This window comes from Syngnathus scovelli, chromosome 18, assembly GCF_024217435.2.
Source record: "Syngnathus scovelli strain Florida chromosome 18, RoL_Ssco_1.2, whole genome shotgun sequence".
Classification (NCBI taxonomy): domain Eukaryota; kingdom Metazoa; phylum Chordata; class Actinopteri; order Syngnathiformes; family Syngnathidae; genus Syngnathus; species Syngnathus scovelli.
Window position 1 is genome coordinate 6,574,840 of NC_090864.1, and position 282,340 is coordinate 6,857,179.

Genomic DNA, 282,340 nt, shown 5'->3' on the forward strand with positions numbered 1-282,340 from the left:
GCTAGATTGTGGGAGAGAATAGGTAAAAAATTGCAAAACATTGGAATGCTTTGACGTGTGAAAATCTTCAAAAGGTCAAAGGGTCCATGTTGTGTTAATCTCAAGTACTGGGCTCCTAATTTGTGAGGAGGGTAAAGCAAACAAGACATGGATACCAAGTTTTGGTTTTCACATGCTAACACGCTAACAAGCTCTAAGGCGCAGCACATGAAAAACTGCTGTTTGCATGTTCAGCGTCTGCATAAAACAAGATATGTCAGTCAGGGGCACAAGTACAAAGAATACAAAACAAAAGAAAAAAAAGATGAAAAGTCCAAAGTACATGTCTTTCGTTCACTGCCTGCTGTTAGCACGTTGCTTTCATTATCGGCCTGCTGTGCCGACACACTCGAGATAGACCGTAAACACACTCACACACGCAAAGCTAACATGCTAGCTCTTAGGAAAAGTTTCCTTTTCTTTTGCATGTGCAATTAATGGACTTCCTGTGAGGTGTTCAGGGACACGGTTAAATTTAAGAGATGCGGGAAGACGTTGAAAGTCAAACAGTGAACATCCCACCCCTCCACCCCCCGTCGGCGTAACCCAGTTCAACTCCCACTGAGCCCGCGTGTGTGTCCACTTTACAACTTTATAGCGTCTGCGTCAGAAGTTGAAGACACCCGACGGAGCGCTGACCCCCGCGGTCACCACCCCATCGCTGGCAGCCGGCCTCCCTGGCGGCGTCCTGTTGCACGTTGGGAACCTCGTGGCCTATAAATGGATGCCGCTGGTTGGCTGCTCGCCACATGAGGAACACAAACATCTGGCCTCAATCTGCATCGCGAACCCCGCAAGCCCGTGGGAGACACTCGACGCTGAAGTTACACTCCAGTGCTACGCCTAAGAGGCCTGCTGGGGGCAAGTGTGTGTGTATGTGTGTGTGTGTATGTGTGCAGAGGTCATCCTCACTCACTGCTGACTCACCAAAAAACGTCTGGACTGACTTTAATGTCCTTTTTAAAGTGGTTAAAAAGTCATACGTTAGCATATGTTTACAATTTTGTGCTCAACAAGTTACCAATCTCAAACATATGTCTACATACACGTATATGTGTATATCTACATACATGTATATACAATGATCCCTCGCTACTTCGCGTTTCGTTTATTGCGGCTTCACTACATCTTTTTTCCAAATTAAAAAAACATTTAAAAGTCAAAATAAAACTTCTAAATTGAGGAAACGTGTCTAACCTTTAGGAAAATGTAGTATTGCTCCAACTGTTCGTTTACATTCCTTTAGAAGTCCGTTTTCGCGTGTAGGCACGATCGCGAATTAGCATCTTTACGCTAACTCGTTAGCCTGCCCAGTACTTCTTGTTGGTGACCGTACTTCGCGGATTTCACTTATCGTGGGTGGTTTTTGGAACCAATTATCCGCGATAAACGAGGGATTACTGTACTACCACATGCCAGGCAGTAAACCCAAGTCCATCGGTAATAAGCTGCAATTTGGCGAGTTGTGGAGGATTCTTGAAAAAATAAACTTCAAGGTGTTTATTGGCATAAAACCAACATATAAAAAAAACCCCACTTAAATCAACCACATAGCCTTTAAAACCCGCCAGCTAAATGTTAATGCTAACACATTCGGGAAAGGCACATTTAGACCTTCACTATAACAGCACTCAGTCACGTTCTTTTTAATGCCGTGTGACAGAATCTGTCTTGAAGCCCTTGATGCCTGAATTGATTTCCAATAATTGAAAAAAAAAATGGAGGGGGCGTTAAGCAGAGAATGTTCATTTGACTCAAACAGATAAAAAGCCAGATATGATACAAATAAGTGACAAAAGGCATGATGTAGAAATCTTCCAACTTCTATACCAGGGGTGTCAAACTCATTTTTTTCACGGGCTGCATTGTAGTCATAGCTTCTGGAGGGCCATTATGACTGTCAACCCAAATAAATGTATGAGCACCTCATATTATATACAGTAAAAGCTACAAAACAAACTGACAAATAACTCGTTTTCAAATCAGACGAGTAAAAACTGGTCAAATATTTTAAAAAAGATGTTATTAAAAGTGAAGACAATTTGCAATTCTAGTAATGACACACAAATTTGATACACAATTTGTCTTCGCGGGCCTCATAAAATGATGTGTCGGGTCGTATCTGGCCCCCGGGCCTTGACTTTGACACCTGTGTGTTATACTATTAGACCCAAATGAGTGTGTAATAAACAACAAGTTCATTTGGGCCTCTCATGCAGCGAGCGAGCTGACGTGCTGACAGGCTGGACATGGTTCTGGACTGCCTACACAAACAAAGAAAGAATCCAAATGTGAACATCATCTGATAAATTTTCTTTTCTTGTCTACATGCCAAAGTCGACGCCCTCCCGACAATATCTCGCTCTCTTGCACGGACGCGCGCACACACAATGGGGTTGGCCAGGCGGGCACGTCAAGCTGACAGCTGACCAGTCACAAATTTTTGGGGACTTTCCAAACATTTCTTTCCTCGCTTGTATTTGCTTTATCTCAACCTAGATTTTTCCCTCTCGAATTGACATTTTTGTGCTTCTTGTCAGAGTTGTTTAATTTCATTTGAAGAATGTGGAGTAAAGTTCACAGGCAAACATGAGTGAACAATTAAAGGTGCTGATGCGATAAAATGACCCAATGTCACTCCTTGACTTGTTGTCATGGCAGAGTGACGTCATCACACATTTTTCGTAAAGTATTTGTCTAGTTTTCTGCCCAGCAGCCACCAAAAGTGTGGAAATAGCCAAGTAGAGGCCCAGTAATTACTCCCCTCCCGTCCTGGTGCCCGATGCCCACCCCGACCCCCCCACGCGTCGGGCCTGTCAGGAAGAGTGAACAATGTGGCCCTCAGCGGTTGCGATAACATTCTCCCCAGAGAATTGCTCCCAGCCGCAACTTTCCTTTCGCATTCTGGCAGCTTGTTTCCACTGCCGCCAGCGCCTGTGTTTTTCTTCAACTTCATCATCCAGGCTCTGATTAATGGCAGGGGGGGCGGCTACATACAGAACCCCCCCCTGAGCCAGACCACCCCACCCCTCTGCCCACATGTGTGGCAGCCGCAGTCGTGTTTGTTTTCAATCAGCGAGAACAGTCAAATCGCAGCTGGATGTCTTGTTGCTCTTTTTGCTGGTCTGCAGGTTTGGAACAAGCTCCAACAGGGAGAACCCCCCCCCCACCACCACCACCACCACGACACACACACGTATCACATTCTTGTAGAACGATACCCGAACATAATTCAGCGGAGGAAGTGTCAGGTGTAAATCAAATTGTAGAATGTCCAAGAAGAAGAAAAAAGAGGGGTGGGTTGTAACTCAATTGTGAACCACCTGGAGCTCCATAAAATGTCAATCACAATGTCCACAAAATGTCTGTGTTCGCAAAAGATGATGTTTGAAATCTCTCTTACTCTCGGTCTATCTATCTATCTATCTATCTATCTATCTATCTATCTATCTATCTATCTATCTATCTATCTATCTATCTATCTATCTATCTATCTATCTATCTATCTATCTATCTATCTAAATCATGTTCGAAATAAAGATTCTATCTATCTATCTATCTATCTATCTATCTATCTATCTATCTATCTATCTATCTATCTATCTATCTATCTAAATAAATAAATAAATAAATGATGTTCGAAATAAAGATTCATCTCTTTATCTCTCTATCCCTCTCTCTATCTATCTAGCTTGCTAGCCATCTAGCCGTCTAGCTAGCCATCTACCTAGCTAGCTAGCCACCTAACTAGCCACCTAGCTATCTAACTAGCCAGCTAGCCATCTAGCTAGCCATCTAGCTAGCTGTGGTCCCTTCCCCATTAGGTGGCGACCCTAACCCTAAGGCTAGCAAGTGCACCGCTGACATGTGGGTTAATTGTGCCGGGTGACAGAATAAAAAAAAATATCGTTTCCGAGCGGCAGTGACGCCACGTCGCCGCCCTCGGCGAGTGTTAGCGCCGAGGGCTAGCGGCCAAACCGCAGCGCGGGAAACAAGAATCACGTTGAAAACAAATCAATAACTCTCCACAAGGCTGAAGACTTGTCTTCACGCGACGAAGGACACATGTGTCGCTCGTTAGCGCGCATGTGTCGCACACATGGCGGGAAAAAGTACTTCCGCTCAGACGAAACAACGGCACGAGGTGTCGGAACCCGAAGATCGTCGGGTGCCGATGTTTTGACGTGAGCGTCAGCCAGTGTCGACGCGGACTGAGCGTGAGAACGTTTGCCTCGCAACTGCCAAAGTGACAAATACCAAAACAAGGATAAAAAAAAGGATCAAAAGATTCAACCGGTATCGGGCCTGACAATTGACAATTGAGAGTTTTAAGGAAATATGAAAAGAAGATGTTATCTTACAAAGTTTTCCAAGAACTTAGTTGAACAATAAAACATATTTGTTTTGGAACGTCGTTTTTTATGTGTGTCAATACTTTGAGCAATCATCGACTCGTGAAGAAAATGATTTAATTTTAACTCATTCACGGGCAGACCGCTCCAAATTGATCTTTGACTTCTATAGTCGATGGGAGTGTGGAGTAATTTTTTTTTTTCTCACAGTTCAGAGGGTGCAGGTTCGATTCCACCTGCGGCCCTCCCCTGTGTGGAGTTTGGATGGATGGATGGATGGATGGATGGATGGATGGATGGATGGATGGATGGATGGATGGATGGATGGATGGATGGATGGATGGATGGATGGATGGATGGAAAATAAAGCAAGACTGTTTTCCCCAAGATGATCCTAATTTTTTTCAAGAAAATAAGATTTACAAGAAATTTACAAGAAAAGATTGTACAGCAATCCCCCATTTATCGCGGATAATTGGTTCCAAAAACCACCCGCGATAAGTGAAATCCGCGAAGTACGGTCACCAACAAGAAGTACTGGGCAGGCTAACGAGTTAGCGAAAAGATGCTAATTCGCGATCGTGCTAACACGCGAAAACGGACTTCTAAAGGAATATAAACGAACATTTGGAGCAATACTACATTGTCCTAAAGGTTAGACACATGTTTCCTCAATTTAGAAGTTTTATATTGACTTTTAAATGTCTTTTTAATTTGGAAAAAAAATCCACAATGTAGTGAAGCCGCGATAAACGAAACGTGAAGCAGCAAGGGATCACTGTATTTCCCTTGAACAAGTTATGCTTGTTGGAAAACTGCACTTTTATGTCAAGTGAGGTTCAAGTCCCAATTATGACTGCACTGAAAAGAGTATTAGAAGTTGTTGCAGCTTGGTACAGGCCCTTTGTTACAATTCCCACCCCGCACCAAAAGAAACCTGTTTTGCTTCTCAGTAAACAGCAACAGCATGTAACAGTGTTCAGCTAAATTTATTTCATGGTGGGGCCATAAAGAGCCACATTGAGCACGTCTGTGAGGAACAAAGTGGAAGCTGGGATGGGGTAAGTTTGAATGTAAAGAAGAGTGACACTTCAAAGGCCAGTTGTCTTCTTGCGCTGGGTCTCGCCGTTCCCTCGCAGACGCATGCGCAGATGACGGCATTTCATCCAGCTCTGCGCCATCTCGTCACACAAGCCGCCACGCCCGGCTTTGCGAGTGACGAGCGTCTCTAGCAATGTGCTTTGTGTGTGTTTGGACTATTTTACGTGTTTTACGTGTGCGTGTGGGCCCACGCCCATGCTCATTGTTTGCTCTGAAATTTTCCAAGTAAAAGGCCAACTTGGCCAAAAGCGGGAATGAAAAGCAGCGAGCTTCCAGTGATGAAATCAAACCATAAAAAGCGTCAATCTCTTCTTTGGCTTGTGTTTTTATGTCTTTTTTTGGATTGCAGGCAGCAGGTGCCATCTGTGACTCTAAGACAGTTTTACCATCTTTCTTCATTATTATGTCTATTTCGTTGGCAAACCGTGATGTCATTTTCAGTCGACACCAAGTGACAAAATGGCCGTCCCCTGAGATAAATAAATACATCTGCATTATGCTGCTTAATTCCACCATTGCAATATTGATCAGAATGCAATGTTTAGACTAGTGGGGGTGCACAAACCATCTTCTTCTAGCGAACAGTTTTGACTTTGGCTTCCCTTAACAAAAATGAAAGGATTCCCGAAACATATTAGCTAGCCTGCTAGCTAATGTCAACATACAAGCCGTGGAACTTGTTTTCTCAATCGGTCCAATAAAAGCATCCGGCTTTGCCTCAGAGATTGTGGTCCAGCCATCGTATGTAGTTGTCGAGGGCGCGGCGGCCCACGATGGACATGACAGGCAGGTGCGCGAAGGACAAGCAGCCGTGGAAGCCGTCTTCATAGTGGTCGCTGGTCACGCGTACGCCAGCCCGCCGCAGCCTCTCGGCATACATCAGCCCGTCATCCCGCAGCACGTCGAACTCGCATGTCAGCACGTACGCCTCGGGCGTCTTGGCCAGCGCCTCCTGCTCGGCCAGCAGGGGCGCCGCCCTTACGTCCAACAGCGCCGGCACCAGGCCTGCCAGCCCCGGCGAGCCTGTCTCCACCACTAATGGCCGGAAGTCTTTCTTGCGCTCCTCCGGCAGCAGAGCGGTCCAGTCTAGTCGGGATCGTGCGGCCGGGCTAATCCCCGGCTGGTCCAAGGCGCTGTGGTTGTTGGCCAGTAGCGCCGGCTTCAGGGACGGGTCGGCGCCGAGGTAAAGCAGCCAGAAGCGGGCCATGACGGGCCGGAAGAGGATGGGCACCGCCCGGTTCTGCTGGTAGGACGCGGTGTGGAAGTCCAGCGCCTGCAGGACCGGGTAAATCAGCGCCTGGGCCTTGAAGCGTGCCGTCAGGGTCACGTCGGCGCCCAGCTGTAGACACACACCCGTCAGACTCCGAGGTAGCCATGCTCATCACTCAACCGATGCTGCCTCAGCTATTTTTCTTTCCTTTTTTTCAATGAAATGATAAAGTGTGATTCACCTCCTGCGCGACAGCTGCCGCCAAGTTCCCTCCCGAGCTGTCTCCCGACACGCACAGTCGTTCCCGGTCCAGGCCGTAATGCTCGGCGACCTCCTGGGACAGGAAGGCCCGCGATGCCACCAGCGCGTCGTGGTACTGGTCGGGGAACACCGCCTCTGGAGCCAGACGATAGCTACGGCAACGTTGTTGTTTAAAAAAAAAAAAAAAAAGAAGGACATGAACAGGAAAAAAGCAGTGATAAATACTTTGCATGGAGTTGGACAAATGCTGATACGTGTGATTGTTAAAGTGTGGTACTTGGGCGCCCTCTGATGGTAACTGAAATAATCACTGAACAATTGCCGCAGTGGTTTAAATTTCTTTTCACTCTGATACGGTAAATTAAATTTTTAAGTGCAACATATTTTTATTGAATAGAACTTTTTTCTGAAACATTTATTTAGCTACAATTTTGCTTTTATGTACAACACATCTCACTTTATATTTTTTTTGTAAATCCAGTTTTTCATTTTTATCCATAAACCCAATCGTTTTTGGGGGGGGAATATTTGTTACTCACTCGATAGACATGACGACAGCATCCAGCTGTTCCGCCATTTGGCGGCACATGAGATCATACGATCGCATCCCTGTGAAGAAAGAAGAAAAGGAGGAGAGGTTGTCACATGATGTCTATCAAATCTAGGGTGTCATTTTTAGTGGTGTGCATTTGATGCCTGGCTAATAAAATACACGATTCTCACCAAATGTCCTGATTATTTCATATGCTAATTAAGATAGTGTTTTGCTTGTCACGATGTTTTGCTCTAACCAACCGATGAGAAAATGAAAAATACTGAGGAATTTTAATCTGATTCTCCGGGCCAATTGTGAATTAATTCTGGTCACCAATGCTGATTTGTAAATTTTATTTCAACGCATCAATTTTTTTTCCCGGAGCAACAGCGACCTCTGCTGCAAGGCCACGGTAAATACGTCCCCAAATATAACAGTCCACCTGGACTCGTGCCCTAATTGATAATATCTATCTAGCCATGTCTAGCATCAATTTTTTTTCCCGGAGCAACAGCGACCTCTGCTGCAAGGCCACGGTAAATACGTCCCCAAATATAACAGTCCACCTGGACTCGTGCCCTAATTGATAATATCTATCTAGCCATGTCTAGCTTTTGATTAACATATACATCTAGCTCGATGTAATGACTTGCACTCACGTGCAGTTCCCAGCGCCCAACCTCCGCCGTGAAAGTAGATGACCCCCCTTTTGGGGCTGCGTCCACCCGTGGCCTGGAACATGCGAGCGGGTACGCCCCCGAGCTGTCCATCGCTGACGACCACGGCGGGGCTTGAACGAGCCTCAATCTCCTCGGCCCATGACACCAACCAGTTGAGCAGGTGCACCTGGTGGCACACGCCCAGCACCTGGGCCACGTCGCCCTGCACACAGCACAGATGCCTCGGGGTCATCCAGGAGCAATTGAGAGAAATTGGGCGTGAGAGATTGTGGAACTGCATTCAAGCAGAACAAGTCCAGCGTGTTGTACAAGGCTTACGCAAATACAGGTCACATGCTGCAGTTTATCTCCCTGAGCATCAAAATTACACACAAGTGTAATAAGAGAAGCAATAAATGAAGACAAATAGATGCTGCAAGAGTTTCATAAGCATCTATTTATTAATCTTCATCCATGTTAAATAATAATCAGCCCCGCCCTCCAATCGCAGCCCCCCCGTCCAGCTGTCTTGTCAGGACTCACCACACGCATGAAGCCCCGGAAGAGGGCGTCCAGCAGCATCAGCTTCCACGGCTCGCTCACTCCAGCGGGCAGCGGCAGGTACACGTAATAGGCAGCCGCCGCCAGCAGCACGGCTCCGGTGAAACGCAGCCTCATCGCTTGGCCGTCAGTGTGTACCGGGCCGGGGCCTCGGTGCGCTCGCAATCACCCTCCCCGCCCGGGTCTCGAGATCCCTCCCAGGGTCTCAGGTTGGAGGAAGCACATAACGCCGGGCAAAGACCCCAATTTCAGAATAAAAGTAATATTTGACGTTCGATATCATCGCCTGAGCAATGAATTGTTGCGCGCAAGATCTTATTTTGAAAACGTGTCTACGGAAAAAGTGTAGGCCTTGCGTAACGACGCGCAAACCGGGAAATGTAGTCCTCACCGGGATAATATGGAAAACATCAATATGTTGTTAAAACGTTGAATAAACATCGCACAAGGTAAAACTCAAGTATGATGTTAACATTTAAGAAAATAAACACCGGAAGAAACGCTCACTTGTCAAAGCCACACTAACACTGCCACCTGGTGACCCTACCAAGAAGTAAAGATTAAATTAGCTGTACAGCCGAGGGTTGTGTTAACTATTTTCTTTTAGAAACACATTATAGTTTGATTTATGTTATTCTACCTCGCTAAAAAGCTTTTTGAACGCTAAGAGGAGTGGAAAATGAATAAAGGGAAAATATTTGACAAATATTTTTCCCCAATCATGAAAAGGAACGTCATAATGTTGGCCAATCATTGCGATAGACAAACAGATAAATAAATCATTTATATGAGCCACTCGGTGGTATCAAAACTAACGAATACTTATTACAACATTGTAATATTTCAACGAAAAAAAAATGTTTTCAGAAGACGAGCCAACAGAAGACAAATGATTGACAAGGACTCCCTCCAATCAGGTGGTAAAACGTCACACAATGCTAACCAATGATGTGCGAAAGATCAGAACGTGACGACGCAGAAGAACGAAAAATGATTTGTAATCGTTTCCTCCAATCGGTAAAGAGAACATCACTATGCTGGCCAATGATTGAAGCCCTTTAGCATTAGCAATAGTAGACCCTTCGCCCGGGATGGAGTAGCTGTCAACAAGGCTCGTTATCTTGTTCAATGGATAGTTGCATATTGGTAACAAGTTGAACTATTTAGTCAACAGCTTACGATTTTTTATTTTTTTATCTATAGCGCACTAAACGGACTCATAAATTTTGTGCTTGTGTTTAGCGTAAATGCAAATTTTAATACATCCTCCACCGCTACTTTTATTCTTTTGGTCGCTCGCTCGCGATTAGTTGTATCCTCGAAAGCCGGCGTCGTCGTCATGGGCGAAGTGGAGCTGTCATGCCGGGCGTACGTCAAGATGTACCTGCACGCCTGCCTCTTCCCCCGTTGCAGCGTCAACGGGGTGCTGTTGTCTTCCAGCTCGGCAGGGGGCGCTGTCTGCGTGACTGACTGCGTTCCGCTGCTGCATTCGCACCTGTCCCTTGCGCCCGTCACCCAGCTGGCACTCACACAGGTAAGAACGGCTGACCTTTTGACTAATGTACTCAAGTGTGCTAAAAATGGTGATGCTGCAGGTGGACGTGTGGTGCTCGCAGACCCAGCAAAGGATTGTGGGATACTATCAAGCCAACGCCTGCGTGTCAGATTGCAGGTAAGCCTCGGCACCGCTCTGACAGCAAGATTGGTGACGGAAGCAACCAACCTTTTACAGTCCAACGCAAGGAGCCCTGAAGATCGCCGACAAGATCGCCGAACAGTTCGACGGCGCCGTTCTGCTCATGGTCAGTTGCTTGAGAACTTTTTGGTCTCTGCAAACTATAATGAAGTGTCCTCATCTGTTGTGTTTGTCACCCTTCAGCTGGACGGGAGCAAAATGTCTCCCGACTACCGTGTCCCTCCCATCGTCATGTACGAACGCAGAGACTCGAGGTGGACGCTGAAAGACAAGCACACGTAAGGAGTAAATCTTACTTAATCACCAAAAGGAAGTCAGATAGCGAAATGCTAAAACTGAATCTGTGATATGAAATCATGATTCATCTGTTTTTTGTTTATCTTCTTCCCATGCAGGATCATGCTGAGGCAGTGGGAGGAGACCCGCGCCATCGCCAGCCAGATGTTGGAGTCGGGCGACCACTCGCTCCTGGTGGATTTCGACAGCCACCTGGATGACATCACCAGAGACTGGACCAATCAGAAGCTGAACGCCAAGATCGCCGAGCTGGCCTCGCCAGCCAATGGAAACATCTAGAAGTGGAGGAGAAGTGCTTTGATTAATATATTACCATTTTTTTTGTTAACACGGAGGGTCGATGGCACGTCTGCCATTGAAGCCTTTTCACTGTTTGTCTTTTTGTTTTACTAACACAAGGTGAAAAATGACGAGGGTGATGTGACCCCCATCTAAGCGTTAGAATGATTTCAAGGACATATAAACACATCCCAAGATGACTCCACTCCACATTTTTCCCTCGGGGATTTATCTTTCAACCGTGACATAAAAGGACCCTAACATTTCAATGAGCATGTTTAATAAAAATAAGTTAACACGTCTTTGGTGTTTATTAAAAAAAAACGAAGTTGATTCAGGTGCCAGAAGATAGCAGCATAGCACTACTTTTGTGTAAAAGACAGTAAAATCACATCAACATAGTTCATACACAAAAACAGTGACTAAGTTATAAGTACAAAAATTAAAGTGAATTTGTGAATTCAAGCATGCATGGTTTACTACGTGGTTTTTATCCTCGGCTTACATTCGCCTAAAAAAATTTAAATTTTGTTTGTTCTCGGGCGGCCCACTAGGACATAGAAATAAATACAATTGTGACACATCAAATTCATGCTGACGCGAGTGCAACATTAACTCCAGAAATACCATTTTGAAAAGAACACTTGCAAATCCAAAGGACAGTCAGCGGTGTTTTAAATTCATCCTAATTATTATATTCTTGCGTACGTGCATAGTGTTGAAGTGTGTAAATATTTATGTGTACTTTGGTCCTCTGCTGTTTTGTGTGTTCCAAAAATGTAAACTCTCATACTGCAGAGTGTTGTTTTTTTGTTTTTTTCTGTTCCATTGAAGATGTGACCTTGACATTCCATGTAACTTGGCCACTTGAACTTGCAGCGTTTGTAGTGTGTGCCACGTCGCTCCATTCAAGATTTTCAGGCGGGCGGTTCAAACATGATGGAAGGACGGCCGCCCATCGAAGAAAGTGACTTTGGTGCTATTAGGAGAAGAGGCCGGCGCCATGTTCCGTCAGGGTGCCGCCGCCTCCACCTCGTCGCTCTGCTCAGCCACCAAGTTGAGTGTGATCTCTTCCAGCGGAGACTCCAGGACGCCGAAGGCCTCCAGCGGGGAGCAAGCGCTCCGCACTTGCTGCTCGGCCCACGGCAAAGTCACCTGACATCGGGCACCAACAACAACATGAAGTAACACATCAGTCGAAAGGAGCGCCACCTCAGAATACCTGAACGGTGATGAATTTTTCGGACGGATCTTCACTGCAGCTGAGTTCTTCGCCAAAGCAGAGAGTGAAGCTGCATTGTGGCGGATCGCCGCCGTTGACACAAAAGTTGTCCAGTTCTGAAAAGCAGAACACAAAGTCATGAGTTTTGCGGCAAGCTGAAGATTTCTGTTTAAAGCACAGGTGTCAAACTCAAGGCCCGGGGGCCAGATACGACCCGCCACATCATTTTATGTGGCCCGCGAAGACAAATTGTGCATCAAATTTGTGTCATTACTAGAACTGCAAATTGTCTTCACTTTTAATAATATCTTGACAGTCATAATGACCCTCTGAAAGAAGCTATGACTATAATGCGGCCCGTGAAAAAAATTAGTTTGACACCCCTGGTTTGAAGTGTTAAGATTTCCACTCACGTCGCTTGAAGGCATCTTTGCTGAAGAGCAGGACGGACTCTGAGTTCCTCTCCATCTTGGATAAGGCGGGCGAGCTGCCGTGAGGCCCCGTCCAGAACACGCGGCCGCGGCAGAAGCGGCGGCCGTAGACGCCCTGGCGGGTGGACGTGAGCAATATGCCCTTCTCCATGAAGGGCAGCAGGGAGAGCAGCTCCACCCTTCCGGCGGACACCGAAGGCGGCGGCTCCGGCAGGTGGATGCGTGGGAAGCAGGCGTCGGGGGCCGGTCTGGGCGGCGCAGGCGAGGAGGACGACACGTACAGCACCCGCACGTCGGCCCCCTGGATGAGTCGCGTCAGCACTTTCTGGCCCAAGTAGTGCACCACCACGTGCAGCGAGTCCTTGTCTGCGTAAGCATTCGTACACTTATTGCAATTTTCTTGACAGTTTGTCGTCTTGCTCGCTCAACGCTTACCTTCCTCTGGAGGCGCGACACTCTCCTGGATGCTCACGTCCAGTTGGATCTCGCTGAGCGCTGCAGAGAAGGCGCAAAAAAAAAACGTCGTCAGTCAAGGTTCTTCCGAGCGCTGGTGCGAGCTCAAACTCACGGGCTTCCATTGAGTGGTTGTCCAGGAGATGCTCAGGCTGCAGCCCGATGTCTTCGGCGATCTGAGTTGCCACGAAACAACAGTTACACGAGCTAGCAGTGCTAGGAATGCTAACGAGCTAACAGAACAAGGCTCCCTTTTCTTGTGCAGCATGCCGAGAATGCTTTCAATTTGTGGATGGATTTGACACACACTGGCTCAATTTTGCCGTCGTCCGCCGCCGTCTTCATGTGCTTGACGTGAGGGACGTCTTCGTCGGCCGTGACGTCGTCGCTGCTGTTGCTGTTCCTCCTGCGCTTGCATTTGCGGACGCTTTTCTCACATTTTCTCTCTGGAATTAGTGCTCCTTCACAGACGTGGAATTCTCATTTGTGCCCTACATCGACTCTCCCATAAAACAAGCGGACGGTCCTTTCTCACCTTGCTCGTCGGGTGGTACCAGTCGGTAGACTTTGTACGGCTCTGAGATGTCCAGCTGGGCTCGCTCCACAACCTCACAAAACTCGGGGCTCTTTTTGAGGGCGCAGCGCAGACGCGTCTTCCAGCTGGCTGGGTTGTTATCGCTTAGCCTGCCCTTGAACTCGGCCCATGCCTTAACCACAAACAACATTGTAGCGCCTTGCTTTTTTTTCTCTCTCTCCTTGTGTACTTCTGCTAACACATACCTTGAAGATGGCGGCATCCTGATCCTTACGAAAGTCTTGCTTGCCGGCATGTTTCCAGGGGATGCGGAACATGGTTTTGGCCTCATCCTCCCATTTCAGACCCGGAAATTTACCACTGCTCACCTGCCAACACATGGCACTTTTGATCAAAAGTGGTCCTCCCCTGAATAGTGTCTTTGGGAAGGTCCTTAATACCAAGTGACGCTTTGGCCTGAGTATAAAAACTGTGAAAAGATGTTTTAATGAAATTGTAAGAAGGGTGGGGGGTGGGGGCTTTTTTCCTTTCTTTAAAGTCGATTTCAAGAGTTTCTGCAGCACGCCCTCCACCCGCCCCGAGCCGACTAACGCGAATGCGCGCACCTGTTTCACCATCCACAAGCGCAGTTTGCGGGTGGGTCGCGGCGTCGCGGAGGCCATGACTCCCACGCAAGCAACTCCGAGGCACTCTGAGGGGCGGTGGGGATACAGACAAAATATGCATAACGCACCATTAGCTCAGAAACAAATGAATGTAGAAAAAAAAAAAAAACAACAGCCGAACCGCAGGACGCCACTTCCGCGTTCGAAACCCTCAAAAAAACACTTTCGTTACTAGTCAGCCAACTATCGAAATCTTCTCAATTCGACAATCGGCTATATGGGTGGCACAAACAAGACCAATAAAATTTAGCAAGCTAAGAGGGCATCGAAAAAAATCAACGGTGATAATTCGGAAGTGGATTTAAGTTTCGTTTACCTGGCTGGCCCCCGCAGAAGCTTGCTGCTTGTTTCGAGTTTAGTGTGCGCGCTCCTGTGGGCCGCGCACTTATTGTGTATTGCATAAACTGGATGCATGCGAACGCGCAGAAGCGCAGGAGGCGTTTCGCTGAAACCACGTGACTTCTTGGAAGCCTACCATGCGCTGGCCACCAGGGGGAGACAAAAAAGCACAAATGCACGCAGATGTTCTTTTTGTCGAGGAGACGGTACGTGTTTGTCTTGTTTTCCAAAAATCAAAAATGATGACGGCGATTATGTTATTGGGTTTGTAAAATGTCACATACCGTGAGCCGGTGTTTGAAGAGTACATATTTATTGATCATCAATAAAGCACAAAATTTATCATCTTGGCACATTCAAGTACGTAATGAGGAACAGCATAGAACATGGGTGTCAAACTCATTTTTATAGTGGGCCACTTCCCTCAGAGGGGTGTTATGACAGTGACATTAATTAAATGTTTAATCCTCTCATATTAGTACGTACACAACAAATGGATAGATTATGGATTACTAGTTTTGAAATCATAAATATTTTCAATATCTATCAATCTTCAATTACTGTAAAAAGATAAAAAAAATCTTGCAAAATTCATTTTTGATTGCAAATTACAAATTTTGGTACGGATTTTAGATGACTTGCTTTCGCGGGCCATATAAAATGACACGACGGGCCGGATCTGGCCCCCGGGCCTTGAGTTTGACATCCATGGGATAGACAATCAGTTTTGCTCTCTTTTTATTTTGTTCACTTTTGGACTGCTGCTATGCAGCTCATTCTACATCGTAAAGCGTGTACGGCGGACGGAAGCTGGCGGCTCAGCTTCTGTGATGCTGGTGAGTTGTGTTCCTGGGAACCTTTTCACCAAGAGGAACCTCCATCAGTTTCTAAAGGAAAGCATCAAAGTCAAACAAACTGGTGTTGGCAACCTGTGCGCGCTTTTTCCCAAAAGAACATTAAATGCGCACAAGTAGTGGGAGAAAAGTTAAGGAGTCAACTAACTTAGCCGTTGAACGCATTGGAATTCAATTTCACCTTGCGCATTCGAGCGTAGTAGGCGTTGTCATCCTCGTTGTCGGCCCTCTGCGTGTCCACACGGTAGCGTTCGCAGGCTCGGATCAGGTCGTGGGCGTCGTACAGAGGGGCGGGGTCCAGCGAGTGAGCGTTGATCAGACTGACCAGGTACTCCCTGTAGTGTTTCCTGAACAAAACAAAGGCTGCATTGTCTGTCAGGAATTTTTCTTAATTTAGTCTTCTTCCTTGGGTCACTTTTGATTTTTAAAGTCTGTAATAATTACCCTGAACTTTTATTCTGCAGTGTGGATGGGGTGTTGCGTTTTGAAGTCATTTGACCTCTTTAATCGTAATCGTAAATGTTAAACCTGCTAAATATTTACAATGTTACATCCCAATTTGTGGAGTTCACACGGAGATAAATGATGAGTCGCACTCACTCGCAGAGTCCGGCCTGGCCCGGCTGAGTCTGGGCGCCACACGGCGAGTCCACAGTCTGACCGCCTTCGTCCTTTTGCTCCATTACGCCGCATGTGTCTGCGTGATGCAGGAGAGCGCACTCAAACACTTTATAGGGCAGAAATGCAGTGGGCCTAATCCGGACCCCTGTGTTCTTTACAAACAATTGCTTCTCGGTCACTCTCACCTGCTTGCGGTTCATCCGAACGTTCCGTGTTGAAGTCCACGCCGCTCCTCTGACAAACGGGAGCAGATGGGACACGTGAGCAAAGCTACGGAAGCTGCGGAAATGTGCGGCGCGGTCGCTCGCACCTGCAGCAACGCCTGCAACTGCGTGGCCTCCCAGTCCCGCAGGTAGAAGAGGCAGTCGCGAGGATGATGAGCGTGGAGGCTCGTGAAAGGGCACTGCTCCATCCTGCAGCCCGTCTGCAACAGAAAAAAAGGACTCTCGCGCTATCCTCAAGCAGGAGAAGAGACACTAAGAAAAGCATGCCATCCGTGTCCACCTAAAAAAAAAAAACGAAGCAGCGGCGTACCCACCGTGTAGTATGGGTTGTTGCATCCGCTGCAGAACTGGTACCTGCACTGGGAGCAGCTGAAGTGCATGCAGCCGCCTTTGGTTAGCGCGTACTGGAAGCGGCAGTGGGGGCAGGCTGCAAAAACCAAGACCACGCTCACTTTTGCAACCTTCAGCGAGTGAGTGAGAACAGCAGGCCGTCACTCACTTATGCCGTTGTCCCTCAGGTAGCCGGCTAGACCCAGCCTCTGGTACTCGGGGTCGTTGTCCCGCTTCCACTGCTGGAACTGCTCGCAGGTCAGATCCTGGTGCTGAGGCTCCCACTGTCAAGGCGGTCAGATGCAATCAAGCCGTCGGCGTATCGGACCTCCGGGCGCGGGTCGGCACTCACCGCTTTCTTGCACTTAGCGCAGAAGCTGTTGCAGCAGGACAGACACGTCACCTTCAGCTGGTCGCCTTCGTTAATGAAGCCCGACACGCACTGCGTGACAAAAAACAAGGGATATATGTAAAAATGAGCGCTTCATTTGAGCTTTTCATGAGACGACGCAGAAGAAGTGATACGCAAGATACAATAGGCGGGGTCGGCAGGACTGGAAACAACCGGGTACAAAAGCGAGACCACTATCCAGTCTTAAAATGTGAAGACCATAAGCATGCACACTCACATGGCTGCACCACAAAAACTTGGGGTCCTTCCTGAGCACGTGCTCGGTGAGCTTCTTGTGGAAGAGGTCGTAGACGTCAGGCTCCAAACATTCCCGCAACTGCAAAGCGCAAATCCGGTGAGGTCATGGCAGCCCCTCCCCTCGCAACCTGTCCGCGGCTCGTACCTGGATGTCCAGCGTGGAGAAGTAGCTGTCATGCTCCTCGGGATCGGTGATGTCGGGCCCGCGACAGATGGGACAAACCATGTCCCAGATGTGCCTGTCACGCACCATGATGGTGAAGTGCTGGGTGAAACACTCCAGACACACCGAGCACTGACATGACGTCAGAGACTGCATCTGTGGGGGTGCAAAGAACTCGTTTGACAAACTGCTACATGGGGAAAACATTCAAATGGTGTTTGCAGTTGTTAGAATTTTTTTTTTTTTGCTGACCTTGCTTCGAGGGAAGATGCTCAGGCAGCAGGGACACTCGTTGTTGAGGACGCGCCTGATGAAGTCGCGGTCGTGCGACTCCCTGACGGCTTGCACCACGTCCTCCAGCGAGTAGGCCACGTCCGGCTCCCGCAGCAGCGACAGTGTCAGCTCGCAGCGCCCCCAGCTGGGCAGCTCGTACAGCGCCAGCAGACGACGGCACATCCGCTGCGAGGAGCGTCGACATTAGCTCAGATGCATTCGGGCCTTTATTTTGGCGGTCTGCACCTCTTTGTCGGGGTGGTTGGGGTCCACAGACGGCTCGGGCTGCTCGCTCCAGATGCGCTTGTGGAAGGCGTCCAGTAGGGGGCGCTGCAGCACCGACAGGGCTCCCTTCACCTCGCCGCCGCTTTGCCGCAGGGCCTCCTCGCACCGACGGGCGTCTCGAAAGCCCAGAGAGTTCAGCTCATTCATCTGCGCACACACGACAATACCAGCGTTTTCGGACCTGGACTCAAATCGCTTCGATGAAGTGAAAGTGCGGTCCACCCGCAAAAACGTCAAAATATTTCCAGAGTTTTGATCTAGTTGCACCAGTTGATGAACTTTCACCTACTGCGGGTGGCTGTGGAATTTAGATTTTGCAACCCTGTTTTTGTGTGTATTTCTTTAGTGTTGACCAAAGCATGTGAGTCATCTGCATGACCTTGCTTCAAATAATTGATGTGCTAGCTCGCTTGAAGCACAAACTGTACAACTTTGACAGATTTAAACATGGGAATCCTCCCTTGCAGCCTCACGCCTCAGTAAAACTGTTGATTTATTTGACGTTATCTGATGGCAAATTCGGGCCAAGATACATTTGTAGCTAAGTATTGCAGGGGATGGGCTCTTCTGTGGCAGCGAGCTGGAGGTCATTCGAAAGAATTTAGAGCCATACTGTCCTCCCACAAGAGTGCTTGGAGGTTGGAGGCTTCAAGTCACACAAATCACATTGCTACTTGAAGGAGAGGATTATTTGAGGTGGTGCTTGGAGTCAAAACTTTAAGGTGTTTCAATCCACGAGTAGGTGAAGCGACGGTCGCACCTTCATTTGTCGGTCCCTGAGCAGCTGCGTGGCGGCTCGCTCGGCGTCGCCGCCCGCGGTCAGCCAGGCCAGCTTGGCCTCGGCCCTGGACAGCTTGATGCCTTCGCCTGCGGTCGAGACGCCCGTGTGCACCGAGGCGGCCATGGCGCAGATCTCGTCCAGCAGGTGCGGCAGTTCCGACGTCTGCCAATCGCAGAGGTCTCTGACGCCGGCGCCGCACGAGCGCAGCGCGGCGTACACTTCCTCGGGGCTGATGCCGCGCTTCTCGGCTTCCTGCGGGAAACACAGCGGGCAATGTTCAATGAGAGTGGCGTTCTAGCCAAAGTTTTGCCTCAGAATCAACACAATTATGAAAAATGTTACTTTGGCGCCTTCATGTGGCAACAATCAGCAATGACTGCACATACCCTGTTGCAAATATTAAAGCAATTCATTCAAGTCTGTGTGCCAAGCAAGCGCTGGCTAGCGTGAGAGAACAATTCCTACTTTGATCTGGCGTATGAGGAGCAGCCCGTCTTCCTTCATGCGTTCCTGCCTTTTGGCGTCCAAGCTGGCTCTCGGCTTGGGCTGCGGCGGCGCGCTTTTACGGCCGATGTCGCCCGAGGCCTTGGGAGGACGCGGAACTCCGTCCAACGCTTTACCTGGAGAGCCGCACACCTCACACGCCTCTGCGGACGCGGCGTTGGCGTAGGTGCACGACTGACACATCCAATGAGACTGAGGAAGAGAAAACGATTTAGCGGGAGTTCACATCTTACAAAGGAACATTTGGCAGCAGAGGACATTCTTGACGACAAACTCAACCCTTTTTTTCAAAACTGTGACTACCAACCTGTTCTCCGGCGTTCGAACCAGAACTCGAAGCCGGGCTGGAAAGCACCGGGGTGATCGATGGGCGAGGGGCCAGACGGGGGCGCTCGCAGACCTCACACAGGATGCTGCTGCCTGGATTGATGACCGTGCAGCTCTTGCACTGCCACTCTGGCAACACACCGTTCAGACGATCATTGTTTTTGCACCGAAGTCATTTTATGACAAAATGTTTCTACTGCTTATTTCAAACACTTCACTATTCCGAGCGTCTGACCTGCGTTGGTGGGCGTGGAGCCGCGTTTGCAAGTAGCGCAGAGCGAGTCGTGCGGCTTGTTGACGGCGGCGCAGTGAATGCACGTCCACGTGGGCCGAGGAGCGCTGGAAGCAAAAAATGACATTCAAGACCGGGAATAATCCCTAAGGAATCGATCTCGAGGCATACCCGTTGCTCTTGGTGGGCGCCAGCACTGTCCTGCTGTGTCCTTTGCGCTCGGGGTGCGAGTGGAAGAGTTCATCGCACTTGCGGCACAACATCTGCACGCACGGGGCACACCGAGCGTGGGCGGGCGACAGGCCACAGATGGAACACATCCCTTTGCACGTGACAAAACGTCCGGGGAGAGAAAAATGTGAAGAGACGATGGTGAGGACGACGGGGGCCCCGCTGGCGCAACCTACCCTGCGTGGCTTTCAGTACTCGGTCTCGCTTGTGATCGGTCCTGGCAGGGTGGCGATGGAAGAGGTCGTCGCACGCGTCGCAAAAGGACTGGCCATTACACGACGGGCAGAGTAGTGTTGCGGACCCGCCGCACAGATTGCACTGGCCCGCTGCGTACACAATTTCTAAGCTCAAGTTAAATACCAACTGGACTTTAGCAGTGGTTCACCCATATGCCACTAGAGGGAGCCCGCATAACATGACCACCACTATACAGTATATCTCAAGCCCCTCTTAATCGATAAACTCCATCAATGGTCACACTGAGCTCAAAGTGAAAGTTTGTGGTGGCAACTGACATGATGATGATTGCGGTGGCGCTTTCGGAGCTTGTCCGCCGACTCTGTCTAGTCTGGGCTTGGGCGCCACAGGGGGAGGCGGCGGCTTGTGTGCTGACTTGTCCTTTGGCGGCGGTATCACGGTGGCGTCAGTCACCAGCGCATCCTGGCAGAAAAAATAAATCAGTACTTCTTCACCTTGCCTTTTCCAAATAGTACACTGACCTGGTGGACGTCCAACCCCGGGACAAGGTCTTTGAAGACTTCCTGATGAGGATGCGTGCCCTACAAATGAGGAAATGAGTCGTCGTGAATCAGCAAAGACTCCTTTCGGAAGAGTCAAACCTTGATGAGCATGGCCAGCTCCGAACGCAAGACCATGACTTCCAGCGTCACCATGGCGACAGTTTCACTGTCAGGCTCGGTGACGTCATCAGGAAAGCTGAGCCCGTCCAACTGCTGTTTGGTGTAGCCGTAAAGGTGAAGCACCGCTCGGCCGCCCTGAGGAATGGCAACTCAGTGGTTAGGCGCCGATTTGATCAAGAACGGGTCACCCTAAGCGGTACTCACCTGGATGGCGTCCACAGTGGATCTGAAGACCGGGTTGTTGTACTTAACTATGCGCCAGAACTTAGGCCTGATGATGCTGGTCAGATTGCAGCCATATTTCTCAAGGATGTTCAAGGCCTTCACCAAATTATTCAGTGACTCCAACACCTGAGAGGAAGAGCACACCATGTTGGATGAAATCCGAGTGAAATTTGCAAAGATTAACCAGAAAAATTGTCAAAATTAGAAGTGTTGACCTGAGCTCTGTTGCTGCCAGACACATTTTCCTTCAGCATGGTCTCCACCTGGAGGTGAGGGTACTTTTGGGACAGCGGCAGCGGGAAGTTGGCCATCAACTGGACCTCGGTCTTTACGCTCTGGCTTTGCCCTGAGGTAAGGAGGGCCTGGGCACTCCTCCTCGCCTCCTCCATCTGCTGCTGATCACCGCGACCAATCTGGAAAGACACTTTAGATAGTTTGCAAACTTCTGTATCAACAACAATGTACAAGAACACCAGAACTTCAATTCAGTCACATAAAGTCGTAGTAGTTTTCCTGTAAGTTTCGTCTGTCAATGTCTGAGCTAAAACTGTCTTTCCTCGTTTCACTGAGGCTGGCAGGCTCCTGTCATGGGGAAGTCCCGAACCAGAGCAACATTCCAGCTACAAATGTTGTCAACAACAAGTCAATAAATAAACACACACATAAACCGTACTTTCAATAAATATTGATCGAGTTGACAACTTGAACTGAAGCTACATAAGAGCCAAACGTCGACATTCCATTTGTTCAAACTTTGCTTTAGTGAGACAAGAAGAGTCACCGCGTACACACAAGCCAAGTTTAACTTGACTTTAAATTTTTAAATTTAACCCCCGAGTACTCGAAAGACACCATTTGAGAATAATTTACGAATAACTGCGACGTTTATTTTACCTTAACTCGGGCGAGTGGACTTGAATGCAGCATGAAGGAGGAGGTTTTGCTGCCTCCTGTACTTCTGGTCCGCTGTGCTTTCTTTCACAGTAAAAGTAATTTGAAAACGCTTCTGAGAGTACTTCCGGTGTGATTTGGGTTTTTCACCGTAACATTTGCTGGCAAAATGGAGAAAATTTAAATATAAACTAGATTTTTAAAAAATACATCAATGTTACCGGGTTTATTTTATTGAACAATAAATATTACTTTTACAGTGAAGGTGCAAGCGGAATTTTTTTTATCAGTCAGGCGCAACGGGTAGGCGGTCCTTCAAATCGAAAGTAAATTCAAGCGTATGAGGAAATAAAATACAATTAAAGTATTTTCCGTCCTGCCGCTGCACTTCTCCTTGACTTTCACCTTTTTGTTTTTCTTTGTCGACAAAAAAAAAAGTTCCTTGGCTGCTATGCCTAAAAGTTCCGCTTTGACGATAAGCAGCGAAAATGCAACAAGGGTAAGATTCAGTTTTTTTCTTTTCTTTAACCAAAGAAAATGTCAATAAATTCGCCTGCATAAAGTTTCTAAACTGTTAGCTTCACTAACGCGTCCTAAAAAACGTATTCTGTTTTACTGGAAATGGAAGCTTGACGCAAAACGAAAGTAAAATGAAAAGTGAGTCAGCGGTTCTTCTCATCTGTTTTTATGTATCTTTATCTTTGGTCATTTCTTGTAGGTGGAAACCTTTCACCGGGCTTTGTTTCAGGAGGTGTGTGCTCGCAATGTGCTAAATCGGTCCTTTTATTTACAAATATGAAAAAAAGACAATGTATATTTTTATGCCACGTCTTACTGGATGAGGTGAAACATGACTTTTTAATCCCTTCCAGGCCAACAGTCTTTTCTCCACTGTTATTCCCTCCAAAATCCTCCAGATGGATGCCCTTCTTCAGGTCAGAATCCTCAAGAAAACAAATTTTTAATGTTGCACGGCGCACACCATCCTCAAAGCAATACTAAAAAGTCACATGTATTCTATCAAAGCAGTCAATTGATGACATCTTTCTTGTCAGGATGTCAGCGTGACAGACATGTCAACGCTCAAAGCTCCACTGGACATCCCCATCCCTGACCCACCCGCTCCCGATGAGGTTTGGGACAACTCTACTTCTGTCATTTTTGCAGCGTGACAATAAAAGTTAATTGTTCCTATTATGTCATGACAGGACATGGAGACCAATGAAGACAAAGAGAAGAAGAAAAGTCGAGTGTTCTTTACGTTTTCCGTCGGGCGGGGATTTGTTTGTGATGTCATGGCTCTTGAGCTTTCTGCTTGCTCCCTCCCGCAGAGCCCAAATGTGGCTTCATCAAGTCCCACGAGATGATCTTGGCACTGGTGGGCAAGTTGAAACCCGAGATCGTCGGCCTGCGAGAGACCATCGTCACTGTGAGTTAGCGGCCGGCGACACATCTGCTTAGAAGTTGAGTCAAATGTGATGTGTGCAGGTCACATGCTGGATTCAACATCTCATCCCCAAAATTGAAGATGGAAACGATTTTGGCGTCGCCATTCAGGTACATTTTAGCTTGTTCAGATTTGAACCCGACAGCCTCCTGTGATGTCACAGTAGGGATTATTTTAATAGTTGCCCCATGTTTTCAGTATTTCTCATTTTGTTGGCTCACAGGAGAAAATCTTGGAGAGAATCGCTGCGGTAAAGACAAAAGTGGACGGCTTCCAGACGAGCATCAACAAGTCCGTGGCGAGATTTGGACATGTGAAAATGTGCCCGCTTGCTTTTTGTGATGGCCGCTTTGTGATTTTGTTTAGGTACTTGCTGGAGAGGGGAGACTCCGTGGCCAAAGCTTCCAAAGATACTCACGTGGTGAGTCCTTGGTAAAACTCCACGAGTGTTTGTTTTTGCAGAGCTGGACTTATCTTTGTTTTCTTTCCAAGATGGACTACCGCATGCTGGTCCATGAGAAGGACGTGGCCATCTTTTCCGACATTCGAATGATCATCTTGGACATGCGCAGCTTTTACGTGAGTCCAACAAATAAGTCCTTCTGCAAATGGTGATTTTCTCACCGCTTTCTTTTTCTTCAGATGGAACTTTATGACATGATCAACAAGAACATGGAGAAGGTGACCAATCCCAAAGGCGAGGAGAAGCCATCCATGTACTGAAACAGGCAAACCATGCCTGGTTTCCTTCTCTTTTTTTTAAAAATCCTGATCACAGCTAAACTGTCCTAAATGCGGTCATACTCAATAAAACACTGCCCCGTGTGTTTGTGTGTGCTTCATGACACAGTTTTTATTAATTGCCAAACCAAAACTTTTTTTACAAAAATGCCTTTCTACCTAAAAAAAAAAAAAACAGGTAAAACAAGAAGAAACAACAAAAACAAACTTAGAAATAAAACACAACTCCAACAAATGCTGTTCTTAAACATCTGGCCCCTCCCCGCCTGGGATGAGCTGTACAGGAAACATTAAAAAATGTTTAGTTCCAGCCTTTATATCAACGAAAAACTTATTTGTCATGCCGGGAAGTAAGTTACCATGGTGATATTGTTGCCATTGAGTAGGATCTGGTCCAACTTGGTAATCCTGCGACCCTCTGGCGTTAATTCACTAAACCACAACGTGAAAATGTACCATTAACGAACTAAAGTCCAACATAAGACTTAAAGGAGAAAAGAATGACAACTTACAATTCAGTCACATCCTCGAGGACCATGTCTTAAGCAAAACAAGTTAAGCAATCAACCAGGAAACCAACACAATAAACATACACAAGTTTGCTTTTTAGGATACTGACAAAGTCGTCGAAGCCCAGCAGAGTCCCGACGATTTCTTTGTCCGTCTTCATGACAATGTGGATTCGAGAACCAATGCACTTGTCCACAAGCTCTGAAAGATCATAAACATACTTCATAATTCAGCAGACCTGGGTAACAAGACATTAAAATAAAAGCTCATAAATAAAATGATACTCGCACGTGTAGGAGGGAAAACGCTTTCCAAATCAGTAAAAGCTTACTACATTGTGTTCGATAATTTTTACAGCATTCAGGTTCATTTGCCCGGTATATAAAGTTTGAGCATATTTTAAAAATAATCCTTAAAATGTACAAACCCAACGGGAGCAACTGGGAAGGATTCGTCGCTTGAGTTGCCGCCATGTTTGATGAAAGCACCCAGCCAGAAACAATTGATTATGATAGCCGCAAACTAGACCTTAGCAATCGAGCCCGGCCGCCGTCAAGTATGCTCTTTTTCGGATGTCAATATGAATTTAAAATGATGTCTGTGTTTAGTTCAATTTACGTTAAACAAAAGCAAGAAAACGGAAAAAACTTCAATCAATGTATACCACGTGACACTGCAATTTGTTGTGCCGAAAACATGACGTAATTGTTCAATTTCAAAGAGTACAGAGTCCAAGTCAAGACCAATTCACCAACGACAGACACTGTGGCGGTCCCCAGTCCGTCGTTTGCGACGACTATTTGACTACTCAACACAAAATCAATCAATTAAGAAATAAAACGCTATCGAGATACACATAAAATAATTGTAATAGTGCCCTGTGATCATTTTAATGCCTGCCGTGAGGTCAAGTGGGCGAAGCCGGAAATGCCTGTCAAGGAAATCTCTGACTGTGTTTTGTTCTCTGCGTGCTCTGACTAAGCGGAAGTGAAAGTCGGTCGTACTGTACTGCGTTTGTTGTAGTGTTTCACTTAGCTGCGGGCTGACTGGATTAAACCGAGGCGCCTTTGCTGCTGTTTACGCCCCACGAGAGGGAGCCCCGAATGGAGCGGATGGAGCCACAGGACGTGGACGAGCCACGGGGGCCGGTACTCCACATCGTCGTGGTCGGTTTTCATCACAAGAAGGGTTGCCAGGTCTGTCATTCTGCTTTTGCATACCACAACATGCTAACTGCAACATTGACGACCACATGAAAGCAGGCAGGGATGATGATGATGATGAAGATACTGATGCATCAGCGCCATGCACCTATAACCAGCTGTTGCTATTGTTGCACAAAATAGTCCCAAAGTAGGGTTTTTAGACTGGTTTGTGGATCAAAGTAGAGCTTCAAGTCATGGTCAGGGTTTTAAAGATTTCATGACACTAGGATTAGGGTCTGGGTTGTAGTTTTAAGAGTTTTAAATTAGGGTTCAACAAGTCCAAAAATTAAAAGTCGGGTTTTAAGCCTGGATGAAACCAGGGTTAGGGTTTCGAGCCTGGCTTATGATTTGATTTCCAAGCAGGGTAAATATTTTGGTTTTGTTGCCAGTCAATCTTGCCGGTCCGCTGTCATCATTTTTGCTGGTGGGAAGCCAAACCTGCTGGTTGTGCTTTGATTGAGGTTGCAAACCTGTTCTGCAAATTAACACCTGTCTGACTGTCACGTTGCCATTTTCTCTTTGGCATAACAAAAGAGAGCACACAATGGATTGGAAGCATATGACTCTGCTAACAGGCTTCTTTGTCTTCGGCCATACGAGTATACAGTTAGACATTTGCATGACTTCACACAACTCATATTACTACTCTATTACTGTTGTAATAGAGTGGCACTTCCATTTATCACTTGGAAGAGATTGAATGTGCGAACTGAGCGATGAAAGCGCAACTAATTAATTTAGAGAATCCATGGAATGGCTGAGTTTTCTTTTTTGTTGTGTCCGACATCAGGTGGAGTTTTCGTACCCACCGCTGATGCCGCACGAGGGACACGATAGCAACATGCTGCCCGAGGAGTGGAAGTACCTCCCGTTCCTGGCGCTGCCCGACGGAGCACACAACTACCAGGAAGGTACGAGTGCACCTTCTTTGCACGAGGCACTACCACTCGTTTAGTTCTCACTTCCGTCTTACTCAAAAGCAAAAAAAAGTCCCTCGCACGTAAGATGTTTTTTTTTTGGGGTCCTACAGACACGGTCTACTTCCACCTGCCCCCCCTCGCCGATGACACCAAGTGCGTCTATGGCGTGTCTTGCTACCGGCAAATAGAGGCCAAGGTCAGTCATTTTTAGGCCCGGTTGCCACGGCGACGAGATGACACTCATCATTTCAGTGACAGTGCGCCATGTGTATTTTTGATGTCGTTCCCATCCTCAGGCGCTGAAGGTCCGACAGGCTGATGTAACCCGTGAGACGGTGCAGAAGAGCGTCTGCGTGCTGAGCCGGGTGGTGAGCTGCGCCGCTAGCGTTACGCTATCTCGCTAATGCTATAGTGCATGTTGGTGAAAATGGTCAAATTAGGACAGAAAATTTTGAGACTTTGAAATAGTGCTCCAGGAGCAGAGTCCACCATGGATTGTCCCAAAAACCTTTGTCTACATCTAAGTTGTTGTTTTTGCAGCCTCTGTTCGGTCTTCTCCAAGCCAAACTCCAGCTCATCACTCACGCTTACTTTGAGGAGAAAGACTTCTCTCAAATTTCCATCCTGAAGGTGAGAAAGCATCTCCCGCTCCCGACATGTGGGTGCCACTCACCTGCGTTGGTTTTTCTCGCAGGAGCTTTACGAGCACATGAACGGCTCGTTGAGGGGCTCCGCCTTGGACGGCTCACAGGTCTTCCTCGGTACGGCCTCCTCAGACGCATATGTCCTCCTTTGCTCTTTTGTGTGTCCTCGCTGATAATTTTTTTTGTGTCTCTGCAGGTTTGTCACCGCGAGATCTCATCCTGCACTTCAGACACAAGGTAGATGAAGGGGAGCGTGCAAAATGTCGACGAAAGTATTAGGACAATTTGGACTCAGGTTTTAGGACACCTAAGGAACATGAAATGAGAAATGGAACATTTTGGGGCACCTTAAGTGACAGCCAACTAACAAAATGTCCAAAGTAATCTTCTTCCATCTCCACAGGTTCTCATCCTCTTCAAGCTCATCCTGCTGGAGAAAAAGGTGTCACTCACACATGCACACTACTTGTTTGTGTTGCTTGTCTGTGACTGACGACTGGTCGCCTCCGTAGGTCCTCTTCTACGTGTCGCCTGTCAGCCGACTCGTGGGAACGCTGATGGCTGTCCTGTCGTTGTTCCCAGGTGCGTTATCCTCAAACCGCCTCGTCAGCTACAATATTCATCGTTGTGCTCACTCGCGCGTGCACAGGCATGATGGAGCACGGCCTGGTGGACTCGTCGCACTACCGGCCTAAGAGCAGCGTGTCGGACGACTGCGACCCAGCGACGGGCATCTCGGGGGCCGAGGAGTTCGAGTCCGTGTCCGCTTCGGAGCTGCGGGGCGACGGTGACGTCAAGCCCCGTCTCAAACCGCCTTCCCGCTCCTCCCCCGAGTCGTCGGAGAGTGACTGGGAGACGTTGGACCCCGGCGTGTTGGACGAGGGGACGGAGGGTGGGGCACCGGCCGCGCCCATCACAATGCAGCCGCTTGGGGGGCAGGGCGGCGTCGCGCAGGGACTACTATCCGGTCTGGAGGAGGACCAGTACGGCATGCCGCTTGCCATCTTCACCAAAGTAAGCTCGGAAGTAAAATTCTTCTTCCTGTTGCGGTGTTCCTAATGAAGCGTCCGACCGCAGGGCTACCTGTGTCTCCCGTACATGGCGCTGCAGCAGCACCACCTTCTGTCGGACGTGGCGGTGCGCGGTTTCGTCGCCGGGGCGACCAACATCCTCTTCCGGCAGCAGAGGCACCTGAGCGACGCCGTGGTGGAGGTGGAGGAGGTGAGCGAGGATAGGAATGTTTGTGTCACGGGGTCAAATGGCTTAAACAGCTTCCCGTAGGCTGCCGTCCACATCCATGACGGCGACCTGCGCAAAGTTCTGGGCCTGACCACGGCCGACCTGCGCTTTGCCGACTACCTGCTGAAGCACGTGATGGAGAACCGAGATGATGTTTTCCTGGACGGGACGGGCTGGGAGGGCGGCGACGAGTGGATCCGGGCACAGTTTGCGCTCTACCTCCACGCCCTGCTGGCCTCCTGCCTGCAGGAAGGTGGGAGGAGTCATAACATTTGGCATCCGCATGAATGATGGACCAGAAATGGCATTATGGGTTGCACGTCTTTTCTGGCAGATAACGAGAGATTGCTGGCAGATTACGGCGCCCCCTTCATTGCCAGCTGGAAGGTCACGCACAACTACCGCCTGTGGCACAGCAACAAGCACGCCGCCATGGCCGCCGTAACGCCGGGGTAACGTCACCTCCTGTGTCATTCATTCTGATATAAAAGTATTGCTTTGGCGCCAGTGATTTATGTAAAACAATGCTTTGCTGCCATGCAGACATCCTTTCCAGGGACAATACAGTGTCACCGACGTCAAACTGCGTCTGACACAGTAAGTCCCGCCCACTCGCAAGTCAATAGCGGCAAAGTCGCTCAAGCCAAATGTTTTTTTTTTAGTGTGAGCTATTTTACATCCACTATTTTGTCAAAAGTTACACATTCGCTATGAATGTGAAACCATTTCCAAACTTGAGTGGCATGATCTCAACTACTTTGTGTGCGCGCGCAGCTCGGTGCACAACAGCGAGCGTGGCAAGAAGATCGGGAACGCCATGATGACCACCAGCAGGAGCGTGGTCCAGACCGGGAAGGCCGTCGGTGAGAAACATTTACATGACGAAATTCCAAAGAACACTACACTCTGTGTCTTCCAAAAAAAAAAAAAAAAAAAAAGCTACATTTAATGATTTTATTATTATTTTGGAGTGCTATTTAATAAAAAATAAAATGGGAGTAATATGAATGCATTTCTTAGCTGCAGGTAAATTGCTAGTGAACTGTATGAATTCAAAAGAAAAAAGATTTGACTCACTCAGATTGGCTGATGACCTCCATCTTGTGCCCTTAGGTCAGTCAGTAGGCGGAGCTCTAACCAGCGCCAAGTCGGCCATGTCGTCCTGGTTCTCCACCTTGGCCCAGCCCGCCGCCGCGGCCCACCCGGATGCTCCCGCTGACCAGGCCCAATCCTGAGCCGCCCGTGTCTGTCTTATTTGACCTCCCGACAGGCACCGATGTGAACACGCCGTCCGCACCACTGCCGTTTTGGATCGCTGGAGTACTGTGACGCACGGCAGATGCTGTAGCTTCGACGCCATCCGTGTTTACCGCCACTACAGCCCAGCTCCTGTCATAACATTGTGGTTGCCTTGGTAACAGCATCGTTCATCCTTAACAGCGCTCGTGTCGTATCCTCGCTAAATGGTTGTTTTGGCGTCGGCAAGGCCGCAGCTCGCAAGTCTCGACTTGCACAAGTTGGTCACAACACGGGTTGCCTCGTAATCAACGCTTTACACAATGCAGTTAGCGACAGCCTGGTTGCCATGGCAATAAGATGGCAGTGTTGGTGACTGCAGGTTACAACGGCTTTGGCAACTGTGTGGTTGTCTTGGTTGCAAGACAGGTTCCAGCCTGGTTACCATGGCAACGGTTCAGGTTTCTTGGGAGCAGCGTGTTTTGATAAGCTCGGTAGCCTTGTTCACTTGTCTGGTGGCAAGATTGTGTTGCTTAATCAAGCCAAAATGGGGAAATAGTTTTTAAATTTAGATGAACAAACCGTGCCTGTTGACTTACAAGTTGCAAACAGTTGATCAAATTCAGTTTTTAATGATGTGAATACATCTATATTTTAATTTTATTTTTTTATAAAATAGTTGGGCTTTCAATAAGCTTATATGGACACATCAGTAACATGTAATATTTGGATATTCAACAACAAAATATATTTCATTAAATTTATTTTACGTCAGGAGGTGACGACAGTTTGAGACTAATTGTTCGACAAGGTGCTTAAAAAAAAAAAAAAATTAAAAAAATGCTGTTACGAGAACACACATTGTTATGACAAGAATCTTTATGTAATTCAACCTCCTGAATGAAAACTGACAACCTTCACCTGCTCGTTATGTCTGGCTATTTTCAACTTGTATTGCTCTTATTTATTTGTTGTGTAAGCGGTTCAGAAATCAAATCTCTATCGTCATGTTTTGTCTGGACACTGGTCAAATCGATGTTTGCAAACAACTGTAATTACTTGCTTGAGAAAACAAATAATTTGACTTTCTGCTTTGTGACAAATTTTACTGGTATATATATTAGCATGTCCTTCAGAAATCTTTTCTCCCCCTTTGAGTGTTCTTATTTCATTGTAAGAAAAGTTGTTCTTATTCCTCTGATTACAGATTCCATTTTATAATTTAAAAGAATAATTTCTATTCTGATTGACAGACTATTTTCCTGACAGATGCTTGTAAAATAAAAACTATATTGCTGCACTGAACAAGAGAGGCCTTTTGTCGTTGACGGACATGAATGAATGAGTAACTTTTTTTTTTTTGGTATGCTTTTTTTAATAAATTAACGTTCATTGAAAAAACAGTGCCAACGGAATATGATGCAGCCAAACATGCTCAAAACGTCTGCCATGAAGCACCTGTGCTCATGAGTTGAAGGTCCCACCCCGCCAGACTACCGCTAGTGGTTGCCAGGGCCGGTTCCCATAGCAACAAGCGCCCAGGCCCGCAAGACGGCTTCACGGTGCCACCTCCGGGAACAACGAGAGGACCGATTTCTAGCCACAGTCGCACTACAGTAATGTCTGATATTAAATAAAAAAAACATCTAATACAAAATAGAACTGGTTATTCCCCCCCCACACACTATAACACGTGCTTTAAACATATGAAAAATAGATATTTTACCATATTATATATAATATATACTTCAGCAGCTTGGAAATGAGAAATGCTGATAGTGGAGGTGGGTGTGTGTGGTACCATTAATGACGCTCAGCATCGCATGAGGCGATGGTTGTGTGGAAGGAAGGCGAGCTGATGGCACAGCAGGCAAGCAACTGGACCTGCAGTCGCCCTTGCTGCCCTCAACCTGGGGGAAGAAAAGAAAAAAAAAAAAACACCTCCACAGCCTCCCTGCCACCCCACACTGTCGTTCCAGGCAGGAACCCAGACAGATGCCGGCTGGTCACTTGAGCGATTGATCCAGAGTTATCTTTAAAGAGATTGTGATGTGCTGTGTCCTATCACGAGTGGAGGGAGAGGGGGAGAGGGGGGGGGGGGGAGAGGGATAGAGAGAGAGAGAGAGAGAGAGAGAGAGAGAGAGAGAGAGAGAGAGAGAGAGAGAGAGAGAGAGAGAGAGAGAGAGAGAGAGAGAGAGAGAGAGAGAGAGAGAGAGAGAGAGAGAGAGAGAGAGAGAGAGGAGGGGGTAGAAAGGGGCAAGGGCAAACACCGAAGCAACGGGACTCCCATTCAGACTTTGGGCAATTTGAAGCCGAGATGCATGTTTTCGGAATGTGCGAGGAAGCCGGAGTACCTGTGGAAAAAAAACTCACGCGAACAGGAGAACATGCAAAGTCCACGCAGCAAAGCAAAACATTCCAACCCCCGAACCTCGGGACGGTGAGGCACACGCGCAAACCATGCCCCCTGGCGTGCTGCGTTATGAGATCAAGAAGGAACAGTTTGCCAGAGCACGACATCCTTTACTTTTGTAGCAGACGTTCCCGAGTTGCCGTCCCCGCGTCCTTTTGAGGGTTCTGTGCGCGCTCCCCCCCATCACCCAACGCAGCTATACGAGGGGGAGCGATACCAGCTCACCGTCTACGTCGAAATCCTCGCTGCCGTCGGAGGAGAAGAGGTAGGTGGGCGGCTTCCATGGGGACTCCTCCAGGCAGGACGGGTAAAGCTTGCCTACGGCGCAATAGAAGTTGTCACCCAGCTCCCAGAGGACGCGCTCTGACACGGGCTGCCGCAGGTACCAGCGGTCTAGCTCTACGTCGTACTGGTAAATGGCGTACCTGGGCCGCTCGTGCATGTGGGTCTCGCGCATGAAGACACAAAGGCCGCCCAGCAGCACCACGGCGCGCACGCACGGGTCCGAGTAGCGCTTGGCCGGGATGTTGGCGGCCTGGCGCCACTCGTTCTTATTGACGTCGTAGATCTCCACGGCCAGCGAGGAGCCGTCATGGGCGCCCGGCGGTAGGCGGGCGCCACTGCCCGAGCCGCCCACCACGTGCAGGCCACCCAGGTAGAAGATGAGGTCCCCGAAGGCGGCGGCCGAGGCGTAGCAGCGGCTGGTCTTACGCACGGCCATCTCCACCCAGGCGTCGGCGCGCGGCAGGTAGCAGTACATGAGGTCGAGGGTGAGCACGTAGATGCAGTCATGCGCTGCCACGCAGGTGCTCCAGCTCCAGGCCAGCGGCAGCGGGCTCACCATGCTCCACTCGTCCTTCTCGCGGTCGTAGCGCTCCACTGTGCGCCGGTTGAGCTCGCCGCTCACATTGTCGCCGCCCACGGCGTAGATGTAGCCGTCGCAGTAGACCAGCGAGGGCTTGAGGCGGGCGCACAGCATGGGCGTCTTGGGCACCCAGGCGTTCTGCTGGGCGTCCAGCCAGAAGAAGCTGTCCACCTGCAGGCCACCGCCGCGGTTGAAGGCATTCTCCAACACCACCTCGCCGCCGGCGATGAAGACGTCGTTGTCAGGCGTGACTAGCGTGCCCACCTTCTGCAGGTTGCGCGGCGGGTTGCGCAGCTTGTAGACCTTCTCGGCCTGCGGGCTGTAGCACACCATGGCGGCGGGCACCGACGACATCATCACGCTCACGCCCGGCGTCTCTGACAGCGCCTCCATGAAGATGAGCATCTCCTCCTTGGTCATGCCCAGGCGCGGCTTGAAGAACTTGGGCATGGACTTATAGAGGCCCTGCACTACCACAGACTTGTCATTGGGCGGCAGGCCCTGGAACCAGGCCCGCTGGGTCACCTCGGAGAGCGCGTCGATGCGGATTTGGCTGAGCACCGACGACAGGTGCTGCGAGCGCGCCTCCATGTTGTACTCCAACCACAGCATGGCCGCCTCGCGTACCGTCTCCTCCTTCTCCACGTTGAGGTTGTCGCTGCTCAGCACGTCCAGCAGCAGCTCATGCGACAGCTGCAGGAAGGCGTCCTGCCGGTACACGGTGGGGAACTTGTGCTCCACCATGCGCTTGGCGCACTGCTTCAACTCAGTGCAGCTGAACAAGTCGCCGATGCTCAGCATACGCACGCAGTTCTCGGGGTTGATCTTCTTTACCAGGTAGTCGCGACACTGCAGCAGGGCGTCCTCCACCTGGGTGGAGGAGGACCAAGATTAGCGAGGGACTGAAGCGGAGCGCTTGTGGGCAGGCCTTTACTCTCAAAGAAAAGCATTTTTGTTTCTTTTATCGTCTTGACTGGTAAGATTTCTCTAATTTAAAAAAAACTACGTCAAAGATGCAAAATTTACGACAGATTTGATACAAGGCAGCGGGCAGCTGACCTGTAGGAAGCAGGCGGTCTCGTAGAGCGGCTCCACGGTGCTGTCGCTGATGGCCAGGTGGCCCGTGTACGCGTACGTGATGATGATCTGCAGCGTGGTGGCGTCCACGTTCCTCAGGTGGACGTGCGTCTGCTTGCTCTCGCTCAGACTGCCCATGAACATCGCCCTGCGCACGCACACGTCAACAATCAGAAGAATCTTCTCCCGACTTGGCCATCATTAGTATCTGTTTGGTCCTATAGCATTTGCGTTCAGTCCGCTTCACAAACTGACCTGAAGTAGGAGCTGCACGCGGCCAGCACCATCTTGTGGCACGGGAACTCAGTGTCGTCCACAAGCAGCACCACGTCCGTCAGCAGTTTCTGCTCGTAGAAGAACTTGAGCTGCTCCAGCAGGGAGACGGCATAGTCCGCATTGACCGGCCGGCGCTCGCCCAGACCCGACATGGTCGCATCACACGAATCGCGCCCCAGTTTTGAAGAGTGTGTGCGGCCGGCCGAGCCGGGCTCCGGTCCACCAGATAAAAAAAACACTGATCCCAGGGGGAGATTTGGGGACGAGGAAGGTAGGGGGAATCCAAAAGCTTCTCCGCTCTGAGCGGAGTCGCTCTGCCGCTCCTTGGTGAGGAGGCGAAAGGCAAGCTGAGATGCTCGTTGGCGCCGGACAAAGGAATCCTCAGCCTTGATGATGCGCAGGGGCTGGAGGTTAGAGGTGAAACGGCAGTGAAGAGGCACTCGGGGCAGGAGGGAGGCCGGAGGTAGCGGGACCGACGTCACAACGCGACTACATCAGCGGCGGCCTGCGGGAGACGAGAGACAACAAGCGCAGCTGGGATGAGTCACACGTGCGGCGGAAAAGCCGACAACAATCACCCCTGAGGATTGTTGTTGTTTTCATCTCAACAGTGCTTGTCTTGTTCAACTGCTGAGAACGTTACTTGAAAACATTTCCTTTACAATTTGACTCAGGAACGAATCCAAAGTCACCGGCAACTTGAAAGCTAACAAAGAGATTCTTATGATCACGTTTACTATAAACTAAAAGCTGTGACTATTGCCCCCGCCCCCCAAAAAATAACCGAATAATATACTTGGGGAAAAAAAACATCCAGAGACGATATAATAAATTAAATAGAATTTAAATGAATGTCACACTTTCTATTTCATGTGTGCTGCTCCTTCTGCACCTTGGCCAGGTCTGGTTAGTAAAGAACAACTTGTAGTGGAGGCAGCTCCTCAGTACAGCAGTAATATTACTTGCTTTTAACCGAGATATAAACGTGCTCACCACTCGTCCACCAAGCTGCCACTTTCCACCAGGCAATTTTATTTCAAGCCGTGAATGGTGACAAACATCAAAATTGGGTTTCGTGACGAGTAATTTTCAAGCCATCACGTTTTGAATGTAACCTTACGATGCCTAAGCTGGGTTCGCTCGTCTTGGCCACCCCACTGTCTCCACGAACACGTTAACCTGTTACTTAACACATTCTTCATGCAGGCGAGCCAACAAATCATCCCCGAGACGCGGGTAGACCACTCGAGCACACTTCTAAATCAGTCCGCCTCCATGTAATGTTCCATACGCGGCTCAAGTAACATTAGCAACGCCACCGCCAACTAGTTAGCAGTTTTAGCTCGCCGTGTTCGCACCATCAATCACCACGCCTGCTCGTGAATCAAAGTCAAACATTTCCAGAATGGAGTCAATTTATTCCAATGTGTGTGTAAAAAGACAAGGGAAGCCACTCCAGACAGAGATGGCGGCCATTGCAACGGCAGGGCTAGGCTAACAGCTAGCTAGCTTGCCTCTTCCTGCCGGACCGCCGAAACACGAAATAAAACGCTTTTCTCACACTAGTTTGATGATGACTCCGGGCGATAACGAGTGACGAAACGGCTTCTTGCCAGCGGGGGGTGTCAAACGTAGTCCAAAAGGTGAGTTTCGATGGTAACCAACCGAGTTTGGTGGAGCCGATCTCACAACCTGCCAGCGCATTTCTAAGCGCCCGAAAGCACAGAGCGGTAGAGGCCGAAGGAGAACAAGCACACTGCGCATGCGTATAAAACTCAAATCATTTCATCTTTTTCCTTTAAACTTTTCTTAAACTTCTCAATCACACTAAAGACCAATTTATCAATTTCATTTATTTCTTTACTATTTTATCAATTTATTCGCGTGTCCAAGCTAGCTGCATGCATGTGAAATTATCTAATTAGAAAAAAAATATAAAAATCACATTAGTATTCCCCCCTGAACTCACCTTAAACTTTTTAACTGTCCCATTTGTGGAACTAAAAACGTTTCCATCTATTCATTTATTTGTTTATTCACACCCCAAACATTTTTTTTTCTCCTTCTTCCCGCTTGTTATTGGGCAATTAATAATTGGCCTACTCGTACAAGCCTTCGCCTTAACTCAATTGACGACAACGTATTAGCGAGTTGTCAAACGATTCGGACACAAAAAGAGAGCTTGTGGTTGGAATTTGTTTGCTGGCCGTCGTGCTTTTATTTAGGAAGACCCGACCGAGTGTTAAAGAAAATACTGCAGACATGGAAGGTAATTGACACGCGAGTTAATGCAAAGGTGGTTTTATTATTTTGTCTCTTTAGCACATGAGCTGAAAAATGACTTTTCTCCTGGCTTGGCACTTTTCCATTTGCACCATTGCACATTTGAAAGCAATTAAGACCGTGGCGTCACGGGATCGGCGGAGTTTTGAGTTAAGAAATGTGATTTCTTTGCAGATGAAGGCAGGCAATCACAATCCTGTGGTAACGAGCAGCAGACAATTCAACACTCCAGACCTTTTTTCTACGTGCAACCTCCATCCCAACCTTATTACCTGTATCAGCAGTGGCCAATGCAGAACCCTTACAGCCACTATGGTCTCCAAGCAGGTATGAAATTGCAGAAGTAAATGTACAGATAGCGTGGCGTGGTGGATTTCTGGTCTACCGTGAAGCGTTTGCAGGTGAATAATATAGATCTGCATTTTTGAGCAGCTAATGGGGCGTCTCATTTTGTATTTGTCATTTCCATTTGTAATAAATTTGGTGGTTAGGATTGTAAAGTGACTTGATGGACACCCTGTGTATCTCTAATGAAGGTCATGTTCTGTATTAAAATCCAGGTTTTCATTTTGGCCGGCCCTACATGAGTCCTCAGTACATGCCGTACCCGGGCCTCGTTGTTCCTCACCCCCCGTTGCATCCAATGGATTACCGCCGCATGTTTGAGCCTCGCTTTTACCCGCCCACCTGGAATGACGACGGCTCACGGCCGCCGCATCAGCAGGCTCACGGCCAGCGGCAGACGGCAAATTCCGAGGTCCAGACCGAACCCTGCGGCTCCATTAACAAGCTGGTGGAGTTCCTGGAGAAGATGGAGCTGGACTCGGGGATGGCGTCGCACTCCTCCGGGACGTCCCTTCCGCTGGAGGAGAAGAAAGGTGAAGAGCAGTGCGTCGCTCACCTTCTGACCCAGGTGATGCCGGCCTGTTCAGAGTCTCAAGCGGTGGCGTTCAGTGACTCCACCACAGCTGTGTACGGCGGAGAAACCAGCCACATGAGCTTGGATGCCTCCTCCCCTCAGGCGTACTGGCCCGGGGGGCTGGAAGTGGCCTCCCCTCTTGATAGCTCTTCCTTTCATGAGGACAGTCCACATCCCGAGAATTCAACCACGTCTGAGCCTTTCCTCGCTCACAATAAGTCCGACGCGGAAAATATCCAGTCAGAGTTTGTTGCATCCGTTTGCAGCCCTCCCAAATCCGATGCTGACCCGTCTCCTTCTCTGTCTCCCTCGTCCGAGAAGCCCGACGGTGAAGAGAGTTTCGACAAAGTTTTGAGCGATGTCGAGACCGATTACAAGATCCTCCAGCTGCCCTTACAGGGCGTTCTCAGTACGGGAGCAGCATCACGCTTTTCGTCCTCGTCCTCCCTCTACTACCAGAACCACCGCCCCTCCGGCCACGAGCGCGTAAGCGTTCTCAGCCCATCCCTGGACGAGCTCTCCTCTCGGGATGAGATGTTTTCCACAGACCTCGAGGACGTGGATCTCTACCCCCAGCGAGCCTACTCGGGAAGGAGAATGACAAAGGTAGCGGAGGCCGAGCGGGCGTCAGAGGAAGTTCCCGCGGCGCACGTGTGGCTTCCCAACAAGACCAACAAGAGGCTCAAGTGCAACTGCTGCGGGGCAAGTCTGCCCAAGGGTGGCACTCGCAGCAAAGTCCACACCGCCAAGGTGTATCGGGATGAAGCTGCCACCTCCGAGGAGGACGATGGCTGCAAAAGAGGCTGCGAGCCATCGCGAGCACCGCCCAGAAATTATCCTCCTCCCGGCAAGTCTCACTTGGACCCCCAGAAGCAGCCTGTCAGGTTCTGGAACAAATGGAGTCACTACAAAGACCCCATGCAGTCAACCGCTCAGGGTTATGACAACAGACCCGGAGAGACCGGCGGCCGCGAGCTGCAGTTCAGAACTTACCAGGGTCCGTCACCTGTCGCTGTATGATTTGAGTGTAGCTGAACGCAAACGTGATGATCAAAGTCAGTGGTCATTTGCAGAGAGAGGCCAGCACGGCATGTCCGAGCCCAGCAAGAGGAATGTCGGCAGCGGAGCCATTCCCAGAAGATGGCCTACGTCCGCTCTGCAGCGACAAGGTCAGTAACTTGAGCTTTGAAAACATGGCGGCAAACTTGGTGAGCGGGCAGCGTTCCAAACCCGCTTTGGTTTGGCTTCATGCTAGCAAAGAATCAACATGGAGCCATCTCGCCAATCGGTGTTTGATTGACAGAGTTGAGCATGCCGAGGGCGCCGATGACACCTCCAAGACCTCGACGTGACGACGACAGCAACGACGACAACTATAAAGAACTGCCGTCCTTGCCCTGGGATAAAGGTTCGTTTGGTTTCCCCTCCTCACGTGCCCAATGTTTTTTTGCTGCCATTTTCAATCTCTTCCATTTGCCTCCTTCCTCCTCAGTATGAGAATCAAGTGACTTGTTGAACTGTAAGTTCCCGTCCTTGGCATGTGTGTTATGAGTCACATGACGTCTCTCCTCCTTCTGCAGGTTCCCCTCGATGAATCTAGGAGGATGTTTAAAAAAATATTTGTAGGGCACCGGGTGTAAATGGCAAGCCTCTTGTTGTTTGAGCCAAGAAGAATTAAGACATTTCTATCTAAGTTTGTGTTGCATTTATGTGCACTGTTTGTTGGACAGCCCAATATAACATTCAGGTGTAAATGGCACTGCACAAAAAAACTTTTTTTTTTTTTTTGTCAAGAAGAATCACGAAATTGATGTCATATAATTTGTGCCTTGTATGCTTGTGCAGCTCACTGAGGCAGGTGCCCTGAAAAGATTGTGTTGATCTTATTCCTGTTCGGGGATGGTCTAATAAAATGTCATTTGCCACTTGCTCTTCTATTTATTACCGACACGCTGATGTTTTCATTGGATCCATTTGGCTCACTCGCCGCTATTGACGACTGTAGACGTCAAATGTTCATTTTAACAAAGCTGGCAGTGAATGTTAGAATCATTCACTAACCAAATATACCATTTTTGACAGTGTTGAGCACCAAAAGAGATTTAAGGTGCTTTATTTAAAGCTTTAAGAAATATTTAATTTTTAAAAAATGACCAAAGTGAAGCAAAACTGTTTTCAACTCGAAAAAACTTTCAAATATTTTTATTTTGAATACATTGTTTTATTTTCCAAGTATTAAGTTCAGCACCTTTATTGTTTTTTATTATAAAGTCATTTTCCTTTTAATTTCAGTAGTTTTGTATCATCAACCAAAATCGCTGAATTTTTTTATAATCATCTTAAAACCGAAGACAAGTCGCTCGTCAGTGCCTCCCCGGTCATGAACCTCACCGCACGTCACTGAATTTAACTAATAAATACGTAAATGAACATTTCCACAATACTCATTTATTGATATGCACCCGTAAATTAAAACACCACTCTGTACAAGATACAAGATAATAGCAAAACATTTACTAAAAAAAAAAAAAAAAAAATGCAGGACAGAGAATATACACCCATCACAAACATAAAGGAAGCTTTGGATTGGGCTCATGAGGTTTCGGTAGGACAGACTGGGGGTAAGATCCGCCGAGAGTTTTCACGGACCCACGGGTGATCAATGACGCGCTGTAGCGGTAGACGATCGGACGGGCAGTGGCGAAGCAGCTTGCCGATCAGGTCGCGTGCACCTTCTGAAATGATGCTTGGGTACTTTAGATCCACCTGGACAAGAACAGAAAAGGATTCGGGATGGTTCATTAGCCTACGGTGGATTCTTAATCTGGCTCCACCAATTAATGTCAAGAGAAATTCTCGATCTTCTGTTATGAATGACTGAGGCTGCAACTTTGCCGGAAAAAGGTACTTAATCAAAAGGCTGATTGTTCATGACCCACCTTGGTGATTCTTTTGTACGTATTAGCATGAGAAGCCGTTTCAAAGGGAGGATTCCCCACAAGACACTCATAACAGAGGATCCCGATGCACCACAGGTCCACTTTCTCACTATGGGTGCGGCCTTCGATCATCTCGGGAGGAAGGTAATCCAGCGTCCCGCACATCGTGCGCCGCCTGCACAAATGTCGATACGGTACATGAAGTTTGCGATTGCGGCTTGAAAACAAATCGGTTTCAAAACTTTTGACAATTTATTAGCTTTTGCATACCTGAGGGAAGGTGCATGAACTGACCAACCAAAATCAGCCATTTTCAGCTCTCCACGATAGCCAAGTAGGAGATTCTCTGGTTTGATGTCACGATGGATCACTTTCTTTGAGTGACAGTACAGAAGTGCATCGGAGATCTCTTCCATAAACTGGAAATGAAAACAGAAATGTCTTCAGAACTTTAACCACTTGTGAAAAAAAAGAAAGAAATATAGTTAATTTAAGTTTTCCTGGTCCCATAGAGCACACCGTTCAAATATAATAAACAGATTTTAAGACGACCTATTTGTCCATCAGTGGTATGTGGGGAGAAAATTGAGAAATGGATCCTCTCAAATACCTTTATTTTAAAAAACTCATAAAAGATCGAGTGTGTTTGGAAAAACATAACAGGAGCCACAATTTGTGTTAATAAAACCACCCAAAACTACACCTTTAAATTAAAACTAATCTGAAACTAAACTCAAGTAATCAAACCCAACACACCTGCTCTAAAAATGACTTAAAACCAAGTGAAGTTTAAAAAGTCCAAATGAAATAAAAACAAATTATAAAAAAATATATATACATGGAAATCCTCCACACATGAGATGATCATTCAGAATGACACCATCGCCACTGACCAAATGATCGCGGCTCGGTTCATAGCACAATGGCTTACGGTGGCGGTGCGCTGATCATCAAAGCGTCCTAATCTCTGGAGCTCCTTGTATAACTCGCCACGTGGCGCGTACTCCAACACCAAAAACACCCTCTTACGGTCATGAAAATAGTTGTAAAAGCGAAGGATGTTGGGATGCCTGAGGGGAGAAAAAAAACACATATTTATCAATACAGTAGTATTTCCACCGCATGCCTATCATAAAATATGGATTTTGGTAAAAAAAGCCTTTAACAGATCCGAAGGGATTGTATTTCACTGTACTGTTTAGTCAATGTGACAAAATCAAATTCAGGAGAAGACACTTACTTGAGGTGAGCCTGGATCTCGATCTCCCTTCTGAGTTGGTGCTCCACACCCTCCTTCTCCATCTGGGACTTGAACATCACTTTGAGAGCCACAATGCTTTCCAGCTTCTTTATCTTGGCGAGGTACACATTGCCAAACTTGCCCTTCCCCAGTGGTCGACCGATGTCAAAGTCATCAATACTGATTTGCCTGTTTGTATAAATAAAAAAATAATAATAAAAAATAAAAGGGGAGAGGGGGGTCCATGAGTGGATTGGTAAGAAAACAACAACAACAAAAACTAGCTAAGACTGAGGGCTGCACCTCAAACAAATAATGTAAACAAATCAGTTACAAAAAAGGTGAAGGCAAACCTCCGCCATGAAGCTTCATTTTTTTTCTCTTGAATAATATAACCTCAGATTTACTGATGACTAAACTATTTTATCCCTACCAAACCAGGAAACTTTACCCTGACCTCTAAAAAAAATTCTGCATTGAGAATCTGCAATAATTCAAACCTACTGTAATCACACTGACAACTACTTTAAAAATAATTCAAAATTGATTTTGAATGAATTTTAACAGAAGAACATCCATAAATGTTTAACACAAAATTCTGTGAAAAAGGGGATTACTGTGTACTTACTTTGGAACCACACTGGAGGATGAACCAGCATATTGTCTTACGGGTTCTGAAATTAATGTACACCTTATCAGTAAAGTAATTGCAATAATATTCACAATTGATTTTTTTTAAAGGGGGCTCACATTACCCATAACAACATTTTTGTCTGTGGCTCGTCGCGGTTTAACCGGAACACGTTGTGGGCCAGCCAGGAGGCTCGAGCTCTAATCAAACACGTAAAAAGCAGAAATTAATTATCATCTTGACTCAAGATGCTCCAAGTAGAATCACATTTCTGTACGGACATTTTGTTCGCAGGACAAAGAAAAAATACATATATGTAACAGTAAATAAATATACACCTGTGTGGATTTAATTTACACCATTGTCTTGGGTACCATAAATGGTGACTTTTGATGACAATAATTTGCAATTGTAAAATGTGTTAGTTCACCACATGTTTTCATCTTACCAGTTGCTGGAAAGTCCTTGGCTCGTTGTTTTCTTTATTCTATAGAGAAATACATGTTACTTAATCGTTCTTAAGATTTTAATGCAATTGGTTAGCAACCAAAATTACAGATTGACACAAAGCGACATTTTTTAAGACAGTTTAACATGAATTGTTCGTAATGTGTTGTCAGTCATCTAGTAACATACAAGTGAAGGTTACATTATACACATTTAAATGCTTTTCAAAGGATTATCATCAACACAGGACAGACATTCGGAACAGTTGTAAATAACGACTAGGCCGCAAACGATGTTATTATCATCGACATGTATGTAATAAAAAAAAAAAGCAACAAATAAACCAGACTTTGGTCATACATCTGCTGAGCGGTATATATAATTTCTTTCAATGTATTTTGCACACGATATAAATGGTTGATTTAGGCTCATTTGTTCAACCGAGAGTAGCTAACCTAGCGTCGATAGCTAAACACTGTATGAACTAGGTGAAACTGTAATAACTCGGAATTAGCAAAAACACTGTTTTGTTGTACAATTACGATACGAAAATAATATATGTTACCTGCATCTTTGTGTGAAATTGGCAGTTTTGTAGTGTGGCTTAACTCTTCCTCCGGACGACCACTGCCGCCAACTTTTTCAAAATGGCAAGACGGGCTAAGCTGGTTGGCCAGCGGGTTGCACATCGAGAGTTTCCATTGGCCAGGAGACGGAAAGAAAAAAACTGAGACATTATGAATGTATATATAAATAAACAAAAACAAAACCCATATTTGACAGTGCAAAAGAGATTTAAGGTGCTTTACTTAAGGAAATTTAAGAAATATTTTATGTTAAAAAAAATGACCAAGAGGAAGCAAAACTAGTTTCAACCCGAAAAAACTCCCAAATATTTTTATTTTGAATACATTGTTTTATTTTTCAAGTATTAAGTTCAGCACCTTTGATTTCAGATTCAAGTTTTATTTTTTTAAGTACGAGTTTTGGTTTTAAAAGTACAAAACTTTTGACCCCAATCTACTACTTTAGTGTGTGACTGGCGGATCGCTCGTCATAACCTTTGACCAGTAGATGGCGGTAATGCCCCATAGAGCAGGTGGTAAACTGCCAAAAACAGAAAAGAAGAAGAAAAGAGTAGAAGGAAGAATAAATGTAATCATCATGGCGTGTAGCACGGAGGCAATTTTCAGCCAAGTTTTCAAAGTTATCATTAAATCAAAACTTTGGTCAACTGTCACTTTAGCCTTGGGCAGAAGTTGTGCTGGTTCAGTAGTTGAGGCCAAGTGCAAACATGAAGAAGTGCTTTCCCAATCAAGTTCCGTTTCAGTTCATTAAATCGATTTACCGTGCTTGAGGTGCTAGAATTCTCTCCTGCATAGTTTTATTTATAAAGGAACTGATATACTTAAAATTCAAACTGTACTTTAGATTTAATTAAATTATTACATTAATTAAATTAATTACAATTATTAATTCAAATTAAGAGTCTACTGTAGGATGGTAAATCAAATCAATCCAATCCAAAACGTTGGTACCATGTTTCAAGTATGGCCCTGATCCGGCTGGCCTCAAGTGCCTGCACGCCCGGCTGCGGGACATCATCAATCAAAATGGCCGCTCATCACCTGCAGCCACGCCCTGACCAATCAGTGCCATACCAAAACCATTATCAGGAGTGTGCAGCCTCACTTTGGGTCTAACCGCCACAATGCGAGCTGAGTTGCTTTGTCCTGCAGAACCTACAGGTAAGTGAGCTCACCTCACGTGCTCCTGCAACATGGCGTCATTCTCTCGTCGTCTGTCTCACCAGCAATGGAGGCTGACTCTTCTCACGCGCCCCCTTCCCACGGTTTGGGTCCTTGCGATGCAAACCTGCCACCCGGACCTCCACTCGGACCTCCACCGGGAGCTCCTTCCGGAGCCACACGGACCCGCGAGGCTCCAGGGGAAAGTCGTCCTGAGCAGCAGCAGAACCACAAGCCTATGTTCTTCTTTCAGCCCTCGCAGCCGTACATGCCCATGCAGGGGCTTCAGTGGCCGCTGGCCGTGGCCCTGCCGCTCGGATACAACCCCTACTACGGCTGCCCACCTTTAGGTCTGTTCGTGGCACTTCAACTTGATGATAGGCCATGTATATTTTTTTTAAAGTCATTTCTGAGCATATGTTTGCACTCTATTCCAGGTTACGGGATGCCGATGATTCCACACTACCAGCCCAATCCTTACATTGAGCCCCCCGCTTTCGTCATGCCCCGAACGCACCTCCACCTGACCGACTACAGGCGCATGCTAAACCCTTACCAGCAGACCATGGCCTACCACGCCCGACGATACCGCTACCAGCACAGCGCACCGGCTAGAAAAGTCACCACCGCTGAGGTCCAAACGGAACCGCTCGCCGGTGTGCTTAGAACCGGGAAGCCAGGTTCCGGCAGCCCTGAGGTCCTCAAAGACTGCAATGGTGCGAACCCGCCGAGCGGATCCGCCAGTCAACCAACTTTGGAGGTGCAGAATGATGCTCTGGAAGTGGGAGCCCCTCCCAACGGAAGCTTTGTCATCCAGACGGAGGAGTTGACCATTGAGTGCTGCACCGGACTCCAACTTCTTCACTCCCACGAGACCGCAGAGGTCTCCCACGGCTTCCCCACGGACAACGGGCCGGGCATTTCTGTGGAGAACACGCAAGCTTGTCCCGACATCTTCTTGGTTGGTGGTCCCAATGAAAAGATTCTCAAGTTGGAGGAGTCCAACGAGCACCAAGATCCCTTCACTGGCTCTGCTCTTCAGGATATACCCGTTGAGAAAGATCTACAGATGGCCTCACAGAGTATCCAATCTCAAGTTCTGGATCAACCAGTGTGGTCAATGGAGGACACTTTGGACTCGATGACCCCCGTGGAAGAATCCGATGGAAGGCGCCACTCGGCTGAAGAATTGCCTCCACATGAAGCTCCTGCAGGAGAAACCGGTCCCGCTCTGGAGGATGAGATGGCCTCTGAGGCGGAGGTGCGCTATATAATGGAGAAGGGATCTCCTGAGAAGAAGCAGGAAACAGAAGTTCCTCTTCCACCTGATTTGGGAAGTCCTCAACAGGAAGACAACCCACAACTTGGACAAGAACCAAACTTCCAGGAGCACCAGAACACCTCATTTGAGTCCTTACCCACCTATCTTCCCTCCAGCAGCTGGCTGGCAGATTTTGACAGAGCAAAAGTTTACAGCAGAATGCCGCCCACTCCCAAAAAGCAGAACCAAGCTGTGAACCGGACCACCTTAGAGGTTCCCACTCGGAGGAGGAAACTGGAGCTGGAGTACAGGGAGGAACCTTGTGTGCGCAAGCCCAAGGAGCAATACAAGCCCAAAGGCAAGACTGGTCGACAGAGCCTCTCGGACCATGAGTGTTGCATCACCAGAACCTTCAACGAGAACATCTTTAGTCTGACGAGTGAACGATTTTGCAGCAGATGCTTGGCCAAGCCTGGTCCAGGCCTCAAAAGAAAGGCTGTCCCCTTCCAGCAGCGCAACCAGGCCCCGACGTCCACCTGTGACACCTGCAAGTCTCACACCGGCAAGAGGTTTCCGAGGAAAGGTTCCGTCCCCGACACACGGGCTCTGCGGCGTACGCGAGACACGGAAGGCGACTCGTCGGACGGCTCGTGTCACGCGGGCCTCAAGAGCCGCCTCGGCAGGCGCAAGAGGCCACTGGGCTCCAAGCTGAACTGGGAGAAGAACTGCACGCTCGACGAAGCGCAGCGCCGCCAACTCGAGGCCGGGGAGCGATTGCGCCACTGTCCCCACGGCAACGCCATTCGGGAGCTGGACGAGAACTTGCCAGCGCACGCCGAGCAGCTTTACTGGACACATGGGTGGCAAACAGGTGTGCCGAGGCAACTGGACTCCGGTTGAACATGTTTTCCTAAATCCAAACTGAATGTGCAATCTTTGATCCACCAGAGAAGTCATGGAAAACGGCCTCGGCCAATCCTGACGGCACGAGATCACCGCACTTGAACAAGCACAAGACGTCACATTCACAAGGTGCCTCCCTTGTTCTTTCTCCGAGTCCAAATTTTCAAATATTTAATATTATTTTCTCTCTGCAGGAAGTCCAAGAAAAGACACACGATGCTGAGTTGCACAAGAGCACCAATCAGTCACTTTTAGATGTTTTGTACACTTAAATTATTTGCACTTATTTATATAGACGGTCACAAAATTTACTATTTATTAACCACTAAATAAACACAGATTATTTGGAGTCATTGTTTTTCTTTGTCTTTTACATTTGTTGGCACAATAAAAATATATTTCTGCAATAATTTAAGACTTCTGATGTACTCTGAAAAACATTTGAGCAGTAACACGTGGTCACAGGTAGGGGGCAGCAAAGCACAATACTGCCAGGCAGAGCGACCCTGATTAATTCGCTGCAAGAGAAGGCCAAAAGATTTTTTTTTGTAAGGAGGGCTAAGACTGAAATAAGTCTCTGGGGGGAAAAAATAAACAGTGGAAAACTAGGCTTGTTTTCCCCTGTGGACTTTAACAAAACTCTAACCTAGCTTACATGCTAATATTTTTAGTTTAGGGACTAAAAAGCATTTAACTGTTCAGCAATGCTTCCACGAGTGTGAATGTGGCCTGTGTATATGCTAAAGTGGCTAAAATTAGCATTGAGCTGCTTTTACCCCCTAAATGTTCTGTTTGCATTGTAGCCTAATGCTAATGTCATGCTAGCATTGGCATACACGTGCATTCCGGACTGAAAACTGTATTTTTGTATCTGTATTGATCCGCCATTATAAAATGCCCATTTTCAAATGAATGTCGGAGTGCCACATATCCGCCTCGTGATTTGATTGAGCCGCGCAGGCGACTGTGAACTCCATGATTGGCTGCTAATGTGCAATGTCAGGCCGCAGGGCAGCAAAACGTGTTGAATAAATAACACATGTTGAATTTAAAGCATTAGTGTTCACGCCGTGTTGAATCAGGCGATTAGTCCTGTTTTGCTGCGGTGGTCGCTTTGAATAAATCGTGTGGGGCTGTTGAGGAATTGCTTTCTTGGCTGCGGGGCGAGTCAATAGCAAAATGTAGCTTGTGTTGGATGTCTCTCTTTTGGGCAGATGACTTGAAAACCTTTGCTTATATGCACCCTTAGGTCACTCCGATGATTAAATATCCCGGTTTGGGATTATGTGCACACTCACGAGCATGAAGGCACTGCTAAAGTCAAACAAGTTGATCTGCCGCCTGCACTCAGCTGATATCATATTCTTTTTTTTTTTTTTTTTTTTGCCAACTCTAATCCCTCCTCGCAGCATGCCGGCTGTATTCGGGAGGCCCCGCTGACGCTGCCGTGTGCACGCTTAACGTCACACTTTAGCAATTGTCGAAGGCCATGCAGCCCGGAGGAGACCATGCGGCTCATAAAAAGGTCATTAGACCTGCGGATGCTGCACAAACTAGATTGGGGGAATAAAAACACACACACAGAAATGTCAAGGTGTGTGTGTTAACTTATTTTAAAAAGAGAAATGATGGAGGGAAGAAAAGGTAGAAGGCATGGAGGAAGGAGGGCAGGAAATGTGAATGCGAGGAAAGAAATGCAGTAGGAAGGAAAAAAGAACTCAAGGAAGCAAGTAATGAAGGACAAAAGGAAGAAAATGTGGAGGGAGGAACAAATTAAGAAAGAAAAGGATGGAGTGACATGAAGGAAGATATAAAGATAAAAGAAAAGAAATATAGAAAGTAGGAACAGAAGTCAAGGTCAGGAGAGGAAACGAGATACCCGGCCAGAAAATTCAATTTCTTCTTCATTTGCGACATGTTAATACGGCCTCCCCACCGCACCACCACGGACCACCCCTGAGCCGAGCTCCAAAATGTCCAAAGTGAAAAGCAAATTAGCCGGCAATCATTCATCACCCACAGAGAGAAGATGAGAGAATTAATTAGCGCGGCAGGAAGAGCCAAGTGCTTAGCGATTTGTTGCTTAGCGCCGACCAAGCGGCACATTTGCAGGCCGACGACATCCAAAAATTGTCCAAACATGTTCTTGACCTTCAGGGCTGATTTTGAAACTGGATCATCACGTTGGTGCATAGACCTTTATTCGGTTTGAATGATTTTGAGCGACCGGCAGAGGCGCTTCTTGGCCTTTCTCGCCGTCATAAGCTTCAAAGTATTGCCACCACCAAGATGATATTGGCAACGCGGCGCTCATGCGAAGGTTAACCCGCTTACGGAATCTCCATCTAGGCCCGGTAAAGTGATTCTGCTCGCTCCCGGGCGTCCATCTCCCGGCCGGAGAGGACCTTCGGCAACCCGAATAAACTCAATCTCCCGTCACGGTGAATCCGATTATACAAGTTTGCGCCGAGGTCACCTTCCAGACGCAGAGGGAGATTTTGATTGCACTTGGACGGGAAGGCTCCGTCGTGCTCCATATGGAACGGCTGAAATTGCAAAGCTGTAGTCATGGTTACAAGAGTCAAAGTGAGCGAGCCCTCGTTCAGGTTCGGGAATCGACTCTTGCTGTGCGTCCTAGACGTCATTTTCGGGATGAGTGTGGACGGCGGGGAAAAAAAGACAGGCTTCCAAACTAGTTTGAAGCTTTCTAATGAAGCATTTAACCTCTTGAGCGTGTGAATGTGACACTGGGAACACTCGTGGAAAAGACGAACATGCTCGTCCATGGAGTGCCATGCTAACTGCTAACCCCCCCTCCAATAATTTTAAAATAAACAAACAAGAGTTCACTGTACAGAATTAGCTTGTAATTACTTGACAAAACCATTTATCTCACCCAAGTTGCAGCTAATTAGCATAGCATTAGCACCACTTTAAAGTTTGTGGCAAAAGTCGTAAGTAATTAGCGTAGCCGCACGCATCGCTGAATGTCATTGATCCCGAGCGTCATTATCTTAATTGTCATTCATCGCCATCGCCGGCGGATAAATAAACAAGAGCAACCTTGAGTCGTCGTTTTCCTCGCTTTGTTGATCAATAACTTGACTGATTAGCAGCAAAGTCAACAAGCAGCAGAAATGTTTCATAGCAAACAAATGACGAATCAAGTTTTGTTTGCATGAAGATGAATAATCAGCAAGGACAGACTTAAGAAACTGAGTGGGCAACTTTTGCAAGACAGCAAGACCTTGGCAAAAAGGCCTACGCGACCTATGGAGCGGGTGTTGGTTCTTTTCTGACCACAGCCACACTTATCAGTGGGTGTGTACACTTATGCAACCTCATGATCTTCGATCGCTCTCGCCACAGCCCCGCCCTCTCAACCCTTAACCTTGCCCAACCTGCGCGTGCTCGAGTGCGCGTGCGCGCCGGAGGCAGGCGGGCAGGGAGGGCGTTTCCGCCTGACGAGAGGCGGCCGCCTGTTCTGCGCCTTGCTCATGTTCCTCTCGTCTTGTTTTGTTGCCTTCCTTCGCGTTCACACGACGGCGAGGACCACAAACGCGCAAGCACACGCACGCACGCTCGCATTGCCGCACGAGGTGAGTCGCTTCCTTTTGCGCTTCATCATCAACATTTCTGTCCTTCTGATTTTTGTTCCGATCTACTGTCACGATTTAGTTCTTAGCCTGAGGGCGTGAGCGCATGTGGGTTTTTGTTTTCGTCCTGGGCTATTGTGTCTGGAGCAAATGGTGTGTTCACGTTCATGCAAAAATTTGCTTTGTGCGGTGCGCTTATGAATAGCGCGTGCTGCGCGTGCACGTCTCCATTGTCCAAGCACTGTGAGACGATCCGACAAAGTTAAAGTCATCAGCCCTCACAAGGAGCTTGATATTTTTATTTATTTATTTTTTATCCCAGCTGGAATGAATCACGGGAGGTCACGTCAGGACGAGTTTGGAGGGGACCCCCCCCCCCCCTTCCCCTCCTGCACCCACAAAGTCTTTCTTTTGAAATAACAAGCTGGATGTTCTCCCACTTTGAGGAAGTCTCGACTTAATCTTGCTGTGTAATTGCCTGCAGGATTACGGCGGTTTAACACGACGTCCCTGGCAGCTCTTTGCTTCTTGACGACAACTCGGACTCAGTGTGTGTGCGTGAGTGCCAAATGAGATGTTTGTGAGTCAGCGAGAACATGCCAAACATTCCCGAGTTTGTTGTTTTCCTTTTGCTAATCTCAAGCAAGGCAATCAGAAGTGGCCAAAGGGCCCCGAGGGGGACGAATGCATCTCGAGGGGGAGCCCTGGTTCGTGCTAGAATGTCATGACCTCGCCCAAGGAGATTTTTGCTTGATGATTATAGAAAAAACAGCGAGCTAACACGCTATAATTTGCTAGAGCTTTGGATGATTTCAAGGTAGTTTCGGATCATGGACTGGAGCTGTTAAAATCGCCACAGCGGGACGCCTACGACCTTTCAATGCGTTGCATCGGGGCGAGGCGCCGATTGATTTTTTTGAGTGCGTCAGCTGATCTGCAAGCTTCAGTGTCACTCAGAACACAATCAAGATAACGAAGCCGATTGAGATCTGGCTGCCTATCCTCCCTCCTTCTCGTCATGCGCCTGAAGCAGATGGAGCCAGCGCCGGTTCTTTTTCTGACCGTCATTGACCTTGACTAATGAGGAGAAGGGCCGCGACCTGCCAGATGGGGAGCAGGAGGAATGCAAAAATAGAAAACATTTTTTCTGGCGTGCCGTCTTCCCGCACGTATGTCGATGTCAGGAAGAAAGCAGCTGATGACGGGCTGCTGTTGCTTCTCCTGCGTGACAGCACCAAATCCAAAAAAGGTCAAGCCAGCAAACAGGTTGCAAGTCACCTGCGCCTCTCTCCGCTTTTTAAACAAATCAGATTGTGACGTAGACCTACTTCGGAGTTCACACCTGGTTTGCCAGCACATGGCAAGAGAAAATGTTATTAAAAGACTCGCCGCCCCGCCGCCGCGGGACCGAATGACGCCGCTAATGAGATCGAAAGCCCGCGGGCTGCCCGCCTCCCGACTGCGCCGGCACGGAATCATTCAGTTTTTTAATTGGCGGGATGGCGCTGCAGGAAAAGCAATCAGCCAGACGATGAAGACGTGCATGCGTGTGAGGAGGCGGCTGAGTGCTACCAAAACTGCCTCACACTTCGGATGTTGATCAAGTCTCCAAACTTCCTGTGCGCAGTTAGCATGTTCTTCCTGCGGGTTCTTAAAAATTCGTGACTTGACCTTAAGTCAGCCGGGATGCCGCGACCCCACCGACGATAAACGCTCTGGCCATCTTTTTTCAAATGTACGTATTTCTCTTTGCACCTGAAGCAGATCCAAGTTCAGCCAAGGTCCGCTCTTTCTTATCTGCTTTCTGTGAACATATCTGCGGACTCGATTGCGCCAATAAATCTTCACTGATGGCTTTGCACGCTTTTAAAGTGACAAGTGTTTATCGGCTTGATGATCCCATGTTTACTGTGATGGATTTGTGCCTGTCCGTTATCGGGACCAGCAGCCAATCAAACGTGTCGACCTTTTGTCGTCTTTTCCTGCTGACATCCTGACATAGGTATGAAATATCTCGTCTCCGTGTAAATCCATCTCCGCATGAGAGCAATCGTCTGGATTTCAAATCACGAGGTGATTTTACGTCACACGGACACGTTTTGATGGTGTGACCTTCAAAAGGCCGTCTTCTCCTGTTGCACAGTCTGCACACAGCGAGTCCCACCATCAACCCAAAACAAGAATAAATGTGTGCGTGCGACCCCGATGGAGCAGCCGCATGCACTTGGCAAACGCGACGTCGTAAAATAAAGCAATTAATGTTTATCAGCCTCATTTTCATGAATGATTGACCTTCATTGTTGCGCTATTCTTCTTTGCTCCTTGTTATCTTTGAGGGCATGCGGCGCCTCCTGTCAGAGCTCCTCGCCCCTGCCGCCGTTTGCCGTGGACATGCGTGCTAACAGGAACATGCGTTCGTCACGGCAAGCGCCGGGAAGAGTTAGCGTGACATTTGCCTGACATTTTTAGCTGGGGGTGCTCACATTTAACGAGCTGCGCTCACTTCTTGCAGGTATTTTGCTGCTTCCTCGCAGCATTTGGACAGTGTGTGTGTGTGTGTGTGTGTGTGTGTGTGTGTGTGTGTGTGTGTGTGTGTGTGTGTGTGTGTGTGTGTGTGTGTGTGTGTGTGTGTGTGTGTGTGTGTGTGCGTGTGTATGCTGCCAGCCATGGTGGTTATTTTTAGCTCGTGCACTTTTCTTTTGGCTGATTGTATGTGGATACCCTGAGGGAATATATGTGTGTGTGTTTGCGTGTGTGTGTGTCTGTGTGTATGTGTGTGTGTGTGCCACCTGCACACAATGACGTCATGACCAGCCTCTGGTGAAATTACTCTTACTCAGACTGGGGACAAAAATAAATAGATAAAATAACTAAATAAATAAAAACTAATGTTTTATGTATATTTTTATACATGTTTATATTATATATATAATTATATATAACATTACAGTTTTTATTTGATTTGTTTATTTATTTACGAGCTTGTCTAGTAGCACGTGCATGTATGTGTGTTTTAAATAGGACATACAAAGTAGGTTGAAGTCGTACATCAAATGACATCACTGTTTGCTTGCCTGATGCTTAACAGCGCCCCTAGAGGCCTACGTTTCCATTGACGGTTGTCCTGGTTACGCCACACAGACTCCCACATCAATCACCTGCGTTCCAACATATTTCTCATGGGCTAAAAGTTGACGCTTGGAATTTTATTTGGGGAGTTATGCTTGTAATGAATATTTTGAAATGTAAAAAATTAGTTTGGTTTAGTTGTCCTTTCATGTCTTTGAGTCCCCCAGATTCATCAAAGGATGGCTGAAAAGAAACGAGTCAGCACACTTCACACTTCTTTACCACCACTCCCTCCCTTTGAGAAAAATGAAAAAAGAGGACAAGATAGAGAGAGGGAGGGAGAGTGACACCCCCCCCCCCCCCACACACATTTTTTTTCCCCTGCAAATGTCTGTCTCTGATTGTTTCTCTTGAAATGATTTTCACGGCCATTGAAGCGGGCAGATTGCTGACTCAGCATTTTTCACGCTCACTCGCCACCAAATCGTGAGTCGGCACTTTTGGACCAACTCTCAGCGGCCGCACTGACCTCCCCTCGCAAAGCAAACGAGTGATGGTCACGCTCATGGATGGGGTAGGGTTTCAAGCCCTAACCCCAAATGGATTCAAGTTTTAAACCGGATTTGGGGTTTTCTCTTATCCTATCGTCGGGGTCTTAATTTGAATGTACTCACGTGGCATATCTTTTTGTCGCAGATGGACGAGCATGTCGCCGCCAGCAGACCGTGACGTCGCCGCGACACCATCCAACTTGTCGGCGGAGCGTCGATTCAGGACGAGGACGTTTTCCGAAGCCCCCTTTGGGGTGAATTGATATCAGAAGCAATCATCGAGGGATTGTATGGACTCATGGAGACTCTTTCCCAAGATTCCTTGCTGGAATGCCAGATCTGCTTCAACTACTTCAGCCCGCGGCGGCGGCCCAAGCTGCTGGACTGCCGCCACACGTGCTGCTCGGTCTGCCTGTCGCAGATGCGCGGCAGCCACAAGGAGCTCCGCTGCCCGTGGTGCCGTGGCGTGACTAAGCTGCCGCCCGGCCTGTCTGTGGCGCACCTGCCTGACGACCCCGAGGCGGTGGCCGCGGTGGCCATCCCGCGTATCTCCGAGCGCACGCCTGTCTTCATCCACCTGCCCGGCAGCGGCTGCTACGTGCTGCCGCTAGCCGGCCCCGAAGAACACGCGCCTGACCTGCTGGCGTGCCGCTTCCTGCCGGGCGGTGGGCAGAAGGGCGTGGCGGTGGTGAGCGTGCCCGAGGAGCGCCCCCTGGGGGCACTTTTGGAGCTGGACGAGGGGGAAGGGGAGCGGCCGGTTGGCGTGCCGGCGGCCAAGGGCTCAGCCTGGTCGGGCGTGTGCACGGTGGTGCTGGTGGCGTGCGTACTGCTCTTTCTGCTCGCCATCGTGCTGCACAACATGTCGTGCATCTCCAAGCGCTTCACCGTCATCTCCTGCGGATGAACTTCTGCCGGGCTCACCTTTGACCCGCCAAACAACCTTCTCCCGCGGAGATGAAACATTCCCGAACAAACGCTCTCATGACCTCATCCGGACTTTCCGTTGACCCTTTGATTATTCTAGGCTCAGGCTCGTCTGATTGGTCGTTAGTTTGTGATTGATTAGTTCAAGTGCATCGGGACTTGGACTCCCAAATGAGTGGGAAAGGACAACGCCTGCGTGTGACTTGTCCACCGTGTTGTCAATAAAGTTGCGGTGTTAGAAGACCAAACGGGACGTCTTTCTTTGTTGGTGTCCACTAATGCCTGCATGCTATGTTTGAACGGTGTCCATTTTAAGTGACACGCTGCTCTGAGACATTTTGGAGCCGATGCCAAAATGTCCCACAAAAAACAGGACGCATGTGAAGCCATTTCCTGCCTCCCTTCCTCCCTTGATGGAGCTCTGGGGACTCCTCGGGTGATGCTGAAATGGAGCCGCTGACCAAAGTTGACATCCGAGGCTCCCGAGATGATGAAAAGCACTACTCGTACAATCACGACAACAAAGTAGCTTTTAAGCATTTTATTAGCAAGAATACAAAAAAGTATCGGCATTCGCATACTACCTTAGCGTAGCATGAGCAACCCCACATGTTCAAGTAAAAAGATCCAAAATTACCCTCAGTTTTTCTTTCTTTCTCTTTTTTAGGTGCTCTTTTGCTTTTAAAATCCAATTTTTTTTTTTTTATTTTTGTACATTTGGCACTTAATGCGGACGGCGGGCAGCCTCTTGACCACTTTTCTTTTCAGTGAGCAGCTGCTTTTGGTCCTCAAATAAGTTAGCCCCAATATAAATAGAAAATAATATATTTTGATCCGGACCTGATGAGGCGGGCTGCAATGTCTGTCTGCTGAGAATCATTCATTCTTCTGATGTGGTCCTCTTTCGTTTGTGTGCTTAGAAGTTTACTCCAGATATTCTGACATGCTAGCCAGGGAAGGGCCCGTTGGGATTCAGTCCAACCTCATGAACGATTCTTTGTCCAGAACGCCATACATCTTGGCCAGCTCCTCAAAACGTAACATTGTAACTTCCTAAAATGAGTTACCCTCCAATATACATATGTAGACCAACAACTTGAGCTGGTGGCAGTGATCCGTTTGTCTGATTGGACGTCTTCAACCTTCTTTTATTTTATTTTTTTCTGTCTGTGTGCTTTGATGAGCCGGCATTCTTCAACTGGAAATTTTCTAGTTTTGTGACATTTTGTTCACACGCCTTGTAAACCCACTGAACCAGGCCCGTTAAGGCGGTCTGGTTCTGGAAGGCCACCATATGAGCGACTCTCGTAGATGTTGTCGAGAAGCCACCGCAGGGTGAAGAAGACCAGGCTCGTTTCGGCGTAATTCAATAAATGTGATGCTTTGAGTTCTTTCCCGATTACCACATGGGGGAAGTGTTAGCGTCTAGCACGCCATACATCTCGGCCAGCTTCTTGAAGCGCGGTCCCCAGTCGTTGAGGTAATCGTACTCGTGGTCTCCGCCGGATCCGCCCGACTGAAGAGAGCTGAGGGACTCCGCTATTGAACCCTCGCCCTCATAGGCGTACGTCTGCAGGGAGTCGTAGGGCGGCGCACACGGGTCCACGTCGGCCTCCACAAGCTTGGACAACACGTAACTGTGAACGCCGCCGCCGGCATCGGAGCGAGCCATCGGGACGTAGCGAGACAAACTCTGGATTTCCGGAAACATATCCTGCCGCGGCTCGCAAGCGTGTGGTTGCACTTCCCGCGGGTTCCACATGGCGGCGATGTCAAAGGCTTCCGTGTCCTCCTCGCCGCCGCCCTCGTCGTCGTAGCGAACGATGTTCTCGTGCACGTTCTCCTCGTCGTCGCTCAGGTACGGTTTCTTGCGGTGTGTCCGTAGTGACAACATCAGTAGAATCATCACTGATAAAACACAGACACAAAAAAAGCGGTGTTAGCACAATTAGCACGGAAGCTAGGGTGTAAGCTAATAAGCTAGCTTAATGGATTTTAATGCGCTGTTTTTTTTTAGCTATCTTTTTCGTTTTTTAGATGGCAAACTCACGAGTCTGCCAAGTAGTTTATCAGGTAGACCCTAAATTTCAGTCACAAGTTTGTTTAATCTCCTTTTGTAGTTTTGTTTTAGCTATTTAAATTGTGGCTAAAGTATTAGCTCGTTGGCTAGTAATTTGTTAGCTGATTGGTTACTTTGTTTTAGATTTTCAATTTAGTTAGTGTGTCAATGTATTGGCTAGTTAGTTAGGCCATCTTTAAACTAGGTATTTCAGTTAGTGAGTGAGTGAGTGAATTAAAGTTAATTAATCAAGAGTCTTATGATGTGTCACTTACCCAGGAGCACGAAGATGGCGGCAAGGATGGCAATGAGCGCGGCCCTGCTAAGGCTGGCGGGCAGGCTATAAGCTTCGGGGTTGCAGGTCATGATGTTTCCGTCGTGGTCACAGGCGCAAACGCGCACGCTCAATGTGGAGGTGCTGGTCTTTATCGGTGCCTCGCCGTCCGTCACCACGATGGGAAGGTAGAAGATGCTCTGCTCGCGCTGGGACCAGCCGCCACGACGCGTCAGGATCCATGCCGTGTTGTCTGAAGACATAAGTAGGGGTTTAATTTTATTTCACACATTAGTTATTATTACCGTATTTTCCGCACTACAAGGCGCACCAGATTATAAGGCGCACCTTCAATGAATGGCCCATTTTAAAACTTTGTCCATATATAAGGCGTACCGGATTATAAGACGCACCTTAAATGAATGGCCTATTTTAAAACTTTGTCCATATATATATATATTTGGCCTGCGGGCCGGACTTTGGACACGCCTGCCATAGTGGCTCAATATTGGTCCATATATAAGGCGCACCTGATTATAAGGCGCACTGTCGGCTTTTGAGAAAATTGGAGGTTTTTAGGTGCACCTTACGGTAGTTATAATCCATTTATCATTTGACTTACTTCCCTTAATATTTGTGACATTTCTACCACTATTTATTTGGCAAACGTTCTATACTTCTTCCAATCAAATTTTTGGGTGTATGTCATATTAACCTTGGTTGTCCCTCAGGGTGAAGTTGGGATTGTTGGCGGCGTGTGGCGCGAATGCGTAGGAGAAGTGATGTCCGCTGGGAGGCTCGTCAGGATCCACGGCCGTCACAGCCTGGATCAACTACGAAGGCGAAGATCATCACCAGGTGACGTAAAACTCGCACGGGTTTGCCGTTAGTTGACATGCATTACCTGTCCCGCCTTGGCACCGTCACACACGAAGGCCTCAAGGGAGTCGCTGAGCGTGGGCGCGTTGTCGTTGACGTCCTGCACGCGAATGGACACGGCCACGCTAGACAGCTTTGAAGGATTATCTGACAGACACACAGAATACCACCAGCGCAACATGAGCACAATTCAAACTCCACACTGATTTGAAACCATAACTTAAAACCCTAACCTGACCTAGATCGTGTCTGCTTGAAACCTTACTCTGAAAACCCAACCTTGGCTTGAACCACTCATCTTTGTTAAGAGCCCTAAATTTAGCGATGTGTGAGTACTGATAACAGGTGTCCGTATCAGGTTGGCCTTTTATAAAGGCATCCGGACTTGTGGAGGGGACCAATAAAAAAAAAAAAAATCTTTCATCAGGTAAGTTCTCCTTGGCAGTAGTTGGGACAATATTGCAGCATTTTCATTCTGAGTAAAACCCGAAGGAGTCACCGCACTTACTCATCTCCATGGCCAGCACGCTGATGTTGTGCCAGCCCATCTGCTCACGGTCCAGCGGACGCAATGTCATGAGAGCACCAGACGTGATGTCCACGTAAAAGAACTTGTCTGGGTCACTGGAACGGTCCAGGGAGTACCTGAAGAGAAGGACCACAAGGTGCAAGATAAGGACAGGACAAGGACACGAAGCTGAAGAAAAGAGGAGACTAAGTCAGAGTTGGGCAAGGACGAGAAGTATAATAGGGAAAAGAAGAAAAAGGAAAGATGAGAAGTATAAGAACAAGCAGTTGGAGGAGAAGAAAGAGAAGAATCTGGAGTAGGACATGGAAGAGGACAAAAAGGAGACTGCTCATAGTGGTCAGTCAAGCTAGCGTTGTGTAATGGCGACCTCTGTTGGCAACTAACCAGCATTGCGTCTTGCTCATCACATGCTAGATCCTCCTCATTTGCCACGATTGGGGACACCTGACTAGGTTCTTTTTATGTAGCTGCCCATAAGTAGGTGAGGCAGCACACATGTCCCTGACAACACATCCGTGGGGTGACCTCTCACCTCACAGTGTTGTTGGCGCTGTCCGGGTCCCTGGCAGCCACCGTCTTGACCAGTGTGCCCACGTCAGCGTCCTCGGCCACGTCCACCAAGTAAGCCGGCGCGTCGAACACGGGCGGCTCATCCACGTCGTCCACGCTTACGTGCACAATGGTGACGTCGTGGAAGGTGTTGGTGTCATGGCGGGAAAATGAAGAGGCGGGCTCCACATGCGTGTTGGCACCCTCTACCTTCAGCGTGTAACTGCGCTTGGCCTCAAAGTCCAGTGGCTGCCAGACAAACATGTAATACTTCAAACCGTAACACAGGCTTGAAACCCTAACTTTAGTTCAAAACCCTACTTAACCTTGACTTGGAACCCTGACTTGAAACCCTAACCCTTATTTCAAATCCTAACTCTGACCTGACACCCAAATTTGAAACCCTACCACTAGATTTAAATGCTACATTCAAACCCCAAGGCTATTTTAGAGGCTTAACCTCAATTTGAAACCCAATCTTGAATTTGTAATCTAGGTTCTAAATCATACTTTAAAATCCTATGCAAGGCTTGAAACCCTACCCTTTGTTTAAAACCCTATCCCAGTCCTGAAACACTAATCATGGCACAAAACCCAATTTAAAGCCAACTATCTTTTGACACCCCAAAGTGAAATCCTACCCAGTGTTTAAAATCCTAACCCTGCCTTCACACCCCGCCTCAAAAGTATAGCCCCACCTTTTTTACGGTGATGATGGCGAATCTGTTGCTGGTGTCAGTGACGATTTCAAAGGTGTCCCTGCCGTCGCCATCAATGACGCGGTATGTCATGTCGGCATTGACTCCCACATCGCGGTCCTCGGCCTGGATGCGTCCCACTTCCGAATCCACCGTGGCGGACTCGGGTACGCTCATCTGGTACAACCCTGCGCACAGGATGGGCCGGTCATTTTACTAACCACAAGAGGGAGCCAAACCTCCACACCAGAGGACGACCTAGTTCTGGAAACACTACAAAACATATGCAGAGGAACTCAAACGAAATATAACAGAAGAGAAAAAGCCTTCTGAAGACATTTTTTAAAACAACAAGAAAACTGTAAGTATCAATTTTTTTCTTCGATTGCATGTTTTCATTGTGATGTTGTAGCATTTCTTGTACAAGTCTGTTCTCTGATTAAGTGTAAATCATTTAAAATACTAGCCCAGGCTCAGTAAGTTGTAGCAGCATCAAACTGTCCACGCACAATTTGTTCCGCTACATTTTGATGTCTTTCATTTCTCATTGATGTCTTTTATATTTCATTGATGTCTTTATGACTTTGATGTCCTGCACCAATAAGATCGCTCAGGTCCGCTTCACCAGTGTATAAATAATGCTAGTTCGAACAAAATTCAGAAACTCTAACCTTTGTTAAAAAAATTTATACTGGCGAGAAACGCCTTGTACGTTATTTTGAAACTCTCACCCTGTCTTAAATTAAAGCCTTACTTTCAAACCCTGGTTGAAAAACCCACTTTGAAATCCTGCCTTAGAGTAGCCCTGACCCTTGTTCAAAACTCGACCCCAGTTTTTTAAACCCTAACATTGATTTGCAACTTTAATGTGGAATCCACTTCTTTGCTTTTTTTGAAACTCTAACTCGACCCTAACCCTCACATTGAGAAAATTGTATGTGTGGAAAAGCTCAAGACGTGTCTCACTTTGGTCAAAGACGGGCGGGTTGTCGTTGACATCACCGAGCGAGATGTCCACGCGGGTGGTTCCGGCAAGGCCGCCCAGCTGGCCGCCCATGTCCTTGGCCTGGATGACCACCGTGTAGTTCTCCCGGGTCTCTCGATCCATGTCGGCCAGGGAGACCCGTACCACACCTGAGGAAACACGTGCCAAAATAAAGCTACACAGCTTGCCCCCCCCCCATGTCATACGGCAAAGACATATGCATGTCAGTATAAGACCTCATCATGTCTCAAGTCCAAACCCAAGTCTTAGGTCTTGGAACTGTGACATTCCAACATGTGTTGTAGCAAACGGGCCTCGCGTACCGGTCTTGGCGTCCACCGAGAAGTAAGGCTGACCCTCCAGAATGCTGTAGACCACGCGGGCGCTGTTGCCGTACGTCGGGTCGTCGGCATCCGTAGCGGTCAGCTGAATTACTGGCGTTCCTGGCAGGGATGAAATGGTTCGCCGTTTATAGATGAACCATGATTCAATTTCAAATTCAGTAAGGTTTTTAATGTAGGCTCCGTCAAAGCACTTTTTTGTTCAGACAAGACCTGACTAAATGAAGTGCCTCTCCTCTGTCCAACATAAATATTGTAATCATTGTTAGCACAATACAACACAACTTTATTTAGATAATTTTTAAAAATGACAGAGCTTATACTGTATCGTCCTTCATCTGGCAAAAATGGGTTGTACCTATTTTGGACATCTCCGGGACAGACGCCCGATATGGTCCGTCAAGGAACTTGGGCTCGTTGTCGTTGATGTCTTGGATCTTGACGATAAACTCCGACTCGGGCTCGAGCGGCCTGTCGGTGAGGCGGTTGCGGGCCTGCGCTCGCAGCACGTACTGCGCCTTGACTTCACGGTCCAGCCTTTGGATGGCGTGGATGTCGCCCGTGCTGTCGTCGATGGTGAAAGTGATGCCGGCGCCTTCGCCCGTCAGGATGTACTTGATGGAGCCATCGCCTTTGTCCATGTCCGAGTGGAGCTTTGTTCAAAACAAGAATGCTTAGAGTTTATCAAGTCAGCGGGAACTCTCTTCTAAGGATCAAGACTACAGATTCAGTGGCCTGTGAGAACCGTAACCCATACTCCAAATCCAGTATCCAGTAACCTGATCACCAACTCACTAAGCCCAACTCGAGCATACCCTACGAACCCTAGGCCCTATTCTCTTCCACTTCTTCCCAATCCAATAACTCACGAACTAATTTCCAGACCATACCAACTCCAACCATAACCTCCAATCCCTATCGCACAAAATGTAAATGCTTGGACACATGGATATGGAAGTGATACCAGGTCTGGTCTTGTAATAAGATAATCAGAATATGTCACAGGTCTAAGTGGTACAACTCATTGTTGGATCTCAGATGAGATAATCCTTCATTGATCCGCCAGGGAATCAATTCCAAATTCTATTAATTAAAAAGAACACAGCAGTGCAATCGATGCTAATGTTGACATTTGTCAAGCAAGCAGAAAAGCACATGTTGACCTCTCCAAGATTAGGCTGGCAGTGAAACGCTGTTTGGTGCGGCGACTCCTAATCACCGTAGAATCAGAGGCAAATCACCACCCTTTTGTTGCTGGGGCGACCGTGCAGCGCAATCAGAAATCTTTTGTAGTCGGCGAGTCCAAATGGCAGCCTATTGATGGGAAATCACTCTGGGGTTTTGTCAAGGGCCTCGTTGTCATCAAACGGCACCACTTAATGCAACCCTTGACGGCCATCTTGTGTGTTAACCAACAGAAGTAACAAAGAAAAGGGACAATTTCAAAGCGAATGTGGTTATTTAAACATTATTTTTTCAATATGGCTGGGAAATAATTGACTTAAGATTGTTGAAAGTTGAAGGAGATTAGGAGCGGCTTTCCCAATGACCAGTTCAAGCTAGCCCACTTTTCCTTCGTTCGGATTCCCAAGATGACTTTCCCTCAGGACTTGTTAGCCGGGCAACTGATCATGGCCCAGGACTTTTTTGGGGGGAATTTTCTTTCGGAATCCCCCCTACACTCATTAGGTGTGTTTGGATCAGTCTTTAAAGGTGCTTTCACCGAATAATCGCTTAATTCCGCAACACCGCAACAGTTCAATGCATCAACGTGAATTTTCTGTGAAGGCTTCTCAGGACCAAGACTGCAGTTTTTTGAAGAAGCTTGTCAGGAGATTTAATAAGCACTGGTGTTGCTCGGAACACTGATTGTTTTAACGGTTTCAGATAATGAAAAATTTGAATCCTAAGCCATCTCAAACATTGCTATCGACCGCTACAATCAGTTCAATTTCAAACCCACTGACCCGAACCAAACCTTAAACATAATCCAGGAGATGTTTAAGACCAGTATTTGTCATGCAATTTAGTTTTATGTGTAGCTCCAGTTCACAACAAAAGTTGTCTCAGGGAGCAGGTCCAGAACCAGGGATCAGTCTTTGTAAATATGCGTGTGTATGTATGTGTTGACCAACCTTTCCGATATAAAGCGGGTCCAGCCCGGTGTACTCCTCCAGAACGAAAAACTGGTTCCACACCCAACCTCGTTTCACTCTCTGGACTCTTGGCATGGAGTCTGCAGGATGGTTACCCAGTAAGCCTTGGGGCAGGAGGCTCATCACGCACAGCGTCACGTACAGCCACGATGCGGACCGGGGTCCCATTATCAAGTCCACAGTTCTAGTCCTCTTTTAAATCTTCTGTTCTTCTGATGGAGGGATGGATGTCAGTGGTAATTTGTCTGCAAACAATAATTGGAGTTGTTTTAAAAGCAAGCACAAGACATTTTGTAGTCAATATTGCGTGGTTGTTAACGTTATTGGTCATCTGGGCCACAGCCGGCCTTTAGACTTGGTACTTGTCTTGCAGCGCCTGCCGCCTGCATCTGCTTGGAAGGTGGCAAGCGGTTAAAAGGCGGTGTGGCGGGAGGAGCCGAGAACTTTTCTTCTTGACTGCTGGTCCTATGCCACTTTTGTGAAGCCAATAGACTGCTGCACTCCATGATGCTTTTGTGAGCGCAGGCGCTTTTGTGCCACTGTCTGCAGACTTTCTCAATCTGCCAGCTCGCTCCACATTGTCCCCGACCCTCGGGGGGGGGGCGTGACCGCTTTGTGTGTGTGCGGCGGGCGGGACGGCTGACATTTAACCTCGCCGCTCACCACAAAGAAGCCAAATTTGCTCCCACTCCGCCCCTGTGAGGTCACAGCCGTTTTGCAGCTTTTGATGGCAATGCTTGCTGCTTTAAACTTGCTAGCCACTTGTTTAAGAATGAGCAGCTGCCGGAAGAGGAGGTGGGGGGACGGGGGGGCGGAGCATCATGTGAAGAAGCTTAACTTTGCCATCGCATTCCGGTACGCATGCGACGTCACTTTTTGAATCCAAAGGGGGAAAATACTATCAGTTTTGTTTGACGTCGTAAAAAGGGCAAATAAAGCAGGAGGCCATGCAGGGAAAGAGCAAGCATCTGCCGGCAGGGAATGATGGAGCACAGCCTCAGCGCCGCTCCACCTGCTGCTCCATTAAATGCACCAGCAACAACACACTTCATCATCAGCACATAATGCCGGCAGTCTATATAGGCTAGCTACGACTTCATCAATATGTGTCAGCGCAAAGCCGTCACACCGACTAAATCTCATTTTTACACACTTTTCGGGCGTCTTGCCGTTACGGAAAATAATAATAAAAGAAATCAGCAGCACAGTCGAGGATACATTTGGTCATACTTGCACTACTCTTTGGTGTGTTGCAGAATTGTGTGAAATTTCAAATACAAAGCAGGAAAAGTCGGTTCAATTATGCTTCAAATCTTTATAAAAGTAGGGACTTATAATGTAATATAAATGTTATATAATATACACGTTTTTTTTATTAAAAACTTGTGGCTATCCAGTTGAAAGCAACAGGAGCAGGAGGGAGTGCATGTATTCTGATTTTGTGCCTTGGTGGAGGTCTCCACTCTCCTGAGTGAGATTGGCCATGAAATTGGATGAGATCACTAAAGTCATCTCAGTGTGTGGCACAAACGTATAATTTGGGAATGTGAAGCACAATCAAGTGTTAATTTCACAGTAGTCGTGTTTTGCGCTATACTTTCAACTCCGATGCAAAAAGAAACCCCCCACGCCGTGGAAAAGGGTCTTTAAAAGTGGGAGGACCCGTGAAAAAGGCTCCCGCCCCCCTCTGGATAGTTGAAGGGTCATGGCCAATTTGTTAAGCACAATCAATTTTACACGCCGGCTCCCAACCGGCCTGCTGTGGAACGTATAAAGAAATAACAACAAGCAAGAGTGACACCTCAAGCTAACCCTAACCCTAACCCTAACCCTAACCCTAACCCTATCCTTACACTTAAACACAAAATCTGATGCTCACCCTCTATACGCCATTGGGGGATACGGTGATAAAATTTTTTAAAATAAAATCATCATCTGGACATATGTGTGATGTCATGTTGAAATAGTCCATTACCTTGCCAGTAGGTGCATTGTGTCTCAATACTTTTGCTGACATGTCATACTTGAGAGGCCTTACAAAAACCTAGAGTGCCGTGTCTTTTCGCTCAAAGACCGGCTGGTTCATTTAGTGTCAGCAGAATGTCGTAAAAAGGAGTCTTGTCATTTACGAGGAAATTAAATCACACAAACTGGCGGCGGTCCCAGGCGAGGGGATGATGTCATCAGGCATAAACATCAAGTGGGAGAGTTTGCAATCAGTGTCAGTCAAACCAAGCCACGCATCCGTTCAAATTAAGTCAAACGACATCACCGAGAGTTTGCCCGTCGGTCCATTTGCAAATGCCGCTGGAAAAAAACAAAAAAGGCTTCAGAGCTCAACCCCAGGTATGAGTCATCAGAAGAAAGTAGAACATTGGCTCAGGTTGAGCTTTGAGGTATGAATGCCTACGGGAGTTTTGATGTGCTCCGAATGGTAGATGCGCTTGGCATCTCGACTTGCCGCAACATCTGAGAACTCCCCCTTTACTTTCTGACAAAAACAGCATGAGGCCAGGCCTACCTAGTCTAAAGTCGTGTTTCCAAAAAGTGGACTTCTGGAGGAATTCACATAGTTCGTTTCTGGATGTCATGTTCCTTATTCGTGATTTTGTAAAACAAGCCATCTCGCTGCCATTTACAATATTTTAGTTAAGTACACACGGCAAATACTGTTTCAATTCCTATCTGTGACTCTTCTAGTCTTTCTGGAAATTGAATGAAGTACTGAAATAGTCAAACTCCCGTACTTCCCACTCGAGCCCGTAGTTGAAATCCAAAACGAGCTATTGTAGAAAAGTAAGCGTAAAGAGAAAAAGGACAAACGGGTCTCTAGTGTCTTTTTTCACGTGCAACATCAAATGTAATCATCTTACCTAATTCTTACGCTACAACTCCTCCGTGTCTTCGTCTCGTATCTCTAGCTTCTCCCCCCCGTCCAAGCAAAGTCACCTTCAGTCCTCACTCATTTCTGTAAGTTTATTGGACTGCCCGCCTCCTCCGTCTGCATGCTCTTCTTGTTCCGCATGGAAGCTGGCATTGCTTATCTGGAGGGGGGGGGCAATCGGACCTGAGCGCCAATTGTCCCGCTCCATGCAATCAGCGGGACGGCCTCCCCCCTCCCTTGCTAATGCAGTCGGAGGGAGGAGTGAACTGAAGAGGAAGGAAGGAGGGTTGGAGAGTGGTGATTGACAGCAGGATAGTGACAGGGGGGGTGTTGAAATCAGGTCGGGAAATAAATGTAATACGGGAAAGAATGTGACTACCTTTACATGCACTCAGTATTCGGGTTAAGGTCAGAATTCCGGTGTCTGAAACATTCGGGATATCCCGTTTACGTGGCCGGGCGAATAGAGACGGACAGAAACACATTAAAATATCTTAAGACTTTGGTTATATTTTTTTTTGGGTAATTTTGTAGCACAAACCGGCGGCGAAAACGATACCGCAAGCGCTCATTGGTGTTGGGGTGCGGCGCTCGGTGTGCGGCTGGATTTAATAAAGCCTGCGGAGGAATTCAAGAGCATAAAAAATGAAGCTTCCCATGTAATTGCATCCATGGTCAGTCAGAGGAGCAGCAATTAGTTTCCTAAATTGCTGGAAAAATACTGAAAAATGAGGCTGTGGCAGCGGGCGTACAAACGGCGGCGGGGGAAGATTGGGTGACGGTCACGGAGATGTGATCCGTGTTTGGGGAGAAGGCGAGGGGCAATCACGGAATGAACGGCGCCGCCAGAGAGCGGGCCACGCCGCATTCCTCCTCGGGAGAATCATATCGGAGAGGCGATGGAGCATGTTGGAAGTGAAATGAGAATATATTAGAGAGGAACAGGCGGCTGCGTGCACGCCTTCTTGCTTTTCATTACACACTCGCAAGTGTTTAAATATTGGATTTACTAAAGTGATGGAAAATTCCATTTCCTAACCCCTCGAAAAACATTGAAGACCATGAAGCCAAGTGGGTAAAACTTCGATCTTTTTCTTCCTGGTGTCACTTTTGGAAAAAATGAACTCGCACTCGAATTGTTTTTTTAAACAGCCAGATGGTTTAAGAAGTTAACTTCAATACGTCTCTCCCTGGTACATGTCTTTTTTTTTTTGGGGGGGCGGCGGGTCATTCTTCAACACCCCCGTCACCACCCTGACCTCTTCCTCCCTCCCCCGCCATCTTTGTCTGTGCTCAGTACCCAAGTCAATCTGTCAGCGGGTGCCTGAGCAAGCCCCCCCCCCTCCCACGGAAGAAAAGGCCGAATAGGGGCCCCCCTAGCAGCGGCTTCCATCCCGGTGACAGAGCCGGGATAATAATTGGCAGAACAAATTGAAGCTAAAAGGCTTATGGAGCAGCTTTGAAAGTCTGGTTTTGGTGGAGTGGGGACGGGAGGGGAAATGTGGGGAGGTGTATCTGAAAAACACGTCCCTGAGGGTCCGCCGCACAAAGGCGCTGATCCGCCGTAGAAAGAGATTGGATACAGTGGTGTGGCGCAAGCTTGTGGACTTTGGTTTGCGGCTAATATGCAAGATGTCGAACGGACACGGTGCTTTCACGCGTGCCGTCCTATCCGCCTCCCCTTAAGGCTTCCTTTAAGGTCGTGGCATGTCGGGTCACCACGCCAGAAATCGCCACCTCCCCGGGTTCCTCATAAAAACTTCGTTTAAAATAGACATGTGTAAAGGGAATAGTGGACAACTCATGAAAACAACTACATAGCTTAGCTTTTCAGTCTGCTAACGTAATGCTAATCTTTTTGTTGAGATGTTATAACGCAAAAAGGCAGTACACAAAATTATATAATATGCCTCTTTGTAATAGCGCAGACACAGATGTCTGCAAAAACTGGACTCTACAAAGTTTGGGTAAAAAGGGAATGTGCAGAGCTTTCTTTGTTCAAAAGAGTGAAAAGTACAGAACAAAAGCAAGACAACTTTGTCTTTTTCAAGGAGTGAAGGGAGGCAAGCCCTAGCTACCAGGCTAGGCTAATGAGCTCACGGGGGACGTTTAGCGAGCGGCGAGCGCTTTGGTTAGCGCATTTGATGAACAAAAAGGTGCGAGATGACAAGTACGACGCTCCGGGACGCTGCGGCATGATAGTGCAAAATAGGGACTGAGTTTTTTTTTGGTTTTTTAGTTTCCATTCTAAAGAGAGCGTTTAAATTAGCCTATCGGGTACATTGATTGCAAAAGTATCTTGGGACTGTCCAGAACGCAAATACATAATTTTCTGTCGTTGTTGGCATAGTCTGTGGTGTTCCTCAAGGGTCAGTCTTTGAGCCCATTTGGAATTTTCATCGGTAAATTTGAAGGTACGTATCTCATATCAGTTGCAGATGAGTCGCTAACCTGATAATGATGATCATTCATCCTTTTATCTCACATTTGGCTTATTCTCTCCTCACCTGCCTTGGTTCATCCATCTACGTTAGCCTGCGACAGACGTAAGACAACAGAACAATAGCGTTTTTGATTCTGTGGCAAGAGAAACGATAATGCTGACTAACGAAGGAACCGGCGCTTGGCGCTTGGCTAAATTAATGCACAAGGAATGTGCTAAGACATGAATATGCAATAAGATGAGCCGCTGGAGCATGACTGCAAACAAGCTCGCATTGTCCTTAAGTGCTGCTGATGTTTAATTTAAATATTAGCTGAAATATGCAAGTGTATACGAGGTGTTAATGTATTCAAGGTAATGATACAGCAGCTGAAATTGCAGCATTGCTTTTTCTTGCCTAAAAGACAAAGTAAGTGCTCACATTAAGGACTCCTAAAATTAAATAATCAAACAATATGATTTGGTGCACTCTCGGGTCAGGCAAAAATCCTTTTAGTCGTGATTCACAGGTCAGAATAGTTGTTTTCGGAAACATGAGCACTCGGGTGAAAATTTGAATCCTCATTTTGTGTGTCTGGCGGGCAACTCCAAATAAAAGAAACACTTTGGGTCGGAAGCAAACAACCTGCCTTCACTTTGCGAGCCCACGTAGCGCTCGGCTTGTATCACCGGTGCCATGAGGAGACGGCGTGAAAGAAGGTTATGCTGGAGAGGAACTAAAGCCGCTGTGTCATCTCAGATAAGAAGCTCAGCTCTCTGCCCTGCTGCTCCACATTAAAAATGTCACGGAGATGTACAAAGAACTCCTCCGTGTCTTTTGGGGGCACCCGCAAACCTTCTCGTGTCTAATTTGCAGAGGTACAAAGATTTTGTTACTTTACGGGAGTCATTTTTTTCCACGCAAGTATCTGCAGGAGTAGTTAAGCCACCTCTGTTGTTATCTCAAATGGGAATACAAACGTGGGAACACGTCCTTGTTGTGGTGTTGAGGGACAGTCCTGGGCCAAAGCGGCAACCTTTTCTGTAATTGGTGGCGAGAAGCTTTAATTGTGAGCCATTGCACTTGGCACAAGGTTGGGAGAGTGAACCGTGACATTAAGCGGTGTCATGTGACTTCCTGCTGGGCGGCTTGGCCTCAGACAAGCTGTTTCTTTCAGGATCCTTCTCCGTGTGACCTTTTCGTCGTTATTGTGTGTGTGTCAGGGTATTGACTTTCACTCCGCTACGTTAAACTTCCATGCTCGGCTAAGACGAGGAGGGGGAATAAGAGTGGCCGGCGTTGGGGATAAAAGGCTCCCCGAGCCGTTTGATGCCGTATTCCGACAGAGACCCGGCCTTGATGAGCTGACGGGAGCTGAGGAGCGGCGGCACCGCAGACCCCTCTGATACTTGGCCCCTCCCCACCCCCTGTTCTTGATTCTCTTGACCCCACTCGCGCCGCCACATCTGAATGAGCAAAGTGACTTTTGAAGTCGCTCCCTCGCTACGTGTTGTGACTGACGCACAGCAAACAGAGTGAGCAGCTCCATTATGGATGCAGCTTCAATATTTATTAACCTGCAACTCAACACACGAGTGCCTTCACTCACTCTGACAGCAAACACAAGTGAGGTTGTGGCGGTGGAGGGTCAGGATTACAGCTCCTCCTCACTGTCAAGTCGTCAGTCAAACTCTCAAGAATTATTATTTTTTGAGACTCATTTGTTGAAAGGGCTACCAAGCACAGATTCCAAGAGGGCCTTCGCCCGGTTCTATGGCCCTCCCACCCCCACCGCCATCAGGGTGGCATAAAAATCGGGGGTTGCGTCTTGCACTCAATGTCATCATGTCGAATATCTGGAACACGCTACAGCAACCGTCCATTAAGTCAATAAATAACTAAACTGTTGTTGTGTGTCTACATTCGTCCGCCTCGCCGTCCCTCAGGGAATGCAGCCAAACATCCACCCTTGAATGGACGCACTATCTTTGGTTCACGTCGCGGTCGCTGGAGCACGCATCAGCAGGTCGGCCCGAGTCACTCGGCAGAGTCAATAGAATAACAATTAGAAGACAGCGCGCACGCTTCGTTACACATTTGGCATGCAGGCGGGGGCTGAGGCGGTGGGCACGGAGAGGGGGTCTATCCAAAGGCGGCGGTGTCTAACCAGCAGATTCATGTCTCCTGTGTCGCTCGCTTTGAGGACTCGTCCTGAGCCAGTGATCACAGGAGGAAATTGTTCCATGGGGTTGACGTCTGACTGTCTACACCCACAACCCCCAACCCCCTTGCCAACTTCAAACAAACCCTACCTAAAGGTTTTTGATAGTCTAAATTTTCCATTCACACATAATAGATTCTGACTAAAAAAATTGAGCATGTAAGGGTTAAATTTCACTCAAACGTCCTCCACATCAAACACCCTAGGTGTAAAAACAATTCGTGTGGAGGAGAACATCTATCAACCACCTCCACAAAGTCATTATTTAGACAAAAACACAAGGTGGAAGCGCAGCGGTTCTCTGACTGGATCCTGACCCTGACATGCTGTTGTGTCAAAGGAAGGAAGCGTGAAGCTCTTTTGACCTCGATCCTGCACGATGACTGATGCACAACAACAGGAAATTACTTTTGGGCTACATCCTTAAAGCTGGCCGATTGGTATGAACCCCCACCGCCCCCCCACCTCGATTTTTTTTTTAGCAGCTTCAGAAGATCAGTGTGCATGCCCATATTGTACCAATAAAAAGGGCTGCAAACTCTTTTTACCTAATCAGTGTTGCTAAATTAACCATTTGATATTGTTGGCAATGTTTCTGATCCGAACAGCGAAAATGCGACTGCACGTTGAAATCATTTACCGTATTTTCTGCACTATAAGGCGCACTGGATTATAAGGCGCACCTTCAATGAATGGCCCATTTTAAAACTTTGTCCATATATAAAGTGCACCGGATTATAAGGCGAATAAAATAAATAACTCAACCTTGCTCAAACGTTAATGCAATCACAATATAGTAACACTCGAAAACGTTCATATCACACAACACACAAAATAAACACGTAAAGCTTACTTTAATAAGTTAGTCCTCATCCATGAATCCATATTGGTCCATATATAAGGCGCACCAGATTTTGAGAAAATTGGAGGTTTTTAGGTGTGCCTTATAGTGCGGAAAATACGGTACGTTGAAAGCATTTAAAAGCATCAAGGGATTGTATCAGGAGAAATAAAGTCCCAGAAAGGCCAAGCAAAACCAAAATCTGTTTCAATAATGGCAATGTAATTTGTGTCTTCTTTAGGTGAGTAGGAAAAAAGATTAAAATTGGAAAAAAAGCAATATTCTGTGAAAGTGGCCAGCCCTAGCAGCTCCAGATTCTTGTCACTAATGTGACACCTCAGTTGCATACTCCCAAAGTCACAGTAATCAAGTTATAGTAGAAGGATTCGCACATCTGACACCTGGAAATGTTTGACAAGTCTCCGAAAATCAGGCCAAACATCGTCATTGATCGTCCGATCGATCTTCCGGCCAAATCTGTGAGGATGCGACACTTCTGGGTCTTATCCCGGGGAAAATTACCTCGCGACTCATTCCTCCGTGGCACGGCGGTATAATGTGACACCTTTATACTCACAGAACTGACACCCGCTCAGTTTCTAAGGTGGGGGGAAGAGCAGAAAGTCAGACGCGATATCTAATCTTAGAGTGTCAGCGGGAAAGCTCCACGAGAGCTTGCCGTTATTGAATGAATTGAGGGATTTTACAGAAATAACCAAAATATCATCAATGTTAGCGCATTAAGATTTTCATCGTCTCAGAATAAAAACTGAAAGCCAGGAGGATTTTTTTCCGAGGGGGCTAACGATCGTTAAATTCAAGGTGCACCGTGTACTACCTTATGAGCTGTCGTAGCTTGCAAAAAGTTTCAACGTCAAGGCCTGGAGAACCCGCGGGTTATATTTGTGAAGCTTTCCACTCCTGAATCTCCCTATGCCTGCAGGTCCAGGTACGCACACCACAAGGTGCGTCAGCGCACACGATGCACGGCTAATACGCAGCTGTCTGACCTGATTAGCTTTAGCGTTAGCGTTCCCCGCAGAGCCCCTCTGCTCCATCAGAGGGAATTTCTGGTCGGCTGCACCTTGGCCCACGTGGATGCTGCTTGACGGCGGGAAAGTGAGAATGTGGATTGGATTTGAGAGTGGATGAAGCTCATGTGCCAGACTCCCCTCGGCAGGAACAAGATTGCAATGCTTACTCGTAATGTTTTGACCAACTTTGCTCAAAACCATAGAGGCATCCATTTTCGAGCGCCCTCGGTTTTAGTGGGTTATTCGGCCGCTGTGTCAAACGTACATCATGTGGACTAGAATCAGCCCGACATTTTGGCCACAGCGGATAGAGATTTAAAATACTCTCGAACCTGCCAACAACAATGTCACAGTACTGCCATGAGTAGAAATTAACTTTAAATTGAGTGCTGGGTTGGTTGCCCAAAAACTAAGCCAGAGTGGTGATTGTCCAATATCAGAATTCCCCAAAGAGTAAAAACAAAATGGAACAGCTCGACTCTTTCTTGACGCTTTATCCCGTGGGTGTCCCAATACATTTGTCTGTCTCTCCCGGGTTCGCCTTCTCGTTCAACGGGGTGTCACTTTCAAGAGTTTTTCAGCCAGAAGTCAAACTTCCCGTGTAGCGGAACAAAAGGGGAGCAAACAAAGCGGCCGGCGGAGGCTCGGCGGCGTTGGAGGTGATTGGATATTTTCTCATTCATTAGCTTAGCTATAATCTGCGGCGGCCTCTGAGAGCAATAAGCAATTACGCCGTGTTTATCCCCACGACTCCGACAGAACTAATCTGCTCTCAACAGCCAGCGCCGGAAATAATGAAATTAATTACGACAATGAATGCAACTGGCGGAGAAAGGTAGAAACGTAATTATCCATATTGCTGCACCCCCACCGTCCCTTGTCTGTCAGGATAAATGTTACGCTACCTTTTCAGTCTTTCATCATAACAAGAGGAATACTCCTGATTTGGTTCTTCATCATCATCTCACATCATGGATTGCGGTGACCTCGAGCGAGGCAACATGACCTAAAAAGTAGCTCTTCAAATTCAAATTATTTCACAAATTGCACGCTAAAACTCAGTCACAACTTTAATTTAAAATTCAATTTAATATCAAATTGAATGAAAAACAACCTTGACCAGGAGGACAAAAAAACCTGCTGCTGTGACCAATTTCTTGTAACAATATAAAATTTGCTAGGCTGTCATGTCTCGACTCATCAAAAAGTCTTAAGAAGCTCTGCTTTATTAATCCTTCAATACTAGTGGTAGAGATTTTGTACAATCACTACCAGACATCTGATGAATATTGTGCTTTCATCAATCTACCATTCAGTCAAGATAAGCTTCCGGTGAGTTTTTGTGGCACCATCTGTTGCTTTGACATGCACCTGCATAAGGACAAATGTAATCATTCAGATGTGCAAAAGCCCGACAGCTGCAACGTGAGACGCAAAGCTGGAATGGAACCCGTGCTGTGCCAACATCTTCGGTGCTGTACGTCCAGTTCAATAGAGCCAATCAATATATACATGTACAGAACTCAACAACCTGACATCCAAATGTTTTTCTGTCTCGATTTTTCAGACACCCAGCGATTGTTCCAGAATCTTATTATTAACATCGGAGTCATCCGAGGCGAAACCTCCCACTGAGCATCTCGCAAGCATCACAGTTAATGTCAAGTGTGAAAAGCAACGTTTGAAAAGTCTGCTGACGCACCGCTAACATGTAATTACGTTAAATGGAGAGTGTGCTCAGTAATTCGGGAGCCAGAGAGGCTTCTTCAATGCGTTTTCCATTAACAATCCAAATTGGTCCAAGTCGCCCGGCTTATTTTAGTGTGCGCCCAAAAATGGATGCGTACATCTCTCAGGTGAAAAGACGTTGTGCTTTTGTTCGCCTCGTTGTGCCTTCTTTTCACTACAATTGATCTGCAGTCTCTAAGTAAGCTTTGCTATTGATTTGCCCACTAAAGCACAGGTGTCAAACTCAAGGCCCGACAGCTAGATTCGGCCTGCCACATCATTTTATGTGGCCCGCAAAGACAAATTGTGCATCAAATTCATATGTCAATACTAAAATTACAATTTTCACTTTTAAAAAATAGTGATATTGCGAGCAATTTTTATTGCCATTCATATTTTTTTAAATAGTTGATCAATTTTTCTTAGTCTCTGTTTTGAAAACTAGTTATTCATCTAGTTATTCACTAGTTTGTTGTGCAGCCTACACTATATATAATATGAGACATTCACACATTTATTTGGGTTGACAATTTCAATGGCCCTCGGAAGGAAACTATGACTACAGTATTTTCCGGACTATAAGGTGCACCTAAAAACCTAAAATTTTCTCAAAAGCCGACAGTGCGCCTTATAGTCCAGTGCGTCTTATATATGGACCAAATTCCCAAATTTAAATTGGCCCAAAGCATTGTGTCATGAAATCAATCATAAGTGGCCCACTGAAGACTATGAATCATGAATCAAAAAGACTATGGATCATTATTTTGTGAATATAAAGTAATTTGTTGCGTCTGAAGTTAAAATAAAAAAGATAAAATGGAGAATGATTTGATCTGGATTAAAAATCTGACATGATGCATTAATGGTGCGCCTTATAGTCCGGTGCGCCTTATATAAAGACAAAGTTTTAAAATGGGCCATTCATTGAAGGTGCGCCTTATAGTCCAGTGCGCCTTATAGTCCGGAAAATACGGTATATAAGTTTGACACTCCTGCATAAAGCATTTGACTTTCAATGTCCACTCAAAGCCAAAATTTCTCAGAATTACACAGTTACATGTTGCTCAATCTGATTCTGGGTCAGTGACCAATTGCTCACCTTTGTCTAAGTTTGTGATATTCAAGATTCAAGAGTTTTTTATTCGCCATGTTTGAGCGTGCCAAACAAGGAATTTGACTTCGGTAAATCACAGCCTCTGTTCAACATTTAGGTGACTAACAACAACACTCAGGACATGTGAAGAACGATATGTTCTAGAATATCTGCACGACTTGGAAAACCAAATTAGCGACGTCTTAAAATATGATAATACCAGCGAAGTAATAATAATACTAATAGCGCCGTTAGCTTATGGGCCCCATCCATCAACGGAACTAATAATCCTCCTCTTCATTCTCAACTTCCTCCTCCGAGCTGCAGAGTTGTGATAAACACACGTTGAGACATGCAGACTTCCACGCGCCGATACAATCGACCTAGTGACAGATTGCACCGCCCACCCATCACGTCTCATCTGAACCCCCCCACCCCCACACACACACACCTCTGGGATGAATTACCACACGGCTCACAAGTGCCAACAATTAGCTAAATAGGCTGAGGATTGATCTACGCGGAGCTAAGTGGGGGATCGACTGTTTGTTGGGGTAAATATAAAAGATGTCATGTTGACAGAATTAAAAAGGCGGGAAGCTACGCCACATAAATGTGTTCATTTTATATGCAGGCCTATCCGATTAGTGACCTCGTCTTTGGATGGCTGCTCCACATTAGCCGCAAAAAAAAACAAAAACAAAATGTCATCTATTCCACATGAGACCAACTAAAAACAAAATAATGCTATTTAATACAATATTCATGCGGTTATCAAACTGATAAACAGATTGAGGACATTTGTTGACATAAATCAACCATTTCAATTCAACAAGATCTTGATGAAAAAAAAAATCCTGTCTATGCATCTCATAATCATCATCAGCGTGACAGACACTCGGCAGCCGAGGTGCCAGAAATGTTGGCATGGCAGTAAAGATGATTTAACGATGACTTTCGTGACAGCGAAGGATAAAAGTCCCCCCCCACCCAACCCTACGTGTGGTGCGCCTGACTCATTTCCAACCCAGCGGACATCCACGTATCCCAACCTTGTGTCTGTATCACAAAACTACCCTTTAAGATAAACGCCGCCATAAATTAAAGTGCATAACTGAACGAGTCTGTTTTAAAAAAACTTCTACCTATCACACGGTCTTCAGGGAGCAGGTGGCAGTCCCGTGGATTTAAGGAGCGTGGACATTGCCAATGTTGGAAGAAGATAAACAGATGTTAACACATGGTGCCTAGATCCCTGCTGAGGGTTTATGTTTGAATAAAAACAGACATGTCGGAAAAGCCACAGGAAGTATGTCACTATGGTTCAAAGGAGCCTTGTAGGGACATTTCCAGGCGGGGATCATAAATGTCTACCCACAAAAGAAACCAGTCACAGGAGATCTGGTATTGTTCTTAGAAGTTGAAAAGAAGCTTGGACTGGCACGGAGCACAAAAAAAATGATCCAGAAAAATTAAGACGTGTCGAAAGCCCGAGGCCATCGGCATCATCTTACCCTTCTTCATCACGTCATCCTCTACACAACTTTCTCACCCGCAACGGGAGCTGTAGGTGGACTCTTTTGTTCCTTGCGGAAAAATAACCCATCGCACTCTTGTCAACATGAAACTCGTCATGTCTTCCCGTCATTCAGCCCCTCGGAAAGAGAGTCAAGGAAGTCCTTTCTCTTTACGATGTCACGCAAGCTGAGCGTCCTTGTCTTCTGTCTTCAAGGTTAAGCTTCTAATGAATAATACGCAGTATATTCCGAAAAACACGGCATACATTACACAGGCAGTCAGTTCACTCATCAGGCGACTGGTCATGGTTGAGTCTTCACTGTGTCCCAAGGGCACACCGTGGACGGCCTCAGGACGTCGTGTCCCACTTCTGGCATGATTATGCTAAAATATTTGCATTCAAATTTGCTCAGTGCAACTCTAAGAAGCAAGGCATCAAAAAGATGGGCCCTAAGACTGAGCCTTGAGGAACCCCACAGGAAAGAGGTACAAACCACAGGAAATGATGTACAGTGGTACCTCTACTTATGAACTTAATTCGTTCCGTGATCGGGTTTGTAAGTAGAAACGTTTGTAAGTAGAAGCAACGTTTCCCATAGGAATCAATGTAAAAGCAAATAATTCGTGCTGGACTATCCCAAAAATTACACTTTTCGCCCTATTAGTCTATTTAAAACACACAGAAAATTATTTTTACTTTTTCAAACCTTTATAACAAAAATTAAATGTCACTTTATTATTCAACTAACTTTGCTTGGGGGGGGAACCTGTTTTAATTTTCTACACTTGCTAAAAATACCCCCGAGAAGACAGAAAAAGTTACGCTAATGAATTATTGCATGCTTTCACGTATTCCCTGCAATGTGCTCTCTCACTCGTCGTTACTTTTTTGGTGCTATAATTAAGTTTTCCGACTGTGCGAGTGGTCATTGAACGCATCTCGTACAGAACGCGAGTGAGAACTGGTGTCGGCTGGTTCGGAAGTGGATTTCCAGTTCTAGCAGGTTCCTCCAGTGTGCCGTGTCACAATGTGAGGTTACACAAGCTGAAGAGATTGCTTCTCAATCAGCTCTCGGAGCAAGTGAATAATTGAAAGGCACGATAGCTTTCCAGGTGACATCAGTGTGAGTCTGCTTTGAATGTTTGGAGACTCCCGGCGTTAGGCCTTCTATGCTTCAGTAGGCGTACATATTCCTTAAATAGGCTGATGGGTCAAACACTCGCCTAGCGGACCTCCGGGCATGGAGGCCAATTACGCTAGTTCTGCTCTGTACAAACACCTCCGTGTGTCCGCAAGGAGAAGCGCCGTCCTCTTGTTTAAACAGGGGAAATGTGTTTGCTGTGTGGAAGGTGTGGGCGGAGAGAATTTTTTATTTTTTTTTTCCCATGCCTGCCGTTCTCCTCATCAGTCTCATCCACTCTGACAAGCTTCCCAGCGAGTGTGTTCAGAGGCCTTTCTGTACGGGCTACAAAGAACACGTGAAAATCAATGAGGTTTAGATAAGCTGGCTATCAATCGTGACATCTCCTCTTCATCTTCTCCTTCACTCTGCAACAGAACAAACACACGCCTGCCAGACATTCGACTTTGTCTTGCTGCTTGTACGCATCACATCAGAGCGTGTCGACGAGGCGGGGGAGTTCTACCATACGTGTTGCGAATAGGATTGTGGGTAATTCCAAAGGCTGCCTTGACTGAAACTTTTTGAAAGACCTTCCGTTTTTTCACACCGGTCGACTGGTCCCAAAGGCTTCGGAGCTGATTGACTGGGCGTGGAGGTTAAACAGATGCAACACAAAAAAAAGCTATGATCTAATTTGCTGAGGTGGGATCAACTTGTCAGATGGGGACCTCATCACTCCACTGGCACTCTCAGCTTGTTTATCGCAACGGCAGTCAAGAAGGGAGCGCTCGCCGCCAAATGTCACGGCTCGCTTGTTGTCTCCACTTCCTCGGCACTCCCTCGCTCTCGTCTGCTTGGCGGCGTTCCCGCGTCCTCCTCTCGTGACCCCCGCGCGACATCCTCAAGGTGCGTCTGCCGAGCGTGTCGACACGAATCACGCTGCGAGAGCGGCAAACACAACGGGGCGCCCGCTGAGCGCCGCTTGCGTCTCTGTTTGTTTGTGGGCATGAAATTGGGATTGCCAGTGTTTGGCTTCCATTTGGCTCGCTGATAAAGTCTTACTGTGAAGAAGGGCATTTATTTCTGCGCTTTCCTCCCATGCAACCTGAAATCTCCCGGCACAGATCACAAAGCACAGCGGCCTTCTTTTTGTTTTTTCTTCGTCTTGATCATTGCAGCGTGAGGATCCGCCATTAACGAGTATCCCGACAGGAGAGGTGGGGGGGAGGCAATCTTGTGACTTTTTCCAAGGTGATGATCTTGAGTCTGTGACAGGATTTCACGTAAACTACTTGAAAGAATTTCGATTCAATTTTACTCACTGTCATTACATTTTGGTGAAGTTATTTGATTTGGGATTGTGGATACTCAATTTATGGGAAAGGTTTTTCTATGGCGGCAAAGCTCTACTTTTCCATAAGAAAGGGTTACGGCCTGATCACATTAAGCTCCGCCCGCTCGCTTCAACATTGTTATTGACTTAGGGCAAGTCCATCCTGAATTTAGACAAATATTCACACCTCTGGAGAGTAGCCAGTCTTCTGAACTTAAAATGGATGTCTATGGTTTGTGTTACCTGGGCAACAACCCCACAAGCTCGGGTATGAAAATCTTCATGGGGACAGCCGGGGCCAAGACTTTGAAACAAATATTTCAATTCTTCTTTAGTTGTTTTTATTTGAAGTTTGCCGGCAGTCTGCGCTGTCCTGAGGCTGAATTCATCTGTATTATTGTGATGTGTAGTCCTAAGAAGGTTCCAAACTTTTTGAAATCCACACCAGGACACGACGTGAGGTGCTGTGTTGTCTTATGTCCTCATTAGCATTTGTCTTTCCAGTTTTTTTTTTCCCTCCCCTTTTTCTGCAGCATCTCCGACAGTAAAAAGGACGACAGGTTGTCCTTTGAGCGGGGGACTCTCATTAAGTCCATCTACAGTGAACCTTTGTCTGGCTGCTCTTCCATTGTTCTGTTTTTCTTTTCTATTTTTGTTCATGCCATGCGAGCTCACGCTCCCAACCACCGCGCAGGTCACAACTTTCCGCTCCCCGTCGTTAATTTAGCTTAATCTGTGCGAGAGTCTCGGCAAAAGATGAAGCTGATTGCTCACCAGAGACCCTCATTTCTTTTTCCAGGGTAGGTGGTGGGTGCAATTAGAAAACTTAAATAGGCAAAGTTTGAAAAAGTTAGCGTGTTGATTGCATAGGCTTTCTGTTGTTTTCCAAAGAGTTTCCCGGGCGGCGTAATCACCTTGCTAATATGCGCAGCCTTTTATCCTGACAGTCGCATTAATCAAGTGGTGCTGCCGAGCGAGCGCAGATGATTGGGGCAATAAGTGGTGCGTGTCATCCAAACAGCCATTAAGTGTTTGGACACTACACCTCCATTACCGTGCCGACCGGGCTGCCGCGCTGTTTGACAGAAATTCCTCCCTCTCATCGCACGCATCCGGTCGAGCGGGTCATTTGGGGGAAAAAAAATTCCACGACTGATGGCACCAACAACTTTTCTTTTCAGCTTGCAGATAAAGAAATCTTGCCCAATTTTTTCATTGATTGATCGATCAATTTTATTTCGAGCTTAAAAACAGAAAAAGATATCAGTAAAATATAAAAGGAAAAAGAAAACAGGACAATAACAAAATCTCCCAAGCAAGTCGTAAATAACTTAACAACAATTGAGACAGCTCGAAAAGGAGTAGGAAGAAGTTAAAGAATTTTTCAAATCTCTTTTATCGATTCATTTTTTCTATATTTTATATACCATAATTATATACCACACACATTACTACACTTATGAAATAATGCACAATAATCAGAACAATAATACCATGTACTAAAATGCAATAATCAGAATAATCTATAATAATCAATGATATAATCATCACTAAATTATGATTGTGACCTGAGCATCTGACAGTTCCTGCCTATGCTGGAGTAACCTTTGATTTGTTTTGCAAAATGAAAAGCAGAACTATTAAAGATATTAGAAGGATTACTTTGAAGGGTAAAACTTTGGAATTGACCAGTCCCGCAACTTCCCTGACGCAATTGTCCAGTCCCGCAATTTCTCTGAAGCACAAAATTAGAATGCGGGGATAAAATTGCCAGCAGGAGAAAACATGGCAGATTAAACTCATCTGTCTGCTTGAAAATTGGCTCGCAAAGGAAACAAACGGCCACTACACGGGTTGATGGGAGCCATTCGTCAGGGAAGATTGAGGAGGCACTGTGAAGATGGCCCACATCTCCATAAATCATGTTGACAATTGACTTGAACTGCAAGTCCGCCATAAACAGCCCATGTAGAACCCCCCCCCCCCCTCCTCCAATTGCTCAGTCCCCGCTGGCAGACTTAAAGAAAATGATGCATTGTGCAATGATACTTGCATGTTAATCCAAAACGATAAGGGGAATTCTACTTGTTACATTTTTTTATCCTGTATTTTATAATACGCCACTTATCTCTGCGCACAGCCCATTTTATTTGACGACTCGACTAAATCTCTTATTTTCTATACCTGCGCCATCTGACAAAATGTCTTTTCAAAATGGTTGCCTTTACAAAGATAAAAATGCTTGCTTTTGACGGAGAGAGCTATTCAGCGTCAAACAATACACCCGCTCCCCTGGAGTTCAAAAAGCAGAAACGTGCCATATAAAAGTGAACGCTTTACAATTGCGTTGACAGTTGCAGTTCTAAACATTTGTTTTTATTTTTTTGTCCTTCGGTGGAAAATTTTGCTCAATGTCAAACCGTTGTGTCGAAAAAAAAAAGGCTTCGGGGGGGGCTGCTTTTTCTTGACGTTATTAGTAGATTTCATTTTACATTTGTTTGACGGTTTTTGAAAAGTGCAGTGCGCCCGCTTTGTCAAAGCACGCCAGCACAGACGTGTTGATGAGTGATTTTTTTTACAGCAGCGGGGGCATCTGAGCTTTCGGGGGCTCAGCATGTGGCGTTTGCGTGACTTCCGCCAGATGTTGACTCCAGCGTCGCACAAATGACAAACCTTGACAAATCCACCATCCAACACTCGGCGGGCTTCCGCTTTGCTTTGTTTGCACACTCCGTCGTCGCCGCCTGGCGTGTCGCATCACACGCTTCTCGTGCGTCAACACCAACCATTTTAACACCAGCCACAAAACATGTCAGCAAATAAAAAAAAGAAATAAGATTTACGCCGGAGATTAGTCAACCGTCTACCTCCGGAGAGCTCATTTTGATCACTTGTTTATTTTAATAAACTTTGTGTCGGCTCACAAAAAGTCAATAACTCTGAATCAAGAATACATGATTGCACTTAATCAGAAACACGAAAAAACACGAATTCTGAGATCGACAGAAACTCAAAATCAGCAAAAGATTTGCAATGAATGTTTTTAAATTGTCTGGCTGTGCAATCATTTTCAAGGGCAATTGCATTCACTGTACTGAATAGACTTTTGAGTATTTCCTGTTCCATAAATAGTGACGAATTTAAATCAAAAATAGTAGTCGTCGTTTTGTCCAATATTAGCAACAAATTCACTTTACAGGTGCTTCAAAATTCAACAAGTTAACTAAAAATCCATCAACTGAAGATGATAGACCTTGTAAAGGTGCAAAGCCTGTATGTGCGTGTATTTCTGTGCTCCTCATGTTTCTCTTCCCGTGTCCCTGCGGGCTGTGTTGTAAGGTGCGATTGTGTGTCACTGTCATTGTGATACCCGCGCGTTACAAATTGAAAAGGATTGTGAGAGCTGGGAACTTCTCCTGAGGTTATCTTTTATAGGCGGACAAAGCAAACCCGTGTTGGTGGAAGAATATTCAAAAGGAATTCAGATCCGACAAGGCAACCTTGGGGACAAGTACAAGCAAATACTCCATGGGACTATTTGTAGAAATTAAGGCAAACCTTGGTGCTCAAGGACCATAAAAAAGTTGAAGAAACCGATTTGAAGGAAAAACAACAAATGATTCTCTGTGGGCTGGATGAATGATTGGACTGGGCCCCATGTGGTCCGTATGCCATACTTTGGCCACCTCAGCAATAAAGGCTAACCACAGCTCCATAATAAAACAGTTTTCCTTTTACATGTGTCCTTGAGGACTTGAATGGAAGCAGGAAAGTGAATCAATGCCAATTAATTCGGCAGTGGAGGTCCTGGTGTCTATTACTGGATGTAATTACTTGATGTAATAGACAGAGCCACTGCCTGCGTCACTGATTGCTTTCTTCAGACTGGCCAGTCGGTAAGCTTGCAGTCCATTGCAGCAGCTGCTTCATTCAAATGGAAACCCACAAATACGCATCAGCCTTTGAGGACTTGGTACCTACTTGACCTTAACAAAGACAACAAAAACAGGACCATGTACCTTTGAGTCCGTTTGAGGTAGCCAAACACAAAGCCTCAAAGCTTCTCAAACCGTCTTTCAAGTACTCCAGCCGAACGCTGATGTTATTTTTGATTTTTCTGCTTGAGCTGGAGTTGCAACATAAGCCCGGAGGTAAGTTGCTCCATCCTCAGTCTCCAAAGCTTGCGCAACTGCTGTGGAAAAGCTCACAAAAACCCACCACACCACTTCATCATTGTGCCCGACAAGCCCCTGAACATGTTTCATCTGTCATCGCCATGACAACATGCGAGACACCACGCGCGACACCACACCAGGGTGTCCAATAACAAAAAGAATCATCAAAGAAAGCCGAGACAACGGGAGGTTACGTGACAGATGTACAGGTGACAGCCACCTACAGATTGACGGAAGACAAACCAGCATTCTTCATCTGCAAGGAACCTACATGCATGTTTTTGGAATGCCGTAGAAAAAACCCACACAAGCCCTGGAACAACATGTAGGCTTCATACCAAAGGTAAAATTCGAACCCAGAATTTGCGAGGCAGACTTTCCAGGTAGACTGCCGCTCAAAAGTTCTTCTCCCATTCCAATCGGAGAACTTAAAAGATCTAGAAGCATCTCCAAAACTCCAGGTTCGAGCTTGGTCTTATGTTACCTCGTCTCTCAGCCTGATTACAAATCTTCAAGAAATGCGCCTAACAGTACGCTGACCCCTGAAACTCCTGTTTAGTATTCACCACAATGCTTCCAGAAAGTGTTGATGCCTCAACAGCATCATTGGGCCAAGTGAATCCGGCACGGCGGGAGGTCGGATGGGGGCCGGGGGTGGGGGAAAGCGGGGTCACGTCGATGCCTCGTGAATCAACCGCACAATGAAATCTTTCTCCTAAGAAGCGGCGGACTTGGCAGAGCTGCGTGCTGTCTCAGAGGCTACGAAATACAAATTCTGCTGCCCCCTTTGGCTGCCGTAGTTAGCGAGCTCCTGACCGCGTCTTCCTCCCTCCGCCGGACGCACCCCATGGTTACTACCCCCTGCCCCCCCCTCCACAACAAATTCGCCTTAGTCACTTTCTCCAACTGCTGAGAGCCTCATCTTTTGACATAATTAACAAAATAAAATGGTGTTACCTTTTAAGATCTGGATGCTCAACTTCTCATCATCTTCCTCTCAAGAACAAACCAATAGCACCTTCTCCTTTCCTCGTTGCTCCTCAAATGGGAGAGAAAGTAACATTCACAGTTGAAGATGCACACTTCCTCTCACTGCCTCGCCTCCGCCTGCACTGACTGCCTTGCCGGCGCTCTTCATGCTCCTCCTGCCCTCGCCCCCCTCCCTCGCCCCCCCCCTCCTGTAACCCTGCCGCTGCTCGCCTCATGAATGTTTAGACACGCCAATTGCTGCTGAAAGGCACCAAATTAACCCGCAGGATTGGAAATTTGCTCACTTTTCCCCACTTTTCAGATTGTTCCGAAGGCTCTCCCTCTCTCCACCACATCACCACGGCTGTGACCTGGTTGAGGGGTGCAATCGCAACTCGGCGAGGCGAGAGCCTTCTTCTCGGACGCTCGCTGCAGACCAACATGAGGAAATTAACTAGTATGAGGATTATACAGAAATATGTTTGATAAATAAGTAAATGTTTACTACCCGCGGCCCTCCTCTGATAAATCATTTATCGTCTGCAAATGAGTCAAAGCTGCTAAACAAATTGAATCATTAGGCGTCAACTCTCAAGCTTAAAAAAAAGCTAAAAAAAATGCAAAAATCTTCAAGTTAAGTGTGCAGTCTGTCTTATTGGCCAAATAAACTATTGATTCAGGGCTTCACAACCCTTTGACGTCACAAATCCTCAAATAGATCACCCACCATTGGCGCCAATTTAAGTCGTCGGAAAAATCTATTTCCTGTCAGGGGCCATTTGGATGTATTAGCCACGGAATTCATTGAAATGACAATTTCAGACCAAAATGGATGATTTCCTATTTCTTTTCCAACGTGGGTCCTTGAGATTTTTCAGAGAGTCACAATTTTGGGCCTAACTGGTGACGAGCTAATTTTTTCCAACTTCCCAGGAATACTCTCAATTATCATCAAAATTTTAAACTCTGCTCTGGTTTTACTAAAAAGCAAAGGATACAAAATTCTGGAATTTAGTGTTGCCCATTTGTCAAAGATGCCTTCTTTCAATTTAGGCTGATTAGATGAATTACCTAGTCAGAAATCATCATAGTTCAAGTCCTGGAATTCAGTCATGACTGTATAAAAGCAAAATGGCTGACATGGAGACCCTCAGAATAGCAATTTCTTCCAAGCGATGTTGGAGTAGGGGTCTACAAATAAAGCTCCTGTTTCTGCTAAGTAGGGACGAGCTTCTTAGTGGCCCGTGTCCAACGTCTTGCGTTCTGCCGCATTGTCTCCATTGTTCTCAAGGAAGCTCCCTGGAGTCGTACTCGGGATGTGCTAGCAACGCACCGTTAGCTTCCGGGCTCTGCGCCAAGTCCACTTAACGACACCACTCAGGTAAAAATGGATGAAGGTCTTACTTTTGCCAACATGTACAAAGAATGTTTTGACAATGGAAACAAAATAGAAAAGAACTGCTCGGAATAAACGGAAGGCACAATGTCTAAATTGGTGATTTTTGGATTGTGGGAGGAAGCTGGAGTAAAACTCCCGCCAGCAGGGCGGCTGAAAATAGCCACAGTGCTGCGCTATATCAGTATCACGGAAAAATTCTATATATTCCATCTCAACAGTGACCCTAAACAGTACAACAGGAAGTGAACAGATGGATTTTCGCCAAGAAACTTTTACGGAACACAAGTTGGGCATTACAGATGCGCCCTGGAGGGTGCGCAACAGTTTGGGCATCCATGGCTAGTTTTCCGTGACGCCGAGCCACAAGACTTCTTCCCTCAAGTCCTAAGACACAATACTAACATGTTGGATATCGATCGGCCATGCTCTCATGTTGATTTTAATCGCCTGCCTGGCAACTGGTGGAAGCGGCGCGTCAGGATGAGAAGGAATTAAGAGCAAAAAAAACAAAAAAAACAATGTGCTCCTTAAGCGGACTTGTATTGTTGGCAATCAGCTTGAAGCACCACAGCAATCGATAGACACAAAACACAACCACAGGCGATCCAGCCCGGCGGTGGTGATTTTGTTTTATTTTTCTTCCTTGAATGTTGTTTGACAAAAAAAAAAACCAAGTGTGAAATGTTGGCGAGTATGAGCTACACAGCTAGAGGACATCGATGGGATTATGTTAACAAGGCGGCCATCTGCATGCTGGCAACCCTTTCTCAATGGAAGCAATTCAAATAGATCACAAGGCTATGGATTTTATTTTTAAGCCTGATGTGCTAAAAGAAAAAAAACAGACGAAGAACCGAAAAAAGGTCTCTGGATTGGACTTGATTCCCGTGATGCTTTGTGACTAGACTCCCTTTCATGCAGTCAGCCCGGTGAGCCATTGATTTCTGGGTTTTAGCCTCAGGAGATGAGACAGTTTGCATGTTTGGCCTCCAGGACCCATAAATCACATTGATCAGCTGCCATATTAAGGCCATGCCAACAACCCCAACAGAGACTTTAGAAAACAATTAGAGACAAAGAAGAAGAAGCATCAAGGAGGTCCAAAGGCTTTTACGAGTGTGATTTAAGCCAATACATTCATTAGTATTACTCTAATAATTCATAGGTAGCTTGGAGAAAAGTATTGGGACATCTCCATGAAGACTAAAAGAAGAAAGCGTTTTCTATTTTTGGAAAATCTTTAATGTCACTGGCCACCAAACTCATCCTTTGCAATAGAAAAGGAGCTCGGCCAAAATCTCTAAATTGGAAGTAAAGAATCGTCCGAGACTAAATCGATTTACTCGAGCATGTCGCACTGAGTTTGTTCTAGTTTTTTGAATTCTTGTCAAAAGTTTGTCAAAGGTGTCAACACCGAATGTATGATTGATGTGTTTTGACCGTCTTCTCGAGCAGCGTGGTATTTATTTTTAACAATCACTAAGTATTCTGTATGTTGCGCTTGTCCTGCACACTCTTGATGAATAATTTGAGTTGCTGGTGAAGCGAAACATTGAGAACTTGACCGCGGGGCGGCGGAGCCTCCGAAGAGAAGCGAGCGGTTTGATCTTGACCGGCTTTTACAGCTAATCTATCTCCAACGCGAACGCGCAATTGCATGTCAGTCAGCGGGTTGGTGGAGTGGATTGTCTCGTAGTTGCTCTGTAAAAGACGCGTGAGTGCTTCCCAGGTGGGCTTTTTGCGGGAGGATGCACAACAAATCCCACGCCGACCAATGAAAGAATGCAATTTAAAGCTGTATTGAAAGTACAGATCTCCAAGTTCCTCCGATTGTCAAACTGCATCACAAAGAAGCATGTTTTATTTGTCCGCCATCATGAAAGCACATATAGTCAAGTCATGCGGATGACCTCATCTGTTTCCGGATGTACAGTCAAACCTCGGTTTTCGACCACAATCCGTTCCAGAAGGCGGTTCGAATTCCAAATCTATTTTTCCCATTACAAATAATAGAAAAAAATTTAATCCGTTCCAAGACTAAAAAAAAAACATTTTTTCAGTTGCGCATTTTTGTCCGATCGCGCAACTGCACCGCGCTGGTCGCATTATTGTGACATAGTCGTCGCTGGAATTTAGAAAATATTTTTAAAGTCCTGATGTACTTTCCAAAATTTAAGTGGACCTCAGTGCGCAGGGAGCTTAATTTGGTCCAATCGCGCAACCGCAGCGCGCCGGGCGCTCACTGTCGCATTGCTTTAAGAGCGTCTTTGTGTTTTAGGATGGCTTTACTGCTCCCACTTGCTTTCTTTGGAGGCATGATTAGGGGTTAATACAATCCTCAAAGTAACGAAAATACAATAACAACGGAGTCAGTCGGCATCCGGGCCGTGCGGTCGGGTTTTCTCGGGTCCTCTCGGCTCATCTCGCGAGGTTCGACCTCTGAAATTTGTTTGACAACTGAAGCAAAAAAATCTTGATTTTTTTTTTTGTTCTAATTCCTATTTGTTCGAGAACCGGGACGTTCGAAAACCGAGGTTTGACTGTAATTAAATTCTCAACCTCAAAAAGTATTGCTGCTGTTGGTCAGCCAAATGAATACGACACCCTATCCGACCTCCGGCCCCCTCCTTCTACTCCCCCTCCAGTTGTCGTGTGGATATTAGAAGCCAACAGGATTTGAGGGCGAGTTCGTGGTTGTGTTGAGCTCCTCCTGGGATTACCCATCTTGGCTTTCTGACGCCACTCTGGAGAGCTTCTGGCTTTTACTCTGCCACTGTATGTACACACATCTGCCACTTCCTCCCAGGGGGAAGCGTAGCACACAGGCTTTAGCCTCTTTGCGGTGCCAAACGAAAGCCACCAGGGACAATTTGTTCGCACAGAATGATTTTTGGCACCTTAACGTCGATTGTTACATTGTGACAAATAGCGTTATTTTAGAGATTCCGACAGCTAAAAAGGAGGCGTCATCCGATATCGGGCCTTTGCTGAGTTTGATCAGATTTGAGGGAACTAATATCTATCAATCTTGGATTATTGGATGTGTGTACCCAGTTTACAAGGCAAAAACAAGCCTTATTCAGATGGGTGAAGATATTTTTTATTTTTTACTAAAGCCGCCATGATGGCTGGTTATAATGATGGATTCTTATCAGGCGGTCGGCTTACGATCGATTGGAAGTCATCAAATGTGAGGAGATTCGAGTGTTGCAAAGCAAAGTCACGCTTGGCGTCGGGCTTTGATTTGAAGTTAGCGCATAGTTAAGGAAGTAGCGCTCTAACGAGACCGAATAAGAGAAGCCGACGATGCCGTCGATATTTGGTGTAATTACATCCTGAGAAGTATCCGTGCGGCGTTCTTCCCGGCCAGAAAGACGAGAAATGTTTTTCTTCCTTTCCATCCGCAGTTGTAATTATTTGTAAACTCTTTCTCGTGCCCCCCTCCCCCGTGGCAAGAGATTGACGGGAAAATAAAGGTTGTTGTTGTGTTGCCGGCGTGCTTCTTGTGCAATTAGAACAAATGTCAGACGCGTAAGAAGAAGAAAAAGGAGGCGCTAATTGAAAACATAAAAAGATTCCTCAATTAACTGCGGAGGCGAGCTAGCGAGCGCGCGGAGGCGAATTATTTGCATTGTTAGGCGGCGGGCAAATGGCGGAATGTGCCGTAAGCCGAGCAGAAAAACCTCGCGGGGAGTTGCACCCGACTTCAAAAGCAGAAAAGCAGATAGCACCGCCCGCCATCAATAGGCGCTAATTCACCCAAAGCTGACTCTTTGAAGGAGACGTGAGCATTTTTCTTCCAACAGTTCCTAGCAATCCTAATAAGGCGTCTCTTCCATGCTTTCTTCAAAAATAGCCAACGATCAACAATTTGAGACTTTGAGATTTTTTCTCACCAGGGACAAACTCAAGGCCCGGGGTCCGGATCCGGCCCGCCACATCATTTTATATGGCCCGCAAAATCATGTGTGTCAATTCAATGTTTCTTAAAATACCAAAACTGTGAGGTATTGCCAACCTTTTTTGTTATAATCCTAATTTCAAAATAAATTAATATATTAAAATTGATAATATCCACCCATTCATTTCTATTTAAGTCATTAATGGCCCCACGAGGGAAATCATAACCCCGCAACAAAAATTAGTTCGACACCCTTGTTGTCGAGGATTGATCTCATCCAGTGAGCCAGCCTGTCTTTTTCTGTAATCTCACTTCCTTTTTGTTTAATAATTTAGTTTTATTTCATCAATGAAAATATATTTTTGATTTTAGTTCATTTTGTTTGTTTTGACTATAACCTTGTTACATCACTAAAATTGAATTGCATCAATGAGCCACTAAAATATACCAAAAGCAGTTAAATGAGATACATGTTTGGAGATAACTATTAAAAATGTGCAGACTGAGAAAGCTCGAGAACTGAGTTGTGGAGACACAGGATTTTTTCACCAATTCTTTTTTCTGATTGTTGGTCCTGAAATTGAACTCTCTAAATAAAAGAAGATGGATGGGGAGCCATGGAAGGAGGACACCAGAAGTAATAAAACAGTCAACTAAAAAAAAAAAAAAAATCTACACAAGGCTGAGAAAATAACTACTTTCAAGAAACAACAGCAATTTGTCTCCCACCATTAAAGAGTTGCATTTTCGTAAAATGTCCCCTTTAAATTGCCGTGGCCATCGGAGGAGAACCTTTTCCTGACTTATCAGGCGAGACCTTGTCAAGAACACAAGCCGGGAAAAGCAATTTTCGTCCGTCTTCCAAGAAACAGGAAGTTGCTCACCTGTGGAAGGAAACAAAAGAACAGACGTTGGCGTCACGTGACTCCCATCACACGTTTGCTCGTCTGTGGACTCGTGTTCACCTCACCAGAAAAAAAGCAAATGATGAACGCCGGCTTTATTTGAGCGTGTCCACAGATTCATTCTCCGTGTGGATCTTCAGTTTTAACGGCACCACATTTGTAGTTGACCTTTCCCAGGCGGGAATAATTGCAATAATTTATTTTTGTACTGACATTTCCTCCAATGAGCCGCTTAGCGTTTGACATCTCACCAGGGCACGAGTGACGACGGCAACACCGGCGATAACGAGCCCGAGCACTTTCGTTCACACGCAAATGACAAGAAATGAAGAACACACACCTCCCATTATACTATAAATGTTACCATCTAGTTTGACGAGTTCTAAAAGGGACGTCGGGATATTCGGCTTCGATGTGAAACTTCACGATGGACTTAAAATGCTAAGCAAATGAGCTAGCAAAAAAAAAAAAAAAAGGGAGCAATCAGCCAATCAGAAGAATTCCTGCTGTCACCTGTCACGCTGAGAAGCTCATCAGAGGAAAAACTTTGCTGTTTGTGATGGAAATTCAAACTTAGACTGCACTCAGCTCATATTCTTTCCTCCTGCAAGTCCACGGAATGTTCTGTACGCTTTTGAGTGTCACTGCTGTTTGCGTGGAGCTCCACAGTCAACTTGCATCCTGGTCTTACACTCGAAGCTCAGTGTTCTTGGCAGTTGGAGCGCATCAGAGTGGACTTTGCTGACTTGGAGCTTGGCAGGGAGAACGGCCAGGCTCTCTGGCATGACAGCTGAGGCTTGGAGGTCTGCGTCCGAGATTATCCCAGTCCAAATGTCTCCTTTTTGTGTAAACAAAACCCGGCATGGAGGAAAGGAGCGGCACAGGCGGCACATTTCTCCCGCTAAAGCTTTTCTTCGCCTTGCCTGCCACTGGAAGGACATGAAAGCTCTACTTGGCATCATTCGTGTCCTCCTTGTTTTCTTCTGGATTTCTTTTACCCTTTTGCCCAGGGAGTTGCTTTCGTCCCGCCCCAAAATGTGTGGCATGGAAGCTTGAAGTCTTAAAATGTGCATCCAAAGAGACACTCGTGTGGATCTGGTCAGTCATCAGTGTGGACTCATCTCTGGCTGCTTGAGGAGGTTTTGTAACCTCTAATGTGGAAGCTTAAACATCTAACAAACATCAACCAACCAAACCAAACCAGAGGAGCTACCAATCAACCATCAAACAAAACCGTATCCAACCAACAACAGTAAAAACAAATTCCCAGAACCGCCACAATGTTTGCTTGGCGGCGGTAACAATTGTAGTAATCATTGTCTAGCGTTGAGAGCCTTTTGAAAGATAAAGCACAATCAAGACTCCGGTCAGAGGGGGATTGAAAGTGTTCAACTCGATTTATCATCTTTGCAACTCGCTCACGTTCAACGACCCAACACACACGCGGAGACCTCTTTGAAGCAACAGAAATAATTGTCCGTGTTCCATTGAGCTGCTTCGTGTCCCTCAGAAATGCCGACTTGCTGTCAAGTCTGCTCGATGACAATGTCGTTGTTACTCCCGTGCGTTTGTTTGGCCTCTTAAGCTGACAACACGGGATTCATTCTTTGGTGGCCACTGACTTTCAGGTTGGAGAATAATCAGCTCAGCATTGACTGAGGCAGGGGTGTCAAACTCATTTTTTTGGCGGGCCGCATTGTAGCCATAGCTTCTTTCGGACGGCCATTATGACTGTCAACCCAAATAAATGTATGAGCACCTCATATTATATACAGTAAAATCTACAAAACAAATTGACAAATAACTCGTTTTTAAATCAGACGAGTAAAAACTGGTCAAATATTAAAAAAAAAAGATTATTAAAAGTGAAGACAATTTGCAATTCTAGTAATGACACACGAATTTGATGCACAATTTGTCTTTGTGGGCCACATAAAATGATGTGGCGGACCGTATCTGGCCGCCGGGCCTTGACTTTGACACCTATGGACTGAGGGATTGAGAGCATGGTCCTCCTCACATTGTGCTTCACTTGTTAAAATATCAACCAGAACGATGAAGGCGTCACTATAGCGTCACACACACTCAGACACAAGTTAACGCCCGCGTCTTGTCACACTTTTTTAAATTTAACTTTGCTTTCTTCTCTCCGTGCGGTCAAAAGGATCAAATCAATAACGCGGTGAAATTCTCTCTCTGGAACCTTCTTTAATTGTCCCTATGCAGGAAAAGAGCACATTCATGGTGCTGTCGAGACGAGTGCAGAGTAAATACAGCTAGCTGTCACCTTGCACTCACGCGCAATTTATTAGCCTCGCAAAAGCACTCGCCGCCGCGCTGCTCTCTATATCGCTCAAGATTTTTTTTACTGGACTTAAGAGGTTCCCAAGGGGGCAGCGACATGGACAGTATTTCAAGCCTGCACGGGCCTGCTAGCTTTGAGAAAAAAATTGGAATGCTTAACAATAACATTCATATTGTCTTGAACAAACCATGTGACTTACAAAGTTCCACCAACTTTGGGTAAACGGACACCCGAGTTTTGTCAAACACGTTTTCTGAGTGCTTAAAGTTTGAAACTCATCTCAAGAGAGCTCATTTCAGCCGGAGTGGCTCTTTTGAGAAAATGGAGGGCCTCCAAGAAAGGTGGGCGACGGCTAATGAGACGAGGTTGTAACCAGGAGAGGTCACGCCTGTGCTGGAGAGGAACTCATTAGCGTGGAGAGCGTCAGAAGAGTGTTTGTCAAGATGGAAAAAGATGTTATTTCGCATTCAGGTCTGCAGGCCACCAAGATAAAGCTGTGCTTTGGCGTCAGCGGGCCTGCCGAAAAAACTTCCCATGTGTGCCGGTAGTTTTATCAGCAGGACCCCGACAATCGCTCGTCTCTTGACGAGTGACATCATGTGCCCGTCCTGCATGCATCCACTGACGGAGCACTTTTTGTCTCCCCGCTGAAGAAGGTCAAGTCCAAAAAGGACGCGACGTTCCCTGGCGCCGCTCCAGCGGGACCAAATTGGGTGACAAAGTCATTCCGCTAAGTCAGAGCAATATCCTCTGACTCACCAAGCCAAGAAACGAGTCATTTCGTCGCTCTTGTCGTGTTTTATTGAAAGGTTGAGTGCTTGTGCCTTGATTTGGAGGCAAATGAGAACTTGTAATGCTCCAAGCGAGAAAAATAATACACTGCAATCATGTTTATGTATTTTACGAAAAGGCAGTTGATGTTTTGGTTTTGATCTCCGGACTCTCATGAAGAAAAACGTTTTGCATTATTAGCAATAAGCTAGCATTCGCTCTTGATTATTTGTCAGTTTTTTAATGACTAGAATTAGAAAAATCAAAAGCTTAAAGCAAGCTTCATAACTCATACAATCTACATTATTGTATGCCCGAATAAAAAAATATTTGTGAGATGTTAGAAATCAAGCCTGTCGAGCTTTAGCATGTGTTTGTTAGCACGTCAAGTCTGAGCGGTTTGGAACACATTTTCATGGCGGCGATACGGCATTGTCTCGTCACCTCATTAGCGACGTGAGGTGGCGGATAACGATCTTATCCCCACGTGGCCAAGCGCCTCTTTAGCCGCCACACGTGTCATATCTTAAATGACTTCTGATTGCGGGATTTCGCCGAGAGGCATCTGAAAGCCATCAGCGTCGGCCATTATCGCCATGGCGGGGAAGCACAAAAAAGCCCCGTGGCAATGAGACAAAAGTGGACTTAAGTACAAAATGGGCGAGCGAGGCAAATAATGCTGAAAAGTCGGCAGGCTGGACGGGCGTGAGGACGCTATTACGTGGCATTGCTGCTTCGGCTTTCATGTGTGACTTGAAGGCGCAGGAGAAGATAATGAGCGCACTTATTGGCCATCCGTTCCATTAACGTGGCGGCCCACAGCACTGCTTTCTTGCCGCCACAAAGAAGAAGATTGCATGACGACAAAGGGGAAAAAAAAAAAGAAAAGATCTTCAACAACAAAAGCTTCAAAACTGAAGAAATAGAACTCAATATGAGACCTAGTTCTCGAGCAGCCAAAATCCTTAAATGAGCGGTCCTAACTTGTTCAACAACAACTTGTCAGGGATCAAGCAAGAACATTATCAAACTGTCAAAGCTGTCCGAGGCAAAATATTGATCAAGCTTAGGGTCCAAGGGAAAACTGACCAACAGTTCTTGTTAGCACTTGAGCAGCCAAACTATCAAATAAAGGTCAAACTCTCAGGGATCAAACAAGAATATTTATTGCACTTATTTAATATTATTCAAGGTTTGAGTTTTCTGTTTTGTAGCCAAAATGCTAAGCTGCCAAACAGTTCTCGTCAGCCCTCTAGCAGCCAGAACAGAATCATGACCCATCTTGTTCAGAATCTGCTCATCTTGGTCTTCAGTCTACACCAGCTGTCAATCACCTCATACCATGTGAATCCCCATGAGACCCGAGGACCAAATTCAATCGTGAAATCGTTTTTTTGCCCACCTCGTCAAATGTCATTAGCTTTGCGGGATCCCTACCGACCAAAGTCTGCTTGCGCCAGAGGACTTTCATCACCTCTGACATCTTTCTCCATATTTCAGCCTAATTGCTCCCTGCGTTAGCCGTGCAAAAGTCGGCAGCCGAGCTTTGATGCCGGCGTGTTCGTATTTGAAGCGCTAATGCTAATTTGGCACGTTGCACTAATGAACGCGGAGAAGATTAGCAGCGGTGGATTGAGCTAAGCAGATTCCTTCAGACCACCCCCCCGCTGACAAAATCTCTCACCTGGAAAGATGAAATCAAAAATGTGGCTACGCCAAAACGTAAAGTGACACATTGAGGTGCGATTGCGCTTTCAAGTCAACTTTGGCTCAACTATTACTCGCTAAAACTTGGCCAGTAAACTTCCAAACGACAGCTAATCTGCTTCATTTCCCTTGCAAAGTACCAAAAATGGAATTTGTGAAAATATGGACATACTATTATCGACTGTCATATGACGAAGAGTGCCATTAGCTAGCTAGCTTGTCACTGTGAAAATATATCGAGTCAATTTGTAGTTTTAATCGCTGTCATGTCAACACGGCGGGTAAACAGCGGCATCGGCACGCTACGCTAATGAGGACGTTTGCGTTTTTTTGTTTGCACGGAGGCCAGTCGCGCCATCGCTGAGGTTATAAAGCCTTCAGCGCCTTTCGGAGAAAACAATGAAGATGAAGAGCAAAACAACGGTGGGAGGAGGAGGAGGGGGAGGAGGAAGAGCAAGCAGCGGGGAGCCTCTCAAGAGCCGCAGGGTTTTATTTTTAAACCCAGCGCTTGATTGTTTGCTAACCTCGAGAAGGAGATGGAGCGTCTGGCGGGATCTTGACTGGAAATTCATTAGGACAGGAGACACCTGCCTGACTTGCAGACACCCTTGTGTATTGATTGGACATCAGATAGTACACTTGATGAGCAGCGTGGCCTGCTAATGACTTGAAACGCTTTCATTAGTCGACCAGACCCCTTTATCAGTTTGCCCACGTAACGAGGTGTGTGACTACTCAATTGATTCCAAACGCTTCCATTCATTTTCATTAATTTACGTTCCACCCTCCCATTAATTTATTTGCATTCATAGGCCAAGCTCCTCATCAAATTGTACAAGTGCGACCTACCTATGAATTAAAATTTCTCATTAATATGCTTGCAGCTAATTGAAGTTTTCGCTAATAGGCCAAGCTCCTTACAACAGGTCTCATTGAATGTTTAGCGATGACATCGTCAGCGAAACCTCACCCGTCGAGTTCAGCTTAGACATTTTTCAGATCTGGGTCCCCATTCTTCCACCGCCACCCGAGCAAATGAAACTCCCAGCAGCTCAACAAAGAGGTGGGATCAGCACCTTTGTGTTGGCGCCGCCGCCGTTTTTGACAGGGGCGGCGCCAAGTCAGCTCACGGGGTAGACGGTGCATTCAGCGGCGATAATGGAAGCAGAGGCGCTCGCTCCACTAAAAAAAAAAAAAAAAAAAAAAGCCACAAACATATTCCGCCCCCTCCGCGGTCAGGATGAGCCAGGATGAAACGCTCCAGAAATGGCTGTCGGGCCCAATGTTTACCCTGTGAATTATTGCTGGCATTATCGGGCCGGAGGAGACGCGCGCGAGCAAGGAGAAACCATCCGAGCCATCGCGGCGGCAATCTCGCCTTCATGCATAATCTCCACCTGATCCGGGAAGAAGCGTTTTCAATATTCCATTGACGCGCAAATCTCTGCTAAATTGTTTATTGTAAACAAACCACGCCTGCTCCTCACCAGACTTGAAGAATGTTGCTAATAAATAGCAAGATGAAGAGGAGGAATTGCGTGGAATGCAAGAAAAAAATAGAGCTCGAGTGCAGACGACTCCTAAAAGCAAATACGCAGCACATATTCTCCGTCTTCGTCTTCCTGTCACATTCAAGTGAAGAAAAAGCACAGCGGCGTCGTGCATATTTTAACACGGCTGTGACAGGACATTAAGTACAAGAAGCTTGTTGAGTATGTACTGGATATCATAAAATGACAAAAAAAAAAAATTACCGTACAGCTATGGCATAGGTGTCAAACTCAAGACCCGGGGGCCAGATACGAGCCGCCACATCATTTTATGTGTGTTGTTCATCGACTTGTGTCAATACAAAAATGACGAATTGTCTTCACTTTTTAAATAATAGCGATATTAGCAATTTTTATCATCTTTTTAAAATATTCAAACAGTTTTTACTCTTCTCTCATTTCAAAACTAGTTAGTCATCAATTTGTTGTGTAGTCTATACTGTATATACCGTATTTTCCAGACTATAAGGCGCACCTAAAACCCTCAAATTTTCTCAAAAGCCGACAGTGCGCCTTATAGTCCGGTGCGCCTCATATATGGACCAAATCCCTAAATTTAAACTGGCCCGAAGCATTGTGTCATGAAATCAATCATAAGTGGCCCGCTGAAGACTATGAATCATGAATCAAAAAGACCATGGATCATTATTTTGTGATTATAAAGTAATTTGTTGCATCTGAAGTTGAAATAAAAAAGATAAAATGGAGAATGATTTTAATTAAATATCTGACATGATGCATTAATGGTGCGGCTTATAGTCCGGTGCGCCTTATATAAGGACAAAGTTTTAAAATGGGCCATTCATTGAAGGTGCGCCTTATAGTCCGGTGTGCCTTATAGTCCGGAAAATACGGTAATATAAGGCGTTGACAGTCATAATGGCCCTTTGAAGCAAACTGACTAGAGTTAGACACCCCTAGTCTATGGTAACCGGCATGTTGCGCACCATTCTCATGCTGGGCCACAAAATGGCCGCTTAGGCGCCAGCGTTAGCTCGTTGCGGCTCATTGAACGCTCTGTGATGAAATTGGCCAGACCGAGGTTGATGAACTCCGGATAACACAAATATCAGAGCCTCAGGCCCCGCTGACTTTTCAAAGGCCGCTGATGAATTCCTGCACCTTGGGGAAAAAAAAAAGTGTCAGTCGCCTTCACGCTGGAAGAAAAAGCCGCTCTTTGGCGCATCGGGGTGAGGGAAGAGGATGCTCCAATAAGAACAACAACAATCATAATAATCATAAAGACTTTATGGAAGAAAGCGCTTCCCCCGGCAGGTAAAATTAATCGGTTTATTTTAGGTGTTTGCTGCTTAGCGCTCGCTCGTGCCCTCGGAACATGTCGGGAATATCTTTTTTAATGTTTTTTTAACACAATATATATCCCAGCAGCCCCGAGAGCAAAACAGCATAAAAGAATCTTAAAACTAGTTTGTCCTCAAGAGGGTCTGCATTTGAGGTTTAAAAAAAAAAAAAGTTCAAGAAAATAGTGGAAATGTAAGTGTTGAATCCATCCGCGATGCCGCAATTTAAAACGAGCCATGATTTAATATCAGACTAAGTAAGGACACAAAAAGCGAGCATTGACTCCAGGCTGCAAACGACCTCACATGAAGCGAGAGGACAATTTTTGATGATGAAATGACAAAGTCTTTCTTTGTTGTACCCCACCAAGAAAGCAGCCAGGCTCTTACGCCATCAATTCTGCAGATCTTTGTCACACAAAGACCAAGTCTTCTCAAAAAAGGCAGTTTCATATTTTCATGTGAATTTCACATCGACAGAAAATATTTATAGATATGCACGTATTTATAAAGTGAGGGTTGTGAGGTCACGCACCATCAGATGTCCTTCGGTGCCTTTTTCATCTCTATCCTGACTCAACGGCAGACAAAAAGGTTGCTTGTGGCAAATGCCCCGAGGCCTTCCGCTTTCCCCGCCCCCCCAAAAACCTCGTCATCCATCTTGAGGAGACATCTTTCACTCGGGTCGGCCTTGAAACTTTTTCAGGCGGGATGCTCTCTTTTTCGCCGCCTCGGCCGACCTCCTGATTTACGAAGGCAGACGAGCGTGACGCACGGCGCGTATGAATCACGTTTAGATGACAAGCGGCGAGGCGCCCGCTGCAGCAAAATACATCACAAGTGCTTAACTACTGCTCTGTGATGGCCACCTGACGTGTACTTCCAAAGAATTCTAATAAACACGAGTACCTTTTGGGCTTGCTTTATTTCAACAACCTGTTCACCTTGTCCGACGCCATTTTGTTTGCTTCTTTTATAACTTTAAGAGCCTTCCCATCATGCATCTGTGGATTTGAACCGCATGCTAGCACGTTAGCGTCCCAGAGTGCCTGAGTGCGCTAACGGCCGAATTTGGTCAAGAGAAGACTGCACGTCTTCCTAATTGCTCTTTTTGCTATGATTGCAAATTAATGAGTCAGGCGCGAACGACCGCTCCCGTCGCCACAACGCGGCGGACGCCCGACAACTACCGGTAAGGCCGAGCGGCTGTCGGGCTGATTGATTACCCGCGTAAATGTCGAAAGGTTGAACTTCTCACCTCGCGACATTTCACGCCTTTTTCGTTTGGAAAACTTTTCTTATGGGAGAAAAAAAAAGCAAAGTGGGGAAAAGAGCAAAAGCAGAAGAAATGCCACAATATGTAATAGTCGGGTCCAGGCAACAAGAAGACTTATGAGGACAAACCAAAAAGTCTTGACCAGGAAGTCGGCCATGTTGCTTTGAAGGGGGAAAATTCCCGGGGTCATATTTTGACTTCACAGCTTCAACTGCATGTCCCAAAACCTTTGTTGACATATATTTATGTCTTTTTTTTTTTCGTTCCCGTCTCGCCCACTATTTTGCAATCAGATCACACTCCGGTGAGGAGACGAAGGCGCTTATTCCGCGGGACGTCGGCTCCCGAGATTGCCGAGTGGGAAGTACGTACGAGTAATCCCGAGTCACCTTCATGAGGTGTCACAAGCCACTGATATTCTCCAGCCGTGCAAGTCCCATGACAACGTCCCAAACCAAGGGCCCCGCAAGGTACACTGTTTTCTGGGGGTCCCCATACTGCAGTTTGAGGCCCACCCCCTAAGCTAGATGAGTACTGGACGTGTCTGCAAACCGTTCAGCCTCACCCCGGTTACCGTGACGACCCGCCAGCATCTTCATCCCTCTCGGACGCGTCACAACACATCGTGTGCCTTCACGACTGACTTGCTGAGTAAAAGTGAGTGTTGTGTGATTACACACGTACGCACACGCACAGTGAGTGAGTGTCCGTGGAGGGGTGCATGCTGGGTAATGAATAGTTTATTACCCCGTGGAGCTTCGCCCCCGCTTCGTCAACACGCCGTGTGTGGAAAGCTCCTTCAGAAGATGTATGTTCAATTCTGCTGTTTGGTTTGCTACTGTGATGTGCTTGTTAGACACTTTTATTCATGACTTTCCATTGATGACTGTACTCTCCTGCCTCCTGCTGGTCGTTAGAAGCGCTACAAGTCATAGTCAGTGCAAGCCAGTGCGCGACACAAAACGCGGTTCAAATTTTGAACAACAGAGGTCGCCACAACACTTGACATTATTGTGACTTTATTGGAAATAATAATGATGATGATGATGATCCTACTACTAATAAATAAGAATAATCAAAATGATACTAATGGCAAACTGTATTTATTGGGCCAGAACTTTTTATACTTAATTGGTTTGGATGTCAGGTTGTCGTGATCACGGAGGTTCAGGTAGTCCACTGCAGGGCCACGAGTTCTTCAAATCAACAACCAGAACGTTCTTGATCCCCTTCAGACTGACATTTTCTTAATATTGTGTCATGCTTACGGTTAGAACTTCTAACAGCTTGAAGATTGTTCCAGAACATTTTACTCTTCCACTTAGTATTTTTGCACGGCTGTGTTTCCAATATTTATATATCACGCAGATGTTTGTTGCTGCGTCGCTAATAGTTAATTACCCAAAAAATTGCAGTCGAGACTTCCATTCAGGGAGAAATCTTTATTCTTTCCCGCAGTGCTCTTGTACGTTTCCATAGCAACTCAGCAGGACCGAGTCTAAATTGAATTATACACGTAGCAAGCACACAAGTGTATAATGATCGAATCCTGTTGAATTATGATGATGATGATGATGATGTCTGATAATTGTCCATCGCGTCTCGCGTGTGGTGCGCCGCTGCAGACACTGAACAGTGTTCCTCTCCATATTTCAGTATTGGTTTCTTATTAGCTTCTTGTTGATCAAAAAAACAAAGATGTCAGACTCCCAGTATTGTTGTTATTATGAGTCAAGCTATCGGCCAACAACACCGCTACCACAATTGCGGTTGGCTAAGCTAGCAGAGGCGCGGCCGACGATACTTTGACTCCAATTCCTTGAGCTGTATGCAGTTGTTTGTTGTGCCTGGCGATCAACTAGTCCAGGGCGCGGCCGAAGTCGTCAGGGATCAACTCTAGCTTAGCCGCAAGTCCAAAGAGGACAAACAGTGATAGAAAATGGGTGTTTGGATGAAGGAGCCACTAAGGGACGCTGACATTTCAAATGAACAAGCTGGGGCTTTTAAGCACTCAGCTTCGTAGAACGTGACTTCACTTGAAAACATAAAAGGGTTTGCCATTTGCCACTTGACTTGTAATAATCATTTCCATCCTAAGCGGTTTCAGTACGCATGGGGCATTCTTGCACTTTCAATTTCACGATTCCAAAGTTTTAAAAGGTTCCACTCCAGAAATCTTCACTTGCAGTGTCCATGCCGATTCTAATCCTGGTTCTGACCCCGATTGTGGCTAAGATGGTCATAACATTTCCGATACTGATTCCAGTTGTGTTTCTGATTCTGGTTCAGTTTTGATTTGAATCCCGATAGTTCTGAAATCGTTCTGATCTTGATTCTGATCCTTATCGCCGTCCAGCTCACGATCCTGGGTCTAGTTTGACGTGCAATCGGTACACATGAATGTTTTATAATCCGTATTTTGTCCGTGGACGGCTCACAAAGCGTCACGTCAGCCTGGGCCTTGTGTTATGTTTGTTGTTATTTTAAAAAGTGAAAGTGTGTCTCTTGTGTGATTTGTGCGTCATGTTGATAGCTTGTTTTTCCCCCTGCAATGAAAGCAAACCTGCGGACCGGCAGGAGCCGGCCGCTAATCAGGGTGAGCGCAGCGGGCCCATGTCAATCAGCGCCAATTTGCCCCTCTCTGCCGCACTGGACGCACGTCGCCATTTACCGCATTTATGTAACGGGCCGCTCTCATGCATTAGCATTTGATTGTTTCGCATGGAAACAACACACCCGCCGACCCAGAAGGTCACGTCCACCGCTGGCACATCGCAAATGCTTGGGCAAAATTTTCAGGTACAATACTTGAGTGTTGATATTTTTTACTTATACTCTCTCTCTCTCTCTCTCTCTCTCTCTCTCTCTCTCTCTCTCTCATATATATATATATATATATATATATATATATATATATATACACAGTGATCCCTCTCTTATCGCGGCTTCACTACATCGTAGATTTTTTTTCCAAAACTATTTAAAAATCAAAATAAAACTTCTAAATTGAGGAAACGTGTCTAACCTTTAAGACAATGTAGTATTGCTCCAAATGTTCGTTTACATTCCTTTAGAAGTCCGTTTTAGCGTGTTAGCACGATCGCGAATTAGCGTCTTTCTGCTAACTCGTTAGCCTGCCCAGTACTTCTTGTTGGTGACTGTGCTTTGCGGATTTCACTTATCGCGGGTGATAATATATCATATTATATATATATATATATATATATATATATATATATATATATATATATATATATATATATATATATATATATATATATATATACACACATATATACACACACACACACACACACATACATATCATAGAGAGCGAGGGAAAAAAAAAAGTGAAATGTATGTCGTATGCTGACCTCCACTGATGCGACGTAATATGCTAATCTCAGCAGACAATTGTCACTTTAATTACCTTTTGGGCCTTTTATTTTCCAAAGTTTTGACTGAGTTACTTCACCTCCCAGTGACAATGTCCCCCCAAAACTCGTCAGCTTGTTTAATTAAAAGTTTATTTCACTAACTTTGGGCCACAAGCAGACAAAAGGAAAAGAAAAAGTCCAGATGTTCTCTGCGAAAGCTTTGATGAATTCCTGTTGTTAATTAACTTCTCCATCTGTCATAATCAATATTTTTTAATGCGCATTCTGTCCCCGATTGATCGTTTGCTTTCCATCCGCCGGTTGCTCAGCTTTTCTCCCGGCTCTGTCGCCGTGGAAACCAAAATATTGCAAGGCTGCAAGCGTCATTGCGGGATCTCATTCAAAAGATTTGATGATTCCGTTCAGGAAAAATGCAATTTGAAAACCCTTTTAATACTTTCCTGTTTCCTGAGTCCTGTTTGCTTTAAATCAAATGCCTCACTTGATCTCCGGGCAAGGTGAACCTTTTGTTTGTTACATCAACATGTCAAGTAAATGGCTGCATTTTTGATTTTCATATTTGTTTTTTTTTTTTGCTTCCAAATAAGTTTGGCCTTTTAATTCCTCTTACTGAGATTTGCTCAACTTTGTTCTGCTGCTTTTGCTGCATTTCTTCTGGCTTCCAGAAGGCAAAAATGGATGGATTAGTTTCTGTCCAATCAGATTTCAGCTTGTACGTGTCGCCATGTCAATCTAATCTGCCGAGCCGTGAGAATTATTAGTGCTGGCCGGCCACTGTATCTTCTGCATTGCGACCAGTAAATTAATTGCAAAGCTTTGCTCATCAAAACCGAAAACAGCGGCGGCTTTGCTCCAAAATACACAGTCTGCTTTTCAATGAAAACGTTGGGCTGCTTTTATGCAAATGAGTCTGTAAAGTGGGAGGCCATCAGAGCAAAGTGGCATCTGGAGCAATTGAGTGACTTTCTCCAAAGGTCGCAAAGTGAAGCACTAAAAATGCCCCCGAAAACAGACGTTGGAAATGAAAAGAGACGAGAAAAGTTTATTCTTGCTCATGGCTGAGAATCTGAAAAATGTTTTTCTTAAAACTCATCAACTGTGTGGTTTCTTGCTATAAATCATGTAGAATACATCTTTATTTTTTTCTGTGCTTTGTTACAGCGTTTTATAGAGAATATCAAAGTCAAAGTCTGCTTTATTGTCAATTTCTTCCCATGTCAAGACATACAAAGAGGTCGAAATTGCGTTTTCCACTATCCCACGGTGACAAGACTTATTACACATTCAAGTAAATAATACAAAAAGTAAAAATAAAAAGGCACATACAATGAATAAATAAGAGCAATGAATAAATAAGAGCAACTTGGTGGAAATGGCGCAATTGTGCATACAGCAGACAGTCAAATCGAATTACACAACATTTATCTTCAATGTGCTGCATACAAGTGAAATAAATGAACTAGACGAGCGTACGTGATTGGGATTTGATCTCCTCTGCCCTGGGCTTATTACTTTATTCGTCTTAATAATAAAAAAGATTGATTGCCCCTTAGCGTAGATGTACATTGCTAGCAATAAATCATAATTGCCAAACATTAAAAAAAAAAAAAAATTGCTCAAAAGAAGCCGACTCAAAGACTCAGACAAGAAATATTTCGAGACACAGGTGATGCTGTATTAAAGTTTCCAGCAGCGGCTCACAGGAACACAAGAAAACACCAAATACAATTTGACAACACGTTTGGACATAACAGAGCGGGTTAAAGGCCAAGATACTAAAAGCAACTCCACAAAGTCTCCAACAAGTCCCGAATTTCAAGAAAATCCGCAATTCCCGTGTTAGTCACGAGGTATTTTCAAGTCTTCGGCAAATCCGAAACTCGTTGTGTCCAACCTTCCATCAAGTCCCAAGTCTGAGGTCAGGGAATCTCACGTAATGACCAACGAGTCCAAGTCTCTGATGTACTCAAATATGTTTGCGGGAAAAATCTCACATCAATCCCGAGAAAGTTTTGACATCCTGGTATTTACAGATGCGATTGACATTTATGCGATGCGGACTGTTACCATAGCGACCATTCAGCTAGTTTAGCGCCACATGACACGACATAATAAACACAATTACACTTCTTCACAGTTAGAACGATGTGACTCAAGTCTGCTTAAACACTGACACTATGAGTGTGCCCAAGTAGATCATGAACACACTCAAGCTCCTCCACCACTGATTGCAAGCGTTTTGGAAGGCAACGGATGGTGCGATCTCGTCAGGAGAACATTTACTGGCTTCGAAAAACGCTCGTAATTGTCGGGAGAGGCTCTTAAAGTTCGGATATCATTCAAACGCATACAATCGCATGAATGTGACATCACTGCATCATTTTTAAGGTGTTTAATTATATTTTTTAAATTGCAAGGCGTTTATTATTTTACGTTTATTTATTTGAAGAACAAAAAGCATATTCCTTTGAGACTCAAGTCTTTTTTTTTTTTTACAGCGTAAAGGCGTGTTTTTCTTAATAAAAGACGTAATAGTTACAGAATAATGTATTTTTAAAATTCATACGTGACTTTCTGGTGTTAAACAGCTGTGATTTAATCTTGGGAAAATACAACTTTATTTTCAAAATGTTGCAACCACTCCCCCCCCCAAAAAAAAAAAGGAAAAATAGGTGAATTTGTCATGGTAGAATTAGAACTTTTTTTTTTTTTTTTTCAAACCAAGGCAGTCATTTTAAATTCCTATTTCACGTTGTTTAATTGACGTTTTGAGTATGAGAGCGACCTTGGAAAAATGTATTCCTTGTAAGGGGTTCTTGAACCCCAAATGTTTGTGACCCCAATGTTTGAATTTTTTGGGATGGACTAAAGATGATGGCTTCATTCAGCTTGACAAAAACTTTACATAAGTGCAACAATCTCTCAGTTGTGCACTCTCTGGTCTCATGATTGCCCGAGAGCATGTTCCTGTCTTTTTTTGGAGCCGCAGCAAAAGCGGGGGGCGGCGGGGCATGGCAACGCCAGGGACACTTCAAGTCTTTGTGGTGAATGTATGTTTGTGATTAGATGTCACGCCGATTTTGGCGGTCACGTGCAATCAGCACTTATTTATTTTTATTTTTTTCTGCCATCAGATGACTCGACATCCCCTCTGTCCTGTTTCTTCCCGCACACTCACTCAGGGCTTGGGGGGGGAAAAAAACCCAGAAATTTTCCATCTGGACAAAAGTATCGCGACGCAGTAAATCAAGCACGAGTCGGAGTGGAGCTTTTAGATCTTCACGGCTCTTCTTTTGGGTGGGAGGATGTTTGGAAAGGAGATAGAGAGCCCTTACCAATGTTTTCTTGGATGAATGTGAATTTAGAAGAAAGTAGAAGAGAGGACACACGTTTGCAGGGGTTGATGACATTTAAGGCCGTCTTGTGCAAAATATATCAGCATATCTTCACTTTATAAGATTTAGGATTAAAATTTGGCAGTCAACAGTCGACTTTGAAGGAAGGCGGCTGGTTCCCTTGGAGAAATCGACCTTGGTGCAACCCAAGTTGACAGGCACAAGCATGTGGTAAATCTCCTTGAAGATCTCTCTCACATCTCCTGAAGGCATTGATGATGGCGTTGATGGACTTCATTTCAAACTTCATGATGAACGCACGTCAGTCTCGATGAAAGGCGCCCACGGCTCAAAGTTCAGACGCAGTCGAGGCTGTGCGAGCAGCAGAAGATCTCCTTGAAGGTTTTCCTCATCTCCTGGCTCCTGAAGGCGTAGATGATGGGGTCGATGACCGAGTTGCACATGATGAGGATGAGGTACATGTTGAAGTGCGACATGAAGCAGGTGCAGTAGGGGTTGCGCGGGCAGCTGATCATGAGGATGAGGTGCAGGAAGAAGGGAGCCCAGCACACCACAAAGACGCCCAGCAGGATGGTGAGCGTGACGGCGCCCTTCATGTTGGCGCGCTGCCTCAGCGGCGGGTGCCCCGGCAGCGCGGCGATCCGCTTCATGTGCTGGCGCGCCAGCAGGAACATGTGCACGTACAAAGAGGCCATCAGCACCAGCATGGTGAAGAACATGCCGATCAGGCACACCAGCACGCCCGTGCTCTCTGAGTAGACGATGAAGAGCACGCCCGACGCGATGCAGCAGGTCCAGATGCCGGCGATGACCATGCCAGCCCTCCTCAGCGTGACCATGTTGTGGTAGCGCAGCGCGTAGAAGATGGTGATGTAACGGTCAATGGCGATGGCCAGCAGGCTGCAGATGGACGCCAGCAGCGAGCTGCAGATCATGGAGTCAAAGACGTTGTCCATGTTCTTGATGAGCCGCACCGGGATGCGTAGCGTGCCGCCGTTGATCAGGGCGATGACCACCGTCTCGGAGGCGTTGGAGACGCTCACCAGCATGTCGGCCACGGCCAGGCTGCAGATGAAGAAGTACATGGGCGAGTGCAGGTTCTTGTTCTTGACGATGGCCACCACCACCAGGACGTTCTCCAGCAGGCTGATGATGCCCAGGGTCAGGAAGACCTCGGTGGAGATCAGCAGCTGGTCGCAGCATCCCTCCGAGGACTCTCGCTCGGGAGTCCGCCGGTCCTCGCTGCGGTTGCCGTAGCCCGCCGTCGGACCTTCCCACCCCGTGGTGTTCATGATTCCTCCTCCTTCGTCTTCTACACTCCTAAAAACTCTCTTGCGTGCCCATCGTCACGGGCCGCCTGGAGTTCTACAGCGAGCGATTCTGCTCTTCGTTTGTTTCTCACTCAGAGCAGGAAGGAGGAGGGCAAACCAGAGTGAGGGAGGGAGATCCTGCCGCTTGCCGCTATTATACGTCCTCGACACGCACGCACACGCACGGAGCCAGTGAGCCCGTGCTCATCTTTCCCATTGGCTGATAGTGGAGGTGAGGCAGGACCCAAAAGTAGAAGGATATTCATGAATGAAACCAAGCGCTTATCAAGGATGCCAAGGATGCCAATGAAGCCGTCCACAGTGGTTGTCAATCATCAAACCGCTTTGTGAGGACCCAACAAAGACTTTTTGCTTTTTGAGAATGCATTCAAGGCCCCGCGGGGGATGAGCTTTTCCTCCATCGGCGCTTCTGCCTCCAAGGACGAATTATTCAGTCAAAGGCGGAATTTCACCAAACTCTCATCATCCTTCTTCATGAGAGCTAAGAGCAGAAGAGTGAAACAAAAGCCGCTGGCAGAGCGAATCGACTTTACATTCACTTGGAGTTATATAACAAACAAAACAACTCAAATGAAATGGTTGAAGAAAAAAAAAGAATTGAAAAGTCAAAGCAAGACTCTTTAATGTCAACATCATTTTCAAAATGTTCCGATGACAGCTTTAAGAAGTCCAACAACAAAATCTCGCCGAAGGAACAGCTATAGAGTGTGGGTACATTAAAAAAACAACAACAAATCCGCCCTCCGACCCCGATTGACCGTGTGCTGTCCTTGTGGTGGCGGCCTCCTGGGGGTTGGTGGACGCCAATTAGAACGCACACAAATAATTCTTCCGTTCACACCCAAGTCAGGCCTTTCAATTACTATTGGCAGATTGCATGGCTAGCATCTCCGGGGACGGGAAGCGCCGAGGGTAATTTGTTCACTCGTCTGATTCTAATTTAATAATAACCACAAAAAAAAAAACAGCCCCTGCAACCTCAGCTGCATAAAAGATTCAAGATTCAAGAGTTTTTTTATTCGCCATGTTTGAGCGTGCCAAACAAGGAATTTGACTTCGGTAAATCACAGCCTCTGTTCAACATTTAGGTGACTAACAACAACACTCAGGACATGTGAAAAATGAAAGATATTCTCAAACATCCCCTGATCTTAAACTGATCTTAAACTCCCAAGAGGGCAAGGAAAAACTCAAAACTCCTGTTTCCAAAAATCGAGTATGCACAACATATCTATCAAGTGTTGAGCCACAAAAGATGTACAGTAATCCCTTGTTTATCGCGGATAATTGGTTCCAAAAACCACCCGCGATAAGTGAAACCCGCGAAGTACGGTCACCAACCTACTGGGCAGGCTAACGAGTTAGCGTAAAGATGCTAATTCGCGATCGTGCTAACATGCGAAAACGGACTTCTAAAGGAATGTAAACAAACATTTGGAGCAATACTACATTGTCCTAAAGGTTAGGCATGTGTTTCCTCAATTTAGAAGTTTTATTTTGACTTTGAAATGTTTTTTTAATTTGGAAAAAAAATCCGCGAAGTAGTGAAGCCGCGATAAACAAAACGCAAAGTAGCGAGGGATCACTGTAGTCTCATAAAGCCAAGTCCGCCATTTTGCTTTGAAGCAGCCATTTTGAAGGGGGTCTTGCAGGAGTCCTTCAAAGATAAAGGTTGTCCTCCAAATTTTATTCCATTGCTACCGAGTTCAAACCTCGTTTACTAGACAGATGGATGATACTGAATAGCAACAACAACAACAACAACAATATTTTTATTCACATGGAGCACGGGAGTGAAGTTTAACGACTTGCTGTAAAAGAATAATGCCTGACAAATGCTTGTTCCGAAGGCTCGTATATTGTTGCTTACCTGATTGCTTTCTGGTGGCCGCCCAGTTTGTCATGAATTCATCACAATTATAGCGTTTTAAGGACAAACAAAAGCAATCGGCCGGCGTTCACGAAGCAAAGTGAATCGGGATGGCAGATTCGGATCTTATTCAAAATGTAAATTTCCAAGCGGCGTCACTCGCGTTAGTGCAAAATAACATTTGTTCGAAAGATGTTGTTCGAGGCCAGGTTGTGATAAATGTTTTGTCGCTCACTAACGAGCGCGTGGCAGCTTTAAGTAGCCGTTCATGCCGACGAATTTTATGTTACCTGGCAGGAAATAAATTGGTGTAAACTCCTTAAATCATCCCACAAATAAGTGCAAACCGGCGAATATGAGTCAGCGCATATGCGAGACGTGGCTTGATTAACCTTCACTCGCTGCGTTGGCGGCGGTTGCCGGGTGACAAAAAAATCAAGACGACAATGACACCGAGATACCACAGTTGCATTAAAAATTCTGATCATTTGTTGCCATTTGAATTTAAACACAAAAAATCCATTTGGTGTATTATTACACGTTCCCATCAAGTGAAATTGACATTTAGAAATTTGAGAATCATTCAATGGGGTGTTCAACTCGCCTCGAATGCGCTTCCATCCTCCCATCCAATGAAAGTTTTCAGAAGCCCCATGATTGTTTTCTGTTCTTTCATCCAAGATGTTCACTTAAGGAACTCTTCACACTACTCACCCTTGTAAAAACAACATTGTCACGATGCACTTGCACGCGGCGGGCACAGTGTGTTCCGGCATTTACTCGGTATGATAAAAAAAATATACATATATATGGATGATACTGAATAGCAGGGGTGTTTTGTAAACGATTGTAATGAACCCGGGACTCAGGTTGGAGCATCGCCTGGAACATTGGGAAAATGTTCAAAGAACACATGTTTGTCGTAACAAGAGCTATTTTGGAAATTGAACAGTAAGACCCTCGAGGAAATTTGGCCAAGTGAGGCTCGCCCGTGTAAAATCATTGATCTGTGTGCTGACTGAAAGGAGGAAAGTCCTTATTTCACTTGGAATATTCAAGTTGTAAAAATAGCCACTAAAAGCTTAATTGTGGATACGTCGAATTAATTGTTGAGTATGTGTGAAGTTTGCGCTTCGGCAACATGGCGGTAAGACAATTTCCATCGATTTCTTGAGAGGCCTTGAGATGATGATATTTTGGTGGTGGTCAATATTTCTGGGTGGAGGGGATAATTTCCCAGTATCTGAGTCAACCCACAAAGGAAAACCTTGATTTTTGTTCTTTTTTTTCTTTTGAGGAAATTAATTTCCTTTGCTCAGCACTCCCGTTGAGTCATCGTGGGCAACCATCTGAGCAATATAATGGAAAGCTCCAGAATTGAGTAAACACAAAAAAGCCTGAACAACAGTTTAAAAAAACAACAACAAAACAGGCTGCATATTTAACATGTATTTATTTGACCACACGTGTTCATTGATCACTGGTAATTAAATTAATAACATGCAATACAACTAAAGATTAGAATGAATTGTTTTATGAATAAACTTATAATACACCACACAGTTGAGTTTTTGTGAATGTCTCTCTGTCCTTGACCGCCCGGGGTGCAGATTGACTATTCTGCGAGAGACTGCAGAAGCTCATGACTCTTTTTTTTTTTTTTTTTTGGTTTCCTCATCTTACCTATCTTCAAAGATAAATTACTTTGACTTTTTTGCTTGCTTTTGCTGTGTACTTTTATGGTTGAAGTAAAAGGGAACAAAGATGCATGAGACATCATCATTATTTCCACCACTCTTCTAGGTTCCTTTTTTCAGTGTCTGCCATCCGAGTTAATGCTGTGAGGCGGAACAGAGCATCACCTGATGAGATGGATCAATAGGGAGCACAATGAGTTAGATTTCCGCTGAAAATTATATGAGGTGCATTAAAGCCATCTGAGTACTTCAAGATTGCCCAAAACAACTTTAGCCTGAAGAAGTAAATGGACTCATCTGCTTTTGTGAAAACCATGGGAGTTGCCATGGTAACACAGCTTCACGGATGCAATATTTCTCTGCTACCCTCTAGTGCCTACCAAGTGGAACTCCAGCCACATGACGTTCAAATTCCAACTAATGTACGGAGTCGAGTGTTTCTACGTCACTGCAAACATCGTGATTATGTTGACAGTTTAATTAGAAATATAAATTGTTATCGTCAACTAGGTGCATCCAAGGTTTTGTCCGCTGATCTAAAATTCATTAACAGGGATACTATACTGTATTTACACTAGCGATAAAAATACAGGAAGTAAAACTTCACAACGCATTTTCATTGGCCAGTTAACACAACCTGTGATTGGTCCAGCTATGTGTTTACCGTAACTATTCCGACTAGAAACACGGACCGCTCGGCATTTGTACACACTGTTTTACGCCTCGGATTGTCATACATTTTCATATCCTGCTTCATTTAATGCAATTGCAAGTTAGACGTGTTACGACAAGATTTTGATGAGGCGGAGTTACAACTGTTCGTCGTGGTATTTAAATTTGAAGGTAAAGTATTGCACATATTCTTGCTCGGTGGAGCGGCGAGCCTGCTAGCATGTTGGGTCGCAGAAATACCAAAGATGTTTAGTGTTATTTCATGCCACTGTGTTGGAGCAATATGTCAGCGTTTACCCAATTAATGTCATTTAACCACTGCTACGCTTGATTATTTACGTATTTATGGCATTTTAATGGTGCGTATTAATTCATTAATTGGTCGGTGCAGTCATCCTGCCACACGTGATTGTCAACTAGGGACGCTCAAACTATTTACTTTACAAACATTTCTATTGGCTGTGTTGCATGCCTGACATTTGTGACTTGCTGTTAATTAATGTATATTTCAACAGTTTTGCCCCCCACCCGGCAGTCATGTCTTTTCACCAGGACCGCGGAGTTCCCAGGGGTGCAATGCCCCCCGGGCAAAACTACCGCACCACGAACCTGAGGCCCCCACCACCTCTGCAAGTTGCACCCCCGTACGCCTATGATTCTCAATCTTCCGCCCCGCCCGGGTACCATGGGAACAGTAGCACTTACATGCCGCCACCGCCGCTGCCGCACTCTGACTTTGTGTCGTACCCGCCGCCAGCGCCACCCTCGACGCCGGGCTCGCTTCACCCATGTCAGATGCGTCCGCCCTACACCAAAGCACCTAACTTCCCACCTCCGCCCTTGCCCGGTGCTCCCATGCCCAGCTCATCGATGCCGCAGAACCCCTACCACCCTTACATGATGCCGCCCGTGCCCCCGCCGCCTTTGCCACACCCTCCCATGCCACCTCCAAATCCGCCTCCGTCTATGACTTATCCCCCTCCGTACCACATGGGCTACCCTCATCCTCCCCATCCCCCTTTCCCTCCCCCTCCCTTCAACCCGGGATACACCCAGAGCCCCGGCTCATTCGCACCCGATCAGAGCTTCCACCATGGGGGGCAGTACAAATACGAGAAGCCCGGCGGTGGCGGCGGGCGGTCCCCTGAGCAAGGATATCGCCATGACGACCACCGAAAGCGAGGCTACGTTGGCTACGGGGACAGGCATCGCCTGGATGTTCCCAGAGAGCGCAAGGACCGCGGCAGGAGCCCGGACAGGCGCGGCAGGAGTGAGGGTGGGCGCTACAAGTCCGAGTATGACGCTGGACGCTCCCCGTGCGGCGCACGTGGAAGCCGCGATCGCAGCAGGTAAACGAAACCTTCCCTGGGACTGAAAGGTACGGTCACTTCATCAGTTGCTCCGTTTTGTGCTGTTTGTGTGCACACAGGGAGCGTTACCGCTACCGTGACACTCGAAGATCCCCGTCGCCTGATCGACACCGAAAGAGGCCTCGCAGGTACGCGACATCTGCAGGACTCGTCATCGCTCTCCTTATTTGAGAATCGGCTTCGCATTTAATCTGGGATTGATTTGATGTTTCCGCCTTTGCAGTCGCTCGACCAGCAGAGACAAGAAGCGCAGCCGGTGGGAGGACGAGCGGGACCGCCGGTCCGAGTCCTGGTCGGTCCCGAGCCGAGACCGCGGCTACTCTTCTGGCCGTAGCCGAGATTCCGAGGAGTGCGGTGGCGAGAGAGAGCAGGCTGAAGCCGAGCGGCACAAGGACAGGGGCGAGGATGAGACGGAGGAGGACGACATGCTTAAGCCCGCCTGGATCCGTTGCACCCACGCTGAGAACTTCTACTCCAACGATCCCATGGATCAAGTGGTATTTACTCAAGCGGGAACCGTTGCGTCACTCCCCCGCCGCTTTGACTGTGATTCCCCTCCAGGGAGACTCCACTGTTGTCGGCACGAGTAAACTACGAAACCTCTACGAGCGCTTTGAGGAAGAGCTGGGAAGGCGGCAGGCGAGAGCCAAGGAGTCCCGACCCAAGTGGGAACCGCCAAAGACCAAACTGGACGAGGACCCCGGTGTGCTAATTTAAAAAAAAACAGCAACTCCCAAGCAGTTCTGCCGTTAATGCTAACTTGCGCGTTTCAGGCGCCAGCAGCAGCGAGTCGGAGTGTGAATCGGACGAGGAGGCAAGTTCTTGCTCCAGCAGCTCCGACTCAGAGTTGTTTGACGTCATCGCTGAAATCAAGAGGAAGAAAGCGCATCCCGACCGGCTTCACGACGAGCTGTGGTACAACGACCCGGGACAGGTCCGCTGCTCCTCCTCCTGGATTCTGTAATCTTGTCGGAACGGTGGTAGGGCTTGCGTGACGGATTCGGTGTTTTCCCTTCTTCCAGATGAACGACGGCCCCCTGTGCAAGTGCAGCGCCAAGGCCCGTCGCACAGGCATTCGTCACAGCATCTACCCAGGGGAAGAGGTGCGAGGAACATTTCAAACCTATCACACTTTTTTGTCAGTGGTGTGGCAGCTCCCCCTAGTGGTAGGCCAAGAGCGGCTTAATTTAAAGCATCCTTTCCACCGCGGCTCGCCGATTGATTTAATTCCACTATCGGGTCAGTCTTGTGTTGACTTCCTCCCGTGTGACTTTGGTCAACTTTTGTGTTTTGCAGCCTGTGGAAGTATGTCGTGGAATGAACAACAACGCCGGCAAGTTGTTCCACTATCGGATCACAGTGTCTCCGCCCACCAACTTCTTGGTACCCACACGCACAGCTTTTCCATAGCCGTTCTCGAGTCGGATCCGTTTGAGACGTATTCCCGTTCTTGCGTTCCAGACGGACCGTCCCACTGTGATCAACTACGACGACCACGAGTATCTTTTTGAGGGCTTCTCCGTTTTCTCCCACACTCCCCTCACCAGTGTGAGTGTACAAAGTGGAATTACACTTTCTGTGCAGTATGTTGTGGAAATCCACGAGGTGATTTTAGTCCTCCTGTTGCCAAACTGGGTGATGATTGTCTTCCAAATTATATTCCCCTGTAGATTGGCTAATTCACCTATTTGCAGATTTTTTGCTCAACCTATTCCATTTATGCCAAAGCTGTAAAAGTAGATCTTTGGCGCCACCCTTTGGCATCTTGGTGAGGGAAGGAACTTCATTTCTGCCAAACACAAAAGTAGTGCTTTGTTGCTGTCGTGTGCAAACGATTTTGGTATTCGCGGGGAACACGATATTGCTTTTTTTTTTTTTTTTTTTTTTCTGACTGCGAGGGATTTTGTTTTTGTGATAACTCCAAATGTGCGAGCGCAAAAGCGTTTGATGGAGAAGCCTCTCTCGATCTCGAGGTCATCTGAGTACGGTAGAAGTTTATAAGGTGGCGTGTTTGAGTGGCAATTTGAATGTTAAACCTTTGGGGTCAAAATGTCCGGCAGCGGGCACGTCCTGCGCATTAGCCGCCATTTGAACTGGATCACTTCAGCCGTTGCGCTTTTGAAACGCTGGCTAAACGCTTCGTGGCGCCTCGGGGATTAAAGGACCGGGAGCGCCGCGTTATTCGCCCGGCTGCCGGTTTGCGCCCCGGATGTGTCTCACAGGTTAATCTCTCAAAGCGCCCCCGCTCGGACAAGAAAGCGGCTGTAACCGGGAGATTAAAGCCCCGGGGGCTGGGTGGGGGGGCTGCTTATCTGTTTAGTGATATTTGAGGTGTTAAAACGCCGAGCGTCTCTGCCCTCGGTGGCGAGCGGCGCTTTGCCCAAGTGGAGCTTTTAATGAGTTCGCCGGCAAAGCCGTCACCTCGGCCTAGCGCGGCGCTAATGAGTCAGCGGCTCGTTTGCTCAGCCTCTCTTCTGCTCCTTTCATCACGGCAGATTCCATTGTGCCGGGTGATCCGCTTCAACATAGATTACACCATCCACTTCATAGAGGAGATGGCGCCCGAGGTCAGTGCAAGCTCTTTTTATCTCGCCGCTCCTCTCGCAGCCTTTTTTTTGTTTTTATCTGGAGCGTCTGAGCCGCGGAACCACGCGTCCCTCCTCACGCCTCCTGAGCCGAGGTGCTAATCCTTTTGAGAAGAGGCGAGAGGGACGATGGCGTGGATAAGGCGGCTCGGATGATAACGTCGGAACGTCGCCTCGGTTGCGTAACGGCGCTCGTCATTGCGTTGGCGCTGACGCCGGTGTGGCTTCTGCAGAACTACTGCGTGCAGGGCCTGGAGCTCTTCGCCTCCTACCTCTTCCAGGACATTCTGGAGCTGTACGACTGGAACCTCGCAGGTATCTCCGAGTTAGGCCTCACATCGTGGCCTTCAAATGACTGTGGAGAAGCTCCACCAAACGACGATCAAAACAGTCGTTTTGTGTGAAGCTCTTGTGATGGTTGCTTTCTAATCATCCTTTGCAATGGCGTTGCAGGCCCAGATTGGGAGAATAAAGGCGGCGGATGCCAGCGCTTCCACTTCATGCCTCGTTTTGTGCGATTCCTACCCGGTGAGTGGCAAACGTCACCTATAGCGGTACCCCGAGCCTCAATCCCGTCGAGCAGACGTGCCAACCGCTATTGCACACTGCTGCCCTGCAAATTTTCCAGTTTCAATTCCTGGAAAGACTGCGTCGCCTCCCTTGTACACCAGATGGCGCAGCTGCACTGCCAGATTTCTTTCCCCCGCTGGCTGGTTGTTATGGCAGCAGAGCCACCGAGCTCACTACCTTCCATCGATAAACAATTTGCGCCCCCCCCCCTTTTAGCTGGATTTTCACTTGTATATGCTTCTTCCTTTTTTTTTTTTCCCCCCAAGAAGCACAAAACCACTCCAATGCAGCATTCCTCAGTATGTTTGTGTGTGTGTGTGTGTGTGTGTGTGTGGTCATGTATTTATTAGTGTGCTAATGCATTTCCAGTAGCCAGTGTCCAGCATGCACTGGATGCAGGACAATCAATGTTGCATGAGTGTCTATTAAGTCCGTTCGACTTGACCCGCGTGCACGCTGCGAGCATTTTACCACCCCCCCCACATTTCATTTATGTTTGTGTGTATGTGTGTGAAATCATCATGAGGTTGACAGTGCGCTTGAGCTCACACGTGCGTCCGCTTGTCAATGTGCAGCGGAATGTTCCACTCTGGTGGCAGGCGGCGGCATCAGCCTTGTTTTGGCAAAGTAATAATACGTAGAAAAACATGCCGAAGCTTACCGACTATTTGCTCTTGTTTCTTTTATATTCAATACATTGCTTCTCACGCTGGTGATTTATCTCAGCCTCATCATTTTTGATAGCGTCAAAAGCAGCTATTTGGACAGAGGAGAAGTCGACTTTCTAGAAGTTGCACTTTTTTCGCCTGCTGCGTGTCTTTGCAAGTTGCGCCGCCGCGTTGGGATTGCGGCTAACGCTTGCGATTGTGCAGATGGTGGGAAGGAGGTGCTGTCCATGCACCAGGTGCTGCTCTACCTCCTGAGCAGCAGCAAGCCGCTGGTCCCTGAGGAGCAGATCGCCGACATGCTGCAGTGGGAGGAGCTGGCGTGGCAGAAGTATGCGGAAGAGTGCAAGGGCATGATCGTCACCAACCCGGGCTCGGTGAGTCAGGCCTTTCCCCCCCCCCCCCCCCCCACCCCCCTGCTCCTCTCCATAGGACGGTGGTCCAAGGGCATCCGCAACCCCCGTGTACCGTTTGTCCCGTTAGCCCGTTACACCGGCACGCTCACCTAATATCCCCAAGGGCGTTGCTTGTCACAATCCTTATGCACACCCCCCCCTCCCCTTCAGCCACGTACTCATGTCACCGTGACGCCGGCTCACCTCTGTGTCGGACCCGCCTTTGAGAGGCCGTACAGTAATTGTGTCCGGGTGAAGGTGATGCGATGTCAGGCGCCGCATAGCAACGACCTTTAGCGAGCGTGACTTATTGAGTCGGCTCCTCCCAGAGGCAGCTCTGAATGGTCGCTGTCAGGGTTGTCAGGTGAGGGGGGGGGGTAGATCATCATCAAACCAGCCGGGAACACACCCCATCTAAGTCGATTGTATGAAGACATCACTTCCACTGTTTCTATTTGCCGCCATTGCTGTTTTCCATGAACTTCTTTCTTTTCCTACTATCGCGACAGACACTTCCTAGTAGGAGTACCTACTTTCTTTATCAAATACACCCACACCTTTAAAAAAAATATATATATTTATTTTTTTAATTTGTAAGGCGCGAACGTGGCTAATGTCAAGGTGAGCGACGGGCCTCCAGCCATCTGCCACCGAGCACATGACGCCGTATGTCGGGGTCCTCGCGTCCGATCCCGCCAAAAGTGCTACCCGAGGACGCTCACGTACGAGTGTCTGCCGATCCGCTCGCCGCCGGCGTCCCGCGCGGCGAATGATTGAACGACGGCGCCCGCTTGTCGAGCTTGTTTACACTGCTAATGCGCTCACCCGCCCTGGCTTCCGTGTTGTCGCTCCCCAGAAACCGAGTTCGGTGCGGATCGACCAGCTGGACCGGGAGCAGTTCAACCCAGACGTCATCACCTTCCCCATCATCGTTCATTTCGGGATACGGCCTGCCCAACTCAGCTACGCTGGAGACCCTCAGTAAGATCCGTCGCTGTGAATATCTCGGATCGCTTTGTATTCACTTGGAGGTCCTCGATTTACGATGGGGCTGCCCCCCTATGTTGGCATGCAAGGGTCGCTTACGCACACGTGGTCACACGTCAGCGGCACACGCTGTGTTTTCTCAAATTCCCATCCTCTTCAAGTCATTTATTCTGAAGGGTGAAAGTGGACTCGAGGTGATTCCATAAGTCATTCATGATCATCATTTCACGGAATCCGAGAAACGATGTGGTTGGACCCGAGATAAATGTCATCCAACTCCTTGTAGCTTCCCCCCCCCCTCCCATGTTCCATGAGGGGCTCCCGGCCACATCCCCTTGCGTGCCACGCCGCCGCCAGAAGCTGAAGAGTTTCCGCAAGGCAACATGCGGGTAGACTGATGGATTAGAAGAGGGAATAGATGGCGGCAAGGACGAGCGGCGTGACATTTTCGCATGCGTCGTCACGGGTTCCTCTGTCGGGCGGCTCCGCCACGGGAGCCCGCGCGGTTTATTTCCTGCACATAGTGATGCTGCGCACGCCACGCAGGGCCCGCAGGTGGGAATTGTGTATTGTGCTGCTGCATAATTAACAAAAGCGATGTCGAAGATCATCACAGTTGCTACCCCGTGGGAGTTTGGATACAAAAAGGTGTGCCAGTTCATGTCTTGGCTTTGTAGGAGACAATTGTTTTCCTCAATTGAAAACAGCTTGCGGGCATCTTGACAGCATATGCGGAATGTGCCGTGAACCTCAGAACTGTGGGCCAGACGTGCTGACCACTAGGTCACCGTGCTGCGCATTCTCTTCTTTATTTCTAATGAACGCAATTTCTCCACCTTGGCCGCAGTCGGGAGGTAACATGAGGGTGCAAACAGAAGGTCCAGGAGTAATTGTCGCTCCCACCTCGCCAGTGTCCTCACCCCTCGCCGCCTTCCCATCGAGTGCTTTCATCACGCCCGGGCCGCCATGCCAAACGGCTCCAAGTGGCACGCGGCGACAAATTTATGGGCAGACTGGGATGTCATTAGTGGCGCCGGCGCATCGGCTTTACCCGCCACTGATAATGATCTGTGGCGGGCGCTGTGGAGTGCGTCACAGTCGATTGCGGCGGCGGCGGCCAGTCCGTGGACGCGGCATTTGCGATATTAATTCACTCGGCTGAAGACGCCCCGGTGTGCTGTCACCCTCGCCGGACCCTCGAGCGCCTTTGTGGCGTACGCTGAGGTTACGAGTTAGAGGCCAGGGAATAATGAGGAGGAGGTGGCGGCGGCCGCGTGGGAGCATGAACATCTAACGTGAACATTGCAATCATTTAAAAAAAAAAAAAGAAGATCTGCAGCTTGGTTCGTCGAGTCCTACTTTCTCATAAAACACGTCCTATCTGATCTCTGATGTCGCTCAAGATATGTTCCACAGCCTCACCTCGTACACGTACGGGGAGTTAGCACATGCTAATGTAAACCGAGAGAGGCCAGCGTGCCGCAGAGAGATCACGTCGGATCTCCGGGAAAGGTCACAGACGCAGACTGGGGACGCGTGGGTTTCGCAGGTTGGATATTCGACCCCTCTCTGGCTCCTCCTTCGCGCAGACCGCTTCCGCGCGGGGGCGGCGAGCTGATAATCGTAGCCGTTAAGCCGTCTCATTCCCTCGCCTCGCTCTCTAATGAAGTCCCCGGTATTAAAGCTCTATAATTCCTCTATTCTGCGGCGGCCCCCTCACCTCCTCTCCCGTCCCCGCCTCTCTCGCTCGCTCACTCACGCACACACCCGCTATATCTCTGCGTACGTCTCTCGCCCCTTTCACTCTGTCCGATCGGCCGAGCCGCACCACCTTAACTGGCCACCCCAGCAATCATAATTGAATAATTCTGGCTAAATGAGGAGAAAGTCGACTGAATGGGAGCAGAACGGTCACACTCAGTGCATCAATCAGAAGGCCTGATTGAAAATGTGGGGGCACGGGGTGTGGTGGTGGGGGTCTCCGCGGCGGCTCCATGTCACCTTGCCGATAACACCCTTGGCCCTCTTTTCACATGCAAATGAGAGCAAAAACAACGGAGAATGAAAGCGAGGTGGAAAAAAAAGAAAGTCCGAGGCAGGTGAACGTGACTTGGAGTTCAAGCGGCCGACGCTCATATCTCCGACGTTTGCCGCCCCGAAACAAAAGCACCTAATGGAGCAACGTCTCCAATTAGGCGCGATGAAATATTGACGTGTTTTTGCAGACTCCGAGTCGGAATCCTTTTAGCCTCATTTGCTTCCCTGCATGGCAGGTACCAGAAGCTGTGGAAGAGCTACGTCAAACTGCGCCACCTGCTGGCCAACAGCCCCAAGGTCAAGCAACTGGATAAGCAGAAGCTGACGCAGAGGGAGGTGAGTTCGACAACACAACTAAACAAACGTGCCGGGGCGCTTGCCCAGAATTTCGTTGAGTTCGATTGACAACGAGAAAAAATATCTTTACCGTGGTGTCATTTGTCATTCGCGGCCGTAACGAGCTCTGCGGCGAAGGAAACGTGCTAAGTGCCAGCCTCGCCGCTTTGGATGAAGGAACAAATGAAGGTGTTTGCTCTTCCGTGGACTTTCCCAAATGCCAGCAGCTCATTTCCACTCTTCTTCTCTCATTTACACGCGACAAGCTCGGCGCACTCGAGCGCATCTCGTAAATATCGCTTGGCTCTTTTCAATTAATTGTCGCCGCTCTTTTTCCCTCCCCCCGACTTTCTTCATTCTCATTCACCGCGTACGGCTCCGCCAAGTGCCTCGCTCACCGGCTCGTCATTTTTATATGCGTTTAAAGCCTCCTGTGCCAAGGTCACGGAGATCGTTTAGTTTGGGCGATATTCACAGGACCCCCCCCCCCCACCCTACTCCTTGTTCGGGGAGTTCTTCAGCGGCGCATACACATCCCGTTTGACACAAGCACAACCAATAAGGAGTGAGAAGTTGGACTCAATTAGTTGCTTTCCTGGCTGGCCAACTTGGCCTGAATGTCCTGCTGTCAAACCGCAGCAATTACACACATGCACACACACACTGTGCTGTGTTCAACTTGCGTGCTTTAGCGGCCCTGTCTGGACTCATTACCTCCCCCAAGGAAGCTATTTTTGGCCCAGTGTGTTTCTTTCTTACAATATGTATTGTTTGGATATGTCAAGAAGTAGCATGCAAAATTCCATCTAACTTTGTGAGCAGGGCAAACGAAGAACCCGTTAACCTTTGCTGACGCATTCTCTGAACTTCACAAGCGATGACTGTCAACGCGAAGTGACAACGAAGCGCTCTGTAATGTTTCATGTTTGGTTTTCTGTGTCTCGGTGATTAAAGTTGTTTACGTTGTCGCCACATGCGGGTTGGGAATGGAAACATGTTCTTATGGGGTTTTCGGGACTGCAAATTGGGCACCTGCAGTCCAAAGACTTGATGGTTTCTCTTGCAGCCTTGCGCTAAGTAATGCGTCCTCAGCACCTTGGCCCTGACCACACAGTGCGAAGCCTTCCCGCGTCATTTGCAACCTTGCGGGCTAGCGTGTGTGAGCGCGCGTGCTCGCGGCGTGGGCGAGCGTGTTCACTTTGATGCAGAGTTCAAAGTCGGTCGACATTATTTATTCATGCCTTTGTTGTTCTTATTTCCTCTGTGAGGCAAAAATTCCTGGCGTTCCATTTGAGGCGGCTCACCATGAATTGATTGCGTCTTAGTTCTATGCAGCGCGCACACGCACGTAGATGTTGACATGCTCGTGTGTTTCCCCGAGGTCCGACGACCCTGGTGTGCGTCCGACCGCCTCCTCCGGCGGTCCTCAAACTTTTTTACACCGTAAAGACTGACATTGATGCACTGGCAAAGTTAAATACAACTGAACTCTATTCAACAAAGATATTCTAGAAAGTTCAATCCACAGTTAAGAAAACAATAACACATGATGTTCCTCACCTTACCACACTTAAAAATCCGAATCAAAGTCAACTGGGAACTAGGAAAGCAGAAGGCGCCTCCGCTCCAAAGCCCAAATATGAAGCCTCGGACGGGCCGAGCTGACGAAAGGCCAGGTCTCGGTTAGCCACGATGGGTGCGCCACCCATGTGGCACGTGCCATCTGTCAGCCCAGCGGGAGGGAGCCGTTTGCGTGTGGGTTGCTGTCTTGTCTCCACCGGCTCGGCTGCCATTGATCAATAATTGCGCGGCTGCTTGTTTGGCAGGAAGCTCTTCAGAAGATCCGTCAGAAGAACACCATGCGCCGCGAGGTGACGGTGGAGCTCAGCAGCCAGGGATTCTGGAAGACCGGCATTCGCTCCGACGTCTGTCAGGTAACCTGCTCGTGTTCCAGTGGAGCATGTGACACGAATAGGAAAAAATACAATCGTGTGTGAAGGTCTTGACAACAAACTGGTATTGCCATCAAAACAACTAGAGGTCCGGTTGGGCGCCCCACGCTGCAAATAACGTCACGCTTGGTGGCAGTGAGACGAGGTGACGCGGGCGGGTGAGCCCGAGGTTGACTGCACAGCCGCATCGGAGACACTTGCCATGTTGTTGCCGTGCGTTGCGTCATGTCCTCGCTCGATGGCCAAAGTGGACTCCCCGTTGCAACCGTCCGCCTCCATTAAGGTCCAGGCGTGCCTCACACATTGACTCGCTTCGGCGAGACCGCTCGAGTCCGTCTCACGCTCGCGCCGACTCCGCAATCTTTTCCAGTTGTTGTTCGAGGGAGCCGACAAGACTTCTGGAAAGCTCAAGCGGGTTTGCCATCAAACCGCTTGAAGCTTCAAATGTAAAAAAAATCTTGCTCCGGCTTGATAGTGAGAGGTCGACACCCGGTCGCATCGAGCGTCACTTTGATCAAAAAACGGATTCGAAACCGCTGATGAATTTGCACGTGAGCTGCAGCGGCGCTTTTATTTTGGACCGTTCTCTCCCCGGTTGTTTTTGTCCTCCGATTGTGCCGGCCGTCAAGTGTAAAGCGATAATTGGCAGCCCGGCGCATCGCCTCCAGCCACCGCTCGCGTTTGGAGAGGCATGACAGGAAAGTTCGAGTCTCATAAGCCAGACCTCTCTTGCAGCAAGGTCTAGCAAAGAGGATCCGATCCATAATTGCCACCCAATTATATTTGCTTCAAGCTGGACTGCTGCGACTAATTGGTTCATGAATAATTTCAGGCGCTCCACTCTGCACCGCGCGTCGCAACGCCGCCGACTGAGAGCGGCGGATCTCGAGCCCAAACTACCTTTAAAAAAAAAAGAAAAAAAAAAGGAAACTTGTCCGCTTGTGATCGACGTGGATTGACACCACCAAGGTCGTTTCTTTTGAAAGGCAGAGCTGGGGAATTTGCAGCGTTATTCACCGTCGTGTCCATCGCCTTCTGCGACCTTCAAAGGAGCGAAGGCTGTTTGGCATTCACGGAAAAATTAAAGAAAATGAAGCTTGTTTAGTTTTGTTACGCAGGCTGAAAAAGAGGCAAAGATGTAGCGGCAATGTTCCCGACATGAGTTTCCCGTGTTTTACAGCAACGCCGCTTGTATTTACAGCTCGTGTTGAGCTGGATGTCAGGGTCAACCTTAAGCGTATCGGTTAAGCGGTCGCTTCGAATCTGGCCTCGTTTAAATGTGCCGAAACATCCGATGAGTATTTCTTAATTCCCTCCACATCACGTTTTCCAATGAACTTTCCGCGACGCAGAATTCTGGTTACGGTAATCCGTCTTCAGATAAAAAGAAAAAATGTTGACGTCGGAGGCAGAGCGTTTGGTGTCGTCCAGGTCTGGCCAAAAGCTCTCTGGATGGACACCACATTAGAAATTCAGTTTTTGGCCCACCAGACAAGTTCAGGAACCCGTCGCGGCTTCCTTAATTGGCTCTTTAAGCGTGTCGGTGGAGCGCGTCACCCACGCGGCGCTCCCTGACGCCCTCCGGGTTTCCTTGTCAACACCTCTCGGTGCGCTCGGGCCCCCGGCGTGGCCTCGCCCCGTAGCGCTAATTAAAAACGAGGACGGCGGGCTCCTCGCTCGGGGTTAACGTTGTGAAGAGCGCCTCTGCCATCTTGTGTCGCGCGGCTAATGACGGAGCCCGTCGGGCGAGCGCCGTTCTTCCCGCGCTCTCCCCGCAGAGGGCTGTCAGCGCACGTGGCAAAGTAAGTGCATCAACACGGCCAAATGGGCTTCGATCCCCCGCCGCCCTGCCCCAAAGTGAATTTTCCCTCCTGTCCGTCATTCTCCTCACGCCGCCGCCGCCATCGGGTTTGTGATGATTCCATCTATGTGTTGCCTCGCGCCACTTAATAAATAATGAGCGTCTGATTGATTTCTGCCCGCTATCAGCTCTCAGCCCTTGCTTCTGACAATCCCTTCATCACACATTCCCCTCCAACATGTTCCCGTCACTCCTCTTTCATATCAGACACGATCCCCGCTCAGGTTGCCCCCCCCCACTCCCGAGCCACCTTCTTGAGAATTCTCTTTGTGCCCCCCCGCAGCACGCCATGATGCTGCCCGTCCTCACCCATCACGTCCGCTACCATCAGTGCCTCATGCACCTGGACAAGCTGATTGGCTACGTCTTCAAGGAGCGTTGCCTCTTGCAGGTAAGACGCACACCGCAAACAACATCCACAAACAGACGCGTCGCCGCAGCGGTGTTGTCCGTTCATGTCCCGGCCATGGATGCAAAAGTTCAGGCCGCAACGACGCTATCTAGCTAGTAGCTAAGCCAAACGCTCCAGCTAGCTACAACAGTTTTTCCCTCCTCGCAAATTCTTTTTCTCTAAGCAAAGAGGGCAAAAAAAAATTAATATGTTAAAAAAAGTTCTATTAGAAAATGCCAGTCCCGCTTCATGTTTCCAAAGGCCACTTCTTTTCATCCATCTCGAAACGTTTGGTTTGCGTGGGGCGGGTCATTCCCGAGCGCGCTCCTGGCCCGAATTGCAAATTTCAATTCCATTTTACTGCAAGGTTGAAATAAAAGCACCTTTAAAGCCATCTTCTGGTCGTCGAGAAGTCGCGTGGCGTGCTCGGAATGCGCTCGAGTGTGGCCGCATTGGCCTTGCGATGAAGTTGGATGGCCAGAGTGACATAGTGATGTGACACCGACGTGCCAGCGCTGTATTATTTAAAGGCTGGTATAGTTAAGAAGCGGGAGGAGACAAAGCGCCGCACGCTGGTTTGAGGCTGCCTGCCTGCTCGCCTGCCCGCCTGCGGTGAGATGTGGGCTTGTGGGAGGCAGCAGACTCCTCATTACGTGGACCCGCGCCGCCTCTACTCCGACAGTTCAGGCGGAAAGAGCGCCGCGGGAGTCACTTAAGGTGGCCGCCGCCGACCCAAGTCACAACTTTGCCGGCTCCGCTGTGACTCGCGCTGACAGAACAGTCCTGCCAAATGCTAGCTCTGCCCTGTCACGGCCCGGGGGGTGCCCCCTCCCCCAGCGAGAGTAGGAGCCGCCATCAGCGAGGCATTAGAGTTTTGATCGTTAAACTCGCACCTTTCTTTGTGTGCTTGCGCGAGCGCTCCCCGGCAAGCCGGAATTTGCACATATCGATCGGCCGTTTGTCAAGCGTAGCGTGACGAGCTGTCATAATGAGCGACGAAAAGGAAACACCGGCCCGCTACGAGGCTCGCCGGCGACTGACAAGCACTCATTCGGAGCTTGACATCACCTCCTTCTCTCTCTGTCAGGATCGTCGACGGCGCATCAATTCATAGTTGCGCTGATAGAATGCGGAAACGTGGCCCTGAATTCGTACAAAGTCATCCCGAAATTTCGGTCCACTTTTGAGGTTTGGGTCTAATTACTTGTGTTCGGGGAACAGCCGATTCCAAAAAGAACAAAGTTGAGTCATAGCGAGCGCGCCCTGCCGCCGGCTATTTGTGTGGCGGCGGGCAACGTTGTCAGCACAGCGGGGAATAAAGTGGACACAAAATCACCAGCACACGCTGCTTGCAGACCTTTTATTGCTGCATAAAGTCATCTTTTTTTTTTTGTCCCCCCCGTCGAGCCTTGTTGCATCCGAAATGGCGTCCCGAGGCGGCCCGCCTTCCATCCGGTCTTCCGATGACCGACAAGAGCGGAGTCGCGTCATCAAAATGACTCAGCTTGAATTATTAATGGCAATTTCATCTGGTTAATGCGGGTCATTCCCAATAATTTTAATCAGACTTACAGATGAGCAAAACTTAATGAGTGTTTTGAGAGAGTCCAATATAATTTTGAAATTTCTGATTATTTTTTCATAATGTTTTTTTTTTTTGGGTCACGTTTAGCGGTTGCTAGTTTTGGACGACCCTCACTTGACTATTTCCTCCCCCTCAAGTTGTAAACAAGCCGCCGTTAGCTGCTAGCGTGACTTTTTTGTCGCAAAGCAATCTTTCAATTGAACGTACAATCAATTCAAATGAAAACTAAAAGGATGGCGGCGTGTTGACAAGAGCTTTTTGGTCTCCATGTCCCCCTCCCCAAACCGCCAGTCACCCTCTGCGGGCTTTGCATCTCCTCTTCTAAGAGGCCGTTAAACATTTAACATGTAAAAAGTCGGGGGCGGTTATAGCAGTGCGTTGATGGCCGCTCCACGCACGAACGCCAGCGCACCCGTGGAGGACGGCCTTAATCCTGCCCCCGCCCCCTGTTGATTCAGCCCCCGCCCCGCGGCCCCCCCTTTACTTTGTAGCCTCGCCGCCACAACGAGAGGCATCACAGAACATCTCAATAATTCAAGTGTACAAGTCCCCCGGCCCGCTTGTGTTGTCACACGCCCCGACCCCCACCCCGCCGTGCGTGCATCACTATTTCATTTGTTGTCTTCTTCACGGCCACGCCGGCTCTCGCCACGACATTCCGGCAGACCTCTCTTTTGGCCCGCATTACATTTTACCGCATTCCGCTCTTTTCTCCGTCTGTCTAAATGATAAATGGCACTCGTCTCTTCGCCGAACCCGGGCGGCGTGTGGTCTCTATGGCGACCATGTTACATCGGCCGCGCGGTCGTCGCTGGACTGCACATCCTGTATGACATTGAGGAAATAACTAATTCATAGACATGTCAAATTGTTATTGCGAACGTGGATTCGCATGGAATGCGCTCGTGGCTACTCGTGATCTAAAGTCACGGGAGTAGTTGGGCGCTACAGTAAAATACTCAAGTCATCCATATTTATGCGTGCTTGTGTTATTAAGTCATGAACTGACAAGTCATTGGAGCAGTCACGTAATCCAGTTCTAAGGAGCGCATGCCTTTAATGGGATGTTTTGCTCAGAATATACAATGTCATCAGCATCACAAGGAATTTCCAGCTAGTAGTTACTCCCTCGAGCACAATACAGTGGGCGCCACTTCTCCATTTTCCCAGACACCAGAATTTAACTCAATCCTCTCTAAAAAAAATCAAAGGTGTCAAGTTATTTATCGTGACCCCCCTATTTAAGTTTATGATCAAGCTAAAGATAAAACAGTCTGCTAGATTAATGCTAACACATAATGGGGAATACCGGCTAACAGGCTAACGTATACAACAGTGGTGTCGCAACACATGCAGACAAGCAATAGAACGATACTCGCAGTTTGTTCTCACAAAGGGGGACGTTCCGTGTGAAGGGTGCGAGTAAATATATGACTGACGATGGACCGTCTTGTACCATCTAGTCCACCCGTCGCTCGCCATCCATTCCGATTTTTATTCACACATTTGCCTCGATGGTTAAGTCGAGTGGAACGCGCGTCGGCGGCCTGTCTGTGAAGGACAGCAACGCTTTGAGACGTCGTCCTTAAGTGCAAACAAGGCGCACTGACTGATGTGTTTTGTTTGTGTGAAGCTGTGACATGGCTCGGCGAGGGGGCGGACGGCAACTTGGGACGCAAAAAAAAATATATTTTCAATCGTCAATACAAAACCGAGGCGCCAAACGCATCTGCTCGTCTCGCACGACAACAAATTCCACAGATGTCCAAAAAGTATTTTTTGACATCTGTGGAATTTGTTGTCGTGCGCGTTCACAGTTAGGAAGCAGAAGGACGATCGCGCGCTGCTAAATATTGGAAGCACCCGTGTTTAGCTTTCACATCTACATCTCATTGGAGCTTGAAATTGATCTGAAGTTGTCTGAAAGCAGACATGGGCAGCTGCGGCGGAAGTTGGCCAAATGTAAGATTGATAAATGCTCATCGCATCTTTTTTTAAATCTCACACGCTGGATCGCTTCGGTTTTTGTCGCTGGTGGATAACAAATGAAATTAGGCGGATAAAACACAAGTGCAGTCAGAGCTCAACACCCCAGCAAATTTCTCTTTTCATCCCCATTCTGTGACTCTTCCTGATATTCGACACCGTGCTTGAATTCTTGAATTGCAATGACACGTTTGTGTGTAAAGTGACATTTTCAATCAAGGTAGGTCTCATTTGCCAGAGAAAAAAAAATGGCTTCCGTAGCGAAGCTCAAGCTCCGAAGAGGAAATGAGTCGATTTTTTTTTGCAGCCCGTGTGCTTAAAACTCATTCCTTTGCCATCAGCACATTCGCACGTGTCAAAAAATGGAGCTACAATTTGTTCCATGACTATTTTCTGCCCCCCTGTGTCTTTTTGCATTTCTTTCACAGAAAGCAAGTCGGCTAGCGTTTCTTTTTGACGTGGCTCTCAGAAATGCCGGCTTGTGCGCATATCACGGTTCCCGCCCGTTTCTTTTGTAGACGCTTTCTCCAGCCTCAAAGGGAAACGGAGCGGACTCAAGGCTGGCGTGAACGTAAATTCCTGTTCCTGTTGCTCTTGTTCAGTTGGCCATGACGCATCCCAGTCACCATCTCAACTTTGGGATGAACCCCGACCACGCCCGCAACTCCCTCTCCAACTGCGGCATCCGACAACCCAAATATGGCGACAGGAAGGTTCACCATATGTACATGAGAAAGAAAGGTGAGGCGCTTTGTGGCCTTTATTCCTCCTCCTCCTTTTCCTCGTCCTCCTTGACTGAGCCACCCTGCTGCTTTCAGGAATCAACACTTTGATCAACATCATGTCCCGCCTTGGCCAGGATGACCCTTCCCCCTCCAGGTAGCCCGCCCGCCGCCACACAAATGCGTCTTCACGCTATCGCTAGCCACGGGAACGATCGAATGTAGCCAGCCGCCTCGTGATTAAGATTCCCTGCAGGCCCGCTGAGAGGAAAATTAACTTGTAATCACGGAAGCGCGGGAGATCTCGGGGCAAATGAAATGAACTCGTTTCCAGGACGCGCCGATGCCTGCTCGGGATTACCTTCGCCGCCGAGTTTTGCTTTTGCGCTCGATTGCAAGATTGCAAACAAAAACATTCCAATGAAGCCAAAAAGTCTGCTTCTGGGATTATTTTATTATTATTATTAATTATTATTATTATTATTATATAATATTATATTATTATAATTATTATTATTATTATATTATAATATTATTATTATTAATTATTATTGTAATTATATTATTATTGTTAGAATATTATATATTATATTATTATTATATTTTTAATTTAAGCAACATTTGGGAAGCAGCCAAATTTAGATATTCCACCCACCTGGTAGCAACATTGGAATGCATGTGCTGCTATTCTGGTTGCCTTTTTTTCCACGTTCTCTCTCACCCCCCCGTCTCCAGGATCAATCACAACGAGAGGTTGGAGTTCCTGGGCGACGCCGTGGTGGAGTTCCTCACCAGGTGAGTAGAAGGTTGCGCCGCTGCGCCTGATGGACGCGAGCGCTAATTGAAGTCGAGCTCAATCCCGTCAGCCGTTTTCTTCCCACCGCCTCGGAGCACTCGGCTCCCTCGTTCCTCTCATCGTCTCCGTCTTTGGGTGTCTGTCACAAGTGTTGGAGGTGCGGAGACAGCGATTTCCTGGTAATTGGAAGCCTGGATGGAAGTTCTCCCTCCCCCAAGCACGCGGCAATCTTTTTTTCGACGGCCCCGAAAGCTGTCATGACAACTCGCAATTAGCTGTCGGCAACGCTCAGCGTGTTATTGACTGCGGCCCGTGCGCCACTTAGCCTAGCCCGGGACTAATTATACGTGGACATTATTAATTGAGCGCGCCGCCTACGACCAGAAAGCACCCCACGTCCTCCCCGAGTAGGATTGAACCGCGAGGAACTGATCCGGTCCGGGGCTTTTGTGGCAAAATCAAATCATTTTTCAACAAACCGATGCTCGGAAAAGCCGATTCTTTTGGATTGAATTGAAAAAAGAATGGAATCTGATCTTAAGACTAGAATCGAATCAACGTTAGCAGTGCGAGGCAACAAAATGCACATGGATGAAGGAACCCACATAAGAAATAGTCTTTTTTTTTTTTTTCCTGTGCCGGCTTAAGTGCAGATGGGGGAAAAAATGAAGCATGTCTGATTGGTTCACAGGCTCTCACAAAGAATTGGCCAGCACTCCCCCGTCTTGCCATCGTCTGCCCACGTCTTGGATTGTTAGCCTCGGATGAGACACGCTCAGCCTGCGTTCTGCCTCTCTGAATTATTTATCGGCCTCTTGTCCAGTTAAATGGCTACAGCGGATCCAACCAAATGCCAGCCCCCGCCCCTCCCCCCCCACCCCACACAGCAATCTGCCCCCTCGGCGCTGTCCGGCCAGCGGAATATTCCGCGCATGGGAGCGGCAATGTGGAGCCGGCCCGTGCGCCGCCGCTTCTGTTGCTGCGAGAGGACGCCTTTAAAAGCAGATGATGTAAAATAAATAAGTCGCCCCGCAATATTTGTGAGTAAATATTTTAGAGGAACTAGCGAGTGAAGTTCACTCACAATCTTGGACGAGTTCCTGTGAGCACCCGGGAGCCGATTCATCTTTTGGGAGCTCGTGCGAGTGTTTCGGTTTGAGCTTATTCCAAAAGCGTCCTTCTGCACTAAAGTCATCCGAACTTTCTAATCTCAACAACACGATTCGTTTCAGGCTCTTTGTTTGCCGCTCGAATTTGGGCACGGGAACGCCACCTGCGTTCCTGCGCCGCCATTGATTTCAAATGGCGCAATTAAACGGCTGTTTGTGACTGGGATGAAATCAAAATGACACGCTTCAGCTTTGGCCAACGCCGGCTGCTAATGAAAATGGAAGCGGGCGGCGGCGCAAGCCAGCTGCCAAATCGCTCGCGCGTCCGCTGGCGGGCTCCAAACGGCTCGGGCCTGGAAAGGCCTTGAAAAGTTCAATGAATGATTCATGAGGGAGAAGAACTCATCCGTCCGCCTCCAAATGGCGCTCGACAGTTTTGTGTCCATTGCGAATTCCGAAGAACTAGTTGCTCATCCATGATGTTTGTGTTTGCAGTGTCCACTTGTACTACCTTTTCCCCACTTTGGAAGAAGGAGGCCTGGCCACCTACAGAACAGCCATTGTGCAAAACCAGCACCTGGCCATGCTCGCCAAGGTAAGCCCCCTCCCCCCCCGTTTTTTTCCGCTTTTGGAGTTAAAAGTTAGTTGCTTTGGAGGACGAAACCCCGGGTCCCAGCGGGTCCCCGGAAGTCTTGCGGAAATCGCTTAGGCTTCAAACCTCGGCGACCCCCTCGTCCCTCTTCCTGCTAGCTGAGCTTGCCGAAAGAAAGTACACAACGGTGCGAGGAACCAATTAAAAGGATGCGTCTTTCATGCGGCTCCCCGCCGAATACAAAAGATGCGGCCGTTTGTGTCGGCCTTCACCGCGAGCGCCATCCAGCGCCTCGCCCGTGCCAAGTTGTTGAACACTCGTAATTAAATATCTCTTCCCAAATAATATATGCGTATTTGTCGACACAATTGGACTTGAAAGTGGGGAAGGCGAGGGAACGCGCTCTCAGAGTTGGAGCCTCGGTGGAATGCGGCGCTTGAGTCTCCGGGGGTGGCGTACCCCCGACAGTTATCAGCCGTAATTAAGTGGCACCCTGGCTCTTTGTTTGCACGGCTTGGACTTTGGATGCACTTTAGAGGAAGGCAAGTTGCAGTTTGCAACTTTGCAAAAAATGACATCATCTTGTGTGACCGAGCTCTTTGTCATTTCCACCATCGAAATGAAAACGAAACTAAATAAACGACTTTTTTGTTTTCTGGATCGCTTTAAGGGCCTTGTGAGCAACCTCAGGAGCTGCTTGCTCCTTGCGTGTTTAAAATTGTCTGTCTACATGTGCTGTTCCACCATGTGTGCTCGCTTGAAAGGTTTTGAAACTGCTACGCTAACTGTTAGCATGCCAATAGCATTTTTCATTTCAACCCCTCTTAAAATGGCTAAGCCATTTTGTCTGGCTTGTAAGAAGATTCTATGCCCTCTTTGATTCCAATGTTCCATTCCAGAAACTGGAGTTGGATCGCTTCATGCTCTACGCTCACGGGCCGGACCTGTGCCGGGAGTCGGACCTGCGGCACGCCATGGCCAACTGCTTTGAGGCCCTCATAGGTGAGACATTTCTTGAATGTTTTGAATCAATGTTTTTTTTTTCTTATTAAGAATGTAACAAATATTCTTGATGTAAATGTCAAGGAGAAATATGCACGGTAATCTGCTCCAATTTCAGTCTTTGTTCACTCGTTACAAGCTCCGTCACACGGTGCTGTTGTCTTGATGTCGGATCTTTTTGTTCCCTTTAAAACCTTACTTCCTTTTCGCTATTAAGATTTTTATCTGAGCAGAGGTTCCTGCCGAGGTGTTAGATCCCGGACGCGCTACGGACCTTTATTGACCTCGGGAGATGGCCAACAGCCGGGCGGGCAAGCCCCCTTATCGGCCTTGCTCTGTTGCCTCGCACGCACACGCTTTGTAACTTTGGCGTGCGCCGGTCCCACCGAGCTAAGCCCGGCTCGTGCGGAGCTGCAGCGTCTGCAGCTTTTTCTTATCTTATCTCCATCCTGATTGCCACGCTCGAGAGAGAGCGCGGCGGCTTTCAAGAGATCTTCCTCCTCCTCCTCCTCCCGGTGTCAAGCGGCGGGCGCAAAGTGCTGACTGGCACCGTGGCCCCCCCCCTTGTCGGCCCCGGGGCCCCCGCACTTGTCACAGGTTCATTATCGGCCTAGACAAAGTAGTAATCTATTCTGTCCCGTGGCTGTCGGCGGCGTTCTCATTGTGGCGAGAACGCCGTGCTGGAAGCCTCCTCGCTTTCATCCCCCCCCCCCCCCCCCCCCCCCCCCCCCTTCACCCCCCCCCCCTCCAATTTCAACTTCATAAAAGTGATGAATAAACACGCTGTTCTGAGGGAACCTGCGCGAGGAAAAGTGCTGTCAGAGACACACTGCCAAACAAAAAAACAAAAAAAAAAAAAACGGCAGACGCGAGGAAAAAGTGACGCGCCTTTGAAAGCGTCACTTTCCCCGTCTGATGTCGGCTTTTTTCTCTCGCCGGGACTTTTTTGTCATCTTCATTTCAGTTTTGGCGCTCAAACGGCGGCTTCAAGACCTTGTTAGCAAGCCGTCTCCGACTGGCTTGGCGTTTCTTTTGCGCTCCGGCTCGGCTCGCCTCGTTTCCGGCGCTCTCATCTCGTCTCGACTTTGGCTGTTATTAGCCGAGAGACTGCCATGTCGGCCTCGAGTCACGCTGTCACTGTCGCCGCCCCCCCAAATAACAAAGAACACTTCCCCAAGTCTTGAGCAAGTCGAGCACGCCGCGCTATTTACTTTCCCAGATATCTGAAATGATTTTTAATGGCGGAATCTGCTAAGGTATGTCGCCATGCACGTCGCTGCCCCCTATAGGAGCTCGGCATAACCCGACTGTATGTTAATGACCAAAATTTGAATTCCATTCTACATGATGGACATAATTTCAAATTCCCGCATTGATTTGTCAAGCCCGCCCTGGCTGCCGGGCAAATAACGTGGAGAAGTGGAAACGCGCCTGGCACTTTCCTCCTTTCCGTGTCTGCCCGAATATGACGCAGTCATAACATTCGGAGTTGCCTGGCGGCGCACGCTAACGGCTTAGCGTGCTTGTTTTTTGACCTTTGTTTTATTTGTTTCTTTGGCGCGGTGACCGCTGAACCTGCGCCGCCTTGCAAGTGGCGGATAATCTGCTGCTTTGCATGGGCGCAGTCGAGAGCGCGTCTATCTCCCGAGCCGGCGGCGGGGCAATTCTCTGGCGGAGAGCGAGAGAGCGGCGGCGAAGGAATGGAAAGCAAAGGCATCTGCAATGCAAATGGTTGCCCTGCAACCCTGAATAATTCCAAGTGTTGAATGGAAATCTTGCTTTTCTGATCCTCTGTCATTAACTTGTGCCAGAGTGGGCCATTCTCATTTGGGCTCTTTTGGCCTGCGCACCTCCTCTTCTCGGGCGCCCACTTTACCTCTTTGCTCTGCAGAATGATAACAAAAAAAAAAAGAGAAAAAAAAAACCCACTCGCCGTCTTCATAGAAAGCGCGGCCCTGCTGGTTTGCCTCTCAGGTCCTCCCCCCTGAGAAGCCCGCCGCGGCTTCCTTCCGACTGAAAGGAAACGCAGGCCAGGCGGCGAGCACCAAAAGAGGGCCTCTCTCTGTTTTGATGGCCCTAATTTCCTTGTACAGTTGATCTGCGGATTATACGCCGCCGGCAGCCGTGGGGATGCAGATGGTGAACCTTTTGTGAGGCTCTCTCTAAGCTCTTCCTATTAAAAGAACGCAGGGAAAGGATTATCTCCCGCTCGCTGAATATCAGATCCTCCCCGCACAATGCGCGCGGTGTGTTGGCGGAGCGAGCGCCCTTTCCTTTTGTTAATTGCCGCCATTGCTTTTGAAAAAAAGTTTCTGAAAAGTAAGATGTTTGATGTCGCCCCTTTTGTCGCTCGCTCGCAAAGTTTCTCCAATGTGTTGTTTTCGCCGTCCGTCTGCCGCTTCAGCCCCCGTTGAGCTGAGAGGGAGCTTAATATATTATTTGATGGATTAGAGTCTGAGCGTTTTTGAATAATTCATTCCGGGTTATTAATGTGACTGTCAGCCGCCGGCGCTCGCTACGCCCCCGACGCGCGCATTTTAGTGGTCACGCAAGGCTCTCAGACGTCGCAATTCCGCCGCCGAACATCTCGCGGCCAGACGTGGCTTTCGACAGATGCGGATGTTCGTTAGAGGTTTCAGCCGGCGCCTGGAAAAATTCTTGCTAGCTTCTCACTGACCTCCATCCAACATCCATGCTGCACTTGCTGTACTCTACTGACTTATCTACCCGTTGCTAGCTAGCTAAGCGCACGCATCGGGTTCTTGCCGGACTTCCGAGTGCGCTGCCCCCCAAAATAGGAAGCAAAAGGTGAAAAGTACAAATGAAGAATGTTTAATCTTTGAACATCTTCAGCAATTGTCCTCAAAACAAAGTTGCAAATGTTTATGCTGGAGACATTTGTTTGCTAACGGCACAAGCAGACAGTCGCGACCTGGTCACGTAAGGCAACGCTTCTCGGGTGTTTAAAAGGATTTTTAAATCGGTTGCATATTTCCGCAGCGCACTAATGTCAGGGGAAGTCTTGTGGCGCAAACGCGTGCGGCGCTTTGGCCCGGTCACACCGCTGACGCTGCGCCATCTTAATTGCCGTGGCCGTCGGCAGCCTGCCGGCCCGTCCCGATCGCCTTTAATGATTCCACCGAGTTGTGAAATTTATTGGATGGCTTTGGGGCACCCTTTTTTTTTTTTTCTTGCACCGAGAGCCTCCTTGTCAGGCCCGCTCATGCGTGAATTAACTCCATATCTCGCTTTTTTCATCCAAAGGCTCTTTGATTGACACCAAAAGTGTTGCTTTGAGATTTTTAATACCTTTGCAAACCCTCGCGGGGTCTCTGCTGATTTCTCCCCGTCCCCCTTCTTCCAACTTGCCTCCCCCCCTCCCTCTGGGAGAACTTTTGAAAATGTAATCAGCGGCAAAAACTTTGTGTTTGAATGACTTTGACGCCTCCGTTTGGGAGCTTTCCAAATGCGCCGTGTCATCATATCGTGAAGCGAAGTGCCTCCCGGACACACCCTCATCATCTCGGCCCCTCCCGCACACATTTGGAGTGGGTAGTTAAAAGCCATTGAAACGTCGCCTCCCAGCTGCTCTCCAGAGGCAACATCTGTCACGTAGCAGAAGCAACATCTCAAACTCAACTCTGCACAAACCGCAAATCCCCAGCGCCGGGAAGAAGCCCCGGAGAGCTCGGTGCGCTCGGCCCTCATGCCCTCCCCGGCCGCAATTACACTTGACTCGCGCATCTGAAAGGACTTAAGAGTAAGCTGCCGCACGTGCCGCACGACTATTTATAAAAGCAAAAAATACGATTTTTCCTTTCCAAAACTTCAGTCCCGATCCAATTTTCCAATCAAGAGACCGCAAAGCCGAGGCCGCATGACAATTATGCTTTTCAAGACGGGTGTTGAGCATATTTAGACGACGCGCGCTGACCAAAATGAGTCGTTTCGCCTTTGGCGTTTTCTTGTCTGGCTCCCGGCGACTGACTCATGTCCGGCGTGCAACTCATCGGCAGACTTAATCACATTTGAGCAACATTTGTTCCACGCCGGCGAAGGACGCGGCGTGCACAGGCGCGGGCGGGCGATCGGGCGGGCGTGCGCGCGTCTATTAGCGTTTGCTGTGGTGCCTTTGCCATTTGTTTGCATTTGTTTCTGTGCTTTTGCAGCAAATGGCCCGTTTGCCATCTGAAAGCACTTTCCCTTCCCAGTTGATGAATCCCTCATATGTTTTTGATGTCTTCCATGAAAGCCGCTCGCGCCTTTCCACTCGCCTCATTTATGCGCGTAATAAAAGGGTCCGCGTGATTGTATACCCAATTTGCCAGGTGGTTATTACTTTCCAAATTGAATGAGCCGCCCCGAGTGCGATGCTTGCGAGCGGCGTGCCGCTTAAAGGCACTCTGATAGTTGCAGCCAGTTGAGTCAAAAGAACAAAAGACGCAGAGGAGAGCGAGCCGACTTGCTGCTAGTAAAAAAAAAAAAAAAAGAGCCAGATGCCGCAAATCATTCCCACAGAGAGCCAACGAGAGAGCGAGCGAGAGACGCATTTGTGATGTCGGCCCTGCCGGCAGCGTCGCTGCATTCTGGACCGCTCCTTTTGTCCAATTTATTTTCCCTTCCTCATCTTTTTGGTGTGCTTGGATGTGCACTGCTTGCATAAAAAATGTCTTTTGTTTCCAACGCGGATAAACAAAGCTGTGTGACCTGTTTCAATATTTGTTATAGTTTGGACAAAACCACTGTGTGTGTGTTGGGGGGGGGGGGGGGGGGGTATGATTTCAACAATGTGCCTCTTGATGAAGTTGTCGTGAGAATAACATGTGTTTGACGCAGGTGCCGTTTATTTGGAGGGCGGCTTGGACGAGGCCCGGCAGCTATTCGGACGACTGCTCTTCAACGGCCAGGTGAGGTTGCACGCCCCTTGCTTTTCTCTTCATCTTGTCCGCCATGTTTGCTTTCAATCAAACCCGACGGACAGACGGACGTAGCCCGGTCTAGCTCACCGAACGAACCATCATCAACATTGCGAGTCAAACTTCACAGGGAGATGAAACGTTGCCGCACGCTCCGATTTGTCTGCTCTTATTATTTTAAGCAATCTGTGCTGACATGAAACATGCCTCGTATTTGCATATTTATTTTCAACCGACGCCGTTCGACTGCTGATGCGCTCGGATGAAAAAACAACCAGGCGGCGGAAATATTCGCCACTTTGAGATGGAGATTTCATTTAGCGGGCCCTGCTTTGAGTGGCTTTCAATGCGCTTGTCATTAACGCCACAGCACACCAAAATATTAGGCACGGTCGAGTCTACGTGCCGGAAATGCGGTTGCACGGGGGCGAAAGAAGTAGGACGCCTCCGAATGGTCAGATCGGCCCGCAAAATGGAAAACGCTGATTCGGGTGTTTTCCCAAACACATTTGCATCTTCCTCATAAGAGACCGATTAAAGTTCTGATCAAGTTACCAAACTGGCTTCAGGGGGGCCAAAAAAAAAAAAAAAAAATCCCGGTTGCAAAATTTGTTGAGCAAGCGTTCAAAAGGCAGTTCGTAATGAAGAGAAAGAAATGAAACGGCCAGATCTGGACTTAATAAAAGATGGAATAGAACCTCCGCACGAGTGGATCTCATTAGATGGCGCCTGGCTCGCCAATCTCGCCACTGCTCGCTGCAGATTGCCGCTCGTGGATGCAACGCCCGGCTGCCAAAGTCAAATGAAAAGACAAAAGATTGTCTCAGAAGCAAATAGTTGGTTTTTTTCACCCCCCTCTTCCATTTATCCTCGCTTTCTTGAGCTTCGTTGCCAAACTAAAACATCAAAACAGGAAGGAGCACAAGTCAAAAGTGAAATATAGATGAAGTGCAGCGAGAACATTGCCAGACACCTGCTGGTGTGCGCGCGCAGGTGCGGGTGGGTGCGCACACTCGTCAAATGAATCATTGATGAATTCTTGAGCACTTGCATTTATGTTGGCCACGAATGTTACGGGTCAATTAAAAGACCGCAGCGAATCTCAAGCAGGCACGCGCACGCTAAGACGCAGGCGGCGCGGTCCGGCCCGGTCTTTTGATCCAGACCTGAGAAGATGTTTGACGGAGCACATCAAAAAAAGTTTGAGGACTAAATATTTGAACATCTCACAGCTCCCGAACTACGGGAGGAAAGTGATCATGAATTATGGATCCACAAAAGTCAGAGCAGTTGGAGATGGCTGCAAGGATTCCAAGTCATCAAGGCAAATGTTTCAATTTACCCGGTTCAACTCCCCATCTTCATTATTCTTTTCTGGCTTGACTTTTCTATCCGCACGTTTGAAACTTTCAACGATTCAATCTGCGCCGATTGACGGCGTTATTGTTCCGCTTGCCTCCGCGCTGTCACAAAGGTAATCCCCTTTTTAAAATGGCCGCTTTTAATCTGACGGCGATTAGCTTGAGATTTACCGCGCGCAGCATTTAAAATATATATTTTTAAAAAAAGTCTCTTTAACCTACTTTACTGAGATGCCGTCTTCATTTTGAAACAAAAAACGTGCGTTCAAAAAGCCAGGTGGGACGCTATCGATTATGAATCGTTTTATGTGCTTGCTCGGTTCATAAAAAATCATGTTGTGGAACTTTGAAAGTTTTGCGTTGGCTCCAGCCGGTGGATTGAAATAGCTTGACTTGTAACCCGCAACCCCTCGCCGAATCCTCCCGATGGCCGTCCTGCTGCACAAAGCTGTGAGGAGGAGACAGATGGAGGCGGCGAGCGAACAGGCAAGGCGGCCGGGTGGCACCACGGGTGAGGCGGCAGGGGGAGGGGTTGGTTGGAAGAAGAAGTCGTCCGTCTGCAAGATCTATTGTATTTTTTAAATCATCCCAAACGATTCAGCAGCTCTCATTATTGTGCGTTCAACATGGCGTCACTTTTTTGTTTCCAAACAAATTTTCCGAGGCGCTTCGGTCCGACCTGGACTCTCTTGCTGCTAATATTGCAGAGGAGATGTAAATGCCAGCATGGACTCCTTAGGGAATTCCTTCTGTGGAGGAGCAATCATCATCCTGATGAATTCACTTTGTGCCCATTGGCCAATCTGGCCAAGCTTTCATTAATTCTCACACACACAAGCCGGGAAAGTTTTCTTCGACAACTCTGATGTACTTAATGACACTTGCCGGCTATGCCCCTCAGACATCTTCTCCGTCGGCGCCAAAATCACCTTTAAAGCCGTCTCGGGGGAACATTTAGACGACGGCCACCTGGGAAAAACAAAGTCTTTTTAGTCTTTATGACGGCGCATCATAAAAAAAACATGGCGATATTTTCTTGCGTGCTTACAAACATCTCGTTTGTTTAAAATAGGACTTAACACGAGTGGAAAATTCCAGATTGCGAAATGCTTTGTTCCTGTACGTAGTTTTAAATGTGAGCAGCATTTTAAAAACAATTTACAATAAGTACTCTGCGTTTCGTTCGACCTTGGTGCTCATTTATTAATTACCAACCTTAACATTTGTCCTGTGATAAAAATCGAACATTTGCACAGTCGGAGTGAGAACTTGTCTTTGCTTTTGTAAAACGAAGGCGGGCGGCGTCATCGGCTAGCCATTGTCCCAGCGCATTCCTGTTTCCCAGCCTACGTGGCGACGCAAAATCGTTTTCACCTTGATCATTCGCCAGGTTTTACGTGCTTATCGATCAGCCGGGCTATCTCTTATCAATCGCTCTGCCGCGCTACTATATTTGATGGATTGATTGGCAGCGTGCGGCTCGAGAGCAATTTGTCAGCGAGCGCGGGAACTTGTCAGAGACAAAGTCCGGCCTGCCTGCTCATCCTCGCGTGCGGGCAAGATCTCTGATTAAAGACTTCTTTGATTGAAGCCCGACTCGACACGTAGTCGGCACAGGTAGCGAAATTCCAGCTCCTATTGAAAATACTGTTGAAGCACACACACACACACACACACACACACCCGGACGCTCTTGTTTCTTCCATTTTTTTCGTGTAGTGCGTCTGGCAGCTGCAGATGATTTGTGCACCCGGTAATTACAGCAGTCGCGGGGAGGAAAAAAAAAAAAAGAAAAAAAAAAGAAAACATGTTCTTTCTTAAATCCCCACTCCACGCCGGCTTAGTCATTGTCTGCCTCGTCTTAGCGAACGGCTGTAATTGAAACATTAGGAGTCCGCGCTACCACTTCATTAGGCACACCTACGCAATGGCGTTCCCGTCGCTAAGCCAAGTTTAGCGACTCCCAAGCTAAGTGCCGTTACGGCGTACAAAAAAAAAATCTCAACACGGCATCGTTTTCGCTCTCCCACTCCCCAAAGTTAACCAGCGATGTTCGAAAATTGCGTCCCACCTTTTCGGTTCTCGCGTGGATGCTTGCAACCTGTTTCTCCCTGCCGTTGTCCTTGGCAACAGTCTTACCTCCTCGGCGACTTTTCTTCGGTCTTTGATACGATGTCCGTCGGCGTACCTCCCCTTGCGCTCCCCCACTCCGTTTTTAGTCTCCCGCCCTGACCGGATTTGAAAATGAGCTGGCGAATGCTTTGTTGTGGTTTCGCCCCCACTGGCACCCGCCCACCCATTGCTCCCGACGCTATTGCTCACCTCATCACTTTTGAACCCTCAGAAGGTCATTTCTTGGGATTGACGTATTTCTGATGATTTATTGGCCGTATCCTGCGTCCGCTTTCGACCGAGGCGCCACCTTTCTATAATTTGACGTATTAACACCGGCGAGCCTCCTTTTTAACTTCCTCTTCTTTTCCCTGCAGGACCTGCAGGATGTTTGGCTCCACTACCCGCCGCACCCTCTGCAGGTAACCTCATCCTGCCATTTTTTTCTCTCAATTTGCTTTCCAAAACGTGGCTGTGAGCTCGTGCCGACCCCCGGCTGACATCTGGTCTTCTCTGCCGATATCATGGGTGGCAACCGTCCTGGCTTTTTGCATCATCCGCCACGTCGAGGGTGTTTGTTTTGAAATTAGGATTGGGGAGAGCAGATCAAAGATGCGCTAACGGGATTACAGTCCCGAATGGCGCCGACCCCACGGGGGGCGGCTGGGCCGGGCTTCCTGCTCTCTGATGTGCCGGTGAGGAGCGAGCCTTTCTTTGTATCTCTGCCGAGGCTTGTCTTTAAGCGCCGCGTTCTTCCTTTCATCTCGCCGCCGCGTGCGTTTTTCCGCGCTTGGCCCGGAATAACACGGCCAATCGTGAAAACCGAACATTTCTTCGCCCAAATAATCTCTAAAATGTCAAAAGTTGGTTTCGAAGCCTTGAGAGCCATTTTCAATCTTGGCTGCCGACTTCCAGAGAGTTGCTCGTCCTGTTCCATTTTGTTCCCTCAGATCAACTTCAGCAGCTTGTCTTGTTGCTGAACGAACCGATGATTTATTAAATAATTGATGAAGGCCTCGCCGTGTTTGCGGTTGAACGCGTCCGTACCTGTTATGAGCGCCGAGCAGGCGCGGCCCTCCTCCGGCTCTCGTCGGGAATGAAGCGAGACAGGTGAACGAGGCTTTGCCTTAACGAGCTTTCAGCGCGCGGCCACGGCTGCTCGCCGCGGCGTCAAATTACGCCGTACGTTAGCTTAGCATAGCGACGTGCTCGACGTGTTCGTTCTCATCAACACGTGCAGCTCTCCAGGAGATGATTAGGCGCCGACACGCTTACCTGCGCCGCCTTTCCAAACGTCTCCTTCGTTTTTGGAGGCGCGCAAGCAGCGTCGGAACTTCTCAAACGTGAGTTGAAAATGCTACGGCTTTTTTTTTAGCAAGTTACGATGACATCCTGTCTCAGATTGACTGTCAAGCAGGAGACAGACGGCTTTGACTGTGGGCCAAAAATAGTCGCTCTCCCTTCAGTTTTGATCAAGTGCTTTTTTTTTTTTTTCTCCTCATCATTTCAATGCCGTAATGAAGAGTCTCGGTTTCCACCAAAGTCCTTCAGGTGCAACTAACTGTTGCCGACTGTCACAACAAATCCTGAAGACGAAATGACTCGGAATAAAAATCAATTTAGTGGTTTCACATTCTCTCTGAGGAGATGTTATGAGCCAAAAAGCTCTTCAATTTGTGACTCAGATTTGCGCTCACTCACGAGATGGACTGATTTCATTTTCTGTTAAGACCTTGACGTGGAACTCTTTGCTAAATGCAAACAATAACGTTTTGGCTAACCGGAAATCAACTTGGGCTAAAATTTTATTTATTTGCTCAACTTTTGCGTTTTTCCAAACATCTCTTTTGACGAGTGTTGCATTTTTTGGAGCGTGGCTCCCAGTCTGGCCAGATTCTGGGCTGAGCTGAAAGTGAGGCTTTGAAGCCCTTTCAAAAGTGTCTTTTTTTTTTTTTTTTCCTTCCTTTCCCCATAACTGCCGTTCGCCCCCCTCATCCGTACCTCAGCCAGCGCGTTTGAAGCCTCGGTGCCGGCCATTACCCCGAAGGATAGCCGACGCCCACGAGCGCTGAACTCTTCAGATGTCCTTAGTTGTGATGCATGACATTTCGACGCCTTCCGTTAATTAACCGAGGCTGGAAAAAAAGTGGCGGCAATGAAATGTTTCTTCCGACGTGTCGGAAGTTGGAGTCGTGACATCATTACCGGCAGCGTTCCAATTAAAAATATGCGGTGGGAAAATGAGTCGTGTCGTTTACTCGCAAGTTCCACCTGAAAACAGAAAACCCGAGGATGAGGACGAGGGGAGGCGCCGGGCGGCGTTTTCCTGTCCATGGCAGCACCGCTTTACAGCTAGCGGCTAATGAAGCGAGCCAACAAGGTCGCCAGAGTGTGCCTTCTCGGATGTCTCGGTCAAATTCGCCGTTGTAGCACACCGAGACCAATTAGACGTCTCTCGTAGCCTAATTAACACGCCGGGAATCTTGATAAAAACAAACATGCATATGCATATTTTCTTAGCATATGACTTCTTTTTCTAATGAGTGTGAGCAGCTTGCTTTTCCGTCCAGCGGGCCCCCGGGCCGACGTTAAAGAACAATCCGCAGCGGCGGCCGGCAAAGCGTCCTTTCAAGGCCCACCAAGACTCTGATCTCCTCGCTAACTGAGGCAACGGCCATATTAATGGAGCGCTTGCAGTCCGTGGCTGCGGCCAAAGTGGAAAGGGAACGGTTTGCTACTTAATGAGTAGCAAATTCCATCTGCTGCCGCCGCCGATCTTTGGAGTTTGTTTTGAGGCGGAGGCAAAAAAACACTCGAAGCGGCGCATGTTTGATTTAAGGACACTCGTAGGGGGAATGAAGGCACTGAGGAACTTGCTTCATCGCCGAGTGGTTTGCCCGCTTGTGACGAGACACTTTATGGCCCCGTTGGGGGGGGGGGGGGGGGGGGGGGGGAACTAAACTTGAAGCACAGCAAGATGTGTGATTTGCCGGAAAGGATGCGGGATCCGCGTTGTTCTCTTCTCCCCCTCGTCTTGTAAATAGTAGCTGCCTGATGACTACTGTAGTTTCCGGACTATAAGGCGCACCTAAAAACCTAAAATTTTCTCAAAAGCCGACAGTGCGCCTTATAGTCAGGTGCGTCTTATACATGGACCAAATTTAAACTGGCCCGAAGCATTGTGTCATAAAACCAATCATAAGTGGCCCCCTGAAGACTATGAATCATGACTCAAAAAGACTATGGATCATTATTTTGTGATTATAAAGTAATTTGTTGCGTCTGAAGTTGAAATAAAAAAGATAAAATGGAGAATGATTTGGATTAAAAATCTGACATGATGCATTAATGGTGCGCCTTATAGTCCAGTGCGCCTTATGTAAGGACAACGTTTTAAAATGGGCCATTCATTGAAGGTGCGCCTTATAGTCTGGAAAATACGGTAAGTGTATCTTGTTTGTGGACTTGAACACACCCAGGTCCAGGAGCCCCAGACGGACCGGCAGCTGATCGAGTCCTCGCCCGTCCTGCAGAAGCTGACGGACTTTGAGGAGTCCATCGGCGTGCTGTTCACGCACGTGCGCCTGCTGGCCCGAGCCTTCACGCTGAGGACGGTGGGCTTCAACCACCTCACGCTGTAAGTTGATCTCGCATTGTCATCTCATTCGCTCGCTATAACGGCAGTGTCAACAATTACGATTATTCACCGTTAATGAACATTTCCTGGTAAGATGGAGATTTTTTTTTTTTTTTAAATGATTCAACAAGCACCATCTATGGATTGCACAGCTTGTTGGAAAACTGATAATGAGACGGTCGCAGCTTGTTTGCATCGCAGCGGCTGCTTAAATTGTCGCGCAGTCGTGACTTTGACAGCTAAAAGCAAATTAGCGTTCGCAACACACCTGAAATCTTGACAGACGGCCGCTCTTCTGTTTAATTGCTTGCTTTTTTTTTCCTCCGCTCTGCTACTCTGACGCTACCTGCATCACACCTCGGCGAGATTTACCGCCAGCGAGAACCTCGTGTTTCCAATTTACACGATTATTTTGTGTTCATAGGCTGATTATTTGGCGAGGTGATATGTTCTTAAAATCTCCATTTTTTTTTATTTATTCTTCCACATATAATAGTGTAGTATAAAATAGTTGAAGTAGACAACTGAGACCATGCGGTTGCACAAGTGTGCACACCCTCTTACAACTGGGAGCCACAAATAAAGTGCAGCTGTTCGAACAGGCTTTTCCTGATAATTGTTTGCTTTCGATTAGAAGCCGAAAGATTTGCTGCTGGCCAAACATACCTCACGGCCAACAAGTTCAATCTCGGTTTCATTGCAAACGATTGATTGGAAAACAAAGGTCTTAATGACTTTAATCTGCCTTTCACCATTCTTGCTTGCCAACTCTTACAAGTTTCCTATGAATCCAACACTTTGGCAACAATTCGTGCCATTTTCCGTCTTCCACAGAAAAACAAAATCAGGCTTTGTGAATCGTAAAGTGCGAACGGAGATGGCTCCACTTTGTTTCTTTGTGTTCCTTCACGCTCACTCTGTTGGCCTGAGCTAGGTCGACCTAAATAGAGGAAATTTTCTTGAAGGCTGCGTACCTCCCAAAAGAGCAAAGGTTAGCGTAAAGTGGGTCGAGCCGCAGTGCAGGCGAGCTCAAGATGAAGAAGAAGAGCTAGAGAGGTGAGATGAGACAGCGAGAGGTCAGACAATCAGGTAGGCGGCGGATGCAGAGACGGGACGCCGGCTGACCCGCCGACCTCTCGCCTGGCACAGAGGACAAAGTGACCTTGAAAACGGCCCCGTGGGCAGCTCTTCTTCTTGCCAAGGGTCTTCCGAGCTCACCATCAAGCTCCTTGTTGGCACCCACTCTGATGTTTCTTGCTGCCACCTTCAGGGCTGTGGTGGAACAGCCTGACCCGGGTCTTGGCGGGCCTCTGCCATCTTTTTGGTTCCAATTTATCATCAAAGCTCGTCGTCTTCCTCAGCCAACTTGTAAAAATGGCGACGACTGCGGCGAACCGCCTGCCTTTTCACCGACTTGGTCCTTTTCTTCTTGTTTTTCTCTTCACCCGAGCTGATGAAGGTGTTTCACATCAAAGCGGAAGCGGCGCACTTTCCTCCCATCTCTCCCCTCCAGCTCGCTTCCACATTGAATAAAGGACGAGCGTTGGCGCAGCAAAGCCTTCCTCTCTGACCCCCCCCCCCCCCCTCCCCCCTGGTATGTTGCTGCTGCGCCTTCCTCTCCACTCTACTGGAGACATTTTGGCAAAGTGGTGACAAAGTTCCAAAGCTCAACGTACGGGCCACTCCCTCCGTTCTTGAAAATGCGATATTACTCGAATGAACAACGTAACATTTATCAGTTTGTTTTCCTAAATAAGGCCTTCGCTAATTACAATTGAATAATTACAATTAATAAAGATAAGATCAAAATGGGGCAAACGTGTGGCTAAAAGTGGAAGCCTCGAGGTGATGACGAGGATGAGCGTCAACCTAAAACAAAAATGAAAAACAATTTAAGGCCTGCCACAGTCGCGTCTTGCGTGGCGCGACTCACCGGGGACGTCGATATGATACAAAGTAAATCATTTTGAGCTGTTTTTAATTAAAAAATCATGCCGCCCTTAGGAAAACTCAGTTGATGGTCCTTCCCCCCACCCTCCCCCTTTCTAAAATAATAATGGACATTATCAGACTTAATTAAAGATGTGGCAAGCAAATTGAAGCCTGGGTATTTGTTGTCAGATTCAATAGTTTAAAAAAAAAAAAGGAGGAGTAGAATTATTCATATAAATGCAGAGGGTGCCACATTTGTTTTTCCCGAGGTAAACGGCGGGAACCTCATTTGCGGGGGATTGAATGAATTCCAATTCTGTAACGGAAGTCATTTACATACGATTGACACGGGTACACGCCTAACGGCCGACCCGAGCCTCGCCACCGCTACCTTCGCAGTGTTTTATTGAGCCGAGGCGCATATCCGAGATGGGGAAAAAAACAAAAAGCAAATCGTTCACCATGATTTTCAGCTGCTCCTGATGTGTCTGTCTGGTTGCAGTTTTTGGTGTCCGGCTCACATTTGGACAGCCAACAAGCACTTCTGACATGTTTCTCTCTCTGATGTTAGCTTCCTGTTCCTCTTCCTCCGCATCCTGTTCCTCTCATGCTGGAAAAGTTTGAAGCTAGCCGATTGTCACGCCCGCTCGATGAGTCCCGTTTATGACTCTCGTTTCAGGGGCCACAACCAGAGGATGGAGTTCCTGGGGGATTCCATCATGCAGCTGGTGGCCACCGAGTACCTCTTCATCCACTTCCCCGACCACCACGAGGGACACCTAACTGTAAGTTTGAGTGTCTGTAGCCGCCATGTTTGATGACATCACATACTGCCAGCGACGGTCTGTAGAACTTTCCGTCAGATGTCGGGCGCGGGCGGTTTAGCTCGACAATCGCGTTTTGTCGCCTTTGTCGATCTGCCGACATCTTGTTGCGATGTCGTTGTTCGACTTCCCGTCATTCTTTTTGTTGTCACTCAGGTAAGCGTTCTTCTTCTTCGCCGGCGTGACGTGTTTACTTACCTCGTCAATTGTGGCGGGACAGAAGCCTCCCGAGGTTCGCGCGTCTTTGTCGGCACTTTTTCCCTCGCTGAGACTGTCGAGTGTCTGGCAGATAAAGTCGACACAAAAGCGAGCAATCGCACCTTTTGAAAGGCGCGCGAGGCCATTTTTATGATGCTTCCTTCTTTTTCCGGCGAGCATCAGCGTTTCTCTTTTTGCTTGCGCGACGTCGACTATCAGCTGCGGTGGCGTTTGAAGTGGGCTGAGAGCGGCGGGCGAGCGAGAGCTCTCGTTGGGAGATAGAAAAAGGCGTGACGTCAGCCATGTTGAAAGGCCCGATCGCCACGGCGATCCAGATAAGCTACATCTGAAATGGATTTCAATAAAAGCGCCCATTCAACTAGTGCGAGAGGGAGAGAGAGTGAGCGAGCGAGCTTGACATCATCTCGCATTCTCTTTGCTCCCCCGCCACCTCCCTCCCTCCTTCCCTCCCTCCCCCCCTCCCTCTTGTGTACGCATCTTGCAGCTATATTTAACATGTTTGTGTTTTTTTTTTTTTTTTTTCCTTTTGGGGGCGCACAACACGGCAAAACACGACGCCGTCCGCTCCGCCGCGAGTCAAGCATGCAATATTTACCAGAGCCATGCAAAACATTTACTGGCGAATTACCATTTCTGTCAGTGATGAATTATTTCACGCAAAGAGTTGTTCGACTCTTCCGCTCGCGCACCTTTCCCGATTCAGGAGCCGAGCCGGTCGCAATGTCATTTTGCAACTCCAAACTGGACCAGAGTTGCTTTATCGTAACCCCGCGTGTGTTTTGTGGTAGCTTCTGCGCAGCTCGCTGGTCAACAACCGCACGCAGGCCAAAGTGGCGGAGGAACTGGGCATGCAAGAGTTCGCCATCACCAACGACAAAACCAAGCGGCCCGTGGCGCTCCGGACCAAGACCTTGGCTGACTTGCTGGAGTGTACGTACACACACAGACACACACACAGTTTGCAAGCGGCAACTTTTCTCCATCGTGTGTGGAAGGAAGGCTTTGATGCATTCATTACTCAATTTTTTTTCCCCACTCATCGAGTGCAATTCAAAACGATTTGGCCGGCGCAATAAAGGAGATGCGGCGGGTGATTCACGGACAAATAAGTGCCCAATTTAGGCCGCTGATGAGAAGTGTTGTTTCATTTTTTACCACATGTGAGACTTGCGTCACGTAGACAACGCCGTTGTTAGTTGTCTTGCTTTCCTTTACAATTGCGCAAAAAGAGCAATCACGCTAATGACGCGCTGTCTAAAAATACTTTGTCTTTGGAGTGAGAATAAAATACGGGCGCATCAGCAAACACTTTTTCATCATGCCGTGCCCGAGCTTATTATAGATGTTCTCGCACGGTCCCTGCGAAAGGCGAGGAGAAAGGCCGTCATCGAGCGCCCTGCTGAGAAGCAATCTCTGGGCAAGTACGGCCAGAGAGAAAGTCGCCATCAGCCATGCGGGAAAGGAGGCAAAGAAAACATCTACGAAACTCCCGCCGAGCGGGAAGGAGACCTCACTCGGCTGGGAAAAAGCGGCGTGCACGCGGCCCCGCCTCAAATATTACCCATCGTTCTTCTAATGGCTAAATGCAGCTTCCCTTTCAAGTAGGCCGTACAATCTCACTCCGCTTTGAACTTGGATCGAAATGCTTCAACTTGCTCCGACGTTATCAACAACTACATTCCACCCATCAAAAGTAAAGACAAGCCGTCCTTTGTGGCTCTGTTCCCGTACACCCCCCCCCGGTAGCGGAATCCCACCATCTTTGGCGGGGGCGTCAATTTCCATCTTTGGCAGCGAAAGCCCTGCAAGAAACATCTTTGCCATCTTCTCTTGCAGCTTTCATCGCAGCACTCTACATCGACAAGGACCTGGAATTCGTGCACACCTTCATGAACGTCTGCTTCTTCCCTCGACTGAAGGTGAGCGCCTCGTGATAGCCTTCCACCGCCGGCACCTGATCAATGAGCCGCTGAGAGCGACCAATTGGGTGAGGGGCTTAATGGCGCTGGCCTAATGGCGCGAACATTGACGCACAGGCTCCGTGCGGCGCCCAGATCGCTATTTTAGTCATTCTCGACGGGGATCGCAACGGTGTCGGCAATCTGCTATCGGCTTGTTAGTCGCCTTCCTCGCCATTGATTCACAAGAGTGCTTTGGTGTGCCGTGCGAGACGAGCCCCCCTTTCGTGGGACAAAGTCACATTAAAAAGATATAAGCTGGACGTTGAAAATCCTCAGCTACTCACGTCGCGTTTTGTCCAGACGTTGGGGACCGAGCGCCACGCATGAGCCTCCGACAGTGACACCTCCGCCGCCGTCTCATGCGCCGACCTAATTGCCGTCTCGGCGAGCTTCTCCAGGGAGGAGAATCCCCGATTCTGGACAAAGCCGGCTCCGCATCGCCGTCGCCTCATTTCCACTTCCAAGAGAAAAAGTTGCGCGTTTCATCCAATTTGGGCGGAAAAGAAGGGGCCCGCCCTCTTAATGACTTTTTCATTTTCCCCGCACTTGCGCACGAAGCCAACGTCCGCCGATCTGCCACGTGCCGCCCCCAGAGACCAGGAAGTGGCGAGGAGGAAAAGGGGAAACAAAGTGCGCCGAAGCAACGTCTGAGAGGTTGCGAGCGATAAAGCGAGAGGGCAGGCAGCAGAAGCACTCTTTGTGGGAAATGAAAAGCGGCAGACAGTTGCGGCCTTTTTATGACAAGGCGGCTCGGCTCGGCTGTTAATGGAAGAGCTTTTAGAAGTCCCCCCTGGAGAAGGGAAATGGATCGGGGCGGCACACCTGGGAGCTTCCCGCCCGCTTCCTTCGTATTTCTGGACGCCGATTGGCTTTTGTCTTAAGTAGCCGCCGATTTGTCCCGCGCAAGCGAGAGCGCTTCGCCCGCTTTCGGTTGCGGGGCAGAAATGAAATAAAAGCCTTGGTTATTTCTCGCGTGTGGAAAGCAAGGCCGCCGTGATGAAGCTTTCCCCCCGCTGGCCTCGTGCCGGTGTCTTGCAGGAGTTTATTCTCAATCAGGACTGGAATGACCCCAAGTCGCAGCTGCAGCAGTGCTGCCTGACGCTCAGGACGGAGGGCAAGGAGCCCGACATTCCGCTCTACAAGTAAGACCTCAAAACGCACACAACAAATCTTCAGTGAATTATTCAACAAAACATTTTTTTTTTTTTAAACGGAGCTGCCAAACAAGTACAAGAGGGCTTTTGTGTGATGAAGGTCCCCGTTGCTTTGATAAAACAACACCCCTCCCATCCCTTGGGGGAAAAAGGTCAAGGCGTTGTTTGACGAAACCGACGCTTTCTGAGCGCTGCTGTCAGCGCCGATTTGTTGCCATGGTGATGGACAAACGCGGTTTATGCTCGCTCCGTCAAATTGCATTACGTCAGCTACGAGGCTCCCAAGTTCTGCTTTCAAACTCGGCTCTTGGGGTTTTAAAGCATCGTGAGAGACTCAAGTTTGTTCCTTATTTGAAAAAGAGGGATTTGAACAAGTTTCAAACTCGGGCTTTCGAGCTTTGATTTCGGCCTTCGTCGTGAACAGCCGTTCCAACAAGCGTTATGGCCGCAAAACGACATTCGGGACGTAAAATGTGCTTTTATGGCGACGTTCTGCTTTGAAACAAATACAAAAGCCTTGCTAGTTTTGTGCTGACGCGGCATTTGAATTATTGAGCGAGTGTCATAAGCTACCAGGTTGCATTCGAAATTGATTGCCCGCACTCCTCAAATTAGTCAATTAGGCCTGAATAATTCAGGTGGGCGCGCGGTGCCTGTTTATGCAAATGTTAACATTTCAAACATCGCCTGAGTTTATTTCGTGCAGAAGAAGCAGCGTAGCTGACGACTCTTCTTTTTTTTTTTTCCTCCTCCCGCCGGCGTCTTCACACCTTTCGTGTTGTGTGACGACGGAGCTTGGCTGACCGTGCCCGTTTTGGACTTTGTGTTTTTTTTTTTTTTTCAGGACGCTGCAGACGGTGGGGCCGTCGCACGCGCGCACCTACACCGTGGCCGTCTACTTCAAGGGCGAGCGCATCGGCTGCGGAAAAGGACCCAGGTCAGTCAGTGCAAGCGCCGCGACTTAGCTTGCCTTAGTTTGGAGCCCCGTTTCAAATCCAAGAGCCGTGCTCTTGGAAAGCGGGAAGGATTGCGTAACTCCGCCTCTGAGGTTGAAGGTGAGGACTGGAGACTTACCTCCAACCAACTTCCTCCTTCCCGCCTCCGCCGTCTCCTTCCTAATGGGCCGCAGAGTAAGCGCCGCCGTTTATTACGCCAATTAAGCCCTCGTCGGCCCCGTTCTGCGGGGAGACACGTGAAAATGCACAATGAAAATGAATCGATTCATTATTGATTTGACGTAAATTGCGTTATGGAGAAACGGGAGCGGCGGGCAGATGGCGAGAGCAGCCGGCCCGACTTGGCTTCGTCTTTCCGCCGGGTTCCCGAAAATGCACAAAATCAGCCTTTCGAGACCTGCTGCCATTTTTCACCAGCAAAGAAGAAGCACCTTGTTTACAATCTGCTAAACACCTTCCGTTTTCTTCTTGCAGCATCCAGCAGGCCGAAATGGGAGCTGCCATGGACGCACTTAACAAATGTGAGTTTTTTGGCACACACACACACACACACACACACACCTTTGTTGAATGCGTGTGACATTTTTCAAGTGCCGGTTTAGGCCGTCAAGTTTTTCCAATTTTCCCCAAAAGTCAACGGAGTGTAAATTATTTTGCGATAAGCCATTTTTACTTTCCACTTGCAATCGCGTAGGAAGCATTCCGATATTAATTGGAGACTTTTACTGCATGCATCTTTACGGCTACCTCGGAAGTGAGCAAAGATTTCCGCTGTCCCGTTGGACCGACTTGACCATCCGCGCTCTCGAAAAGATTTCCTGCCTAACAGAGCGCGGCAAGCATGTGATGTCACCCGTTTCATCTTTGTTTGCTTGAATTATTAACACGGCGAGTCGCTAATGAGCTGCTGGTGCACGCGGCCCAAACAGAGGTCAAGGTCTGAGTGGATTTGTCTTGTTAAATGAGGCCTCAAGCCGGGTTTGATTGATGCCGTTTGCCTGCGCTCCCTTCACGCCGTGCGGTCGTTTCAGAGTCGGGCAACGTGGCCACGCTTAAACATGACAGCGTGATATTAGCGCTCGTCATTTAGCAACACCACGCGCAGAAGTAGCCACCCTGCTAAGATTGTTGTTGCGCAATGTTACTGCATCGTTTGAGGCGTCATTTGTCAGGAAAGCGTCTCTAATCAAGGACACGAGTTTCGCTGTCACCGGGGGAGCCGACGTCCGCCTCACCTTACACGCCGGATCGACCCAAACATGGCTGCTCGGCGTATCAGGATTCATTTCCATGTTTTATTTAAACCGCCTGAGTCGGACTCAAGTTTTTCGCCGGCTGACAGGATATGCCACCGCGGCCGTGTCAAAGGTAGAAGACGGGGATGAAGAAGAGGCCGACAGCTGCGGGCTCATTAAACGGACCTTTCTCTATTTTTCGTGCGTGTGCGCGCGCTCAGCCGGTCCACCGGTGGCGCCGCCGAGCCATATCTCGTACTTTGACGGACCGTGTTTTGACGTCTGCTGCCCGCACTCGTCAGGGCGGAATTAAATGTTAACCGGGCCACGGACCGACAGCAACGTGAGCGCAAACAAACGGAGGCGAAAGGCGGACGGACGGCCGGGCGGAGAGCTCCGAAGGCCCGCCGAGAGCAGCGAGCCTCAAAATAGGCGACGGCTGCGAAAAAAACAAAGAGCGGCCTTGTAGGCGAAGCGACGAGCGGCACACTGCGCCAAGAGCGGCGAGCTACGCGAGCTATTCTGGCATCAGGCGAAGGCGTTGGCGCCCGATCGCGGCGAACCCCTCGGGCTCTCTCCGACTTAAGATGCCGTGAAAATCGCACGAGATGCTTAAGCCGCTGCGGTTCACGGCTCGCCCGCTTATTTCACGACAATGCGGCGACGGACGCAAAAGAGGCGGCGTCTCCGTGTCAACCCCGAGGCAGGCGCGTTGGCAGCCAAGCTCTTAATCTGCAGATGAAAGCGGCTGATGTAAGGCCGGCACCGCCGAATCACCGAGACGCGTTTATCGTCTCGGGAATGAAGTACGGCCATTATTTGTTTTGTCAGCAATCAAGCTAGTGGGGGCAACATGGTGCCTCGGTGTTCTTAGGTCCAGCTTTAGAGTCTCAATTCCAGACTTGCCGTGTGGCCTATTTGTCCGTGCGGACTTATTTCCTCGGCGCTCATGTGAGTTGTTGTCAGTCGTCCCAAAAAAAAAAGCTCAGCCGAGTTTCACCTTCACAAGTGGTCACCGACTTGGATGGAAAATCGAAATGTTGGTTCTCTTCGAGAGCACGAAACGCACGCGCAGCTGGCATGACGACATCACGCGGCGAATGAAGAAGTCTTCCCTTGTTAATTAATGATGTCTGACACCAAACAAGCTCGTCTAATTTCACGGCGCCGTCATTAATAAGCAAAGAACAAGGTGGCGGCGCCGCCTCCAATCTTTTTGCTCACTGGACCAAAGTGAGAGCGCCGCTTAACAGCTCTTTCAGATTTTTTTCTTCTTTTTGGCACGTTCCTCTCGGTCACCCTCGTCTCTGTTCTCTCTCGCCGCGGCAGATAACTTCCCGCAGATGGCCCATCAGAAGCGCTTCATCGAGCGCAAGTACCGGCAGGAGCTGAAGGAGATGAGACGCCAGCGCGAGCGCCAGGAGAAGGACGCCGACGAGCCCCACGCCGGCAGGAAGTGAGGCGCCTGGGCCGTGTTTGTTTTGGCGCCCAAATCTGTGAGAAACCCAAAAAGACACGGACACTGCTTTTTCAGCCTATTGCCATTTTTTGCTCAGCAGGAGCGAGCGCAGCCACTACATCCAAACAAATGTTTTTAAGCTTGAATGTGGACGGAAATAAATCCAATGAAGATGTCTGCAAATCAAGTCAATAATTCAAGATGCCGAGAGAAGAAAGTCTTCGAAAAGTTGACTCGCATCTCCGTGACCTCTTGAAAAGGTTTTGACTCACCTTTTTGTTTTTCCACCTATAAGTATTTCAACTAGATCTTAAACGTCCCGAGCGCTTCGGCGCAAATGTCGGATGAGCAGAGGAGGCAGCTTTTGAAGATATTTAATCGTGTCATATAAATATCCAGTACAAAATGTCACGTACAAAGCAGAATTGACGGAGGCCCGCCGGGCTAGGGCGAGCCCTCCCGACACGTTTTCTACGCTCACAGAGACTCCACCACGGTTGTCACCAACGGCCCAACGGCGTCTACACATCGACAAGCACACGTCTACTTGATGGCGCCGCGTTTGCATCGGGAGGGGGCAGGGGGGGGGGGGGGGGGGACCCAAATGACCACGTGCTGAACACTCCACGTAACAAAACGCCCACTTTGTGTCGCTTGGCCGCGTGGCTAATGCTAAAGTAGCGCGCGTGTCTACTTAATCTCGCAGTTTTCTTTCTTCCGTCATCTGCTTGGATCGTACCGTCTCTTTAAGGCTGTCACTTTTTTTTTTCGTTAACTTGCTACTATGAGCCGAGGAGTCTCTTTCAGCTCCTTGTTAGCTGTCGACACCCAAGGTTAAAAGGCTCATTGACGAGCGTTTTGTGGAAAAAGGCTGAAGGAAACGAAAGCTGCAGTCAGGACTCGGTGCCTGCCACACAACTGGGTCGTTGGTGGTCTTTTTTTTTTTGTACCAAAAACAAGGTCTACCGGGTTCATCATCAGAGTCTGGACCGCTTCCTCAGTGGACGATCTGGCTCGTCCTCAGGAAAGATCAAATCAAGTCTGTGAAAGCAACTTGATTCTCCATCATCTGCACAAGTTGAATGGCGACAACCTCTAGGTTGTTGAAGACGTTTCAACCTTTAATCCAAAAGGCTTCTTCACTTTGAGAGTCCTTCTATTTATATCTTTGGTGGGCGTGTCCCCTGGGAAATCATCTTTGTCCTCACTGCTTGTTTTCAATTCTTGATGGTGGGATTCAAGTGTTTTGTGGAGCTGGTACTTGTCATCAAGAATTTGAGAACCACTGTACTAACACCGTGATTAAAAGGAGAAGCCTTTCGAATTAAAGTTCAGCAACCAACAAGAGTGCAGATGACTCCATTCAACACAAACGCAACAAAGCTGAATTTTTCCACTTCCGTCGATGACACTGAGGAAAAAACATTTTCTCGGCTTTAGTCGCCCGCTAGTCGTGACAAAGTGGACCGCAACTCGGCGCCTTTCAAGCGTGATGACAGTGCCGCTCCTAAAGACTAGGGGGCGCTGTGAGATGACCAAAATGTAGGAAGTGGCTGTACAGTGTGTTGTCTCGTAACGTACACAAGCAGAAGATCACAATATATGCAGCGGGAGTTTGGCGCAGAAACACTGAAAAGGACGCCATCGCACAGCGTCTGTCGCAGGCAGCCGCATGACAAAAACAACAAAAAAACAGCGGTAGATATATGCGGGCGTGACCCTAACACAGGGGTGTCCAAACTGTTTCAATGGAGGGCAGAAAAATCCAAGAATACCAGAGTATTTTGACATTATTCAACACGCTAAGACAATTCCATCAAGCAATTTGTGCCACATCACAGCTTTCTGCAGAATGTGATTTTTCAGGATTTTGGGGCGAGAATAAATCAGCCCCCTCTCATCTTCACATTCAGAAGCAACACAAAATCAGTCTCTTGTAAGATAAGAATTTTTCACGCCGCGTTTTCAAATCAAACAGCCCTCAGCCCGCAGTTTGGACACCCCTGTCCTAACACTGGACGGGACACACAAGGCTCCAAAGGCTTCGCCCGTACATCCTCCCGCCACGGAACGCGGCGACACGTCGTTAGGAATCCCGGTCGCTGTCGTCGGCGCCGTACATGTCGGCCAGTTTCTTAAAGCGCGGGCCCCACTCGCTCAGGTAGTTGTAGTCCTGCTCGCCCTCGGTAGTGGCCGACTCCAGCGAGCTGAGCGATTCGGCCACCGAGCCGCTGCCCTCGTAGGCGTACGTGGCCAGCGAGTCGTAAGGCGGCGCCGTGGGGTCCACGTCGTTGTCCTGGATCTTCTGGTTGATGAAGTCCCGCACGTCGCCGTTGTTGTCCCGCGCCGGGGGAGGCGCGGGCCGGCGCACGGGCGGGTAGTAGGTCTCGGGCACGATGTCCCGCCTCTGCTTGCCGTCCTCGATGGCCTCCGGGTTGCGCAGCGTGCCGATGTCGAAGGCCTGCGTGTCCTCCTCGCCGCCACCCTCGTCGTTGTAGCTGACCACGTTATCCCGCACGTCCTCTTTGGAGATGATCAGAGGCTCCTTCTTGCGTTGCCTCCTCAAGGCGGCAAACAGTACCACGATCACTGCGGGCGCAACAGAACAAACTCAGAGCGGCTGCCAGTCCCGCAGGACGCTTGGCTTGTTGATGTGGCGACTCTGGTGAGCGCTCACTGATGTTTGAGGACTTTGTACAGCGAGCAAGTGAGCGAGCGCCAGGATGCATTATGGATTTGTCAGGCTGCCGCTGCTGCAACATCACAATTGAACAAAGCGCTCCTCTGATGAGTACGAGTCAAACACGGAACATCTTAGTTCTGCTCAACTACTGCACACGCTATCAATATTTATGATGTTTTTTTTTTTAAGAAAGAAAAAAAGCTGCTGCGCTTAAATCTTGATTGCTCATGAGAACACCATGTGGGTGTGCACTAATCTTTTTATTTTTGTTTCTACTCTTAATTTATAGTTAATGTTAATCCCACCCACAATTACGCTTGAAAAAGATTGACTTAAAAATAGATAAATTATAATTCTCGCATGACTCTGACTTCGCTTTTTTTTTTTTTACTTTTAAAACATTGCCTTTTTAGGATGCAACTAAAAGGCGGTTGCGGTCAGTTGTGTACTCACTAAGCAGGATCATGACGCAGAGCAAGATGGCCACCAGCGCCCCGGTGCTGAGCCCGGCCCTTGCCGTGAGCGCCTCGGCGTTGCACAGCTTCATGTTGCCTTCACGGTCGCACGTGCACACCCGCACGGTCAGCGTGTTGGTGCTGCTCTGCACGGGGTACCCGTTGTCCGAGATGACCACTGGCACGTGGTAGACGCTCTTCAATAGGCTGCTGTAGCTGTTCCTTCGCGTCAGGATCCACGCCGTGTTGTCTGAAAACACGCAAGTTTGCGACTACTACAACGAGCTCTTTTCACGAAATAAGAGAAGATGGACAGCGGGCTACCTTTATTGTCGCGGACTGAGAAGTTGGCCTTGCCGCTAGCCTCCTGGGGCAAACTGAAGAAAAAACGATGTCCTCCTACTGGCTCGTCCGGATCTTTGGCGCTCACCGTCTGGATTCTCTGGAACCACAATGAACATGGGTAAGAATATGGGTGTCCCTCAGGGATCAACCTTGGGGCCTCTTCTTTTCTTAATGATCTTCTCTGTATTTTTTCAAATCGCTCTGTTTAGTTATATGCTAATGATGCTATTTATATATAATTCTTTGTATCCTCCTCTTGAGCAGTGCCAACTGCAACTTATTTGCATCCTCAATGATGTCTGCAAAAAGTCCCAAAGTGTGTATGCGTAACCGTGACGACGGCGAGGGCAGCGTACCCACCTGGTTAGCTTTGGCGTTCTCGCACACAAACGTCTCATAGTTGGTGGCGAAGGTGGGCGCATTGTCGTTGACGTCCAGAACTCGGATCGACACGCGGCTCATCTGATACAGGTGGTCTGCCAAACGCACAAACTTGTTGGGAGGACGTTTTATACTGTGGCGCGAGCCTGCCGCGCGGCATTTTACGTTAAATTCCCACCACATGCTGTCAATGGCGGCCTCGTCTTATATCATTTAATCACTGAGTCTTTCTGGAGGTCCTACTCACTGAACTCGGAGGCGATGACTGAGATGTTGTGCCAGGCGTTCTCCTCACGGTCCAGCTCCCGAAGGAGGAACACGGAGCCGTTGACGGCGTGCACGCCGAACAGCCGGTCCAAGTCGGTGAACCGGTCGATTGCGTACCTGCCGCAGAAAGCCAGTTAGAAAAGTTAGAAACTGAAGTGTTTTTTTTTCTTTTCCAGAATTCAATTTTTTTTTTTTTCTGCACGAGCTGAAGTCGAGGACAGCCGACATTGTCATGAAGTCGGTTGCCAGTCAACGGCGGAGCATAGATTCCTACCTTGAACCTCTGAACTGTGAGTTAAACATGCTAACTACTTTTCACTGTGCCACCGTAACATTTTTGTAGCAAAGATATTCCAAAGTCCCTTTGTCCCATTTGATGTCCCCTTTTAAATGTGATTCACACAACCTTGCCTTTTCTTTTCTCCCTGCTGATTTCCGAGCGGAGAAGGGAGAATACAAGGGGGAAAAAAAAAAAAAAAAACGAGACTTTGTTTGCATGGAGTCATCTTTGAAAGGAGAGGCCATGTTTGTTGAGCAGGGCGCAAATTGCTTTTTACAAGTCCAAGTGGAGCTGCGCAAAAGACTTCATCAACACTTTGCTGCCTCCGCCGCTTAAACGCTTGCAAATTCCAAACGGGATGCTTCAATTACCGAGCGGCTGGAAACGCACACGCACACACCAACGGGTTAGTTATGCAGTCCACTTATTTCTATCATTTTAATTTTGGGAGGGAAAATGGGCCTCCAAATAAAAAAATAAAAAATGGCAGTTAGAGAATAAGATGGATGCTTGAATTGAAATCGTATGTGCTATGTCCTATCTATTCATCCCCCAAGCAACATGTTAGTGAGCTGAGCGGTGCAAAAGGTCAGCGTGATATCTTTGTTCAAGTGCGAATGATGAAACAGAAGCCAACTCTGTGACACCAGCGCGAGCGAGCCGATAAAGAAAACGACTCTCAAGAAGCAAAAGTGAAATTTTTCAAAGTGGGAGACGAGTGTGGTTTCCTAAGCCTCGCTCGTCATCCTCGTAATAAAGATAAGGTCCTCTGCGCCAGGCAGCCGTCCCCTCCCCAAGCGTCGCAGGCCCAGACCCGCCCCCCCCCCCCCCCCCCCACCCCAAATGCCACGGGCCAGCTAGCCTGCTGATGATGGCCGATAAAAGAGAATCATATCCTATTTGACACTTGCAATAAAGTGTGAGAACTTCAACCTTGAGAGCCAACTCCCTCAGTGCATCATAAAAAAGAAAAAGCCGAGGTGAAGATTGCCGAGTGCAGCCCCCCCCCTCGCCCCCCCCCTCCTTCTCCACTATTTCCTGAAGTCAGTGAACTCTAAGTCAGTCGTGTCCTTCTGAAGCCTTTATTTGGGCGCACTTTTCATTTTAATGACTCACTGATTCATTGAATTTTTATTGAATTATTTGACGGAATTTCCCCTCGAGGGTTCAGTCACACTTCTCAATTAAATTATGCTTAGAGACGTGCACACGGCCATCTTCTGTGTCTCTAAGAAATTTACGGACCTGAGCCAAATATTGCAGTACCTCCATGTAACTGCGGAGGCAGCATTGAGGTTGGATTTACAAAAATCCTGCAAGCGAATGGAAGCACATTCGACTTGCTTGTATTTTGATTTAGTTGCGTTTATGCTCTCCAACTTGTGTTTTCTATGATGACATAGGAATTGAGGGGCTACCTGATAGGACTCCGCTTGCCGTCCGGGTCGGAGGCGCTGACGCTTCCGATGATTGTGTTGGGGGCGGCGTCCTCGCGGACCTCCATCAAGTAGCTGGCGCGCTCGAAGACGGGCGGCTCGTCCACGTCTTCCACCGTTACTTTGATGGACGCTTCATCCCGGAAGGGTCCCATGGAGAAGAAGCGAGGGTTGACATGGAGGTTCTCCACCTGAACGCGGAGGCTGAATTGACGTTTGCGCTCAAAGTCCAGCGGCTGGGAAAAAAAACCCAAAACAAGGTTAGTTGACGTCTTGAGAGGAATCCATCAGAAATGCGTTTGCTGTTTGCCGGCTGATGTTTCATTTGATTCCGTACTTGAGCCGCCGCACTAAATACTGCAGGACTCCCAATAAATGCTGGATGAGTTGAACTGAATATCACGGGCCGTTCTTTGAGCCCCTTTATCTGACCTCATTCTCTCAATGAGAAATATGCACGAATTTGTTTCTTTCTGAATTCCCTTCCAAATCCGTGTGACAAACAGATGTAAACACAAGCTCCCTGGTGGAGGTAACTGCAGGCGCTCTTGGCACGCCCTTTATTTGGCATCTTTCAAGGTCCAGATGGGACTTATTCCCACTCCACCAACTAGTTTAATTAGCGGGTTGAGGTGCAGGGACACACGCGAGCACGCTCTGCCCGCAGTGTCGCCATGGCAACAGAGGGCAATTATGTCACGGTGCTCTCATGTCCAAGCAAAAGAATAAAAATGCGACCGACTGCATGCCTTACATAAATGGCCGCAGATCGTTTATTCAGCGTTAAAAAAAAAAAAAAGAACAACACGAACCATGTCATTATTATTATTAAGCAAATTATCAACAAAAATGTGCACAACCACGTTTGGTTTTTATCAGCCAAGAAAGCGTGGCTCACCTTCCTGAGCACGATGACGCCCTCCTGATTGGTGCGATTGGTCACAATGTCGAACATCCCGGGCCCGTCGCTCCCGATGATGCGGTAGTCCATTTCGGCATTCTCGCCGATGTCTTTGTCTACGGCGCGGATCACGCCCACCGCCGAGCCCACCGCGGTCGACTCGGGCGCCTTGAACTCGTAGAGGGCTGACAGAAAGGAAAAAAATGTTTTCCATATTCACCATTAGTACTCGTTGATTATTATGATTCAATTTTCTCATCCGGGTTGGTGCGACATCTCGGCTAGCCTACTAAGACGCTAAGATTGATCTTTGCCGCGCAATCAATTTCGGCCCAACATGTGGATTCATTCTACTTTTATTTGGACTTTTACAGGAAGCGTTTGTGCTCAAATCGATGTCAACCTGTCAACCTCGTAAACCAATAGCAGCACCGGCGCACTCATAAAGCGCAGCTGATGGCCGTCCGGGTGTTTGCAGTCGATATCGGGACTCACTCTTGGTGAAGCGCGGCGGGTTGTCGTTGACGTCGGCCAGGGTGATGCTGACCGTGGTGGTGCCCGAGAGGCCGCCGTTCTGTCCGGCCATGTCTTTGGCCTGGATCACCACTTGGTACTTGTCCTTCACCTCCCGGTCCATGCCCGGCAGTGCCGTCTTGATCATGCCTACCACAAAAAAATAAATAAATAACAATTAAAATAAATAAATAAATAAAAGTTTTCTTTGTTTAGTACATTTGCAAATAAAGTTTTGTACATAAAATGAGGCTTGCAGCCATATCTAGCAGCCCTCCTGATTAAGAGCAAAATAAGAAAGTGTACATAAAGTCAGGCGCTTGTTGTTGCTCGGCCCCCGCCGTCAATTTCGAAAGAGTCATCGTAAAGATAATGAACTTCCTTTCCGGCGCATCAAACATCCCAGCGCGCACCTCAAAATAGTCATCCCGAATTAACGACGTTTCAGCCGGGAGATTTATGCGCTGCGTAATGAAGTCGCCCAGACGCCGGCGAGGGCCTGTAATTCAGGGGTCGTCGCCGAGTGATCGATGCGCCTCGTTATGCGGATCGTTTGCACAAATTAAGATTTCGGATCGTTAATTACTTTTTATTGTCACGCCTTTATTTGACAAAAAAAAAAAAAAAAAGCTTCAGAGAGTTCAGCAAACGTGACCTGAATGCGCGACACTGAGATGATATCTTGTTAACGTGTTGTCATGACAGGGAAAGAAAGAAGTCAATAAATAAAGGAATATCAATTTTATTTCGATTCTCCATCCAGTAAAGCAAATGTGGGCGTGTGGAAATGCAAAAGCGTTTGTGACTTTTCAAAGCGTTTGCTTTAAAACTGGTTTGCGTACGAGAGCTGAGGAGTGGCCGCAGTTGTGCCGCATGTTTGTGTTGTATGATGGCATCCATCTTTGAACACAGTGTGTGCATGCACATCCATGTGTGTGGTTCATGTTGGTTTATACGTCACATGTGGCCTAAAACATATTAATGCTAATCCGGTCGCTAATCTGCAAATAGCTCCCCCTTTTTTTTTTTTTCTTTTTTTTAGTCCAGTCCTTTTGTTTGATCATCAGGATGGGATCCAAGCGCACATAAATGATTAAATGAAGCAAGCGGCTACGTTTCACTCGTGTGTGTGTGTGTGTGTGTGTGTGTGTGTGTGTGTGTGTGTGTGTGTGTGTGTGTGTGTGTGTGTGTGTGTGTGTGTGTGTGTGTGTGTGTGTGTGTGTGTGTGTGCGTGCGTGCGTGCGTGCGTGCGTGTGTCAAATCTCCAGTGTGACCTAATCCTAACCTCAATCCTAACCCTAACCCTCAGACGCCGTTTTGCTTCCGGAACATGACATCCACTTGATTTCAGAATTTTTATATTCCCGTCATTGTTTATTATTTATTTATTATTTTATTATTTTTATTTCTATAGTATTTTTCATTTGTTTTGTTATGTTTATGTCTTTATTGTTTTTAATTTCATGATTTATTTATATTTTATTTATTATCTATATATTTATTTCATTTTTATTTTAATTTTATTATTTATGATAGGGTTAGGGCTAGGGTTTCTGATTTCTTTTATTATTATTATTATTAGTTTTTAATTTCTTTTATTATATATATATATAATTTAAATTACTCTACATGGTCATTTTCTAAATCCAAGTCATGAGAAGCTACAGACCGCTTTCGGGGTCCACCGAGAAGTAGGGCTGCCCCTCTAGGATGCTGTAGACCACCTTGGCGCTGTTCCCGTAGGTGGCGTCGTCTGCGTCCAGCGCCGTCACCTGGATGACGGGAGTGCCTGCGGGATGGATCAAAACCACGTTACGCCGGCGTCAAACAAAACGATCACATTCGAACATTTGTCCATGCGGACATCGGCATTTCTCCATCCTCTGATTGGATAGTCGGAAAAAAACTGTTCGACTAGCAAAACATACTAAATCATACATACATAAATCGCGTCTCTGGTGAATATGATGGATTTGACTAAAATGTTTTATGTCCGGAATGAGAAATTTCACTCGTGTTGGTATGCTATTGACAGTTTCTACAATTGCGACGAGATCGAAGTCCCCACGAGGGCCCCGCTAGCCAAGTGCTAGCTCCCGCGTGGCGCCACCGTGTTGCCTCATTACGCATGGTGCTAAATTAATTGAGGGGAAACATTTAATGGGTGAGAAGTCCAAAAAAGGAAGCACGCATGAGCGCCGCCATCTTGGCTCATTTGTTGAAAGTGCAAGCGTTCAATCCATCAGGTGAGATGCTAGCAAGCGAATGAGCTTGCGTCATTTAAAATGACAAAATGGAGGCAAGGTGTGGGAAGTGTATGAGTTAGGCTATCTTTGTCCAGCGCTTAAAAATGCAAAGATGCGCATTTCCTTACCGATGTCGGCCATCTCGGGCACCCTGGCGACGTAGGGGTCTTTGGTGAAGCGCGGCTCGTTGTCATTGATGTCATGGATCTTGATGATGAAGTCGGACTCGCCCTCCAGGGCCTCGTTGGTGAAACGGTCCACGGCCATGGCGTGGAGCATGTAGTAGGCCTTCTCCTCGCGGTCCAGACGCTTGGTGGCGTGGATGTCGCCCGAATCCTCATCGATCCTGAAGAGCGTGCCGGCGCCCTCGCCTGTCAGCACGTAGCGCACGCTGCCGTCCTCGCGGTCCGAGTCCGAGTGGAGCTGAGAACGAGAGCGTAGCGCCGTCACTACTTCCCGCAAACTCCGACATTTTTGCGTAGAAATCCTAACCTCTAATTTGAAGGCCTACTTTGAAAGCTCGGCCCCGCCCCGACGTGCTCTTCTAAGTTCAAACGAACGTCGGCCCCCTTCTGCACCGGCTGCTCCATCGATCCCCTCGATGCCCCGCTCGGCCGAAAGAAGCGGCACACAAATCAATGCGGCCGCGTTCGCAAGGTCGCCGCGGCCAACATCCGATCAATTCCGATTGAAAATACAATTCGAGTGGCACAGCTGTGCGAGCGCGTTACGGGTCAGGCAAAAATGTTTCTCAAGGATGGCGTGCGATTTTGAGAGAAAATTTCAGAAGTGTGTTGTGAGAATGTCAAGTGGCATTGAGCCCTTGCGTTCTGCGCGGCAGCCGTGTTTATTTGCGGAGCAAATGTTAGCGGCCGATCGATGTGGGCGGTGCTCGGCCCATGCCCGGCCGGGAAGATGGTGTGAGAAAGGACCAGTTGGGAGGGGGGGCTCAGGGCAATTAGCCAGTTAGCCTCGCAGGCCTTGTGGAGAACTGGCCTGTGGCCTTGGAGTGGCCAGATGGTCACTTCGCTCACGAATGGAGTGAGCAATGTGTGCTGATGTAGGAAAAAAAGGAAACGAGGTGCAACGGAAGGCTTGTTCTGGTGCCCCCCCCCCCCCTCCCTGCAAGATGAGTTCATGTAACCACAGTCGGAACCCGGAACAAAAAAAATTTCAGGGCCCGGTTTCCCAAAGCTTTGGCCCAGCTCGCTGGCGTTACCGAATGTGCATTTTGATGACGGCAAGTTCAAGCGCGTCTGATCTTCATTATGATATTAATATCACGTCGGCTCACGGGGGTCGTGAATCCTCATCTTCCTTGTGCTGCAAAGGAGATGAGCGTTATTACAAGCGAGCGCCCTCCGTGTCCCCCGTTGACTCCCCCCTCCCCCCCACCTATTCTCTCATGATGAGTATGTTTTCGAACATTCATTAGGTAACAGCGCCCCACTATGACAATATACTGTAAGATGGATGGATGGATGGATGGATGGATGGATGGATGGATGGATGGATGGATGGATGGATGGATGGATGGATGGATGGATGGATGGATGGATGGATGGATGGATGGATGGATGGATGGATGGATGGATGGATGGATGGATGGGTCACGACTCGTCCCTGGTTGTTTTATTATATGTAGGTTGTCATGGTTTCTGTCCGTCTGTGTACTCGCCCCTCCCTTCCTGTGTCAACTCACAATCAGTGTACTAATCACAGCCACCTGCCTCTCGTTACCTGTCTCGTATTTAAGTCCTGTCTGCGCGTCACTCCCCTTTCGGGTCATTGTTAATGTCTTTTTGTTTCACGTCTTTGTAGGTTAGTCCTGTTGGTTTTGTTAGTAAGTCATGTCAGTTTGCCCAGTCTTTTGAGTTTGCTTCAATAAGCCCTGGTCCAAGCTGCACTTGGTCGCCCTGCTCCATCTGATCCGTGACAGGATGGATGATGGATGGATGGAAGATGTTGAGGCTGCTGCGGGTGGTCCTAAAGTGGTCAGAGCAGGGCCTGGCCTGCACCATCTCGCTTGCCAAGATGAGCAGCTGGTACTCGGCCACCCCGCTCCATGCACACGCACGCTGGCTTTGGGCAGTCACAAGACATTGACGTCTTTGCTTCGACCGGTGAGTCATGCAACGCTTTCATCCACGGGCATACTATTAGCGGATGGCAAAAAACTGTCTGTCTCTTACCATTGTTTTTTAAAATGGTCAATAGTACGGGCCTGCTGATGAATGGGTCAGGCGCTACGCGTTAGCCCGATAGCGTCTCTGGCCCCGCCCACCACAGGCCTCAACCCCGCCAGCCCGGCACCACGCAAGGTCCGCTTGGCCGGCCGGCGAGCCGCGGGGGCCTATCAGGGGCTGTAAATACTTGATGAGATATGATAGCGCAGCACAAACATGGGCACTCCGCCACGGGCCGTTACGCGTGTGCGCGTGTGTACGCTGCACGCAAGCACACGCGTGCCCCTTGGTGCGGCGGCCCCGTAATGAAAGAAACAAACATTCTCTCCCCCCGGTGACAGGAAGACGAGGCCCTGCGAGGCCACCGTGCGGCTGGCCTGCTAATGAGCGGCTGCGGGCGGCAACGCAACGCCGTCGGATGATGCGGCAGGATTAGTTTGAAAGCCAACTAGCCCTAGTTTCAAACCCTAACCCTAGATTCAAACCCTAACTGTGGTTTGAAACCCCAAGGAAGAACCCCAACCATTTTTTATATCCTAATTTATATGTAACCCTTTTCTCTGTTCTCCATCTTTGCCAAAATAGGCCGTGCGGCGAGCGCCGCGCCACTTTTGAGTCACGCTTTGTTTCCTTGGAGGCCGTTTTTGGACGCGATGCGTCTTGGGCGATGTAATCCTTTCCGAGGCTCGTTCAAAGTCACGGTTGGCCTCTTCTCATTTGCTGCGTGGAGTCTATCCTGAGTCCGACCGTGCCGGCGGAATGCAAAGTAGTCGAGTCCATTCAGAGGCACGCACAAAAGCGCTTTTCTCCCGTCGGCCTGACCTTGTCGCCGTCAAACGGATTGGGAGGCGATTCTCTCGGGACGCACCAAAACAACCGCCAAACAATCGGCATTACCGTCTTGGCCTCTTTCACATTTTTTTTCTTTTTTCAACTCGATACAGAGCATAAGCAAGTCGCGTTCGGCGCTTGGATGCCAATTTCTGTTGCCAGCAGAGGGCGGTAGAGGTCAAAATTCGTTGTTTTCCTCCCCCCCAAAGAAGCCGTCATATTTGTCTTACCTTGCCGACATACTGCATGTCGTTGCCAGTGTACTCCTCCAGCAGGAAGAACTGATTCCACATCCATCCTCGCTTGGAGCGTCTGAGCGGGACCCCGTTGGCGTCCTGGCCCGTCAAGCCCGCTGACATCTTATGTCCCGCCGCCGTCCTTCGCGCCGGCCTCAGTCCCGCGACCGGCACTCCGCCCAGCTGGGCGGCTGCCCACAGCGTTATCAATATGCACAGCGTCTCCATGGTGACCGGGCCTTGGGTCCTCAGTCCCCCCCTACTTCCTCCCTTGGCGCTTTGTCCCTGTTGGTCTTCGGGTCAGAGTGACGTGTCCGTCGTCATGCTTAATTGCAAGCAGGAAGTGAGCCCTCGCCCGCACCTAGAATCAGGAAGAGGAATTTCAGACAAAGCAGTCAAGCGTGTTGCGATCAATCAATAATAAAGAAGCCATTCACGCAGATGTCTTTAAAGGGTTTGGCTTTGAATAAAATAAGATACATTTGTTAGCCCTTGGAATTTTTTTTAATTCTGGGGTAAATTTGACCTTTTAAAGCACAGGTGTCAAACTCAAGGCCCGGGGGCCAGATACGGCCCACCACGTCATTTTATGTGGCCCGCGAAGACAAATTGTGCATGAAATCCGTGTCATTACTAGAATTGCAAATTGTCTTCAGTTTTAATATCTTTTTTTTTTTTATATTTGATCAGTTTTTACTGGTCTGATTTGAAAACAAATTGTCAGGGTTTTTTTGTAGTTTTTACGGTATATAATATGAGGTGCTCATACATGAGGAATAACTATCAGGATTGTGTTTATTGTCATCGTTTTCAACAACATTGACGGACACTTGTGGGACTCGCCATGTATTCACGTATTGGCGCTTTGATGGACAGGCCTGCGGTGATAACAGCAGATTAGAAAACCCACACGCGCTTGTACATGGATGCCGCCGCACTTTATCTGCGTAGAGTCTGGGAATCATCACATCATGGAGTGGCGGGCGCTTTTCGGGGAGGGGGCTGTATCTGTGGTAAACATCTCACTTTGTTGTGTAGAATGACCACTTGAAGACACACGAGGGAGAGGCCACGTGGGCGGCCAAAGGAACTGGCGCAAGATGCAAGGAAGAGAAAGAAGGCGGCTGTGGAGAGGCCTTTTGTTCATTCTATTTCTCAGTTTAGAAGAGGGGGGGGGGGGTAGTGGCAGTGGTGGTGTGGTGCATGATGGGAAACGAGGAATTGAAATCTTCGGACACAAATGAAGTAGCCTGACCTGCAGCTCGAGACTCCGCAGGGAAGGCGGGAAATGGAGCAAGAAAAACAGGGCGAGAAGAGGTGGCGGCCCAGAAGGGGGCAGGTGGAGGCGTGATGGTGTCATTGCAGCGCAAATTTTCCTTGCTTAAAAGTCACCACTTGTAGGAGCAGCAATAAAATAAGAATAGCGGAATGTTTGTTAACAGGAAGCGCCGGGCTTCGTCCAGGTGCCACAAATTGAGCTGACGAACCAAAAATGATGACAACACTTTGCTGCGTTTGGGGTTGTGTTGCCAGATATTTCCCGAAAGGTTGATGGGTTTTCTTTTTGGATTCCCTCAAATGAAAAAAAAAAAAAAGACAGAAGAACTGTGGGCCACAAGCATAAATCAAGTACCGTATTTTCCGGACTATAAGGCGCACCGGACTATAAGGCGCACCTTCAATGAATGGCCCATTTTAAAACTTTGTCCTTATATAAGGCACACCATTAATGCATCACGTCAGATTTTTAATCCAAATCAAATCATTCTCCATTTTATCTTTTTTATTCCCAACTTCAGACGCAACAAATTACTTTATAATCACAAAATAATGACCCATAGTCTTTTTGATTCATGATTCATAGTCTTCAGCGGGCCACTTATGATTGATTTCATGACACAATGCTTTGGGCCAGTTTAAATTTAGGAATTTGGTGCCTATATATAAGGCGCACTGGACTATAAGGCGCTTTTGAGAAAACTTTAGGTTTTTAGGTGCGCCTTATAGTCCGGAAAATGCGGTATACGCTGTAAAGAGTTGGACAGAGAAAGATTGTAAATGCCCAACGCCACACCTAACCAGAGTCCCCCGAATATTTGAACGGCCATGTTAGCGGTCAGACTCCCAACGTGAGCATTGAAGGAAGTTTGTGACGGCAGATGAGCTCCTGAAGGGGACGCCGTCCTGTCAGAGCAGCGTCAGCAGTCCGACGGGGACGCGGGTCCATCCATTACTGTCTCCGCCAGGCCACCGTGCCCTCATTTCCCCTTATGAGGCAAATTGAAGCTTGCACTTTCTAGCATGTCCTCCCTCTCCTTTTACTCCCCCCCCCAACCGCCTGCTTTGCTTGCACAGGCCAAAGCTGATATGCATGACGGCTCTGCTTGGCTCTGAAAGCCACTCGCTTTGCATGTGTCCTCTGCCGGGATCAGCGGCCACTGCGGGAAATAAAAAAATTAAAAAAAATAAAAAATGGAAGGAGAGGAGCTCGGGGTCAGTGACGGAAGCAGGTGGAAGTGAGCTGGCCGTCTAATAATGCCCGTGGAGGGACTGACTCCGCTCGCTCTCCACCTTGGCTACTTGATTAATTACCATAATTGAATTGACACTGCACTGGGACACCAAAAGTGGAGGTGGACAAAAGTCTTGGGTCACTTTCTAGCTAAAATGACCGGAAAGGAAATTTAAAGTAAGCGACAGGAACATAAGCAATTCCGTCGCTAAACGTCAGCGCGCTTTTCCTCCTGCACTCCCGCGCCGGACTTTATGAATTGACTTAATTGACGGCTGCTCGGAGCACATGGGACGGGGAGCTATTGATTAGCTGTAGGCTTGGTCTGGCTGGAAAATACCAGCGCGTCCCCGGAGGAGGCTCACAAAGCTTTGGGTCGGCAACAGCGCGTCCGCCTTTTTCCATGGATTTCTTCATAATGTCACCGGCGAGAAGCTAATGCCTGCGCCGCAGTCCCCGAGGAACCCTCGCCTCTTGACCACATTTGTCAAAGCCCGCAGGCCGTATTCCTGCCCCCATAATTCTCCCGACCGGGACCGGGAAGAAGTCAGCGAAAGCTTTATTTTGCCACGTCAAATAAAAAATAAAATAAAAATCTCACAGCCGGTGGCGAGGACAAAATGCCTGCCATGCTACATTTGTGCATTTATATTGGGACACCTACAGGAAGTGTAGAAAATGTGGAGCGAAAAGTATTGGGACGAGCAGATAACCTCTTCTGGCCGAATTTGACCGTGAGGCCGTCATTGATTGTCAGCAATCAATTGAGCCGACATCGCTATGACAACCAAGGATAAAGAGTTGCAGGATACGCTCTGCTTTTAATCAGAAGAAAAAAAAACTGTGAGAGAGCCTTTTTAACGCACCACTTCCCCTCTTTGGCTTTTACTTCCACTTGAATGCAAGAGCATCAGCTGGATCCTAAAGTGGCCTTTCAATGAATAGTGATAATTATTATCGTTGAATTCGTTGAAGTCTTTAATGGCCTTGCGGGAAAGCAAAAGCGAGCGTCAGCGCGTTCCCCTGACCTCCGTCACCATTTCGGAACGGCGTCACAGGTGTGGACTTCCCGCGCTCGTTGTAATGAAGGCGCCTAATAGAACATGACGGCGTCGTCATATTCTGGCTGTTTACACCGGGCGCCCTTTATTTTCTCGGCCCGGGCAGAAACAGCGACCTCATCATGTGCCGCCTAATTGCGTAAAAAAATGAAAACGAAAAAAGCAAATTGCTCGAAATTGTGTGTCGCGGGCTGACGAGCAATAAGACCCCTAGCCTTCACGCTCGCTCGTAAGCAAGATGAATGTGTCTGCTGACAATTTGCACCCTGATGACGCTCAGCGACCCGCCCGCACATTTACAATCGCAACAATTAGCCATTAAAGGTGACGATCGGTTTTATCGAATGCGGTCGCCGTCGCCACCACGCAGACAAACGTGTTCATCAATACACGCCGTTAATGGGGCCGCTTTACATTGGGAAGCGTCTATCTGCCTCCCAGAACACCCCCCCACCATTCCCCGGCCGGCCTTCCTCTGAATTTGTATTTCTCCTCTAACGAGCGACGTGAGCGACATGGCGAAGCACCCTATGGCGCCCGGCGAGCCGAGGCTACCTCGTCGCAGCCTCGGGGGTGCAATTAAAAGTGAGGCAGGAGAATGTCAGCCAGGTGGGTGAGCCAGCGCGATGGAGGTAGGAAAAGAGGGGAAGGGAGGTGTGTGTGTGTGTGGGGGGGGGGGGCACAGTTCAACAGGGGGAGGGTCTTAAGGCCTCCATACTGGATGAACCCTTTGGGTCAACTTTGACCCGTTTGTATACTTGTATCGAGCTCACATATAGGTTTGGGGGCGGGGCAGGAAAAAATACTTCCAAAGCTGTTTTACTTGTAACAATCTGCTAAAGCATGCAAGTTAGTTTGTCGTTAATTTATCACAACGACAATACTCTCTCAGTTTCATCATCTGCGCTCCTCTTGCTATGCAAACAGATATAACTCCCAGGGAACCTCATCAATAGGTATTGATCGATTGCAGCGCCGTCTAGACTCCCCGACGCTTTGGCGCAACAACGCCAACGCCGTTTTTTTAATGTGATGTATGAAGGCATCGTCGCATATCGATCACTTGCCATCCCGCCGGGCCTTCGACAAATGTTGATGATATCAAGCGGGAAAGTCGGACAACACGAATCAGGCTGCAAAAATGAGGATAAATGAAAGCAAAAGTCGGAGACATTGCAAGCATACTCAATACAGGGAGCCGAATTAACGCTGGCAAAATTGTTTCATTAAGACACCTTCGGAGGCTTTCGTCATGTTGAAAATGTAGATAAAACCTCAAATGGCCTTTTGTTGAACCTTCTCTTGCTGTGTTTTTATTTTTTTGGAAACAGCACAGACATCAATAATGGCTGACTGCTACTGTATTTGCCTCATGTGCTCATCCTGCCACATGGCAGTTAGCGAGCCATGGGGGTGAATATGTTTGCAGCCGCCGACTTGCTCCTCTCTGACTCTCTTCTGGCCGCCGCATAGCAAATAAGTGGAATGAATCACACAATCTGGGCCAAGTCCACCAGAGCCCCCAATTTTGCCTCCTTTTCTTTCCCTCCTCGCATCCGTCAGTCCGACGCAGTAGCCGAGTGGCCCACTTTGGAAGCCGCAGAGGCCTGCCCCAGTCACCCTTCATTTTGTGCGGCGTTGGCTGCAACTCGCCTCTTGTCTTCTTCCTTAGGTGGAAACGGTGCCGACTGATCAAGCCACAAGCAGCACTCCCCCGCCCCCCCCCTATAGATTTCGAATCTTGGCCTTCCTGTGTGGATGAAAACACAACACGCAGTCTGAAAAACTTCAGTTCCTGTTCAAACTGTCATAGAGACACAGACGACATGGCCGCTGAATGAATAGAGGCCGTCTGTTTACATCAAAGGCGTTTTTATCTTCTGGAGTTCACCACCAGTTTGCACATGACGGCCTGACAAAGGTGGGAGGTGTCCGGGGGGGGTGTACTGGCTTCCTGCTTCCCCCGCTGTGGTCTTTGCGCTCACCAGCCAGTCCCGACGTCCGCTCGCTCGATGCAAATCAATGAGCGAGACGCTTGAATTCAAAGGCATCCATTTGGGGATCTGCATGTGACTCTTAAGGATGATTTGTTGCCATTCAGGACAATTAAGATGACATCACGCCACGCTCAGGAAAGGGAGGGGCTTTGACCCCGCACAAAGTGGACTTCTGTTCTCACGTCAGTCGCCACGGTTACCGGAGTGGAGGCAAAGGCAAGGAGGCTTATGTATTCATGAGAGTGCACGTTAAGTGTAGCAGAGGGTCAATGGCGAGAAAACACAATTGTCGCACAACGCTAAATAATACATGACGCTAAAACAAAGCCGCGGCCGGCTAAAATACGGCCGCAATAAAACCAGCGCACAGAGGAAAGAGTTCCCCCCTCGACGGAGAGTAACGACCTTTACGCCGCCGCCTCCATAAAACAAGGCGCTGACAGTCGGCAGCGCCTGTTTTTTGCGTTATTAACGACCTCACGTGGCGCCTTTTTACGCCTCTTAAATTGGAGCAAATTTCTCCCAAACTGCGCGCCAGCAGCGAGGCGAGCAGGTGCTCGGGAAGTCGTTTGTCACCGGCCGGCCGGCCAGCCGACGACGCACGTGCCGCCCGCACAAACAGACTTTTTTTTTTTGCTCTTCCTCATATTTGCATCTGCTAGCCGTTTCCTCATCATCATAGTAAACACCAGTTGACAATTGTGCCCCCCCCTTCCATAAAATGTCTGCCAGTCATAAGCACACATCCATAAATAACAATGAAGGTGCTGTAGAAAGTAAACAAGATTTGCATACAAATGTTGACATGAGCCAAAGTTCCTCTCGTGGCCGTTTAGCTGGACGTGAGGCTCGGGCTCGGGCTCGGGACCAAGCATTGTCATGTTTTCTACAAGTTCTGCTATTGTGATTTGTTCTCGCTTCTGATTGGCTGAGGCAGATCATGTGATTCTTTTAAAAACACACGCAAAGCAGAATCATCAACATCAATCCGCATTTGCGCTTCTTCAACCTTGTGGTTGATTCACCTTTATTTACCTCGTTTTATAGCCCCCCCGGGGGCGTCGCCCGCTGGACCAAATGAGGCCTGTGATGGGCTGTTTTGCTTTTATCGCCACCTCGCCGACCCCCACGGGAGTGGACGGCTAATGAACAAAGAAGGCCGATTGATCGCCGTTTGCCTTTGATTCCCGAGCGGCGACGGGGCGCACGCTTGGCTTGGCTTGGCTTCTCTGATGGCCGCGCTCGCCTTTTCTCCGGGATGCTGAATTGCCGATTGTTTGCAAAGAGGGAGCGACGAACCAAGGGAGTGTTCAGAGAGGCAGGAAGTGACCCTATCGTGGGGGGGATCGTGAACCGGGGTGTCAGAGGGTAACAAGACCAAAGGGGACTGTGGGAACCAAAATGCTTACGTGGTCCAAGGGGTCAGAATTTGCCCTCAAATTTGAAGTGAAATATGAACTCCGGGCAATGACAGCGGCCTCTTTGTTACCGATACCGGTTCATTGCAGACAGACTATCTATTGACGTACGCTCCAAAAAAGAGATTTAATTTAATTTTCTTTTGTATTTTTATTTTATTGTGTCATATACTGGCAAAATGTACAGTACCCGACTTTTGGATGACCGAGTTGTAACCCATCAACGCTCCTTTCAACGTCGTCCACCTCCAGTGAAAGTTCAGCAAGGCTGCAAGCGAGCACCCGGGCGCGCTCGCAGGAAGTTCTCGTTCCGGGCCAAATGAAAGATTGAATTATTTGTCCTTATCGCGTGGCCAGCACATGGCGGCCCGGTTTCTATTTCCCATTTCACACCTGGAATGTTGCGAGATAGCTCGTGTTCCTTTTGGACCCGATTGACAATCGGCAGTCAAAAGACGGAATTATCTATCGCAAGGCTACCGCCCACACGCCCCGCCCCCGCCCGGCTTCCTCCGTGCGCTGTTATTCGAGATAAACAATCAATAGTGCATTAATGCGTCCCGCTCTCCGAGCAATGTCACCGGCTCACTTTGAGCAGCTAATCTTGCTCAGCAACTGGAAAAATGATAGATTGGAATTTGACTGCCTTGGGGCCGTCACTCGCTCACGTTTGAGGTCAGCGTGTGTTTCCTTTGCTTCCTCTGGCGACGTTAAAAGACGTACCCTCGCCTTCTTTACAGCAAAGGTGACCACGTTTATTGCAGAGTGGGGGGCGGGGGGTGAGGCGGGCGAGCAATCGATTTACAGCGAGGACTGGACGTTTTAAACATGATTCCCAGCCAGACATTTAAAAGCATTGCAGTGCTCTTGATTTGATGAGCGCTCCCCTTACGGAATTCTGATGACGTTCCTGTTCCTGCAGGAGGGAGGGCGAAGGAGGGGAGGGAAAGGTCGTTGGGCCGCGCTATGGTCCCGCTTCCTCTTTGCAACGTGACACATTTGCATCTGCATTCCCAAAGCTGCCATTGAGGGGAAGAAAAAGGGCGGCTTTTTGTTGGGAACCTCTGTGAGAAAAAAACAAAACAAAGGCGCACTTATGAAGAGGCCCCACTTGCCTCTCCTTCCCCCCAGACGCCAATCAAACACTCACTCGCTCCCCTTTCATTAGTGTACCCCCTCCTCACGACCCCACAGCCAGACAAGAAGAAGACTCCGCCAAAGACCGAAGAAGACCTTCAATTCAAAAACCTGTTTATTTTGCAGCACTGACTCACTCTGGTCATGTGAAACGTCTTTCGGTGTTTTAGGGAAGCGTTCATGTCAAGTGCCAAGCTTCCAGTTTTAAGGAGAAAGAAAGAAAGGCAAGGCTTGGTATGCTTGGGTTGGCTGGAAAGTAATGTCGGGGCAGAAGGAGACCAAAGTGGAGCTCTTGTGTTAGATTCAAAAGAAAATCAGCTTCGGAGGATGTTAGCGTGTCATTTCCCGGCCGCAACCCGGCAAAGTTTAGACGAAAACAATCAAAAACTACAAACTAGAAGACATCTGGAAGATTCGACTTTAAATTAACCCCACCCCTAAGACTAACCTTTAACCTAACCTTGTTTGATGCTAATGTAAGAAATATCTAAGATGGGGTCGCATTGTTTGATCCAGAAAGTCTTCTTGTTTTTCTCGTGTTGACTGGCAAGCTCCCCGTAGAGGCGAGCGCTCGGCTTCCGATTGGTTGCACGGTTCAAAAAGTTGTCCGGACTTGCACATTGGGCGAGACGCAAGCTCAGCCACCCACACAAATAAAAGCGTACACGGCCCGAACGCGACACAGCGAGAACGTTGTGAAGAACGTGCTCATCAATGATGCAAGATGGCTGAGCAGATGTCAGCTTTTTCCGTCAACACGGCTTGCGTCAGACGGGTCGGGTTGAAGCAGCGCCCTCGCGCTCGCCTACCCATTTACGAGGTTGCGGCAATTCTTCTCGGACAAGTTCGCCGGGTAAATTAAGTCGCTTGTCCTGCTTGTGCTACCAGAAATAAAAGCAGCAGCGTGTTTGCTATCCTCACCCCCTCCCTGTTGGAACAAACAATCCCCCGAAGCCTCTAAGGCAGCATGGTCAGTCGCACACGTGTTTGTTGTTGACACCAATATGGTGGACGTCACTTGAGGTTAGAGTAAATAACATGAAACCTTTTTTTATTTTGTTGGGAGAAAACAATTTGGGAATCCCGTCTGTGCACCACTTGACCTTAGCATCTTGGCTATTAGCAGCAGTTTTTTTTTTTTTTGTCAAGCACCACCTGCCGCTGTTAGCGTACCCTTTGACCTCTGCTGTGTCACCTAATCTCGCTCTCTCCGCCATCTCAGCCCGCTCAGACTCTCTTAAAAGCCACTTAGAGGCTCCCAGACCAGCAGATTGAATTAAAGCTTTGGTAAATCAAATTAGCGTTGGAGTGAGCGAAGCCTCGTAGGAGCGTCCCGTCTGGACGTCGCGTGTCATGGGGTGACATCATGGCCGCCTGTAACATTCTAATTGGTGGGTGGGGAGCCGCCCATTCACAGGCCTTGAATGCTGAATCAATTGGATTTGTCCGAGTGAGGAGATTGGTTTTATGAATTTGCCATTTGGAGATGTTGCAACAGTTTTACAGCCCAAAGCAGATCAAGATTGAGAACGACAGCACTGTTTTATCACATTAATAAAAAATAAAAAAAATTATATATAAATATATATATATGTATGTACTTATAACCCTCAGAGCAGTGATGCTAATGAGATTCTAATTCTAATTAATACAAATGGAATGTTTAATGCAATTTTTCCATTTCAAAGAAAGTCCGGCGGCGGCGGCGGCGTTGCCCGAGCACACAGTGGGATTATCCTCTGGCAAACAAGAACCCGAGTTTGCCTTCATCGCCTTGATTAGATCAAACTGGCTCGGAGCTCCTGACACTCGAGGGGGGCTTCGTAGCGGCGCCAAGGCTCCGCTGGCCAGACCTGCCCCACTTCTCGGGCCTTCCTGGCATATCCGTTGAGTCGTCCTTTGTTTTTTAGATTCGATCTGCTCTGTGAGTCGCTGCTCCACGCAACCGTATGAGCCCCCATACTGTCCGCAGCCCCACCCTGCCCTAGTTTTCTCAGGAAACTGGAAGCTTCACAAAAACAAGAAAGAAGGCCACTCAGGGAGGTTAAATGACGGGAACGTCCTCCACATCCTTCACGGCAGTATCGATAGAGTCTTCCGTGTTGCGTCTTTCTTGGGGCATTGAAATCGATAGCAACCGAACTGCTGTTTGTTTTCCAAGACGTTCGACCCGTCCAGTCACATGACTTGATGAAGCCCTCTCAGATGAGAAGAGAGTTGTGAGCCTTTAGAGCTTCCGTATGTCGAATGGAGCTTCATTACCTCTGCACCATTTCACCCCCTTGCGCTGCCCAAGCATAATTGGAGGCCCGCGAGACCCCAAACGTCCATTTGTCACGTATTGCCGTCAATGCGGCCCGTCACGGGATGACCTTTCCTCAAAGTGGACGGCTTTTGCCGCCCCCGTCGCCATGGGTTTCTACACTAGCGTGCTATTCTTAGCGGCGGCGTCCTTCCGGCACACGTCGGCTCGCTCCCGTACGACAGGTAGTTTGTTTGGAGCGCCTTCCATTTTATTTCTTTCCCGGCTTGTCAGAGGAACGCGCTAATGGTGGCGAGGGAGCCCACAATGACGCCTGCTTTGCCTGTTTCACTCGAGGGGGGGGATCGTCAGAAAAATAGCAGCTTTGCTGATGTGCCGCCTGTTCATTTACAGAAAAAAAATGATAAGAAGAAAGTCACAAAGGCTTTTTGTGCACACAATGGAATCCAGATATCATTCAGGAAATAGACAGGAGACCATTATCCACAGGAGGAGGGGTGACAGGCCCAGGGGGAAGAAATGTGCGCACCAAGACAGCCAATCCCCCGCCCCCCCACACAAGCCTCAAGCCAAGCAGCAAAGAGACTTTTTTTTTCTCTTTATTTTTAAAAGCCGCAGTGTTGCTGTCATCTGCAATAACGCCCATCATTTCTCCTGCAGGCTGCTGGAGAGCACAAGAGAAGCACACGCGCACACGCACGTGCGCAATGACTATGTGGCAGCTGACGACCTTCAGCCTGGTGCGCAAGAAGCATCATGACTGCAAACCAGGCAGGCATGACTAATCGATCATTGATTCATCAATTTTAAGGCCATGGTGCGGGATTCAAAGTTAGCTCATCGCAGCTCGACGAATATGCAGCCTCAACGGGCGGCTGCAGAAACGTACGGGCAACGTTTTGGAAAGGTTTGGTTTGAACCACTAGATTGCTTTCACACACAAAATGGCAGCAAGCGGCAGATCGCGACGCAGACCCGACGAATCGATTTTTGATGCATCGGCATTTTGTCCACCATGTTAAATTTGCAGTGTGGAAGATGGATGGACAGACGGATGGATACGTTCCCCTGCAGGGCAGTGGCAAGGTCAGTGCAGCCTCAACGGGCAGCAACTGCTGCTGCTGCTGCTGCTGCTGAAATTTGAGGAGCATTTAGAGGTAAACATTGTGTTGTCATTATGCTTTCACACGCACATGATTGCTGATTCATCATCTGTCAAAGATTTTTTCTTTCCCCCTCTGTCAGGCCAAAATGTAAACCATGTGTTCTCTGCTTTCACTCTTTTAGAGTTCGACAGAGCTTCACGGGCCTCCGGATCGTCCACCGGGTTTAGTGATGAGGTGAGATATAACTTTGCAGAAATGTTTTGATGGAGAGCTGTTGCAGTGGTGCATCTCTAATGACTTGCTCCCCTGGTCACATGACTCTTGTTCCGCTCTGTAGCGCAGCTGTGCTCATAGTGGATCCCCTATTAGCCCGCTGTCATCCCTCGGTCAATATGAGCCCACGCTCGCCCCCTCCCTGGTCCAAACCTCCATGTCGGCCGGCACCTCCCGCCCGACCGTGCCCTTGTGCCCGCCGCGCGCTCGCTTATTAAGCGGCTGTCACGTTGAGCGGCCGGGCCCCAGACAGCCGTTAGAGGCTCACTGCAGGGTCGCTTAAGCTCGCGGGGCTTTGCGCCGAAGGGGGGGGGGGGGGGGCTGCTGTGGTCCCAACAAACACACACACTGCAAGGACAGCAAGAAGAGAGTTTAAAGACGGATTTGCGCTGCCAGAGCACAAATCATTTATTAAACCATAATTCTGGCGTGAAGTATGAATTTAAGAGCAACATTTAAAACGCTAACTTGCCTTGCTTGAATCCTTTTAATGGCTGACTAATGTTGCTTGGATCCTAAATGTCAATATACATGTGTACATATATTTTCATATGGTAGGTAAAGACAGGCCTGAAAATGGCTGACACTGAAATGACTTTGAAAAAAAAAAATAGTTTTCAAGGCTAAGGAAAACTATAACCGGTCTATTTCCGTCATGTAAACTGTTCGTTACAGAAGCAAAATGTTCCAATTTGGGCAAGTAATTTAGCGAGTTGATTTACGCGCGGTGGCAGCGGTGACCTCCGCCGCTCAGCAGGAAGCGGCCGCATGCAAACAGGAGCCGCAGACGCGCCCGCAGCCATGCGAGACTTGATTAGATTTTGATAGCGATCTGGATCCGTGATTCCCACTATTAGATTATTACCGTGCAGCTTCACGCACACACACACACGCGTGCTGGATCGAGGGATTTCATTCCAAATCCAATCCCAAACTCCCCCCGCGTGCCGTCGCTGGGTCAAAAAATCGATTTCACCTCAAACGGAAGACAGACGGACAGATGGACGGACGGACGCTCGGTATCCTTGAGGGAAGTGACTCGAGTTGGAAAAGAAGCCTTCCTGCACCTTTTTTTTCCGGACAAAATGTCTTTAAATAATATCTTTAAAAAAATACCAACGTGAAAATGTAACCTAATCTCTTAAAGTCTTTAATCTAAAAAACAAACAAACACTTTTATCTTATCTCTTTTGCGTTACAAAAAAAATAATGCCATTTCACCCCCCCTAAAAAAAAATTGTTTTTCTTCTACAAGCCTTTTTGCTGAATCAAGTAGGGAGAAGATGGATGAGTCCATTGCGTGAGAAGGAGGGGTTAGTACAACCAGAGTAAATGAAGCATTTTGATGCGTTTCAAAACAAACAAGCATCAAAAATAATTAATTGGCCACGATAAATGTGTTGATTAAGACTACAAGAATACTGAGTGTTAAAAATAGACAAACACTTGAGTCATCAGTTGGAGGAGATGCTGGCGGGCGTTTGCTGCCGCCTCTTTGCACCTGAGAGGACCAACAGCCCGGCTGCAAGTTGGAAGGCGAACGCTCCTAATTAGAAACGCCGTGGCGCTCGTCCTGCGCTTGTGTGTGAGTGTGTGTCGAAGGCGGGGGGAGCGGTGGCGATTGGCAGACGCTTCTTCAACATTGGCAGCACTTTGTCGCCTCCCACCCAAAAGAACAAATCCAAAGTGATTTCATCCTGGAGCGCCAAGCGACTGTGTAAAGATGGACTTTTTGCTCATCCTCACTTGTGTGTTTGTAAACTCGCGGGTTCCTCAATAGGCGGCGCCGGGCCAGATTTGGACCAACTGTTCAATTCAAGGGCGACAACTCGAATTTTTTTTTTTTACAAATGTCATTATTACTACAAAATTCCGATTTTAGAAATGAGATTTTTATTTTGTAAAAAAAATTAATTAAAAATGCCTATCCTTGAAAAAATACCCACCCCTTGAGGAAAAAATTGTTAAAAAAATCTTTTTAATTTAATTTTTTTTGTCGTAAGATTATGATTTAGTTTATACTCGAAAATATATGGATTTGCTATAATCTCAAGAAAAATATGAGTCAAAAAACAAAGGTTTTCAACTTAAAAAAAAATCCACTCCATTCTTATTTCAAATTTACATTCAATCCTGGAGGACCTTTTTTATCAAGTAGTTTCTATATCAAAAAATGCACTTTATATGTTCAAACTCAATCTTAAACGTTCTAAATCAATCAATCCAGCTTTTTTATCAAGTATTTTCTATATCAAAAAATGCACTTTATATGTTCAAACTCAATCTTGAACGTTCTAACTCCAGTCAGTGTTTAGCAACATAGCGTACGGAGTAAAGCACTCCATTATGGAAGCTGATTGCCTTCTGTTCCAGACGTGGCCTTTGCAGACATTTTCCTCAAGTGGAACGCTTTCACTTTGAATTGACAACATCTGCTCTAGTCTGCCAGCTATAGCCTCTAAGAGCACACACAAAAACACACACGCACACACAATCACCATGCAGCCTGTTTGGAAGTAGATTTAGGACTTGAGTGGAAGTGCTGCACAAAGCAGGAGAGCTAATGAGGCATTGTTCAGCGAGGTGTGAATGCAAGTTTATCTTTTTGCCACACGGTGAGACAAACGAGGCTTTTTTTGGGGGGGGGGTCATTGGGATTTAGGAGGACTTGCCACTGAGCTGCCATTCTGGCCCACATCCAGCCTCAAAATCCTCTCAGCGGAGACCCGTGGAAAAGTCACCGCCACTGTCGTCGTGTCGTTGTCAGTCGTCGCGGCAAACGCAAAGTCGTAAAGACAAAGTCATCCGAGCGGCGCAGACGGCGGGCCTAACGGAAAACAGACGTTTTCCAGAATCGGGGGCCGGGAGCCTCTCTGCGGCTTGCAAATGTTCTCTTGTGGTCACATGATGACAAGTTAAGAGCAAACAAAGATGGCGGCTGCACAAAGAGACAAGTGTTGAATGAAAAGAATGAGAAAGATTTTAGCCAAGCGTCCGCAAAGTTGCGCAATTTTCAGACCACACATTTTCTCTCCAAAATGTAATCCAGTGACACGATTTTTTTGGTTCAACAATTTTGCCCCCCCACAAGTGAAGATGGCTTGAAAAATATTTTTTCTACCCGATTCCTCTTGAACCGGAAAGTTAGCGCCGGTGTGCTACGGTCATGCTGTTTTGTTTTAGCTGCAACATTCAACCTTGATGAGGCAGACAAGCTTGACATTTCTCACACAAACCCGGCCCAGATGTTTTCCTCTTGTCTCAGCAATCGCTCATACGATGCTGACGTTTTTTTCTTTTTAATGCCAAGCTAACACAATTGACACTTCATTCGTCAGCCTAGCGTGGAATCTGGGCTGTGCTACTCTTTCTCCGCAATCAGTCAAATGGTTCTAATCTAACACAATTTAAAAAATAAACAACACAATTTTAAACTTCCACAAGGCAGGTAAGCTTGAAGTTACTTACTCACTCACATGGTGGCGCTGTTTTTTAGCATATTAGTATGTATGCATGTGACTTTTGCTTTGACCTTTTGTCTAATCTCTGTCAAACTTGAATTATGTCTCGAAATTACAAGTGTCTCTCAAAAGGCCACACCCTGAAAGAGTCTTAATACCGAGCAAATTGAGCGTGACGGTTACGATGCCAAGATTGAGTCTTTCTCATTTAGTTTCCAACATGGACCGATTTAGTCGAACAAACAGACAAAACAAGCTCGCTGCCTGAAGGGGCTATTTGCGTTTCCAAATGTCGCCAGTATACATCCATTACAGTCACCGGAAAATGTGGGGGAGGAGGGTGGGGGGGTTGCGTCTGCTAGGAGTTTTGCCATTATGAGCTGCAGTGGCGGAATGAACATCGGCCATCATCGCCAGCGACGTGGCCCATCTGGAGCGCACGTAACATCATCAAGTCGGGATCAGCGGTCAGCCACCATCGCGTGACGTCATGGCCCCACGGGGGCACGGGCCAGATGGAAACCTTTTCTTTGGAAAACCTAATCTGCTGAGTTGGTGACTTGACAGAGATCAAAAAGTGAGCGTTGGGTCTTAGAATCTCAACGCTGCTCGAAAGGATGCAAATGATTGCGCTTAGTTGTTTTTTTTTTCTTTCCTGTCCCTGCTTGTCACAGCAGTTCTCGCTTACACACGCCTCCCGTACCCACACACACACACACACACTCTGGACCCAACATATGAGCTTGTGCTATTTGCAGCCCCTTTAAATATTCAGCACCTGCCGTGTTCCCCGCTCGTCTTTGATCAGACTCCGATTCCACTGTGCCCGCTTTCATGTGCAGGCATCAAACCGGCGCAACCTGCACCGTGAGCCTGCCCCGCTCACTCGCCCGCGCACATTTCTTCCCCTCTCAACGGGATGCTCGCCATCGCCAGGTCCACAACAGGCAACTTGTTCACACCAGGAGGAGGAGGAGGAAAGGAGCTGAGTATAGTCCAGCATGTGTCCTGCCCTCTCTACTCCTCATTAGTGTATGTGTGGAAAAAGTGAGTGCTAAATCCCAATGCCGTCTAAATCTAAATCCTAAAATGCATCTTCATAATCACAGCTCAGCTGAGAGCTAAAAGTGACAAGTTTGCAGAAGCGTGCCGGTTAACTAAATCTTCCAAAAGACACCCAAATCTAAACATCACTTTTCAGTACTAATGTTTACATTTTATTCTCTTCTAATTTTGTCTAATTTAATTATCTCGTAAATCCAAACAGGACGGCAATAAACAAACAAAGAAAGCAACAAAAAAGGCCATAGCATCTCGCCAGTAACCGCCCCATACATGCACTGAAGCGTCGTACCTGCAAGTACCCGAGCAGCGGGGTGGGAGGAGGGGAGGGGGGGTCGTTAGATGCGCCCCTGCCTGCGCGTGCGATATCAAGTTTAACCCCCCGCGATAAAAGCGCACACAAGTCGCGTGTCACCTGGGATTTTCGCCGCTACTCTGGAATGAATTCCGGGATGTGGAGGCAGGGGAAAAAAGTTTAAATCAAACTGGAAAAAGCTTTTTTTTTCTTTGGTGAATAAACATGAACGCATAAAGAAGTCGTTTGTTGCACAAACCCGATGATACGAAACCCAGAAGAATCAGCCAGGCCGGACCGGAGCGAGCGCACAAACAAAGCCGAAACGTCAGCCTCTCCTCACCTGCAGGGCACGAAGGGAGCGGCGGCTTGGTCTCCGCGGAAAAGTGGCGGCAGGGATGGAGGGGAGGCTGCAAGATGCAGCGAGAGAGGAGTATCCGATTGAGAGCAGCCAGCGTACGTCGCCGCGCGTCCGCAGCAACTGCGTCCTCGCTGGCTGGATGACACGGAGGCTGAGGGGACGCCAGCCGCCCATTGGCTGTCGAGTCCCCGGCAGCGGGCGGTGGGAGAGGGGGGTGACTGAGGGGGATGGCGGAACGGAGGGAGGGAGGATGGGGGCGCTTGGTGGAGGACGGGGGGAGAAAAATAACGGCGTTTAAGTTAAACGCCTGTGTTTAAAGTTTCAATCCGTTTGGGCTCCAAACACTTTTGATGAAGTCACAATTTTTTCGAAGAAAAATAATTTCATTTGTGGTGTACGATCTGGAATTGACAAAGTTAGTTTATTATTTATGTTTGAAAAAAGTAAATCATTATTGTGACATTATTTTTAATCAGGCAATCTCCTACAATCCACTCAAAACGTCAAACATACAACCCACGCCGCTTACATTTTAATTCATTAGGAAACATTTTCTTCCATAAAATGTGAAACCGCTAAAAGAGTAATTTTGCCCTTTTACTTTGCACTCAGAATTGACATTTGAAGTATGTAAACATCTTAATAAATGATAAGTGTGTACAATATGTGCTCTCCATCAAACTTATGGACTAACCCAGAAACCTTCTGCAGTTTGATGAAATGGAATTGATGTATGGCGTTCCTCAGGGCTACGTAGCCTGACTCTTTTGATTTGACCAATTTCGCTGCTTTGCTCAATCTTGCTGATGTTTGGGGAGGGGGCGCGGGTCGATGACTTTGTTTGTGTCTTTAGTGATGTTTACAGTTGAACTGCTTTCATTTTGGGAGGCTGATGATGGGGTGAGGAGGCGCGGGCGTGCCGGCCAGAAATCAGATTAGAGGCCCAACATGTAAACTGCGGGGATGGAGAGTAATCAAACTAATGCAGCTCATCATTGCTTCATCCGGCGCACATTGCCTCCACCAGATTACTGCCCTCTAATCTCTTCTGCATGTGTGTGTGTGTGTGCGCGTTTGCGTGTGTGAGGACATATACATGGAACAAACTCTTAAGCGCTCTCTTAGTGGACTACAAATAAAATGTTTACGAGCCGAACAAGTTGGAATGGAAATGAGGTTGGAGCCTCTCGTGACGTTTCCAATAATTTGCAACCTTGCTCTTGTGTGCTCGGATATTTTCTTGTTATGTAAACACGGAGCTGCGAACTTTGACAAGGGGAAAGTCAAACATTTTAGTGTTGATCAACTTAGTAAGCCACGCCCGCCGAAGCCGTGTCGACGTTCTAACAAGTCTTAAGCTTAATTAATGCAATGGGATCACAACAAGCTACGACTATTCGTTTTTTTTAATGAAATTCTAAAATGTAATTACATGTGTGCTTATCGGCGGTGAGGATCAGGCGGCGAAGGTGTGATTCCTTTGGAAAGTGTTATTTCCCGATGACAAGATAAGGAACGCTATTATCGCAAGAAAGAAAAGTCATTAAGTTGCGTAATGCATGCCATAATGAAGTCAAGATTTAGAGATGCGTGAAAACAAAAACAACTCAATTGATCGTTTGCCAGAGTCGCTTGGGGACGTTACCTTCTACGTTCACACCAAAATTAAAACATTTGATCTTAAAATAAATAGACAACCTCAGTCCGTCCGAGGCCGAATTTCGGGGCTGATCCAGATCGGTGGAAAAATAATAAACAAATTGTCCCGGATGAAATCAAGCAAACACAAATCGTCTTTTCCAGGGTCACCCTGCTGCCCACCATCTTTCCTCTATTGATGGCGCAGACAGGCCGTGTTTTAACCTTCCCTGTCGTGTTTGTTTCTTAGCAACGGCACTCATGGGTCAGCCCCCCAATCCCCCCCAAAATAGACCACGAAAATTAAATTCCTTTAACTTTGTTCTTCTCTTTTCCTGAAGGACAAATAAGCGTCTTCACCAGGGTCACTGTAAAACACTTTCATTTATCAACATGTTTTTTTTCTTTTAACAAAATACGGTTTAAAAAAATTTAATAAAGCCAGAAGGCTAATTAGAATCTGATTTATAATGCATATACTTTTCTTTTAATTTTTCCAAGGTGTTAATTTGATGACGCATTTTGTCTGCGTGACATTTAGGCTTGGTGGAATCGGCTTTAGGAATCTTGGGAGGGTGTTGTCTTATTTTGGTGTTCCACTTCTTGGCTCAGGAGGAGGTTGGGATGGCGGCGGCGGCCTCGGCGCGCCCTCGCGGCGCAATTGTGCCGCCTGCCGCGAGCGCTGTGATTTATGATGCCTTCCAGATGCACACACTTACATTCTTTTCCTCTCCTTTCTTCTTTCTGCCAGCGCCGCCTCACGGGAGGGTCACCGTGTCGTCCCGCTCGTCTTGACGGGAAGTGCTCATCTCCGGCGCCCGGCTGGCTTTTTACTTTCTCTCCCCGAGGACGGCATGTGCACGCTGAGCACCTTTGGCTTGGGCTGGATGAACATGACTTCATCAATAATTAAGTCAAAGGTACTTGCTCTCAATGCTAACGTGTCCCAGGTCAAGAAATGCAAATTTTAAACTGGGGATCTTTTCAAATTTGATGAATATCCTGTCTGGTCTGACTTCAAGATTCCAGACTTTCATTCAACATCTGCCAAAACTATCGTCATCCAATACGGCCTTTCCGACAGCAGGGCCAGAAATTTGGACCCAATCTGGATGAAAAGTTTTGAGTTGATTCCCTTCGATGAGATGAGAGTGGCTCAATCTTTTCATTTGGTAGGGTCGTTGGACAAACGGAATCAAATCCAGACTGAATCTGGTTTGACATGGTGATCAAGGAAGCAAAACGGCCATCTGCTTTCAGTCGGTTCTGGCTGACGTCTGGCAGATATTTGCTCGACTGGACAAAAGCATTCTCGCAGACGTGATGTCAAGGTCAAAAGCTGCGTTCCTAATGCAAAAGAAAAAATGGTTAACTGGCTTCAGTTCTGCTTGCTCTTATCTGCTCCATCCATCATCACGCAGCTCGTAGAAAAATATCATTGGCCTTTTTGGTCTGGTTTATCCTGTGACTTTGCAGACCCCGGAGGCGTCCGGAGGACAAAAGCTTTTTTTTTTTCTTCTGCTTCCTGAATTTTCAGCATATCGAGGTCAAACCTGCAAGGGATACTTGTGATCATCAGCTGTTGAAGCGGGAAAACACAGACTATTCACGAGAGACGTGGTGGAAATGACGCAGCTGATTTGCTTATTTTGGGGATGTTTACATTGATCGGCGTCGGCGCATCGATCTCTCAGCAGACTGTTTAGAGCGCCGCTCGGCCGGCCGCGGCTGGAAGGAGATCCTATTGATTATTTCCCGCCCGCTTCTAAGTCTTCCAATTAAGCACATCATAAATTGAGTCACATTCATCACACACCTAATGAGACCTCATTAAAATAAAAAAAGTCTTTAGTCTCTGCTACATTTCTTCTTGAGAAACTTCTCTCTCTCATTGTGACTTCACGAAATGAGCCTTGAACAGGTTTCGAGCCTTAATTGGCTTGAAAGTGATTTGAGAATCTAAACCCAGTTTTGAAAGCATATCCTGACACAGCCATCTTTTTTCAAACTCCAACCCTAAACCAGACTTGAACCTCAAACTTGTTTGAACCCCTAATCGTGGCTTTAACCTCCAATTTGAAGTTGGTGAGTCCGAAAAGGTTTTTGGACGGCGTGATGACCTTCGTTAGGAGTCCGTGGAGTCGGGTTCGGGATAGTGGTGGGGGATTAGCGGTGCAGATGGACGCCGACTGGACGCTGCGAACAAATCCCTCTACGATGTGGTACATTCAAGCGCTTGTCGTTTGTTCTCATCCGGTTGGACATCAATTTAGCGACATGCTAATCTGCGCGGCTACCACTTGTACTTGATCAAGTGACATGATGAATTCCGCCAAATGTTGAGGGGAGTCTGGGGGCTTGGCCTTTTTTTTTTTTTTCTTTTGGTTTTACATAATTCTCTTCCTATTAGCAGCAATATTCAGTGTTTTTTCATTGGGAGTAGGGTTGTAATGATAATTTGAGGATCCGAGGTTGCGCCGCTAATCCGGCAGCATTACACTTGACAGAGGGATTAGTGAGTGACAAGTGGAAGTGAAAGGAGAGATGTAAGGGCCGCTTAAGCCGTGTTCCTATTAAAAGCCGCGCGGCGTCGTGACAGTGCGCAAGGCAAGCTTCGTTGCACACTCGCCGGATGCTCGGGGATAAATATCACCAACCCCCCTCACCGCCGCCGCTCCCCTCTTTTATCCTCCCATCATCCCACCCCATCATCGCCCCTCCGGCCATATAAATTCTCCCTGGCTCCAGGCCAGTCTTTATTTTATTATTATTATTTTTAATCCCTCATCCTTTGGCGCTCCAAATTCCTTCCGCTTGCCCTCGTTTGCTCGACGTGCGACTCCAAGACGGCGTATAGGCTGAAAAGAGATGTGACCGTGTCTCCATGGCAACGGCATAACTTGTGATGACTCAGCTCGGCTTTTATGCCGCTCACTTAAAGAATGATTACCTTTGATGACCGTTTTGCTCTTTCTGACAGCATGCTATCATAAACTCAAACAGAGACAAAATGAATCACAATGTTCACAACATCACAAGCACTTTATGAAAATGCGATGGAGCTCAAACTAATGGTATTATTTGACAGCAGGATCTTCGCCCCCAGAATGATTTGAAAACTTTTGTGTTTCTGGCCTTATATGTTACCCGGGCAACATTTGCTGATTAAATTTCATAGCTTCACCTTTGCCGTCCTCCACAACCCGCTTTGACAACGGCAAAAGTTGTGTGCCGGATTGAAATTATATGCGGGAGCAGCAAACATGATTCAAAGTGAACTAATGCAACCTGACAATAATTTTGAGATGAAATTCTTTATATGATGCATGTTTGCGAGCGGTGCGCGTATACGCTAAGGTCGTGTGTCTTTCCGGCGACTTCCCTGCTGGAAGTCCTCTGCCTGTATGCATGACTCACACACGCACAAACACACGCGGGTTTAAATGAGGAAAAAGTCCAAACAGGTTATTTGTTTTCCTGCGGCACTGACCTGGATACGCGTGGCTTCTCTCTCCCATGTGCATCCCCAGAGAGGCGGAAAGTAACTGTTCAATCGCAGGTAATTAACTTCAGGCCGACCTAAGGAATGCCGGCACCAGACGCCGCCATCTTTTAAGTGCGATGCTCCATTAACGGGCCGTCCCGCAAGGAACCTTGTCAACGTGGGGACGCTAGAGAAAAAGCAACACCGACACACGGGGGGCATGCTGGGGGGCTTGTCCCATTCTCATATCATCAATGGCACGCATAGTTTCAAGATGTCCAGTGGTCGTGACACTCACGGACAGACAAACCGAGCGCTTTCACCATGTTGCTTGTCAGAATTAATGTGGCAAAATGATTAGTACTTTCTGAATTATTGTCTATTTTCGTTTCCCGTATTCCATCGTGGAGTTACAACAAATAATTGCCACGATTTGTAATACGACAACACAAATTAACAAATAGCAGTCACGTAGTTGTTTGGGTTTGCTTGTTGCTAAGCAGAATTAATGTGGCACAATCATAATTACAGTCTAATGGAGATTGTTTTTTGTTCCTTTCTAGCTTCAATAAATCTTTGACATGATCCGCAACACAACAACCCAAATTAATAACACATTTTATGCTAGCAACAACAGAATAGTTGTCACTCATTAGCAGCTGCTTGTTACTAGGCAGAAATTATGCGGCATAATCACATTCACATCCCCAAAGCCCAATTAAATAAAACAAACAAACACTCACTGGGCTGAATCGGTACTCTCACATAATTATAAAATAAGCCAAAAATGCTGAGCTTTTGTCCTCTTAGCGCCCGCTGTTGGCTGCGGTGGGGCACTGCAACATTTGCCCCATATTCAAAATGACCCCAAAACATTGCACAGCACATTTACTAATAAATCCTTCGAAAAACGAACAGGACAACATAGCACATATACATTGTTCACGTTAAAACACCCAGGTGCACTCATATCGTCAGATGGTTCACAAATCGAGTGTTATAGCGTCACCGACTCAGTGCCACCTGTTCACACACAAGCACATTTGCTTAACATGTGGGTGTGTTTGGTGAAAAAACACACTTCACCATTGCCAACCAATAAAGGAAGGCCGTGTTGAAATCCCACCCAAAAAATTAAGTGCGTAATTTGACACTGAATTTATCGCCTAGGAGGGAAAACAAGCTCTTATCTGACTTAACATAAAATATTCATGCGGCAATAAAACAAAGTTAACACATCGCAAAGAGGCTTCAAAAATAGCTGACAAATACTTCCGAGTAAAAAGTACAACATCTCCGTTCATATCTGCTCCCAATTGTGTCAATCACAACGAATAGCAATTTGCTAGCTAACTGAGCTAGCTACAAAAGTGGCTATATGTTTAGACCAGTTCAACAAATGTGGTGCATTTTTTATATAAACGGATTATCGTGTATTGTTGGAGTGTTTTGCGTCATATATATCAAAGAGAGCAAACAAAGGAAAATCGAACTCCAATACAAGTCCGACTCATGTATTTAGTCCGGGGGTCCCCAACCGCCGGGCCGCGGACTGGTACCGGTCCGTGGGTCACTTGGTACCGGGCCGCCAAGCCGCACAGGAAAAAAAAAAAAAAGTATATATATATATATATATATATATATATATATATATATATATATATATATATATATATATTTTTTTTTTATCGACGATCAATTAATTCAGGTCAAGACGCTCGTCTCTCCTTAAAAAAAAAAAACTTGTTTTTATGCCAGTCATATCATTTTATTTCATCTTATTTATATATTTATATAAATTGTATAGATGTATCCTTTATTTATATAAATATATTATTTATTTATATAAAGGCCGGTCCTGGAAAATATTTCTGACACATCGCGCAAAAACGGTTGATTTAGTCTATAGACTGAAATGATCTAATAGGCGTATTGAAATCTGACAGCGACAAAAGCCGGCTGGCGCCTCTAATGAGAGGCGAACAGAATGCGTGGTGTGCCGTTCTGCTAATTATCTGACTTCACAGTCAGATAATTAGTCCGCAGGTGAAGGCGGCGGGCGGGCGGGCAACAAGGATGACATTGTTTAGCCTCAGATAAGGCTGGACTGGCACAGAAATTAGGCCCTGGCATTTTCTGGCTCAGAGCGAGCCCTCATCATTAGCGGCGTACATCTGATTCCTCATTTATGGACACGTTCCCTCAAGGAAAGCGTTGTGTTATGTTTCCCAAACCCAAGGCTAATTATTGTGGTGAATATGTTATGTAATATGAATGTGTTCTCTCTCCACAACAACCTGGGCAGAGAGAAACGAGTAACTTGTTACAGTTCAGTTTAGTTATACAAGTGTTTCCCAACCAGTGTGCCGCGGCACACCACAGGGCAGTTAGCGCAAAGCCTGGGCAGCCACTTGCTAATCGTGCATGCGTGGCAAATCAGAGAATCTTGAGATTTCATGTTGTGGCATCGGCACATACTCAATTTATGTGTGTGTTACTGTTCGTGTTGGCTCGTGAAAGAACGATTCGTTCAAAGGGACGATTTTGTTTTCAGTGAACGAGAGTGAACAAATCACTTCCTAAAGTGATTCGTTCTTTTTTCAGTTCATATGGCTTCAACCAGTAGGTGCCGGTAATGCGCGTTGAAGCTGCTGCCACCAAGCCGTAAATCAAAACGAAGAAGAAAATGACATAACTTCCCGTTCACGAACGAGTCGTGAATTGCATTTCCCGTTCAGCAACTGAACGGATCTGTGAGTGAACGAGTCAGTGAGTGAGTGATTTGCATTTCCAGTTCATCGCGTGAATGGATCAGTGAGGGAACGAATCTTGACTTTCCCGTTCGCGAACGAGTTAATGGGTGAACTGCCTTCCCGTGCATCAACGGATCAACGGATCAGTCGGTGAATGTGTTGCGTCTCCTGGCGTGAATTATGGAAGCCGGAATGTCCATTTACGATTTGCCAAGGGAAGAAAGAATCACTCACTCAAACACCACTTCTTTTATGCACGTTTTCTCCAAGCTTACGGCTAACTTTATTGCATGAAGGGATGCGCCGTTATGCAACAACGGGGAGATTATGCTTCTCTTTGGGCAATCTCGATTTTATAACACTTGTAGTAGTTTTTAAATAACGTCTATGCATATATATCCCTAAATATTGTTATCCAATATATCTACTGCAATTTCACATTGGATTTCTGCTTTGAAATGTACTTTTATTATTATTATTGTAATAAACATTTGTTAAAACTTGTCTGGTGTTTTATTCCTTGTTTTTATATTCGCCAATTAAAACATAAAAATCAGACATTTGGTTAACTGATTTACATGACAACATGTGTAGGTACACCTCATGGACAATTCAATAGGTACACTACACGAGGTAAAAAAAAGAACAAATAAATAAATAAAGGGTTAATTGCACAATAAAAGCATTTCCTCACACTTGGGATCGAACCAAGATCTTAGTGAGCAAGAGCCCATGTCACTAACCAGTCGGCTATGTCAACATTTCAGGCTACAGTTGTATGTACTGTTTTGTACTTGTGATGTGCATCACAGGCCAATAGGGAAAAAGCTTAAGTGAAAGTGAAAAGTGCCACACCCGCCCTCACACCCACCTCCTGATTGGCTGTTTGAGCTGTGACATCACTGGACACTCCATTAGGTACACCACCATTTTAAAGTGTACCTAATAACAGGCACTAATATATATTTATTAGGGAAATATCATGGTCAAAGGTCACAGGTGTCAAGCTCTAGTCCTCAGGGCCGCATTCCAATATGTTTTCCAAGTTACCCTCGTTAAACACACCTGCGTGAAAAGATTTAGCTCATTTTCATGTTCTCTGAGCTAAAACTTTTCACGCAGGTGCACTTAACGAGGGAATCACATGGACACTTCATTAGGTACACCGCCATTTTCAAGTGTACCTAATAACAGGCCACTTTATTAGGGAAATATCATGGTCAAAGTTCACAGGTGTCAAGCTCTATTCCTCGGGGCCGCGTTCCAATATGTTTTACAAGTTACCCTCGTTAAACACACCTGCGTGAAAAGATTTAGCTCATTTTCATGTTCTCGGGAGCTAAAACTTTTCACGCAGGTGCACTTAACGAGGGAATCACATGGACACTCCATTAGGTACACCGCCATTTTCAAGTGTACCTAATAACAGGCCACTTTATTAGGGAAATATCATGGTCGAAGTTCACAGGTGTCAAGCTCTAGTCCTCGGGGCCGCGTTCCAATATGTTTTCCAAGTGACCCTCGTTAAGCGCAGGTGCGTGAAAAGTTTTAGCTTCTTTCACGTTCAAAAGGAGCTAAAAGTTTTCACGCACCTGCACTTAACGAGGGAATCACACGGACACTCCATTAGGTACACCGCCATTTTCAAGTGTACCTAATAACAGGCCACTTTATTAGGGAAATATCATGGTCGAAGTTCACAGGTGTCAAGCTCTAGTCCTCGGGGCCGCGTTCCAATATGTTTTCCAAGTTACCCTCGTTAAACACACCTGCGTGAAAAGATTTAGCTCATTTTCATGTTCTCGGGAGCTAAAACTTTTCACGCAGGTGCACTTAACGAGGGAATCACACGGACACTCCATTAGGTACACCGCCATTTTCAAGTGTACCTAATAACAGACCACTTTATTAGAGAAATACACGAGGTGAATCTTGGAAAACATGTTGGAATGCGGCCCCGAGGACTAGAGCTTGACACCTGTGACCTTTGACCATGATATTTCCCTAATAAAGTGGCCTGTTATTAAGTACACTTGAAAATGGCGGTGTACCTAATGGAGTGTGATGTCACAGCTCAAACAGCCAATCAGGAGGTGGGGGTGAGGGCGGGTGTGGCACTTTTCACTTTCGCTTAAGCTTTTTCCCTATTGGCCTGTGATGCTCATCACTAGTACAAAACAGCGCATAAGACCACAGCCTGACATGTTGAAACAGCCGACTGGTTAGTGTCACGGGCTCTTGCTCAATAAGATCTTGGTTCGATCCCAGGTGTGAGAAACTGCTTGAATGTACTTTTATTGTGCAATTAACCCTTTATTTATTTATTCTTTTTTTTTTTTTTTTTATCTCGTGTAGAGTACTTATTGATGTGTCCATGAGGTATACCTACACATGTTGTCATAAAGCAGTTAACCGGATGTCTGATTTTTGTTTTAATTGGCGAGTTTAAAAACAAGGAATAAAACACCAGACAAGTTTTAACATAAATGTTTATTACAATAATAATAATAAAAGTAAATTTCAAACCAGCAATCCAATGTGAAATTGCACTAGATATATGGGATAACAATATTTAGGCGTATATATGCATACACGTTATTTAAAAACTACTACAAGTGTTTTAATATCAAGATTACCCAAAGAGAAGCATAATCTCCCGGTTGTTGCATAACGGCGCATCCCTTCATGCAATAAGGTTAGCCGTTAGCTTGGAGAAAACGTGCATAAAAGAAGTGGTGTTTGAGTGAGTGGTTCTTTCTTTCCTTGGCAAATCGTAAATGGACATTCTGGCTTCCATAGTTCACGCCAGGAGACGCAACACATTCACTGACTGATTCGTTGATCCGTTGATGCACGGGAAGGCAGTTCACCCATTAACTCGTTCGCGAACGGGAAAGTCAGGATTCGTTCCCTCGCTGATCCGTTCCCTCGATGAACTGGAAATGCAAATCACTCACTCACTGACTCGTTCACTCACAGATACGTTCAGTTGCTGAACGGAAATGCAACTCACGAATCGTTCGTGAACGGGAAGTTATGTCATTTTCTTCTTCGTTTTGATTTACGGCAAGGTGGCACCAGCTTCAATGCGCATTACCGACACCTACTGGTTGAAGTCATATGAACTGAAAAAAGAACGAATCACTTTAGGAAGTGATTCGTTCACTAACCCTAACCCTTGTATTTATATTCGCCAATCAAAACAAAAATCAGACATTTGGTTAACTGCTTTATATGACAATATGTATATATATATATATTATGTGTGTGTGTGTTTTACGTTGTTATATGAGTTGGTGTCCCACAAAATAACAAATGTCGGCATAACGTTTTTTTTATCAACCTTTTATTCAAACACATTCGGAATAATAACACCATAAACTATAACCCATCAAATACAAAATTAAAACATCAATGTCCGCATAACGTGTGTTGGCTGGTACAGCAGCAATGCTGTCTGTCACTCACTCGTGAATCTTCGCGAACGACTAATCAGCAGCGAGGATAGATGGAGGAGGGACTTTACGAGTCAGTGACGTATTTTCCCGTTCACGAACGAGACGAGTCAGTGACGCAACTTCGTGTTCTGTGTGTCTGTGTGTGTGTGTGGGGGGGACGATTCGTTGAACGATTCGTTTGAATGAATCTATTGAATGAACTGATTCTAAAGATTCAGTTCACTTAAAAGAACTGGAATGCACATCACTAGCGTCTTTAAAAGTGACTTTGTTCTTAATGTCACAATATTTTATGGAGCTAGTCTAAAACAGTAAACAAAGCCATATTGATTCTTTTGGATTTTGATCACAATCACTTTCAATAGTTTATTCCTTACACTGTCTAAAACCTTTTTTCAAAAACTGTCACTTTCATTTACAAAAGAAATAGAATTTAAAGAATATTTAGTATCTATTCTTATTCAATTATTCGTCTCTCCATACATATATAGGAATAGAACTTTACGTCTTTTGTTGTAATATAACTGATTTTAATATAGAAGCTGGTGTAACACTTAACGGATTTTTGTTGGTGGTGTGCCTGGAATTTTTTTTCCAATGAAAAGGTATGCCGTGAATGAATAAAGGTTGGGAAACACTGAGTAATACTACGTTGAGAACTTACTCAATGACACCGATCAAGAGAAGCTGGCGCTGGCTTCGGGCGTGCCTCGAATCAAATAAATAATTGCGGCATCATAAATAAATAAAAAAACAATCAACAGTTCTAACGTGTTTGCCTTTCGGCTCATTACAGTTAATTGTTATTGAAGAGGTCTTTCCAATAACCTTTGTGGCGAATAAATAAGTCAATTGTGTACTGAGGTGTGTTTAGTTAGATCCACAATATCCCAGGTCGATTGTTAACGCCTCCACTCTTATCTGCTCTGCTAGGTCAAGTGATGTTTTTATTGAATGGATGTACTCAATTGGATTTATACAATAGAATGATGAATATTCAACGATTTAACAAAAAAACATGTAGTGCAATGAAGTGCCGCCTCCACCAATGAAAATAGTGCTTGCCCCTCCCACTCAAACACACATTCTACTTTGCTATTCCAAGTGCAACTTCTCTTTTATAAACAAGACTTCAGCAAATTCTCGTGTCCCTTTTTCCAACAACTTCAGATTGATCCTGTGAGTAAAAAAAAAAAAAAAAAAAAACGTGGATGGAAACGTGACAACGGTACGAGGAAAGCAAGAATTCCGCAGCATTAGCTTCTAAATAAGCACTGTCGTCGGCATGGCAACCAATTAAGCTTAATGGGAAACACGGTTACCGGTGGCACGCTTGACTGATAAATGACACGTTGCCTCGTTGCGTGTGTGTTGTGCAGCCATCGGAATGTCGAGTAACGTAACGTCACGTGTAGCCGTGATTGTGTAAATCAAAGAATCAAAATGTTTATCAACGTTTTTGGCTTCCTGTTTGTGTGTGCTTTCATCTCGGCGAGCCCGAACGCGAGGTCATTGGAATTTACTCCCAATCGTCATCCAATCAGCCGGTTAATTCTTACAAACGGCCGCCATCAGCAAAATCGATAGCCTTCCATGTGCATAGCCTCGCTAGCTTAACGCGTGCGTGTGTCCTTTCAAAACACCGCGGCGGTCTTTTGCTTATTTTAGTCAGCAAACACACGACTTGATTTGAACAAGCTGGCCTGATTTGCTCGCCAACGTGAGGGAAATTGGCTTCAATTTGCTCCGCCACACGAGAAAACACCAGCAAAGTTGATTTGCTGCAAATACAGGAACCGAAACAACTTGACTGCCGCGCTGCTCAATCACTTGTGAGACCAACGCAGCAATTGAAGCTGGTTGAGAACGTCTGATTGTTGGACTCAAGCATTTTTTTTTTTTTTGCCATTTTGAGTTTCTTGCCATTTTGAGTTATCTTCAAAACAGCACTCTTGCCTGCCCCAACACCGAACAAAAACTACGATAGCATTCGTCAGCGCTTTGCAGAATGGTCGGATTCAATATCCTTCTGGCAGAAGATGCCAAGTAGGTCTGTGGCCTTTAAAGCCTTTAAAAGCAATCTTAAAAAACATGTATTTATCCTACAAAACATGGTTCTCGCTCTGACATACGAAAAAATGCCGAAGACTTTAGAAAGATTGGCCAGTAATCGTCTGCCGACTGACCTTTGATCCGAGCACTCCTCTGCAATTCTGGGTTTTATGTCAACAGGTTTTCATAGATCCCTGAAAATGGGAAAGAGGCTTGGCAGTTCCGACTTGACGAAATTCTTATTTTCTCTCACTGACAAAGCGACATTGGAAAATTGCAACTACTACTTTCCTACGAGCCAAGTAGGTTTGACACTCATACTCTGTGTCGCTCTCAAAGGTGTCAAGTCCAGGTCCAGAAAGTAAAAACGAGCCCCCCGACTTTTAAGACTTTCAAAACTAAATGTAGGCCAAAGTATGATCCTGATAAACTTTCATCTCATTTCAAACTCAGGTTTCCCTTAAAAAGGGCTTACACCATCACAATCCTCGAAGCCATTCGATAACCTTTTGACTATCAAGTTACCTGCCGAATAGTGAGACCCCCTTCCAGCCAGCGATGAAGCTTATTAAGCGTCGGTGTGACATCATAAAGTTCACGAACCCGGGAAAGAAAGTGGCGGCTTGTTGTGATCCTGAAGCTTCAACAGCGAGCATCTCAAGTGTGATGGAGACAAAAGGAGGAGGGGGCTGATAGCGCTTCTTTGGAGGACGCTAATGATGAAACTCAACAAGAGCTCTAAAGAGTGGAGAAGATGAGAGGTTTGTTGTTGAGAAGATTACGGAGGAGCCTTGATCTTCTTCAAACTTTTGCCATCACTAACGGGCGATTCCACCATCAGAGGTTCCAGGGGCAATTCCACTCTTTTGTACAATTTTCATACAAGAACATAGAGGGTGGAAAATATCCCAGACAAAAAAAATGTTCTTCCTATCAGGAAGCCTCGTCGTCTGTGAGCCCCAACACTAATAAGAACACGTTCGATAAAAACCAGACAGCCTTTGGCAACCCACAGGTCCAATCTGTGGTTTATGATGATTATTATTATTTATGCTGCATTGACAACAGTGCGAGAACTCCAGAGAGGCAAGGAAGGTGGTCTATTTTTTGCCCTGCCTCTAATTGTCTGCTTGCAGTCGGGCAAGCGTGGCGGCTAACCTCAGTGACGAAGGCTGGCCGCAGCAGACGCCCTTAGGAATTCCCGCGGTGGGCTGCAGATGCCGTTAAGTGACGCTTGCCGACCGATGAAAGCGGCCCCGGCGGAGGCCGCGGTGGACCGCGGAGAGGCCTCGCTGGCGGGGCGGCCATGTGGAGGCCACGTGCGGGCGGGTTACGCGCCTGACAATGAATATCATTGGGGATAATTGCCATCTTACGGCGGCGGTAATTGCGTGCAGATTGCTCGAAATGAACATAAAGGCCCCCGACCGCCGTTCCCGGAAAATGCGGTAACCACAACAATGGCGACATTGTCACCGGCGCACGGCGGCAACCTTCCTCCTCCTCCTCTTCTTCCACCTTCTTCCGCCTTTGAGAGTCAGGTGCAAAAGTAAAAAAAAACAACAAGAAAAAAGAAACATGAATGACTTCTGTGTGCTTGGAGAGCTCAGCTGCTCAGCAGGAAGTTTCAGAAGTATTCCTTTTGTTGTGCGCATACAATGCCGCATTCCTCCATCAGGAATTTTCAGCATTATTCTCCCCAACAGCTCCAAAGCGCTTGTGGCAAACTCAAAATCCGGAGCAACAATTCCGGACTGCCACCATTTTTCTTGCCCTTTCACCCAAGTGTTCCTCTGCATGAATTGAATAATAGTATTTCTATTTTGATGTCACTATAGTTTCCTCGACTTCTGCTTTCAAACAAGATTTGTGGCAATTCTCAACAATCTCCTGATTAAATTTGGGCCGTATTCTTGCTGAGGTCCCCTACCAAATGTCGGCAATGGTGTTCCAAACAAGTCATCTGTGTTTGGATGGCTTCAACATCCTCTTTTGTATTCCAAACAATTCCCGTGAAATCGTTTCTATGAATAATTCCTACGGTGTCGGAAGTTGCTGGATGCGGTTCATGCAAAATTATCCGGTGCCTACGAAGAGTTGACTTCCATTTCATCTGAAATGATGTGATCATTCCGGTGGTTTGCAGAGTTGGGGGATTCTGCTAGCATAGCCACGTAGGATGATGTCCACTGATTGGCCTAAACACCTGACATGTCATCTCGTCGGCCCGACTATCTAATTTCATCTTATCAAAACACGGCCGTTTACTGACAGTGTCTTCCTCGGACACAGACTCGCTCCTGCAGCAGATTTCCTCTGCTGATTCTCTTTCCCTTAAAAGTTGCTGCCTTGGTCTTCTTCTTCTCCATCGCCATGCAGCCAGCGCTGGTCACGCAATATTCGCTTGAAACAAAAATATGATGGAAACGCTGCACGGAATGGCAGTCGCCAATTACGCGTCCACTCTTGGTAACGCTTAGCGATGCTGAGGCGTGCTGAGAGTTGTTTCTGGAAAAAAGCAAAAAACAAAAACAAACTTTTCTCTGCTTCGTGATCCGAATGATTTTCAATGAAAGAATCTTCAAGAATGTTTTTAATGCATGGGCAGAGCATTGGACAAATTCTAGGCGTACAATTCTTGAAGCAGTGATCACAAAAAAAAAAAACGAATTATGTATGTATATAGTATATAGTATATATATATATATATATAAAATAAATAAATGGATGGCTTGTAACCTTGGGCAATGAGCCCCATGCTGCTTCACCAAACCTTGAGCCATTCTTATGGGAGGGTATGCAACTCAAGGACACATCTGCCTTCCCTTAGCAACATCTGCATCTGAGGAATCTTCCTTTGGGGATCCGCCTCTGCAGATTTTCACTGCTCTCATCTTACATTTGGGGATCAGGAAGCTCCTGAGCGGGAGGGAATGCCCTCAAGAGTGTAATGACGGACTGAGGCAGACTGCAAACACAGTCGTCGCTCCCGTTTCTGATCAATTATTCAAAATAACAAAACAACCTGAGGTTTACATTCATCTCAAATTGCTAAGTTTGTGCAAATATTTCCACTGGCTTGTGTATTTTTGCTCTGGCTTCCCAATTACAAGTGAAGCTGTTTTTCCCTGCATCCCAAAAAAAAAAAAAAAAAGAAAAGCAGCTTGTTATCCGGACAGCACTCCAGTAACCTGCCAGGTAGAGATTGGATGTTTGGACTCCCAGCGAGCTTTGCTGCAAACGATTTTTTATTTTTTTCTCTCTAGACACCACGTTATTGTTTTCGCTACCATTGTGAGAATACACTGAGGGAATTTGTAGGAATCATCCTCGAAATTACCACCATCTTGGGCGAGGGGGGGGGGGTGAGGAGTGGGCGGTTGCGCCATGCAGGTTTTGGCAAAAGACGGACATGTGTCACGGGAGCAGTTTTATCAAAATTGAACAACACACGCAATGTTAATTGAGTTGCTTTGTGGAAAGGAAAAGGTCGCTTGGATTATTCAGACAAAAGATTCGCCTCTTTGGGGGTCCTCGGCATATCTTGCCAATTTTGGCTGGAGTGGGTATTTGAATTCCGAATAAACTCAGTCGTCACCACTCTGAAAATCGATGAATACTCGGTCCGTCAACTATTTTGTTTTATTTTACCCTTGGAGATGCTTCCGTCACAAAAGAATCCATCATGGAGTCACATTTTGTAGTCGTCGTAGAAGGACAAAATCTTTGTCCCGAGTTGAATTTTGAAAGTGCTCCTATCACAAATCCATCTGTGGCGTCAGGTTACTTTGCAGCAGCGGCAGCAGCAGCAGCTCGCCCATAAAGACAAAGCCGCCTGCGGGTCCGTGATGGATGGCTGGCATTATTTTTATCACGCTAACATCATCAGCGTGTGTCTTTGCGGGCTGGCCTCTCTGGCAACACAACTATAAATACCCATGCGCCGTATCTCCAGCTATCATGTGTGACGGGAGGAGGCCAGAGATCGTTTGCCGCATGAAATATGCACAACTTATTAGGCCATCCGCAAATGCATTGGTGACATCATCGCAAAGTGTCAACATCGCTCTTGGGGAAGCTTTGTCACTTTCTGCGACATTAAATGACAAACTTTGTCCTGTTCACAAAATGTGATTGCGGGAAGGAACCTTCCAACGAGCCCAGAGGGAATCGTGTCTTATTACTTTGGAGACACATTTCAGCATTCTCAGTTCATTTCTTTCTTTAGGCCGCTAACGTTTCCCGTGGTGAAAAGGTCACGTCGGTCGGATGAGTCGGCCAGACAAAAGGGAGAGCGAGAAACCGTGCGTGAACGACTTGCATCTCGTTGAGGACCATCAATTGAAGCCATCTTCACTTGGGAGCATTTACTTGGGAAAACAGGAAGCGGCCCATTTGGACAAATAAGGGGGTTCTGGAATTTGTCCGATTGGTTTGGGAATACTCGTACATGTGGCTCTGATTGCACGCAACACCTTCCTCCCGAGTGAGATGTCTGGACTTGCTCAGGGCTAATTGATAATTGCGCTGATCGCTAACGATAATGACCAAGCATTTGTGTGAACTTGTACAAATAAAACAGCGCCGTCCTTCACCCCGAGTTTGCTGCCGGATCGGCCGTGACCCACTCTCCAGTTTTCCAACTCCCCCTCGGTGGCCGAGTCTATTAACAGACACAATCGCGGGCTCCATTTTGGCGCTCCGATGAGTTTGGCCTCCTCGACCCCTCCCCCTCTGATTCAACACAATGCCTCCGCTAGCTGATACCTCCTGACCCCTTTGGAAAGTCTCCCCGTGCTGAGATTGAGAACTCCTCTCTGCATGAAGACCCCCTTCCCCAATTCACTGACCTTTCCAAGGCCCCCCTGCATGGCGCAGGTGGAAAACGGCTGAGGTAGCGGCTGGGAGATTTGCCTCGGGTTCAATCCCCACAGTGGACTAAGAACAAGGTGACTTTCTCCCGCCGAGCGACGGGACGCTGCCAAGTCATCGGCAAGTCGAGAGAGAGAAAAGAGAACGTCCTCATTCCAGCACATTTGCAGTCCAATAACGTGAGGGGGTGACTTGAATTTCCAGAGAAGGGCACGAAGCAGCTTCCGGACTAATTATCCCGATGTTCTCCACCTCGTGATGGCGGGCAGCAGGACGTCGACTCGCCGGTTGCAGAAATTGTCAGGACGTTTTCATGCGATGTAATTGCTTGTTGATTCATTAGTTGAGATTCTCTTTCCGCCGAGATTGGATGCAAACATTAGATTTTCTTGCCCTTCAGGCAATGTTGTTGTCAGTAATGATTAACGTTGACGTCTTTACCGTGACTTAACCCTTCCGTACTTTTTACTTCCGTATTTCTGTTTTCCAACGTCCTCATAATAACTATTCAAATCAAATAAAAGTTTTCAGATTTTTTCAAAATGTTTTTGGTTCCTCTCTGAATAGCAACGGCTATTTTCGTGAAGGAACCTGCACATGTGGCGGGAACATGAGCTGAGGTCGGTTCAAGCGGCGTTCCCGCCGTCTCTTCCACCAATGTGAGCCAAAACCTAAGGGATGTGGTTTGGGATTTTCGTCGGGTTTCCATCGGTTGCTGTCAAATTAAATCCAGCCGTAGAGCTGAGACCTTCAGCAAATGCATTTGTAAACATTCTTGATTTTCTTAAGACACCATATTGATAATTTCCCTTCCCATCTTTGTATGAAAGACAAAGGCAGCTCTGATACGCTACGATTTGTTTTTTATGAATCTTGTCAGAGCTCATCGCTCCTCATAGCGAGCAGGGGTTAGCCGTGAGCCGCCATTAGCATGAGGGGCGCTTGGCGTGACCCTGACAGCTAACGCTCCCTCCAAGGTGAGCGGCAAGCCGAGACCCCCCAGAGGCCGAGAGCCGCGTGTTTGATGCCCTCCTGTTTCCTTTGTGGTCGCCGGCCTGAGCCTTCTCCAAACGACCCGCTTCCCTGACACATGTAGATGACTTTGACCTTGTCACTGCGCCTCACCGCAAGTCTCCCTTCACCTCGCCAACCCCCCCCCCCCCGACACCTTCAAGGCTGTCTTCTCATCAAACTGTCATATGAATAAAAATACAATCCCAAATACATGAATCATTTTTATTATCGATGACTAATGAGCTAAAATCTATGAGCTCATACCGTCTTGTTTGAGTTAGCCGTCGCCCTGTTACCAAACATGCATAATCCAATTTTTTTCATCCAATTTTTCTGAATGAGGTCCATTGTAGCAAATACAGCTCCACGAGTGATTCAATCATGAAACCATTGATCAATAAAGCCTCTCTCTCTCTTGACCAAAAGCCAGTCGTCATTGAAAGGCCTCCTCGTTGTCCGTGATGCGATGTGGCAGACGCGTTTGGGCAGTCGGGACTTTGGCAGCCAGAGCTGTACATCTGCTCCACAACATCAGGCCTTATTTGCCTAAACAAAGAGCATGCAAACAAACCGTTCGGGCATACTCATTCATTTGCTGGCCACCACTAACATATTGTCATCCCCCCCCCCCATTCGATGTGAATGATTAACTCCAGTGGCCACACACACATACATGGACGATTCCAACAAGGACAACCCATTTTCATGTTCCGCTTTATGCGTGTGATGGCTGTTTTGTTCATGTGTCAGCAAACCGCATGGAGGCTGCCCGGTCGTGTTCATGAAGTAAAACTCTCACTTGACATAATACATTTGTCACCGCCTGCTATCAGCGTTCCTAATATAATGACTCTCTTGTTAGTGTACCAGAAGCCTTTAAAAATCCATTCATCCATTTTTAAAATCTACAAAACTCCTATGCTTCAATGCCACTATTTCTTGGAGTTTCAGAAGTTTTTATTTAAGTACATATATATGTATATATATTTTAAGTTCTTATTCTTATATATATATATATATATATATATATATATATATATATATATATATATATATATTTATATATATATATATGTATATGTATATATATATATATATATATTATTATTATTTATTATATATGATTAATATATATATGATATATATTTATATATATAAATAAAGAGTAATATACACTAATTAATAATATATAATAAATAATAAGAATATATAAGAAGAATAAAAACTTAAATAAATAAAAAAGTTTTTATTCTTATTCTTATATATATATAAATATCCATATATATAAATATATTATTTTATTCAATAATATATATATAATATATTATTATTATTCAAAAATTAAAAAAAAATATTTGATTGACTTTGTGAGAGGGGAACGAAAAAGCTCATCAAGCCACATGGTGCTGCTCGCTTCACCTTTGAATCCACCTGCAGTGGGCCTCATTTGCATCCTTTCTGCTCTTTGACGTGAAGGAAGCGGCGCGGTGGATGATGTCCTGTCCGTTCCCATGACATCAGAGATGCACTATATTCCCGGCAGCCTGCGCATGTGCACATATGATCAAATGCTCTCATCAAAGGAGCCGACATATGACCCGCCGCGGGCGCCGTCTCCTTCGGGGGACGCGAGATTCCACCTGGCAAGGTGTTGTCCGTGTCCATTAGGCCAACAACCAATCAGGATTAATTGAGACGTACCACCTCATGCGGCGCCTGAAAGCTTTTTACGAATTTCTTTCTTTGTATGTGCATCAATTTATCTTTGAGTGTTGTGGAGAGCTTACTAGACGAGACGTGTCGGAACAAGAGCGCTATTTTATTTTTCCCATTTTGTTTCTCTCTCAACGTGACAGTCGTGAATATTAATGCGTGTGTAGGGAGGCGGCTTCTTAATTCATCTGCCATCTGTTTGTTCTTCCATTTTGTTCAGCTTGCATTTTATTTACCTACTAACATGCTTTTTATTACTTTAGGATTGACGGGCTTAACGTTGCCGCCGCTGCTTTTTGCCTTGTTTACCTTTTCTTGTGCTTTTCTTTTCACGTGCATCTTTAAAAGGAAAGACATGACACGAGAGCCGAGCGAGTCAACCACTTTGAAAGTCATTTTCTTTGACCCGGCGGACTATTTGATTTGATGGACTGCTCGGCCATTTGTTTGTTTATTGACTTGAGTGAGTCAACACTCGAAGCAGTTGACTGGCCTTCGTCCACCGAGCCAATCGTTGAAGGTAAATTGCCACCGAGCTGCTCTTAAAGGCTCGTGATTTTGGAACGCCGTCAATCTCGAAAATATTGTTGCATGGGATTATCTCCGTCGTGTGAAAAATCAAGGGCAACATGACTTTACAATCATGCTTGAAACAAAGTGATCTGCTTTTGTTGCAAGCCTGATCAATGGCAACCATGACCTTCATTAAGTCAAGGTCACACAGAGCAGATGGCGCTCTAATTGGCTGCTTATTTATTGACGACGTAAGAGCGGGTCAATTACGGTAATGGCTTGCTTGGCTGGCAATACGCTTTATCAAACTGGTTCATTCGTTGTCTTTGCACTTTTCTACGGCGAGATGGACGTCATGCTTTGGCTTTGGCGAAAGTTCTAACCAAAACACAAAATATCAATACAAACAATACACAAAAAAAAAACTATTGGGACACGTACAGGAAGGCCAAAATGAACTGAATTCATTCAAGCATCCTTGAACGCATCTTGGCAAGAGAACAGGAACTTCCTCAAGGTTGGAAATGTCCAACACGTTTCGTTCGAGTTGACTCCAAGCTTCAGCATCATCGTAGATGACTTGAAGTCGGATCGACCGCAATGACAGAAGGTGTTTCCAGCTGCAGCTCTTCCATAGTGCCAGCGTGCTTCCTGGAACCTTGTCCTAATGAACAACTCGCTCTTGGCGCCTCCCTCCACTTGATTTTGTTTATTTCTTCATTAAGTCTTGTCTTGCTCACTCGGAGCGACGGGAACGGCAGTGCAGTCTCTCGCCGCCGTTGAAGGGTAATGGGCCCACCCACTGGCTGACGGATCTAAAAGGGTGATTAACGAACACCCTGGGGAGAGAAGCGGCAGGCAGCCGGGCGGGCGGGCGGGCTGCAGCGCCGTTCGGCTTTGTTCTTCTCGCCGCCGTCAGACTTTCTCCTGCTCTACTCTTTCTCCTTTGAGAAACAAAACTCATCATATCACCCGCTATCAATGGAAAAGTTTGGCCCAATGGTGGAAGAATAAGGCTTGCAGCTTTAATAGCTTTCCCTGGTTTATTTTCACTGGAAACTGAACAAAAGAAATATCAATTTAGCAGGGGTTCGAAATAATTATTATTATTAAAGGGTCTCACGGGAGCAACAAAGTAGGATTTTCCTCAGATTCTTCTTGCCGGTAGACATCAATCTGGATGAGGCAAGTCCGCTACGTCCTCAAGATGAGAGTGGAATGAAACAAGGAGCCCTATTTCATTGTGCTATATTTAATGTGCAGGTTGATGGCTTCTAAAAATATGAAGCTCTCACATTTCTTCACCTGCTGCTTGTTCCACTTTGACGCTTGGGATAAGCTCACTCGCTCAGGTCCGATGGGAGAGCATCTTCCATTAGCTTAGCATCGTCACCTTAGCATCCTAGGCCCCTCATTTCATTCATGACATCATTCAGCATGGATGGATCTTGGACAAAAAGTCCTGACTTTGTTCATGATGGCTGTCAAATGGAAGTCAGAGGAGATCAAGGGTTAAAGTCCAGATGGGTTCCAGTCTCCTTTTTTTGTAAGATGATAAACAAGCCCACCTAATAATCCCTCCCCCGCCCACCGCTGCCATCATCTGCAAGCTTTCTCCCATCACGACAGGATTACATGTGTTTGTGTTGAGGACGAGCATATGCAAACGCGACATCTGTCACACCACTTGAGGGACACGCCGATTGTTCTTGTTGTTCTTATTGTGCTAATGGCGTTAAGCTGCCAGTCTCACATTGCTCCTCACAAGATCAGACACTTGTTCCAAACAACTTCAGATTGACAATCATATCAATGGTATAGAATGACATTATTATTTTTCTTCTGTGATTATACCAAATGTATGTTCAGGAGAGCTTCCCTTTGAGGTGAATCCTCTCATCTATTTCCAGTTCATTCGGTACAAGTAGGAAATTAAATCGGCAAACGTCCGGGGGACAACACCAGAAACACATCAAATAAAAAAAAACTAAAAAAAAACACCTCCAATCACAAAAACAACGACCCTTATACATTTTCATCCAAAATGACAAAAAGTCCAACAAGCCGCTCTCACCATCATCAACTAAAGCAACATATAATAAAGCCTTAAATACGCAGTTGACATTTGTGTGGGTGATGGTGTCGCATTTTCAATGGAAGCAAAAAGTGCCCATTGTGTGCTCTGCAATCATGATGCTAATGGACTGTTTATGGCGAGCGGGCGCTGCTACGCCGACACACAGCAGCTCGGTCAACACAAACATGACATTTTGCTGTAGAAGAAGAAAATAATACAGATCCACGTGTGTGTTTTTCCCTCAATGACTGCGGCAGGAGGCCGCTGGAGGCGACGGGAGCCCACCACGGAGAACTTTCAATTCACTTAGCGGTGGGAGAAAAATGGAATGTAATTTGTCGGCTGCAAATTGGCCATTGTCTTGTGCAAAATTGCTTCATTCAAGCACTGACATTCAAATGACATTGGTGAGAGTCGTGCAAGGACATCGCCGAAGAAAAAAAAAGACATTCTACTGAAAAAGAATCAGATTTTTTGCACTCAGAAAGAGCTAATGCAGTGAAAGGCTCGCATGAGATGAGCCGGGCCCATCATTTTTTTTTTTTTCCCATCAAGTCTTGCTGTCTGCGCTCTACTATTTCCACATTTCTAATATGTGCTCATTGACATTTGGATTTCCCTGAGAGTTGCACGGGCAGCTTGCCATGTTCTCTCCCTCTGAGCATGAATCTGAAAATTGAAAAAGCAGGCAAAAATGACCTTAATCCGCAACGCCGTTGTGCGGCAAACGTTGGAGCGCCGCGGGGAGCGGGTTTACCGCCGCCATCTGTTGCCGTTTTTTCATTAACAAAATCTATTTCTTCATTTAGCCGTCCGCGCACGCTCAGACAATGCCGCTAAATCCCGGATCGGAAAAGAACGACCATGCCAACTTGCCACCGAGCGAGCTTTCAGATTAACGCTGTAATTGCAGGTATAATTCCGGCTCACTCGTCTAAACGCGGTGCGGACGAACGGACATCTTCATCCCGAGGGACCATTTTGGCATATTTGTGACTGTACAACAAAAAGCAAATAATTCCTCAGCTAAAGGTGTTTTGGTGTGTAGCTAACGTAAGTGCTTTTTGAAAGCTGAGTCCACTCTCGGGACACCCGCCGAGTGAACTCCACAAAGTTGAAAAAGCTCCTGACCCAAAGAACCTTCCTGCCGAGTCAACAAAAACAAAAACGTTTAAAGCGTTCCGACTTAAAGGCTTCCGCAACACTACATCTTACTCAGTCTTTATGCTGTAAAAAACGACAAGTAGAGATCAAGATTTCTTTTTTTTCCCCTTCCCCTGATGATTTTTCTTAAAGTAACCTACATTCACCTCTCCACAGTCACTCTAGTAGAGTGAGCATACATCATGTCAGCATTCCCTGATAGCCGTATTGATTCCGAACTCCCGATCCCTCAAACTTCTGCACAGCGCTACTAACTGAGACGGATATTTTCCCAACTGCTCCGAATGGATCATTAGCCAATCGGAGGAGATGGACCGTAAGCCGGGCTGGATCCATACGTGAGATTGCGGCGAAATGGATGAGGGACAGTAAGAGAAAATCCTGACAATCTGTGCTGTGGGTCCTTTTTTTTTTTATTGTCAGTGAGAGTGCAGGAACACCAGCTGCTGCATGAAATGTTTATGATAAATACAAGGAAGCTGAGGGCTTGGTAATAAGTCGCAGCTGCTCCGCCAAAGCAGATGACGGACGCCGTGCCATCCCAGCAAAGCGGAGCTCTAAATCCTCCAATCTGACTGTTTGCCCTCTGAGGATCTCTGGAGCCGTATCGCGGGGGTCCATCTTCCCCCCGGGATAGGCCGCCTTCCTGATGGCTTCCTGCTTCTCGGGACAAAGAGGCTAATAATTCCATCAAGAGGCGAGCAGGAGGAAATAAAATACGGCGGCGCGCAGATGAGCAGGCCTGCTAATGCGCTTGGTTTTGCTCCGATGCAATTACAGACGGCCATCATGTGAGCCTTTATCTCCTCACACGCCCAATAAAATCATGCGTCACAATGAAGACCTTGAGACAAACAAGTGTATGAATTGTAGCTTTAGGATTGCTACACACAATGTTCATCAACAGTTTAGACCAGGGGTGTCAAACTCATTTTTTTTCGTGGGCCGCATTGTAGCCATAGCTTCTTTCGGGGGGGCCATTATGACTGTCAACCCAAATATATGGATGAGCACCTCATATTACAGTAAAAGCTACAAAACAAACTGACAAATAACTCGTTTTCAAATCAGATGAGTAAAAACTGGTCAAATATTAAAAAAAGATATTATTAAAAGTGAAGACAATTTGCAATTCTAGTAATGATACACGTATTTGATGCACAATTTGTCTTCGCGGGCCACATAAAATGATGTGGCGGGCCGTATCTGGCCTTGAGTTTGACATCTGTGGGTTAGACTATTTTTTAATCAACACAAGCATTTGCTCCTTAATTTGCTTTTGTGTAACTGTTTAAGGTTAACAAGGACAAAAGGTAGGTGGGCACTCAAACGTTAATTTTATTAAAAGGGAACAAAGGAGCAAACAAAAAAAGTCATAAAAAAACAATTCCAAAACCAGGAATTAAAAACAAACCGAGGCAACGAGGAATGAGGGAAATTTAATTTAATCCAAACTAAAAAAAGACAAAAAACAAAATCACGACAGAATTACCCTGAAAGATATTTTTACTTCTGTTCAAGAAAATAAAACAAAAAAACAATGTGTCATGAACACTTAAGTCCAATTTGTGAATGTGAGAGATTGCAAAGTATGTCAACTTTTGTTCTACCATTATAGATCTGACAATTACGCTAATAGCAAGACCACCACTTAATGACTTGCACAATGAAGCTAATGAAAAACTCTGTCAACACGCGATGCGGTCAATGACAAACTGACTCCTACCGCTAACCCACACAGCTAACGCTGCCCTTTAAGCTTGAGCGTAGGACAAATAGCCAATCAGACGGCTGCAAATCGCCCTCCGATTGTGGCGGTTCCTAGCTAATCACAACGTGTTGTTGATTAGCTCAAATTAAATGTCTCGAGGTGGCTCGGCGCTGACGCACAATGCACTGGAAATTATAATCAAGTGTAAGAGTGGGCAGTGAGACCTTGCAAGCCGCTAATCAAACTCCTCACGATGACTGTGGTAAAACGCCTTTGATGGGCTGGACGCACTTGGACACGTGTGTACTTTAATTGGAATACTCAAAAACTTGACTTCAGTAATTACTTTCATCAGTGATAACCCCAACCCAAATCATACCTCCGAACCCTAAACCTGAGTTCATCAATGATGTCAACAGTGACTTCAGCAACAATGACGTCAGGAGTGATTCTCACTGACTTCTCATCGACTTTATGTAGACCATGAGTTTTCAACTGGTTTTGTCCAAGGGACCACCATTATAACCTAGAAGCAACTCGGGGGCCACTGCTTTGGCGGAATATTTTATTTTGCACTAAAGGAGGATCGACCTATACAGGCTATTTATTTTGGGAATCTCAGCAACATTTGACATAATTTGGATGGGTAAATGATTCACAAAATTGGCTGGAATATAAATCAAGTCTAAATAATAAATCAATTTTATTTTTAAAAATGTCGCAATTTTTTTCCATTTCCAATTTCGCGGATCACGTGCAACACTGCCACGGGCCACTAGAGGGACACTGGTTGATTTTCTCGATAACGCTTCACTGTCTTCATCACTAAAATATTTGTCTGGACAATGACATCTTGAATTTCTTCATCGGTGATGTCATTAGTGAATTTATCAGTGACTTCATGAGCGACTTAACTCGATTACGTGTCCCTGCTGACTTCTTTCGTAAAATTGGGGATTTTGACACACTGTGCTATTGAAGCTTTTGTGAGGTTACAGCGAGAGTTAACTTTACAAGAACGGGGCCCAGTAAATCAGTTACACTTGCTGAGTTGTGGCTCTGGAACACATCAAGGTTCTTCTTCTTCTTCGTCTTCCTTAGAGGCAGATGAAAAAAGGTCAAGCGAGCAAACAGGCAGCAAAGCCGGCCAGTGGGCGGGGGACATAGTCTGACATCAGCAACCTAAACGGTCTTATTTATGAAAATACGCCATCAGACCAGACGGGCCTGGGGCAGTAAAGGAGGCCGAATTATTTATGGGCTACATTTTGGAGGAGAGCGTGATGCATGTCCACTGGCCTTCTTCTGCGGCAGCGCTCTAATGCTTTGATGAATGGCCCTTATCTGTAGCTTGTGGACTATGACGGCCATCTGCCGCCGACTCCTTCAGGGCCAATTGGAGATGTCGGCCAATGTGGGTCAGCTCAGGTGCAAGCGTTCGAGCGGCCCGAGTCGCCGATCGCCAGGAGTCGGCCCATCTCGGCAAGCGGCGCTGACCCCCTTATCGGCGCCGGCAGAAGTCTGTCGGCATTTTTAGAGATCGGCTAGCACTAAGGACACACTAACTTTTCTGCACACTCATGTCTGGCAGGAGCCTCGGAGGGAAAATCCGGGCTCGCGTTGATCGGGAGATTCAACCACGAGCTGACTATGCCACTCGACTACTGAATTCAACGTAAGATGAGCAATCTGATGACTTGAGTCTTATCTCCTCCTGACTCTCTGTCGAATTTGAGTTTTTGTACATTGGTCTCGTCGCAGATACATCATTTCACACGAAGGCTGTTTTGTCACCTAAAAACAACATTTACGACATTGAGGAAGTTTTCTGTGGCTTGCCTTCCCATCTCTACGGGAAGATTTTGCGTGTTAGAAGACACTTCCTGGTGTCAGGTGTGTGGATGGAGTGCTACCTGCAGGCGCTAAATGGTTAAGCTGCTTTGTTTGTTCCCCGGGGGGCGTCCAGAACCTTTTTTTTCCCTCCCTGATCCCGGCCAGCAATTAATCATGCGGTGGTGACACGGCGGCTGCTGGATGCACTCAAGGACAGCTTTGAGACGCATTAGGCCAAGTAACTGCCAATCCCGAGACGGGATTGCCCACGCCCCTTGAGGGGGAGGCAAGGCGGTGGCAGCATCGGATGCTGATCACTCTCGCTCTTCTCATCTCATGTCTCTTACATGACTCTCAAAACCGTAGCCAAAAGGTGCATCAGATTGTGGTTAGCATCCGATGCTAAGCACTCAAACCTTTGTAAAACGATTCAATCACGATAGGGATAAAATACCAATCAGCTGACCGCGTAGGACGCATGAACACGTGCTGCCGATGGCCCGGCCCGATAATCCTGACACACTCAATCACAAAACGACCAACTCCCCTTGAACCCCTACGCCGCGACGTCCTGGCTAATCAGCTCCGCCATCGGGCCCTGTCATCACAACCTCCTCCGTGGTTGTCACATGACGACTCAATCGTTTTATCGGCAGCGCAAACAAATCAAGGCTACTTAGCGCAGATCGGATGAGGTTTCCCGCCGCGCTTCCAAATTGGGACTGAGTGTGATGGGGAAGCTGTAGGGGGGGGCATGAGTTCGTGTTGTGGTAAACAGGTGGCGGCGTGGGCGGCTTGCCAAGCTACGTGGCAGCAAATGGACTCAAATGTCCAAACAGATGTTGTGCAGCGCGGCGCCTTGATTGGAGCAATGCTCAGCTTTTAAAGTGCACTCGAGCGGAGCGCAGAGCTGCCCGAACACAAACAGAATGGCTCAATACCCTCATGTGAAACCCTAATTCCAAACCCTAACCCTGGCTCGGAAGTTAAATTTGAAACCCGGTTTCAGTCATTTTAACTTCCAGCCCGTTCTTGAAAATTCATTTAATTTTTGTCTTGTAAGAAACCCTAACTGGGCTCAAACAATAATTGAGCCTTAAAACCTTACCTCAATAACCTAACCCTGACTTACCAAGTCCCCTTAAGGAGGATCACCGGCATAATTTTCAGGAAGTCAACATGCATGACAGAGAGAGGCCAAAAAACAAGCCGCAGGCTGACAGTGTGAGGACGATGATTGCGTGATATAATTGCCATTTGGGGATTTAGCTATGCTTTTAAGTGTGTGTGTGTGTTGTGGGAAGAGGCAGCAGGTCTGCGGATGAAATTGATGCGACCTTGAGCGTGCGGCAGGTAATTGCGGGGAACAGGCGTGTAACTAACGAGCATGTTGGGCGCCGCCTATGAGCTGAGGACGCCCCAGCGAGACGCGCTCGCAATTACCAGCAAGTGCCACCGCACACGCCCTATGTTTTCGCCTCCAAGTGACCTTCACGGCAACTCACCGCAACGTCAAAACGGCAGAATTTGAAAACTGAACCCTAATTTGAAACCCTAACCACATCTTTTGAATGGAATCCAATTTCTTGTCCTCACAGATCTGATTGGCTAAAGTCTTTCCAGAACGAATTCAGCAGTGGGAGGATTTTTCTCTTTCTGCTGTCTAACCCGCACCTAGAACCAGGACACCTTATCTTCATACCTTGGTTGGTGAGAGTGTGATAACGACCAATCTGTTCATGAGCAGCCTCCATCCTTTCCATCAATTGGCTCCCCTGATGCCAGCCAGTTCAATCCAGTGCATTGCTATGGAGTCGAATCAAAGATTGGATACATACCAGACTTCTGACAATATTACAGATTTACTTGGGTTCACTTAGAAAAACAGTTTCTGAATGAAACATTTGATTTGGAGTGTTGTGGCCAACGTGTTTGGATCCAAAGTCCAGCATGAGGCTCATTGTGTGAGCTGTTGTAGTAGCGCCATGGGTGCAGATGGGACGCGCATAAAGCTGAGCTCCATTTGGACATCAAACGGAGGATTGGGGGGGCGGCGGCCCGTGGGCCCGACATGTCAGGAAAGAATGGTGTCCTGACTCCATTTCCACTCCTCCTACGCGACTCCCACGCATGTCGCAACAATGCGGCAACAGACTTGGTTCAATTACGAGCTGCCACCACCCCCCAAGGCTCTTTACCCTCAATCTGCTCTTGTGACGGAAACTGGAGACTCAAAGTGCTTGAACCGATTCAAAGGGTTACGGAGGTCCTTGAAACGTCTGGGAGGTTTGGAGTACCGATCTTCAGAATGGCTTGGAAGATTTAATACATGCAACCATCTGTGGACAGAACTGAATTGGTGAAATGATTTTAGAGATACATTCGGATAAGATGTTGATGAACTGTGATCTTTTTGAAAACCATCTAGTCATGGCGTTGCTGATTTAAGGAGGAAAACGGAGTGGTCCTAAGATTGAGCCCTGAGGTTCACCCCGGAGAAACCAAGACGTATTCAGATTACATATTTCGATACAGCATCATATAAACTGTAATGGAATTTATCCGTCTTTGTTTGCCTTTTGGCTTATCTTTTCTCGAATCTTTTGGAATTCTAACAATTGAGCTAATATGTAAGCGCGCGTGAGATCAATGGCGGCGAAATCCACAAGCGTTTTAATGATTGCTAAGTCATGATGTCCGGATGGGGATGAATATGGAGAAGATCTTGATCTGCCGGCGGATCCAAGGTCACCGGCGCCGTCCCTGAGCCGCTTAGCCAAAATAATTCACAGCGTGCGTGCGTGCGCTACCTGCTGCTCGTCTCTGCTTTGCATAGACAGCATGACACACTCACACCCACACACACATAAAACATATCATTTAGTATCATTTATCGGAGTCGGACGCCATCTCCAAGCGGTCGGGTGCTTTTCCCGCTGTCACCTGCATGTCTGAAGACGCCCTCGCAAAACCGTCAGTTACCAAACTGATTTACTGCCTTCATCTCCTGGCGTGTCCTCATCATCTTTTTAAAAAGCTCCTCAAGTGTCATTTCCTGCTTAGAAGGAAATGAAGTGCCCAGGAGAAGTGAATTACCTTCCTTGACTTTTATTATTATATTTCTTAAATTAATACTATATAACGTATTTTCTGGACTATAACGCGCATCTAAAAACCAAACATTTTCTCAAAAGCCGACAGTGCGCCTTATAGTCCGGTGCGCCTTATATAAGGACAAAGTTTTAAAATGGGCCATTCATTGAAGTTGCGCCTTATACGGAAATCCTTTTTTAAATAAATATTTTTTACAATTATATTATCATGCAGTATGATGGATATATATTTGTATGCCTCATTTTTGTTGTGCAAGTTTTATATAAAGTCATCACTTTTTTATAAATTCACTTATAGGCTTTTATTTTTGTGCACTAAATGCGATGAAACCACGTGCCACTAAACTAACAATCAAATACTACAAAAGGGAAATGAAATCTATGTTGTCCCTGACTTTGAGACCAATTGATGCCATTAGGTTATGCGGCACTACCATATGTAAGACCCCCACCCCCAACCACACACACACACACACGCGCGTGCACACACACACTCGCCCTGCCTCCTAATTTGCTGGTTAACCTTAAATGTCAAGGTGAAAATGCAAATGAATGGCATTCAAAACATGCTCTCCTGACCCCAATCTGTACGGTTCATGGTCTATGTTTGGATTTGCTTTTCACATTGCTTATCTTTAATTATCAGCAGCAGTTGGTTAGTTCCTTGTGTTAACAATCGGCCGTGCCGGGATAGTTGACTAATAAAAGGTCTGACCTGCGCCAGTCGACTGGGGGAAGGAACCGAAAGCACTGAGATGGGATATACGGAGATTGGATAATACATGTAAAGACGATGGCATCCCTGGCGGGACTGAGTCAAATGGAACTTAAATCCCCGGAGAATAATATGGAGATCTGCCTAACATAAGATCCAGCTAGTAATGCAATTTAAGTTGGAAGAGAAAAAAATGTCAGGGTAATCTCATCAGTCCGTCAGAGAGAGAGATGTCAGACGTAGCCTGCGGCGTGCCTCCAGCGGGGCGGCTTCTATCCTCCGCTGCCGTAGCGCGCCGCCGCGGACGCCGTTACCGCTCGCCCTCGTCCTCCGCGTAACCCAAATCCTCAGGATGTGGAAAACGGAAACAAAAAGGGCACGCGGAGGCAAATTTGCATGAGCAAAACAGCACGGCTTGTCAAAAAGTGACGAATGACGCCCGGGGTAGCATATGCAGAATGTCACGGGTCACTACGGTACCGACTGAGCACCGTTCGCACAGGAAGCGTGAAATGACATGCCGGCAAACATCCTGTCTGCCTGATGGGGCCTGAAAGGGCCCAATCGGCAGCCGAATCTGTAAATCGCTGGCCCCTGTCAGCCCCGTGGGCACGGAGGCGGGAGGGGCGGCGGGGACGAGCTGACGAAACCACCTAAAGGTGGCGGCCGACCCTCGGGCGGCGTCTGCTCAGAGGTCACCGCTCAAAGAACAAAATGAAAGACTGGTTGGAAGTGGACGGTGCTTATCAATTCACTTTTCACTTTATCCAAAACAGTCTAGAATATTTTCCGCTGATTGACATTCGGTCCACCGAGACATGACATTTGCGGCTCGGGAACACCACGACTTTCACTTCATTCAAAAGTTATGCCAAACAATTTAGAAACCGCCCCTCGAAGAGAAATTCATCTTAAAATGGGCTTAATTCACACAATATATACCCGGATTTGAAGCTTGAATCGACTTTCACAGGAAGTATCTGTATTAATATGAAACAGATGACGCCAGATTGCAAAGTATTGATTAGATCAAGTCTGCTCTGGTACAAGCTGCTCTCCCTCCCTCCGGCCAGAAGGCGACCACATGGCGCTTGAATCTGAGCTCGCGTGATCTGCTTCATGTTACAACAATAGCACGACTCATCGCCGTGCGCAAGCGTCAAAGTCATTAAATGGAACATCAGGGACTGCGGGTGTTCTTCGAAAGGATAGTCGGGTGCTGGGGGTGGGGGGACTTGCCCCGAGCCCTGGGTTTGTCCTTGAAAGCCGGCTAGCACATAATAAGGTCAGGTTAATGTACGATTATTATTTTTTTAGCTCCGTCAAATGGCATTGAAAGTAAAGCAAACAATCCTAAATATCATTTTTCTTAGCGAAGAAAGAGAAGTAGTCTGGTTTTGCTCGCGAGTCACCGAGTGACCCAGAAACATGGCCGTCTCTTCTCAATGCTTTTGCAGCTTTAATGAGCGTTTGCTATCTTTAGCCGTTCGTTCACTTAAGTGAAGCTTTTAGCAGCTTGAATAGATGGAAGGATGGATGAATTTCCAAGAAAAAGCTCAAGTAAATATAGAGGAATATTCTGCCAGCAAAATAAATATAGATTCTTCAATTGGCATTTGCACAAGTCAGCAGTGTAAACAGACAAAGAGAATTAATCGTTTGTGCTGCTTGGGTACTCAAGTACTTTTCCAAAACTAGCTGGTCATCCATTTGCTTCAACATTGAATAAGGTTTTGCTGTCTACACAAATTAATGTGGAATGAAAGTTTCCTGGACCTCGAGACAAAAATGCTGTCGATTGTTGTTCCAAAAAACGTTTGTCAATACTACAATTTAAGAATGCAAATGAAGTTAATATTTCGAAAATATACTTTGACGCCACCGACGAAATAAACGGGCGGCGTTTGCTCGATACACAATTAACCTACTTGGCGGCACGGAGACGTTTGACGTCTAAAAATGGCAGCCCCCTCCATGCTCCCCCTCCCAGTGCGGAAATCAATCCCCTTTCGCCTGCATTGATTCCATTAAAAGCCTTTTTGCAGATTGATTACACTGAAAGCATCCCCCACGCCTCCGATTACACTTTGCACAATCTCATTTTTTTCCCGCCCAAAGATAGCTGCCGTTTATTCTATTACGTTGTGAGGTGCAAAGTGGGCCGGCACCAGAGACCACCCTCTTTGAGGATGCCCCTCCCCCCCCCTCTCCATCAACAGGCATCTGCTGGCCTGGTGCCTGTGATAAGCGCTATCGCTCCTCTTAAGATGGCTTTCGCTCCATCAAGATCACGACGACATGAAAACGAGCCTGCCTCCTGTTTTTCTTTTTTTTTTTCTCAGCCGCCGCTGATAATAATGCAGGCAATTATTTCCCACCACCGCCATTGTTTTATGCTGTAGCAAATAGCTCACCGGCTGAAGGTAGCGAACGAAGAAAGCGCGCGCGGACATATTAGCATGCGGCTGCCTTATCTGCTTAATGGATTGCTTATCAGCGAGTAATAGCGGTAAAATAATGTTGCCTGTCGCCCGGCAATGCATAAAACATTCTGCTATTTCCCGGCCAGATAAATGATGGCCGCTGCCAAGGCGTGCGTACAGAAGGAGGCTCAAGCTAATCCTGAGTCAGCACAATGAAGCACAAAGTCAAACCACCTTGGTTTTGTGTTATCGTATCGTAGGAGAGGAGCAAAGAGTGCGGGGAGAAACTGTGACTCACACGAGGATAAAAAAAAAAAAAAAGCCTCGAAAGGCCTTCAGGAGAAGAGAATCCAAAAGTCGCCTTTGACTTGATCAAGATTTTTTGGTTAATGTTTGTGCAGCTGCAAAATAAGAAGCATGGCAAATTTGTTGAGTATTCTGAGCATTTTATGAGCATTTAAACGACTGCTGCTAATCTATTTGAAGGCCTTGCACGAGGACAAATATGAAAAGCGCTTCTTGTTTTGCTTTGGACCTTGGAGCGCTTGTCGGGGAGGTCACGGGTTGGGCACACGCACGAACATTTGTGACTGAGGCTGCGAGATTACCGCCGTCTCTGCTGGCTTGCACAAACCAATGAAAACGTTTCCAGCAGGATATTTGCAAAATTTGTCAGCCCCTTCACAATTTCAAAAAAACAAGATGCTCTCATGAAGCGTCTCCATACGAGTACTCCACAATATCTTACAATGGAGAATTAATTTCCACAATTCGCTTCTCCAAACTCTTCAAAATGACTTGTGAGTGTTAAAGTAGTGTAGTCTACAAGTGCCGAGTACTTATTTGAAGAAAGTACACTCTTAGTTTGCAAATGATTATTCCCGAGACAGCGAGTCATTAAAACCGGAGCCCGAGTGGGATTCTAATGAGAAGTTGCATCATTATTTGGGCAAAGCAGCTTCCTCTTATTAGAACAGCTCGGATGATGAGAAGATTCTTCTTCCTCATGCGCTGCTTAAGAACTCATCGTCTGCAGTATCTCACACTTACTAGCTGCTGGGTGTTTGGGGTTTTTATTAGTCCTATAGTATTTTGCGTCAAGCACGTGATGAACCACCTGAAATTGTTCGTGAAGGCTCCAACCGGGAACCGTGAAAGTGCGAGGCGGATGTGCTAACCTGAAGCAAATCCATGCAAAAGATGTGGAAATAAACAACATCCTGGAGGGGAAGAAACAATTACTTGCGCTCGTGGAGGTGACTCGCTCCAGATGGCAAGACGGGCAAAGGTCCTCCATGATGAAATGTTTACAAGAGGTTGCACGTACGCACACAGTCATTCATTGCTGGCGGTGTAAGTACGTGTGGCAGTGCAGGTTAATAAAGTTCCTGAGGGCCTTTTTGCGCCTGTTGACAGGTGCTCCTCCGACTCGGGGCCAACCTCCGGGCTTGAGAATGTCACCATCTGCTGACGACCTGTCGGCCTCTCGTCATCAAGTAGAGATGGAGAGAGATGAGGAGGGGCCGGCTCACTTATTGCACAGGTGGGCCCTCATCGAGTTTCACTCGTGTCGGGCGGAGGGAGGGACTCGCTCCACTTGAGGCGATCCCTGACTGGATTTCACCTGCAAGGATTTCCAGGGAGAAAGTCGGAAGCCTGGCGTGGAGTCATCAAAGCGTACTGGGATCTTCTGGTTGCCGATTGGCTCTCGTGGCAGTCTTGGGAACTCGCCAGGGAGTTGAAGTGGCGTTTTAAGTGCTTGCTTGGGACCCAAGTGCAATAAAAGTGCAATAAAACTCTGTTCGCTATGTGCATTAAGGTCCCCCAAAATACTTTTCATGTCTTTACATGTCAGTGGTGGATGGTCAATAAAAGGCGCCACGTCACCGCACCCTTGTATAAGACCACTTCAGATGGATGGATGGAACGTTGTTCTCCAGATATACGTCCATTCGTGTTTATCTGTGTAGAAGGAGAGGAAACCAAAGCAGGCAGCGGGCCTCTGGCTTTCTACCGCTCTACTTAAGCAAGCGAGTTTATTTGTTTTGAAGCAGACGTAGTCGCTGGGATGATAATGACTTTTGTGTCTGCCAAGACCCAAGAGACGGCAACGTCGGCGTCGATTTTTGTCGTCTCGCGTCTGCCGCTCTTCGTCTCTGGTGGAATTAGATCACAAATGTCTGACATGATGAGACCTCGTAAACAAGCTGCCGTCTTGGCGCGCTTTGGCTTCTGTTTCGGAAGTTACTTAACGATGATATCGACTTCAACCGATGTGGTGGAGATCGGGCCCTGAGAGTTGAAAGGGTTTGAGTTTCTGTTTTGACCTTTCTTCGGCTTGGTCCCTGACACCAAAATCATGGACGTTAGGATTAGGTTGGACGAATCTAACTAGGACTTGGAATCTCAGAACCAAAAATTGTGGTCTCAACTGACCCATTTCACCTGGTTATGACAATCACAAACTGGAGGTGAGATCAATAAAAATTGATCAAGAACAAAAGTACAAGTTTACACGATTTAGCAATCAAGCTGAGCCCGCTCCCCGAATTCAATCTCGTCTCATTTGCATCAGATTAAGCGCCTTTGATTCTTCTCCTCGCCACTGATCATTTGTCACCTCTCATGTCGTCTTTGTCGTCGCCATTGATGCCGGATAAAACGCCGCCGTTGGCTAGCGTTCAATAGGCTGTGAGGCCTTTGCGATTCTCCTTTCAAACTCTTTCGGATGCACGATGGCTCAAAGGAGAGACGAGTTTTCCCCGGAGGCCTTTGCTGCTTCTTGTCTGTTCAACGGCTCTTCACGTGAGTTAGCAATACGTTTGAATGTCATGCGGCCCGTTGCTCTTCGTCTCGAGCCACTGTTTTTAGTTGGACTGTTGCCAACATGTCACTTTTCCTAACATCTCAATCAACACTCGACTTCGCCTTCAGAGTATCGAAAATACTTGCAATCGGGTGAGTAGTCGCATTCTCCATCGTTGGTGATACAAAACCACGTCACAAATGCTTGTGACTGTTTTGAATCGCAAAAAAAGGATGCCGAGGTATGTGTAAAAAGTTAAATTATGTTTTATTTTTAATAGTATCATTAAAAAATGGCTGCCACCTTTGACGATTTCTGATGTCAGCCTGAGGAACGAAAAAAAAAAATTCTTGAGTGCTGGCTTTCAACAAAGGTTGCTTTCTTAAAACTATTATTATTGCATTTCTTTTCACATTGGTAAATCTTTTATCCACTATTTCAAATAAAGCTTTTGATGCGAGGAAGAGTGTGCATGCGGATGCTCTCATTACCGAGCTGAATTTTCTTTGTGGTGGAAGCGGCAGAAAGTGGCAATTTGGAGATGAGATGGAAAAACAGATGTGGACAGCCACTAAATTAATAAAAAATGAATAATCCCCATGTGGGGTGGAAATCATTTTTGCAAATAAACTCCCTGTGACTTGTTTGTCATAAAAAAAATAAACAAAGGGACAAAAGTATTTTATTCTGCCGATGCATTTAACTGACTAACGCGGGGACGAACACAATTTTTTTGCAAAACGGTTCAGTTCCGGGGCCGATCCCAGAAAGACGCTAGAACGAGCCCAGAACTTTTGACGACGAGGCAGGCCGTGCCACATTTTCCACCGTGCCGACATTGTTTAATGAGCGGGGAGTGAGAATGTTTGTGTATATCCCGACCCTAAGCAGAAAAACAAACAGGCTATAAAACTCGATTAATCCAGCGGCGCATCCGCCGCCGATTACGCGGGCAATTACGCTACCTGTGCAATCATCTCCCCCCCCCTTCCAACCGCATCCTGAAAAAATACGATAGTGAATCTGCGGCGAGTCGTTTTGGTGCCGATCAGACATTCAGAGAGTTTTTTTTTCCACCCCGCAGTGGCACTAAATCACCTCTAATGGGCTTGTGGAGGGAGCGCACTCTGTATCACTGTATCAATCACTCACTCTGCTTTCTTGCTGGCCTCCGCTCAGCCGCTTTAATGAGCCGTTACGACCGTCGTCAGATGCCACCCGAGCCAGCCCACCTACCCAGCGTGGGCCGCTGGCGTGCACAAACGTGATGGCGTAAGATTGTAGGTCACAGTCAAGCGAATAGACTGAACCTGGATGCAAATAAAGCCGAAAAGATCCGCCCCTCCCCCGCAGTTCATCATTTTATCGTATGGCACGGCAGATCTTTTGTGAAGGTGAATGTGTGAACGGTTGAATCATCTGCACCCCTCAACGCGGACCCATCAGACGGTGGGCACGGACTCGGGTAATTGCGCCGCTCGGCCATCTCGCTGGCTTCCCTGCACCCATCTGTCTCTTCAATATCCAGATAAGTACTCTCGACCTTGACGCATCCCTGACAGCTCCGAGCCGCGGCCGCGCCAACACATCTGTGGCCGACTTTCCCCTCAAATGTCAACGAGAGACGGGCCAACATATGAGGGGAGGGGGGCGGTGGCGTGGGGAGGAAGCGGGAAGGTGGCGAATGTTGCCGAGGAGACAAAAGGTGAAGAGCAGAACGTGATGGATGGAGCCAGCGCGCCGCAAAGCCGAGTGAATCAGACGGAGACGCCGTCAAGGTCACGCGTGTTTCCTTTCATTTTCCTCGTGTGATTTACAAAGTGGTTCTTCATGTGGAGTTCCTCGAAAGCACCAGTCAAAAAGTTATTTCCGTCCTGTACGTTATGTTGTGGTACACAACGAAAAGTATCCGGCTTACTCAAATAACAAGGATCTCGTTTCAATTAAGGGACAAAATGGCGACATCACTGGCAGAGCGAGATGGCCAAAGATAACTAAGTGAATATTTGAAGAGTGAAATGGAATCATTTCCTGTCAGAGAAATGTTTTTGGAACAGGAGTGGCAAGATGTAAAACCGGTGCCTGCTGGTGTCGCCTGCGAGAAATCCATCATGCCTTTGAGCCATGGTGACGAAGGAGTAGACAAAACTCGACGCCTGCGAGCTGCAGCGTTTCAACCTGTCGTCATCACAAATGTTTGGATAGACTTAGCTTGCTTTACCTCCTCCAAGGCAAGCTCGGGGGGGATCATCGAGGAACAAGGCCTGCCGCCACTCCTTTTGCCAAATTCTGCTTCTCGGTGAAAAAAAAAACCCTGCCATATCACTATGGACCCCAGCGCTAGCATTAGCTTCAGAGTAGCAATTGAAATTTAAAACTTGTCTTTGGCATCCTGACCTACACTTAACAGGTTTCCATCTGGAAAGCCAAAATCAAAACCCTGAAGTGAAACCCTGTCTTTTTCTTGGAAACTTGAACCCACTCTTGGAGCACTTACTTGAAACCTTACCACCAGGCTGGAAACCTGAACGCCTGCCTAAGCATTAGCGCGGCCGCTGGGGTGCTTTTAAAGAGACGTTGACAAACAAGGTGTTGTTTAGAGCCACCTGGGATACAGGGAGCACACCGCCCTTGCCAGTTACCCCCACCCCCCCCCCCTTTCCCCAGCTGCCGGTCTGTAATTTATGGCCTCCTCCTCCAAGCGCATGCACGCACGCACGCCTGACTGCTATCAAGTCAAAGTCAGGTGCAAAGGATAAGCGTGCTTGAGGTGTACAGGACAATACGGTGCTTATCTTCATTGACTTGTAAAGGATGAACCAGGTGATGGATGCTCTTGTCTGAAGCTGCGCACTCGCTAATTGCTAACCGACGCTAGCCGAGGCACCCTCGAGTGAGGTGGCGAGTGGAAACCCTCATTTGAAACCCTGATAAGCTTTGAACTGCAAAAATTGAAAGACAAAACTCGGACCTTGTCTAACTTATATTAACTCCATCCTTGTTTCAAAACCCTGCTTTGAAACTCAAACCTTAACCCTGTCCACAGTTTGAAACCCTCACCCAAGATTAAAACCCCAACCCTCTTTTGAAACCCTAAAACACGCTACAACCCATAATTTGAAATTCTAACATTTGTCTTAAACCTTGAATGCACCCTGAATCTGGCCGCTGAAAGTCCTTGAGTATCTGTTATTTTCCCACACAAGCGCGGTGTGTAATGGCGCCTCGTACAAGTGCAAATAAGGTGCTGACTCATCGCAGGAGCTATTACGGCGCTGACTCGCTCACCCGGGTGACTTTGACACTTGCCGGGAGAATGTTGACATGTACTCAACAGAATGAGAACGCGCAGAGACGCATCTCTTGTGGAAAACACTCCTTGTGTGTGCAGGTGTGTGTGCTCACTATCTTGAAACGATCCTCGATATTGAAACCCTAATGTGAAACTGCAACTCGAAAGTGAAAGACAAACCAAGGTTTGAAACCGTCAATTGAAACCCGAATCCTGGAACAACAATTTGAAAGCTTGAAACTCTCATTTAACCGTAGTAATAGCTTTAAACCTACAAAAGCGGGGGTGATGTGACAAAATCCGAGTGAGCGGATAGGTCGCCCGGAAGGGTCCTCATTGAACTAATGATGCGATCGAATGGCAGCCCACCTTCCTGCCGGCCTAGCGCGGCCTTGCTGCTTGTCACTTCCACTTAAAGCTTCTTGTCTTGACGCCCTTCACATACCGACAAAGCCCCGAAACACGTAAAAATCTTCTCGTGGACTCTTAAAACCACTTTATCATCTTTTCACGACGCCAAAAGATTTTGGGCTTGATTTTCTTGCCCTCTTGCGACTGATGATGACTGATGGTGTCTTAAAAATGCAAGTTGAATTCATCATCAGCTCTTAACGGTGATGGATGCGCTGTTCTCGTGGCCTAATGAAGAGCTGCAGCCGGCGGGGAGCCCGGTACTAATTAGTCACGTGAGCAAGCCGCTCCGTATCCCACGGGGGGGAACCGAGAAGCATCCTTTAGTGTCAAAAGGTAACGCCGCTTGGCTCCGGTGTGGATTTTTCTTCTTTTTTTGTGTGGTCTTGACAAGCGTGCCGGCAGAGGTCGGCGCGCTTGATGCATGTGTCTGGGCGTCCGTCATGACGCCCATCCATCAGCCTCTCGGATGAAGGGAAGACGAGCAGGAGAGGCGCCGTGGCAGAGGTCAGGTACGCACGGAGCTCGTTCGCACCATTGGACGTCTTTGCACCGCGCTCACCTTGTGATTCGTCTCTATCTGCTGCTTTTTATACTTTGAGTCTTCATGGATCTGAGTGCAGCATTTGATGCAATTTAATAGCTTGGAAACTTGGGTAGGACTAAATGGAACGATCGTTTGAATCTGATTGAATCGCCATGACGCGGGGTCCCTCAAGGCTCAATTCTTGAACCCCTTTTTTTCACCTTGTATATATGTTACCTTCGGGCAAATATTGGTTATGCAGATGAGAGGCAGCTATATTTAGCAATGTCCCCAAATGACAACAGTTGATTTAAGATGTTGTGTCACTGTCTAAAATAAAGTCATCACGGCCTGAACTCAAATTTCCTTTGAATAAACCAAAACAAACCTGAGGTGATTGTTTTGGCAGCAGATAACTGAGAGTGATTTTAATAAGCTACTTTTATTTCTTTAGTTAGCATACAATATTAGAATATATAAAACCAAATAATTGATTGTTTAATTACCATCTTTACTCCCTTGTTAGTTTTGACGGTAAACCTGAAGTGGGAGTGGGACTTCGAAGCGAGCATTTGGCCTCATTTTGGAAGAATGACGAGAAGCGAGAGGCCTTCGCCTGAATGGCGGAAGACGGCCGGATTAGCGGCCCTCCAACAATTCAAAGTGAAGATGGAAAGCCTGTTTGGGAGGCTCAATCGGCACCCCAACGTTTTGCAAAAGGGGGCTGTCAGTCGCCCATTTCACACACCGGCAAGTTTGCTGAATGGAGTCTTGCGAGAGGCAAGTCTCCAGTGCGGCGCTATTAGCCAAAAGCTTTGCTGCGGATTAGACGCAAGACACAAGCTTTCATTCCTCCACTAAGTCCGTGTGTGAATAATTTAGGCAGACGGATCCCCTTTGAGCTTGGCAAATGTTTTCTTTGGATGTTTTGCTGTCAAAAGTCATCCGGCATTCCGCTCCTCTGCCGCCGCCGCCTCCGCTAAAATAAATCATCATTTTTGAAAAACAAGCTAAACAAGTATGTGATGCGCGAGGTTTGTTGTCACTGATAATTAGTTCTCCTCTGGACCGAAACTGTCCCGCACTCACGGAATGATTGCTTTCCACTTCATCAAAGCGTCACTTTGTGCTTTCTCGTCTGCCGTCGTCGTGCAAATAATTGCCCACAAAGTCACACAAAATGGAAGTCTCCTTCGGATGGCGTCAAGGTGATGTCAATCTTGATTGCCGTAAATGTTTCGGGAGACGATCGCCGAAGTTGATTTATCCTCAGCATTTTTAATTGATCATATTCTATTTCACGCAGATAGCATTTTTCCTGTTCAATCATTTCCATCTTACGTAACGTTCTCAAGAACAATCTTTTTTTCCTCACCATATTTTAACAAGTCAGACTTTTGTTGATGTTTGTAGCCATGTTGTGTTAACTTGTCCTTTGGTAAAGACTGTAGGGATCATCAAGTAGAATTATTTACGCCTGTCGTTCACATCTAATACCCTCGCAGCTTTCTACCCAGAAGCGCTCGCTCTTTGTCGCCTACGCACACACACCAACACAGAAGGGATTGTGAAGGCAATGCGAATGCTGGCTTCATCCCTTTCACACCGCTTGCCGTCGCTCTCTCCCTCGCACACATAAATGGAGGACAAACGCACATGACAGATGCACAAAACATCTATCATGTTCTGGAAGATGCCAAAGAAAGAGCCTACTAGAACATCGGAACTCGATACGGGGGTTAATCGAGGGGACTCTGAATCATCAGCATGCAAACACAATTTTTTACTTCCACCCATGATTTATCTTGACCTCACAAAAAATGATGCTTGCGCAGGCAGGGGTGTGTCAACTTTTTCTATCTGGCTGGCAGGTGAGGTAGGGAGGGGGGGGGGGGGGCGAGCGGGATAAAGGTCGCGGCGTGAAGACACGATGAGGCGGGAAGAACATGACGCCGTCACGGATCACAGACGAGGAAAATGAAGTCACGACACCACCTGCCTGCCTGCGTGCGGTTGTGAACGCTTTAGCATCTCAATGCGGCGGCAAACCTACTGCCATGACGACCTCCTGTAAGCACGTCCTAACGCTGACTTCTGAGTGCCACCATCAAGAGGTACTGAATGTGTTTTTAATTCAGGTTTCGTTTGCTGGAAAGTGAGTCTGATTCCAATGTGAGCCTCGTTTGGGTTTGGGTTGGATAAACGTGAGCACATCTGTTTCCGTCTGCTTTTGCCGTGTCCTCAGGGAGTTGACATGATGAAATAGCATCCGTGAGGGCTACGCTGAGTAATGGAAGCTTTGCAGGCTCCACATGAAATGTGTGAATTTGTCACCATTACTTTGTCACATGCTATCAGGCTAAACAAAATCTCTTGCTTACTAGCGCCATCGCTTTTGCTAATCAATACACATTTAGGCATTGCTTTAAAGAACCGGTGGGACCTCAGATGCTCTTGGAAGGTTGCTTTGAATTCTTTTTTTTTTACCGATTGGTCGAAATGAATTCTGTGCTTGGAAATTCTTGCGTTTTCTTCTGGCTAAACAGACAAAAGTATACGGACACAGCTTTTTAATCTTCTTCCCACACTGGGTAGACTTTGGTGAAAGAAGCAGGCGGAGCGCTTTTTCTTGACTTCCTTCCTCTTGTTGGCGTCCGACTCCTTTCATTCCAGATTGCTTGGCCTTTGCTGTTTCTTCCGCGTGGACGCCTGCCTGCATTTTCTCCGGCATGGCGAGACAAAATGCGAGAGGGCACGAGCGGTCGGTGGAGGAAATAGGAGGTAGCGGAGCGGAAAGGTGGCGGGCGTGAAGCTTTGGAGCGCCACCGTAAACACAGCTGACCTGCAAAGTCTTGGCCGGCCACCAATGAGCTTGCGGAAGCCTTTTGGAGACATCCTCGGGGGATTAGCGCCGTTTCGCTGTCTCGTGAGCTCCTTTGTGTGACCGACTGTTGATCACGTGCATGTGTGTGTGTGTCAAGGGCAGGCATTGCGCAAGGCGTGACGTCGGCACACAAATTTCTCTGACAACTAGCTGGACAGAAAACTATTTTCCTCTATTTTCTTTTCAAGCGTCGCATTCAAGTCAGGAGTGCAGAGGTCAAGGCTTGTTTGTTGTCGACGAGCCACAGCAATTTGTCAGCGCATTGTGCCGCCACAATAATGCCATCACGGCTGAAGAATTAAAAGGCCCAACAGATATTCGTGGTATCCTTGAACCTGATGTAAGGTCTTCAGAAAACACCGGAGTTCTTTTTTCTTTCCGAGATCTCCTTGGACATTGTTGGGGCGACGTTGTGCCTTTTTTATTGATTCCCCGGCAGATCAGCACAGTGGACGCAATTCAAAGTATATGGCTAAAAAAGTTTGAAGCTCCAAAACATTTAAGTCATCTGTCAACTTTCCAGCAGCAACTGTCTTGTTTGTAGTAATTGCATCCAAACATCCAAAGGCAAAAGTGGCTCAACGATTCACTTCTGACAATTTGTTTCTCTGCCTGTCGACCTTAATGGTCGTTTCCTCCCCCCCCCCCAAAAAGGTTATTGATCTTGTATTCTGGTAGCCTTCACAATGTTTGAAAACCAAACTATGCTCCAAAGAAGTTTGATAGATTAAATTTCAACATCTGAAAGTCACTTGCCAACTGTGCAGCTTCAGCTGTCTTGATTTTTTTGTCGGTGTTTACAAGAAACACTTGTTTTGATGCCTGAGGACAAAGTAGTGTATGAATCTGATTTTCCGGTACCTGCATGGAACGATCCAAATATCGATACCGAGCCAGTATCAATTACAGGATCGATACAGCACCTTGGTACCATAGTTTCGATTTCCATCCTACTTATGGTTTTGTCTCTACTGGTAGCATTCTGTTTGGAATCGATACCCTGGTATCAACAATTGACAACTGGAAACTAAGGAAAACATTTGTTCCTCTCAATTTTTTTTCTGTGCCTCAAATGTAGACATTTCTATACGTCCAAAACCATTTCAGATATTCGGCGCTATGACCAATGGGAACACGTGCAAAAGCAACAGTTTAGAGATCAAGAGTTCTTCTCGCAGTCTTTCATTATGACACAGAAGACGGCAAAATGGACGGCGGCGAATAGGCGCGGTGTGACAGCAGAACAAAAAGCTGTGAAAAGGACGGCGCGTGGCTAGACTGACGCACACACGACGGGGAACGCAAACGCTGTCAACACGCCGCAGCGGGGAGACAAAGCCAGCAGACGCCAGCTGACAGCTCGCATTTGCTCCTCATTAATGGTAGATTGTCAATGGAAATAATAAACAAGGAAGCCCATTCACGCAGAGTTTCTATCTGAACTTTGTCTTTTTAGCACATGCGGGACAAAGATGCTACTTGGTGAATGCAAAGTGTCCTTCGCAGATTGTTTATTGATTGTTGACTTTAATTGCCTTCATCTTGCATCATCATTTCAAGCTGGCCCAGTACGCTAGTTATTTTAAACACTACAACGCAAGTTCAATAAATTCGAAACACTTTGGGCCACTTTCCAGCAAAGACCAATTCTGATAGTCTTGCTGCTCATCTTCTTTTCTCTCGTCCACAAACTGCCCCTCATCTTTGATTTTCCAGTTAGTGACAGTTTGGTGCTGGGCTGAAAATAGCTCGCGCTTATTCCGAGAATGTTTCTAGAGTTTTCCGTCATTTGTCACGGACCTTTTGTCTGTCCTGACGAACCGGTGACACCACGGTATTACTGCCAATCTCGGTTAATGTCATGAAGCTAATGTCAAGTGGTGTGTGTGTGTGAGCTTGGGGACACCATGTGCATGGCTGCGAGGCAGAATATCCAAAAATGAGAAATTAATTTCAATAGAGTCAAACGAGAAGGTGGAGTCAAAAACCACCAAATCAACAAAACTGTTTGATAGCTGCGAAGATTGTGTCAAGACGACATGACTTGATTTTGGAACGTGACAAGGATTGCACCAAAGCAGGGAATTTAATATTTAATATATAATATAATTTAATATGAGGCAAACGACGAGACAACCAGCAGGGGGCTGAAGACACGGCCTTGACGAGCATCGATGGAAACTAAAGACCAACAGTCACAACGCGCAAAAAAACGAGACAAAACCACAAAGCATAACATTTTATGCATTTTTTGTTAAATAGATTATGGAGCCAATTCTCATTCCCAGTGAAAATCTCATAATGTGGCATGTGTGAAAGCTGAACCCCACGGCACTCCCCTCGGCAACATCTTCAATATTTACAATCACAGTCGCCACACTTGGGCTGATCCACAGTGTGATTTTAACTTGAAACGCAACGGCCATTAAAGCGCCGCTTTATTAAAAGCGGCAGGTCTTTTTTTACCCCCCCTCTCTTTAATGGAGAGAGGAGTGACTATAAAGTGCTGTTTGCAGCCGAGTATCTCCGAGGTGAGATATTCAAAAGAGATTGTTAGCAATAAAGAGCGCTCTCTTACTGGAAACTCTCACGGGAGGTGATGGGATGCGTTGCCATGGCGCCAGATGTGGCCCATCTGAGGTGAAAAGCCATTTCATTCCCGCTAAGGCTCACACACATACAAACACACACACACTCATAGTAGGCGTGCCGCCTGAGGGCATCTGCTCCATTAAGGCGTTTGAAGCTTGTAAGTACACGACGACGTACACTGTGTACTAGCACGTGCCGCTGAGCTCCGTTTGACTTCTGGACCTGAAAAATTGAAATTTTACTTCTGGGAACAAATTCAGCCGCCTAGCATTAGCAGACTTAAAGAGGATGTATCATGTAAGTTAGCAAAGTGCAGCACTACCTACGTTACGGAAAAAGCTAAGATCCAGTCGTGGATGACCTCAGCGTTATTTCTTTCAATAAACAAACCGCAATGTTAGATTTCGAATTAAAATTTTGCCCGAAAAATATCGCTCGGTTCCGCTGATACATAGGCAAAAACAATTAATTCGCATTCAGTAAGACGAGCGATTCGAATTTTTTAGTGTGAACTATTGCTAATGGTAATCAATTGCTATGCTAATGCTAATGAGGCTACCGTCATCCCTCTGGTGACGGGTGCTAATGAGCTTTTATATTTATGACAGAAAAAATCTATAAAACTAAAACAGGTTGCTAGGGTCCGGTGTTAAGTGCGTCATGTGACGCGCGATCGCGTGCGCTGTCACGCAGTCGAGCTAAGAAATACTTCAAAGCTCACGTACGCCACTCAACGCCAGCTTATGCCTTTGAAATATTGAACAGTCAAAAAAGTGGTCAAGGTACATTGCGTTTCCTCAAAGCTTTGCAGAGGGATGATGCATTATAAATGGCTTCTCGAGAAAGGTGCCTCTCTGGTGCTTTTTCCATTGCAGAAATCATGACGCTGAAAAGAAATATTAGCAGAGTCAACAGTCCATGCAGCAGTTTGTTTGGCGTTGATTCAAAAAGGAACTAATTCAGGTTAAGTCTTGTCACGCAGCTCCGGAATCGCTTTGTCGGAAGAGTCGCAAGTTGTTTGAACAAAGTTGCGGCGAGAGCAAAATATTGTCGCCACTCAGCTCAACCTTTTGTGTATTGGTACAGCGGGGTGGTGGTCGCAAATTGTCCACATGGGAGCGTTTAAATAATGGACGACGTTGTGTGGAGAAGCGCGTCACGCCGTGGTGCGCTCGTTAACGTTTGCCCTTTTCAAGTGCGTGCGGCATCACGGGGAGCGTGACGCCTGACCTTTAATTGCTTCCTGGGTGGAAAAGCAGCATAAAAGTTGGAAAAGGGCTCGGACGGTTGTCTTCATCTCCCCGTCTTTTCACGTTTCGCCCTCGGTTGTGTTCGGAATAATAGCAACGTGCTTAATGTGAAGCTTAAAATGCTGATTGCAGCTTTTATTTCTATGAAGGTGATGTCATTCTAGTTCTAAGTCAAAACTTGAAAAAAATATCTCAAATATGTTATTAGACCACACTGGTAACTTTGAGATGGATTGTTTTTAGCAACTTAAGGCCCGGGGGCTGGATACGGCCCGCCAGATCATTTTATGCGGCCCCTTGAAGACAAATTTTCCATCGACTTTGTGTCATTACTAAAATTACAAATTGTTTTCACTTTTAAAAAAAATAGAGACATTGGTTGCAATTTTTATTACCATTTGTTAGAGTTACAGTTTTTGCTATTCTCTGATTTTAAAACTAGTTATTCATCAGTTTGTTTTGTAGCCTACCGTATTTTCCGCACTATTAGGCGCACTTAAAAGCTTCAAATTTACTCAAAAAACTACAGTGCGCCTTATATATGGATCAATTGATGAATTTGTTGATCCATAATGGTTGTACACAGCGCTCTGCCAAAATGTTTCAGTACGTTTTAGTACGACTAGTAAATTACAAGGTCGCATCGCTTCCCAGCATTAAGACAACCGTGGTCAGGGGGCGTCACTAAATAACTGTTGTACCCGCGAGGCTATTTCATTTCAAAATAGCCTGTTCCGTTAATGTTTTCGAGTACGTTTACCGATCAATATCCAATGGAATCGGGCGGCAGTGAGGCGTACGTACGACCCACTCACCAACCGTGCCACACACTAAAGACAAATTCCAAATTGTACTGAACTCCATTTTGACAAGACGGTTATTTAAAGGCGAGCATCACCAAGTAAAAGGAAAGCCCTGGAGGCCTCGCGTGGTCTTGTGTTTACCAGCGTGGGATGGCGAGATGGATTCAACAAAAAAACAACAACAAGCCCGCCCACAGCGGCCTCTTTTCACTTGCAGCCAAAGATCCAAACTTTGCGACAACAACAATTAGCAAGAATCAATACGACCGTGACTTACAACGGTGGGGCAACATTACCAGGCTCATTGCGCGCTGGCTAACACTAAGATGTTTTTTTCTGTAAAAAAAAAAAAAAAAAAAATCATGAGCAAGGACAAGACAACATGCCGAATGCACGCCTGCATCCGACTGAGTGGCTCCGTGACTCCGACGGAAATTGGAACAATACTGTGGCAAACAAGCATCGATCCAGCAGTGCATATCATCCCCGCGTCATGCTGGAGAGCAACACGTATTAATTGTCACCCTGCTGCACATGAAGAAGCACCGCCGAGGTGTCCAATCCTTCTTCGTATTTTCAATCAGAAACATCGGCCCAAAACAAAAAAATGTCCAAAAAGTTCCACCTGAGTTTGGCCTGCCAATTCCCCTCAAATTTAGAGTCTACAATGAACCAAACTAGCGAGACAGATTTTTTTTTTTACCGTAAAATATGTGGTTTAAAGGTTGAGGCAGATATTTCTGGATTATCTATGGTGTGTTCGGGGGACGATAAATCTCGAAACAAAGCGTGCAGCACATTTTTGCTGTCCGCGTGGGTCATAGTGTGAAACTGACCAGGGAGCTGTGGGGGTCCCACAGGGAGGGGGATGTATTCCCTATGACAGCTGCCTCTGCCTGAGGCCATACTTTTCTCCTCGCCCCCCCAGATCCACAACTGGGTCGAAACTTTTTATGGGCCGTGACAAAGTGAGGACGCAAAGCAGGACATACGTGGGACATCTGTGCAATTAAACCATCCAAAATGAATTTGAAACGAGAAGTGCGTTTTGGCTTTCTATTGGTCCAATGGAACTTTTCAAAGCATTCCGAAAAATACCCTTTCACTTCGGTAACAAGCCCCTGGTGGACGGAGATGCTTTCTTAGACCCGGCGGAGAGTGGAACCGGTTCTTCTTGTTGATTTTGCGAGAAGAGGACAACAAAAAAAGCCCGACGTGATGCTTATGGTGCGCGGCGAACATCGATGAGTTTATTTCATACATGCTTGCGGCGAGTAATGAGGAGGAAATGACCTCCTGCCTGGCTACCACACACAAGATTGCTCCAAATGATTCAGGCTGCAGGAGATGCGCCGGGCGCCGAATAAATGAGCGCATGTGGAGCTGGGACGTGAATGAGGAAGACGGGGAAAGAAAAAAATAGCCAATTCGGGCAAAAGTATTGGGACAAGCCCAGGAAAACAAAGACGTCTATCGCTGTTTTCTCCGAAAAAAAAATACGGGAGCTTACGGGAGTTTACCGGCCATCGAACGTAAAGGTCTCGCCGTGGTTTTGTGTGATTGAGACCGCTCGGTAAATGTTGATGGCTCATTTGCTCCTTGATGGATAATTGTGGCTATTAACAACATGACACCGGAGTGACCTTTGCTATCAGGTTCTTATTGGCGTTCTTAATGGCTTCCTCTCGTCCGTGTCCTTGCAGCCGTTATTATGCATGGCAGCTAATGAGTCCACCTGATGGCGAGTTGCTGCGTCGTTGTTATTCCCATCAAGCAGGAAGGGAATAAAATAACGTTTGCTGTGGTGGGGTACATAAACTTCGACTTACAACATCCAGCCATCCATTTCCCATACCTTCGGATGACTTTGATTCCAACCTGTCAATTGGTTGACGGACCTTGGGTAACTTTGATTGCCAGATGGGAAATGATTAAATTAAAAGTGATTATTGGTATGGACGTAACCCACTTTAGAGGGATCATCTTATCAGGCCTTGGGTCATTGAACGAAATGGAATTTGGCCAGATTATCAGATATCGGAGTACGGCACATTCCATAATTGAGCCTTTGCTGATTTTAATCGTAAGGGTGGGGCAGATGAGCAATTTTGGCCTAATTATCAATACCTGCCTTTAAGGCGCATGCGCATGATTCCATCTCAGCCTTAACTTGCAAACGGATCTGCACATGAAATGCTTTTGCGGAGTCCCTGCAGGCAGAATGAATTAATAGCATGCATCTCCTTTGGCTTTGAAGCTTCAAATGTACTGTAGATATTTGCACCTTCCAATCTACCTCCTCTTCTTGCTTTTCCCGTGGGACGCGTAGTCGCGCAATGCAAAAAAAAAAAAAAAAAAAAAAAAAAAAAAGCCCTCATTGTTATATAAATGTTTTTTAATTAATTTCGCAGCGCCACCGTGCCTTTGTTTTAGCTCCAACGGGGGGTCAGTGCGAGTGTTTTTTTCAAAGAGAGGAAATTGAGTTAATTAGCTGTGCTCCTTTTTTGTTATGCACTCATTAAAATTAATTCTGACTTTTTTTTTTTATTTGCATTGGTCGTTAGGATTAGGGTACACAAAGGATCGTATTGTTTGCGATTGATAACGAGCCCTGTGTTTCTCGCCGTACCTCAGGCTTTGAGATGCGTTTGTGTCACCGTACTGTTTGATATGTCAAAGCGTCTTGAATAATTGACTCGTTAAATATGGCCACCACGCAGGTACACAGAGTTTACCCGTAAATAAAAGAAGCGCTGCAGCAGAAGCGCCCGAGGGTTGCTGTTCTTCAAAGAACATCACCGCTGGCCTGTTAACAACAATCTTTTATGGACCAACTAATGTTCTGTCACAAGCGCCCACAGATCTCAAATGCAGATCTCGACCTGACCCAATTCAAACCCGCTTCGGATTGCATCGTTCCAATACAAACATAGCGGAACTAATCTGATTTGGTCGTCAAAGTTCCATCCATCCATCCATCCATCCATCCATCCATCCATCCATCCATCCATCCATCCATCCATCCATCCATCCATCCATCCATCCATCCATCCATCCATCCATCCATCCATCCATCCATCCATCCATCCATCCATCCATCCATCCATCCATCCATCCATCCATCCATCCATCCATCCATCCATCCATCCACCCACCTATCTACCTATCTACCTATCTATCTATCTATCTATCTATCTATCTATCTATCTATCTATCTATCTATCTATCTATCTATCTACCTATCTATCTATCTATCTATCTATTTTTACATTTAATGAACACAGGATTTTATGATTTTATGAAGTTAGGAGCATTATTACGTATAATTGTAAAACACAAAATATCTATTTATTGATTTATTTTTACATTTAATGAACACAGTATTTTTGGATTTTATAAAGTTAGGAGCATTATTACGTATAATTGTAAAACACATAATATCTAGTATATTCATTTATTTATTTATTTATTTGTTTATTTTTACATTTAATGAACACAGGATTTCAGGATTTTATGAAGTTAGGAGCATTATTACGTATAATCGTAAAACACAAAGTATCTATATTCATTTATTTATTTGTTTATTTTTACATTTAATTAAAAACAGGATTTTAGGATTTTATGAAGTTAGGAGCATTATTACGTATAAAACACAAAATATCTACATATCGTAGCTACTACTGTATTGGTATGGCGGAAACATCGTATACGTTGTCTAAGACGTTAAACAAGTCTCAATTACAATCAAATACAAATTCTGATGTCTCGTCTTGCAAATGAAGCTTCGTGGAACATTTTCAAACATTCTCTGACATTGTGGATGAATGATCCAATAAGCACAATCAAAGAGGCAATCACATTTCTGAAACGCTCCCTTCAATTAATGAGCTCTTCATCAGCTGCGACACGAAAACGACTTGGCGGCGGCTTTCCAGACTCGTATCGTTTCTGCCGTTCGCTGCCAATTTCTTTTATTCTCGGTTAGTTACAGTGTGTGTTTTCTCGGGCAACGTGACAGTTTGATGACGGCGCTCGGCAGCTGTCGTGACACGCGCCACTTGAAAGCGGGCCGGCGCAAAGAGAGAATTTAGCTTTGACAATAATGAAAAGGCAACACGCATTCCATCCCGACAATACCTGGATATCTGCGGGCGGCTAATATCTATCTGCCAGTTCTCTAAGCTATCGGGGCTTTGCTTCATTATTTATACGCCGTGCCGCTCTGCCCGGGAACAATATCATCATAAACACGGCGCCACCAGCACCGCCGCCTCGACGACGCTGTCTTTGCTTGAGATTTTTCCTTTCAGGGGGGCCACGGGAGATCAGGACACAAATATTGTTTGTTTGCCCAAACTCCCCGGAGTTAATTTAGCTCAGCGTAGCGGCCGACCTCGACTCGGCGTGCTCGGCGCCTTGGCCGTCAAAGAGATTAAACCGGGCCAGATGAGATGGGTCCAAAAGTGCTTTTCCTCTTGCCGGCGGAAGAAAACAATTTATGAGACTTAAAGAGTTCAACACAACACAGTAATGCTGGCGGTGCACGGAAAACAATTTGCTTCGGATTACATTAAAAGGACGGAGAACAAAATCCGAGAAAAAGTCGGACTGACTCGAACAAATGTTCAAGATAAGGTAAATGGAAAGAATTGTTATTTACATCATTCCGTGTGTGAAAAGCGAGCAAAATAGTTACAACCCAACTCGGTGTCGACACTTTTCGATCGCCAACGAGTCAATCGGGAGAAAGTTCACAGGTAAAAAAATAAATGACGGCGTGGCCAAGTCGGGAAAGGTGAGGCTCGGGCGGCAAACAAACCGATAGCTGCTGAGCGTAGCTTCATTCCCGGGTCAAACGTAAAGAATGAAATGTAAGATTGCCACTGTCAGCTCATATTTGTATTTTCTCTCCATCAGCCTCCATCAAGCAAAATCCAATGGGTTCAATAAGCAAGCCCCATTTGACTAATGGCAAGGAGGCAAGTGTGACATGCTCATTTACAGCAAAACAGAAACGCAGCTAATGAAGCTCTCATTTTGTTGGTCGCCGACAAATCATCAAATTGTTCCGAGAATGGCGATTCATCTTCCTAGGCAGCTGACTCGACAAAAGCCCTCACCGGGTGTTCATATTAAAAGCTATTCATTGTCATTTGTGACACACAGAGGCGTCTTTAAAAGAGCGTCAAGCTTTATTGGAGAATCAATGCCGTGTTTAAAGCCATTTTTATTGTTTTATGTTAACACGACACATGAGAAAATGATGAGATTCATCCCGGCTGTCCAGATGACCTTAACGGAGACGAAAAATCGTAGGCATTGAATTGAAGTAAAAATTAGCGAGGTTTTGTAATCTATAGATTTGATTTAGGTTGACTTAGTCAACATCGCTGGAAAAATCTGATCTTCTCAACTTGTTGGTCGCCATTCACCTGCTGCATAGATGCGAGATTCCTTCGGATAAAGCGGCCAGGCACATTATTTCACGTTATTACTTCACAGGGCAAGCGATCCCCCGCTGGTTCCCTAGTCGATCCTGTAAACTTATTTAACCTTAATCCTCTTTGATGGCGAAGGAGGTTGCGGTAGCGAGCGCTTTCCCCCGGCCGCCCGGCCTAATGATTGGAACTTCTTTAAATAACGCGAGTAGTCCCTGGCCCATTATTTCTCCCTCTGTTCTCTCCTTCTCTAATAACAAATGTGAGACCTTCCGAGTGTACACAATTATCATTCCTTTCTTCCCATCCCACTGTGGCGCTTGCAGCTTTGTTTGATGAGCGATTCCTCTGTGGCCCATCTGGATTGCGCCGCTAAAATAAAGCTCTATTTAAATGAGCTCCTGCGTATTCTCTGGCGTCTCGCACCCGCACGTGTTACTGTCGCACATCAAGGAGACGCCGTGTCGAGTTCAGACTTTGTCTTTGACACGGATACCTCTTCTTCTTTCTAATCTTCTCCCGTGGATTCTAATCAAAGAATTTTTCTCCACCTCGTTCGCTATGTTTCCCTCATGCAGGTTTGTTTCCATGGCGTTGCCACCTATAATGTAAATCCGTCACAGCTGGAACTACAACATGTTAAAGCCGGCTAACGTCTGAACCAATCAATTCATCATCGTCTTTTTCAAATCCCAATCAGAAATTCGGTAAGTTTGGTGTTGGTAATATCCCTGAACCTGCTTCGGGGTCATAATTGCAGAATTGTTTAGCTTGCCGGGAACGTCGTCGATAGTGACGATTCATTATTTCTTGTTTTGCGCCCTCCCGCAGGCTGTGTTTTGATTAGACGAATAAACAAAAAAGTCCAAAGGAGACATCAAATGTGAATAAGTTTCAAAGTGAAAAAGTCTTTGACAGCGCTTCCAAAATAAAAGCGGATGTCGGCTTTAGCTCGTGACACAGATGGCTATTTCTTCAAATCCCCAGGCGGCTCCACACTATTCCGTTCCGTCAAGACATTTCTGCCTCCTTTCAACACTCGACACTATTTTGAGACGGCGAGTTGTGTTTTGGGAACTTTTTGTCCACGGATCTTCGCTGGCGCCATATCTGCTTTTCGCAGACAAGGTCTCTACGGAGGACAGATCTTTTCTTCCCCCGTGAGCTTCCTCAAACTGCCGTCTAGTCTTGCAGCTTCCTTCCCCGAAGGCCGACAAGAACACATTTCACACATCCGCGAAAGCCCCGGCGCAAACTCGCTGGGCCTGCTCGGCGCTCCTGGACGACTTCCTTTAACTTGATGTTTGTTTATCAATCCAAGGCAGGATCGTTTCAGTATGCACGCATTCGGGCGCTGAACATCTTCCCGTTTTATAACATCTTTGTGTCCTTATCGCACACTCAGGTTGCCGTGGAAAGGACCCGCGGTGAGCTGCTGAATATTTGAGCGACTGCGTTTGGATGTTTGTGCAGCGGAAAAGCTAAACGAGCCAGAAAGGTTCTACCCAAGCGGGCTGAATCGGCAAACTCCTGACATGTGTATCTTGCCAACAGTTTTGGAGAATTCAGAGTTCCATCCAGCAGCAAATTCCCTCTTATGGACACTTGCCGGAGAAAATGGCTCAATTCCTGTTTGGCTTTAGATGAAGCAAGTTAAAATGAGATGACCTTGATTAGTCACACAGTTGGGACATTTGTATTCAATGGGTAAGTTAGGTACGGCAGATAAGTCGCGATGGTAGAGAAGTTGCTTGTAAGAACATCTCACTGTCTCATTAAAAATCTCGTGTTTCTTGCCAAAAGCTTTGGCCCTTTCAGAATTCCTTCCAGCGGAAAATTCCCGCAGACCGACACTCGTGTAAATAAGGCTAAAAAAAAAATCCCGTTTGCCATCTCTTTGGTGTCGGCGACCGCCTGAGCGGAGTGCATTTAACGAAAGCAGAAACATGTCACGGGTCACTTGGCAGGACTGCGGCATTCCAAAGCGACTCGGCAGGTAGTGAGATGACAAACAAAGTGAATGTCGCCTCCCGTGAGGCCAGCGCCTGCGTTTGGACTCGTGCCAGACTCCCGGCACAGCGAGGTGGACGGGATGGTGACGAATGGTCAGGACTATGGCAAGAATCTGAAAAAGCCTCGGTTCAGACGGAGACCGGTCCCAATGAGCGGAAGAACCTTAGTCGTGGCCAAAAGGAGAATTAACAGGTTCTGCTGACAATAAACAGTTGCCGGCAAACGACCTTGTAGAAATAGTCGGAATGACTTCAAAACAATTCCAACGCACATCCTTTGTTTCTTTGAAAAGCGCTTTGTAAAACAAAGTTATCGGTATTTTTTTCATTTTTAACGATCGGAACCGTTTGCTGGAGGCACGCTTGAGGTAATTTGTTGTACTATGCTGCAAGCCAGTTTTGAAAATATATTTCATTTTCTATTCACAGTTTTTTTTCTTTCAAAGCGCATCCATCGGGGCATCGCTACGAGGGGATGAAGATGATCCCTTTGAACAAATGAAAAGACATCTTGTAATCCCAACATCTGCAAGACAAAAATCCTCTGGATCATTTTGCCGCAGGCGCTTTGTGCCGGAAAACAAATTATTTGGAGTCAACGTTGAATCCAATTTACGGAGTTAACGCCACGTTTCCGGTTTGACATAAAAAAAAAAAATGTAAATTCGAATGCCTGACATTTAAAAAATTGCAGTAAATAACGTGGGCCAGGTGAGGTCATTTATAAATATAGAAAAGTTCTTTTTTTTCATATTTATGCCACATATGGGTATTCAAATTCTTGGTCCATGTGACACCACTCATTTCCAAATCAATGGGTTCTTTGGTTTCTTAAAACTTTTTGATGCCTTGCCATGTAGCTCCTGACAAACAACCGACCGTCACATGGTGAAAGTTACCAGAAAATATATTTTTTCCCTTTCTCGGTTTCAACAGAAGCTTGTTTTGTGCTCATAATGTGACGTTCGCCCGTGTCTGCCCGTCAAAGTGCGTCCGTGCTGGCAGATTACGACTGGGAGGCATTGTCGTGTGATTCCTAGCGTGACTGGGGTCACCCCGAGGCAGACAGGTGTCACGAGAACCAGCAGGTCCCATGTGGGTGGAGGGCTATGGCGGATGCCTTGAGGGCTGCTTTGCTAGTGGGTGACATGAAGGAGGGAGTAGCCGGGTAGAATAACGATTATGCAAGGTAGCAGCAGGGGGTCAAGACTTGAGGAAATTTTATGAAAACTTTTTCACTTGAAGGTTATTTTAATCATGTGTGCTGTGTGTTGAACTCTAATTAAAGAGTGACCATTTTAGCCATTTCTAACCCTAACCCTAACCCTAACCCTTACCCTAAAAGCCACTTTGGCTTAGCAGCATAGAATTTGGCCTATCATGTGTAGACCGCCCTAAAGTCTAAATAACCCGAGCCCAAAATGACACAGCAAGTTGTCTGTTTTGGTGTGTGGAGGCCATTTTGTCTAAACAGCACGTTTGGCACGGTGGCTCACATCTCCCAGATGAGGTGTTCCTCTCCAGCCGTGTGCGTATTCAAATAATGGAGATTGTCCTGAAATGAGTGTACACCCACCCCCCCATATCCTTTAACCCTACTGTGTCAAGAACCTCTCAACCTGCCCGGACACGGTGTGCCATGGTTTTTGATTAACAGCGGCAGTGAGGACTGTTTGGAAGGTCACGGGTTGGCAGACCGGCCGACGTTTGGCATGAAGAGTCCTCGAGCAGTGCTGCGCGGCCAGAGGCATTCGGAGAGGGAAAGCGGACGTGGGAGTGATTTCAGGGAAGCAGATTGGATTTCGAGTTGCGCTCGCATCCTCCAAAGATAAAAGTGCTTGGAGGGAATAGAGGCTGTTGCTGGTTCACCGAGAGCTGCTGGGCCTCTGCTATTATTGGACCAAGTCATTTAAAGCTGTAGCAAGCAGTGCACTTTTTAATGTTTGTTTCTGTCAGAGGCAGCACATTGAGCCCAGGGTTAGCAAGCCCACCTCACAGTCAGGAGGTTCTGGTTCAAATCTCAGTTCAGGCTTTATTGTTTTTTGTTTGTGGGGGGTGGCTTGGCTGTGTGGGTGGATCAGTCGCTCGGCAGATGACTGATAGATAAGGTCGGTGGATTGGTGAGTGGGGTCGGGTAGGTAGTTGGATTGGGTAGGTAGGTAAGTGGGTGGGTGAGTGGGTAGAATAAGTAAGGAGTGGAGGTGGTAGAGGAAGTATGGGGATATAATAGGTCAGAAGGTGGGTAAGGTAAATTAGGCTGATTAGGTAAATTGATCGATTGGGTGTGATCCAGGGGTGTCAAACTCATTCTTATTGTGGACCACTTCGTAGTGGTGGAGTCCCTCAGAGGGGTGTTATGACAGTGACACCAAATAAATGTTTAACCCTTTCATATTTATACACAACAAATGGATGGATTACTAGTTTTGAAATCAGAAGTACCGTATTTTCCGGACTATAAGGCGCACCTAAAAACCTAAAATTTTCTCAAAAGCCGACAGTGCGCCTTATAGTCCAGTGCGCCTTATGTATGGACCAAATTCCTAAATTTAAACTGGCCCGAAGCATTGTGTCATGAAATCAATCATAAGTGGCCCGCTGAAGACTATGAATCATGAATCAAAAAGACTATGGATCATTATTTTGTGATTATAAAGTAATTTCCTGCGTCTGAAGTTGAAATAAAAAAGATAAAATGGAGAATGATTTGATTTGGATTAAAAATCTGACATGATGCATTAATGGTGCGCCGTATAGTCCGGTGCGCCTTATATATGGACAAAGTTTTAAAATGGGCCATTCATTGAAGGTGCGCCTTATAGTCCGGCGCGCCTTATAGTCCGGAAAATACGGTAAGATTTTCTTCAATTATTGTTCAAATTACTGTAAAAAATGATATAAAAATAAGCAAAATCTTAACATTATTATTTATTGCACATGGAAATGAAAAATTTTGGTATGGATTTTAGCAAGGATCATGAAAATGGACATGACTTGCTTTCACGGGCCCTATAAAATGACATGGCTGGCTGAATTAGGCCCCCGGGCCTTATGTTTGACACCTATGAGTTAGATAATTTATTATCCTGCAGGAAATTGAGATTTTTCCTGATTGCGAACTTCGGGCATGTTTTTTGTTTTATGAGTCACTGCAAGGCTTGGAGGTCAGACCTCATAAGCACGTCCCAAGAACTACAAGTCGAACCCTCACGACGTCATCATTGCTGCAACTGTGGCCATTCCCTTTGTGTCTCACAAAAACGGAGGTGTGGTCCAAGCGGTGATTTTTTTTCCCCCAGTTGCGACAGCTTGTTGTGTTCTCCCCGCAAGGCATGAACTCTTGGGGGAATCATTTATTTAGCAGCCGACATCCACTCTCACGCTGGTCAGCCTCTGCAGCATGAAGTCAGTTTGCAAACTTTCCCTCTAAAAGTTTTGCCAAAAGTGACGAGTGAAAAGGGCTCAACTTTGCTCCGTCCGCTCGTTTGCCTGCTACAATCGCAACGAATAGACGACACCAGATTGGATCTTTTGCTTCAGCCCCGGTGTATAAATTGTTGAAGGTGCATGCGTTGCTGTATATTTCATAGTCCATCACAATAGGGCCTCTTTTTGCTCGTTATTTATTAAGAGCAGGCCAGAGCGATGCCTCTGGCACTTGCAGCCCGAGCTGGCGTAGACAGCGGTTTGCCCTCAGGCAAGTGTGAACTAACACAAATAAGCACTCAGTCAAGGAGATGACGGCAACACGACAGAGTCCTTTACACTTTCACACACGGCCGCTCGCTTTTGCACTCCAAGGAAGCGTAGCTCCATGTATTGGGCCGTCATGTGTGTGCCGCAGAGGTGCACAAAACAGTTTGCATCCAAGTCTGGAAATTCAAAGAATTGTTTTGATTCCTGAAAAGCCCAATATTGCACAAACCGATTCCAGGAGAGGGACGGCACATGTAAAGCAGGAAATTCAAGAGCCAAGTTTTTTCATGCCTGCTTGCCAATGATGTGGCTGATTTCAAATCTGTTTTCCGGTACGCTTCATTGTAGGTTAGAAAAGGTTGCTTTGGCTCGCATAGCAAAAGTAACATCTAAAGCCTGCTCCTGCCAAGCTTGTTTCCAGGGCTACTTTTTTCCCTGGCTTTTATTAATTTTAAAGGTCACGATTTGTGTTAGCTCCCATCTGCGCCAGCGCCTTATTCATGTCCCCCGCAGGCTGCAGATGATGCTTTACACAGACAAACTGTGCTATTAAATATTGTAAAAGCAGCTCGGAACACACACATACGGAGCGACGTGTGACACGGCGTGCGATGTTTATTATTGGTGTTGGTTTTTCACGCATTCCTGAGACCTGTTGCCGACTCGCAGCCCGAGGGAAGCTTTGGCACGGAAACATTTTCTGTGATTTTACACTTCACTTGGTTGTGCAGCCAACAACCAGATCAAATAAAAATAACACATCTGTCTGAGGCGTGGGAGTGTGTTTCGCACCTCACACTTCTGCCTCAAAGGACAACATGCCCACGAGGGGACGCCTCAATAATTATGATATAAATCGCCCCGGCTGCCAAGGTGGCGCAGTGGAAACGTTTGGAAACACGAAAGAGCAAGCGAGCGTCGCCTGTTGGTGTTGTCGAGGCCGGATGCTTCGCTAAGCCGTGTGGGACAAGCTGGAAATGAAGATGAATGGGGGACAAATGGACATCTGCGCAAGAGGCCTTCAAGGGGGAGCAGGTGGTCCACAACCTTCACCAACGGACGATTTCTTTACGTTACTCCCGAACTGCCGTTGTAGAAAAATGACGACTGTTCATGGCAATAAAACAACTTGTGCGCATAGCCGTGAAGTCTGAGCACTAATGTTTCTCTCACAGGCATTAAATATTTCTGGATAGCACACGGCGGCGGCCTCCCACTAGCCTTGGCCAAATAAAGCTCTCACACAGTAACTCTTGAGGCAATTTCCTTTCACAGTCACTATTTTGTGCTGAACACGCCGACAGTGACACATGGGCTAACACGGTGTCAGCAGCGTTCTGGAAGAATGGGGGGTACAGCCGGCCTGGCACCGGCGCCCAATCCCTCGGAACGGCTCTAATCGAGACTTAAATGAAGGTAGATGGTGTTTGGAACGCGGCTAATGACTGGCCCACTCGCCAATAAACCAACGCAATTAAATGCTTGACACTTGATAATGCAAGCTGCAAGTAAGAATTCAACATCCACTTATTTCAAATATGCGGCACAGACTCCAATTATACAGCAAGACGCCAAAAGTTGCTTTCGATGGATCTGAACGCTTGTTATCAGGATCAATCCAAATCGGTTGTGATTATTTTCTGCTTTGAATCAGTCCTTGAATCAGACTTTGGACTGGTTGCCAGCCATTTGCAAGTCCTCATTGTAATTCTGTTGTATAGTTTGACTATTCAGATGTTCAAGAGAACATAACAAGCACTGTCCGTCAGTGATCTGGTCTTTGGTTATCACAAAGGACTCGATCTGTTGATGCTCTCCCAAAGAAACATTGTTGGCTCGCTAGATGTGAAGAATGTGACGGCGGCGGACCAAGACGGCAGGCTTGTTTTGTTGTTATTCTCTCTGATACTCACGATGTCCCCCCCCCTTGTTCCCTACAAGCTGGATTGATGGTTTCAGCCTGTGGGAATATGGTGGAGATAAGAGTGATTATACACTCAAGAGAGCGACCACTCAGCTTCACCTGCATCGCTGGCTGGAAGCCCACCAGCACAAAAGACACTATGCCTGCGTAGGTGCGAGCCAGAAGCCTCGAAATTGATGTGAGTGGGGTGGAATCTGTTTTTATTCAACATTGATTTAGAAATGCTGAGGCGTGCGCAATTGGACATGAGCGCCGCAAATAATTCCTCGTCAGAAGAAACGAGAGCGGTATCAGAAGGCAGCCATGCCGGATCGCTAAGGAATGCAGGTTGTCTCTTTGAAGGCTCTTATCTAGAGCAACAGTTTTACAATTCTCAATTCGAGAAATACAGAGAAATCACACAAAATGGAGGAGACCATAGGGATTCTTTGAAAAGCTCTTGTGTGCATAACTGTGCCCCCCCCACGTTACCCATATTTATAACATAACATGACATAACATGACATAACATAACATACTCATAACATAACATATTCATAACATAACATATTTATAACATAACATAACATAACATGACATAACATAACATATTCATAACATAACATATTCATAACATAACATTTATAACATAACATAACATAACATTTATAACATAACATTTATAACACAACATAACATAACATAACATAACATAACATAACATAACATAACATAACATAACATAACATAACATAACATAACATAACATAACATAACATGACATGACATAACATATTCATAACATAACATAACATATTTATAACATAACATAACATAACATAACATAACATAACATAACATAACATAACATAACATAACATGACATAACATAACATATTCATAACATAACATATTCATAACATAACATTTATAACATAACATAACATAACATAACATAACATAACATAACATAACATAACATAACATAACATAACATAACATAACATAACATTTATAACATAACATAACATAACATATTCAAAACATCCACCTTTTGTGTTTCTTTCATCAAGACGCGCTACTCACAAGGCTCATGTGGTCAACTTGGTCACTGCCTGAGGACATCTCATCTTCACACTCCTATTTAAATGAACACCAGCCAGAGAGTCTTCAGTGAAGTTGTTATAGGTCAGTGACATATAACACTCCACCGGTTCAACAATGACGTGGTGCAAAATGATGTCAATTAAGAAAGTGTGGCCGCTACGTGAAGGTCCACTGAAAATTGTGGAAACTTCAGGATCTTGCTGCAAGCGGTTGCTTCTCCTATCAAAAGAAAAAATGATTCCCTTCTATTTGGATTTGCCTCAAGCATTGCTAGACGTGCTCCATTTCCAAACGATAACTGTTAAACATCTGACAGATGTAGAGGAGTACTTTGAAGGAGGAACTACTGAGAAACCATTCGAATTTGGTCGCATTATTTGCTTATATATTATTTTGACTTCACGAAGATCTTGCTAAACACACGCGAAGCAAATGAAACTTGTTTTAGCAAATGGGAAAAGATCCACACAATCGACTGACACCCTCAAAATGACACAAATGCTGAGCGAAGACAGAATATTATCGGTGTCGGTTTGCGCCTCTACGCCGGCACCTGAGTGATCGAACGGAAGCGGCAAGCCTGCACCCTGTGCGCAAACCTGGACGTGATTAATGTGGCGTGTGCGTGTTGCATCTCCTCGCCGATGTCAGGCGAAGGCGATGCTTTGCGTGAACTTCCACGGTGCCGGTCGGGCTGATACCAATTAATGGCACGTCAACAAACATTTGCTTGTACATTACTCATGTCAGAGCGCTCATAAATAATGAGACAGGTACAGCGAGGAATCATCTTGCTTCTCCCTCCCATGGCACACATGGACCAAGTTGAGAACTATCCGTTGAGTTTATGTTGCTATGACAACATAACTGCCAAAAGGTGAGAAAGATTTACTTATTTTGAGAAGCATTGGTCCATGTAGGATGTACTAGCTTGCGCAAGCTAGTCCAGGCCGTGAATCTCCAGACAGTGCGGCTAGCTTACGTGGCTACGACAACAGACAAGGTGGGAGAGATGAAGAGCGTGTTTGTAGAAGATTAAAACCCTTCCGGGCACGAAGATGATGGATGGAAGGGAAGCGCGCCATCCATCAGCAACGCTTTGCATCACCTCAAACAGGCCAAGCGTGCCGAGGCCGCTCGCTGGCTCGCTCCCCAAACGGGCCCAGATGCTAAACTTGACCTCCGCCTCCAATCGTGGCCATGATGGATCTGGCGGAGGCGACGAGTGAGACGCAAATTGCCGGGATGTCTCCGCTTGGTCTTTCTCCCCGCGGCCTAGCACGCCGTCCGTGCTCACCGCCGTTACCAAACGTCGAGACTCTTTCATCCCACTCTGGCGTTTTTTTTTTTTTTTCCATCTGTAGTGCCTCCAGTTTAAGACGCTTTCAAAGACCATCCTCGGCTGGAGTGACTCAAAGCGGCCCGCTCGCTCGCTCGCTCCCAAAGAGCCTCCTTATATTTTTTCTTTAACATTAGAAACCCGGCACTTGTGAAAATTTCCTCTGAGGAAGCTTCTTAGTGTTTCCTCATTCATAATGAGCCTTGTGACTCTTCTAAAGCTACTTTTCATGCACTTTTCCAACCCAATCTCTCATATCTCCATTTTCTTTGTGAGCTCACAGTTACCATATCTTGCTTTCGGCTCTGACATTTTTTAATATGCTTCCAAGGGTCACAAAAGGGTGGACAAGTTCCAATTTGACAAATGGGAATCTTCCAAAGGGAATTGTGGAAATGAATAGAATATTCTGTGAATTGAAGGTAATTTAATGGTAACTAGAAAAGACATCATAATAGCTTAATCTCAACCTCAGTTCTATTTTTTAGATTGTGCAGCCGGTGTGTCTTCAGACTAAATCAGGCAGGAATGGTTTTGTTATTTTTATTCAAGTTGGAATAAATGTATCCTTTGGATTTATTTAAATAAAACTCATTTATTCTTTGTATGTGTTGCTTTCCCTTCTTTTGTCCTGCTTTGTTTATCATTAAGGGCAACATTGGAGCGTTATGAAGCATAAACGAATGCGCCATCAGAGAGCAAAGCTCAAGGAGTTTAATAATCCTCTCATTTGTCGAGGAAAAAATGAGAATTTTCCGATCTCCACCGCGGGAGGTCATAGATCTCCACAGGAGTAGCTTTTGTATGTCGAGAGCACCTTTTTCGTTGCGGCAAATTAAAAAGGTCAAGGGGGAAAACACATGTTTGAGAGCAAAGGTTTGTCTCCCGCCTGCGCTGTTCACTTGTTAGGCGAGCCGACTCTACGGCAGAAGTGGAAATGTGAGCGCAGCGCAATGAAAAGCGTGCGCGTCTGATACAGCGATACTTGTGTGTTTGACAATCCAGGCTATAAATACAGTAAGGGACACGCTTTTCGAGACATTTGCTTTGCTTTTATGTGAGGAAAAACAAAATAAACAGATAAATACATTAATAATAGATGACTGAATAAATAATTAAATGAATCAATCAATAATAATTAATAAATATAATATACAAATAAGTAAATACACAAATAAATAAATGAGAAACCCAGTGGAAGTCTATTGTAAGATTAAACACATTTTTTTAAACTAATAATAAATAAAGAAACCCAGTGGAAGTCTATTGTAAGATTTTTTTTTTTAACTAATAATAAATAAAGAAACCCAGTGGAAGTCTATTGTAAGATTAAACTAATTTTTTTTAAACTAATAATAAATGACTGAATAAATAATAAATCAATCAATAATAATTAATAAATATAATATACAAATAAGTAAATATATAAATAAATAAATAAGAAACTCAGTGGAAGTCTATTGTAAGATTAAACTAATTTTTTTCATTTTGTTAGTTTTATAATAGCACAATGCAAACAAACTCTGGTTGAGCCCAAGTTTTGTCTGTAAGCTACAAAGGAAACAAATCAAGAGCTTGTGAATAGTGTGCTTTTGAGTTTTTTTTATTTGTATTAAATATGTAAACTCACTTTTTATTCCTTTCAGCAGAAAGTCTGATGTTTTCGGACCATTGAGTGTGCTGGCTGTAAAACCTCCTCCGTGATGAACAAAGCCCTAATTTTTTTCTTTTATCGAGACATTTTGTCCGCTGAGCGACAGCCCTGTTTAGTATGCGATAAACACAGCTGAAGGGATAATAATAAATATACGAGCACGCAGAATGAAATTGCTAAATCACTGGAAACCTTGTGTCATTGTGCACAAGCCGCTAAAAACGCGGCCTCGCCTGTAATTGTCGTTTAACCTTCCTGTTTACCTTCAAATCTCACAATTTTTTTCATTTGGTTATTTAAGCCTCCAGAAAATGATTCACAGTGTTTTTTTATTTGTACTCACACACATTGTTTGTCCGCTTCCTGAATAAATTATTCGTGTTTCAGAAAGCAAGCATTGTGGGGTTGGACTTTAATTTTCATATTGCTATTTTCTTTATTAACTCATCATCATCATACTGTTTTGAGAATTGACATGCTGCCATCCCTTCAAGGCTTTTTTCCCCCGTCTCAATGTTTGTCTGCCAAAGATTCCGAAAAAAAGTTGCAACTTGGGCGCATCGATATGAATCTGCGCTATCACGCCCGCCACTGGGACGGCTTAAGACTCATCACGCTTGCGCTAATTAGCCAATTACGAGGCAGCAGCACTGAAGAATTCCCGTCATCGTTTAAAAAGTTAATCTGGCTTCTTTTATTATTTTTTTTCCACTTCCCCCTATTCATTTGCCAGAGTAATGGCCGCCTTGGAATCCGATCTAAGCAGGAGCTCGGCTATTTAATTTCATAGTTTGCTGAAATTCTCGCTGAACTGTGACGCCGAGGAGAGTTGGGCTGGTGAGCGGAAATAGAAGTCGACAACAAAAGCGTGGCAATTCCTTTCGAGAGGACGGTAATAATCTTTTGATTGATAACCATCCACAGATTAAAGTGCAACCATGCCCACACAGCTGCAGTCATTCGTCTAAGTGGCGAATGGAAATCACGCTCGGGTACGCGGGCTCACGGCTAATAATAATCATCCCGCACTGCAACGATAACAGTCATTAGTTGCCGAGCGGGCCTCTGCGCCGGCGCTGGGAGGGGATTTCCCGCTCGCTCGCCGAAAGCGGGATCAAGGACGCGGCAAGGGCGCCGTGCTACCTGCTGACAAAGAGCGAAAAGATGATCACTCTAAATGGCGCCCACTAAATCTTTCACACCTGTCAAGTCCATTTTGTCAGGGTTGAAAGGCGCCACCTTAAAAGTCATCTCCCGCCCGCCATCATCCTGCACCTGGCCTTGGTCCATGCAAAGCAACGCTGAGACTCATACATACATCAAATTTATACGCCGTGCACTGCAATCATCCAAACTTTGCGGCCGTGCCATTTCTAAAGATGAAAGATAAAAATAATACAACATTTATTGTAAAAAAAATTTCATCCTTTTGACCCCACAGATGTTAAGATACCAAGGAACCATTTTAACTTGAGAAACAAAACGATACGGCTCCTTTATGATGCCGATGGGCACGACCTTGCGTCGCCCCGTTAACTTCCTCCCCCTGAAACGGCGCCCAATTATCCACATGGGCGGCGCTGTGACTGTCACATGGTCGGATATGGGGGCGAGCAAATGAGGCATCGGGGGCCCCGTCAAGCGTGCAGGACAGGACGGTGGGACAGGACAATTTCACACGCCGGGTGTCCAGCAAACAAACAAAAAGTTTTGAGCGCCGTTAAATTTGCCGTCTTCAGCAATTCTATAATCAGCAAATGAAGCGGTGTAACTTCAACGTGATCAAAGCTTCAATTGGACTTCCTCAAAAGACACACAAAGCACACCTGTCCAACCTTATCTTATTTAACTTTCATCACGTATCCGCTTCCGTGACACGTACTAAGAACATAAACACATCAGTGACAAAAAGTGACTCAAAGAAGTACGTTACGCACCCGTAAAATGACCTCCTTATCGTACGCTAACAAGACGTCACATCGTGTCGATCTAAAGGATTTAGCTTGGCTGTCATTTCCAGAAGAGAATATTTCGAAAAGCCACCAGTGCTTCCTGTCATATTTTTTTTTGTAGGAATCAAGATGTGAAATGTTAAGAATCACGTCGACTCTGCAACTTAAATTACACTCGGCGTGAAATGAGCTGACTCCGAGCTTGGGAAGTGACAATCTGACGTGTGTGCAGCAAAAGCGACTTCCCGCCTGGTGGAGATCAGTCTTCTTTTCGCTGCGTATGCTGCAACCGCATCATGGCGCCGACGATAAGCGGCACGGCCAGCCAGCCGCGCCGCGCGGGGGATTTACCCGCGGCGGTGCCGAGCGTGACCCTGATGATGGACGCCCAATGGCTCCTTTGACAGGACAACAGCATGCCATCTCTTAGGGGATCACATGATTTTCACGCTCACACTGTTTATCTGTCATTCCCACTCGAAGCATACCGACTAAATCAAATCACTCAATTAAACGAGTAAAAATGGCTATTTTTTTGCGGGATGGGTGAGTTGGAGAGATGGCTCACCTTAACCTCACCCGAACTAACAAGATGCTGCGCTATGTCGATGTGTAAAACGTGATAAGTTAATACATTCCCCTTTATTAAGGTTGAGTCAGTGAGAAAGTAAACAAACATGCTGATATTAGCCATTTAATTTCCTACTTGCCATGTTGCTTTTAGCTGCTCCGCCGCGTTCTAAAGTATAAAGTCTGAACCACACGACCTCGGGCCACGCTTCATTACCTCGCTCTAAACGCCGCCAGTGTCGTTTTGCCCCGGCGACCGGCGGAGAGCTCGTGGTTGCGTCCCAAGCGAAACTTACAGCTTCATATATTTGCTTTCTAACGTAATTAAACTCTTCGTCATGCAACACTCAGCGTGAGCATTCATGGAAGACTCATTAAACTCCAAAGAATGTTGTGTTGTTGGGCTGAAAGCTAAATTAAGATGCGATTTAATTTCCATTCGCCGCCGCGGCTAATCCAATGAGCGCACATTTGCTGGCTTTGCGGCGGCCTGTGGAGCGCCACCCTTGCCTAATGAAAGGTGTCAAGACATCTGTTTCCACCGGCGGCAATTAAGTTATGGCAAAAGATAAACACGGCAACTTTTAATGAGATACCAAGCAAATTCGGCGGAAAGCAGACAAACGCTGCCGAAGCTTTGATCGCTACAAACGGATGCAGAAATCATATTTTTGTGTGTGTGGAACCAGCAGCTAATTGTCTGCATTGCGGCGGCAAATGGAAAATATGCACCCTTACGCACCTCGCGTCATTGGTCAAGACAATATTCCATTTTCAGAATCTCTGACCTTTACGTTTTGAGGTCGATTCAGTCAAAATTGACATCAACAGGATTACCCGTTGCCAGGATTTTTCACTCTCTAGGATTTTTTTGTTCAAGAACTTGTTAAGTTTGATAAAAATCATAGATGCTTGAGGAATCTTTGAACTTCGTTTGCTAGAAAGCGATTTGACAGAAAAGTCTGACTCCGAGACGATTATTCACTGTTAGAGCAGGAGCCGTGTTGATTTTGAAGGATCCCAATCCCCGATGCTTTAGCTGCCAGTCATCCCGAGTTAGAAAGACAGAATGGAAAAAAAAAAATGTGACAGGTTTTCCCTGTTACCAAACTGATCCTCACTTTCTCTGAGATGATTGTTCATTGCTGCAAGGATGTTGCTTTTGAGCAAAACCTCATCACACGCGTCTGGTTCGAGAAAGTACATTTTTGCGAGGCTCTGCCGGGCATGTGTCTCAAATCTTTAAAGATTATTTCTCAGGCTTGATACCCAAGATAGTTGAAGTCAAAAATCTACACTTGATTGGATTTTACAGATTCCCTTAACCACATTCTCACACATTCTCAAATTATGTTTATTGTCTTGATTTTTGAACAGAGGTGTCAAACCTCGGTCAAAAGTTTGGCTTTGGTCACAAGTGCTTCTTATCAAGTTAAACAAGATAGTTGATTGGTTGACTAGAAGTGCCACGTTTTTACTTTCTGGACCTGGATTTCAGATCTCTGTTTTTGAAGGACACACAAAGCAAAGAGTACAAATGAGTAGTATACAGTAATCCCTCGTTTATGGCAGAAAATTGGTTCCAAAAACCACCCGCGATAAGTGAAATCCGCGAAGTACGGTCACCAACAAGAAGTACTTGGCAGGCTAACGGAAAGATGCTAATACGTTATCGTGCTAACACACGAAAACGGACTTCTAAAGGAATGAAAACGAACATGTGGAGCAATACTACATTGTCCTAAAGGTTAGACACATGTTTCCTGAATTTAGAAGTTTTATTTTGACTTTTAAATGTTTTTTTTAATTCGGAAAAAAAATCCACGATGGAGTGAAGCCGCGATAAACGAAATGCGAAGTAGCGAGGGATCACTGAGTTTTTATTATACATTTTGAGTTCTCGAACTATTACATCAATTCTCAAACTTTATGCCTGATGTCCAAGTGTTTGTTTGCAGACATAATAATTCCATTCAGCACTAGTATCGACAAAGTACGTCGAATGACGCTAGCATCTTGTCACAGCCGCTGCTTATGGCATTGAAGCGCTGACCTTTGTTTCTCCAAATGTTCTTGGGCCCAACGTGGCAGCCTTGAGCATTCCCCGCACAAGTGGGCCCGCCTGGTGACATTCAAGCCATTCCCAGGAGAGACGTGCTTGGCTTTCAGCTCGGCGTTTTTTTTTTTTTTTTTTCTTAAATGCGGCGCCATCTCGGGAAGTACGGGGCAGATGGGCGTAATAATGAAGCGTGATTACGAGACATTAATCCATCCGCCAAGCGACAGCCACAGCTGCCGCAACTTTGCGCTCGCAGTATGGCCGACTTTCAAGTTTGCGGACAAGCTTCACGGATGTCACCTTCGCTTTGTGACCTTCAGTATGTAAATATATTTCCTCTGCCAAGGTGAAGGTCGTGAAAGTCTTTCGTTGCGTCAGAGATGGCATTTATTGTCTTTCTTTTAAACACAACACAGTGAACCAGGTTATTAAATGGGGTAAATTTGACCAGGTTCTAATCTAATCTAATCTAATCTAATCTAATCTAATCTAATCTAATCTAATCTAATCGAATCTAATCGAATCGAATCGAATCGAATCTAATCTAATCTAATCTAATCTGTGTTGCATACTACTAGTAAATGGTGCTATAAACTCGTAAGCATTTTAGATTTACGGTATGTTTGTTTAATAATTAATGGCCCGTCACTCTTTCACCTTGTTTCCACTTTGTCTGCTTTTTGTTTTGGCGCTGTAGTGTTTCCCCGCACGCAATTGAGAGTGGCGTTTTCCCTCGGCTGGGCGGCGTGCTGCTCAAACGGCGTGCCAGCATGTGTTCGGCACAGCTTGATATCAGTGACTCCATTGACTTAACACAACTTCCGAATGCCTCGAAGGGCTTCCGAGAATGTTTGTTTGACCGCTCGGTGGTAAACCATCTGGAACTTGATTTTTATTTTATTGTTTTACCACTGCTATTAAAATTGATTTTTTTTCTTGTTTAGAAGGAAAGAGGAAACCTGCTGCTAAATTAGCAGATGGTCCTTCGCTGAGTACCTGAGTGTGAGAACAATGATGAGAACATGTCCACAAACATTTAATACATTTATTTTCTACACTGTCCAGTCCAAATAATCCCTGGAGAGTTTCTCAGAATAAACCACTTCTGGGTTGGAACGTAATTTTTTTTCATAAGGACCCTTGCAGAACAATGTGATAATGAAAAAAAAAATAATTTCATGGTTGAACTTAAGAACATTCATAATTGCAATTTCCCCATCTCTGATTAATTCATTGGTGCTAATTACCTCATTTTTCCTTACAAGGACCTTTGTTAGAGGGAGTACGTTGACAAGGAAAAAATGATTGGATATACATCGTCACGGCCATGCTGAATTGCACTTGTTGCGTGAGAGGACATTTTACATTTCATACTGCACATGCGGGATTCTTTTTCACACGGCCGGGGTAATAAGTGGGATGTGCATTAATTAATAAATCCACTAATAGTTCGAGTGCAACCTGCCTGCTCACCACAAAAAGCGCCTCAATTATTCTTCAGGTTGCCAAGCGTCAAGCAAGATGGAGGACATCTTAATCAGGATCATCGGGAATCCCATTGGCGATGACAAGATGGCAAAAGACGCACGGGAATCGGGTTCTGTTGCCATGGCAATGCGTGTTTGGTTTTCTTGGTGATTAAGTAGGATTTAGATGAGCACTTGGGCCAATTCAATAGAACGCTTCCATCAGAATAAGCAATTTCGCTCAAATTGATTTTTTTGAGCAAGGGTAGAAATTTCTGCTAATGCACACTAATTGTTTTTTTAACACATTTCCTGAGGTTCTTTCAAAAGTCCGATACGGGTGCGAATAAGATTCAATTTGAGGTAAAACAGCTCAGGTCAGAGTTGGGGGGCTATTTTATCTTTCGAATCGCTGAATATCAAATATGTGAACTAGAAATGTGTAGATTCTCAAGCTTGAAAATTGGGTACTTTGTGGTTCCCCTTTATCTCTATTTATTGTCATCTCTTTAAAAAGAAAGGGGAAATCTGAAGTTTGGATAATTAGTAGACTTGAATTCAGTCGTCAGAGTTAATAGCCCGGCTTGTTATACAAGACTCATTAGAGAACAACACGATGTAAACACACAAAATGGAGTTTATCGTGACGCAACGACGTGAGTGATGAGCGCCAGCGTATCAAGGTGTGTTCATCAAAATTAAGCAGCGGCCCGGCCTGGTCTGACAAGAATCTGCGCTCATTAGTGCGACTTGAAGAAGGTCATGTAAAAGTGAGGGGGATGAATAATGAATGGCAAATCGCATTCACTACATTAGCAGCGGGGAATCTTGCAAGAGGATTTGCACCGGCAATGAAAAGAAAAAAGGTTGGCCGCGTTCGTTCCGATAATAAGTCGAGCGCCGGTCCAAACGAGCCACCGTCCTGCCGCTCAGGCGCCCGTCGCATCAGGAATATTTCATTTAATTAGGCCGCATTCCTTTCAACGTCACGACCGGGGAACGTCGGTCGTTCGGTCGGCTTTGACTTATTAGCAAAATCAGGTCAGCATTTGCATTGGGAAGGGAAAAAAATAAATCCGAGGCACGGCGTAATTATGCACGCACGCCGCCGCATTGTTTTTTAATGAGCCGGCCTTGCCCACAACAGGCCTCGCAAATGACACGCTCACCTCGCAACCGTTGACAGCGTGTTTGCAAACGGGAAAGTAAAGCACGTCCGAAAAAAATCATCCCGCGCTAGCCACTCTCAAATATACGACCCGGAGGGACTCAGCACATTCACCAACGCATTTTAAAAGTTTATACCCTGCATATACCGCTTTGAGTATAGAAATTATACGTATCATTTAAATATCATCGAGATCTCATCACATTTCAAATACGCAAAATAATTCTGATAGGTATAAGATCCGATAAGCACAACTAAGATATCACGATCCGATCACAAGGGTCCGACAAATCCACACGTTGGCGATAGCTGAATACGAAATAGTATATTCTATTCAGTAATTTTCAGAATATTTCATGAGCGAGGACTAATTGCCGGCCTCCGGGTTGTCCTCGGATTATGTGACATCATACTCTCTACGAAACACAATTTAGTGCGTGTGAAAACTTTGCGCGGCTTTAATCTTAATTGCAATCTGGCTCTTTAATTAGCGGCGCTCACATAGCGAGTCGTTCAGGTGTGATCAATGGCCTCCTTATCTGCCAGCCCGAAATGAAAAGCAAATGAAATCAGCATTTGGCTATCTTTAATTGGAACCTAACGTCAAAATTAATAACAGTCGAGTCGATTAGCCCGTGTCGCTAATATTGCCGTTATTCCAGGTTAATTGTCGTCATTACAGGGATTTGCCGGATTTAATGGAGTGAGCTGAAGGGACGCAATGCCTGAGTGAAAAGTCAAGAGTTTGACGGGGTCCCAAAAAGAAGATTCCAAGGAAAGGTCGTCTTGTGTTTGGACTGATTCTTGAAAGTGCCAGCAGAGTGGTTGCATTTATTTTTTTTTGTATTTTTTATTTGGCTGCAGGAAGATTGGCAACCCTTAGACTTCACCCACTTCTGGTCTAGATGTTGATTTTATATGTGTGTGTGTTTATAACTCCTCCAAAAGTCCCGGTCGAGGTTTTTGGCGTGTCCATATCATTAAAGCACATTACACGCGACCTCAGGAGGGAAGGTGAGATTACCTCCATGCTATTGTTTCACATTTGGAAAGCGGCCGAGAGTTTAATCAAATCGCAAAGCAATCAATGCGGCGGGCGCTCTCCTTGTCTTTGTAAGCCAAGGAGCCTTCCCCCGAGCGGTGGCGAGCACGCTGGCGAGCTCGCCACCGCCGGCAACGACACTCACGTCAGACACATCATCAGCCGCAATGAGATTAATCACCCATCCCCTACCCGCCCACCGGGATATCTAATGTCACCGTCCTTATCTTGCCGCCGCTCAATCACACTCGGAGAAGCTCATTCCGGAAGCGCCTTGCGGTTCTTTTTGTTCCTCCTGACGCCTCCGCCAAGTAACTCTCCCACTCGTACCTCCTTCTCAAAACTTTCAAGAATCAATCCGGCCAAAATATCAAAACCCCTGCGGACGTGCAGGACACTGCTCCAAATACGCTCATCTATTATTTACCCGTATTCCTGTTCTCTGAACCGACAGGAAGGGACAAACATTGTCGTCGTTTTGGAAGTTTGCTGTCTTTTCATCCCCGGGGAATTGAGACAGCCTAAAAATCAATCTAAGTTAGAAGAAACGTGTACATCGATACATGTAAATAAAGGTACAAATGTTAACGTCCCATTATCGGTAAGCTAATTTTACATTCCTGAGCTACTCATGTTGTACTTGAGTATCACCATTCTGTTTGTACAGTGGCTTCTTTGTTGTGTAACTGCTCGTCCCTCCCTTCTCTGTTCGCCGAGATGAAGAAGAAACAGTTACCGTATTTTCCGCACTATAAGGCGCACCTGATTATAAGGCGCACTTTCAATGAATGGCCCATTTTAAAACTTTGTCCCTATATAAGATATATACATTTGGCCCGCGGGCCGGACTTTGGACACGCCTGCTGTAGTGGCTCAATATTGGTCCATATATAAGGCGCACCTGATTATAAGGCGCACTGTCGGTTTTTGAGAAAATTGGTTTTTAGGTGCGCCTTATAGTGCGGAAAATACATTGTAATCGTCCCATGTCTTGTGTCAATTCTTGCTACACAAAAATAATCCATTATATGTTCCGAAGGCTTTTACGGAGATCTTTGGAGTCCTGCAGGTCCTGTGTCAGAAGCCATCAAATTACTTTTGACATGTTTTCCCGACCAAAATCACACATTTAAAACCAGGGTCTGGGTTCAAAAAGAAAACTCATACAAACACACAAAAAAAAGTGTCCACTTCTTTCTGACCGATGTTGGTACCCTGGCTTAAGTGCTGTATTGATTCTCGGAAAAAAAACACTCCAAAAAAACAAACAGTTTTTAGTGCCCCAAATGCATTACGGCTGAGAAACAACAACAAAAAGGATCCACTTCATTGAAAATTGAGTTTGCTGCTTTTTTGTAATTTTCCCATTCAGCTTTGGCACTTTTGCTGCCGTGCATGACCTTTTGCGCAGTGGCGTTGGTTAATGCGTGCCATGAAAAGGAGCCGAAGCAAGCAAGCTGGACCTTCGAAACAGGCCACGCTGCATTCTGTTTAGCATCGCAATCAAGCCAACGCTCTCGGCCGTACGTCGCCTTTTCTCTCTTGGCGTGGGCTCAGTCTACTTTCTCCCTTTTTTTCTCATTTTTTTTCCAAGATGCTGTTTAGCATTCACGTCCAAGCACTTGCTTGTCAGCGAGCCAAGTCCAAACATCAAGCTGTGGATCTACGGGCTTGCAGATTTAACTCAGCTGAGTAATGTCCAACTGTTTCAGTGTTTTTTTTTTTTTTTCCCGCATAACTTTCTGTTCTCTGACCACAGCAATCACTTACAATACGCCTGTTTGGCACACACATCGGGCTGTTTTTGTCACAAGTTTACTTACCAAGATCATCAAATGCCAAACTAGCTTCGGTCTTATAATTATCTCCTAAAATGAGCCTTTGGTCTGATTTATTTACGAGCAACAATCAGCGGGGAAACTCGTGGGTTGTACTTTGGATAAATTCCCCAGACAGGAAGTATACGTAGATATTTCGATTGATATCGGAATAGAATCATTGTTCTGCGTTGAGATTTGTGGAGCACACCAACAGAATGTGACCAGAACTGTAAAATGCCAGATTTATTTATTTTTTTATTGTATTCCTACAACAGAATTTTACTGCATCATTTTTTTTCAGCTCAAACGATTTCATTAAGCCATTCGGCTTTCATCGGTTATTAACCCGTAAATTAAAACATGAAATTGTGTGGAAGCGACTTGATTAATTAAAAAGATAAGGGTAAATATGGTGAGTGTTTCAAATTGCAGTTTCAAGCCTGGCTAAGAGTTTGGTCATGTTCATTTGAAATTTTTCTATGTCATTATATCTGCTTTTACTTTGGTAGTCGGCTTCCTCTCGTTTCGGAAACTTGACTTTTCGTTTCAGGAGGCTCCTCATTAGGGTAATTGTCTCCAACTTGTGCACCTGGCCTGTATCGAGCCATGTCCTTTGTTAGATTCTCATTTTATCCTGCTGTGTCCAGGAACAAAATGTGGAGTTTGACTTTTCTATTTCATATACGCTAGAGTCCATGCTTTGTGTTTGTGTTTCTTCTGCTTTCTGAGTTCAATTTTGCCTCCAGTTATTTTGTGTTTTTTTTACATGGCTTTGCTGAGATACAAACTTGTTGCCTCCTTGTATTGTTTTTTTTTTTTTTTTAGCTTTGCTGTGATTTTGTTGGAAATTTTGCAATCCTGTAAAGCTCGTGTCAAACTCAAGGTCCGGGGGCCAGATACGGCCCGCCACATCATTTTATGTGGCCCGCGAAGACAAATTGTGCATCAAATTCGTGTGTCATTACTAGAATTGAAAATTGTCTTCACTTTTAAAAAATATATATATTTTTTTTAATTTGACCAGTTTTTACTAGTCTGATTTGGCAATGAGTTATTTGTCGGTTTGTTTTGTAGCTTATACTGTATATAATATGAGGTGCTCATACATTTATTTGGGTTGACAGTCATAATGGCACTTCGAAAGTATGACTACAATGCGGCCTGCGAAAAAAATTAGTTTGACACCCCTGCTGTAAAGCATAGGTGCCAAACTCAAGGCCCGGGGGCCAGATGCGGCCCGCCACATCATTTTATGTAGCCCGCGAAGACAAATTTTGCCATTACAAAAATTACAAATGTCTTCACTTTTACAAAATAGAGACATTACTAGCAATTATCATTACCATTCAGCCTTTTAAAATATTTTTTTTTACTAGACTCTGATTTCAAAAGTAGTTTGTTCAGTTTGTTGTGTAGCCTATACTGTATGTATAAAGAAGACGGTGACTCATAATGGCCCTCCCAGGGAAACTATGACTATGATGCGGCTTGTGACAAAAATGAGTTTGACACCTCTGCTGTTAACTCAATAAATTCACAGTCACTTTTGAAACCTTTAAATGTGCTTTTTTTGCATCTTTTGGGTTGTAAAAATGGATTATGTATGGTTCAACTCATCGTGGTTCGAAGGTGTCAATTTGAGATTTTAAGTCTCCGTTAGGGTTGGGCTTTCAGGTAGTGCCTGAAACTGGGTTGGGGGACTTTGCCAAGAAAGAGGAGTTGTTTTGAAAAGTTGACTTTTGGAACCCCCCATTATTCCGTCAGTGACAAAGCGGCGTCTTTGATTTGTGTGCAGCGGAAACCCGAGCAGCGCTCGTTAATAATTGACGTCATAATCGTCGCCGTTAATAATGGAGCGACGCGCTCACCCGAGCACGTCACTCAGGCGCAACTATTGCTTGTGTTGCTTCCCTTTTCGTAAGATCGACTGTGACAAACTCCTCTTGATTTATATTTTATGGCGTCTTAATGAATGCAAAGTACCCGGCAGCTTTATGAATCTCCGCTAATCACCCTGAGAGACACTTTTTATGTTCCTGCAGCACACTTCTTGATTTGTGAAGCAAACGTGGGACTTTTTTTTTTTTTTTTGATGACTCTTCTTCTTTTGAATGCTGTGTGTTCCTTGAGATTCTTTTTTTGGTAAATTTTGTCACTGTTACTGTTCAAGCTGTTAAATGTCACAGTTGATGTTGACTCAAACTCCAAACAAGGAATTACACCCACTGTAATTTAAAAACAACTTCAATTAATGCCAATCGTAACACATAATGAAAAAATATACCGTATTTTCTGCACTATAAGGCGCACCTAAAAACCTCCAATTGTCTCAAAAATTGCGCCTTATATATATGGACTCATCGATGAGGACTAACATATTGAAGTAAGCTTTACGTGTTTATTTTGTGTGTTGTGTGATATTAACGTTTGAGCAACGTTGAGTTATTGATATATTGTTATTGTTTTCACTATTTTGAGTGTTACTATATTGTGATTGCATTAATGTTTGAGAAACGTTGAGTTATTTATTCTATGCACTTTATAATCCGGTGCGCCTTATATATGGACAAAGTTTTAAAATGGGCCATTCATTGAAGGTGCGCCTTATAATCCAGTGCGCCTTATAGTGTGGAAAATACGTTACACTCTACCATGCAACTTCTATTTCAACACAACTCCCGTGGTTAGAGTTCAAGTTCCAGATTTGAGTTGGAAATGAGGGCTGGATTTCAACACTGAACAAAATTCACGTTGGGCTTCCAAGACGGAAGTACGGGTTCAAAGGTCCTAAGGATTTAAAAAAAAAAGTCTTCTGGTTCCATGCAAATGTGTCGATGGAGAGTTTCACAGTGTGGCTTTAAGTTAAGCATTACATTTTTGTGTTTGGTTTCACATTCCACATCCACCTAATTCTATTTTCTAAATCCTTTTATTAAGTTCCCGGAATAAATCCAAAACTATCGGTGGCATAAAAAAAGAAAATCAATTAACTGTTATTTGCTTGTACAAGAGCTTATTGATTTTTAAATGGTAGGATGAAGCAGCCACTGTTGTCTGTTGCAGCCCCCAAAACAATTTCAATTCCTAATGATGACTTCTCATGTGGGCAGGCTGCCGGGGAGAACGTAAAACCAAAAGCCGTAAACAAGAACGATCGGGGCAGATTAGCGCATATATTTGACTTTTATTACAACATAAATGCCGTCATTGTGAAACAATACGAGGCTGATTGATGCTTCAACGTGAGCGGGGGACACAACTCGCAATGAAATGTCGACCGTATAACGCACACAATGAGAAACCGTTGAGCCTTGTGGAAAAACGACGACAAGTGAAAGACTTAAACGCGTCACCATTAGCAAGAATGGACACAGGATTCGGCCGGAAAATAAAATAGACGTCAAGCGCAATTGCCTCTATTCTTCTTCCTTGTCATCGGGAAAACAATGCAAACATTGATTTCAGCCATCTTGTTACAAGTTGTGTATTCTACAAAAGTATTCCAGAGAGTGTTAAAAAATAAATCACTACATTGGCAATACTTGACTAATTAAAATTGATAGTTAAATTCGACTTATTGGCCTGACCATGATTCTCTGTTGATTGTGCGATTGTCTATATGCAAACTAATTTAAATCAGAGTGATGGGAACCATTGTTGGGAATCAGGGGTTACTTGTTAAAAAAAAAAAAACACGAGAAGAATCTTGACCAGGAGTTTTTTTTTTTGCGAGGTATTCAAGTCAGCGCCAGCCTATCAAAGTAAGGTGTCAAGCCAAAGTTCAAGGATTTCGTGCAGTACGTGTTTACCTGAATGGATCGCAGGAAATTAGAGCGATGGGAAACTTTGTTGGGGTCAGAGGTTACTTGCTGAAAAAACATCTTTAACGAGGCCAGGCTCGTACATGCGCCATGAGAACAAATGGTAATGGAACGTCGGCTGTGGCTTGCGGGCGCCGACCTCTCCAAAGTGCCGGCGCTCGCCCTCGGGGACCCCCAACTCGCTTGATTGCGCCTGTGAACCGTTAAAGCCAATAAAGGTTAACTGCGGCCGACCTTTTTACCTCGCCGGCCGCGGGTCAGTGATGGATGACTTTGTTTGCGCGCCGGCACGTCAACTCGCTTTGCTTCCACTTGCACTCGCTTTCTGCTTCTAATGTTTATTTACCTCCGAGAGGGGAAAAACCACGCCGACCTTTCAGAAAGCTCTGGCGCAGTACGACATCATCAGAACAGTTGATGATTAGGATCGCAAAATTTTGATGTTGGGAACTTTCTACCACCGGCTTAACAGACGAGGTTCATAATGCAAATTCAGGTTTCAAGACAGACGATGGTATTAAAGTAGGATTTGGTGTTCAAACCAGGATTAGAGTTTGAAATTGAGGCACATTGTAAGGCTTCAAGTCAGGGTTTAAAAAAAAAAAAAGGCAATATGACTTTGCATTTTGGATTCCAAGACAGCGTTTGGTTATGGTTTCACATGAGGTATGTCAATGCTGATGCCTAAATGGGTTTGGTGAATACTGTAGATGGGAGGAGTGCACTTGGGTCCTTTCACAATGGACACAAGGCTTTGATTTTTTCTCGCTTCTCGTGGGGGTAAGGCAGGATCAATCTGCCTGCACAACAGTGACCCCTGGTGGTCTTGACAAGTTCAAAGAAGGAGACAGTTGCTGTTGTCTTCCTCGCTCACTGATTGTGGCACCCAGCCAGGCAGATGAGCTTCCAAACAAGATTAGGGGTTTTCAAACTCGGGAAAGTTTTGGGCTGGGTTTCAAGGAATCTGTGGTAGGGTTTCAAGCCAGAGTTGGGTTTTCAAAGTGAAGCTAGGATTGCCATACAAAGTTTCAAGGCAGGATTTGAAACAAGGGTTGCGGTTTCCGATTGCAATTTCCGAGCTGAGGAGGCCACTCAGGGAGGGAGCCGAGCCCATGTTTGCATCATGTGACAGCTCTCCAGCACATTTGCATGTAAGCGAAATGCGGGCCAAAGTGGTCGTTCTCCCCGCGCTCGCCTCCCACGCCACTTCAGAGCTTCAACACAAAAGTGGAGCTCTGTTAGGCGGGAAAAATGGCAAAACTCAAGAGTGCTTTTATCAGATAGGACACAACTTTTGCAAGGTTTCCAGAGGGAACACACAATCGTGTACAGAAAGGGGATCGATAATACTTTTGTGGATATTTTGGCTTTCAAAATGAATTTTGGTGGAGTCCAATCTAAGCAAATGTTTACTACTGGTTGTGGATCTGGTCCCTAATGGATGGTGAAGGTTGACTGTACTCAATTAATTAGTAGCGCAATTAGCCGTCGGAGAGCGAGCGAGGTTACGTTTGCGTTGAGACGACACGGCGGAGTTGTGCAAGCGCCTGGCCTCCGCGCTTTGATTTGCAACGTGACGGGTGGCCACTAATCATCGTCGTGCCGACTCGGCGGCGGACCTGCTCTTTCATCACCGTGCCCTTCCTGTTGTGCAAAGATTTATGCAGACCTTAGGGCCGCATGCATTATGCATACCCCCAGATGAATATATCACTATCAATAAATAAATTCAAAGCCGTCATCCTCGCTCATGTGCCGGTCCGACTGACGACTCAGGACGGAGAAGAGTAGATGTTGCCGTTCAATTATTATCATCGTTTTCCGAGTACAGTCATAGAACACGTGTAGCTGCTTTCATGCTTGAAATATCCGACGTGCTCTGTTTTTTTAAGACCGCTAGCAGTTCAGTATTCATCCGTGTCGGACGTTCCCTGTCAGATAACAGCTTCCGTGTTGTGGCCCTACCTCTCGAGAGCACACCTCCATTAGTCCGCCTGAACCGACGGACTCTCGGGCGGTTCCCCCCCGCCTCCCGCCGATAGACAACACACAGGGAGGGTTGAGACAGAAGAAACTGGGGGAGGTGATGCTGAGAATCAGATGTGCGAATGAGATCAGTTGGAAATTCGACCCTGGGCATCAGACGGCGAGCGGGCCCGCTTCCTCCCACCCCTCATTTGATAGCTTGTGGAGGCAGGTGGAAGGAAGCTGCGAGGCAGCCTGACACCGACTACCTCCGAAGCCCTTAAAAGGTAATTGAGCCTTCCAGCCCACACTGCTAATTTGTGTGGCTCGGTCCACTAGGCAGCAGTGTGACAAAAACACAAGGGAGGAATGACTCCCTCGGACACAATGTGTTAATTGGCTCCCTGCAGTGACAGCCGTAAGAAAGGTTGAGGCTATATCGGGAGGGGCGGGAGCCAGCGAGTAGGTGGGGGTGCCGGCCGGATTACCGGAAAAGGCTCGGTCAGGAAAATAATAATGGTCCGTCCCCGCAGTAAAATGTTTCACTCTTGCCTCAGCCTCATCTGCCGAATGATAATCTAGCAGCGGTTTTGTGCAACCGCGGAACATCATTAGGATGAAATATGGCGCCGTGATTGCGGCCGGGACAAAGTCAAACGCTTGTAAACTCTGGATTAGGGCGGGTAATTGAAAGATAACCGCACGGTGTTGGCGGGGTCACCAAGCGCAGGGTCGAGTGCCACCTCTGGATCTGCTTGAAATTCACTCTTTGATTCCTTCAAATGCCAAGTGGGCTGGAACTGAACTCCTCCTCGGCGGCTATGAATCAACTTGGGGGCACCTCGGTCGGCTTCTAGCCTGCTAATATCCATATCGCTTCACTTTTCTACCGATCAATACGCGGATGACGCCCTTGGAAAAGGCAGAACCCGACTGGTCGAAAAAGGGATATGATATTCACGATAGCGTGCATAGGTAAGGACCGTCTCAATCAGATTAACGCAGCGGGAATATTTCGCCGTTATCAGGCCGACAACACTTGGCTTTGCCGCACAATAACAACAACTCGAGAAGTGGTGCCGCTACGAGTCGAACGACGTGGTGTGGCGGTCGCTGTTTGATGAGATTGCGTTATTGTCGTGGCATTGGCAGATCCAGGATTTTCACTTGTAAAATGATTGACATCACATATTATGTGGCTACCCCGCATCTGAAATCTGGGATGTATTGAAAACCATCAGATGTATTTGTGATGTCACTTTTTGCCGCACGTATTCAGAAAAATTCGATTCGGTAAGTCCTGTTGTTGTTTGCGGGTAAGCCATCGGCCAAAACAAAATCACAAGTTGCATTTTCGACCTCCTTGGGGTTCGTCATTAGTACAGAGGAAACTGCATACCCCTCCCCCCTCCCCCGCTCATATGGATCGGCACATGACCAAATCCTCAGCTTTACAGTAGTGATTATAATTGATTATGCGGATCTGCACCGGATAAACCAAAAGCCCGCTTTTGCTTTTCCGTTCTTCATATCATTTAAACCACACGTGAATAGTCTCGATACGTCGAAACAAAAAAAGGCAAGCGTGATTTACGGTTGCCCTTGACATGAACCTTGAGTAAATCCTGTCTCGTTGAGCCTTTTCAATAATGTTGAGACATTAATTGGCACTTTTAATCACGGCGCTAAGTGTTTGTTGATTGCAACAGCTGATGTCGGCCACAGCACCATTAACGCCGTCTGATTTAAAAGGCGCTTGTGTTGATATTCCCCCGCATAGTCCTTCATTACAGCCATTTTTTTTTTGTCAGCCAGCGTGACAAAAGATACAACAAGCGAGCGGCTGGCGTTGATGATTCACAGCCGAGCGAGGGGTTTGTGTGGAGGGTTACTAACTAGGTCCTCCAAGGCGCCAGATGCCAGTGATCCATCTTGATGAAGTTGGGACTCGATGTCTCCCTCGCTGTCGCTCGCCGTCTCCCGCCCTGCTGTTTAATGACCCTTTGCCTCGCTTTCATCAGCCCCTTTTCTTTTTCTTCCCGCCTTTGAAGCTCAAAGTTCTGGCTTTGCTATCGGCCTTCAAAATGCCAATGATCGCAATTCTAATTTTTATATGTTTTCATTAAGTCCGCAGATGGTAGCTCGACTTTGCTATAGCATTTGATAAATGGTGCGGCCCAGTTATGCGAGCAGCTCCAAATGTACAAGTGTTGAGTTAGTAATGTAATTAGCTTCTTTGGCGGTGCCAAGTTGAGTCAGGAGGAAGTCGGAATTGTGCTCACGTCGCTGTCTTGGCTGCTTCGTCAGAACAGAATTCTGGTGCCAAGCGCCGACGTTATATTGGGTGACGTGAAATGTGTTTCGCGTAGCGATCCGGGGGCCCGCAGCGCGTCGCACGTTCTCTCAGCACGACGTCTGCCAGATGTCAAAAGACGGTGTCGCTGCAGAGCTGGACCAATTACAGCTGAGAGGAGCCAGCAGCTGTCTGGCGCAAAACTGTCATGTCGTACACAAAGACGCGTCTACACGAAGGGAGACCGAGAGTGTGACTTCATCTTTGCTGACCACCTCGCATGCTGCTCACACGCACACATGAACAATAATCCGCCATTACCCATTGGTACCAGATTGACTCATAACTGCAGTAAAGTGTGAGATTTTTCTCAGTATTATATGTACCATATTTCTCGCACTATAAGGCGCACTGGATTATAAGGCGCACCTTCAATGAATGGCCCATTTTAAAACTTTGTCCATATATAAGGCGCACTGGATTATAAGGCGCATAGAATAAATAACTCAACGTTGCTCAAACATTAATGCAATCCCAATATAGTAACACTCGAAATAGTGAAAACAATAACAATATATCAATGACTCAACGTTGCTCAAACGTTAATATCACACAACACACAAAATAAACACGTAAAACTTACTTTAATAAATTAGTCCTCATCCACATTGGTCCATATATAAGGCACACCAGATTACAAGGCGCACTGTCGGCTTTTGAGAAAATTTGAGGTTTTTAAGTGCGCCTTATAGTGCGGAAAATACGGTATATGTATATTTACATGTGTATGTATATATGTTAATATAGCTATATGTATGTATTTGGATACTTGGATATGACTATGTATATATATAGTATATATTTTATATATATATACGTATATATATTTTATATATATATATATATATATATATATATATATATATATATATATATATATATATATATATATATATATATATATATATATCTCAACAACCTAATAAGCAGTAATATCAACAAGTGTTTAGCAGCGTACAACTGCACTGGATCCCACTGACTGAAACTGTTTTGTGTCAAATGTACTTGTGGGAAAACAGGGCCAGGATGTAAACAACCATCTAAACAAAGTGTATGCCTCCATTTTCCACACAGAGAAATAGAGAAAAATTAATCAGCCCCCCCCATCTTTACGGTTAAAAAAAAAAAAAAACACAATACACACACTCAGCTGCCTTCCGCATCCGACGCGATCGATCCGCGCGCAGAAATTGAAATTGATTCATGAGGGAAGTTATTAAGATCCAGGCGACGACTTTTAGCCATAGTGGATTTGAAATGTAATTATAGCCGCGCCGACTTGTATTTACATGCTCGACATTTTCATTACTTTGGTAGATCGCTTTGGCCAATTCTTTGCGAGATGGCATATGACTCACACGCTTCTTCTTCCTCATGAAGCAATTTGGTTTTCATCATTCTCACTCTCTCTCAAGCTACTTTACTCTTCTCCACGCTGCTTTTTTTTTCTTCTCTTGACATGCTTCTTTCCAGCTTGTAAATAAACGGGGGTGAATACATTCATACGGGCGCTGCTGACGTTCACACCCTCCGAGCAATCTAATGAAGGTTCTTGTCACACTTTTCCGCCGCATAACACTGGCTGGCTAGCTCTTCTTAATTTATAAACTCTTTGTGTCAACTTGGTGACACTTATGATGTAGTTAAGCTTGGATCCCTTCACACACTATGGTTCTTCCGGGCTATGCTACGATCCCAAAAAGTTTGTTCGAGTCATCTCGCACATGCTACACAAATCACTTTCAGTCGACGTTTCAACCTTGGTGGTGGTCAAATATTTTGGATTGCCGAGCATCCAATCGATGGCCGCCACTGTCTGGATTCAAAGTCTCTCTGAATGAATCCGTCAAAGGCGGTGGAGTGTGGCGTGGCTCTAACAAAGCCATTTGCCGGCTGCAGCTGCCGAGAGATGCTCCCGCGTGTTGACTCGACAATGAATGCATCACGACAACAAATGGGAGCAGTGGTCCAATTAATGAAGAGTGAATCTGGTCCGCATGGAGCAACAGCCGGCTTCATAAAGAGGCTGACTGGAGGAACACCTGCGCACCCAATTTGACCGCACAATAGCAACGTTTGCCTTAGATGAACAAATTCAATCGGATAACGCTCAACGACAATCTACTCCCGGTTTTACCTGCATATCAAATTTTTGTCCATCACTGGCTCTAAAATTGAAATAAATTGTTTGCTTGAGCCACTGTGGGGGCGTGGGACAGGTATACCTACCACTGACACTCTTTCAATTTGATCCAGGAAAAATCCTTTTACTAAAATGTTAAAGCACGGGACACAGAAAGGCTGTAAATATGATTAAGAGCCAGCCAGAATTGGTCTGTTGCAATAGAACAGAAATATAGCACACAGTCGGGTTTAAAATCCATCTGTTGTTGACCCTTCCCTACACAAACCTTTAAAATGTTATTTAAGGCCTGCTTGGTGTTGTAAACGTGCGTGTATTTGTGTTTATGCCACGGTTACTTTATCGCTGTACGCACCTTTCAGTCCTTCCAGCGACGGCGTGTAAATCTTGTCGGTTACATTGGAAGCTGCCGAGAGGAAAAAACACTGTGAGTAACCTCACGTACCAAAACCTCACAGTCTTCACACAGTCGCTGCAGTTTTGAGAAGAAAAAAAACATTGTTAAAAAAAATGAGTTTTATAGACACAAATCTAATTTACAGATAACTTTTGTTCACCAGATCTACTACTGGAAATCAAATTAGAGGAACAAATGAATGTAGGAATGGAAAAAGGATCTAATTTGAGAAGAAAAACTAATGCTGCTGAAAGTAACTCAAGTTTAGTTGATTTAAAGTTTTTTTTTTCTGGGGATTGGTGGCCAGCTCGCATAACCAGAAGACTATGAGATTATCCCGAGGCAATTAAACTTGGGCTCTTGTCTTGAGAATTTCCTCATCCGACTGCACCCACTTTCATCCTCACCTTTGTACCCCCCGCCATCCTTCCCAGCCACCCTTTGTCATGTGATTAACTTCCAAGTGGTAACCGCGGGGATTGGGGGTGGGGTGGCAACAGACGCTAATCAGCGATTGCGAGTGGAAGCTCGGCACTGGAGGTCATGGCAGCTTCGTAATGTGAACGATGAGCCCATGAAGAAATGCTTCTTCCACTGTTGCTATAGCGCCCCATCTACTACAAGTTGTTTACGTCCTCGATGGGGTTTATGGATTTTGATCTTTGTGCCCTGGGATGATGTGATAGTCCTACACCTCCGAGCAATCATAGCATGAAGAGGCACATTCCAATCAATAACTTGATTGGCGTTGCCTTGGTTTGCCTTCATGTCACGTGTGTGACTTCCAGTATACATGGTGGGTCCAAAAGATATTTTTATTTGTTATTTTGATGACAGGTTAGGGTTGTCAGAGATGGAAGCTATAAGGAAAGACGGAAGGCAGAATCCAAGAATACTGATATGTCTTGTTTGAAGCTATTTCATACAGATTTCAATGCGCATACCGAAATTTCTCTCGATTAGTATTCGCAATGAAAATGATCAGTGATGAATGAACTGACGAACTCACGGATGTCTTTATACGCACTCGTATTTGATATCAATTTAATTAGAATAAACTCTAATTATCAAAATGAGCAACAGCCAATTTCTTAATATTGAATAAATCCCTGGATAATCCCACGGCAATCAGTTTGGATCTCGATCGCTTTGTAGCAAAGGTAGAAAGACGAGCGGCCTCTTTGTAACCATGAAGAGATTTAGCGCTGGCATGGCCTCTGATTGGCTGTTGGGGATGATCCAAAAATGACTGTCGCATTTGAGCCAACGACGGATGGCGTCGCGTTGATAGATGGATGGAAAATAAAAGCAGGGGAAGGTGCGGCTTGTTTTACATTCTGTGTGTCATAATCCCTCCCGTCTCCAATTCAAAGTGTGATTTTCTTCCGGAATATTCCCTCTCAGAAATTACCATTCAGCAATTACACGGTGTCAGGAGCGATTGGTATCTCGTTAATGAGAAATGACAGCGGATAGACCACAGCTTCGTTTTTCTATCTCAGCGGGAAGCGATGACAAGACCTTCCTGGATGGTTCAATGGGGGGAGGAGGTGGCGCCCAGCGTGGGCGCAAGATAACTGGGGGAGGTGGCGGGGGAGTCTGGTATATGCACCACACACAGTTCACTTTCCATTCCAATCAATTAGGCTTTTGTATGACATGTAAGATTCCTGGAGGAAGACGATCCGTTGACCCACATCATAGATGTGATAGTTAGCGAAGGGTTTGGTTTCGGGGCAAGAGCGGCGTTGCCCCTCCAGTCACATACGTGTCAATTAAAGGCATCCAAATAACACATGAAATTAGACAGTCCTCCGTCTTCTTGTCTGGAGTCAATGTCGTGACTTCAAAGAAGCTAACATATTTGTGAGATGTCGGAATAAGTCAGAGTGTCCAGAAAAAATCCAAACAAGCGTGGAGAAAACATTGAAACTTGAAATTTAAGCTTGTAACCTTTTGACCATGAGGCAGAGGTGCTAATCGCTTATCCACTGTGCTGCCACATGATATTTCCCATATTTACATCATCCTTCCTTGGAACAAAATTATTTGGATAATCATTTGAATGCAGTGCTAAATATGGATCGAGGACGATAAACAAATAAAACACTTTGACCCCAGAGAACAGGATTATTAAAATCCTCTTTGGAGCTTGTTGTAATATATGTGGGTTTATTTCAAATCAATATATATTTTTTTTAAATTCATGTTGTTGATTTATTGGGGTATTTATAGGCACAATATTGCTCTGAGAAAGAATTGGAAGCCTGAGGCAGATGCAAACTAATACCGGCACCACATTTGGTGAAATTGCTTCGACTCAGTAGCTTTAGTGCAACACTTGCCACCAATTGACAAATGTTAGGCAGGTTTGACATCCACTGCGGTGTGCCTGACAAAATTCTGGAGAATCATTTTTCGCTGCAGTTATTCTAGGATGTTCAAAAGGATACAAGCTAAGTTCTGCTTAAAAATCAGATGAGGTTCCTCAACATTTATTTTGAGTTGCTGTTAATTTAGCAGAGATAAACAGATATTAAACTCATATCAGTTTGATAATTAGCATGTATTGCAAACGATAGGCGTATTGCCAAAGCTATCTCTGTTTAGCTTGACAATCGAGAAAGTTTGGTGAAGTTGGAAAGTGACAGTAAGCTTGCACCCGTCACCCGATGGTTGGCAAAGACTGTAAACATTTGCGAGCCTCTGAAGAAGACAAATGCCAACAATCGCTGATGCTAATGCTAATGTTTGGCCTGATATCCTGAAGACCGGAGTCTTATGTCAGAATTTAGCCGGAGGACTCGTCAGTCGGCGGCTCAGCCCTGACAGAGCGTCTGTCTGCTTTTCGGACGCACAGACAGGCCATATAAATGCTAATTCTAGCATACATTCAGTTGGCGGTGAAGGGATTAATACGCGGCCCAGTCACTTGTACGGATTTGTACCATTATATGAACTTCTTCAAAACTGCACCCAAAGAACTCATATGCAAACTATCAGCAAGCTTTCCCGCGTAAACAAGTCTTATTCTTTGCATCAGCAAAGCCCTGACCCAGCAGGTTATATAGACGTAAACAAAAACGGCACCATCATTTTAAAAATACCTATTAATTACGTAAGTACATAAAAACTCTAAAAGTGTTATTATAATATATTTATACATTATATTATATCATATTATATTATATTATTGTCGCACGGATGGACGCGAATCACTCCACACATTTGTTGTCAAAATAATAAATTTACTTAAACACACAGCACAACAGCGGCAATTACAGTCAGACCCGGCCAAACTTCCGCTCACTGTCCCCTAACTTCCGGGTACAGAGGATCCGTTACAAACGTCACACACTGTCCGTGTTATACGCAAAATTATACATTGACAACAATAACCGTATGTATCATATTCTCAAACAATAATTAACTCCGACTACCAGCAGTATTGCGAGTTCAGATCATCGTCATTTCAACAGCGTTACTCACCTGTAACACACAGCACAACAGCGGCAGTTACAGTCAGACCCGGGTAAACTCCCGCTCGCTGTCTAGTTACTTCCGGGTACAGAGGACCCCCGTAGTTGTCCCCGGTGCCTTATTGAAATTCCCAAATACTAGCCACTGATACAATCCACTACTATTTGCATATAACGTGTTCAGAAACATATTCACAAAGCAATTAAAACAAAAAAAAAAAAATTAAAATGGCGCGTGAGTATGCATGACCATTCAAATGGGCTCCACATTATATTATATTATATTATATTATATTATATTATATTATATTATATTATATTATATATGACCATTCAAATGGGCTCCACATTATATTATATTATATTATATTATATTATATTATATTATATTATATTATATTATATTATATTATATTATATTATATTTCTCTGAGACAAGCACAAACCAAATGACTTATCTTCATTTTGTGACGGTATAATGGTAACATTTGTCCAAAGTTGAAGCATGCTTGATTTGGAAAGTCAACATGCATTGTTTAGAAACTCTTTTGTTGAGATGTCGTTGGAAAACCTGTAGATAAAGTGAAATAAATCTATTGTTTTTTTCCCCCCCGGTTCGCGGCCCCAAAAAGAGATGCCGACATTTGTCATTTCGTTATTACGTCCAATTTGTTGTTGTCAGATGAAGAGAAAAAGCAGCGAGTTTCTTTTTGGCGTCAATCATACATCATCTTTGAAATGTTATTAAGCGCGACATATCGATTCCAGCTCATTCCGCAAACAACATTGTCCCTTTCGCTTTGCGCCATCATGACTCATTGTCACGTTTGACAAGCGTGCCAGCGGCAGGTCGAAAAACTCTGCCTTTGTCTTGGTGTCGATGTTTTTCTTGCACGAGTAGCCAGACAACACCAATACGAGTCTTGACACCCTTTTTGATTTTTATTAATCCAAATTTACAACAAGCATACACCATTCTGGACTAAATTTGGAACAAATCTATATATGGCTTGATTTATGCTTCAAGTGACACAATTGTAACTCATGTTTTAAATTTTTGTTTTGCATTTTAAAGTGAGCTGTATTTCATCTGCAAGCCGTACCCACGGCAAGTATTGTTGAGTCTGCTTACGAGTTTAAGGGCCTCGTTTCCACCACATGACGTGTAACCGTCAGTTTTCTACGTGAGACGTCCCTCAGCTGGACTTTGGTGTCCTTGGCCAAGCTAATGAGAGCTGAACTGAGCTGAGAGGAGGATTCCGACTGAAAGGCAGCCGGCGGCAGACAGCCGAGAGGCTTATTTGTGGCTCGTCTCCCGGCTGAATCGCGGCGAACTTCACAGATGGCGTCCTCCTAGCGCAAAGTAAACATCAGCGGCGCACTGGCGCATTGACCCCCGCCTGTGCTTTACAGCGCAGACCGCATTTGTTTACATTAGAAGCAGAATCCTCGTCGTGCCGCATTCTAATGAAGAGCTCTGACGATTTGTCCTCATCACATTCATTCACGTTCACCGACATTTTATCTCACGCGGGCAGTCTATTGGACAGCAATGGAAATGTTATTGGAATGGAATAGTTCCTTCAAACCATTTGCATCTCATTTGCTGAACTTTATTGCTACATCGGATGATAGTGTCTTTGAAGGAGCCGCATGTGGTTAATTGCAGGAGGTTATTTTGGAATGTCTCTTTTCCAAGTTAGCTAAAAACAATTGTATGTTTTTTTTGCCGTCATGGATCCATAGAGCAACCTTTGGTTCATTTGTATTCTTGCACCGCCAAACGCTAAATAACTCGGGTGCACTAGTCTGATTTACAAACTAATGTCAATCAAACATTCCGGTCTGCCATTTACAGCCAGTCCAGCAATGTTTTATTCATGCCGCTTTCAGAATGTTCCATTTCTCGAGCCTGGCGCAAGATAGTCGAGGCACACTTGCAGAAATGGCCGCCGCAAATCAGCTGTTTATTCAATGTCGTTGGGGCTTCTGCTGAATAAAATAAGCTCATTTTCAGGAAAATGTCATCTTGGGAAAAATTTCTGTTTCATTTTATTCGACTGCAATGTTATGGTTACCATTGTTACCAAATCAAGCTGGGATGCTCAGTGAAAAAATAGTGTGAGGTCAAAACAAGAGGGAAATGCTTGGCAACTGTTGTGGCAAACACAACAAAACATTTTCTGCACTTTACTCACCAAAAGAGTGATTTACAGTCAGCAAAGAACTAACAGAGTTTAAAAAGCACCACCGTGCTTTACTCCGTTAGCATCTAAATGCATCTTTTTATGACTCTCAGTCCCGATTAGAGTTTGGGAATGTGTGACTAAGGGCGTCTTCTCGCTTCATTTTCGGCCCCATTTACTTTCAATTGTGCTCGGCGAATGCCGGCGTCCCCGCTGCGACCAAAGTTTGAAGAAGTCATCCATCGCACTTGACAATTAGACCCACTGAGACAAGGGTGGAGAAAGATCAGCTTAAATAAACATGATAAAGGCTCCCCCCATTCATTCATTTTATTTAGAGCTAGCTTGTTAACAAAAATGTTTCGCAACAGATGCTAGGCTTTAGCCAGCTAAGCTAACATGACTTTTTCACGGCTCAAGTAATATTTATGTCGCTTGTATACGCTCTGTCAGGTTGACAAGGAATAATGCACATTATGTCAAGAAACCACAAAAAAAGAAGTGGAAGGCAGCCGTGTGATGCTTATAAACGCGACCAAGGTCATTAGCGTCATTAGCATCAGGACACGTCTGCGGCAAACTAACAGTGTGAGTGACAAGCAGCTGGCGTACGTCTCGAGTCAAGACTCTTCCATATTTAAAATCGCATTAAAGTGGTAATGAAGTGCTCGCCGATGACTGATTGATCGTCAAATTGAGAGATTATTATTCACTTTGCCTGCTTACGTTAACACAATCGCCTCGGCGAACGCCCCGTTGCTGCAGCTTTGTTTTCCTTTTTGCTTTAAATTAAAACGTCTCCCAAAAGGAATTAGCTGAAAATAGACACGGACCGCTCATTTGCATAATCTAATACTTTGTTTATGAGCTGGCGCGGCCTGTAATTTGAATAAGAATGAGTCCGACCGAGCTTCAGTTTGTGCGACGGCGTGGACATTTTTCACCTGCTTCACCTATGAGCACTTGTTGACTTTGCACACATGGAAATATAAATTCATCAAGTACATGAGAAGATATTACCGCATCTTATGATGAATAATGCAGCTGTGCTGGAGTTATCAAACTATTTGCTTGAATCGGGTGACAAATTTCATTAGCCTCTATTCAGCCATGCACGTCATGTGAGCTGTTATTATGAAATGAAAAGATTTGGTCCGTCGATTACATACTGTATATGTCTTTGAATTCACTAATTTCCCATTGAGCATTCCTCACCGCAATTCGCCGTGTATGACGACAGCAGAACAGACGCTACCGTCAACAAGTTATTTTGTGACCTTTCCTTGAAAACAGCAAATGAAAGGACAAGCAGGATCATTAAAGAGGTGATAGACGGACATCTGCTTCACAGAAAGGTTGCATCGAACGGACTTGTGTAGATATAATCAAAAGATCATAGATGAACAATTTAAAAAAAAAAATCAAAATCACTGAATACAACCTTTTAAAGGCCTCATCGCTTTGAGGACAAAATCGGTATTGGTCTTGACAATCTCTATGTCAACAATCAATATGAAACCTAAAAATCCGCCCGGTTATTTTGCCAATTTTTGGTAAAGATAGAAGTGGAAGAGCTCTGACAAATTTCCTCAAGGCTCAATCTCTTTCAGGCATGAAAGGTGAGCTCCCCAAAAACAAGGCATAACCTTTGTTTGCTGCTGCGATTGTTTCTTTCCTTTGGGCCGGCAAGTCGTGATCCTGCCCTGAAATATTCATGTCAGCCCAAGCCTGCTGTCGTCTGTTGTTTTTGCTCACCTTCTCGGGGGCTTGCTGTCTCCACTTACAGAATAGATTTCTTCCAAAGACATATTGTTCCGAGGCTAAATCTGGCACATTGCTTCCCTCCTGTAGTTATAAGTTGTAATATCACCAGTCACCACTAGATGGCAGACATGCATTTAAACTGGGTCTTCTCCAACGCGAGTAGGCTTAATGACTAAAAAAAAATCAGGACACACTGGTCCAATTCTACGATAAACACCAAAACAATCAAAGCACCACCTTTTGTTTTGCTTCTGCAATTCGTTTACGGTCCGACTGGGCCGGCAAGCCGTGAACACTCCATGAAATATTCATGTGTGTTGCCGTCTTATTTTGTTCACCCTCTCGGAGGTCGGTTGTCCCACTTACGGCGCCGCGTCGGTCTCTGGGGCCGCGTTGGAAAGGGAGCCCGGGCTCCGAACACGCGCCGGGTGCGAGATAACACGGCGACAATGCAAAGCCAAGCCCGGCAGGACCAAACAAGACTGCTTACATGCAAAGATGTTCATCCAAATCCCGCTAATCTATTACGGTCTGGAAAATATTTTCATCTTCTTCCACACGTCTAATTCACAGAGGAGAGCATCAACTCATTTTTCTGTCTTCCTCCCTTGTGCATGTGCAGCTGAAAATTACATCTTTCCATTCATGTCGTTCACACTCCTAATTGAACTTGAGAAAACGCCCAGCGACAAGCGTGACCTGCATAAAAAGTGCATCAAGAAATTAAAAAGGAAAACGTGTCAAAATCCAAATCGTCGAGACCATTTTGTGTTCTCACATGGTTCGCTCCGCTAACCCAAACTCATATCGATGCCTTCTCTCGGTGGATAAACATAAGCAGATTGCGCATAAATAGCAAAACACTCTGGTTCGTGTGTGCGGCGACAATCAAGCGCTCGTCGCACCCCGACTTGGCGAGCGCTCCGAGGTCAAGTGGGGGATGATGAGCCTCAGTGTTGCAGGTGCTGCTGCCGCTCCGGCACCCGCAGCAGGTGGTCTCATCAGCTTGTTGAGGCCGACTGTTGCTCGTAGCAAGTCGTGCGGAAAAGTGGCGGGGAGCACTCGGGGTTGCCCGCGCTTGATTAATAAGGACACCGAGAGGCAAATATGTGCACACAGCGGCCGGGTAATGAGCCACAAATGTGATTAGGTCTTTACGCCGCACCTGCTTCCAATTGAGCGTGCAAAGGCGCAGCGTGCAACCTCTGCCCCCCAAGCGGTTGTTACGTGCAAGTGCAGGTGTGCAACTCTTGATTGCCTGCTTGTTTTTTTTATCAATAAGGCCTTCCCAAACAAACTTTGGAACCGGCATTCATATAGATGTGCAACACCCCAGAAAAAAAGAATACAGCACTAAAATGAATGCTCAATGGGTTTTAAGTCTGAATATGGACTTACCTGCCTATGGAGGGTGCGTCTGATTTAGGCGGACAACATCAACAGCTTTTACAGGTATACCTGGAAAAGCGACCAAAAAAAAAAATCACATTATTTGTTTAGCAAGGCCACATTACTAAGCAAAAATATCAGAAACCAACGACCTGAGGTACCGTATTTTCCGGACTATAAGGCGCACCTTCAATGAATGGCCCATTTTAAAACTTTCTCCATATATAAGGCGCACCGGACTATAAGGCGCACCATTAATGCAATCACAATATAATAACTTGAAATAGTGAAAACAATAACAATATATCAATAATGTTAATATCACACAACACACAAAATAAACATGTAAAGCTTACTTTAATAAGTACAAAACAAAACAGTCAGATAGATCAGTAAACTTTAAAAGTTAAAGATTAAAATAATAAAAAATTAACAATTTTATGAAAGTTGAATGGATTTTTTTATTAGATGTATTAAGTTCACTTCAGACGCAACAAATTATTTTATGATCACAAAATAATGATCCATAGTCTTTTTGATTCATGATTCATAGTCTTCAGCAGGCCACTTTTGATTGATTTTATGACACAATGCTTCGGGCCAGTTTAAATTTGGTCCATGTATAAGGCGCACCTGACTATAAGGCGCACTGTCGGCTTTTGAGAAAATTTGAGTTTTTTAGGTGCATTTCTCTTTTTAGGTTCAGGCTGAGTTTCATTTATTTACATGAGCTTGTATCAATTGATGTGTATTTATTCAACTTGTACTAGAAGAATCCTGTTGACCAGGCTAAGTCTAGCAGATGCTAGTTGTGCATGAGCATCTTCGCTGCCCTTTAGATAAACTCCTTATGAAAAGTTAAGTTTTAAATATTGCATGGGCAGGATGTAACCTCTTCACACAAAGTTGGCCGTTCAAAGTGCAGCGCTTGCAGTCCGCCCGGCAGCGACTCACTTAGCCATGCGCCGCGTGTTCGTGCTAATCCCGAGCATGTACATAATAGATTGAATGAACTTGATTGACTCCTCCTCCAGATGCAAGGGTTCCCGTCGCTTTTATGACTGTGGTTACTCCTCCTCGCTGTAAATCAGGTGTTTGCTCAGAGCGGAGAAGGCGATATAGCACTTGTGCTGAAAGACGCTAATGTCGCTTATATGAGTGTACATAAAAAATGCTTGAATATGAATGTTTTGCGACGTGGCAATTGCAACAGGGAATGTAACTCATTTCCGTTTAATGATGAGGCCTTGTGCCGTCGGGAACGTGATCTTAACGACTCCAACGCTAACGTTCTAACTCAGAAACGTTAGTTTAACTTTGTACGTGACATTTATAGACACCATGGAATCGAGTTTCTGACACAAATATTGTTCGATGTAACACTATTCACATTTGATTCTAAAAATAATATTTTGTTCTTTTAGCGGTTTAGCAGGAGGTTTAGCGGCGCAATCAAGACAACGGTTTGCCTGATCTCGTGCCGCACGACTTTGCCCTCCTGCCGTCTCACCCCGGAGCTTCCCACCTTCAGTCGTCAGCTATCGTGGCTGGCGATCGTGGATAAAGGCAACATTTGATTCATTATCTTCAGTTCCTCGGGGCCCAAATGGATACTTGTCAGAGTCGGCTATGTAATGGGAAGACATTCAAGGTTACCGCCAACGAGGAAGACAAGGAGAGAGATAA

General features: G+C 46.5%; 16 protein-coding genes and 1 long non-coding RNA gene across 25 annotated transcripts; 7 read left to right on the forward strand and 10 right to left on the reverse strand.

Annotated features, from left to right (window-relative positions):
- Positions 1-5,361: 5,361 nt before the first annotated feature.
- LOC125986347 (neutral cholesterol ester hydrolase 1) lies at positions 5,362-9,395 on the reverse strand. The gene is made up of 5 exons (XM_049750024.2): positions 8,701-9,395; positions 8,158-8,380; positions 7,503-7,572; positions 6,944-7,115; positions 5,362-6,831 (listed from the first exon to the last, which is right to left on the reverse strand). Exons 1-5 carry the CDS (start codon positions 8,833-8,835, stop codon positions 6,211-6,213), a joined length of 1,221 nt encoding a protein of 406 aa, XP_049605981.1. The 5' UTR covers positions 8,836-9,395; the 3' UTR covers positions 5,362-6,210.
- Positions 9,396-9,758: 363 nt separating this feature from the next.
- Positions 9,759-11,291, forward strand: emc9 (ER membrane protein complex subunit 9). The gene is made up of 5 exons (XM_049750027.2): positions 9,759-10,252; positions 10,314-10,390; positions 10,451-10,520; positions 10,598-10,692; positions 10,810-11,291. The coding sequence occupies exons 1-5, from the start codon at positions 10,058-10,060 to the stop codon at positions 10,988-10,990; spliced, it is 618 nt and encodes a 205-aa protein (XP_049605984.1). The 5' UTR covers positions 9,759-10,057; the 3' UTR covers positions 10,991-11,291.
- A 501-nt stretch (positions 11,292-11,792) lies between these two features.
- Positions 11,793-14,758, reverse strand: irf9 (interferon regulatory factor 9). Of its 2 annotated transcripts, XM_049750022.2 has the most exons (10): positions 14,613-14,758; positions 14,237-14,322; positions 13,877-13,999; positions 13,632-13,803; positions 13,406-13,557; positions 13,212-13,272; positions 13,079-13,138; positions 12,626-13,009; positions 12,213-12,328; positions 11,793-12,145 (listed from the first exon to the last, which is right to left on the reverse strand). In XM_049750022.2, exons 1-10 carry the CDS (start codon positions 14,695-14,697, stop codon positions 12,002-12,004), a joined length of 1,383 nt encoding a protein of 460 aa, XP_049605979.1. In that variant the 5' UTR covers positions 14,698-14,758; the 3' UTR covers positions 11,793-12,001. The 2 variants fall into 2 exon arrangements, with proteins under 2 accessions (XP_049605979.1, XP_049605980.1); XM_049750023.2 differs by lacking the exon at positions 14,237-14,322 and having other exon boundaries at positions 14,613-14,727.
- Positions 14,759-14,931: 173 nt separating this feature from the next.
- Positions 14,932-22,225, reverse strand: LOC125986342 (E3 ubiquitin-protein ligase RNF31). 3 transcript variants are annotated; one of them, XM_049750016.1, is made up of 24 exons: positions 22,089-22,225; positions 21,410-21,607; positions 21,174-21,320; positions 20,949-21,104; positions 20,829-20,888; positions 20,625-20,769; positions 20,286-20,435; positions 20,050-20,200; positions 19,882-19,985; positions 19,627-19,775; positions 19,281-19,511; positions 18,795-19,067; positions 17,996-18,181; positions 17,729-17,935; positions 17,459-17,632; positions 17,294-17,392; positions 17,017-17,106; positions 16,834-16,948; positions 16,649-16,761; positions 16,421-16,534; positions 16,296-16,344; positions 16,090-16,186; positions 15,671-15,836; positions 14,932-15,522 (listed from the first exon to the last, which is right to left on the reverse strand). In XM_049750016.1, exons 1-24 carry the CDS (start codon positions 22,119-22,121, stop codon positions 15,454-15,456), a joined length of 3,276 nt encoding a protein of 1,091 aa, XP_049605973.1. In that variant the 5' UTR covers positions 22,122-22,225; the 3' UTR covers positions 14,932-15,453. The 3 variants fall into 3 exon arrangements, with proteins under 3 accessions (XP_049605973.1, XP_049605975.1, XP_049605974.1); XM_049750018.1 differs by having other exon boundaries at positions 15,671-15,852; XM_049750017.1 differs by having other exon boundaries at positions 21,410-21,618; positions 22,089-22,123.
- A 151-nt stretch (positions 22,226-22,376) lies between these two features.
- psme2 (proteasome activator subunit 2) lies at positions 22,377-24,357 on the forward strand. The gene is made up of 11 exons (XM_049750026.2): positions 22,377-22,584; positions 22,804-22,836; positions 22,958-23,020; positions 23,141-23,218; positions 23,294-23,330; positions 23,417-23,514; positions 23,574-23,642; positions 23,756-23,823; positions 23,899-23,953; positions 24,025-24,111; positions 24,175-24,357. Exons 1-11 carry the CDS (start codon positions 22,537-22,539, stop codon positions 24,253-24,255), a joined length of 717 nt encoding a protein of 238 aa, XP_049605983.1. The 5' UTR covers positions 22,377-22,536; the 3' UTR covers positions 24,256-24,357.
- lsm5 (LSM5 homolog, U6 small nuclear RNA and mRNA degradation associated) lies at positions 24,356-25,406 on the reverse strand. Its single transcript, XM_049750028.2, has 5 exons — positions 25,211-25,406; positions 24,889-24,984; positions 24,786-24,813; positions 24,633-24,705; positions 24,356-24,549 (listed from the first exon to the last, which is right to left on the reverse strand). Exons 1-5 carry the CDS (start codon positions 25,254-25,256, stop codon positions 24,517-24,519), a joined length of 276 nt encoding a protein of 91 aa, XP_049605985.1. The 5' UTR covers positions 25,257-25,406; the 3' UTR covers positions 24,356-24,516.
- Positions 25,407-25,729: 323 nt separating this feature from the next.
- avl9 (AVL9 homolog (S. cerevisiase)) lies at positions 25,730-31,335 on the forward strand. The gene is made up of 16 exons (XM_049750021.1): positions 25,730-25,979; positions 26,779-26,899; positions 27,019-27,104; positions 27,205-27,276; positions 27,449-27,538; positions 27,603-27,669; positions 27,749-27,789; positions 27,956-27,994; positions 28,065-28,134; positions 28,202-28,566; positions 28,630-28,773; positions 28,834-29,044; positions 29,126-29,243; positions 29,335-29,388; positions 29,566-29,654; positions 29,905-31,335. Exons 1-16 carry the CDS (start codon positions 25,887-25,889, stop codon positions 30,024-30,026), a joined length of 1,782 nt encoding a protein of 593 aa, XP_049605978.1. The 5' UTR covers positions 25,730-25,886; the 3' UTR covers positions 30,027-31,335.
- kbtbd2 (kelch repeat and BTB (POZ) domain containing 2) lies at positions 30,587-36,398 on the reverse strand. Of its 2 annotated transcripts, XM_049750020.2 has the most exons (5): positions 36,220-36,398; positions 34,638-35,163; positions 34,365-34,530; positions 32,866-34,175; positions 30,587-32,758 (listed from the first exon to the last, which is right to left on the reverse strand). In XM_049750020.2, the coding sequence occupies exons 2-5, from the start codon at positions 34,808-34,810 to the stop codon at positions 32,662-32,664; spliced, it is 1,746 nt and encodes a 581-aa protein (XP_049605977.1). In that variant the 5' UTR covers positions 34,811-35,163; positions 36,220-36,398; the 3' UTR covers positions 30,587-32,661. The 2 variants fall into 2 exon arrangements, with proteins under 2 accessions (XP_049605977.1, XP_049605976.1); XM_049750019.2 differs by having other exon boundaries at positions 30,587-34,175.
- A 206-nt stretch (positions 36,399-36,604) lies between these two features.
- On the forward strand, positions 36,605-39,785 carry LOC125986122 (bucky ball-like). 2 transcript variants are annotated; one of them, XM_049749551.2, is made up of 7 exons: positions 36,605-36,927; positions 37,116-37,268; positions 37,502-38,857; positions 38,934-39,029; positions 39,164-39,268; positions 39,353-39,379; positions 39,441-39,785. In XM_049749551.2, the coding sequence occupies exons 1-6, from the start codon at positions 36,921-36,923 to the stop codon at positions 39,355-39,357; spliced, it is 1,722 nt and encodes a 573-aa protein (XP_049605508.1). In that variant the 5' UTR covers positions 36,605-36,920; the 3' UTR covers positions 39,358-39,379; positions 39,441-39,785. The 2 variants fall into 2 exon arrangements, with proteins under 2 accessions (XP_049605508.1, XP_049605507.1); XM_049749550.2 differs by lacking the exon at positions 39,353-39,379 and having other exon boundaries at positions 36,611-36,927.
- Positions 39,786-40,288: 503 nt separating this feature from the next.
- Positions 40,289-43,830, reverse strand: LOC125986124 (aurora kinase B-like). Of its 2 annotated transcripts, XM_049749552.2 has the most exons (9): positions 43,683-43,830; positions 43,119-43,157; positions 42,795-42,870; positions 42,668-42,713; positions 42,040-42,228; positions 41,731-41,869; positions 41,070-41,218; positions 40,800-40,974; positions 40,289-40,626 (listed from the first exon to the last, which is right to left on the reverse strand). In XM_049749552.2, the coding sequence occupies exons 1-9, from the start codon at positions 43,686-43,688 to the stop codon at positions 40,453-40,455; spliced, it is 993 nt and encodes a 330-aa protein (XP_049605509.1). In that variant the 5' UTR covers positions 43,689-43,830; the 3' UTR covers positions 40,289-40,452. The 2 variants fall into 2 exon arrangements, with proteins under 2 accessions (XP_049605509.1, XP_049605510.1); XM_049749553.2 differs by lacking the exon at positions 43,683-43,830 and having other exon boundaries at positions 42,790-42,870.
- Positions 43,831-44,716: 886 nt separating this feature from the next.
- Positions 44,717-47,439, forward strand: LOC125986121 (uncharacterized). Its single transcript, XM_049749549.1, has 5 exons — positions 44,717-44,865; positions 44,931-45,215; positions 45,303-46,997; positions 47,075-47,158; positions 47,224-47,439. The coding sequence occupies exons 1-5, from the start codon at positions 44,829-44,831 to the stop codon at positions 47,250-47,252; spliced, it is 2,130 nt and encodes a 709-aa protein (XP_049605506.1). The 5' UTR covers positions 44,717-44,828; the 3' UTR covers positions 47,253-47,439.
- A 2,997-nt stretch (positions 47,440-50,436) lies between these two features.
- rnf152 (ring finger protein 152) lies at positions 50,437-55,417 on the forward strand. The gene is made up of 2 exons (XM_049749556.2): positions 50,437-50,628; positions 54,391-55,417. The coding sequence occupies exon 2, from the start codon at positions 54,544-54,546 to the stop codon at positions 55,147-55,149; it is 606 nt and encodes a 201-aa protein (XP_049605513.1). The 5' UTR covers positions 50,437-50,628; positions 54,391-54,543; the 3' UTR covers positions 55,150-55,417.
- Positions 55,418-55,695: 278 nt separating this feature from the next.
- On the reverse strand, positions 55,696-57,646 carry LOC125986119 (cadherin-20). The gene is made up of 2 exons (XM_049749546.2): positions 57,504-57,646; positions 55,696-57,077 (listed from the first exon to the last, which is right to left on the reverse strand). The coding sequence occupies exons 1-2, from the start codon at positions 57,592-57,594 to the stop codon at positions 56,569-56,571; spliced, it is 600 nt and encodes a 199-aa protein (XP_049605503.2). The 5' UTR covers positions 57,595-57,646; the 3' UTR covers positions 55,696-56,568.
- A 107-nt stretch (positions 57,647-57,753) lies between these two features.
- drosha (drosha ribonuclease III) lies at positions 57,754-155,311 on the forward strand. 3 transcript variants are annotated; one of them, XM_068648730.1, is made up of 33 exons: positions 57,754-57,767; positions 58,234-58,360; positions 112,937-113,770; positions 113,851-113,919; positions 114,015-114,288; positions 114,353-114,494; positions 114,565-114,725; positions 114,814-114,894; positions 115,088-115,174; positions 115,253-115,339; positions 116,287-116,358; positions 116,610-116,691; positions 116,830-116,904; positions 117,819-117,988; positions 118,863-118,987; positions 121,267-121,366; positions 123,193-123,300; positions 125,463-125,570; positions 129,744-129,882; positions 129,960-130,020; positions 130,599-130,658; positions 132,264-132,363; positions 133,260-133,362; positions 138,199-138,269; positions 142,129-142,173; positions 145,231-145,388; positions 148,000-148,105; positions 149,152-149,293; positions 150,200-150,282; positions 151,363-151,466; positions 152,323-152,415; positions 152,909-152,955; positions 154,999-155,311. In XM_068648730.1, exons 2-33 carry the CDS (start codon positions 58,269-58,271, stop codon positions 155,127-155,129), a joined length of 4,110 nt encoding a protein of 1,369 aa, XP_068504831.1. In that variant the 5' UTR covers positions 57,754-57,767; positions 58,234-58,268; the 3' UTR covers positions 155,130-155,311. The 3 variants fall into 3 exon arrangements, with proteins under 3 accessions (XP_068504831.1, XP_049605488.1, XP_049605489.1); XM_049749531.2 differs by lacking the exons at positions 57,754-57,767; positions 58,234-58,360 and adding an exon at positions 111,686-112,592; XM_049749532.2 differs by lacking the exons at positions 57,754-57,767; positions 58,234-58,360 and adding an exon at positions 111,686-112,592 and having other exon boundaries at positions 112,957-113,770.
- mc4r (melanocortin 4 receptor) lies at positions 106,201-108,342 on the reverse strand. The gene has a single exon (XM_049749554.2). It carries the CDS (start codon positions 108,141-108,143, stop codon positions 107,187-107,189), a length of 957 nt encoding a protein of 318 aa, XP_049605511.1. The 5' UTR covers positions 108,144-108,342; the 3' UTR covers positions 106,201-107,186.
- Positions 155,312-155,485: 174 nt separating the features above from the next.
- LOC125986118 (cadherin-6) lies at positions 155,486-185,004 on the reverse strand. Its single transcript, XM_049749545.2, has 12 exons — positions 184,817-185,004; positions 167,883-168,249; positions 164,764-165,058; positions 164,059-164,178; positions 162,372-162,539; positions 161,874-162,061; positions 160,958-161,211; positions 159,240-159,376; positions 158,972-159,087; positions 158,591-158,708; positions 158,265-158,516; positions 155,486-157,717 (listed from the first exon to the last, which is right to left on the reverse strand). The coding sequence occupies exons 2-12, from the start codon at positions 168,114-168,116 to the stop codon at positions 157,215-157,217; spliced, it is 2,385 nt and encodes a 794-aa protein (XP_049605502.1). The 5' UTR covers positions 168,117-168,249; positions 184,817-185,004; the 3' UTR covers positions 155,486-157,214.
- A 19,392-nt stretch (positions 185,005-204,396) lies between these two features.
- Positions 204,397-275,427, reverse strand: LOC137839645 (uncharacterized). The gene is made up of 3 exons (XR_011085678.1): positions 275,326-275,427; positions 271,795-271,845; positions 204,397-204,651 (listed from the first exon to the last, which is right to left on the reverse strand). It is a non-coding gene; the product is annotated as an uncharacterized lncRNA (long non-coding RNA).
- Positions 275,428-282,340: the final 6,913 nt, after the last annotated feature.

Bases quoted from the DNA above. Each gene is read 5' to 3' on its own strand.
- drosha (XM_068648730.1), top strand. From the start codon at position 58,269: ATGCGTAGGAGAAGTGATGTCCGCTGGGAGGCTCGTCAGGATCCACGG. The intron at 114,495-114,564 runs GTGTGCTAATTT...TGCGCGTTTCAG, and splicing joins CAAACTGGACGAGGACCCCG to GCGCCAGCAGCAGCGAGTCG. The intron at 148,106-149,151 runs GTAAGTTTGAGT...GTTTTGTGGTAG, and splicing joins ACCACGAGGGACACCTAACT to CTTCTGCGCAGCTCGCTGGT.
- LOC125986122 (XM_049749550.2), top strand. The intron at 37,269-37,501 runs GTATGAAATTGC...ATTAAAATCCAG, and splicing joins CCACTATGGTCTCCAAGCAG to GTTTTCATTTTGGCCGGCCC. The intron at 38,858-38,933 runs GTCCGTCACCTG...GGTCATTTGCAG, and splicing joins GCAGTTCAGAACTTACCAGG to AGAGAGGCCAGCACGGCATG.
- rnf152 (XM_049749556.2), top strand. From the start codon at position 54,544: ATGGAGACTCTTTCCCAAGATTCCTTGCTGGAATGCCAGATCTGCTTC.
- emc9 (XM_049750027.2), top strand. From the start codon at position 10,058: ATGGGCGAAGTGGAGCTGTCATGCCGGGCGTACGTCAAGATGTACCTG. The intron at 10,391-10,450 runs GTAAGCCTCGGC...AACCTTTTACAG, and splicing joins GCCTGCGTGTCAGATTGCAG to TCCAACGCAAGGAGCCCTGA. The intron at 10,693-10,809 runs GTAAGGAGTAAA...CTTCCCATGCAG, and splicing joins ACGCTGAAAGACAAGCACAC to GATCATGCTGAGGCAGTGGG.
- LOC125986347 (XM_049750024.2), bottom strand. From the start codon at position 8,835: ATGAGGCTGCGTTTCACCGGAGCCGTGCTGCTGGCGGCGGCTGCCTAT. The intron at 7,116-7,502 runs GTGAGTAACAAA...ACGTTGCCGTAG, and splicing joins GCTGTCGTCATGTCTATCGA to CTATCGTCTGGCTCCAGAGG. The intron at 6,832-6,943 runs GTGAATCACACT...GTGTGTCTACAG, and splicing joins CGGCAGCTGTCGCGCAGGAG to CTGGGCGCCGACGTGACCCT.
- LOC125986342 (XM_049750016.1), bottom strand. From the start codon at position 22,121: ATGCTGCATTCAAGTCCACTCGCCCGAGTTAAG. The intron at 17,107-17,293 runs GTGAGTGTGCAT...TTTGTCACGCAG, and splicing joins AGTTTTTGTGGTGCAGCCAT to TGCGTGTCGGGCTTCATTAA. The intron at 16,535-16,648 runs GTGGGTACGCCG...TTTCTGTTGCAG, and splicing joins GCAACAACCCATACTACACG to ACGGGCTGCAGGATGGAGCA.
- psme2 (XM_049750026.2), top strand. From the start codon at position 22,537: ATGCCTAAAAGTTCCGCTTTGACGATAAGCAGCGAAAATGCAACAAGG. The intron at 23,219-23,293 runs GTTTGGGACAAC...ATGTCATGACAG, and splicing joins ACCCACCCGCTCCCGATGAG to GACATGGAGACCAATGAAGA. The intron at 23,954-24,024 runs GTGAGTCCTTGG...TTTCTTTCCAAG, and splicing joins CTTCCAAAGATACTCACGTG to ATGGACTACCGCATGCTGGT.
- lsm5 (XM_049750028.2), bottom strand. From the start codon at position 25,256: ATGGCGGCAACTCAAGCGACGAATCCTTCCCAGTTGCTCCCGTTGG. The intron at 24,985-25,210 runs GTTTGTACATTT...ATGATCTTTCAG, and splicing joins TTCCCAGTTGCTCCCGTTGG to AGCTTGTGGACAAGTGCATT. The intron at 24,550-24,632 runs GTAACTTACTTC...TTTCCTGTACAG, and splicing joins ATGGCAACAATATCACCATG to CTCATCCCAGGCGGGGAGGG.
- avl9 (XM_049750021.1), top strand. From the start codon at position 25,887: ATGGAGCGGATGGAGCCACAGGACGTGGACGAGCCACGGGGGCCGGTA. The intron at 25,980-26,778 runs GTCTGTCATTCT...GTCCGACATCAG, and splicing joins ATCACAAGAAGGGTTGCCAG to GTGGAGTTTTCGTACCCACC. The intron at 28,567-28,629 runs GTAAGCTCGGAA...GTCCGACCGCAG, and splicing joins CGCTTGCCATCTTCACCAAA to GGCTACCTGTGTCTCCCGTA.
- LOC125986124 (XM_049749552.2), bottom strand. The intron at 42,714-42,794 runs GTAATGTGAGCC...CATTAATTTCAG, and splicing joins AGACAAAAATGTTGTTATGG to AACCCGTAAGACAATATGCT. The intron at 41,870-42,039 runs GTAAGTGTCTTC...TTCTCCCCTCAG, and splicing joins GAGATCCAGGCTCACCTCAA to GCATCCCAACATCCTTCGCT.
- kbtbd2 (XM_049750019.2), bottom strand. From the start codon at position 34,810: ATGTCGGGTCTGGGCGAGCGCCGGCCGGTCAATGCGGACTATGCCGTC. The intron at 34,531-34,637 runs GTCAGTTTGTGA...GTGCGTGCGCAG, and splicing joins GCGTGCAGCTCCTACTTCAG to GGCGATGTTCATGGGCAGTC. The intron at 34,176-34,364 runs GTCAGCTGCCCG...TCCTCCACCCAG, and splicing joins AGACCGCCTGCTTCCTACAG to GTGGAGGACGCCCTGCTGCA.
- irf9 (XM_049750022.2), bottom strand. From the start codon at position 14,697: ATGCAATACACAATAAGTGCGCGGCCCACAGGAGCGCGCACACTAAAC. The intron at 14,323-14,612 runs GTAAACGAAACT...ACCGCCCCTCAG, and splicing joins CTTCTGCGGGGGCCAGCCAG to AGTGCCTCGGAGTTGCTTGC. The intron at 13,273-13,405 runs GTGTGTGTCAAA...GTGGCAACTCAG, and splicing joins ACGACGGCAAAATTGAGCCA to ATCGCCGAAGACATCGGGCT.
- LOC125986121 (XM_049749549.1), top strand. From the start codon at position 44,829: ATGCGAGCTGAGTTGCTTTGTCCTGCAGAACCTACAG. The intron at 45,216-45,302 runs GTCTGTTCGTGG...ACTCTATTCCAG, and splicing joins CTACGGCTGCCCACCTTTAG to GTTACGGGATGCCGATGATT. The intron at 47,159-47,223 runs GTGCCTCCCTTG...TTCTCTCTGCAG, and splicing joins CAAGACGTCACATTCACAAG to GAAGTCCAAGAAAAGACACA.
- LOC125986119 (XM_049749546.2), bottom strand. From the start codon at position 57,594: ATGACCTGCAACCCCGAAGCTTATAGCCTGCCCGCCAGCCTTAGCAGG. The intron at 57,078-57,503 runs GTAAGTGACACA...GTGTTTTATCAG, and splicing joins CGCCATCTTCGTGCTCCTGG to TGATGATTCTACTGATGTTG.
- mc4r (XM_049749554.2), bottom strand. From the start codon at position 108,143: ATGAACACCACGGGGTGGGAAGGTCCGACGGCGGGCTACGGCAACCGC.
- LOC125986118 (XM_049749545.2), bottom strand. From the start codon at position 168,116: ATGGAGACGCTGTGCATATTGATAACGCTGTGGGCAGCCGCCCAGCTG. The intron at 164,179-164,763 runs GTAAGGAAATGC...TCCATCCCGCAG, and splicing joins GCCCGAGATGGCCGACATCG to GCACTCCCGTCATCCAGGTG. The intron at 161,212-161,873 runs GTGAGCCACGCT...TTTTTTTCCCAG, and splicing joins GCGTCATCGTGCTCAGGAAG to CCGCTGGACTTTGAGCGCAA.